Source organism: Eretmochelys imbricata, chromosome 4, assembly GCF_965152235.1.
Source record: "Eretmochelys imbricata isolate rEreImb1 chromosome 4, rEreImb1.hap1, whole genome shotgun sequence".
In the NCBI taxonomy this organism is placed as follows: domain Eukaryota; kingdom Metazoa; phylum Chordata; order Testudines; family Cheloniidae; genus Eretmochelys; species Eretmochelys imbricata.
In genome coordinates, this window is record NC_135575.1 from 102,967,926 (window position 1) to 103,256,283 (window position 288,358).

Consider the following 288,358-nt stretch of genomic DNA (forward strand, 5'->3'; position numbering starts at 1 on the left):
TTCTGTTTGTGATTTTTGCAGTGTAGAATGTGGATAGCATACCTCAATGAGTGACCCAAAGCTCTTGAGAACAAACTGGCATTAACAATTACAAAGAGTCCTTAGGTATGCCAGTTCATAAATTTCAGGTGAATCCATTTAATTTATAATTGTGTTTTATCAGTTGGTGGGATGAAGTATATGCCACCCAGGCCCCGAATGCAGACTTGTGAGGTCAATTATGTTATTTACTGCACCTGCAGGGAGAGCCAGGCTTAGCTGAACATGAAGCCTAGCTGGGCAGGCCCAGGCTGGGTTATTATAAAGATAGGAAGTTTGTAGTAAAAGAGGGGTGTAGATAGAGAGGGAGTCTGCAGTTACTCTCTGGGAACAGAGAGGAAGAAACAGAAATGGAAACCTGAGGATTCTGAGCCTGAAAGAAGGGTCATCTCAGAGAAGCTGTGGGGAAGAAAGGCTGGGTAGGAAGAAGCCCAGGGAAACAGTAGCAAGTGTGCAGGCCTTGGCTGGTTATAGGTTGCTGGGTTTGGACCCAGTGTAGAGACACTCAAAGCCCTGAGCCAAGAGGGTAAACAGACAGTGGGGCCCAGAGTTGGGGCTGAAGACCTGTTTTAAGGGCTTTAGACTGTGATGTGTGGAACTCTGTTATGCTGGAAGAGGAGGTCTACCTACATAGTGACCTAGCTAGAGGGATGACTCATGAAGAAAGAGTGAGGGATCATGTGTCGGTAACTGACAGAAGGGGGTGCCAGATGGAGCAATAACTAATCCCATACCCAGACGTGAGCAGGTGCTCCTGCAGGAAGTGAATCTTTTAAAGTTGGCGATATTGTAAAGATGTTCTGGGGTCTAAACAGCCACACATCTGGTAACAGTACTGAGTTTGAAATATATACTTAATGGCTAAAAAGATCTGCAAACACACTCTTCTAATGGCAGTGAACATGTAAGAAAATGTGGCTTTATATCTATCATGCAGTGAAATGCTTTATTTTAGTTGAAAAGGTAAAGAAAAAGCACTAGAAATTCAAGTAACTGAATTACTAACATCTAAAACTTCATGTAAAACCTGAGTAACAGTAGTGTGAAACCTAGGTAGACCTTTTATTTTAACTAATACCAAGCCATGAAGAGTCAACTATGTCTCTTCCACAGGGGAAAACTGTCCTTATGAGAACTTATGCACAGATGATAGAAGAGCTGAGCAGTGCTGGTGACACTTGAGTCCTCCTGCTGAAGCAGAGCAAGACGGCTGACAGTAGGTAATTCAGCTGGGGGGTGGGGGCGTATGCTGCTGCTGCTCCTTCAAAGAAAAAGGCAGGCTAGGCCTCTACTACTGTGTGCTGCAGAAAACCAGTCCTGGTGGGTATGTTTTTAGGTGGTTAGCCTGAGCATCTGCCCCCGCCATCCTAGGTACAGTGCTGTTTTTAGCATGCTAGTTCAAGGAGAGCTAGTGCAGGTAGTCTACCAGAGCTGGAAATCACGCCTCCCAAATGTAGATGTACCCTAGAGGTTCTAATCCAAAGCGTACTGAAGTCAATGAAAAGATTCCTGTTGACTTCGGTGGCTGAAATCCTGGCCTCCCTGATATCAATGGCAAAACTTCTACTGACTTTAATGGGGCCAGGACTTCACCCAATGAGATTTAGATCCAGACCTACCCGAATGGTAGTGGACAATACCCCTAAAATAGCAGATTGCTCTTTTTCAAAATCATGGAGTTGGCCACCACTGTAATCCTTGGTTCTCCCTTAACAGTAGATTAGAATCCTGCTATGATGTTGAAGGGGAAGGAGGGGCTTTAATCCCCATTAGCTCAGCATACGATCGTGCTGGGTTTGACCCAAAATGTATACTAAAGACTCATCAAGTGTGTCTTATGCAGTCATTCTGTATAGTTTTCCTTGTAGGGCCTGCTATTAATACAATTAACATAGCTCCAATTGTGGTTTGTTTTTTTGTAAATACAATTTCAGTATAAAAGTGAAGAGAAATTTCACATGGGGTATTGTGTAGTTTGAAGATGTCAATCACCGTGTGAATGCTAAGAATTACTATTAAATGTGAAGTTGTCTTAATCAAATTGAAAGGATTGGCTATAATGTAAAACTGAAAACAGCAGTGATACTACATTGAAAAGGAAAGCTAAAGAAATCATAATTTGCTTGATTAGGCTGACAAATGTAACACTAACGTTCAGAAAGATGTAAGGAAGTCATTAACCCATTAGAAATTCGGATTATCCTGGGCTAGTTAATAGCTGTACTTTCAGTGAGAGGAGTTTGGTTGGGAGAGCAAGGAACAGTTTCTATGATAGTCATACAATGTTATGTAGATCAGTCATATTTTGTTAGACTAGAAGTGAATGATTTCCTCTTCCAAGACAAAATTTTAGGAGGTATAAGGAACAGACTGAGAAATCATACCCCTGATCTACATAATAGCATTGCATTCTGTCATCCATGCTACTGGGCCAGATTCTCAAGGGTGGAAATCGATGTAGCTTCCTAGATTTCAATTGAGTAATACCAGGATACATCAGGTAAGGATCTGGGTTAACTTCTCCAAAATATGTTGCTTAATTAGTGGGTGTTCAAATATGACTGAAGAGAATAGCCATTACTTTTTTATGTAAAAAGAATCGGGTGCTGGAACAAATTTTATAGAGGGGGTGCTGATGATAAAAACCATGTATTTGGTGTCTGTTATTACTACTTTAAGCCGGGGGTGCAGGAGCACCCCTATTTCTAGCATTGCTGAAAAGAGTAGATGAATTTAAACTCAAATTTTCTTTCAAAACTTGTATAATGAAGCATAGTTAATTAACCTGATACTAGAATAAACTCTGCTGAATGTAGGAGATCTTATTAGAATCCTGTGATCTATCATATCCCTCAGAAAGGACAGTGTTATACATACAAGTTCTTCCAGAAGGTGGAGGCGCTGAGATACCTAATGTCTATTTTCCTGATTTGTCAAAGAATTATACACCCAACTACTGTTTGCATTAATGCATGCTACCTTCATGAATTCCCGATGCATATTTGGGAGAATACATTAGTTAACTTAAAAAACACATTTATCTAAAACCTGTTCAGTAATGCAAGGTGAAACAATTTGTTTTTCCAATATGTGGTTGAATGAATAAATAATATTATACCTTGGAATTGAAAGTTATATTGGCTCTCTCTGTAATCTTGAATACAATATGGAAATAAGGAGACCTTTGTGAAAATGTGACTTCATGGTTGAAAGGTCCATAATCGGAAAGTTCTCTCTAGAAATTTATCATTATATATTATAGGAACAGTTAAGGAAGTTACATGCTTATTACTATGCTTTTTGTCCCTTAGAGCACAAGGAAATTACAACTTTCTTGTTGGACATCTGAATTCGAACACTAGATTGCTGTTGAAAAATATCTCCTGCATGAAGATGAAGGAGCAATGTATTCAAATGTAAGTCAGCTTTCACAGCTTGTTTACAATGCAACAGTAGTTGCTATGCTACAGCAAGATCTATACAGGCTGTACGATAGGCAGTTTTAAAGAATTTGTTGTATTTAGGTATTTATGTAACACAAGCACAGTTTCCTTTTAAACTAAAATAGCCTCATGCCCAATTAATTTCAGCGGATGAATTATATCTGTGGCAGATTGTTCCTTGTGATACTGTACTTGTGCCAGAATAATTCCTTGTTTGAAGAGATACAAATAATGAAGAATGACACATTTAAGACTTACAGGATGTTCTTATGGAGGGGAGAGATTTAAGATTTGTAAAATAATCCTGTACTATACTAGCAAGGTTTGGACTAGATGACTACACACTTTGGGGCTTGAACTTATTTAAATGTTTATACAGTGCCTGTTATACATATACAAACTGTTTTTGGACTTTAGGTGCTACCACAATATAAATAATACATGATGGTGTCGTAGGGCCAGACTCAGCCCTCTTATTCTTGCCAAGTATTATCTTACTGCAGCAGTAGTAGTCTGACTTCTATATGTGGGTAGTTCCTTACTCCTGAGCTACTCCATGTGAGTAACAGTAGCAAGATCTGACCCTTAGTAAGTCTTTTTCCCTTGCAAGGAAGAGTGATAAAACTTAAATTCGCCCTCAGATTAACAGCAGTGAGAAGGAGAAATCACTTTAAATGGTTATTTCCTTCAAAACTATAGGAAGAAAAAGCTGGTTTCTGCATTGCTTAACCCCCTGAAATGTTTTGCAGAGATCCAAAAACCATAGACATAGCAAACAGACACCTTAACACGGTGCCTCTGTTATGTTGAAGAAATGACTTCATCGCAGCAATATAAGGGACTAGCAAGGCCATATTTGAAATGTTCTGAGCAATTGTAGTCCAGTATTAAAATAAATATCACTGAAATGAATAAAACTGTAAAACTGAAACAGGAGGATAAAGTAGAGCATCTTAGTTACTCAAATATTACAGAAACTAGGTCTGTGATCTCTGGAGAAGTGGAGTTTAAGGGGAACTTTGAGATACAACATTCTGAAGGAAATAACATTGAATAGACTATTTGAGATTTTCAGATACAAGAAAGGGGAAATTGTATCAATTTAATTTTAAAAACAGCCTTTTACTAAAGGAATGTAAAGAACTTCATGCACGGAGCCTGTTCCTCAAATCGGAGAAATGTAAGTCTGGAAAGGATCTTGAGAGGTCAAGTCCAGCACACTGTGCTGAGGCAGAACCAAGTAAATCTAGACCAGGGGTCTCAAACTCAAATGACCAAGAGGGCCACATGAGGACTAGTACATTAGACCATGGGCCACACCATTGATCCCACCCCAGGGGGTGCAGGAGGAGGGCAGGTGCTCGGGGCTGGGGGTTGGGGTGCAGGAGGGGTGTGGGGTGCGGCAGGGGGCTCGGGGCTGGGGGTTGGGGTGCAGGAGGGGTGTGGGGTGCGGCAGGGGGCTCGGGGCTGGGGGTCGGGGTGCAGGAGGGGTGTGGGGTGCGGCAGGGGGCTCGGGGCTGGGGGTCGGGGTGCAGGAGGGGTGTGGGGTGCGGCAGGGGGCTCGGGGCTGGGGGTCGGGGTGCAGGAGGGATTCGGGGGGTGGGTCTGGCCCAGCGTGCACCGGAGACATAGCCAATATGCCCTATATTTGCATCTCAAATGTTTGTTCCTTAGATAACACCTACAAGGTAGCTTACATCCAGTCTAGCCTGCCTATTGTGAATGGACCATTCAAGCTGGATGGCCTATTAGAGACACTTAGCTCTCATAATGGGCCACTGAAGAGACCCAGATGGCTCTTCCTGAGGATGCTTAAGCCTCCAAAGGGCCAGCGGCTACCCCCTGTGGGAGTCATCAAGCCATGTAAGAACATGAGACCCTGGATTCCATCTTGTGCCAGTAACTTTCCACAAAATGGGTTGTGAGCTTGTTTTGAAACAGAAAATTTCCAGGCACATGGCAAAGGATATAAAAGACCCTGAAATGGCTCAATGTTGCCTTTTTCCTGCCCTGATTCTTTGGATTGTGGATTTACAACTAAAAGGAGTATATTGGACTGAGGACCTTCCGATCCCTTGGAAATTACCAGAGAGACTTTACAAACCAGCAGTCTATAACATCACTTTTACAAACCTGATTAAAAAACATTGCCATTATTGTATTATATGATTTATTAACAACTTAAACATTTTTTATTAATAAACCTTTAGATTTTGCTTACTAAAGGATTGGCAGCAGTGTGATTATTGGGTAAGAGCTGAGTTATATATTGGCCTGGCTGTGTGGCTGATCTCTTGAGATTAGAAGGCCCCTAAATGTAGTGAAATAAATTTTCAGTAACGACTCATCATACAGTCCAATGTCTGAGTGGTGAGATAAGGGCTGGAATGCCTAAGGAGACTGCATCTCTGACTTCTTGTTAACCAGTTTTGTTACTGGCTTGGTATATCTAATGATAGAATAACCACCAGTATGTGGTAAGTCTACCCTATTTCTCAACAGTTTGTCATGAATCTGGTATTCTCATCTGTGACCCACTGAGGCATGGTGAGAGCTGCCTTCTCCCTCTCTCTCCTCTGCCACCCACCCCCTGCTAGGCCCTGGAGTTCTTATAGTGTGTTGAGGGGGCATCAAAGAAAAAGGTTGAAAACCCCTGATCTAGACCATCCCTGACAGGTGACCGTATAAACTGCTCTTAAAAGTCTCCAATGACAGAAATTCCACAACATCTCTGAGCAATTTATTCCATTGCTTAACCACCCTGAGAGGAAGTTTTTCCAAATCTCCAACCTAAACAGCCCTTACTGCAATTTAAGCCTATTGCTGCTTGTCCTATCCTCAGAGCTTAAGAAGAACAAATTTTTTCCCTCCTCCTTATAACAACCTTTTATATACTTGAAAATTATCATGCCTTCCATTCCCCAGTCTTCTCCTCTCCAGACTAAATGAATCAATTTTTTTTTTTCAATTTTCCTTCATAGGTAATGTTTTCTAGACCTTTAATCATGTTTATTGCTCTTCTCTGGACTTTCTCCTATTTGTCCACATTTCCTGAAATGTAGCATCCAGAACTGGACACAATACTCCAGTTGAGGCCTAATCAGCATAGAGTAGAAGAATTACTACTTGTGTCTTGCTTACAACACTCTGCTAATACATCCCAGAATATCTGTTTGGTGTTTTTTTTTTTTGTTTTTTTTTTGGCAACAGTGTTACACTTTTGACTCATGTTTAGCTTGTGATCCTCTATGACCCCCGTATCCCTTTCCACACTACTCCTTCCGGGGCAGTCATTTCCCATTTTGTATGTTGCAACTGATTGTTCTTTCCTAAATAGAGTACTTTGCATTTGTTCTTATTTAATGTAATCCTATTTACTTCAGACCATTTGTCCAGATCATTTTGAATTTTAATCCTTCCCCCAAAGCACTTGCAACCCCTCTCAGCTTTATAAGTGTACTCTCTATGCTATTCTCTAAATCATTGATGAAGATATGGAACAAAACTAGACCCAGAACTGATCCTTGTGGGACCCCACTCGATATGCTCTTTCAGCTTGACTGTGAATCACTGATAATTAGTCTCTAGGAACAGTTTTCCAACCAGTTATTCACCAGCCTTATAGTAGCTCTATCTAGATTGTATTTCTCTAGTTTATGAGAAGGTCACGCAAGACAGTATCAAACGCCTTACTAATGTCAAGATATACCACATCTACCACATTTCTTTCCCTCCCCCACAGGCTTGGTAACCTGTCAAAGAAAGCTATTTCGTTGGTTTGACATGATTTGCTATTGACAAATCCATGCTGACTGTTAATAAGGTAACAAGTATCTTTTAGGTGTCTGCAAATTGACTGCTTAATTATTTCCTCCATTATCTTTCTGGGTACTGAAGTTAAGATGACTGGTCTATAATTCCCCAGGTTGTCTTTATTCCCCTTTTTATAGATTGACATTATAGTTGCCCTTTTCCTCTCCCATCTTCCATGACTTTTCAAAGATAATCTCCAATGGCTCAGATATCTCCTCAGTCAGCTCGTTGAGTATTCTACAATGTAGAATGCTCTTAGATAGTATACACCAACTGAGCCCCCCCTAATGCCAAGTAAAGCAGGATGATTGACTTTCTTGTTAATACACCCCAGAATATGAGCCTTTCACAGCTGCATCACACTGATGACTCATGTTCAGTTTGTGAACCATTATAACCCCCAGATCTTTTTCAGCAATACTATTACCTAGTCAATTACTCCTCTTCTTGTAGTTGTGTATTTGGCACTTGTCTCTATTGAGTTTAATTGTGTTAATTTCAGACCAGTCCTGAAAGATCCTGAGTAACATTTCAGGGTGGATTGCACAAGAGGAAACTTATTCAGGGACATTGCCTAGTGTGGGCAGCCCTGAAGTAGATGCAGAGGGGCGTTCTGCACCCTCTGCATGTGACAGATAGTGGGACAAGGATATGCCCATGTTGTCTTTACATGAATATAGTGGGCACTAACTAGTAATAATCATTAAAAGGGCTGTACAATAATGGGCAAGATGCCTGAGGTCCAGTTGCTAAAATAGCAGCCTCAGAAGAACAGAACTGGCCTATTCCTTACATCTGGTTTGGTGGGAGGTTTTCGTCCTGAGAGACTAGCTGTTAAAAATAATGATAAATGCTGAACAGGTACTCAGAAAATATTTTTAGTTTTAGTTATAAAATCTATTGATTTGAAAAATGTAGTCATAGGCAAGTATGGAACTGATTGTATGGTGTTTTAAACTGTAGATGGCCTCTCAGTTTTACTACAGACATCAAACACTGCTGACTCAAGCATCACCATGATACCCAGCGATGCTGTTCGATTTGAAAAATCAAAGCAGTGCAAGAATGAACACTGAAGTGGATAGGGAGTTGCTCTTTAAAATGGTAATTTTTTGTTGGTATATTTCTCTATAATTCATTAATTGACTTCAATGGGGCCAGGATTTCACCCAAAGAACTTAGTTCTCCATTCCATTTTGGCAGTTTTACAATATTGCAACTCTGATTTCTATGAATCTACACCAGTGCCAAATTGGTGCAACAGAATAGGCAATCAGCTCCTCTGTGTCTTTGTTTTCCTTTTGAAATAACATGTTTTATCTGGATATTTCTTATTCTGAATTCACCCCAAACTTAATTTTCATAAACTGTATGAGGTTTAAAGAGACCAAATATTCATCAGAGTGAATAGCAGTGTATATTCAGGTGAATATGTAAACAAACATTCATGTCAACTTGTGTCTGAGGAATTAAAAATAAATTACACCATTTTTTTTAAAATGTAGGGATCAAAATACATAGCTAGATCAAGGTACTAGCATTTAGAATACCTTAACATTAAAGCATTGCTGATCATAAAGGAAGTGGACTTTGTGCTGGTTGGATGGTAGATTACAGCATGCTAGGGAGAGACAAGATTTATGTTTATACTGCATCTTTTAAATGCAAAGTTCAGTGCTTGGTTGTAAAAAAAGCATTCTGCTGAGTTCATAGATCAATTTGTGTCTGAGTATATTTGTAAGGACTTTTCTGTCTCTGGGGTTAAAATGCTCTATGCTATATGAAAGCAATTCATAGTAGCACAATGAGACAAGCAGAGACCTTCTTATAAAGGTATTGCATAGGAATTTAAAATACCTCATCAGATCAGTAGTCCATTCAACCCACCATCCTGTATCTGACAGTGGGCAGTACTAGATGTTTCACAGGAAGCCATAAAACCCCCATAATGGGCAACTGTCCAATAATATGGCCAAAGAGGAAGCTTCTTCCTAACCCCAGGCAGCAGTCAGTTGATGCTCTGAAGTATGAGGATTTATATTCCTTTTGCATTTCTGTTCTAGCTAGTGTAATCATAGCTTATTAACTATGGTTAATATTCTGGTAGTATCAACATTGTGTTCAGTGCTATCTAAAGATGCATTTTCTGCCCCCACAAGCTTACTCTGACTTCTAGTACTCCAGTAAGCTCTGCAGGGGCCGGTATGGAGCCCCATTGACATCAGTGGCTCTGAGCAGTTACAGTGGAGTTCGCAGCAGGATCTGGGCCTAAGACAAGCAACACAGTTAGAGTGAAGGAAGAAGATGAAAATCGAAATTATACTATCCTATTTGGCTTCCTACATAATACCCAGCCCTGATCTACCTGAGCACCTGTACACATATTTGTTTTATGAAATAAATATGCATCGCTGTACCCTTGCTTCCATTCCAAAGGCTAGTTTCTTGCAGGCGTCAAAAGTGGGTTTTAAGGAGGGATCAGTGGTGCAAGTGGAATCAATTTCTTACTGGTACAGGGTGGGGCAGCAGCTAATGGGGGGGCACGTAATCTCCTCACATGTCCTTCCATGTAACTCCTCCCCACCCTGCCTCCAGCCCGGGGTCCCCCCGCTCTCCCTGTCCCCTTCCCATTATTCACCCCCCCCTTACTTGGGGAGGGGAAGGCTCTGCCCTCCTCCACCGTGTCGGGGACTTGTCAGATCAGATCTCCCGTTCTCACTTAAAGAAAGGCGGATAGCACCACAGTGAAACAGTCAAGCTTTTTAGTTTCCTATCTATTTAACTGGAGAGGATTGTTATTCCCATTTAGGAATGAACTTTCTTTGTTCATGTTTGGCTTTCTTAGAGTAGGTACAATATTATGTTCTTTTGGAATGGACTTATTCCTGATGGATCACGGTTTGCCTTTTTGATGAGGTCATTGGTAATATTTTCTAGTTAAGCATGGCTGATGTTAGTGTTACTTCATTTGATTATGTAAGAGAAACGTTGGCCTTTTCTATCCAGTTATTAGTGTAGTGCTTTATTTAATTATGTCTTTAATTAAATTTTGCAATGGGATAGGGTGTGGAAGCCTGCTATAAAAGTTTTCAACTTGTCAGCACCCTTTTTTCCAAGTGCAATGTCTAAAGGCCAAATTCTGCTTGCAGCAATGCTATTGTCATCAAAAATGGAGTATAGCCCTTATTGTTAGTACTGATACCTTTAGTAGGATACAATGTGGGAGGAAAACATGACTCCTCTTAATCTGTGTGGAGAGGTAGAAGAAGAGATGAGAGGCTAGATCCTGAACTTGTCAATTGGTGTAGCTCAGCTAAATTTTCGTGGAGCTTTAGTGACTTCTGCCAGCTGAGGATCTGGTCCTAATAAGTTTGAAACTCCTCACCTGAGGATAATCAGGATTTCTTAAATGTTAGCATAACTCAATTGCAATTGGAAGCAAAAAAATTACAGTTGCTCTTTGACTAAAATGGCTTCCTTTAGTCTGTTCTGAATTCACAAGACTGAAAATGGCTTACCCTCCCATCAGCAGAACAGACTTCAAACTCAACATGATTGCCTATCCCCTGCTGGGGCATCAGCCTCTCATGCTTGCCTCCAGCTCTGCTTCCCAGTTGGTCTGGGTTCTTCTCACTTAGTTCCTTTTTAGAATCTCACAGTCTTGAAGACCAGCTGCTTTAAACCCAGCCACTGCCTTTCCAGCAGCTATTCATGGGCAGAGAGTTTGTTTTAAATATGAATCTTCTAGTAAAGTATAACTGGGGGATACAGCAAACTTCCTATCTATCCTTTTGAATAGGAACATCATCCTCTGCATTCCTGAGGTGGTTCTGTGCAGGTGAAAGGGATGGGAGAGGAGGTGATGTATAATGGATTCGACCAAATACAGTCTCTCAAGAAAAAGGTCTATTATAAGGCTAATTATAAGTATTATACTTTAGAAAGTATTTCTATAAAACTGGCATTACAAGTTTCTATGTTTACTGTGTCTCAAACCTTTCTATACAAAGTTTGCTCAGTCAACAAATAAGATGGGGCTTTGTCTCTACCTGCCAGCCTTGCAGCCTCTTTGAGACCTGGAGCTCAATCTGGGTTCTTACTGGCACATGCATCATCAGCAGTCTGTGGTTTAAAAATAAATAAATAAATAAAAATTACTAAGTCAACTGTTGCTCCTCAGTTATATCTATGCAACCCTATATCCTCAGCGTAGGTACTTGGTCACATTTAAGTAACCCTATTGCCTTCAGAGGGGTAACTCTGAGTGTAATTTAGAGGCAAGGGGGGTGAGGTAATATCTTGTATTGGACCAGCTTCTGTTGGTGAGAGAGACAAGCTTTCGAGCTCATACAGAGCTCTTCTAATAAAAGATATTATCTCATCCACCTTGTGTCTGATACCCTGGCACTAACATGATGACAACAACACTGTGCAATTTAAAGACAGTTTCTTCAGTTGGTACTTGGTTAACAATTCTGCTAATGTATAAGCCAGAAGATAACCCAGTTCACTATCCTGGAGTTGTTTTAGGTCTCCAGGACCACAAGGAGAAAAAAAAAAACCAGTAAATACCTATCCTGGTTCTCTACTCAGGCCAATTTTGTCATTGATTTCAACAATTACATAGGTATAAAGAGGTGTAATGGGGTGGAAGTATTAGTTCTGAATACACCCAGGAAGAGATGTAGCAAGTTAGAGTCCAGTCATGGGATGGTTTGCACATCTAAGCAATGTTGGAAGAGGGTAAAACAGAGCTGCTAAGTCATCCTACCCTAGAGAGATGATAATGAAGTGATAATTTTTCCCTAAACATGTTCACTTTTATAATGGGAACCATGTTATGATATCTAGCAATCAGCTTGAACATTGTACAATTAAAAAAATCTGAGCCAAGTAGGGGTGATGGAACATTCTCCATAATCGTCACTTAAAAAAAAATAAAATAAAACCCTGTGGTTCACTAAGAGCTCGTTTCCCAGAGGATGTTATTTTAGGTAGAAGTCATACTATAGCTTTTATAGTGCAGGGAGCTAAATTATTCACTACCTCCTTATCAGTCTTTTACAGCTCAGTGTCAACAAGTGAGTTTGAAACCCCTCCAGGGGAAGGCTGATCAGTCCCTTCTGCTCTGCCATAGATACCACATATTGTTCCTCATTTGCTTAATCTCCTTATAAAAAATGATGAGAAGCCATCGAACTAAATAACTGATGAATCCACTATAGGTTGCAGACAAGCTGATTCATGAGTACCCACAATCTGGAGTAAATCCACTAGGGTTTTTTTGTTTGTTTGTTTTTTGTTTTTTTTGTTTAAAGTAGCTTGTGGCTCTTCTGAAGCACTCTTGACAGGCTCCTTTTTTGTCCAGTTGTATGAGCACTAGAATCACACACCATGTACAAACTTTTTGCAACAATCTGGAACACCATAGAGACTTCTAATTCACAGCTCTTCTCTTAATGCATGCTGGCTTTGAAGCACTAACAGATTGCAGGTTCCATGTGATGAAAATGTGTGCTCTCATGATCAAATGCTCTGTGCAATTGCACTGATCTGCTTACCATATGGAGGGGACAGGAAAAAACAAGCCCAACACGGGAAAAGAAAAGTTACTTTTCAAAACTGTAGCGTATTCATGAACATCCTCCATGTCAATGAAGGTTTCTATTTTGTTCCCTGTCAGGATGTTTTGGATCTTGTCAGAGCATGTTTTTCAGTCTGCCATGGCTCAATGTGTGACAAAGACCAAAAAGGAGAAAACATATATAATACCTTGGGATTCATTTTTTTTTAAGTGTCCGGATCTCTCTATAACCTCCGCTGCATGACTCTGTTACTGAAAAATAATAATATTCACCAGTAAAAGAAACAGAACTCCAAAATTAGTGTGAAACACAGATAACATGGGGGATTAAAATGAGGATGCTTCCAAATTGAGGGACCTGTGAGAGCAGAGTCTCAGACTGGAGGGGATAGATTCTTACTAAAGGAGGAATTTTTACAAAGGATAGTGTCAACAAGCTAAAGACAGTTGTATTCCATTCCTGCAGAATCAGTTGTCTAGCAAAGGAAAGACAGGTTGATAATGAAAGCTTCATAGATTGTAAGGCCACAAGGGACCATTGTGATAATCTATTATGGCCTCCTGCGTAACACAGGCCATGGAACTTCCCCAAAATAATTCCTAGAGCAGATCTTTTAGAAAAACATCCACTCCTGTTTTTAAAAAATTCAGTGAAGGACAATTTACTATGACCCTTGGTAAATTGTTCCACTGTATTATTATTTATTTATTAATATTACATAGCACTTCGAGGCCCCAGCTGAGATCAGGACCTATTGTGGTGTTGCACAAACACAATAAAAAGAGACAGTTTGTGTCCTTAAGAGCTTACATAGACAAGACAAAGGTGTGTGTGGGGGAAAGGAAGTATTATTAGCCCCATTTTGCAGGTAGGAAATGGAGGCATAGTAGATAAGGGGGCAGATTTTTGAAGGTATTTAGGCACAAAGATGCAGCTAGGCACCTAGTGGGATTTACAAAAGCAACCCAGGAGAGTTTGGCAACTAACCAGTTTAGGCACTGTCAAGGTTCCTTCCCCACTCTGAACTCTAGGGTACAGATGTGGGGGACCTGCATGAAAACCCCTTAAGCTTATTTTTACCAGTTTAGGTTAAAACTTCCCCAAGGTACAAACTATTTTCCTTTTTTCCTTGGACTTTATTGCTGCCACCACCAAGCGTCTAACAGATATATAACCGGAAAAGAGCCCGCTTGGAAACGTCTTTCCCCCCAAAATCCTCCCCAAACCCTACACCCCCTTTCCTGGGGAAGGCTTGATAAAAATCCTCACCAATTTGCATAGGTGAACACAGACCCAAACCCTTGGATCTTAAGAACAAGGAAAAAGCAATCAGGTTCTTAAAAGAAGAATTTTAATTGAAGAAAAAGTAAAAGAATCACCTCTGTAAAATCAGGATGGTAAATACCTTACAGAGTAATCAGATTCAAAACATAGAGAATCCCTCTAGGCAAAACCTTAAGTTACAAAAAGACACAAAAACATGAATATACATTCCATTCAGCACAGCTTATTTTCTCAGCCATTTAAACAAAACAGAATCTAACGCATATCTAGCTAGATTACTTACTAAGTTCTAAGGCTCCATTCCTTTTCTGTTCCCGGCAAAAGCATCACACAGACAGAGAGAACCTTTGTTTCTCCCCGCCCCCTCCAGCTTTGAAAGTATCTTGTCTCCTCATTGATCATTTTGGTCAGGTGCCAGCAAGGTTATCCTAGCTTCTTAACCCTTTATAGGTGAAAGGGTTTTTCCTCTGGTCAGGAGGGATTTTAAAGGTGTTTACCCTTCCCTTTATATTTATGACAGACACTTTTGAAAATACCACTAGACACCTACCTGGACTTTTAGGTGTTCAAAGGAAAGGACAAAGGAAATGCAGTGGATCTAATTTGCCTCGATTTCAGTAAGGCATTTGATACAGTTCCACATGGGGAATTATTAGCTAAATTGGAAAAGATGGGGATCAATTTGAAAATTGAAAGGTGGATAAGAAACTGGTTAAAGGGGAGACTACAATGGGTCACACTGAAAGGTGGACTGTCAGAAGGTTACTAGTTGAGTTCCTCAGGGATCGGTTTTGGTACCACTCTTATTTAATCTTTTTATTACTGACCTCGGCACAAAAAGCGGGAATGTACTAATAAAGGATGAGGATGACATGAAGCTGGGAGGTATTGCCAATACAGAGAAGGACCAGGATATCATACAGGAAGATCTGGATGACCTTGTAAACTGGAGTAATAGAAATAGGATGAAATTTAATAGTGGAAAGTGCAAGGTCATGCATTTAGGGATTAATAAGAATTTCTGTTATAAACTGGAGATGCATCACTTGGAAGTAACAGAGGAGAAGAAGGACCTCGGCATATTCGTTGATCACAGGATGACTATGAGCTGCCAATGTGATATGGCCGTGAAAAAAGCTAATGAGGTCTTGCGATGCATCAGGCAAGGTATTTCCAGTAGAGATAAGGAGGTGTTAGTACCGTTATACAAGGCACTGGTGAGACCTCATCTGGAATATTGTGTGCAGTTCTGGTCTCCCATGTTTAAGAAAGATGAATTCAAACTGGAACAGGTACAGAGAAGGGCTACTAGGATGATCTGAGGAATGGAAAACCTGTCTTATGAAAGGAGACTCCAAGAGCTTGGCTTGTTTAGCCTAACCAAAAGAAGGCTGAGGGGAGATCTGATTGCTCTCTATATAAATATATCAGAGGGATAAATGCCATGGAGGGAGAAGAATTATTTAAGTTCAGTACCAATGTGGACACAAGAACAAATGGATATAAACTGGCCATCAGGAAGTTTAGACTTGAAATTAGACAAAGGTTTCTAACATCAGAGGAGTGAAGTTCTGGAACAGCCTTCCAAGGGAAGCAGTAGGGGCAAAAGATATATCTGGCTTCAAGACTAAACTTGCTAAATTTATGAAAGGGATGATCTGATGGGATAGCCTAATTTTGGCAATTAATTGATCTTCAACTATTAGCAGTAGATATGCCCAATGGCCTGTGATGGAATGTTAGATGGGGTGCGATCTGAGTTACTACAGAGAATTCTTTCCTGGGTGGCTGGCTGGTGAGTCTTGCCCACATGCTCAGGGTTTAGCTGATTGCCATATTTGGGGTCGGGAAGGAATTTTCCTCCAGGGCAGATTGGCAGAGGCCCTGGGGTTTTTCACCTTCCTCTGCAGCGTGGGGCATGGGTCACTTACTGGAGGATTCTCTGCACCTTGAAATCTTTAAACCATGATTTGAGGACTTCAATAGCTCAGAGATAGGTTAGAGGTTTGTTACAGGAGTGGGTGGGTGAGATTCTGTGGCCAGCGTTGTGCAGGAGGTCAGATTAGACTATCATAATGGTCCCTTCTGACCTTAAAGTCTATAATTCTAAATGCCTTTGATAATCTGTCCCTAAGTGACATGTCCAAGGTCACCCAGAAAGTCTGTAGCAAAGCCAGAATCTGACCCCAGCTCTCCTGAGTCCCAGACCAGTGTCTTAATCACAACACTATCTTTCATTCCCATGCTAAGGTTGCTCAATTGCCTGTATATATCCTGAGGGGCAAAATCTTTTCACTTTTTTTTTCTCACGATCACATGATGCTATAATATTTCCTGTGAAAGTGGTGCTAGATTATTTAATTTCCATGGTCAGTGTATACAATATTTGATTAACCATGATATACTGGTTAATATCAGAATCACAAAAGACATAAACAGTGTAATATGTATCTGCTAGTTGTTTGAGATGTTGATAATTGTATTTTTATACTGCTTGATACATTCCAAAAATTGTACAGACACTAACTAATCTTCAGAACACCAACAGTAGGTATGTTGGTAAGTATTATTATCCCCATTTTAAAGATGGAGAAACTGACAATGAAAGGCGATCTAACTTCCCTAAAGACACAGTGGCAGACCCAGGATTGGTATTCAGCCTTTCTGCCTCCCAGCTCTGTGTGCGTTCCTCCAGACCACACTGATTTTATAATAATAGTAATAATAATAGAGCTACAAAAAATGTTGATCCTCCTGTAAATTGGAAACAGGTGGCAGCCTTAGTTTTGAGTATCAGATCTGTGGGTACAATAACAGGAGAGGTAATTGTTTCCCCTAAATTATAACTGGACCTAATTGTTAGTATATTATTTAGTCAATATTGGGGGAGTTCTTAAATGTAATAGGCAGGACATAGAAGTTTATAACCTGTTTTTCTCTGGCTATGGTTTTAAGCAAACATTTGTGTATTGGAAGATTTTTCTCAGTGTTATAAATTGACTGAATAAACTAGAGTAATGTAATGCTAGTTTAATGATCTCTCAAATCCTAGGGCAAACCTCTGACAGAGGAAGCCTGGGGCAGATCCTCAGGTGATGGAGCTATGACCATTTACACCAGAGGAGGATCTGCCCTTGTGTATTTTAGATGTCAATATTTACTAGTTACTTAAAAATAGGGTCACCCGGTTTGGATGGGACACTCTTATGGACTAGATAGTATGCAAAACAAATCATGCTTGTTGCCAATGATTGAGAAACGAAGGTGTTTTAGAGCTAAATTAGTGAGTATAGTTGCATTTAGAGACAAAAATGTGTGTATACACCATGCATAACCTTCTTTAAAGGTCTGTGTATATTTTAGGCTGGAACAGACCCAATATCTCCTTGCTCGCTCTTTTTTTATTTTTTTTTTGTTTTAGATATCCGGATTGTTTGCTCAATGTATAAAATATGCAAATTAACAATTGCTAATGAAACAATAAAAGCCTTGAAACTTCTGCGTAGAATTAATTTCTAAACTGACCATTTTATCTCCATATCGTTAAAAACAAACAAAAAAACAAACCCCCCACTACCTCACAAATAATTTTGATAGTAGCATAGAAACTCAAGGGAAGGGGATATTATCAGATAATAAAATCTCTGGAGTTTTCAAGCCTGTCAGCTCCTAAAATAGTGTTGTCCCTTACATCATATCTGAATTGCATCAGGTTAGTGGAATGCAACTTCCTTTTCGATTTTTGTAAAGATTCTTTTTTTTTTAGCTCTGCTTTATCACAATGACAGAGAATTTACAATATTCTTTAGTCATCCAGTCGAGAGATTTCCTAGAATCTGATAAACTAAGCTTTTTCACATCTATTAAAAAGAAGGAAAAATCATGTAGGGCTTAAGTCATAAAATAGCACATATTCCCACGCATACATATTAACTTCATAGCAAATTGTGCATGGCATGTAAACTACAATGTATATACATAATATAAGTACAGAACAACTTCAGGTTGTCTGATATGAATGGGGAGGCATGAGGTTTAGTCAGCAAAAATTAAATGCAGACATGGGTAGATATACTCTAGATTAGAATATGCTGTGATCTTACTGTATGTTCAATTTATGTGGACACGTATTCAGTGGTGAGCTGGAGCCGGTTGTTAAATTTAGAAGCCCTTTTAGAACCGGTTGTTCCGCAAGGGACAACCGGGTCTAAAAGGACTTTTAAATTTAACTGGCCAAAAGTGGCGCCAGAGGCGCCGACTCCATGGGTGCTCCAGCCGGCAGCTCCCAGCCCCACCCCACCCCCAGCCCAGCCCCAGTTCACCTCTGCTCCACCTCTGCCTCCTCCCCTGAATGTGCCGCCCCACTCTGCTTCTCTGCTCCCACACCTCAGGCTTCCCGCGAATCAGCTGTTTGTGCGGGAAGCTGGGGTGGGCTGAGAAGCAGGCCGCGGCTTCCTGCTCAGGCCCAGGGAGGCGGAGGTGAGCTGGGGCGGGGGGGCAAGAGGAGGGCCGCCCGTGCCACAGCAGGTAACCCAGGGGGTGGGGGTGCGCGCGCAAGGGAACCGCTCCCCACCCCAGCTCACCTCCCTCACCCTCGGCCTGAGCGGGAAGCTGCCACTTGCTTCTCAGCCCTCCCAGGCTTCCCGCCAAATAGCTGATTCGCGGGAAGCCGGTGGGGTGGAGAAGCAGAGCGGGGCGGTGCATTCAGGGAAGGAGGTGGAGCGGAGGAGAGGTGAGCTGGGGCCGGGTGCGGGACGGGGAGCTCTGCACCCACCAAATTTTCCCCGTGGGGGCTCCAACCCCAGAGCACCCAGGAAGTCAGGCGCCACTTTTGATCTGATCAGTGGGGGAGTGGCCACTCCCCCCGCTTCCCCCCAGCTATGCTCCCCTGCCCCTAGGAGCCAGAGGGACCTGCCGGATGCTTCTTGGGAGCTGCCCCAGGTAAGCACCTCCGGGACTCCCCACCTCGCCCCCGGCAGATGCCTCTGGCTTTTAGGGGTGGGGTGGGCACCACTACAGTGGCTCACAAGACCCTCCTGCCGGTTCTGGGGGCAGTCAGGGGCCGGGGAGGGGGGTGGATGGGGTTGGGGGGGGCGTCAAGGAACGAGCGGGGGTTGGATGGGGCAGGAGTCCTAGGGGGCAGGGGGTGGGCAACGACCCCCTCGTGGGGTGAGGAGGGAACCCGTTGTTAAGATTGTTATGCTCATAACTGCACATATTCAACTAAGTAGGACAGAGCAGAGATTGGAGAGTTTACACCTACCTAAAAAAGAAAGAAAGACGTGTACTGTAACCAGATAACATCAACCTCTCTTCTCTTGATATCTGCTATCAATTTATGAACCTATGTTGTGCTGTGAGTGAAGTTATTAGCACTGTGACTGCACAGGTCTAAACTTGCTGTGGTAATGCATTCCAGACAACTGCTCTTCCAGAGAAAGGACTATCACTGAGAAGCAATCAAGCCTGTGATCTGGGCTCCTTGACCTTAAGGTTGTCTCTTAACTGCTTGCCTACCCCAGGACCAATGATTTTTCCACACATGGACTTGTGGGGAGGAAGTGGAGCACATGGTAGAGACACAGAGACTCACCTTAAGAACAAGATTCTGCTGTGCAAGGAACCTGACTATTGGCACACTTAAGAAGGACTTCAGAGAGAGGGGGCAGAAGGGACTCTTCCCAGCCTGAAATAGTGAAGAACCTTGGCCTCACAAGAAGGGGTAAACTCAGACTGGAGAGGATGGCACAGAACCACATGAGACCCAGTGATTGAGTCCACTCACAAGACACTGGTGACTGTACAATGGGATATGGGACTAGGTTGCAACTCACGGCAAGAAAAATGTTAATGAAAAATGTCAGAGCAAAATAATGAATATATTTCCAAGGTAATCTTTATACATTATAAAAGATAGCAAAGGGCACAGCATGCAGCTGAGTGAGATTTTCTTGCACCAAAATTGCTTGCATGGTGGAGATTTAGGAAACAGATTTTTCATGGTATTTCAGCACTTAAAGATTCTGAATGGCACTTATTAGGATTTTCCAAAGCACCTGGGCACCCTCCATTGATTTCAATATGATTTAGATATCTAGGCATTTCTGAAAATCCCATGGTGCACAATTTGAATCTTTAGGCACATAAATACCTTTAAAAGTCTGCCCCCAGAACTCCAATTGGTGGTGTATGTGAGTATATAGAGTATATCCTGTAGGCCAGCTTGACATGAGTAATTAAACAAGGGAAAGGCCTCAGTTCTTGGAAGACAGGATTAGGAAGTTAAATAGATCAGCATGCTGAAAACAGAATGTTTATGCTAACTAAAAGACAGGTAAATGGGTCAGGGAGCTAAGAGACACAATGTCTGAACTAGCTAAGATAAGGGGAGGGAACACCCAGGGAACCATTTACGAAGAACACGATAACAATGGACAAGCTAATTGGGAATGTAATGATAAGGTAAAGAGTAGGTGGAACATAGACACTGCATAGACAGAGCGTGCTGTACAGGCATTAGTTCCTACAAAGTAACGAAGCCAATCCCCAGGTGTGTGATGCAATGTATAGTACATGCAATGAGATGTGTAAATGCAAATAAAGAGAGAGGGTTTCTGTGTAACTTTGGATCGGTGAGGTACCCTGTATCTATCCCCTGGGTTTCAGTCTGTTCAGTGTAGCATTGCTGTATGCCAAATAAAGATACGTGAAGGGCAAAGTCTCTAGTCAAACTGAGTTCTTAGGAAGCAAAGTGGAAAGAGATGTTGGAGGGAATCCCAACATACCCACCTCACTGAGATGGAGACCACATTTGTTTTCCATTTTCCTAGCCATTTCCCCAGGACTAATGTTGGTGATACTGGCCAATCCAGAGGCAGTCAAAATCCAAAGTAAAAATCCCATTCTTAGATGGCTGTAGCACTTTTTCTACTAGAAGAAGCTGCTGTTCCTGACCCACTCTTGTTAGCAGGATCTGCCTCCATCCAGCATAGCTCAAGCCTCCTGTCTTGTGGGAGTTAGGGAGACGCACATGCAGAGGAATGGGAATACTAATGGCACTGGGGCAAAGGTCCTTAGTTCAAGAAGTCAAATAGAGGAGGGTGTAGATGAGGAAATGGCTCCTGGCCCAGGAAACTGTGGAGAGGAGAGCAGAACTATAGATAAAGATTCTGAACAGAAACCTGGTTGGGAGGGAAGCTTGTGCAGGGAAACTTAGAACAGTATTTCCATTTCCCCCCAACTTGATCCCTGATTAAAACAATAAAATATTAAATTATAGTATCCTGTGTGGTATTAGAAACTAAACCACAATGGTCTGAGAAAGGAGCACTTTCTCTTCCTCTTTCTTTCTAAAAGTAGTACTGACCAAAGTAATGGTAAGAAAATATGATATTTAAAGCTGTAACTCCCAACGACAGTTTGCACTTGTTTAAAAGTGTATTTAACACCTGTACTCAGCTAAATTCAAGGGGCCAAATGCAGAAATGATGTAAATATGTACTACCTTGCAGTCATTCATTGGATTCCCTTGGATTTAATCTCACCTGCTGATTGATATGTAAGGGAGTCTGATGTAGTCTAACATGCATCCCGATGAGCCAGAATAAATTGTAAGAATATGCAAGTTATGGGAATTGTCTGCTTTGTTTTACACATTCCTGTGCCTTCCTTGTTTTTGCTTTTCTTGATACAGTGGTCACTTCTGGTCACATAGACTGACAAGTACATCAACTCAGACTCTCGCATGCTTGTTTAGATTCTTTTGCATGCGTTCATTCGGAGCTGATGAAAAAGCAGGCAATGGTATAAGTCAGTAAATGTGAAACTAAATAAAGCTAAGGGAGGCTGCAGCTTCCTTCTTCACTTTTAGGAATGTTACAGTTACGTTCCTAGAAGTGGAGAAGGAAGGTGCAGTGCGTATGAACTGTTTTGTAACACTGATATTTAGCAAATAATCATGCAAACCACAACCTAGTACAGTAACTCCTCACTTAACGTTGTAGTTGTGTTCCTGAAAAATGCGACTTTCCCCCCGTTTTCATAGGTATAGTATGACCCTATCTCAGATGGGGATACAAGGTAGATTATTTGGAAAGGGGTAGACAGCCTAAAAAATTTGAAAACCCACTGCACTAGGGGAATTTTATATCTGAGCGGCTGCTGCAGTGAGGTTTCACCCTGTGCAGTAGACAAGTGTGATGTTGGTTGTAGATAGCTCAACTACCGGTGTAACAAACCCGTGGCCAACGGTAGCTTTAACACCCAGAAAGCAAGGATCTGCATGTCACAGTGATGCACACCATGTTTGCTAAGGGGGAAACGCAGTTCATGCGGGCACCCTCCCTGGAGCTTCAGGCCAAGCATTAAAGGCTCTTCAGGTTGGTAAAAGGAAACAGTTTCTTGTTTATCAGTTGGGTTATGTGCACACACGACGGCAACATGGGCATGGAGTTGGGGTTTGAAAATACTTCCAGCCACGTCATCCGCAGCCCAAGGGCTGCTGGTAAGTGGCAGATGCAGCCTGTAAGGCGTAAGGAGAGGGGGCATCTAAGCGTTAACAGCCTGACTTTTTTCAGGATGCTGCTGCTGCATTGGAAGCGTCTCAGCACCCAGGCATGCGTGAAGCCACCAGTAATTAGCTGCAGCAGCAAACTTTCACAAAGCAAAAGCTTGTGACTGCAAGTTCGCTTCCTCCTGCAGGCTCGCAAACACGCTGCCAAGCCAGCACGCCCGGAGCACCCGCCCCCACTAGGGCTCTGCGCGTAGGGTTAGTCCCCGGCGCCGGGCCTGGTGGCGGGCTGCCCTCCTGTCCCAGGTGCTGAGCAGCAGGCTCTTCCGGCATGGCCGCTCCCTTCCTCCCCAGGTGCGGCACGCAACGCCTTGCTGGAGTTCCCTGCCCGGGCAGGCGCCCGGTGCCGAACCCCGATGGGACCCCGCGAGCGCGCCGCCTGCTAGGGCAGATCAGAGGGTAGGGGGTGGCGGAAGGTGAGGAAGGGGGTACAAGGAACAGGAGGACGGGACACGGAAGAGAAAGTAGGATAGACAGAAGGGGAATTTAAAGCGCTACTTCCCTCCTTCTCCCTCCAGCTCCCTCTCTTCCGAAGCACAGAGGTAAGTCAAAGGGGGTGGAAGGGAGCTTGCAAGTTTCACTAGTTGCAAGGATTTGGGGTGATTTTTTTTTCCTGGCTGTAACTCCCCGAAGTACAGCGTCTTCGGCTCCGGCCTGCCACCTTTTTGTTCATTTCGTGTTTAGTTTCAAGAGCGTCTGATGCGTGGGCGTCTCGGAAAGGAAACCAGCCCCAGTCCCCCGTGCTTGTTTGGGGATTTTGTTATTCAGCTGATTTGTTTCTTTAACATCTATCAGATAAGATCGCTCATTAAAGGTAACTAATGGACGAGTTATGGAAATCTAGGGAAACTATCACTATTAACTAATTTATATATTTTTTAGTTCTTGTCTGTAATAGAATACACCAGTAGCACTGTAAGGCTTTGGTTGACAAATAGGCAGTTAATATTTTGTTAATCAGTTTGTTTACAGTTGATGTTAAATAGAGTCTAATTTAGTGGGCATATCTTAATCATAGAATCAAAGACTATCAGGGTTGGAAGAGACCTCAGGAGGTCATCTAGTCCAACCCCCTGCTCAAAGTAAGACCAATCCCCTACTAAATCATCCCAGCCAGGGCTTTGTCAAGCCTGACTTAAAAACTTCTAAGGAAGGAGATTCCACCACCTCCCTAGGTAACCCATTCCAGTGTTTCACCACCCTTCTAGTGAAAAAGTTTTTCATAACATCCAACCTAAACCTCCCCCACTGCAACTTGAGGCCATTACTCCTCTTTCTGTCATCCGCTACCACTGAGAACAGTCTAGATCTTTGCAAAAAGAAAAGGAGTACTTGTGGCACCTTAGAGACTAACCAATTTATTTGAGCATGAGCTTTCGTGAGCTCCAGCTCACTTCATCGGATGCATACCGTGGAAATTGCAGTAGACATTGGGCCATTTGGATTTGTGCTGGAAATGGCCCAACTTGATGATCACTTTAGATAAGCTATTACCAGCAGGACAGTGGGGTGGGAGGGGGTATTGTTTCATGGTCTCTGTGTGTATATAATGTCTACTGCAGTTTCCACGGTATGCATCTGATGAAGTGAGCTGTAGCTCACGAATGCTCATGCTCAAATAAATTGGTTAGTCTCTAAGGTGCCACAAGTACTCCTTTTCTTTTTGCAAAGACAGACTAACACGGCTGTTACTATGAAGTCTAGATCTTGTAAGGATGAATCCGATTTCCTGTTTCGTAACCTTTTAGAACTATTAGTTTTATATGAGCAGCCAGGTAGGCAGTTGGAATCGGTGTGTATGCTTTTTTGTTTTTCTTTTAAAGATCCGATTACATCTTACAATAATTGTTAGCATTTTTTTCTTTATGTTTTGTTTTCTATTTGCTTCCTTAATGGGGAATTATTTTCAGAGTTTGGACAGATTTATACCGACTTCTTGTAAACAATCCATGCATCTGTGGAAGCATTAGCAGATGGTGAATGAACTTTGGTTTTTGAAAAACCTGTATAGTAATTATGACTCTTTTTAAAGCACTAGGCAGGACACAGTGTGTGTAACTATGCACAAATGCTGTTGCAGCAGCTAGGCAAAGCTCACTGAACTAATTCTACCCTTGAAGTGAATTACTTGGGGCCATAGCCTGCTTATTCAGGCTGAGTAATTGCTTACTTCTCGGAGCCTTACTCCTCAAGTAGTCCTACTGGGATTTCTTGCAGGTTGAGGTACTACTCAAAAGGAGTAAAGGTGGAAGAATTTGACTCTAAAAGATGAGCATTTTGCAATGGAACGAGTAACTGTTGAGCAATATTTTGTCACAAGATACTCTTTTATGAGTATTTCATAATTCTCAAATATATTTTTACTTCTCCTAACTGCCCCTCTGAATCTTGACGCAGAAATAGCTTTAAATTAGTTCTGTTTCCTCTGCGCTGCTTTCTTATTCACAGTTGTTGCTGAGAGTAGAGCAGTTAGAACTTTTAAAAGATCACTTAAGTATTTCTAATACAGAAAAAAGCATTGCGAATGGACTTATTAATTGATCTATATTATTATATATCTTTTCTAGGCCTGTTAGCTTTGGCAATATGTCTTGGATTGTATTCACAATGGAAAATATAGATAATGAAACAATGAAATCTAACAATAGTTAATAAGTCCTATCTTGGTCATTTTTTACTCTTGTTTACATGGATCTGAATACAGCACATGCTTCAGCACCGGAACCTACTAATAATTGTGCAACTGATCATTTTTTAGAATGACTAATTCAACGAATGAGTCTTTAGCTGTGGACTTTTAAAAAGTCAGAAATTTGTTTCAGTTAATATCACTCTTGGTCTTTCTACTTCTTCCCCCTTAAAATTCCTTACAAAAGTGTCTCCTAGGCTGTTCTAGATTTGATCTTGACAAATAGGGAAGAACTGGTTGAGAATTTGAAAGTGGAAGGCAGCTTAGGTAAAAGTGCTTATGAAATGGTAGAGTTCATGATTCTAAAGAATGGTAGAAGGGAAAAAAGCACAATGCAGATAATGGATTTCAAGATGGCTGATTCAGAGACATTATTAAGCAAACTATCCCACTGCGTAGGAAATATAGGAAGTATGGCAAGAGACCACCCTGGCTTAACTAGGACACTTTCAATGATCTGAAACTCACAAAAGAGTCCTGCAAAAAGTGGATCAAATTATAAAGGATGAATATAAACAATTAACACAAGTATGTCAGAATAAAATTAGAAAGGCCAAGGCACAAAATGAGTTTAAACTATCTAGAGACACAGAGAGTAACAAGAAAACATCCTACCTATATGTTTGAAGCAAGAGGAAGACCAAGGACAGGGTAGGCCCATTACTCAATGGGAGGATGAAGAGGGAGAACAATAACCGAATATGTGGAACAGAAATGGCAGAAGTGCTAACTGACTTTTTTGTTTCGGTTCTCACCAACAAAGTTAATAGTGATTGGATGTCTAATATAGTGAATGCCAGTGAAAATGAGGAAGGATCAGAGGCTAAAACGGGGAAAGAACAAGTTACAAATGACTTAGACAAGTTAGATGTATTTAAATCACCAGATCCTGATGAAATACATCCTAGACTAGGGAGATATCTGAGCCATCAGTGATTATCTTTGAAAAGTCATGAAAGATAGGAGAAATTTCAGAGGACTGGAAAAGGGCAAACATAGTGCCCATCTATTAATAGGGAAATAAGCACAACCGGGGGAATTACAGACCAGTGAGCTTAACTTCAGTACCTGGAAAGATAATGGAGCAAATAATTAAGCAATCAATTTACAAACACCTAAAAGATAAAAAGGCGATGAGTAACAGTCGGCATGAATTTGTCAAGACAAAATCATGTCAAACCAACCTGATAGCTTTCTTTGAGAGGGTAACAAGCCTTATGAATAGGGGGGAAGCAGTAGATGTGATATATCTTGACTTTAGTAAGGATTTTGATACTGTCTCAGATGACATTCTCGTAAACAAACTAGGGAAGTACAATGTAGCTCAGAGATTCCCAAACTGTGCGGTGTGCCCCACAAAGGGGGAGGGGGGGCGCAGAGGAACATTCAGGGGGTCACCATGGGGCCTGGGCCAGCCCCCAGGGGAAGCAGGGAGGGAGTGCCATCCAGCCCCGTCTCTAGCTACGGCCCCAGCTCCCGTCTCCAGCCTTGGCTCTGCACCTAGCTACTGGCTCCCTCTTTTGCCTGGCTGTGGCTCCGTTCCTGGCACCCACTCTCAGCTCCAGGCCTGCTCTCAGTCTCGGCTACCTTACCCCTGCTGCATCCCTGCCAATTTTAAAATTTTAAATAATTGTACTCTTCTCATAGATAAATTGCTAAACCACTTTTGCTCAGACTTTAAATAAACAAAACTTGGACAGAGACCAGGGCTGGAAGATTTTATTTCCAAAGATGAAGTTTCAGAAAGCAATGAGCAACTGCAAACAGTATTTTAAATGGAACTGTTATAGCACATTTGTTATAGTGATCTTTGCCAGTTCTGCTACAATGCAAATATGTTCATGCTTTTTTCTTCCAACAGTCTGTGATGTGTTGACTGTAAGCAAGCTTATTCATTTTTAAAAACTTTTTATTAAGGCAAAGTTACAATAAAACATTAAGTAATGCACTTAAGAGGTGCGTTCGTGGTCAAATTCATATTCCAAGAACCTGGCTAAAGATTCTAGCTTGCTGGCTGGGGAGCCCCGCACCCCAAGCATGCTAAAAAGGGTGACCAAATTTTCTAAATACGTCTCCTCTTTTTGGCACTTCTCTTGTGTATGTACTTGGTGTGAAAGCTTGTCATGTGACAAGGACAGTCCACATTTTACTAAACCACAGTTTAGTAAAGGAGGAAAACTCACATTTTTTCTGATAATATGCAATACAAAGTCTTTGCTAACAATAAAGCAATTAATTTGCTGTCCTGTTTAAAATGCAGATCCTTCACTGAAGCATTAAGTAAGCAGATCAGGGGATCTCTGGGAAGCTGGCATTTTGCTATCAGATGAATCTCTGGTAATTTCATCCAAAAACCATCTAGTACCTGGACGCCGCCACCACAGAAACATAGGGTTAGATGGGATGACAGCAGTCATCTAGTCTAAACCCTTGCCAAGATGCAGGAGGAGTTGTATCTAAATTATCCAAGATAGATGGCTATCTAGCTGCCTCTTGAAAATCTCTAGTGAAGAAGCTTCCACAACCTCCTGAAGCAGTCTGTTCCATTGTTCTACTGTTCTTAGAGTTAGGAAGTTTTTCCTGAGATTTAATCTAAATCTGCTATGCTGTGATTTGAACCCATTGCCTCTTGGCCTCCATTCTGTGGCAAGAGAGAACAATTTTTCTCCATCTTTTTTGTGGCAGCCTTTCAAGTGTTTGAAGACTATCATGTCCCTCCTTAATCTCCTCTTTTCAAAACTAAACATACCCAGTTCCTTCAGCCTTTGCTCATATGGCATGCATTCCATCCCTTTGATCACCTTTGTTGCTCATGTCTGCATCCTTTCCACTTTCTTCACATCCTTTCTATACATTGGTGACCAAAATTGTACACAGTACTCCAGCTGAGGCCTAACCAGTGCCGAGTAGAGTGGTACTATCCCCTCCTGTGACTTGCATGTTATGCCTCTGTTAATGCAATCTAAAATTGTATTTGCTTTTTTTGCAACAGCATCATATTGCTGTCTCATGTTGAGGTTGTAATCCACCACAGCTCCCAGATTCTTCCCAGCATTGCTGCTGCCAAGCCAGTTTTTCCCCCAATCTGTATTTGTGCATTTGGTTTTTCTTCCGTAAGTGTAGCACCTTACATGTGTCTTCGTTAAATTTCATTTTGTTGTCGATAGCCCAGTTCTCCAGTTTATCGAGATCCCTCTGAATTTTAGCTCTATCCTCCCAAGTATTGGCAACCTCTCCTCCCCAGCTTTCTGTCATCTGCAAACTTGATCACTATGCTCTCTCTATCTCATCTATCCAGATGTTAAACAACACTGGACCCAGAGGAGAGCCCTGTGGAGCTCCACTTGAGATCTTCCTCCAATCTGACATCATTCCGTTAATAGTTACTCTTTGTTTGTGGTTGCTTAACCAGTTATGTATCCACATAATAGTTGGTCTGTGAAGCCTGCATTTCTCCAGCTTACTTATCAGAATGTCTGGTGGGACTATGTTAAAAGCCTTGCTGAAGTCCAGGAATATCATGTCCACTGTATTCCCCCTAACCAAATCAGTTACCCCGTCAAAGAAGTTTTGCTTGGTTTGGCATGATTTGTTCTTGGTAAATCCATGCTGGCTGACAGTGATCACCTCTTCATCCTCCAGGTATTCACACATTCAGTGTTTTATGCATTGTTCTAGTAGCTTCCCAGGTATTGAATTCAGGCTGACGGGTCTGTAGTTCCCCGGCTCCTCCTTTTTCCCTTTTAAAGATGCGTGCTACGTTAGGCTTTCTCCTGTCTTTCGGGACTTCTCCTGTCATCCATGAGTTTGTAAATATTATTGCCAGTGGCACCGAGATTTCTTCAGCTAATTCCTTCAATATCCTTGTTTTACTGTTCTTGGGTCCTGCTTTTCATAGGATCTTGAATTCTATCAGATCATGACCACTTCCTCCCAAGTTCCCGACCACATTCATGTTTGCAACTAATCATCCCTGTTGGGAAAAACAAGATCGAAAATGGATGACTTCCTAGTTTCCTCAATTTTTTGAATCTGAAAGCTGTCCCCTACATATGCTAAGAATTTGCAGAACGTATTATGTTTTGCTTCAATAGTCTTATTTTTTGAGGTGTTTCATTTTGAAGACTACAAAACTTTACAAGAAGACTTTTAGTAATTGTTAAAATGCCATCTCAATCACAGTGAAGCTCAAGAAATGTAAACAACTCTGTGCCACTCAGTATAAATTTCCTCCCCCTCCCCCGAACAAAGATCTACTTTGAGCTACTTTAAAACAAAACAAACAACACTACTTTAGAATCCTTTTAGATGAGAGGGCAATACATATACTTAAGACACTTACAAATTCTGTACTGTACGTAGGGATCACTTACCTATTACCTAGTTTTAATCAGGGTGCATCATTTCCATTTTTGTCAGATTGGCACATAAATCCTATGCTGTTCAACCTACATTGTTATTCCTCTTTTAGGCTACTTCAGGCTAGTACCTGCATGCCAGAGCATCTGCTACAGAATAGAAAACGTTATCAGGCTTCCCCAAGGCTAGATTGCACTTTATAAAGGAGGAAAGAGAAGGGAAATCTACTGTCCGCAGATGTTAAAACTTTGATAAAGATATACTGCATGAAGCTGCTTTGGAACTGCTTGAAGGCAGTTTCAGATGCTTTCTGTTTTGTGGATCTCCTAAGTGCATGGGGTAATGAGTCTTGAGTGATGGGCTAGAAGATGGCCGTGGGCATCCATGATTTGCAGGGTACGTTCCAAACAGGAAAGAGATGGTTTGAATCTTAAAGAGCTAAGCGGTGTGTGTGTGGGGGGGTGTCTAAGGTCCCAATCCTGCAATTAATGGTGTGTGCAGTTTGTTGAAGGCTTGATGTGGGTACAGTAGTTCTCTTCCTTACAGGGAATTTCTGACCTTAATCCTGAAAATTCTTAAACATCTGAGATGCCCCATCGAACTTGCTCATATGTGTATATGTTAGCTGGATTGGAATCTAAGGGTACATCTACACTGCACACTTGTATCAGAGGGGTAGCCGTGTGAGTCTGGATCTGTAAAAGTGGCAGAGTGTCCTGTGGCACCTTGTAGACTAACAGATGTATTGGAGCATAAGCTTTTGTGGGTGAATACCCACTTTGTCAGATGCATGTCTGATTCAGTTTAAGCCCAAGCCCACCCTTCCATCCACACACAAGTGAGTTTGACTTGGTCAGCAAGCATTCAGGACCTGCTGGTGGGATGGGTGAGAGCCCAAGTCCCATTGAAACTCTGTTCCAAGCCCTGTCATTCTGCAGTGTGGATGCAGGTCAAGTTACAGATGGCAGTCAGAAGGCCTGTGTAGTGCAGTATGGATGCATTAGCATGGCTGTGAGACCTGGGTCCAGCAATTGTAAACCCACGTTTGCAATTGCATTGTGGATGCCTGAGCCTGTGCGTGGAAACATTTAGTCTACAGACCCGAGTCTAACAGACCTAGGTTCACAGTCCAGTGTAGACAGACCCTAAAAGACAGAGTAGATGAAGTGTGGAAAGTAAAGGTATAAAACAAAGGGGTCTCACTCCTTTCAGAGTGGAGTGTGTGTATTTGTAACCTTGCTTTTTCTTTCTGCTGACTTTCCCATTTTGTTGAAATAAATCATTAGCTAACTTTAAATCTTTTTTTTTTTTTTTTAACCCCCACATTTTTACTGTAGCTTTGAAGGTAGTTGCAGGAGACGGAGAGTTCTTTGCAATTGGATCCCAAATACAGAAGTGGAAGACCGTCATAAGAGCAAGATAAAGGGTTATATGACTTTCACTAAAGTTGCTGTCAGTACTGTCTGACTGTAGAGCATTTTTATTTATTTTATTTTATTATTTAGTAGCTCTCAAGAAGGATTAGAAATGTCATTTAGGGCAGAATTTCTAGCATACTCTAAGATTATTTACAGCATACTTTCCGGATCTTAAGTAATTGGCCAAAAACAGTAGCTATACTTTAACCATATTCACAGACTGAAGGAATTTGAAATGTTTAGCCACAGTTGATTTGTATATCTGATTCTATAAATGGAATATATTCTTCCTTCCTAAAGGGCTACTACTGGATTAATAAGAGTCTTAAACTATGTTTATCATATCATTTTAGATAGTTTAAACTGAATCTTAAATGTGCATTCTAACTTTTTTTGTTTTGTTTTGTATCCGCTTGGACAACGAATATAGATTAGACAGGTTTTTTTTTTTTGGTTATGGCTAGTGTTGGAAGGATTAGAATTTTATTAATAAATGTTGTTAAATGTTGATTTCACCATGCACATACAAACCCATGAAAAGATATTTCCATGGATAGTCAAAATGTACAAAAGGCAAAGTAAGAAAAATGCTGCTTAAGAATTAATTAGTTTGATTTAAGTATATTTACTTACAATATTTTCATGTGTGATGTTGATAATGTGTTTTAACACTTATAAAAGCTTTAACGTTTTGATTCTCATTGTGCACTGTCATTAAAAATAGTCTGACCTCTCCATGACTTCTCACAACTGTAAAAATATAAATCAACAGAAATAAATGCTTAAATCCATAATTTTTCACAACTATGAAAATGTAAACAGGTAAATAAAAAAGCTTAGAAATAAACATAAACATTTGTCAACATTATAAAAAATTGAGTTCTGCCAAACCTAGGTATAGTCTATTCCATTTTCTGGTCCTGCTGCATTGTGCTAGTGTATAAAGTTTTTGGGTTGCAAATACTAGAGTGGATTTCTTTTTTAAATGTTTCCAATGGAATTAAAAGAAATAAACCTTAATTTTGGCCCATATTTAATGTCCCTCTAATATTTCTTCATGTAAGCTGTTAGATACCTTGAAGTACTCTTATGTTTGACTTCTGTTTATCTAAAAAAGAAAGTAAAGTTATAGCTTCTTGTAATGTAAAGTTACCGTAATATTCAAGGATTCTTGGGGTATTTTAGACATTTGTTTCAAAACTTATGACTAAAATGCTGTAGTTTCTTCAGCAGTGAAGAACGATGCATATCTGTCAGAGTTCATAAACTTTACTGGTCTTCAGAAAAACAGCTTAGGCTGATTAGTTACTTTTTTTCCCCATTGCTTTTCCCCACTGACGTATTGTGTGGCTGCCCAAGTTACACCCTTCTTGAGACCAGTCACGTCATTGGAATGACATTGAGTTGTCTGAATCATGAACGGCTTGGCAGTAGTACATCTCTCCCCCCTTCCCCCCCTTTATTGTACGTGGTTGACTTTGTACCAATTGACTTTAACGTCTCATCTTCAAATATGTATAACTGATAACCTGAGCATTAGTGGTCATTAAACATCTTGAGACAGTTTTGTCAAGAAGTAATCTCTTTTTCCCTGGCTAAATTTGTGGTTTGGATAATTATTTTGCCTACCTAAACTTCCCCTGTTGCTTCAAATGGATTTAGCATCTTTCACTTCTTCCTGTGCGGTCTTGTTGGATATTATTAAACAGGGTGAAGTGATTTCTAGATGCCTATAGGGTAAATCGTGCCTTTTACCTCCAAACAACATAAAGTGAGGGGAAGATATGTTGCTACAAGTAGCTGCTTGTTCATTAGGGATTGTGTTAGAGCAGAGTCTGGGTCCGTGAGTCAGGACAGTTCAATGAACTGGGCAGCTTTTTTGCTGTCTTTCCCTATTCCTTTCCCAAGGAGACCCAATATGCATCTTTATGTTAGGGCTCATTTATGTGTGCTAGTAGCAAACCTGTCATGCTCTCTCGGTCCAGAGTGTACTCTTCAGCACATTAGTTAAGGACATTTAGTGCACCTGGAAGACATTCTGTCTAGTCACTCCATAAGAACAGTACATGAGAGTGGGGTTGCCTTTCTAAACCTTGTCCAACACAGAGGATGGTGTAGACTGTAGAGTATAACAGAACCCTGTTGTGAACCACATTTCCAAAGGAAACAGTATAACAGTATTTGTTCTGAATTTTAAAAACTCAAATTTCACTATTCCCCTTAATTAGCCCAAGATTTTAGATTGTTTATCTGTTTGAGATTTTCATGTTTTAAGTAAATTCCAAAATGGATGGAGAGTGAGGCTTCAGCATTTTGGCTTAGATTGTGAATGCAAGCACTACATTCACTGGGGAAAAATACTATTTCTTAACTTTTTTTTCTTTTTTCCTCTTCTGGGTTTACAGTTTACATCCTTGGCCTATGCAGAATTGCTCCTTTTGGAAGAAATTTCATTCTCTCTAGAGTGGCTGAAGAAGAGTTTACTTCTGGAGTTTACTTACTTACCTTACACTGGAGAATAGCGCATTTAGTGACTGTGCTGTATTGTTGAGAGCCTACATCAGGAATGACACAGCCATCATGTCATCCAGAGACAGGAATGTTGATATCAAAGAATTCTTGGCCAACATCAACTTGGTGCAGTATCTTCCTTGCTTCAAAGAAGCTGGCTATAACACTGTGTTAGACTGCATAGGAATAAATAATTATGTGCTCCAGCAAATTGGAATATCGCTTACTGGACACTGCAAAAGGATTCTTAAGCAATTAGAGATCACATTTTCAAAAATGCAAGAAAAATCTATCTCATCTGAAAATGTGAAACTCAAGGACTTGGAGGAATTAGGAGAAAGTCATTCTTTGTGCTATGCCCAGGTTTCCAAAATATCCAATTTAAGTTCCAGCGGGGTTGCTAAAGCTAGTCCAGTATCTGTAGCATTACCAACAAGACTTTTTAGTAAAGAAAAGAGTGAATTTACTGAACATGAGTTATTGGAAGTGAAAGATGGTAGCTTTTCAGATTTTGAATCTTCTAGTTCATCGTACCAGAAATCAGATTGTTCAGGGTATGCTGTCAGCCTTAGTGGAAACATTGAGAAAAGTATTCAAAAAATACCTAATATGGATGTTGCACTGGAAAAAGCACAGGCACAACAAGGTAACTTGCATCTAGACAGCCATTCTGCATTATATGTTGAAGATCCAACTTCTCGGTCTTCTTTTGCTGACTCATCTGAAACCAAGTCCAGTGAGAATGAGCATGTAGCATTCTCAGAGGTGGAAATCTCACCAAATGTCCTACCAGATTCTCCATTCTTTGAGTTCAAAGGTGAAATGGTGGATAATGACTTGTATGGTCCTTGTAAGCAAAGCTGCACGAAAGTAGTTCCCAGAACAACTCGGTCATTTATGCTAAGACATCGGCCTGTTCCAGAAATCCCAGGTTCATCTAAAATTGCAGCTTCACCCAGGTAATAATTAAAAAAACAAATGGTGAGACTGATACTGTAACATTTAAAATTGGCCAACTTTGTCAGTGGCAGTATGTGTAAGTATTCTTCTTGAAGAGTTCACGGACTTCCGGACTAAAAGCCGGTGTGTGGCGGTGCTTTTTTGTTCTTTGTTTTTTTTTTAACTGCTTTGCAGTGGCAGTGTAGCCATGTTGGTCCCAGGATATTAGAGAGACAAGGTGGGTGAAGTAATATCTTCAAGTCTGAAGTAAGCTCTGTGTACACTCGAAAGCTTGTCTCTTTCACCAACAGTAGATGGTCCAATGCAAGATATTATCTCATCCTTCTCATGCAACTCAGTGTAAAAATGGTACATTCTCACTACATCAATCTGAACACAAATATACCAAATTTAACGTAAGCTAATATTTTTTAAGAGTTTACTCTTTTACAAAAAGAAATAAATACACATGAATTACTCATAGTAAGAATTAACATAAGGTATCTATTTTTTAGACTTACTAATTTTTATGGCTTCCTTTTAAAGTATATGATTTTAATAATTGCTATGCTATTAGCTGCAAGCAATCTTGAAACTGGTTCTATATTATAATGTGGTGTTAGGTACATACACCAGCAGATAGTGGAAATATAAACATCACAAAAAAAATTTTTTTAAAAAAAGTCAACTACATTGTTACTACTTCTTGATCATATCACTTTCAAAATCAGGCACTTAGAAGTATATGGCGGGAGGGATTGCTCAGTGGTTTGAGCACTGTCCTGCTAAACCCAGGGTTGTGAGTTCAGTCCTTGAGGGGGCCATTTAGGGATCTGGGGCAAAAATTGGGGATTGGCCCTGCTTTAAGCAGGGGGTTGGACTAAATGACCTTCTGAGGTCCCTTCCAACCCTGGTATTCTATGATTCTAAGCAAAGATCTAATGAATTTATAGGTGAAATTCTGACCCTATTGAAGACAGTGGAAATTTTACCCTTGATTTCAGTATGGCCAAGATTTCATTCGTTGAGTATAAATCCATATTTCACCACAGTTGTAACTCTGACTTATAGGTTGCTAAGTTTTGTTTTAATGTATTACTTTTAGTATCTTGATTTCAGTACTTTAATACTTCAAAGGGATAGTGCTAATGGAAAATATCAGTTACTATATTATGATAGAGAATACATTATGATTCAAAATCGAGGAAATTACACCAACAAGTTACATTGAAAGAAAGTTGTATAGATTGCAAAGTTGAGCACTCAAAGGTCAGGAAAGGCCCTCCTGTGCTTTCAATGAGGTAGGAGTCCTGTGTGTGTGTGTGTGAGGGATGGGGAAGTATGTGATCATGTAATTAAATGCTGTAGCATAATGCATATGCACCTGGGGGCAAAATTAAGTTGCATGGACAACTTAAATGTGGGATTTCCTAATTGTATAATGCTTGGATCTGTAACCTAAATAACATTCTGCTAACTTGTTTTGGTATGAAATTTCCTAGGGAATGAAGGGTGTTAAAGGTTAAAAACAAATTTTATTATTGGTGAGGGGTAAATAGGCTGTTGAGGCCATGTGCTGCATCTGAGAAAGTTTGGTTGGGGGAGCCTCACTGGGTATGCTCTCCACTCACTGAAGTTGCTCTGGTAGACGCCAGCCGTTCTCAGCACAGTAATGGCAGTGGTAGCAGCTGCTTTAGTGTATGGACTCTGCTTTTTTTGAGTATCTGTTTGTTACGATTTTGGCATTCTACCAATTTTTTTCCAGGTGGAAGGCAAGCGAGAGAAGGGGAAGTGACTCTTTTCTAACCGTTTCTCACCAAACCCTGAATGGAATTTCACTGTTCAAAGAAAAGGCACTTTTCTAGCCAGAGGTCTTTCCCACTGCCAAATTTCAAAAGCGTGTTGCAAACAATGGAGGTGTGAGTTTCTCAAAGTCTGCAAGTGTCTTCATAATGCGAAGTGTTAGGCAACCTAAATAAAGATGTTGCTACTGTAACCCACACACATCCTGGGTGTGGTGTTCTGCTCCATCTAGTGGCACCAAGACCACTGAGAGAGAGAGAGAGAGAAAAAAAAGAATCTGCTCTACAGCCTTACCTAACAGACAGTTGGCTTTTAACTCATGTACCAAGTTCCAGAGGCGCCAGCTTCTATCCCACACGCTGACAACCGGGGTCTGTCGGCGTTACACTACCAGCTCTCCATATACCATATTCTCAAGAAACAGAATTGTATGTAGTTTAGTAGGAAAAACAACTTCTGACGGTATAAGATAGGGGAACTTGCATTTGAGTCAGTTTATAAATGTGCATAGATAAGTTTCATCTTTCAAAATGGCTCTGTTGGTAAAAGAGTTGTATTTAGTTTCATTTGATAAAAAGTATTATTGTTTTGCTAAAAGGCAATAGCAAATTGAAGATCAAACCTAGGCCCAGAACCTTAATCCCTTGAGGTTTGTCTACATTATGAAACTATGATTTAAACATTCTCTTTTTAATGATACGTTTACCAGTAGGCTGTTGACCCCAGCTTTATGGCCTGTGTAAACAAGGACAAGGCTGACTACAGTTGGGGTTATTTGCTAGAATTGAAGACCACACTGACAAGCTGTCAGAGTTGTGTTATCAGCATGTCAGCTAACTGCATTATTAAAAATAGTGTTTCTACAAATTTGTCCTGATTTCGAAAAGCTGGTGGTTTGATAGTCAAGGCCTAAACTTAGCTAAGGCCATGTTACCTCTCTGCAGTATCCCTGAACCTCTCTGTCCGCTAGTTACCCCATCTGTCAAATGTGCTCAGTGTAATTAGGCACTTATCTAGTGCTTTTGTATTGTATGTCTCAAAGCAGATTACAAAAGTGGGAGAACATTACCTCATTCACAGTTGAGCTGAGTACAGATTTATTTTTTTAAATACTTTAATATTTCTGTTCTTAAACTACATCTGGCTTATTGAGCTAATGTTGAGCTTATTGAGCTATACTTGTTTTTAAACATATGGTGATGAAAGGTATCCTCAGTGCAAGAGAATAGCATTTCAGGGGGAGGGAACTCCAGTTATTACGAAGAGACAGGTATTAGTAATGGGCGACTTGATCATTAGAAACATAGGTGAGTTTACGATCACCTGGAGAACCACATGGTGACTTGCCTGCAGGGTGCGAAGGTTGCGGGACTCTCAAGATATCTAGACAGACTATCGTGTAGCGCTGGGGAGGAGCCAGTAGTTGTGGTACATATAGGTACCAATATCATAGGGAAGGATAGGAGAGAGGTCCTAAAAGCCAAATTTAGGCTGCTAGGTAAGAGACTGAAGTCCAGGATCTCCTTGGTAGCATTCTCTAAAACGCTTCCAGTTGCACATGCAGAGCCAGTTAGAGAGGCCGAACTGCAGGGTCTCAATGCGTGGATGAGACGATGGTGTAGGTAAGAGGTGTTTAGATTTATTAGAAACTGGGGAACCTTTTGGGAAAGGGGGAGCCTATACAGGAAGGATGATCTCCACCTAAAACAAAATGGAACCGGATTGCTGGCATGTAAAATTAAAAAGGTTGTAGAGCAGTTTTTAAACTAAGGGCTGGGGGAAAGCCGACAGGTGCAGTGGTTTGGACAGAGATCTTAGGGGAGGATCTATTAATGGAGATTCTCTGTATCATAGTAAGGAGGAGAGGATGGAAGATGATAAAATATGGGTAGGAACTGATGAGAAACAGTCAAATGAAAGGTTTCAGAGTGGTAGCCGTGTTAGTCTGTATCACCAAAACCAACGAGGAGTCCTTGTGGCACCTTAGAGACTAACAAATTTATTTTGGCATAAGCTTTTGTGGGCTAAAACCCACTTCATGAGATGCATGGAATGGAAAATACAGTAGAGGTTTAAATACACGGCATATGAAAAGATGGAAGTTGAACCAAGTAGGTTGTGCTGGTACGGAAGTGGCATGATATGTGAAAGAAAGCGTAGAGTCAAATGAAATAAAAATCTTAAATGAATCAAACTGTACCATAGAATCTCTATGAATAGTAATTCTATGCTCTAATAATAAGAATGTAGCAGTAGGGATATACTACTAACCACCTGACCAGGATGGTGATCCTGACTGTGAAACATTCATGGAGATTAGAGAGGCTATAAAAATAAAAAAACCTCAATAATAATGGGGGATTTCAACTATCCCCATATTGACTGGGTACATGCCACCTCAGGATAGGATGCAGAGATAAAGTTTCTTGACACCTTAAATGACTGCTTCTTGGAGCAGCTAGTCCTTGAACCCAGAAGAGGAGAGGCAATTCTTGATTTAGTCCCAAATGGAACACAGGATCTAATGCAAGAGGTGAATATTGCTGAACTGCTTGGTAATAGTGACCATAATACATCTGTGCGTGTGTGTTGGGGGGCGTGGAGGGGGCACTACAGCATTCTACCACGGTAGCATTTAATTTCAGAAAAGGGAATTACACAAAAATGAGGAAGTTTGTTAAACAGAAATTAAAAGGCACAGTGCCAAAAGTTTCAGAGTAATAGCCGTGTTAGTCCGTATTCGCAAAAAGAAAAGGAGTACTTGTGGCACCTTAGAGACTAACCAATTTATTTGAGCATGAGCTTTCGTGAGCTACAGCTCACTTCATCGGATGCATACCGTGGAAACTGCAGCAGACTTTATATACACACAGAGAATATGAAACAATACCTCCTCCCACCCCACTGTCCTGCTGGTAATAGCTTATCTAAAGTAATCATCAGGTTAGGCCATTTCCAGCACAAATCCAGGTTTTCTCACCCTCCACCCCCCCACACAAATTCACTCTCCTGCTGGTGATAGCCCATCCAAAGTGACAACTCTTTACACAATGTGCATGATAATCAAGTTAGGCCATTTCCTGCACAAATCCAGGTTCTCTCACTCCCTCACCCCCCTCCAAAAACCCACCCCCATACACACACAAACTCACTCTCCTGCTGGTAATAGCTCATCCAAACTGACCACTCTCCAAGTTTAAATCCAAGTTAAACCAGAACATCTGGGGGGGGTGGGGGGGTGGGAAAAAACAAGAGGAAATAGGCTACCTTGCATAATGACTTAGCCACTCCCAGTCTCTATTTAAGCCTAAATTAATAGTATCCAATTTGCAAATGAATTCCAATTCAGCAGTTTCTCGCTGGAGTCTGGATTTGAAGTTTTTTTGTTTTAAGATAGCGACCTTCATGTCTGTGATTGCGTGACCAGAGAGATTGAAGTGTTCTCCGACTGGTTTATGAATGTTATAATTCTTGACATCTGATTTGTGTCCATTTATTCTTTTACGTAGAGACTGTCCAGTTTGACCAATGTACATGGCAGCAATGGCCCTCCAAATTTATTCTTCTATGTAGAGACTGTCTGGTTCTGGGGTAGTTACCTTGGGGTACTTAACTTTCCTGCCCAAACAGGCAAATAAACTTAACCCCTGCAAACAGTATGTTGGCCCTCAAAGTTGTAACATAGAAATTGCCCCATTATGTTGTTTTGACCCAGACAGAAAAGGAAATACAATTTAGTCAATGTAAGTAATGTAAGTCAGCAAATAAATGCCAATATACAAAGATAAGGACTGATCATTTGCTCTAACCCAGTGGTGCCCAAACTTTTCCTGTTGTGCCTCTCCCCCCCGTTATGGAATGTGTCCGTGTTCTCCCCTCCCCCTGCCCCATTACTACATAGTTGACTCAGCAGAGGAGCTTGGGCTGAAGATGGAGCTGGGGACAGAACTGGGATGGGGTAGGGGCTTCGGCTATAGGCAGAGCTGAGTGAGGGCAGAGCTTGGATAGGGGCAGAGCAGGGGCGGAGTGGAGCTGAGGCTGGGTCTGGAGCTGGGCTGGGGATGCAGTGGAGCTGGGCTGGGGGTGGTGCAGATCTGGGTGGTGCTCTGTCCCCACACCGCAGGGGGTCTGGCCAGGCCCCACTTCGCGCCCCCTTGAATGTTCCTCTGTACCCCCATGTGGGGGCATGCCCCACAGTTTGTGGACCACTGCTCTAATCGCTGTCTCCCAGGGCGAATAGTGTTGCAGGCTGTAGCAGGAGAGACAGAATAGCCCTTTACTCCTCCCTTTGCTTAAGGGGAAGGGCAGCTCTTTCCTATCCAATCAGCAGTAGAGCATTAGAGGGGAAAGAGGCTGAGGAAGAACAGGCACCCCGCATTATGTCTTGTATCTCTCGGTATTGGAAGCTATTGTACCTGATGTGCTACAATGATACACCAGTGCAGTGCCAGTTAAACCAGTGTGAAACTGGTGCAACAACATGGATTTGCAATCATCTGTCTGTTAGAAGGTAACTCAAGTAATCTACCAATCAGAAAAAGCACCAGTCTGTCTGGAGAGTCAGTACTGTACTTTAATTATTCAGAGGAAAGATGTGAAGTAGAACTAAATCCTAAAATAAGAGTTCTCAACTTTTTATCTAACCCAAAACAGGCTGCAGTGTTTTGTCTTCCCAGTTCTAGAATGCATTTCATCTAGTAATTGTGTATTAGCAAACATCTAGTGTGTCATATCACACCTGTTTCCAAGTTATTTGTCAAACAGGTATTCATTAAGTCAGAGTAAATAAATGTGTTTGTTCTGGCACTAGCTAGACGTTCTTGAGCTAATTCTTACTTGATATAAAGATTTTCAAGATTCTGTTTCCAAATCTTATTTCTGATACTTGACTAAAGGCCCATCGTTTGCTTACCAGTGGGTGTCCTTATCTGAAACAATCAAAAAAGATTTTGGAGACATTTTGCAGCCATTTCCTGCCATAGAAAGAAATTCAAGTAAAGGAAACTATATTTTGAATATGATAGGGTGCCACTAACAACTAAATGTAGGTAGGAACAATGAGTCATTGCCATTGCTGAGTGTTTACTTACTCATTTCTAAATCTTTCCTCCTTCCCTCTCTCAAGTCAAACCAGTCACTCACTGTTTTAGACATTGTAGAAAAATGACTTTCAGTTCAGAAGAGTGTTTATCTATTTCCATTTAATCAGCGTGGTTATCAGTAACACTTAAATTCAGACTATACCATGTACGTTTTGCAGTCTTAAGTTGTGAAGGAAATGTGTTGAAGAGAGGTTCATATCAGAGTTTTTTGAAACCAATCTTCTGTAAGGCTTAAAGATTTTTGTCTGTTACTGTTATGTTCATGGAATAAACAGAGAGAAGTTAGATGAAAGCATAAATAATCTTCCTGGAAGGTAATGCTTATTTCTTAGAATTCAGAACAATAACACACAAGAACCCCAAGACAGAGAGAGACAAAAGTAGGTTGCTCCCTTAAATAGAAAGGCACATCTCACCCCACCTTACTATGAGCTTACTGTTTGCAGACTGACTACTCAAGATCCAGACCACATGTTTTCCTACACAGGCCCCTAGATGCTAGCAGGACCAGGATCCCTCTTGACCTTTCAAGCGACAGCTTACAACTCTAACATACTTTTCAGTACAACACTGTTACCTTGATGCAGTGTAAACTGTACCAGAACAAATAATTTACCGGAATTTGCCAGAGAAATCTTGTATTTTAGTGGTAAAGGATAGAAGAAATGCACAGATTCTTCTTAGCCTTTTTAAAAAAACTATAAGACCGGGTGACTGACACTTTAAATTGTATACCTGGAAAATACTAAGGTAGGATTGAATGAAGTATTTAACAAGTGTAAAATTGACCTTTGATTTTATTAAACTTTGTTTTTACTAAATATAATTTTTGGGCCTAAATTTTACAAATTTGTTTTCCTTTTTAAATTTTTGTAGGCTTGAGAATATAATTCTTCTAATAAAAATGTTAGCAAGTTAGTCTTAAATATAGATAAGAAACTTCTTATCACAGAAAGCGTAATAGGTACAAAATGTTATGGTAGTCATTAAGGTTAATGGGCAGATTAATTCCCAAAGAAATAAATATTGACATAGAACTGAAGCAAAGTACTGCATGGTATTAGGAGCATTGCTCAGCAGATGGGATAGGTGGACTGAGAAGACCAATAGGTTGTGTCTATACTGCACATTAGTAGTGGTGGTGTATAGGGCATGTGTAGATACATGCCGCAGCGAAAAGTGAACCGCGTCCACACTGTGGAATGTAGCTATGTGTGGCATTGAATGGCTTTGGTGGGGGGAGGTAGTGGGAAAAGGCTTCCGTGACTCCCTGGTGGCAGAGCCTTTCCCTGTGGCATAGAAAGATTCCAGCATTGGGATGCTAAACTGCTAAAAATAGCAGTGTAGAGAGGGGAGGCACTGCTTGGGTGAATACAGAGCCAAGTGGGTATATACAAAGGCTTCAGGCATTACTTTACTCTATTTGCCTGAACTGTGCCTCACCGTCTACACTGCTATTGATACCCGCTCTGGGACGGGGAGAGGGGAGGTAGCTGTATATGTACTCTACACATCACTGTAAAAAACACGCAGTGTAAACATGTCATTAGGCTGTGTCCTTACCTTTCCTTACCGTGTTCCTGCCCTGGTCCCTGTTTGATTGTTAGAATTTAAACTGTGAGCCTGGGATTTTGATCTCCATATCTTTCTTTTTCAAAACTATGAAATATAGGGATAATTTAGTAGAACTGTGATATTGTTTGGTCCTTTTCATTTTGTAACTTATGTTCCAGTCTACAACAATTAGCTGCTCTCAGCCATTCATCATAAATCACCTGAGGATGAGGAACTGAGATCAATATATTGAAAATGATTTACTGTACTAGATACAGCTTTTGATAGAAAACCTTATGTTGAAATTAGGTAAATCTGCCCTAAAAAGGAAGAGTCTGTAAAGAACTATAAGGGAGTATTTTTTAGCAGAGTAAATTAACAACAAAATAACTAGCAATTTCCAAGGCATGCCAAGTCTCATTGGATCTTGAGACTGCAGGTGAATGTTTTGACACTTCTGCATGATGGAGCTGCCTTTTCAACATGAAAATCTCTAAGGTCTTGTTTTGAAAATTTAAAAGGGTATAAGAATTTGGGATAGACTATCATTTTGACACATTACTGTCTCAAAGGTGGATGATAGTGTTACATCCTGGTCCAGTATCCCACTGTATGGCAGCTGCAATCTCTTGCAATTACAGGTTTACATATGCTTCTGTATTGCTAGGCAGAGTCTACTCATTGTTCCTAGCTCTGGGCCTGTCAGGCAGACTGCAAGCTCAAACCCCCTTGTTTGTGCCTTTCTTTGCAACTTGAGACTGCCGCCCTAGAAGTTAAACCAGTGCCTCAGACTTTGAGTGCCCAAGAGCTCTGCTGAATCTGTGGGTGCTCTGGGCTTCTAGTTTAATCTTTTCAGGGACAATGTGGCAGAAAAGCAAAGAATTTAGGCTTAGCAAAATAATTTCTTAATCACAGTAACTTTATTCTTAAAAGGATTTGAGAGTTACAGCTCTTTTAAAAATAACAAAAGTCCTGAGATGTCCCTTCCCCATGTCTGATCTCATTCCTTTTGTGAGTCGAAGGTTTGTCTGCATTCCACGCTGTACAGAGTCCCTCTTATGTTCTCTCTCCTATGGATCATGTTTACAGCTTAAAGCATCACGTTACTCTTAAGTAGTCTGTTTGCTTGCCATTTGTTCCTCCTGAGATGTTTTGGCCTGCTCCCACTGTCATGCTGGCACCAGCTGCATAGAAAACCATTGTTCCATGAAGGTGGACCAGTAGGTGTGTCATTCACAGTCCATAGTTTCAGATTGCCATCTTGATGGTAGTCCTTCAATGAGGTGTCAAGCACTATTCCTGGGTTAGGCTGTAGCATGGAATGGAATTCAGTAGTCTTACCTTAGGCAAGTTTGGACATGTGTTCAACACACAATACAAAATAGAGTTCATAATTTGATACAAATATCATCTGTGTCACAGTTAGCAGTTGGCCCATAAGAGGAAATAATTCAGCTTTGACTTCTTGATGAACCAACGTTGTGGAAGTTACGAATGTAGACTGCATAAGTAATTGGACTTTGATAAATGTGGTGGAGAGCTGTAAACCAGAAATTTCCTGTTTTGGCATACTTGGTAAAAATATTGATCTTTATGGCTTTGGGATGAAAGATGCTGGTCTGAGAATGTTCGTGTAATGCTTAAATTTTGTGCATTTTAAAAAGGCTAAATAAGGAACCATATTATCATTTTTACAGATGAGGAAATAAAAGGAAAGAGACACTGATTTTGACAAGGTCACAGAGCAAATTAGTGGTAGAGATTGCAATGCTGATGGAGAGCTTCCTGTCTTCACCAATATGAAAGAACAACCACAGTTTTCTAATACAGGGTTTTTTAGAAACTGCCCCTAAGCAAATTCAAAATCATAGTATTGTGCAAATTATAATGGGGATTAATGGCATTCATACAGATAATTCAGCAATATTGAAAATGCTTGGCTTTAGCAGTACAAAGACGACTATATATCCACATCTAAAAATCTGCATTCAAGTATTCATAGGACAGCACAGTAGTAAATATTACCGTGTACAGTAATGTAGATGCATATGAAACTATAATCTTGTAGGAAATCTGAAATGGCAGTCACAAGCATTTTATTACAGTGGTTACGGATAGCTATTGCTATCTTTTGATTGCAAAACAGTTTAATTTATAACTCTGTCTTCAAATGCAAAACTTCCTGGAAAAGAAAATTACCTTTTGAACTCACGGCATTTGAGCAAAATCCTTTCAGCAGCTCAGAGCATGGGATCCTACTTCCTCTGTATCATGTAGTGTCCATTTAATTTTTATGTAAGACTAAGTTGTTAGTCTTTCTCTGAAAAATACTTGGCTGGAGATGACGCTCTCTTCTTGGGCTTGATCCTGTGCTCATTGAAGTCCATGACAAAGCTTCTACAGACTGCAATAGTACAGGATGAGGACCCTAATACACTATTACTTAAATAGTCAATATTTGAAAAAAGTACAGAATTCTAACTTTGTCAATTTAATAAGGCCAAACTGAAAAAAGTAAGGCTTATGCTAGGCTCAATAAAGTATTCAGTATGATATATACAGAGAGGGAGTCTGAGTTGTTTTAAATTTTTGTATTGTTTTGGTTATTTTTCCCCCCAAGACTTAGAATTAGAATTAAGAACACACAAGTGGTTGGCATGGTTTAACCTGCATATTATGTTGCTACATGGAAGTTATGTACACTTTAACAAACATTACTCACCTTCTTTGTTTGTTTCAAGTTCTCTGCAGGAAAGAAGAAATGTGGATGTTTTAAATATTTCTTGTCCTGGGAGTCCAACTTCACAGAAAAGTGAGTTGAATGCTGTGATATTTATATTTTAAATTGAGAGAACAGATCCCATTTAAATAACTTACCAGAAATTGATATTGAATTATTATAGGAAAATCTGGGAAGGAAAGATAAATATAATGCCAAACAAATAACCATATCTATATTTTACCATATGTTTTTATGTAGGACTGTCAATTAATCATAGTTAACTCATGCGATTAATTCAAAAAAAATTTACTGCAATTAAAAAAATTAATCACGATTAATAGCACTGTTAAACAATAGAATACCAATTGAAATTTATTAAATATTTTTGGATGTTTTTCTGCATATCAAATATATTGATTTCTATTACAACACAGAATACAAAGTGTAAGTGCTCACTTTATATTATTTATTACTAATATTTACACTGTAAAATTGATAAAGGAAATAGTGTATTTCAGTTCACCTCATACAAGTACTGTAGTGCAATCTTTTTCGTGAAAGTGTAACTTACAAATGTAGATTTTTTTTCGTTACATAACTGCACTCAAAAACAAAAGAATGTAAAACTTTAGAGCCTACAAGTCCACTCAGTCTTACTTCATATTCAGCCAATCTCTAAGACAAACAAGTTTGTTTGCATTTACGGGAGATAATGCTGACTGCTTCTTATTTACAATGTCACCTGAAAGTGAGAACAGGCATTCGTATGGCACTTTTGTAGCTGGCGTTGCAAGGTATTTATGTGCCAGATATGCTAAACTTTTATATGCCCCTTCATGCTTTGGCCACCATTCCAGACGACGTGCTTCCATGCTGATGATGCTTGTTAATAAAATAATGTGGTAATACAATTTGTGACTGAACTCCTTGGGGGAGAATTTTATGTCTCCTCTTCTGTTTTACCCGCATTCTGCCATGTTTCATGATATAGCCATCTTGGATGATGACCTAGCACATGTTTGTTTTAAGAACACTTTCACTGCAGATTTGACAAAACGCAAAGAAGGTACCAATGTGAGATTTCTAAGGATAGATAGGGCACTCAACCCAATAAGAATCTGAAGTGCCTTCCGAAATCTGAGAGGGTTGAGGTGTGGAGCATGCTTTCAGAAGTCTTAAAAGAGCAATGCCCCAAAGCGGAAACTACAGAACCCGAACCACCAAAAAAGAAAATGAACCTTCTACTGGTGGAATCTGACTGAGATGATGAAAATGAACACGCATTGGTCTGCACTGCTTTCGATCGTTACTGAGCAGAATCCGTCATTAGCATGGATGCATGTCTTCTGGAATGGTGGTTGAAACATGAAGGGACATATGAATTTTCAGCCAGGGGTGAAAATAAGCCAGTACGGGCCGGTATGGCATACCGCTTAAAAAGTGGCTGGCAGTACCAGCCCGTGCTCAGGTGACGTTAAAGTGCTGCTGTGGCAAAGGACCCTGCTTAAAGTGCTGCTGTTGCAGCGCTTCAATGTTGTTGGCCCTTTTCCCCCCCCAACCCCCCTGGGGCCGCCGAAGTCAGGGAGGGTAGGAAAAGGAGCAGCTGTCCCAGGGCCACAGTTTAAAACGGCCCTGGGCTCTGGCTGCTGCTGCTACAGCAGTGGCCAGGGCCCCGTGCCCTTTAAATCACCACGGGAGCCCTGGGTGGCGTGGGCCAGGCGGTGCGGATGGGCTGGCTGGGGGATGCTGACCCGCATCTCTGCCCCTTCCACCTGAGGCCCCGCCCCTTCCAAGGGCCGGAGCTGGCCCCCATACCGGTAAGTGTTGAATTTTACTTTCACCCCTGCCTTCAGCTCATCTGGCACATAGATATCTTGCGATGCCAGTTACAACAGTGCTGTGTGAATGCCTGTTCTCACTTTCAGGTGACATTGTAAACAGGACGTGGGCAGCATTATCACCTGTAAATTTTAACCAAACTTGTTTGTCTGAGCAACTGGCTGAAGTAGGACTTAGTTGACTTGTAGCTTCTAAAGATTTACATTGTTTGTTTTCTTTTTGAATGCAGTTATTTTCTGCATATAATTCTACATCTGTAAGTTCAACTTTCATTATAAAGAGATTGCACTACAGTACTTGTATTAGGTAAATTGAAATATGCTATTTCTTTTGGGTTTTTACAGTGCAAATATTTGTAATCAAAAATAAATATAAAGTGAGCACTGTACACTTTGTTTTCTGTGTTGTAATTGAAATCAATATATTTGAAAATGTAGAAAACATCCAAAAATATTTAAATAATTGGTATTCTATTATTGTTAACAGTGCGATTAATTGCGATTAATTTTTTTAATCATGTGATTAATAGCAATTTTTTAAACTGCTTGACAGCCCCAGTTTTATGGTTTTTTTTTTTTTTTTTTAAATAAACTATTAGCTTTTAAATAAAGGGAAGTTAGGAAGGTTTTTTTTTTCCTTTTTTTTCTTCCTCCATCCACTTTTACTTGCCTAATCCTTGGATTTCTATGTATTTTACTAAACTCTCAAGTGGATATTTGTGAGAAGAAATTATCTTAGATGAAAAATGTATGCAAAGAGTTCACGTCTAACCCAAATAACCTAATACCATTTAATTAGTCATTAAGTTCTATAGATCTTGAGGAAATAATAAGAAGAAAAATTTCTAGTGTTACACAGGAACAAGTTAGCAATGTTGCTCAGTTGCTTATAAACAAGTTCATTTAACTCACTGAAAACAATTTCTGTGCAAGTTCAGACATATTCATTGCAAGCAAACAGATCACAATGAACTGGAACCTAAACATTGTGCTGAAATGTGCCTTTGCCAGAAAATGAGGGAGCAGAAAAAAGGGCTACTGGCTGAAAACTAGAGAGTCCAAACGCAGTTTAACAGATACTTTAAAACTGATATGTCCAAATGTCATTGATAGTGAGACAGTAGAATGAGTCAGAAGAAGATGGTAAAGACAGAAATAACTTGGAGAAAAAAAATTGAGATGCTGGATTTCAACAAGGGTCAGGAAAAATGTTCTCATTCTTTAGAACAATTAACTGATAGTCTGTAGGATAGAACTTCTAAGGAAATGAAGCATCTTCATTCCCTTTTTCTGTAAAGAATAAACTATTACAAATCATGGGTACAACACACAAACTTTTGTATATTTTTTTTGTTTTGTTTCTTAAATGTAGCACAAGTAGAAATTAAGTATCCTAAAAACCGTTTCAGTTTTAAGATGCTTAAAATCTTTTAACCTTTTTTCCCCAAGAAACTCCTCTATTCAATAGTGGGGCTTGGGTGTGAAGATCAGAAGAGACTGCAGAGCGTAGTGGAACAAACTGAACATTGCCTTCACCCTAATTTTCAGATAAGTTAGTCCAGAATACTACATAAAGCAGATCAACACACGTACCTGCTCTGAAATAACAAAAGGTGCATTTTAAAACAGACTTCATTGTTTGGTGTGAATGAGTGTATGGAAACTCTCTCTCCCCTACTTCAGAATAAAATGACTAAAGTTGACTGGGCTAAAATTAGTAACAAACTAATCGTGGCTAAGTTTACTTTAGCCATTTTATTATGAAGAGGCGTGAGTGTCCACAGACACACTTGCACTGAAACAACTAAATCTACTTAAAAAACAAATCAGTGCAAGTTTTCATGTAGGACCAATCCATTCAAATAAAAAACATTTACTCTTTCTACAGTGTAATCAGAAAACGTATTGAAGGTACAGCACTATCCCGTACAGATTTGAAGTACAGTACTAATTTCTTATTGATACAACTTCCTTTTTTTTCTCTAAAGAAACCTCCAATGAGGAAAAGCCATCTGTCATCTCTCCGTATGGGGAAACTTTTCTTTTCAACAGCCCTGCAGATGCCAAGGTAAATTGAAAGGTCTCAGTATAAATACTGTAGTGCAGTATGTTATTTGTTGCCCACCCTCCCTACTGTGTGAATGTGCACGCACATACTATTTCATCAATTATTTCTACTACAAATATTTCATGGACCAGTAACTTTGATATAGTGAAGAATGAGATGCACTTTGTCTTTCAGCAGTAGTAGGCCATTGCATGAAGTACATAAGGAAAGTCATACCAGATCAGACTGATGGTTCGTCTAATCTATTCTCTGTTGCCAGTACCAGATGCTTTAGAGGAAGATGCAAGAAATCTGGCAACAGACATTTATAGAATAACCTGCCCCAGTAGAAGTTTCTAACTCATCACAACCAGTTGGCATACACACTGAAGCTTGAAGCTGTCCTAATATCTCATGTAACTATAGGTATTCTCATTATCAAATGTCTAATCCTTCTTTGGATGCTCTTGTCTTCAGCGAGATATTGTGGGAATGAGGTCCACTGATCAATTATGTCATATAAAAATATTTCCTTGGATCAGTATTAAAACTTGTTGCTTTTTTGATTTTCACTGTCTGTTCTTGTAATATGCAAAAGGGTAAATAGTAGCATCTGAATTCCCTTCTCTGAATTAATTTTTCCTTATACTTCTGTCGTCCCCTCTTATTCATCTGCGCCTTTTCATAGGGGAGTCAAATGTTGTTGTCAATGGGTATCCCCATTGAATGGAGGTATTTCAGGTGGGGTTCTGCAGGGTTTAGACTAGGCGCCAATGCTGTTCAACGTTTTCAACAAGGATCTAGAAATATAATATCACTGCTGATAATCTTTGCCTCACTTGCAAATTTTGGTGGAGTGGTAAATAATGATGACGACATTATTCTACATCCGTGCTCTTCGCTGTTTTTGAATTGGGGGCCACTTTGGCAAAAAACTTTCAATGTGAGAGCCCCATCAACTACTAAATTAACACATTGTTTACTACCTTAATGATGTAATGTTACAGAGCCATTTGTGTAACTAAACCAAAAGTCTACTTGTGCAATAAAATGATACTCCTTTTTATAAAATAATAACCAGGAAAATGTATGGAATTAAAAAGGCAAGTCAACTTTTTAAGAGTAGAATAATGCAAACCTTACTTCAAAAACTGGATGACTGAAAGTATGCCTGTTCCTCCTTGACTTTGTTCATGCAGTATTTGTAATCGGTCATCGCAATCCTAGTAAGGCAGTCTGAATGTTGGTTGGTCAATTTTTTCCTGTTTTCTTTTCAACCCTCTGGCTGGGGGTGAGGGCTCTTGGGTGGAGCTGGGGATGAGGGGTTTGGTGTGTGGGAGGGGGCTCAGGGCAGGAGCAGAGTGTTGAGATGCGGGGAATGGGTGAGGGCTCTGGCTGGGGGGTGCGGGTTCTGGGTGAGGCTGGGGATGAGGAGTTTGGGTTGCAGGCAGGCTGCCCCGGGGCTGGGGCCAGAGGACCCCTCTCCCTGCTGGCCGCACCTAGCTCCAGGGGAAGGGCTCTCTCTCCCCCCTTGCCAGCAGGGAGCTCTGGGGCAGGTGGAGAGTCCCACAGCAGCCCCAACTTGCTCCCCTCCCCAGTTCTCACCCACCTCCCTCCTCTCGAGGTCTCTGCTGCGTGGCCCTTTAGAGCTGCTGCATGGCTATTTATAGCCTGCTGTATGACCACTCAGCTTAGAGGGAACTTTACAAGCTGCACTTAGGGTCAATGGGAGCTGCCACTGGCTCACGGGCCTTGCAATGAAGAACACTGTCCTACAAAGGGCAATGTGGATCTCTTGGTAAACTGGGCGAGTTCAAACAAAATCTGCCTTAGTTCAACCAAATGTAAGATTATATATCTAAGAACAAGGAATGCAGGCCACACCTACAGAATGGGCACTGTGTCCTGGAAAGTAGTGACTCTGAAAATGATTTAGGGCTCATAGTGGACAAGCAATGGAACATGAGCTTCCAGTGTGGTGCTGTGGCACAAAGGGCTACTGTGACCCCTGGATGTACAGATAAGGAGTAGGAACAAGGTAATTATTTTATCTCAGTGTATGGCCCTCGTGAGACTGATACTGGAATTATGTGGACAGTTCTGGTGTTAACATTTTAAAAAGGATGTTGAAAAATTTGACAGGATGCAAGAAAAAGTCACATGATTCAAAGTCTGGAAAAAATGTCTTATGGTTAATAATACCTCTGCAAGTATATAACTATATCTATATTTACATGAACTGAAGATAAGGTCATGTGCTATTTGCCCCAAGTGGGAAGGGCAAGAAGTCACACAAATGACTTTTTAAGCTTCTTGCTCTCCCCTTCCACTATGTGTGGGAAAACCATTAAGGAGTTACAGCTGAGAGATGAGTCAACATGAGGGAACTGGGAATTCATGTGGCTATCTGCCCTGAAGATTGACTGGGGATATTAAGAAAACCTGCCTGAGTTAAACCAGGAGGGAAGGCAGCAGATTGGATTGGAGACGTCTGAGAAGCTGCCTGAGCAAGAAATGGTTTTATGTATTTATTAAACCAGGGGTTGGCAACCTTTGAGAAGCGGTGTGCCAAGTCTTCATTTATTTACTGTAATTTAAGGTTTCGTGTGCCAGGGACCGGCGGCCGGAACCCCAGACTGACAGCGGGGGGGTGGCAGATGGAACCCCAGACTGGCAGCGGACTGAGCTGCTCAGCTCGCTGCCAGTCTGGGGTCCCGGCCCCTGCCAGCCGGGGTCCCAGCCACCGGCCCTGCTCAGCCCACTGCCTGCCTAGATGGACGGAACCCCAGGCCGGCAGCGGGCTAAGCGGGGCCCCGGCTGGCAGGGGCCGGAACCCCAGACTGGTAGCGAGCTGAGTAGCTCAGTCCGCTGCCAGCCTGGGGTTCCGTCCATCCAGGCAGGCAGTGGGCTGAGCGGGGCCGGCAGCTGGGACCCCGGCTGGCAGCAGAGTGCCACGAAAAATCAGCTCACATGCTGCAGGTTGCCGACCCCTGGATTAAACTATAGTACAATTCAAACAATCTTGTTTTAGAAGCTAGCTTTTAATTGGCATCCAATCTGAGGAGTCAGTTATATGTATGCTGGTGCACTCTGCACTTGCTCAGTTTATGGTTGTCCTGTCTCTTTCTGTTGTCGAGATACAGCCTTCAAATCTATGTTTGATGTAAAGCTTCTCCAAAAGCCCCCAACAACAGTAATGCTGGAAACTAAACCCTTCCTTTCCACCGCCATTTAGCTGGATATGAGTGCACTTCGAAGCTTAAATGGGTTCATTTATATGCTTCCATCATAAATCAGGAGCATGTTGTGGGGTTTGTTTCTTTGTGTTCCAAAGGGCATGGGAAACACAAGAAAACTGAATGTTAAAGCTATCCTAATGTAATAAAGTTGTCAGATCAACTTTTGGAAATGCAAATGTTCCTAGAGCAATGTTAATGCTCATATGTTGTACATCTTGAATGTTTTGTGGTATACATTTCACAACAAACAGTAATAAGCTAAACATTTAGCTAGAAAAATTTAGAGAGAACATACTAGATATATGTAGTATAGCTGTGTTCAGTATTACTGCAGGAATCTGAAAATAGCATTGCTTCCCTTTCTTTCTTTAACTGAGCAGCCTCTTCTTGACAGTACACTAATGCAATTTTGCATTTAGAGAACAACTTCTGTCATGAAAGATAGGCCAAAGATACAAAATCATACACGCAGTTAAGCAATACATGACAGTTAAACTTGTGACATTAACCATAGAAAATGTTATTGCAGAAAAGATATTGTTGGTTATATTTCAAGATAATCAATTTTTTTGTCAATTTTTTGGGATTGCATTTTTTCTCTTATGTATGTGGATTAAATGTATTGTCTTTGGAGGCTGCCCAATAAATATTTAGCTGAAGTTTGTTTTTTAAATAGGGAAAAGTGAAAATTTGTGAAATACTTGCTTCCAAATAAAGACCAGATTATTTCAAGTATTTGAGATCAGCTGTGCTTATTTCGTATACTAAGAAGTGCTTAAATGTCACAGTGGCACCTTTACTACTGTGGGGTGTCGTGTTCCTGATTTTATAGTTGCAAAAAGGTTGCATGTCATGTAGGTCATGTAGCAATCCAAACCAAATGCATGTCTCTATAATTAATTTTTTCTTTCCAGGAAATCTGTGGAAATGAATTCTTGGCTTTTGAAGAAAAAATGGAAGATAAAGAAGTGACTGAAGAGCATTGTCTTCATGATAAATCACGGTATTACTTATGAATTAAGGACAAGTTTAAACCTATTCTCGCACCTGTCATCAACTTTTTTATTGAAATACAGTAAAAATGGTTGACTTGCACCTCTGGGATCACAATCAGAATGGCATAATATATTTATGGCGATCTGACCCCTCTCTAGCATCAGTCTGAGGTTGTATTCTGTGACAATCTGGGAACATCTGCCCCCAGGTTCCTGAACTTTTGTTCAGACTTGGATTGATGTTGTTTGTATCACCTTGTTCTACTGGTGGTCCCTCCCATCAGACCAGGGAAATTGTGAACTTTATCTTAGATATCTTCTAGGGGGCCGTTGCCTGCATGCTACCTTCATCTCCCCTTCTTACCCAACAACACCAGTACTTACTCTTGGGGTGGGGCTGTGATACTTACCTGGCACTCCAGCCCTAATCTACAACATATGGGAGCTGTCCACTTATGCAAATTTCCCCATTGAGGATTTTAAAGGGTTGACCTGGTCTCACTTGGAAACAGAGACCAGGCCACAACCCCAAAGACAAGAATGGGTCCAGTACACTGGGGACAATGAATTCCCTTTGAAGTTCTGAAAAAGTCATAGAATTGTAGGAGATTAGAGTTGGAAGAGACTTCAGGAAGTCATTCAGATCTCCTAATGAACCAATAACTGTTGTGTCACTGCTAAATATAGGGCATGGTAGGATTCATTCTTGGTCACAATTACAATAAATGTGGTTTGTTTCAGTGTAAGGTCTCTAACCTCATAGCAATTTAGAATGACTGTTCACAATAATTATTATTACTACAGTTTTATTTATGCAATGTACTTATTTAATAAACCAAGAGTAAAATTCTGTTGTTTTCTTCTAGTGTATTTAATATCCAGAAAGGAAAAGCATCATCTGAGGACCGTGTGAAAAATGAATCGATATCTCAAGAGGATAAATTTATGTTACCAGAACAGCTTGCTAGTGAATCTGAATATACTACTGTGGAAGAATGTTCTCCATATTTAAGAACAAAAAAACATAAAGCCAAAAAGTATTCTTCATTCCCTAGTACGAACCGAAGCAGAAATCTGGAACACTCTGTTAAACAATCTATTTATTTTCCGTCATTCGGTGATAACCAAACTATCACCTCGAATGACTCAATAACACCCTATGCCTGTTTTTATGGATCATCATTAAAGAAGGTTAAAGCAGGGTGGTTGGATAAACTGTCACCTCAGGGGTATGTAGTATTTTCTATTATTATTTAATACATCTTATGTTTGCATGTTATGAAAATTAGTTATATTAGTCTATAGTCCAAATAGTGGGTAATTATTTTCTTTTGGGAAAAAGTAGGGTTTATTGGGGAACAGAGGGAACAATAGTAATAAATATGGTGTAGGTTTTTTCTTTTGAATTCTTTTCAATTTTCGAAGTAAAGTTGCTCATTCCAGAGATTATTTAATAGGTGCACTTAAGGAAAGATAAGTTTTTAATGAAACAGTTAGCAAGCACTTATGAATTACAGGTTGTGAATTCTGCTATAAATTGTTATTGTGTCTTATCCTGAAACTTTTTAGAAAAGTTCTTCTTTGGACCACAATCAGAAATACAATGGACTCTGATGTTGTAAGATTCCATTTACCAGACTTGTTGTAGGTACATATAAAAATCGCTTCCTAGACTGGAGGCATTGCTGAGTTTCTCAGGCTTTTTGGTTCCAGTGCTGCCCTATCTTCTGATCTGATTCATAGACTTTTTTTAATTTTTTTTTTTTTTAAAGTTCAGGAGGCACAATTTATTTTCTAGTCTAACCTTCTGCGAAGCAGGCACAAAAGAACATCATCCATCACCTGAAGCCCATAACTTCTTTGAGCTACAGCATGTTTTTTAGAAAGACATCTAGTCTTGATTTAAAGACCATAAAGGTTGGAGAATCCACTATATCCTAGTTAAAGTGTTCCAATAGTTAATTATCCTTTAAAAATTTGCAGCTTTTTTAATATGAATTTGACTAGGTTTATTTTTTGAATCATTGGATCTTTTTCCTTTTTATGCTATATTAAAGAGCCATCTGCTGTCAGCTAGCTTTTTCCCATGTATGTACTTGTAGACTCTAATCAGGTCACTTCTTAACCTTCTCTTCAGTAAGATAAACACATTAAACTTCTTTAGTTATTCACTTTAAGGCAGGTTTTCCAGACCTCTGATCATTCTTGTATCTCTCTTCTGAACTTTCTTCCAATTTGTCCACACATTTTTTGAAATGTGGACACCAGAATGGGACACAATGTTCCAGTAATTCATATATTCCCAAGGACAGAAGGGACCACTGAGATCATCTAGTCTGCTGGTTCCCAAATTTTAACAACTCATGAACCCCTTTCACTAAAATGTCAATTCTCGTGAACCCCCTCCTAAAAATGAACATTTCCAGGGATTTTCTCCTTTACCTGAGTATAAATTAGAAAAGCAGTGATCCTGGAAATATAAAATTGGTTTTTATGACATGCTGATTACACACTGTGAATTATTATTATTTATCATGACAGTATCTTTATTACATTATGAAAACAGCAACACTCTTCCGAGATCTCACTTCTGTCGCTTGTATCACTTTGAATAATCCTGTTATACGACAAGGCTCCTATGTTTCATCAAGGAGTATCAGATGTGAACAGAGTAAACAGCATGCAGGGATTTAAAAAGCCGACTCAAATCAAGAATTCCTCCTACACAAGCATTCAGGTCTTGAGCAGTCCAGGCAAAGCACATGCGTTACAATGAAGTTTAAAATTGTTTTTCATCATCATTTTTAAAACAATACTAGCTGCCTGTTTCACTTTAAAAACAGCAAAAAATATCCACCTCCCTTTCTTATAAGGGTTCTTGAAGTTTAAATCTCCTCAGTGTGATAGATATGCTGGCTTTGATCTGCTTTGCTCTTGGAAGTCCAGGGGCTCTGGGCTGCTGGCCCCGGCGTCCCTAGGGACAGCTCTGTCCGCCATTAGGGAATTTTTTCACGAGAACCCCCTGTAACATTTCGCAAACCTTAGGGGTTCACGAACCCCAGTTTGGGAACCACTGATCTAATCTGATCTCTTGTATAGCACAGGCCACAGAACTCCCTCCCTCCCCCAAAAGAAATCCCTACAGCAGAATTCATTCATTTATTTATTTATTTTAAGGAAAAAACATCCAATTTTGATTTTAAAATTGTCAGTGATGGAGAATCCACCACAACCCATGGTAAATTGTTCCTATGGTTAATTACCCTCACTGTTTTAAAAACTCATGCCTTATTGCTAGTGTAAATTTGTCTAATTTCAAAGCCCAATCATTGGATCCTGTTATACCTTTCTCTGCTAGACTGAAGAGCTGACTATCAAATATTTGTTCCCATGTAGGTACTTATAGCCTGTAATCAAGTTGCCCCTTTACCTTCTCTTTGATAAACTGAATTGAGATCCTTGAGTCTATCAAGGATCTATCTGTAAGACATGTTTTCTAATCCTTTAATCATTCTCATGGCTGTCCTCTGAACTTACTATTTGCAAAAGATATCAAACAGGCCATAACATTAAATAGAGCTGCACAGAACACTTACGTTATAATTCATGTACTAGTGAACTGAGTCATTTGCCATATTTAAACTCCCAAGTATGTGTCCCACACTTTAGGAAAAGCTGTGTAACCAGATGCTAAATAGAACTTATACCCAGAGAATTCTATTTTATGTTCATTGCAAATCTGGTACATAAAATTAGAGCACAATTTTGCTCTCTCCAGTTAATTCTGTAAAAAAAATATAAAGCCACTCAGTTTACTTGGTATATAAAACTGAATTTCCTTTTTTCTCTGCACAGCATGTTGAGGTAGTACTTGTAGGATTTATTGACATTTTTAATGGAGACTGGATTTTACACTGGCCTTTTCAGGTTGAGAGCAGTTATGATTTATTGTTGTCATAAAATACAAGTTAGTTAATTAAACCAGAGCTGCTGCTATTTAATTAAAGTTTTGATAAACTCTCACAGTCTACTAATCTTAAAGCAGAGCACTCATTTAGCAGGAAGGGAAATAATGTTTGGGAAAAGAGATGTTAGAGAGGGGTCTCATTCTTGCTTAATTAACTGTTTAATAGGTTTTAGAATTGAAACTCATATACAGATAACTAATGGGCCGTCAACATTTTTAATGAACAGAATGGACTATTTCAGGTTCATGTAATTTTTTTTTAAAGTGGTCTTTATATAGAGTTTATTATCTCCGTTTGCTCTTAATAATCAAAAATACACATCATTTTAAATCATTCCAGTTAATGATACATATATTTTTTTTAAATGTAATTTGTTTCATATATTGTACTGGATAGTCCATGGCCTTGAGTAGGTGCAAACTCTGGGAATAGGGGTGTGGATAGTAAATGGCTTGTTGGTCATGTGAACTGTATCATGAAGTGTCCTTTTTGGGGGGATGGCAATAGGGTGACCAGATGTCCTGATTTTATAGGGACAGTCCTGATATTTGGGGCTTTTTCTTATATATGCCTATTACCCCCAACCCCCGTCCTGATATTTCACATTTGCTATTTGGTCACCCTAGATGGTAATGAGCAAGTTGCTATAGGTTCTCAAATTTCTCTCTTGGGGCTCCAAGGCACCTAAAACCTTAACTCTGTCTCCAGGAGGAGCAGCCCATCCTTGATCCCCTGTACCTTATGACTTCTGGGAGCACTGAAGATGGGACAGCAGCAAACCAAATTAGGGTTTTCAGGAACATTCTCACTTTAGCTGAGATGTCTAATGATAGAGGACTGAAGGGACAAGGGTGCAAATAATTGGCATGGACCTGAGTACATGTTTGCCTGAAACTAGTTCCTGAACCCATCTGGACTTCAGAACTTTTTCAGGAGTCCTAGTCTATTATTATTCCAGCTATTTATTCCTGTGGTTCGCATCTGAGAGAGGTTTTCTTTCCACTGTCTTTGTTTACTCTGCAATACTTCTCATGGTGAGCTCCCATTTTTCTTTAGATTAAGAATCTGATTTAGTATTCTTTGGGTGATATCAAACATTTTGATGAGAGATTGAATAAAGGAGTACTGAATGTTTTCAGAGACTTCTGTGGCTTTGGCATGTACTTACATAACGTGCATTAATAATTCTGTAAAATGTACAGTTGATTTGAGTAATAATGACTGAGGAGTTCATCTCGTGGTGGGTGCTGGAGTGGGGCAGGCTTTTAAAGGGATGCTATCAACATAAAGAAACACACACTAGTCTGAAATTCTTCTATCTGTTGTTACAAACACCTAAGTTTCTCTAGAACAGTTTTGGGAGAAATGGTTGTTTCCTCAATTTGCTTATATTTTGCACTTGAACACTATATATTGAATTACATTGTTTGCCCTGTTTAGATGGTCCGTTTCCCCCAGTTTGTGTGTGTCTAAACAGCAACATGGATGACAAAAAGATGTAGGGTGAAATCCTGGTTCCATTGAAGTTGATGGCAAAAATCCCATTTATTTCAGTGGATCAGGAGTTTCTCATTTTAAAAAGCAGGAACACGTGGCTGCAGAGTTTCAGAAGTAGTGTGCAACACTGATTTTAACAGTTTTTTTATATTACTGAAGATAGTTTCTCATTAACCCTTGCAGTCTATTATTGTTTACAAACAACAGAAATTGAATGTACAGACACAGATATTGGTTGTCAGATCCCTCCACTAAAGAATGACTTGCCACCCATTCTCTGAAGTTCACCTGGGGACCGATGACAAAATATTTTAGCTGATCAGAACCATCGTGACTGATCATAAGGAGATAAATAGTGTTAAACATCAATGTTCCAGGCCATTTAAGGCTTTGTAGATGATCAACAACAACGGAACCAGACACTTATCTCAGCCTTTTCCATGTGATTAGTAGGCAACGGCATTTTGCATCAGTCCGAGCTTTTGATGTATCTTAAATGGTAGATTCAGACTGGAAGTTGTTAGGGGGCTTATTCCTTCACCCACTTACTTCCCTGGTCCTTCTCGCATGAACAGAGAGCAACAATACCCGAAGTCCAAAGGTGCAAACAATTCGATGTTTATTGGGGTGAACTTCCAGCAAGCATGATTTCAGTTTCCTTCCTTAGTGTCCTCCTTCCCAGCTCTGACACCACAGAGCATTACACCTGTGTCCCTGTTTCCACTCCTGCCCTTAGCCAAACATGATTCCAATTTCCCAACCCCCACTCTCTGTTCCCATTTCCCCCCCCACACCCACCCACTTCCTGATTGACTGCAGACTATATAGTAAAACTTGAGTTCTGCTTAGCTATACCTTAACCAATCATTTTCCTGAAAATTTAACTAACCAATGCTAAGATATTGTAACATGATTATGTAACCAATTATATCCCACCACCTTAATTAGTGTACACCCAGCAAAATTAATTATACAGCAGACAGGGACAATCACAGAACCAGACAGAGATTATACAGACAAACAATGGGGAAATGGGGACTACATAGATAGAACAAACACAGAAATGAGGATTTCACATCCAGGCTATTGATAAGTGAGTTCTTGCCAGACAGGATGCTATCAAACTAAGTTTCCTTTTACATCTTCTAGGCACTTCCTTTTCTCTGGAGGTGATAGGCACTATCAGGACAGGATTGTATTCCTAACAGCCCAATAGCACCTTATTTTAATGTGACTAGTTTGGAATGTGAGGAGGTGACTGGTCGCTTCCCAGCTTATGGCTGCCTCTGTTGCTTAGCCAAAGGCCTTAGCCTAAGAACAGGGCCTCAGACTGTCACAATAAGAGAAGGACCTTACACTGGCAGACAGTGATTTTGATTCTTTCTTTTATACCTCTAACTAGCCAAGTGATAAGAATACACCGAATTTCTTAGAGTATAGGCCTTTACAGACAGGCCTGAATCTATATCCTAACAGAAGTGATGGAGGCAAAATTTGTTTGGCAGAGTCCATGTTGCAGAGGAAGGATTATAGTCTCTTGGCTAGCTGAAGATGGTGGTGAACACTCTGGGAGTATTTTATCAGCACCTCTGGGCTGTGATAGAGTGTGGCTTACGCTCTTGAGTGGTGGTTTCCTAGCTTCCTATCCCACTAGTGGGATGTACTGACATGGAAGTACAAGTAGACTTAGTCTGCAGGGTAGGGAGATGCGATGTGAGAGAAAAGATCTTAGTTCTTCCAGATCCCCTGTGTGTTTAAACTTCATTGCCTACTAAGTTGTAAAAGTAAATTACTAAAAGTATTTCAGTTTTTATTTGTTAATATTATCAATATAACCAAAAAAGGTGGTCGTGATGGGGAAGATTACGTTGATAAAAATATGAAATATATCATAAATAAATTGGCAACACCGCACCTAAATAATAGCGATCATTCTTTTTTCTTGTATCTGAAACCAATATTTTATATTATTGAAAACATAATGTGGCTGAACTGAAAAATTAAACTTCTAATTTTGTAAATGTTTAGGCCTAAATACTGTTAGGCATGCTTCCACTTTTCCTGTTGTTCTCGATTTGAAAAGTTCCCAGTGGTACTAACTTGTTTATATAATCATTTAAAATACTTAATTTTTAATTTACAGAAAACGTATGTTTCAGAAGCGCTGGGTTAAGTTTGATGGAGACAGTATTTCTTATTACAATAATGATAAGGTAAGCACCTCTTTGTGTGTGTGTGTTTTTAAATAAGTATGTTTTGGTGTCCTTCAGTTTAACTGGAAATGTAAAGTGTAGATGAGCTATGCTGTAACATAAAAGAATTAGTATTTGTTTATAGCTTGTTTCTAAATAGTATTTTCACTTGCAAAATATTAGGATGTGACACTATATTAAACGTTGAAGATACTGTTGGGATCTTCAGCTAATATTCCTTTTTTTCTTATCTCCTTCCTGACCTTTCCAGAGAGGTATCCTCAGAACTTCTGCTTTTTTTGTAGGAGACATATGTACTGCAGAAAATCTGGAAAACGGAACAAGATCATGTAAACTATGCTGTGGGATCACGCAAACCATGCTATTTAGCCGATGACAGTGACTTTTGTTCTCACTTGTCATGGCAAGCTGAGCATGATGGAATTACTGATAAGCTTGAAAAAAGGATTGAATTTGGCACACATTCTCTTCATTAGTCAGTGTGGTTTCTGTTCCTGATTTTAACTTTCTTCTGGGAATCACCATATTGGACAAGACTGACTAGCTTTTATCTGAATTGGCTTGTATATAAAGCCAACGGTATTCTACACTGTATAGTGCTATGGAATTGGGGAGTGGAAAGAATTTCTTCCTGACCCCCACTGGCTATTGGCTTATACTTCCAAACCTGAGAATTGATGGCTGCTAAACTTTTGCCACAGTTAGTGTAAATGAAGCAGCTCTTGTTACTCCCTCTACTGTCGTGTGTGTGTGATCTTGTGTTGAAAAATCTTATTAAACTATATGTCTTGGCAACTGTGAATTCCTTAGGTAACTTATCTTTTGATATATGTTGTCCAAAATAAGTTTTTACCCATTTTAAATTAGTTGCCTCAGCTTTTCATCAAAAGGCTTCTTGTTCCTTGTTGAAAATTGGTTATATAGGAGTTTTATGTAACGATTCTCTCTACTATTCTTCCAGATCACTGCTAAATATATTGAACACTATCAGTTCCAGGACTCATCCCCTGGATACCTAGATATTTTGTTGCTGAAAATTGGCCATTTATTCCTGCTCTTTGCTTCCTATCTCTCAAGCAGTATTCACCCACAACAGGACTCTACCTCTTGCCCTATGGTTCACAAGATCCTGAGCTTCTTTTAAGTAGAAGAAAATGAACTGAACTAAACTCCAGATCAAGACACGTGTGTGTGTATGTGTGTTGGGGTTGAGAGTGTGTGGATATGAGTTTATTTGAAACATCTAGAGCATTTCCTGGCAAAGAAACAATAGGAGTGCCTGGCTAAAACAAAACACCAGTGACCAAGTCCATCTCTCTTTGCAAAGGCTATGACTTTTCTGAAAACTATGGTGGAGACCAATAATCAAAACTCCTGAAGGGGCTTTTTATTATGATTATTTAGATCCTTAAGAACAAATGAGAAACTTCTAGCACAGAATGGTCTGATACACTACTAGGGCATAAGGACTACACTGAAGGGGATAAGGAGGTTAGACAAAAGCTGAATGATTTCTTTTCATGAATCTTCACCATGCAAATTATTTGGGAGCAAGGGAGAAGGGCTACTCAAGATTACTTTGTTACATTCAATGTAAAAGTAAGGCATGATCCGGGGGATGGAGCAAGTGATAGAATAATTTCAAGATTCAAATGGCAGTGAATCACTAGTCCTAGATGGCATTCACTCAAGGGTAGGAGCTGACGAACAAAGTAAAGCCACTAACGATATAGAGAATTCAGCATTTGACTGAAGCATTGTCACCTTTGTAACTAATGTGTTGAAGAGAAAAGGTGCTAAAACTGACTTTATTATAGATTATTGAGCCATACATCTGAACTAGGTAAAATAATTAAAAAGATCACTGAAGATAAATGCTTGGGATGAGAGCATCCCTGCTACCTCAGCCCCTACTGCATTTGGTGCAGGAATGGGAGAAGCCAGTCACAAGGATGCCTTCTGAGGACCCCTCTCAAACCCCAGCATAGGTGGGAATGTGTTTTGAGGAACAGAGCAATAAGAACCCTATAAAAGCCTGACTTAACATGTTCTTAGCCCCCCCTTCTTCTCACCGTTGGATTAGGAGAGCGTGTTTTTGGTGGATAAATATGTGACTTGGCCACGTGACATAGTAATACTTATGTGGATAATTGCAGAGCCTGCAGATCTCTCCGAACTGCACTAAATATCTTGACAACAAGGAGTCCAGTGGCACCTTACAGACTAACAGATTTATTTAGGCATGAGCTCTCATGGGTAGAAAACCCCACTTCTTCAGATGCATGGAGTGAAAATTACAGATGCAGGCATAAATATACTGACACATGAAGAGAAGGGAGTTTCCTTACAAGTGGAGAACCACTGTTAACAAAGCCAATTCGGTCTAGGTGGATGTGGTCCGCTCCCAATAATTGATGAGGAGGTGTCAATACCGAGAGGGAAAATTGCTTTTGTAGTGAGCCAGCCACTCCCAGTCCCTGTTCAAGCACAAATTAATGTGTTAAATTTGCAAATGAATTGTAGCTCTGCAGTTTCTCTTTGAAGTCCGTTCTTAAGAACATAAGAATGACCATACTGGATCACACCAAAGATCCATCCAGCCCAGTATCCTGTCTACCGACTGCCCAATGCCAGGTGCCCCAGAGGGAGTGAACTTAACAGATAATCATCAAGTGATCTCTCTTGCCATCCATCTCCACCCTCTGACAAACAGAGGCTAGGGACACCATTCCTTACCCATTCTGGCTAATAGCCATTAATGGACTTAACCTCCATCAATTTATCCAGTTCTCTTTTAAACCCTGTTATAGTCCTAGCCTTCACAACCTCTTCAGGCAAGGAGTTCCACAGGCTGACTGTGCACTGAGTGAAGAACTTCCTTTTATTTGTTTTAAACCTGCTATCCATTAATTTCATTTGGTGGCCCCTCATTCTTATGTTATGGGAACAAGTAAATAACTTCTTCCTTATTCACTTTCTCCACACCACTCATGATTTTATATACCTCTATCATATCCCCGCTTAGTCTCCTTTTTTCCAGGCTGAAAAGTCCTAGCCTCTTTAATCTCTCCTCATATGGGATCTGTTCCAAACCCCTAATCATTTTAGTTGCCCTTTTCTGAACCTTTTGTAATGCCAGTATATCTTTTTTGAGATGAGGGGTCTACATCTGTACGCAGTATTCAAGATGTGGGCAATACTATGGATTTATATAAGGGCAATAAGATATTCTCTGTCTTATTCTCTCTCCCTTTTTTTAATGATTCCTAACATCCCGTTTGCTTTTTTGACTGCCGCTGCACACTGCGTGGACGTCTTCAGAGAACTATCGATGATGACTCAAGATCTTTTTCCTGATTAGTTGTAGCTAAATTAGCCCCCATCATATTTTGTGTATAGTTGGGATTATTTTTTCCAATGTGTATTACTTTACATTTATCCACATTAAATTTCATTTGCCATTTTGTTGCCCAATCGCTTAGTTTTGTGAGACTTCTTGAAGTTCTTCACAGTTTGCTTTGGTCTTAACTATCTTGAGCAGTTTAGTATCATCTGCAAACTTTGCTATCTTACTGTTTACTCCTTTCTCCAAATTGCTTATGAATAAGTTGAATAGGGTAGGTCCTAGGACTGACCGTTGGGGAACACCACTAGTTACCCCTCTCCGTTCTGAAAATTTACCATTTATTCCTACCCTTTGTTCCCTGTCTTTTAACCATTTCTCAATCCATGAAAGGATCTTCCCTCTTACACCATGACAACTTAATTTATGTAAGAGCCTTTGGTGAGGGACCTTGTCAACAGCTTTCTGTAAATCTAAGTACACTATGTCCACCGCATTCCCCCTTGTCCACATGTTTGTTGACCCCCTCAAAGAACTCCAAGAGATTAGTAAGACATGATCTCCCTTTACAGAAGATTTTAAAGTTTTTTTTGTTGAAGGATGGCTACTTTTAAATCTGTTATTGAATGTCCAGGGAGACTGAAGTCTTCTCCTGCTGGTTTTTGTATATTCCCATTTGTGATGTCTGATTTGTGTCCATTTATTCTTTTACATAGAGACTGTCCGGTTTGGCCAATGTACATGGCAGATGGGTATTGCTGGCACATGATGTTATATATCACATTAGTACGTGTGCCAGTACATTTATGCCTGCATCTGTAATTTTCACTCCATACATCTGAAGAAGTGGAGTTTTTTACCCATGAAAACTTATGCCCAAATAAATCTATTAGTCTTTAAGGTGCCACCGGACCCCTCGTTGTTTTTGGGGTTACAGACTAACACGACTACCACTCTGATAAATATGTTGAGACATTTGATAATTATAATTCGGGGAAAGCGATTTAGATTTAGGATTTAATAGACAAATCCCTAAATTCTCATGTTGGGGCCACAGAGTTCTAAGTTGGGGCATGTGGGTGGCCTTCCATTCTACTCTATATAGGTTCTTACCCGCGCTAACCACTGAAGTATCCGAATGCCTTCCAGTAGTGTGTTGAGTTATATATAAGATCTGCCATGTGTTCCATCGTCTCATCAGGGAGAGAATTATGTGTGTAGGTATCCACTCATTATACTCCACACCTGAGCATAGCCATTATATGAACAACATACCCCCATATCTCAATGTCTGTACTTGGAGATTGCAGATTATGTATTCCTTATGCCACCCATTCCTAAACCGAATTTCGCACCCCTTGACAATTTGTACCTTATTCCCTGATAACCAGAAACTTCTATGCTTAAACTCTGTACTGTTTTCTTTTTACTTCAACATCATCTTAATAAAATTATTATTTCTGGTAAGGTTTTGTTTTGAGATTTAACTGCAGGCTGAGGATAACAGTGATAAAATGCAGTGTTTTATTGCCTGTAAATCTACAAGTCACTTTTAATAATTATTCCTTTATTTTAAAAATGATCTGAAGAGTCTGTGTATATATAAAGTCTTATCTTCATGGTGGTGTTAACTAGAGTGTGGATAACTCAAACTAACACCTCCCAAGTTAACATAGCTTGGCTGAGAACAATCACACTTCAAAACAACACTCAAGAAACGCAGAGTGAATTTTATTAGCTGCACAGAGTAGCTGCATTTCTCGTTCCAGAGGACTTGAGGTTTAATCCATACCCCTGACAAGACAGCTCGCTCAAGTTTAAAGCACCACTTAACTTGAGCTAGAGATTTTTGACAGGTGTTGGGTTTGGGGAAACACACGAGTTATACCTGGAGCCGACACTGCAGTGAAGACAAGTGTTCAGTGTGCTCCTCTGTGCAACATCTTCAGAAATCAGGTTCTACTCTGACAGAGAATGTTTTCTTTATTTTAAATGTCTAGTTTCGTACTGTTTTTCACAAATACTAACACACATTAATAATAAGTGAATCCATATTGTGGGGTGCCGACTAACCAGTTTTATGTAGCTACTGCTAGTCCTTGGCAGCTTTTAACTACAAGTGGTATTCACAGAGGTGTACTAACACTGGGTAGATGCTGAGAAGTTTAAAAATATTTCTGTATTTTAGCTTGGAAAACTACATATTTTAGTTGCCTTGTCTGCTTCACTTTAATTCAGAACTTGCAGAAAGTGAAGGAGTGAGAAGGAGAAGTTTGCCAAATGGCAAATAAGTTAAAAGAAAAATAAAGGTGTGGGGGAGCAAGGGAGTTGTATGTGTGACACTCCCCCCACACTTATATTCAGTCCTTCTGAGCAGCAGGGTCTTACTGAGTTTTCGGAACCACTTTTCTCTGACCTTGTTCTGCAGTATTAAACCAGTAGAGTGGCTCTCTTTTAATAAAAGGAGTACTTGTGGCACCTTAGAGACTAACCAATTTATTTGAGCATAAGCTTTCGTGAGCTACAGAAGTGAGCTGTAGCTCACGAAAGCTTATGCTCAAATAAATTGGTTAGTCTCTAAGGTGCCACAAGTACTCCTTTTCTTTTTGCGAACACAGACTAACACGGCTGCTACTCTGAAACCTGTCTCTTTTAATAAGTACACATTTTTCTTTCTCTCATACCCAAATATAATATATGAAGAAAAATGTCCAATTTCCTGCAAACAGTCATTGACCTTGATACTGTTCTTCACTGAGCCACTGATGCTATTCATTTCTTATACATACATAGGCTTGAGCAAGCTAGTGTGGTGAGAGCAACATCCTGTGTGGTTACATCTTTAACTGAGTGTGGTTAAGCGGAGAGAGTTTTATAAAAGGAAAATGTAATCTGAGGCTGCTTTTCAACGACCAAATCTGCATGTTTTTTTGTCTCAATGTGCTGTCTGTTTTTTTACATAAGGAACTCCAATTCTACAAAACCTCCTGCTGATAATAGTTCATCTTAACTAATTAGCCTCTCACAGTTTGTATGGTAACTTCCAACTTATCTGTGTGTGTGTGTATGTATGTGTATCTCTCTCTCTCTCTCTCTCTCTTACTGTATGTTCCATTCTATGCATCTGATGAACTGAGCCATAGCCCACGAAAGCTTATGCTCTAATAAATTGGTTAGTCTCTAAGGTGCCGCAAGTACTCCTGTTCTTTTTGCGGATACAGACTAACACGGCTGCTACTCTGAAACCAAAATTATAGTAAAGGAAAAATGTTGGTATGGTAAGGTTATCATTTCAAGTGTGTGAGGAGTTGGGCCATAGTAATTAGAGCTGTATTGAAAACAGTAAATCCGTTTCGTGTATGATTTCAGAATCTGATTTCATTTATATTTGGAATGAAAACAAAAAAGGTAGAAATTATATGCAAGACAGAATGCTTATTATTATTATTATTATTATTATTGAAAAGTCAAAATGGTTTGTTTTGATAATTTTGAAACAAAATTCTGACTACTGGCCTGAAGGAGAGCTGGCAGAACTGGCTCCTGGGGGTCTGGGCTGCTGAAGAGCCAGGAGCCTGGAAGGCAGGGCCCCCAGCAATTCTCCAGGTTGGCTTTTTAGGAACTGGCCAGGCAAGCTGTCAGGCAACCAATGAAGGTTCTGTCAGAGCTGTGTGTGGGTTCTGTCAGACCTAAATCACAATCAGACCACCTCCACAAAAAGGCTAGATTTTGATGAATCTGCCCTCTCTGACAGAAAACCATTCTATCTGAGAACTTCTGACCGGTTGTGATATTACTATGGGTACTTCTGGTGGGAAAGGAAATAGCTAAATCTTTCTTGTCTGATTGCTTATCTAGAAAGGTTTGTGAGTGGCTCGGAAATCATCCTGGTCAGAAAGGAATTTTTTTAATACTCAACGTTTATTTCCTGTGCATGAGAGGTAGCTATTGACAAATGATTGATAAACTATTCCAGCTCCATTGTATTTACAATATATGCAGAATGAAGCTGGGTGTTAAGTAGTGTTGGTTTTGCACCATGCTAAAGCTTTACTTTTCACTTTCCTATCGGCTGCTACATGCGCAGAATTTGTCATTGTTCCAGCAAACTTTGTATTTATCCACCCTCCAACACAGTTTGCATTCCCCTATCTAGAAGCCAGATGAGCAAGCTCAATTCCCTTAGTCCATTGTGGACTTTTAGTCTTTGTGTAGGGGCTTCTCATGCTGTACAAAAGCGTCTCTTCCTCTCAGATGTAAAAGTTCAAGTAATTGCTGTTACATTAACTTCCTTAGAGATTTAAAAACACCCCGTTAGTTTTTGTTAAATGTGTCAATCCTCTAGTGAAAGAGTGAAGGTGAGCTTTCAGCTGAGGCAGTCTGTAATAATTTTAGTGTTGGGATATTCTTCCTGTATTGGGTGAGTGTTAAAGTTAGTCATTTGCTCTTTCTGCTCCCTCAAATTCAGGTGAATAGATAAAACCCAAGCATAACAAGTCTAAATTCAATGTCATGACCATGAGTGTGTGCGTGTTTACCTTGCAACTGTGGTAGTCCACTTCAACTCATGAGTGGAAATAGCATAAGGTTGAGGGTGGGGGTGGAGGTGGTAAATGCAGCTCAAGTAAGCTGTGTGATATAATCTTGTATCACATCTAAGTCACAGGAGTCATAAGTGTGAGGGGTGTTCTAGGTAACTTGTGGCAGAGAGAAAAGAAGCATCTGTGCGATGTCAGTTTGCTATTGGTTGTGCTGCTCCTGCTCACATTTGTCCATCTTCACCTGCAAACACCTAATAGCTATATTTTCCAAATGTGTTGAGGTGAAAAAGGGGCTGGTTATGCCCACGAGGCATAAAGGCCTGGGGAGATACAACGGTGTGAGACCTATGTAAGTGTGCATAAAAAGAATAGTTTAGTGCATAGGGCACTGGACTGGGATTCTAAAGTTATGGGGTCAATTGCTTGCTCAGTCAAAGACTTCCTGTGAAACCTTGGGCAAGCCGCTTCTTTATCTACTCTGTGTTCAATTCCCCATATTTAAAAGTGGGGATTATATTTCCCAAACTCACAGGGGTTTGTGATGATAAAATCCAATACAGATTGTCAGGTACTCTGAAATTATGGTAGTGAGGTCCATATAAATATCTGGAGTGATAGATTTCAGCAGGATTTGTATATTGTCCAGCATATGTACATTTCTGCTATGTAACTAAATAGATTAACAGTGTTTTGATTTATAAAATTTTACAGTAAGACACCTGCATGGCACTCCAGGGCCTTTGACATAAAATACAAAAAAACAATAAACTGAAAGTAGTAGCTAACCCCACCAGCAGCCCCAACACAACTAAGCCCACACAAGACTCTCTGCTCCCAATGCTGTCCTTTGCAATCCCTTCCTGTGCCCTCCTCCCTACGGGCATTGTAAACCTGGATCTGTGCATCTGGACTCGGGGTGTTCAATCCCATGCTTTAATGTCCACTCTGCATTGGGTTTACAATTGCTGGGCCTGGGTATTTCAGCCATGCAAACGCTGCACTAGCCAAACCTTTTGATTTGGTTCTGAGGCTTGAGCTATGCCTTTGCTGTAAAGTGATAGGGCTGGGACCCAAGTCTCAGCAGGCCTTGGACTCAGACCCACCTCCCAGCAGGGGCCTAGGCCCTTAGTCCTGAGTACTTGCTGAGCTGAATCAGACGTGCGGATGGTAGGGGGGGTTGGGCTCAAACCTGAATCTGGGTTTACATTGCAGTGTAGATATACCCTAAAAGTCTGAGTAAATAGACACTCCTTGTCGTATGCTCCGTCTGTCAAAAGACCTGGACTCTTTTAGATAAAGGAGGGGAAACATTCCAAAGTAGAAGGCTGGTGATGGAGAACATTCTACCACTTCCCTCCTTTGTTTTTCTTTTTTTTTGAGGGGGCTGTAGTATGAGAGCCATTGTTGATTGCAATTCTGGCAGCATGGAACATGGGGGCAGAGAGTCTCCCGTGTAGGACGGCTTATAACACGCATCTAAGGTTACCAACAAAATAACTAACGTAAACATAAAGGATGAGATGAACATTTTTATTTTATTTTATGGCTAGTTGGAGGGGATGGTTTTAACCGTGAGCTGCAGTGGTGAGAGGAAATGTAACATTTTAGTAATTTCTAGTTGCAGAACTCTTTCCATCATCAGCCTGTCTTTTCTTGTATTTAGACCAAGTGCAAGAACTTTCAGTCCCCAAGTCAATAGGAATAGACGTCTCTAATCTCTAATCTGCCAGTAAAAAACACATAGTCTTACAGCAGCTGTGTAGCTAGTCATAGCTAAAGCACCAGTTCTGGTAACTAGGGTTACCAAAGTCTTTCCATTTATAAATTCCTGTTCCAAGTTCCTCAGAAGTTCCTAAATGTGACCTTCATTAAAATTTTCCAGGTCTGTTCTCTGCCCTGAAGAGGTGTACATTTTCAATTTTGGTAAAATGCATTTTGTGTTTCTTGGTCCCTATGTCCAAAATGTGTTACCTGTCGGGGAGAGGAGAGAAACAGAGTACAAAGAAAAGAGGTGTATTGTTTTGTTAGTTTAGCAAATACTATGAAATAAGAATAGTTGTTGGTTGTATTAGCAATCTGATAGAGTAATGCTGCAACAGTACCCAACATAGCCAGTAGATGCCTGCAAACACCGGAAGATAATTATATCTGAGTGCCTTTAGAAAGGGTATCTGCTATTGGAATTTGTTACCTTATGGTTGTATTTTGTGAAAGGTAAAAATACCTTTAATGCTGTTCCCAATTTTTTCTGACAAATGAATAGCTACTGTGTTAACATCCCTTTTCAAAGAGAATATAGCCTTACTGATATGTTTTTCTTTATTTCATTGTGCTGACACACTAAGATTAAATTACCAAAACAGGCGTTCTTCACATAGTTGTAGAAGTGTTCGCTTGAAATAAAATGCATCATTTTTATTGCATCATTATATTTTCGCTATATTGCAATTGTCCAAACAGCTTTAATTGAATATATATGTATTTAAAAGGGAAAAATGTGAGACATGTAGGATGTCTTTACATAGATCAGTAATACAGTGAATAAATAGAAAATCTATTCAGTGGGCACTCAGCATTTAACCTTAAAAATGATACATTGAGTACAGACATAGAGGATAATTTTATTATAAAAAGATCTAGGTGGAAAATTATTGTAACTAGGATTTTTTGGGGGAAAGTGATTGAACCCTTTCCAGTCAGAAATATGTTGCTTTCTCACTTGCTAAATCCCAGTAGCATATTTGGGTTCTAATCAGAAGGCAGGCTGACCCAAGCATAGTGAGGTTCAAAAAGACCCAAGCTCTGAAGCTAAGCTGGTTTGCAGAAGTCCATTCTAGATCAGGGTGGGCAAACTACGGCCCGCAGGCTGGATGTGGCCTGCCAGCCATTTTAAGCCAGCCTTCAAGCTCCCGCTGGGGAGCAGGGTCTGGGGCTTGCCCCGCTCCAGCTGGGGGAGCAGGGTCAGGGGCTGTACCACGTGGCTTGCGGAAGCAGCAGCATGGCCCCGCTCCGGCACTCCATCTGGGGAGCAGGGTTGGGGGCTGCTCCACAAGGCTCCCAGAAGCTGCGGCATGGCCCCCCTCTGGGTCCTGTGCACTCCAATGGCCCCCTCCAGCACTCCAACAGGGAAGGGACATGCCACTACTTCCGGGAGCCGCTTGAGATAAGCACCGCCCGAAGCCTGCACCCCTGAGCCTCTCCCCACACCTCAACCCCCTGCCCCAGCTCTGATCCCTCTCCTGCCCTCTGAACCCCTCTTATACCCCAACCCAGGCCGAAACCCCCTCTTATACCCCAACCCCCTCATCTCCAGTCTGCATCCCCCCTCCCCCCGCATCCCACTCCTCCACCTCAGCCCAGAGCCCCCTTCTGCACCCTGAACTCCTCATTTCTGGCCCCACCCCAGAGCCCGCATCCCCAACCAGAGCCCTCACCCTCTCCAACACCCCAACCCCAATTTTGTAAGCATTCATGGCCCACCATACAATTTCTATTCCCAGATGTGTCCCTCGGGCCAGAAAGTTTGCCCATGCCTGTTCTAGATACAACTATCCTATCTGATTTTCCTGCATTTGCTCTCTCTCCGTCTCTCTCTCTCTCTCTCTCACACATACATATTGGAACTTGAATACCTGTGATCCGTGGTCCCATTGGTGTAAGGGATGGCTTGAGCTGTTTGATTAGGGGTTTTTTGTTTTGTTTTAAAGTCATGCTAAACTGTGGTAGGCTTTCTCCCTCCTCCACCTCTATTTTGGGCCATTTTGGAGCCAGAGACTGCCACCCCCACCAAATCAGAAGTATTAGGAATCCCAGACATTTTGCCATGTTAGTGAGAAGAGAATATCTGAGCTTGCAGGGAGATTCCCTGTTCTTCGTTCTTTTGTTACTGTTCTGCGGTATGGTGCCTCCTATCTCTGTCTCCATTCCAATCCCAGGCTAAAGGTAAAATCTATGCATCTCCTGTTCTCACTGACCAACTATGTGGAAAATACTTTCCTGGTGTTACGACATCTGGGGAAAAAGCTGACGGCTGCTGAAAAAGTTCCCTGACACTGTTCAGTGAGTCATGTTTATCTGTGTAGCTGATGTTTCCTGAAGTTGTAGGGATAGGCAAGACTGGTAAAACTAGGGTAAATTACAGTTGTCTACTGTCAGGCTGCCAGTGGCATTTTGGAATACAGAGTTTCATGTAATTGGAGTTCATAAAATGTGGTTTTACTGTATATTGGATAATGTACCTGCATGGAGTCAGATTCCTTCTGAGAAGGGGGCAGGTGAGGGTAGCGACCTAAGGGTGAAATTGGTGTTATGTAGCAAATTCTGAGGGGGCAGAAGTTCTTTGGTAATCAGTATGACTTATCAATAATGCAGTAGACTGAATTAATATGTGAACTTAACAGGCATAATGGCATACATCTGAGTTGAACTACCTACAATTTTATGAAGTCATATTAACTATTTCTATTGTTTTTGATATAGGAAATTTACTCTAAGGGAATAATCCTGCTCTCTGCGATAGCTACAGTCAGAATCCATGGGGAAAATAAATTTGAAGTTGTCACAGCTCATAGGACTTTTGTCTTCCGAGTTGAAAAGGAAGGTAAGCAGAGCACATATTTAAATACCAATTGCTAGCAGATAGTATTGGTGGCTATAGGTAAATAACATTCCTAAAATCAGTGTTTTTGTATGCATGTCATCACACTTCCAGCAAGATCACTGGGATCCAGCAATCTTGGGCTCATATGTTGTAGGTTTTTGTGACAGAACTTTATTCCATACCCCATGGATAGGTTACCTCCCAACTACAGTCTTATGATTCCAAAGTTAGTCTAAAGGCCAAGTCTTTGAGTCCTCTGTGCAGTTCAGCCTGAGGACTATTTGACGGAGGTTGTCTTAGCCTGAATTTTTCATTCACTAGAACCAAGTGCCTTTCCCATAGCCCAAACTGCCTGTATTAAAGGCCTACTTTCTTAAAGCAAATTCGTGCTTTAATCACATCTGCTGGAACATGCAGATTGTTTTATATTGTTTGAGGGACTTAATTTATAGAAATCCCAGTTTGAAGTACTGTATTGGTTAGAAAAAAAATAAAGGGTATTTTCCAGCAGGTCGTGTGTGTGTGTGTTTATTTATTTATTTTTTTTTTGAGATGGCATAAAGCAAAATTTTTCTGGGTATTCTTTACATTTATTAGAGCTACTTACAATCCCTGTACTCTCAGACATCTGTTCTGAGTGAGTGTTCAGTATAAAAATGACAAAGAGCAAAGTGAAGTTGATGGCTTGGATGTGGAGATCGAAGAAATCTGGCTTGGGTTTTCTGGTAGATTATATTTAATGTCAAATGTGCAGTGTTTCCAATGAGCGTTTTTTGATAGTGAATAAGGTTAAATTTAAACTAGAGGCCATAGTAATTTCTTGTAGATTTTTTTTTTTATCATCAACCTGTAGAGTATTATGCAAAATCATTACCAAAAAGTGTGTATAGCTTGACAGGTTTCAGAGTAACAGCCGTGTTAGTCTGTATTCGCAAAAAGAAAAGGAGAACTTGTGGCATCTTAGAGACTAACCAATTTATTGAGCATAAGCTTTCGTGAGCTACAGCTCACTTCATCGGATGCATACTGTGGAAAGTGTAGAAGATCTTTTTATACACATAAAGCATGGAAAAAATACTTCCTCCCACCCCACTCTCCTGCTGGTAATAGCTTATCTAAAGTGATCGCTCTCCTTACAATGTGTATGATAATCAAGTTGGGCCATTTGTGCTGGAAATGGCCCAACTTGATTATCATACACATTGTAAGGAGAGCGATCACTTTAGATAAGCTATTACCAGCAGGAGAGTGGGGTGGGAGGAAGTATTTTTTTCATGCTTTGTGTGTTTATAAAAAGATCTTCTACACTTTCCACAGTATGCATCTGATGAAGTGAGCTGTAGCTCACGAAAGCTTATGCTCAAATAAATTGGTTAGTCTCTAAGGTGCCACAAGTACTCCTTTTCTTTGTACAGCTTGAGTTATTTATGAAAAAGCCAATAAAAATGGAATATTAATTAGAATATATTTATTTATTTATTCACAGCAGTGTACACTGGCACCAATATAGTTAAAAGCCTGTCAGCATTTCCATTATCAACTCCGATTTTTATGGGGTTATGGCTTGGCTATAAACATTTGCTGTAGGCTATAATTTTGAGTGCAGTATCCCAGCCTGTGGAAAAAAATCCTTATCAGGTTTGGCTCAAATCATTTCAGGCATTTTTACATTGTTGGCTGGCTTAAAAATAGGTCTGCAATTTTTTTAAAAAGATGTTTTTTGGTTTTTTAACTGTTGCTCAAAAATATTTTCATTGTAACATGAAACTTTGTAGGGCCATAATCTGCTTTATGTACCAATGCCTTTGGATAATGAGAAAACAGCATCAACTATTAATTTTTATTTACAAGCTTTTTAAAGTGTTCCTCTGTGTGCCCTATGACAAACCTTTTATATGGGTTACAAATTGTATTTTTCTTAAATGTGCAGCTCTCCCTTGACAGAACAGCCTGCTTAGGCAGCTGTTGATTTACTGTTCTAAGTAGGTTTGGGACAAATAATATGGTACGTACCAATAACTAGAGCCATTTGAAGTATTCAGTAATTTATACACCCAATTTCCCTTTCCTGTGTATGCACAAACTGTTCTTGAACCAATCACAACTTGCGTGAATTTGTTCATGGCTGAAAAATATTCAGGGGATATTTCCAAGGGTTCCTGCCATTTGTGGCTTTGCATAAAGCATTCAAGAGCAGGATTTTTCCAATATATTTCAGTCTGAGTCTTGCTTGTTAACTCTTCACTGTAAGAATATCAAAGCATGAATGTGCTTTCTTTTTGGTCACCTAAGTCACATGTTGTTGTTTCTGGATTGGTAGACGATAAAGCTTGATAAACAGAAGGGGGGCCTAAATAAATCACAATTCTCTGATTCTCTTATGGCTTGTCTACACAGGTTTTGCTTCACTTTAGTTAAAGTTAGGTGGGTAGACAAGTCCTCAGGGAGGTTCAGAAAATGCTCCTAAGAGTTACTCTATGAAGACGTAAGTAGGCACAGGGCATTGAGCGTATTTTAAAATATTTTGCTTACCTGTTTTCCACAGAAGTATTGTGCTCTGGCAGACATGGATCCCATGCTTTTTGGGAGAAAGAAGAAAACTGGATTTAAAAATGAGGGGAGGAGAGATTAACCATGAAATAAATTTTGTGAGCTGCGTACAGTAGACTTTTCATTCATTTTTTTTCTTGTCCCAGATGCACAAAGTTTGTATGTGAGCAGTATTAATTGTGAAGACTTAACTGTCTTCGTACTGGGACAGGAGGTTTAAGACAACTGTCTCACATGGCAAATGTACTCTGCAGTGCACTGTTAGACAGATGCACTAGCTCTGCTTGAGCTAGCATGCTCCAAATAGCTGTGTGGCTGGGTGTAACGTGGGCAGCGGCTTGGGCTTGCTGTCCAAGTATGCCAGAGGTCCAGGCAGGTTGGTACTTGGATGGCAGCTCGACCTGCCACCCATGCTATCTCCAGCTACACTATGTTAAACGTGCTAGCTCGAGTACAACTAGCGCATATCTGTCTACTTGTGCTGGGACGCACGCTCCCAGCTGCAATGTAGACGTATCCACAGTTATGTTAATAAACCATGTCCCAATCTATTTTGAAATCTGAATATGATTTGATTAGAATTTAACAATGTTTGTGGAAAACTTTTTTATATTAACTCAGCTCCATCAATGACCTACATGTTGAAATACTTTTTTTATGCACCCATTGATCTTTTGAACCATCCACTCTAAGAGATATGCTTGAAACGCCTTTCCTGAGGTGATCTGTCAAGCTGCTGTTCTCTCTTCTTTAAGATCCCTCCATGACACCCCTTTCTAAGATGATGTTCATAAGAATGGAGTTGAACAGACATTCATGCTCTACCTTGCTGTGCACATACCTTTTGCTGAGTAACAACTTTTTGCTTATCTTTTTGCTGTAATCCTTGTTCTTCCTCCAATATCTGCATCCTGTTATTTTGTCACCCTCTCTTTGCATTCTTTGGGATACGGACAATGTCTGTTTGCCTGTAATCTAGACTTACAACACATTTTTAGGTGTTGTAACATATTAGAATTGGTTAAATAAATTGAAAATTCAACTCTGAATTTTTTCTGGAAAAAAAAATTAATCAGTTTCCTACTGTTTCATATCTTATTCTCTGAATTAAATCTCCCAAAGCAAGTGGAGTTAAAGCTTCTATCATAGTCCTGCCACAAGTGGGGGCAAGTCTAATAATAACTCTCATAATATTCACCATTAACATATATCTTGATCTTGGTCCTGTGCAATAACTGGATAGAATGGATGAGTAAACGACTGAGTAGAATTTTATTACTTCAAATACTTGCTTTTGCAGCTTTGTAAGCTGTTACCGTAATACTGCATGTAAAGGGTATTCAAACAGGCATTTCCTAAATGCCTTGGATAATGCAGACTTTAATGAGCTATACCTTAATGAAATAGATTATAAACTGCAAAATATTTTTGCATAGAAACATTTGCTATATTATCAGTATTATATAGGTCTAAATTTTCAGAAATTCCTGCTGATTTTGAATGCCCCAGTTTTTGGGTGTTGAACTTGACCATATTTCCATAGTTTGGATTCTCAGCACTTCCAGGAAATCAGGCCCTTTTAAGTTGTTTCAAGATGGGCACCCAAAAATCACTAGTCATGTTTGAGAGACGATGTGGGTGAGATAATATCTTCTATTGGTCCAACCTGTGTTGACATGCAAGACGTGTCAATTTTAGGCAGAGCTCTTCTTCAGGCTTTTCCAGTTAAGAAGAGTTTCTCAAGCTTTTTGATACAAGGGACTGGCTTGCTGCCTCCCTGTGTCAGGGAGGTCTCAGGGACTGGCACCAGTCCACGGACTGGCTGTTGAGAAACACTGTAGTAAAAGGCAGGTTTCAGAGTAGCAGCCATGTTAGTCTGTATTCGCAAAAAGAGAAGGAGTACTTGTGGCACGTTAGAGACTAACACATTTATTTGAGCATAAGCTTTCGTGAGCTACAGTATCATCCGATGAAGTGAGCTGTAGCTCACGAAAGCTTATGCTCAAATAAATGTGTTAGTCTCTAACGTGCCACAAGTACTCCTTTTCTTTTTGTAGTAAAAGAGATTACCTCAGCTGCCTTGTCTTGCTAATATCCTGAGAACAACACAGCTACAACACCACTGTATAGTCACATTTGAAAATTTAGGTGATAAAGTATTGTATTCTTGGAGAAGTTGCATGTTGACAATGGGAGTTACTGAAGTGTAGATTCTGTCTTAAGTCTTTACCTGATATATGTTCATGCTTATTCTTTTTCATTCCCTTCCCTCATGGAAATATTTACAGTTAAAATAGGAAATCTCTCTCCCTCCCCCGCCCCAAAAAAACCCCACCTTCATGCCAATCACTGTCTAATAGGGTTAGAAAAAACTTCCCCTCTGTCCTAGAATTGTCTAGAATAGTGATTCTAGCGCTTATCTCTCAATCGTCTAATATAGACCATTGCCAAAGACAGAATACCAGGTTAGATGGACTGCTGGTCTGATCTGGCATGACATTTTCTATGCAACACAGTAGCTTAGTCAAAAGTACTGGAGCACCTTCATGGGCATATATGTGAGGACAGTGGGGAAGCTGCAGTGTTCCAGGAACCTGCTGCACTTGTCTAATTTCCTTTTCCTTTTCCTTAGATGAAAGGATTGACTGGATTAATACAATGCTCAGTGCCTTGAAATCACAGTCCAATACCTCTCAAACTCGACCTGCTGTCACTCCTGAGAAAAGTGGATACCTTGAACTAAAAGGATACAAAGCCAAAATCTTTACTTTACTTCTGGGGAACAATGTGTGGCTCTGCAAAAATGAAAAGGTAAATTTTGTCATACATTTTTGTGAAATAATGCTTGTAAAAATGATTAAACTAGTGAGTTAGAAAATTATGCCATTTTTAGATGGTCACATTTTAGCTCTTCGTTATCACGCTTCATTGTTGTCATTATAAAAGGGTTTTTAAAAGCAAAATGTGTGTCACCACCTCCATTGTACAACAGGGAAAAACAAACTAGTGATAAGCTCCAGATATCTTTATAGGTCTGTGGGAGAGATGGGATTAATTTAATATATTGCTTACAAGATACACATGTAGATTAATCATAAAGACTGAGGATGTATTGTATACAATGGCTTAGTTATTCGGACTTTAAAACAGTACAGTATGAATAGTATGTACTTTTGATTATCTGTAGTATTTAAATAGTATCTCTGCTAAATTTTAAAGAAATGTCTGTATTTTAAGAAGTTTGACTTCATCAATGTTGCTCATGGTGCACTACAAAATATTAAATAAACAATATAAAATAACAGTGTACTAACTTGACACTTTAATTCTGTTCATAAAATCCAGTGATAATCCACAAATATTTCCTAGCATAATATTAGTAAGGAAAAATGGAGTTCCCGTGTCACACAGAGCTCTTGCTAGCTGGAATTGTTAGGAAAGTCCCAAGGGGAAGGGGGAAACACAGACAAAAAGGTTTTTGTTGTTGTTGTTGTTTTGGCTTTTTTCCCTTTCTCCCTTCAGCTCCTAATGTCAGGGTGATGCCTTTTGTACTGTCACAGTCTCTTTTGTAATCTTTCAATCCCTCCACCCCCGCCCTTTCACCTTGGGAATGCATGGTAACCCAGACATGGTGTCAGAGCAAGCCTCGTATGCAAAGACCTGAGAGCGATCCAATACCTGCTCTTTTACCAGTTAAAATCTGTTTTTCCACTCAAGCTTCCATGTTTCAAATAGGAATTGGGACATTCAATAAGGTTGGTCAGTCTGTAATGTACCCTCATTGCCTTCAATTTGCCTTCTCCTCTGTGAAGCTACCTAGGTTTGTGCTGGGACCTATCATGTGTTTGGGATTAGGTCCCACCATTCTTTCCCAGGATATGGCTGCCCACTGAGGGTTGAGAAGGAATTTCCTTCTCTAGACGCATGTGCAGCGCTTGAGGGGGTGTGTATGTAAGGAGGTCTGAGACTCACCAGGTGCATTTTGTGTGGTTGTCTATCAAAACTAACTGATTTGGGCACAAATTGTGGTCCAGTTCATTTGTTTTTACCATTTCCTTACTAGGCTTATCCCAGTGCTAAACCATGTTGTAGCTACCACTCATTATCTCAGCCACGTCTTATTTTTAATTTGGTATTTATTTTCACTAGAGGGAAGGTTTGTCCTAAAAGGTGCACTGAAGAGAAAAGAGTCTTGTTAGCTGGCCTGTGGGGCATTTAGGGCCTCGATCATGATTCAGTCATGACCACAGTAGCTAGTTAGGTGCCTGTAACTTGATATGTTTATTTAAAAAAAGGTTAAGGCCAGTGGTCTTTTAAATACAAAAAGTCTACCAAGAAGCAATGGAAATGTATTTCATCTTCATTTCACCCAGCAGAAAAGATATTTTTAGGTCTCAATCCTGCAACTTTTTTTATATCCATGATATTCAGGGTGGTTCCATGTGGGTATGGGATTTGCCTGAATGAAACAAGTTGCAGGACTGTGGTTTCTCATGAGTCTACAAAGGTAATAGTCCAAGCAATGTCTTTAGCTAAAGCTGTAACACCAGCTGTTGAGAAACTATATTTTTTCATACTCCAGTTTTCAGTCAAATACATACACTTTTGTAGCACTTTGCCCACTATACCTACTGTATTGTCACCAACGTAATATCCTGTTTTGTTATCGAGATAGTGTTGGGGGCATGTCTTTCCGAGTGAGTGGCACTGGTGTTCTACTAGCCTCTTCCCTCAAGCTTTTAAGTGAAAAGTGAGGATAAGCCATCGCTACATTGAAATGAGGAACAAATGGAAGTTTAGAGCCATCAGCATGTATACCTCCAGGATAAACTGTTAAGCAGTTTTCAAAATGCTTGTGACTGTAGCTCTGCCTTTTATTTGGAACCGAGTTGTTTTTACTAAAGAAACACAGCCAACTTTTTAAAAAGTATCTAACTTTCAAGCACAAAGCTGCTGATACATTTACAAAGGCAAAGTGTACAAATTTGAGGCTAGACTTTGACAATTGTGCAGCCCCCACAATTTGGGTCAGATTTTTGAAAGTGTTCAGGACTCAGTGGCTCACACTGAGAACAGTGGAAGCTCTTGGTTGCTGAGCTCTTTTGAAAATCTGGTCCAAGGTGTTGTAACCTGTTTGCATCTGCTGTTGATTATGCCAGCAGCACTGGAGTCCTGGTTTGATCCCCCTTCTACAACTTGTTTTTCAGTAGTTTTCTATTAAGGATAGGAGAATATACAAAGTCCCCAGACTCTCTGTTAAATTTATGTAGAATATTGAGAATGTATTTTCAGAAAACATTTTTCTACCCATTATTTTTGATTCATGCGCTAGCTCCGTGGTTCTCAAAGCTGGTCCGCCGCTTGTTCAGGGAAAGCCCCTGGTGCGCCAGATCGGTTTGTTTACCTGCTGCGTCTGCAGGTTCGGCCGATTTGTGGCTCCCACTGGCCACGGTTCGCCACTCCAGGCCAATGGGCCGTGCAGGAAGCAGCGCAGGCCAAGGGACATGCTGGCCGCCCTTCCTTCACTTACTTATTCAATCTTTTCTTTTTCTTTTCTTTCTTCCCATCAGCCACAAGTCATTTGAAATAGTGTGAAAACAAGTTGTGCTGTTTCTTATATTTTTCAGTGGCAAGACAGTTCCCTCTCTGGCATCACAGGGAAGGAAATTGTTTTAAGGAATGGAGAGAGAGAGGGGATTCCATGAATATAGTGCATCATATATAAGAATAAGGAAAATAAACAACTTAACTAGAAGAAGTTTAAATGGTGTGGATGGAACATGGCTATCTTCATCTTGAATTACTTGGTGTCACAAGCTGACTCAATCCTCCTCTGACAGGACACCAATCTGCTGAGTTGGATCTAAATGCTGGATTCCATGTGCTTCTAAGCCGCGGAATCTGGGTAGTGATTTGTCACTGTTCCTAGCTCTGGGTCTCTCAGGCATAATCCCAGGTGCAGACCCTGCATTTGACAACCTTGGGCAGTGAACCCCCCCACAGCCTATCCACCTTAGAACCAGTACAACAACTTGCCTTAGTCCCAAGTTTCTTATACAGACTCTGAGTTCTGTATCACTTTGGGTGCTCTGAGCTTTGCAATTAAAGCTTTCAGGGACTCTGGGACAGAAAAGCAAAGAATACTGGCCTAGCAAGGGAACTGCTCAACCCCAGTAACTCTCTCTTAAACAGCACTAAAACATACAGATTGTTGAAAAACAACAAACAGTCCTGTATAGTCTCCCCCTGACCCCTCCTGTGAGTCTTGGATTTCATCAGTGTCCATAGTCACTAGGCAGCCATTCCTGCCTTTTTGCTCCTTAGCCTGCTGTGCTTGCATATGGTGGTGAATGGAAGCTTCTCTCTTTTAAAAACAGTCTCTGTCCCCCTTTTGCCCATGTGCTTCAGCCCAGTGGTTCTGGGCACTTACTCCCTCCCCCAATTGGCTTCTGTGTAGAGTCATTACAAGTTATTGGCCTTACTGATAGCAAACCTGTTGCTCCAGTAGGAGAGTGTCATTGAACACTGTGGTTGCGTCATAGCTTCTCAGCCATAGTCTTTCTTCCACTAGGCCTCAAGCCCCTGCTGCAAAATGGACGCTCTAATCCACAAAGGAAGCTGCAATATGAAGTAGAGCCCCTGAAACCAAATGGGATTTACAAAACAAAATGACACAGTTTAACACAGAAGCAAATGTCCTCAATCTGTCACGTGCATGCTAGTATTCATGAGTCCAGAATTAGGAAAAAGCTTGGGAAATATGCAGTGCAAAAACAGGATGGGCATATGGCCTATTTCAGTCATTTTAGTTATTAAGAATTTTATGTGAAGGAAGTCTTTTGTAGTTGCTTTGAAAGACTGTCCCTCTACTCTAATTTTTCTTTGCTATTTGAAAATCACGAAGGATGGCTTCCCTTTTTAAACATACTTCTTTTTTCTTTTTTTGTACTTCTTCCTTTACAGGTAATCCTTCCATTCTGATTCAATTTGAAGTTCAAACCCAAATGATTCTGATTACTTTTCTTGCAGCATTTAATTGAAGAGGAAAATAAATAATACAGCTTTGAAACCAGTAGAGTGCTCTAGTGTTCTAAAAATCTCTCTCTTTCGAAAGAGACCGTATTTTACCCAGTAATTACCAGGCAAATACGCTCAGGGGTGTCCTCGTATCCTAGTCATATTGGAATTCACATCCATACTAGAACTACACCCACAGTGACTTACAGGGGTTTATTATAACTGCAGAGCTAAAAGAAGCTATTTAGACATCTTACTATCTTGAAATGAGAGTAGATCTCATTGATTTATTGATCTCTATTAAACTTGATAGAGAAAAGTCCAGTGGCACTTTACAGGATTTTTCCTTGTTTTTAAAAGTAGAGAACAGTCTGAGCCAAAATGCCAGATCCTAACATAGCCATCATGAACTTTGTGAACTTCAGACTGAGATCAGAACTTCATTTCTCACGTCTATTTCTAGTTAAAAAGTGATTGGTTTAGCTGGAGCTTCTGGCAGTGATACACTGCTACTATGAAACCATCAGTTTCTTAGACTGCGTATGTAGTGTGGATTTCTTAAACTTCCTGAGTGGAGCAAAAGTGAAAAATAGAACATACAGAATCAATTTAGTCAGCCCATAACTTACTGAAATTTCCATTTCTATTTTAAAACCATTCATGCACAAATTGGTGTTGTGCTTGATGCTTTAGGATGGCTTAAATCCGTGTTTGTAATGTCAGTCTCCTGTAAGTTGTAGTGTTGGTAACCCGATTGCTTGACTAGAATTTTGCTTTTTTACTCAGTTCTGACACATCCATTAGAGACACAAAGTTGGTGAGGTATTATCTTTTATTGGACCAACTTCTGTTGGTGATAGAGACAAGCTTTTGAGCTTACACCAAGCTCTTCATACGCCCATTAATTATCTAGTAACCATTTTTTTAAGATTGGTGGTGCTGTTGTTGAACTGATGGGAAAGCAACAGGGAAAAAAGATGATCCTTTTCCTGAAATGCCTTAAAGACTAGGCCATTTGAGTTTCCATCAGATAAGAGTTGGTCTACTTTGAGGAAGATCTTTGGAATTTTATTTATTTAAACTACTATGAACTGAATCACTGAATGATTTAAGGGATGTGGGATTTAAGGGATTTAATCACTGAATGATTTAAGGGATGTGGTGTTTTTATCTTTTGAACTTCTATACATGATCCTTTGATTGATTGTAACTGCTGGCTCTTTAGTGCCATGTATTTTATATGGTAAGATGCTGTTCCAGTTGATAACTTACCGTATATAATTCTTATGCCTTATTTTCTACAGTGGATGTTTCGTCCAATATCCAAACTTCATGCTAAATAAATAAAGCACTCTCAGGGCTTGTGAAGGGGATAGTTAAGATATACAGCATACTAACAATAAAGGGAGCACCATACTGTGCTTTCTCAGCAATAATCCAGGGCTCTTGCTAGTAAACTGCTACGGCAACGTTCTTGAACTTTATCAGCTCAAACTGAACGATTGCCTCATGAACCGCTGCTGTGCTACCACTATTACTTATATTAAATGTCTCTCTTAATATTTTGCTCATAATGTAGTGCTTTCTCTAGCATTCATCACTTGTGTGTTTTATCCTTTAGCTTGCGTAGCCAGTTGTACTTTATAATTCCGGAGAATGTAAAGTAAAAGTGGCTATAGATTTTTTTGAATTTTTTTTTATTTTAACATAAAGAATGCAATGATTAGCTAATTAATTATAGTCATTATGATGCCTTTTTGACTTTTGATATTTTATCCTATAATCAACCCTTTTAAGGATCACAGGATCATCCATTATTTAATGCCATTGCGTAATTAGAGCATTACAACTTTAAGCGTAGAGCTCAGGATATTTTAAATAAAGATTGTTCTTCAGTGGCTGTGGCTCAGTACTGATGAGATTGTGGCAAAATAGGTTCTATTGTCTTTAATTTGACCTAACAGCCATGAGAGGTGCTTCCAAATGGTGAGATGGAAATAGTTGCACCATGGTGGTGAATTCATGATTGAGATAAAAATACACCCTGAGGAAAAAGTCAGGAAAGGGGAGTAGTTGAAAGCTACTCTGGCACATCTTTCCCTGTTCAGTTAGTTTAACTGGCAGAAACATATGCAAAGTTTTTAATGCCACTTGAAGCAGCATTACATTTGTGTGAGCGCACACATGAAGAGAGGGAGAAACCAGTGGTAGCCAGCCATACTGCTGGTGCAGAGAATAGCACAGACCACAGAGGCATGAGAGTCAGACTACCCAATATTTTTTCACATATTGGTGTCGCTATGCTTCTGTAAGGGAAAAAAAAACCTAGTACCTAGGAGAGGTCACAATTTTAGCTGTGTTTTATTCTCTTCTGCATGTCTTCATATGCAAAGGGATGTTATGGCTCTTAGTAAGGACAGTAACTTACCCTGATGAGAACATAAGAATGGTCTTACTGGGTCAGACCAAAGGTCCATCTAGCCCAGTATCCTGTCTTCCGACAGTGGCCAATGCCAAGTGCCTGTTAGGTAGGTTACATCTGTGGTATACATTTTTAACTCTAATTCTGATAAATTGCTTTTCTGGCTAATCTGTCATCTTTCCATTGTTTTCCAAACTTCTGATTTCCCCTCTTCCTCTTAAAATTAATTGGGTAAAGGGACAAATATTGTAGTATATGGCCCGCCTACTTGCTTAGTCCATTTTCACTATTGGCATCTATTAATAATGTCCAATACACCAGCCTTTCAAATATTATATCAGGATGATCTTAAAAAGAAATTGTGTGTGTTTATAGCTGGCACTAGCAACCAACCATGAATGGAAAAAACTTACAGAAATAAATTGTATGAAACCTGAATGGCTTCACTGGAGTTCTTGCTGCTAAATGCTAATGTTAAATTAGCACAAACTCTATTGTTGAGTATTCATTATACTACTCATTTTCTTTCTTAGGTCCATACCAAGGTATAGAACATGAGAAATATGTCTTCTCATACATGCAGGGGGAACACTACTGGAATTTAGAGGGAGAAAAAATAAAAGGTTAATAGGGTACATCTTTGCCACAAAACCAGAAGATGTTATCACAACACAGTTCTGTATAACTCTTTGGTGCTAGCTATTCAAGTGTTTTATTGTACAGTTCTGTCATCTGCAGATTTATAGATACTAGTGCATGGAGATTTACTTAAAAATTAACCCTAATAGGCCTTGTGCTGTTTCTGTATTAAATGCTTGCCCTTCTGATTGTGAAGGCTTGAGGCTCTACAAAGTTCCTGTATGCACAATGCAGCCTGAATGGAGTTTTGTAGGATGTGGGGGGGTGGGAGGGGAAGGCGGCGGATTTGCCACTGACTTCAGTGGGGCCAGGAATTCATGCCTAGATTCTAGGTCAGCTCAGCATTTGAAATGACAAGACCCTGCTGTGCAAAATATATTGCCTGCCCCTTGACTGTGTTTACAGACTGCATCTGTCAAGTCTTCCTGATACTGAAGAATTTCTTTCCAGTTCTCTATCATTGTAACACTTTTTTTTTTTTTTTTGTAAACCTCTCCCTGCCAGTTGCTACAAAATGCTGTTGCTGGAATTCTGAATACCAGTCATGTAACTCTAATTCTGGCTCAGCATCTCCACTTGCAAGATAATCTCTTTAAGGTGATCTTTTTGATCTATAAAACCTTCAGTTTTGGTCTAGCTTGTCTGTCTAACATGGTGATCTGTTCTACCCCAAGCCCTAAAAGAGGTCATGATCATAATCTTTTGTATAGTACCTAACTGTGACACGCAGGAGAGTTGTTGCTTTGTTTAACTCATTCTGTTTGGTATCCAGAGATATCAGGGTGATGCCACCATTTGTCTCTAAATCAAAACAGAAGACTTTATCATTTGGCTGTTGCTGACAGCAACTTGGCATTGTAGACTATTAGTTTATTAAATCACTCTGTTGTGTAAAGTACCATGAACTATGTTGGCATAAATACTGAACGGTATATTTTCAAAACAATGTCAAGTGCATTAAAATTGTTTACCTACCCACGTTAATAAATATTAAGGTGTGTGGTACAGCTAGGCCAGGGAGCAGTGGGAGAGTGGTCAAGGGGAGATATATAAGCCTTAGGCTAATTAAGGCATTGTTCCCTGTAGACTAGGGAAGGTTACTACAGCTGAATTGGAGCACCTGTAGCCAATTAAGGCCCTGACCTAATACACCCCCACACCTTCCTTCCTCCCCCAGCATCAAGGACCGAGGGTAACCCTACACAAGGGGGAAGAGGGTAAGAAACCCGCAGGGGTTGAGAGGGGCTGGGGCTTAGAGTGAGGAGCAAACCCAGACCCCTTCCCTGCTTCCCTCCTCCACCACCTTTCCAGGTCCCTACCGGGGCTCTCTATGCCCCAGGGGCAAGGGGTGGCATTCTAGCCCCCTGCCAAGAAAAGTGTGGGACCCACCATACCAACATTGGCCACTTTGTGTCAGGTGGTAAATTTGAAAAGTTGCAAAATGCAAAAGCTACACTTCCATTTACTACATTAAACAGTTAGAATTAATGCTCTTAAAGGAATCTGTGAGATTAAAAAATACCACATATTGTATGCATTGAAGCAGGGTTAACATTGGCAACTTCTCTTGTCTTTTCGAAAATTCAAAGCAAGTTTTTGATTCCCATCCTCCTTTGTGAAACAGATCGGGAGAAAGAGTTGAGAAGTGAAAGGAAGTAGGAGACAGGTAGAATGGTTATGCTTTGAAGGGGTCACAGTTCTGTAGCTTATCCTGGGTTCTCCAAATCTTTCCTGTGTCCCTATTCATAAAATGACAAGTCAGGGAGCTCCATGAAATTAGTAGCAGATAAATGTAGAACCAAAAAAAAAAAAAATACTACTTCATTTAATGTTTAATTAGATTGTTCAATTCCAATTACCAACTAGCTTCCCACAGTAGATTTTGGAAAAAATGTCTTGCTAGTTTGATATTTATAAATGTTTTAATATTTAAAAATAAAGGGACTACCATCTCATACTTCAGGAGTAAGCTTATTGTATATGTACTGCATATATATATTTTCCATTGGATATTTTATCTTATTTGTCCTCAGCAGGAAATTAATGAGTTCAGTTTTCAATTTCCCCATGTCTGATTTTTTTTTATTTTTAATTGGGTAAACTATTATACTCATATACCTCATTTGACTTGGGTTGAAATGAGTTGATGATGTGTAATTAATATCCTTTGGCGATTTTAAGGAAAGCAGTCACAAAAATATTGGGCCATCAACTGCAGCACAAGTGATTCAGTTCAGTAATGCTGCATTAATTTAAGGTCCAGTCCTGAAGTTTTGAGGTTGGCCTGTTTCAGCATTGGACCCATATTTTATTTTTGGATTTTTTTTTCACTGCAAATTCTTGATATTAGGTGTTCTAATATGGAAGTTATTCATTTCCTTCCACTTTTTGGTCAGACTTTATTGTTAAGACAACAATAACTTCGAAATTTTAAAAATCACTTCCACTATGAAAATATATGTTTATTCTAAGAGCAAATAATTGTGCTTTTATGAACCCATGGAAAATAGAATATATAGGAGGGAAACGGTGACATTTTACTAAAATTATATGAACCCATAATGTGCTGGGTATAAATCAAAACTTTATATTATGTGGTAAAGCAATAAATAGCTTAATGGTAAATCACTTAGATTTGAGAAACTTGCATTATGCTTTACTCTTTTATATGTAATCTCATAAACTATCAGAGAGCAGTTCGGATGAAAAGTGCGAACCAACATATTTTCCAATCTTTTTGAAGAATCACAATATACTTTTAATATAATAATTGGTCTGTTATCTAACTTGATCCTCAGAAGGGCTATCCAGTGTACTTAGATCAAAAATCTTCAGGGTAATGGATTCCCCTTTTAAAATCATTTTGAGTTCAAAGAGGCATCTCTAGAGGTTCAGGAGACTTATAAGGCCATAGAAGTTCTCTGTTTTGTGTGTTTTGGTGCGGCCACTTTACTAGAGCCCTAGTCCCTTCCTGGGCTGGACTGGAGAAGAATATGTAGATAAACTTTGCAAAGCTACCTTTTGGTATTCCCTGCAGTCTTTTATGGTACACGCTATCAGCTATGCATCTGTGGACGGAGCCCTCGGTCACCGAATACTTAAAAGAGGGTTTATTAGACACTGTCTTTTCAGAAATTCCCTTTTCCCCACTCACTCTTCTAGTTCAACCTGGACTGAGCTAAAGAATGCCAATAGCTGCTAATATAGCTGAACCGCTTGCTAATCGTGACCAAAATAAAAAAATAATATCCCTGTAGGGGAGAAAATACCAAAGAAGCCCAACACTGTAGCCTTTAATTTCAGAAAGGGGAACTACACAAAAATGAGGAAGCTAGTTAAACAGAAATTAAAAGGTACAGTCCCCAAAGTGAAATCCCTGCAAACTACATAGAAACTGTTAAAAACCACAATAATAGAGGCTCAAATTACACCCCAATTTAACATACACACCAATTTAAAACAAACAAACAAAAACATAATAGAGGACCAAGAAAGTGCCACCGTGGCTAACCAACAAAGTAGAAGAACCAGTTAGAGGCAAAAAGACATCCTTTAAAAATTAGAAATTAAATCCTATAGAGGAAAATTAGAAAGGAGAATAAACTCTCACAAGTCAAGTGTAAAAGTATAATTAGACAGGCGAGAAAAGAAATTTGAAGAGCAATTAGTCAAAGACTCAAAAAGAAACAGCAATTTTTTATTTTTTTTTAAGTACATCAGAAGCAGGAAGCCTGCTAAACAGTCACTGGCGCCACTGCTCCAGGAGCACTCAAGGACGATAAGGCCATTGCGGACAAACTAAATGAATTCTTTGCATCAGTCTTCATGGCTGATGATGTGAGAGATTTTCCCAACCTGAGCCATTCTTTTTAGGTGACAAATCTGAGGAACTGTCCTAGATTGAGAGGTCATTAGAGGTGGTTTTGGAACAAACTGATTAATTAAACAGTAAAAGTCCTTAGGACCAGATGGTATTCACCCAAGAGCTCTGAAGGAACTCTGAAGCACCTGGTATTGGCCATTCTTGGAAGACAGGATATGGGGCTAGATTGACCATTGGTCTGACCCAGTATGACCATTCTTATGTTCTTATTAGTTTTCCTAACTCCCTTCCTGTTGTTTTGGCAAAGACTCAGGCTTTGACAAAATAGTAGTTTATATGTAGAGATACCTTTTAAGATCTGGGGGATTCAGACTGGAGGAGTCAAAGAGGGAGAGGTAGAGATTGGGAAGTTTGTGTAGTGTTTTGTCTTCGTCTTGTCAGTGAGTAAAGCAAAGGAAACCAGTATTTGTGCTGTCTTAACCAAACCATAGAAAACAAATTAGCCGATAAGTGGGGATTATAATTTTCCTGTTTTGAAGGTGGTCTTAGTTTTTCAGTATTTCCTCCTGTCTATGATGCTGAACTAAAATGTGTGGGAACTTTATCTCTGGTCTGGAGATTAATTTAATGCTGGTGAAGAGTCCCAGCAGCAAGTCTGAAATATTTGAAAGAAATACTTTTTGAAAAGGAAGGAAACTTCTGTTATCTCATTTAACTGTCCAGATAGTTGTGTTGATTGTCTAAACCAGTTTTCATCTTCCCATTGTCTCTGACTTGTTTTTAACTTCTTCACTGTGGCAAAGAATAGCATTTGATTTGTCTTCCACCTTACAGATTATGCAATACCCGAACAGTCTTCCTCTCTTTCTGAAGAGGAACTCTGTGCACCACTTCTGCTTGCTACACTACAGGAAATAAAATTGAACTATGAGTTTGCTGACATAGAGAAAACATAAAAATTATTCATGTAAAGCTATTGTTACCCATCAAGTAGGCAAATACACGTAAAAAAGGAAGATAATTTGCCATATTTTATGATTTGATGAGAATATTAAAATGTAGGCAGACATAATTTCCACCATATATTTCAGAGGAGATCAATCATGGTCATTATATCTGAGGCTATTGACTATGGCATAAAAACACAAGGATACAAAAAAGATGTCTCTTCTTCTGCAGCCCGGACATAGGACCCTGAAATCAGCATTGCTAGTTTTGGTTAATAATCCTCTTTGCTGGAAGAGGTCCAGGTGCGTGCATGCACAAAATACGTTCCATTAGTAAATGAGATTTCAAAAGCACCTGCACTTAGCAAGGTTTTCTGAAATCGCATGTGTGATGTGATACGCTAGTGGTTTATGTCTGCTGGAAAGCGTTTTGAAAAAAATGTAAGACTCAAACCACCAACATCTCAGCAATAGTTCCCCCCTGCCCCCAGAGTATTTTTTTGACCTCTGTGGGCATTCCCTGCTTTCATCGAACTACATTCAAAAACTCCATCTAAAGTGCAACTTTTCATTTTTTGATTCTTACAACAGGTCTGTGGTTTTTTTTTTTTTTAAATTTGGAGAGGTTTTAAAGCCCTGTCAAACGGGGTATCCTAGACCCAATTCTTAATCAAACAGTCACTAGTGCACTTCTATAATAAGGCTTGTTTGTTGCTGACCTGCACACTTCTATGAAAATATATATACTTTTTATCTTTAATCCTATTTGGATAGTACTTGCCATTAAAAGTAGGTCAATAAAAAGATGTATGTAGATGCGATGTTCGTGAAAAGAAAAGTTCAAACTCAGTACTGTTACTTATTTTTATGCCTACTTTGTAAATATTTGGAATCTCATATACTATTTGGAGATAAATAAAACTTGGGGAAATCCACTCAATTGAGAAGTGTTGCCAGCCCGTTTAATGAAGGAAAAAAATATCCATTTTTTATTTGTGAACTATGAAACTAATACATTTTCTTCTTGCCAAAGCAAAAGAAAAAATGATTTGACTATAGAATTACTTTTATGTGTAGAAAATGGGTACTAAATTTTTTTAAACCTCTGCCTTTAAGAAATAAGTAAAAGCACTGTGCTTTCTAAACAAAATTCCAACTCACTGGGGTGACTATTTTCGGTACAAATAGCTTTTGGCTTATTGGTTTAACAATTCAGTAATTTATTGTGGAAGCAGGAACTCTACCTTCCTTTGGGCCTATCACTGAGTCTTGCATTACATCCAACAACTGCCATGGAAGGAGTTCTAGAGAGGAGGGGCACTAGCTTTGCATGATCCACAGTCTAGATCTGTTAGGGTACGTCTACACAGCACAAAACAAAACAAAAAACTGCGGCAGCAAGTAGTCTCAGAGACTGCATCAACTGACTCAGGCTCATGGGACTCGGGCTATGGGGCTAAATATAGGAGGGTAAACATTCCTGCTTGGGCTGGGAGCTGGGCTCTGAAACCCACCCCATCGCTAAGTTTTAGAATTCAGTCTCTAACCCAAGCAGGAATGTCTGGTTTGCTATATTTAGCTCTTCAGCATAAGTCCCGTGAGCCTGAGTCAGTTGACCCAGGCTCTTAGACTAGTTGCTATGGGTGTTTTGTTTTATTTGTTTTTCTCCGTGTAGATGTACCCCAGGCATTTACTCAGTGCTTTCACTGACTTCTCTAGCAGTTTTGCTTGAGCAAGGCAGGCAAAATAAAATCCTTTAAAACTTCAGCAACAAAACATTACTACACACATATCAGAACTTAGAAAATCATGTTAGAGCTTGATAACTTTTAAAAGTGGTCTCAAGAAAACTGGCTTGATAAATATGGATGCAGAATTCTGGGTTCGATCTTAGCTTCTGTTCTCAAGAAGTCCAGATGACTACTTGAAATTTTAATAGTAACAGTTATATTTGTAAATTCCCTTGCACGCCAAGGAGTTCAGGATGCTGAACACTACAAGATGGAAACTATATGTGACATAAAAATAATCAAGAAACAGATGGAAGAGCCTTAATTCAAGGTAAAACTAAAGGCAGAGATAATAAATGAATTTCCAGATATTAGTTAAGTGTTAAAGAGTGGTCATAATAAAATCGCTCTTTGGGGGGAAAATATTTAAAGTGGAGTGTGAGGAGCTGAGATGGATGTTAAATGGGAGCAAGTTCCCCATCATAAGACCTGTGTTAGCTATCTGTGACCTGATACATGATGACGAGATTTCTTACACAGTGGATGGTGTCAGAGTGAACACCCTTTGGGCTGAGCCAAATGTTGAATGTCTTGAATATATCTTGGGCTTTCTCTGTTAAAGGATTTTTATATTTTTATTTTTAAACATAAAAATTTTGTTTAACTTGCTGGATCATCTTAATATCATTTCATGGCTCTACAGGCAGCCAAATGGAAAGAACACAGGACAGGCATAATATGATCACAGTAGCTCATGCCCATTAGCTAATGTGTTGCTGAATTCAGAACATGCCACATGGTGTGAGGAAGCCCGGCTGGAAGGGAATTACAGTAATTGTACAAATTGGAATTGTTCATCTGCGCCAATGTTTCTGTCATGCAGGGTGCCACAAGGATATATGTGGTCATGTCCGTGTCTCCCCCCCCCGCCCCCCGGTTCACCATTTATATAAAACTGGGTTTGGTCTGCGGTGTCATCAGTCTGCACCCAGATGGTGTTAGGCTGTTTTGCTTTCCTGGTGCCTGGCAGAGAGAGAGAAGTGGTAGAGAGCAAGTATGGCTGGAATGTTTGGGGAGCTACTATTTATAGTTATTAGCAACTACTATGTATCATTATTAGCAACTTCCCCTTCAGTCTAACTCATCACTGAAGTACAAAGCAGGATCGTGTCCCTTGAGGACTTTCCAGAAAAAATCAGTCGATCCCAGGACCACTTTTCTTTAACCCCAAACTTAATATTTTACTAATAGTTTCTGATTGCTTTGAGAGAGAGACTACCACACCACTGCTTATTATATGAGTATTTGCATTTCATACAGTGCTTACTTAAACAGCATATGTACAAAAGAGAAATTAACGGCCATTGTTAAACTACTGTACCATTGTCTCCTCCTCATATCCGCTTTTGTCAAGACTCTTTGCTACCTGTATAAACAGCTTCATGTAATAAATGCATGATTAGTAATTGCTGCGTCACAGCTTGAAGGCCTTTCATAGAATATCAGGGTTGGAAGGGACCTCAGGAGGTCATCTAGTCCAACCCCCTGCTCAAAGCAGGACCAATCCCCAAATAATTATCCCAGCTAGGGCTTTGTCAAGCCTGACCTTGAAAACCTCTAAAGAAGGAGCCTTCCACCACCTCCCGAGGTAACCCATTCCTCCTAGTGAAAAAGTTTTTCCTAACATCCAACCTAAACCTCCCCCACTGCAACTTGAGATCATTACTTCTTGTTCTGTCATCTGGTACCCCTGAGAACAGTCTAAATCCATCCTCTTTGGAACCCCCTTTCAGGTAGTTGAAAGCAGCTATCAAATCCCCCCTCATTCTTCTCTTCTGCAGACTAAACAATCCCAGTTCCCTCAGCCTCTCCTCATAAGTCATGTGCTCCAGCCATCTAATGATTTTTTTTGCCCTCTGCTGGACTCTTTCCAATTTTTCCAATCCTTCTTGTAGTTTGGGGCCCAAAAGTGGACACAATACTCCAGATGAGGCCTCACCAATGTCGAACAGAGGGAAATGATCACGTCCCTCAATCTGCTGGCAATGCCCCTACTTACACAGCCCAAAATGCTGTTAGCCTTCTTGGCAACAAGGGCACACTGTTGACTCATATCCAGCTTCTCTTCCACTGTAACCCCTAGATCCCTTTCTGCAGAACTGCTGCTGAGGCATTCGGTCCCTAGTCTGTAGCAGTACATGGGATCCCAGGACTCTGCACTTGTCCTTGTTGAACCTCATCAGATTTCTTTTGGCCTCATCAGATTTCTTTCGTTATTATAACACTTCTTAATTTTATCATGCCCAAGTGTGGTGACAGAAACTGAGCAAGGTTGTTGTTCCACCAAAAGCGGTGTGTGTTTGGGTTGCAGGGATAGTAAATTTCTATGGCTCTTAGTAATCATTATTAGACTGGATCTCAAATTTTCTATTTTACTTCGTAGTATTAGACTACACTGAAACAAGAGCTACACCATCTCATCCCCCAAGAATCAAAACTACAACTATTAAAATGCTTCTCAGAGATAATCATAGATGCGTTTATTTGTTAATGGATCTTATATGCTTTGTCATGTTTTCCCCTGCCCCCACTTTAGACAAGGTTCCAAGAGAGGCTATCATCTAACTTTCTCCACATTGCTTTATTAAGTTGTCTGTTTCCACAGTGATTCAGGATCTTGTTAAATGTTGGTTTTGATGGGTTACTCTTTTCTAGTAGACAGACTGGGTTGAAGTTAATTGTTGAATATCTTGGGTGTAAGCTAATAAGCTAATGAAATTCACCTGAGTAGCATCTTAAAAATAAAAGGAGTACTTGTGGCACCTTAGAGACTACCCAATTTATTTGAGCATAAGCTTTTGTGAGCTACAGCTCACTTCATCGGATGCATACTGTGGAAACTGCAGAAGACATTATATACACAGAGACCATGAAACAATACCTCCTCCCACCCCACTCTCCTGCTGGTAATAGTTTATCTAAAGTGATCACTCTCCTTACAATGTGTATGATAATCAAGTTGGGCCATTTCCAGCACAAATCCAGGTTTTCTCACCCTTTGCCCCCCCCCCCCCACAAACTCACTCTCCTGCTGGTAATAGCTTATCCAAAGTGACCACTCTCCCTACAATGTGCATGATAATCAAGGTGGGCCATTTCCAGCACAAATCCAGGTTTTCTCACCCCCCACCCCCATACACACAGAAACTCACTCTCCTGCTGGTAATAGTTCATCCAAAGTGACCACTCTCCCTACAATGTGCATGATAATCAAGGTGGGCCATTTCCAGCACAAATCCAGGTTTTCTCACCCCCCACCCCCATACACACAGAAACTCACTCTCCTGCTGGTAATAGTTCATCCAAAGTGACCACTCTCCCTACAATGTGCATGATAATCAAGGTGGGCCATTTCCAGCACAAATCCAGGTTTTCTCACCCCCCACCCCCATACACACAGAAACTCACTCTCCTGCTGGTAATAGCTCATCCAAACTGACCACTCTCCTTACAATGTGTATGTTTCGTGGTCTCTGTGTATATAATGTCTTCTGCAGTTTCCACAGTATGTATCTGATGAAGTGAGCTGTAGCTCACGAAAGCTTATGCTCAAATAAATTGGTTAGTCTCTAAGGTGCCACAAGTACTCCTTTTCTTTTTGCGAATACAGACTAACACGGCTGTTACTCTGAAACCTATCTTAAAAATAAGTGAGACATTTAAATGACTGTAGTTGTGTACAACATAGTCATATGTGTTTAGGGTCATTCTTGGAACCCAAGAATCCTGATACTCACTATTCTTCTGTTCTCAGCAAATATTTGTTTGTCTTTGGCACCGTCTCTCATCATCTAGTGCTGGTCTACATAGAGAATTACAACTCCCTATGCCTATCAGTTACTCTGTTAGCTCAAGTTGTGGAGGTCTGTTTGGTGGATGTGAAGGTTCGAACCCTGGTAATGACCCATGTGGGTGTCAATATGATGGAAATTTTTTTTTTCTTCCCGTTTGCTTTTTTTAAAACATAGGAAATCTCTCACACAAACTACATTAAAAGAACATTATTAAGGTTGTAAAACCAAGCATTCAGACGTTAGGAAATGCCTATGCAACCTTAGTTTGATACCTTTATGCGTTTATGATTGTCTTTAATTACATGCTCACATACTATTTTTTCCCACAGGAATCCTGGCCCTTTCAGGACACAGGATGGATGTTGATTACTTAGTGAGCAGCTGTTCAGCATTTTTTTATCCTTATTCTTCAATGTGGAACCCCAGATGTGATTTAGTGTCCACTGTTCAGTCCCTGCTCTGAAGGCAGAATTATTAATTTCATCATTGGCTTTTCTATGGCATCATCCTTATAGTATCTGCTTCACAAACATTAATTTATTTTTCACAGCACCCCTGTGAGATGAGTAGATTTTTTTGTCCCCATTTTGCAGATGATGAATTGAGGCACAGAGACATAAAGATCAAAAGTATCTACTAGTTTTGGGTGCCCAAGGTAAGAACCCAGGACCTGAGGTTGAAGAACGTACTATTCTATAGCATTTAATATAGTCAGAGCAGAGTTCCCAAGCGTGTAGTTGCAGTTGTGAGTGCTTCGTGCTTCTGCAATTGGCCTCAAGTCCGGCACCCAGAAAAATGTGGCGCAAGTGACTTGCCCAGCAAGCTATGTGAACTGCTGCAGAGAGAGGGATCAAATCCAGTTTCCCAGGGCAGCGTTCACCTGCCTAAACCATAAGTCGATTCTTTCTCTTCCTGCCATCCTCTCTCTCATTCACTGCGCACCTTCCACCTTCTGCAACAAATAAAGCAGGGGTCCCGGAAACAATCATCTCCTTTACTACTCAACCCTGATTTATTCTCAGAGCAGGTCCCTTTTGTCCTTTGAATGTGGGATCCTTTTTGGAGGGGAGCGAGTGTGTGATCAGTTAAAGATGGCATCATAATGCATACATGCTATGGGGGTGATTTAATGTTGCATAGGTAACCTTTATTCTGGTATTTCCTAACTTTTGAATGCTTGACTTTTAAACCTTGAAAATATTCTTTTAACTTCCTTTTTGTGTGCATAATATGTAAATGTATACCCTATGCTTTGTTTACATTCTAAAACATCAGCAATAAAAAGGTATAAGAAAGTGTGCATATGGGTTCTCTTGGTGCTCACTTGAAATATAGGTCTAAAAGATTTTAGGCTGAAATGTGAATGGGCATAAATCTTAAAGGTTTGGAAAACCTGATGAAAGACAACTGGGGAGACTAAAGCAAAGGATACCTTTTAAAATGAGAAGTCAATATAGCTTTGTGGAGAAGAATTAATATAATCAAAGTGATTCCTAGATTATTGAGCAATTATATTTTTCAAATTCTGGTGATACATATCTTAATTTTCTTTCATTCTATTAATATGGAAACAAATTTCTCAATCTCTTCATGGTGAAAATACTAAACTGCACCCTACTTAAAAAATCAGGGAGTTTTAACTGCCTCATCTGAAGGTACTCCAGCTACTAGCTTTTAATCTATTTGAAATTATTTGGCTGCTAGAAGAGAATCAAATGATGTGGGGCTAGTATGGGGGGGAAGTCTAAATCATGTTAAATTGCTAAGGGACTTTAGTTTTCAGAAGGAAGGGTTGCTGTAAATTCCACAAACCTTGTGACAACTTGCATAAAGTAAACCTCAAATGAGCTACTCCAAAAAGCAAAGGTAAATCTAAGGGAACATGCAAGATCATACTATTGAAGCATTGAATTGATTAAAAAAGATTAAAGGTCACGCACTCTACTGGGAAAGGAAAATTGGAACTAGAATGGTTTCACAAATCTAGAAGACCATATTTTAGACTGCTTTGCAGGACTGTCAAAAAGGTGAACTGCAATTGTGAGAGTAGTTTTATTTTTACCCTTTGGTGCTCTTTTACAATGTCAAAAGGGCTTTGAGGATTTTTTTTCCCTTTATTTTTTTTAAATGTATATTTTTACCCTTTTAAATATCAAGTGTTGAATTCCAGGTTTTTACTGGACTTTAGGATTGAACAACTTGATTGGGATAGCAGTATTACAACAGACTGAAACCTGAGCTGCAGCATTCCCAGTCTTCTGTTGCAGGTGGAAGGGATTTTGAGACATTCTCCCTCCCTTCCCTCCTGCCGCCCCGTTTTGTCATGACTTTGAGTAAAGCGGGCTAGAACAAAAAGCTGAAAAACATGTCCTTTTATTCTCATTTTGCTGTAACCCTCCAATCTAAACATTCCCGTCTTCTCTCAGTAAAGCTGCTGTTCAGTTTTCAATCTTCTGTGGTGTCCTCATTATCCCTCTTGTCCTTCAGCAAAAAGCAGAGGCATTTAGGACTGATATTTCTAATGCAAAAATTACCAAGTAGAGTTGTTTGATTCTTTTGAATAAACGTTTGAAGTTGTCATCATACATCATAAAGAAGCAATAAAGGGCACATATTCTGGAGATTTTTTGCTGTGCAATTTAACTCTCTCTTATAAGTCTTTCAACAGACTACACCATGCAGAAATAATATGTTCAGTAAAAAGTAGAGCACACCAGAACGCAGCTATTTATAACTTTTAAATAACCTTACAAAACCACTTGCAGAGTTTAAAGAACCACAAATCTGCAGTTTGTGGGCTTGGCCAAATTTTTTTTCTGGAAGGGGAACTAAGCTGGTGACCAGAAATACCAAATAAAAGTGAATGAAATGTAAAGTTGTATATGACTGACTGTACTCCCCTTGAGAGGAAGAATGGTTTTGTGGGTAGAACATATATTTTACTTGGAGCCGCAAGACTTTTCCTCTAGTCACAAATATGTTTTAGGTTTCTTGCATGACCTTAGGCCCAAGTACTTGGTTGCCTGTTTTCTGAGAGCTGTGAATGTTCAACACCTCTGAAAATAAGACATCTTAGTTAGATATGGATATAGGGTCCTGACTTTACTAAATTTGTGAATGTGAGCCTTAAACTCTCATAGTCCATTATTCCTAGTTTACAGATGTAGATAGACATTACAGGGGTGTTGTGAAACTAAACCAATTATGACACACTGTGATTCTTGGTTAGAATGTAAGTACAAAGAATTTTGGATGCGCCATCTAGATTTGCAGAATAGTAATTTTCCCCTGTGAAAACATTGCATACACGACAGAAAGCAATTTGGCAGATTTAGGAGATATATTTTCTATTTTTTTATTATGTATGTTGTACTGGGCTTGATGTGGGGGAAGGATTTTTTTCTAGGTTGTGATTATACAGATGTCTGTAGCAATGACAGTGGGAATCGTATGTTCTAATAATTCCTGCTGCAGGAAAATTACCGCTTACTACGGCAAATATGCTAGGTTCCCTATGTCTTATTTCATGGATAGCTCCCTTTCCCTAGAGTCATGAGTGTGTAATTGAGATTTATTTTTTGGTATTTTTGTTCTCCCAGTGTGTCCTATATACAGCTTTAAAAAAAGCTCTTGTCCAGGATCCCCTTTTTTTATTCTCCTCCAGATATATTCCCCAAAATACAAATATATCATATAGACTTTTCCAATTAAGAAACTCCGCTCTCCCTCTATATTTTAAATGTTCTTAAGCTTTTTCTTCCATTACTCAGAAAGTCTAACGTACTGGTTTAATCTATCCTGAACAATGAGCTTTCAATCTGTAGGGGTAAAACAATTCTTATTCCAGAGAGGAGATACTTGATCTTCTGTGCATTCTGACTGGTGCTTGAATGGCCCTATTGTCCTCTCATGCTCTTAAAACAAATTAATTTATCTTTCTAAGAGGAGCACTCTCTTCCCTCCCTACAACCAGTTCAAACTCCTAGTGGTGAAGAAGAGAACAATACTGCAATCGAGGTAGCCTACAATTTCTGAACCTTGATTCTGCTGTGTGTCACTCACAAAACTTGTTTTATACCAGCTGCTGAAGTGTTACCAGATGGGGTGCTGTTTTACAGCAGTAAGGCATAGAGTAACTGGTTGTATAGTGTGTTATGTTATATTTTTCAGATTAGAATAAGAAGGATATTACTATTACCAGCAGGACAGTGGGGTGGGAGGAGGTATTGTTTCATATTCTCTGTGTATATATAAAGTCTGCTGCAGTTTCCACGGTATGTATCTGATGAAGTGAGCTGTAGCTCACGAAAGCTCATGCTAAAATAAATTGGTTAGTCTCTAAGGTGCCACAAGTACTCCTTTTCTTTTTGCGAATACAGACTAACACGGCTGTTACTCTAAAAGGATATTACTGACTCCCCAGTTGCTGCAGCTTTCTAAAGATCCTCTTACCAAAATCCAGTTCTGCGATTTTTTTTTTGACTTGCTAACTTAATGCACAAGCGTAGTTCTACTGTCTTCAGTAGGGCTATTTTGTATGTAAGTGTTTGGAGGATGAGGGCCTGAGTGGGTAAATGTTTGAAACGACTTCTTATATCATATATTTGACTTGTAGATGCCTTGCAGTTTTATATTAAAATAGGGTCTAGAGGCCTCACTTGGACTGTAGTTCCACTTTGCTAGATGCTGTGCAGATAAACAATAAGATAGTCCTTCCTCTGAAGAGCTTGCAATCTTTTTTTAAGACAAAACTTAACAGGTGGTGAAACAAATAAATGGGAAAGGAGATAAATATGTTCACACTTATAAGAAAGTTTCATGGTATCGAACGTGAAATGAAATACGGTACCGTAAATAAGTCCAAGAGTGTTTTGGTAAGGAACCTTTTGTGATATTCCTCCTAGTGCTGTGAAGTGCCCAACTTTTACAATATCTACTGTTAAAGCAAGAGAGTCTTTTGTGAGGTGGTGAAAGCATAAAAACAAAAAAAGGAATCACTTCACTTTCATATTTATATTTATTTCCCTCTGTCTAGTGATCTATAGTACTTATCTGGCCCCTAATTACAAATTATCAGAGCATCACACAGTCTTTAATGTATCTATCCTCACAACGCACCTGTGAGGTTTGGGCAATGCTGTTATCCCCATTTTACAGCTGGAGAGCTGAGGCAGAACCAGAAGATAGGTGCCTAAAGTCCTTTGAGGACCTGAGCCTAAGTGACCTGTCCAAGGTTGTATACGAAGTCTGTGGTGGAGAAGGGAATTGTACCCGGTGCCTTTCTGATTCCTTTTGAGTGGCTTCATATTTGAAACTTCTGTTGTTGCCTTTGGTATGATGGTCCATATTAATTACAGTGGCCAAATTTATGGGAAGGGGGAAAAGTAATTAATTATATGCAAAAGGGATGGGGAGGGGATAAATTGATCTCCCCCCCACTTTTCCACCTTTAATCCTTCCCCATTCTCCTGCCCCTCACTCCCTCTCCCCCCCTCCCCGCCCCATTGGCAGTTGAAAGAAGTGTGGATAAAGCACAGTTGCCTCCAGACAGGACCCCAGGTTATATGCTCTGAGATCCTATTTCTCATACTTCTTCCATTCACTCAATATCCGTTCTCTATTTAACAACCAGAATTGTGCACAATTCTTCAGGTGTGGTGCCATTTGTTCATTCAGCTCTGCCTTCTTATGGGTTATTTATTATAAGCAACTAATTGAAGCATCATTCAGTTTGCTTAAAAGTAAAGTAGTGAAGAAAGTAGTGAAGCCTTTAGTTTCTTGTTGGCTATCTTGTTCTTCACATGTGACTTAACCCATCATAGCCAATGTAGCTCAAAACTAAATATTTGCTTTTCTCGGCCACAATGTGGGTTTTTTTTTTGTTTTTTTTTAAATGCATCAGGCTTCTGTTAATTTCACCAGTGAAATTGGACTTTAAGAATACTGTACTTCATTACTACAGAACATGCTGTCAAGTCTATTCTCAGAAGTGATTATACTCCTCATTTTGTGCCCATAGAACTGATCAGAGAGGATGAATTTAGTTCACAGAGAGCTTTTGGTCTTCTCTAGAATAGGTACATCAGGATCAAAGTCATTGAGTTAGGAGAAAACGTAAGGAAGTGGCTGAAAGTGAAGAAAAATAAATGCAAACATGTTAGAGGCATAAAATTAAAGGAAAGGGAGGGGGGAAATAGCTAAATCTAAAAGATGAAAAACTTGCATTAGAAAGAGGTTTTTTTGGGGGGGGAGGGTTTAAGGGCATATAGCGAAATTCTTAGTTTGAGTACTAATTGCCACAACAGTTTTTGATAGCTTCAGTTTTGTTGTTGATGTACTTGAAATCTAACTTTAAAAAATTAAACAGAACAACTTTTAGGAGTTGTTTTGGTGTGTCAGTCTTCCAGGAAATCATAAACAGTTTTCCCCCCCTTCAATGAATTAAGCAACTTTAATTGAAATGGAGTCTCAAGGCTCCATATTGTTTGAGGGTCTGCTCTAAAATGAAGATTATAAACTTTCTGGGGTAGGGAATCTGTTACTATATGTGTCTACAGTGCTAAATCCTTTGTTTCCTTCTGTGATACAATTATTACTTAACATTTATGCTACAAACATATGAATTATATGAGTTTTCCTTTTATTGCTCAATTTTGTTATTAAAAATGGAAGCAAGCCCACGTTCAGCATCTGTAACAAGACCACAGATACTACTATTAAGCATTTGTATAGTGTTTTTTCATCCAAAGGCCATTTCAAAGGCAAGCTTTACTGTCCCCAGTTAATAGATTGGGAAACTAAGGCACAGAGAGGTGAAATGACTTGCCCAAATTCAATCAATAGATCAATGACAAAACGAGTCAAATGTTCAAGAACTAGAATTTTATGAACTTTGTGAAAGCATTCTCTTAGTATTAGAAATGTCCATATTTATATCTATAAGGATATACATAGTTGTACTGTAGAAACCGAGGTTAGCAAAAACTGAAGTATGATTTAATCCAGTGAATCATGTTTTAAAACAGAGATTTCTCTTAGACCACTTTACCTCCCATTCAATTGCATAGAACATTTACCCTCTCACTTGTGCTCAAATAATATCCCTCTAGGAACTAGAGGAACTGCTTACATAGAAAAGTAATATTAAGAAAGTAGTTAAGGTATTTTTTGCCCTCTCTCAATGCAATCAAGAACAGCCTTGTTAACAGCTGATTTAATAATTTTGCATCTTCTTCTGATTACTGAAGAATGAAACCTTAATTTGTTTTCATTTTTTTTCTGCCTAGGATTTTAAGACTGGGTTTGGTATCACTATAATCCCTATGAATGTGGCGAATGTAAAACAAGTGGACAGGACAGCAAAACAGTCTTTTGAAATAATCACTCCCTATAAAAGCTTTAGGTAAGAGCTGTTCACATTTTTATGTATAAAAATTTTCAGTGCTGGTAGTAAATTCTAAAAATGTTTGCTTGACATTAAAATTAACCTTACTCACTTTTGGTAAAAATTGCAGTAATTTAAAATATGTTTATTCAGTGTTTTTATATACAGTACTTGTAAGATTTTATTTAGTTGTAAGATTTTATTACACCCCTTTCTAAGTACAGTGTCTACTAGATGTCCCAGGCCTTAAAAATTCTTATTCTTTATAATGTAAGGATGAATTGAGTTTCAGTGTGTGGTTTCATTCTAAGCAAGGGTAAAGAAAAAGGAGAGATCACTGTAAAGTATTTTTCTTTTAAAGAAATAAATAAAAATGTGAGGTAAAAGAGGTACTGAAAATAGTACTTTGTCCATGTAACTAGTTATCAATTTATCCTAAAAAAGGATCATATGCCAACCCTTTGAAGAACTTCCCATTGAAGCTAGTAGCAAGCTGATTATGTTCCGTGGTGAATGCTATTGTAAACAAAAGCATGAATACTAATATAGATATACAAACCTTTTATGGACTGTCATAGTAAACTATTCTACTTTAAATGAAACTGTAGTAATATAGGGAAATGATTGCTCCTTTTCCTATCCCTCTCCTTGGATTTCTGGATCTTAACTTTGGGACAGGAGACTAAAAAAGCAAGCATAATTTTCGGTTTCATTGGTGTCCTGTCTGATTCTCATTTCTAACAGCATAGATTGGTCATGATCAATAACTTGAGTCTGTGGCTAACTGGGTCAGATAGTGAATATTCTACTTACACTAAACCAACAACATTAGATAGTCTGTGTAAAGGAATATCCTATTTAGAGCTATTATCTATGAGACAGTCCATCTCTCCTGCTTAGTAAATACTAATCGCTCCGTTGGCTATGTCCTCCTGAGTCATTTGTGATACTGTGGCTTAAACTCAAGTTTTAAATCTGACTTATGTGGAGTAAAAAGATTGAAGGCAACTCTGGAATGAAAGTTGAGTGAGCCAAAAACTACTATTGCATTTAATTAATTTAGCTTTTAAAGAAATAGATATGTTGGAATGTTAAGGGAGTTTTCATTAAGCAACAAAATGAAAGAATATATCTTGCCTTGATATTTAAATCCGTAGGGAAGTCAAATTTTTGAACAGCAATTTCATTCGTAGATTAAATGCATAAGAGGAACTATAGACCCGGTTTAATTGGGCTTTAAAATAAAGATCAATAATGCAGAAAAGTCAATTGTTTCAGCTTTACAGCAGAGTCGGAAGGAGAGAAACAAGAGTGGATTGAAGCACTGCAACAATCGATAGCAGAAACTCTCTCTGATTATGAAGTAGCTGAGAAGATATGGTTCAATGAGTCAAACAGGAGCTGTGCTGATTGTAAAGCTCCAGATCCCGACTGGGCATCCATCAATCTCTGTGTTGTCATTTGTAAGAAATGTGCAGGTAGAGTAATTAAAAATAGGCCGTGGTGGTTCTCCAGGATGTCATTTGCATACTTGTGCATGTCCTTGCATTGTTTTTGTTTTTGTTTTGCTTTAAGTGCCATTTATACATGTCCTTGCAAAAGTTTTGAGGAACAGAAATTAATGGAAGTTTGTGTTATTTTTAAATCAAAGTATTATTTCATTATTCTAAATCACTTCTATGTATGAATGTGTCCTCTAAGTTGTTCAGGGCCCTATAAATGAGTAATTCATTGCGGTCAGTGGAAGTTGAGGCTCCTTAGAGCCTCTGTAGAGGCACTGGGTACCTTGTAGCCATATAAATAAGGATGTAAGAGCTGCCATACTGGGTCTGACCATGGTCCATTCTGTCTACTATCCTGTCTCTGCAGTGGTCTGTATTAGAGCTACAGCGGAGTGTACAGAACAGGGCAATTTTGGAGTGATTCACCCTTTTTCACTCGTGGCTTCTGGTAGCCAGAGGTATAGGGTCACCCCGAGCATAATGTTGTGTCCCTCCTGACCATCTTGCCTAATAGCCGTTGATGCACCTATCTCTTTTGAACCCAGTTATACTTTTGGCCATCACAATATCCCATGGCAGTGAGTTCCACAGGTTAGTTGTGCATTGTGTGAAAATATACTTCCTCTTGTTTGTATTTAAACCTGCTTCCTGTTAATTTCATTAGGTGACCCCCTAGTTTTTGTATCATGTGAAAGGGTAAATAACATTTCTGTTCATTTTTTTCCATACCATTCATGACTCTACTGAACTCTATTATATCCTCCCTTGATAGTCTCTTTTCTAAGCTGAACAGCCCTAATAATTTTAGTCTCTCCTCGTATGAAAGTTAGATGTAGTGACCAGAACTGGACACAGTATTCATGGTGTGATGCACCAGGGATTTATATAGTGGCATTATATTTTCTGTCTTATTTTCTATCCTTTTCCTAATAGTTCCTAACATACTGTTAACCTTTTTGACTGCTGCTGCTCGTTGAGTAAAAGTTTTCAGAGAGCTATCCACAGTGACCTCAATATCTTTCTTGGGGGAAACAGCTAATTTAGAGTCCACCATTGTATATGTGTAGTTGGGATTATTTTTTCCTTTGACCTTGTCGGCATATATTATATGGACTGGATCACCTTTATCTGCTTGGTTGTTGACTGCCTCAAATAATTCTAAATTCTAAAGAATTACATATTCCAGTCGTCTGGTACAGAGGTTAATTTCAGTATTAGGTTACATACTACAGTTAATAGTTCTGCAATTTCTTATTTGAGTTCTTTCAGAACTCTTGGATGAATACCATAGTCCTGGTGGCTAATTACAGTTTACCTTATCAGTTTGTTCTAAAACCTCTTTTACTGACACGTCAAATTGGGACAGAACTTCAGAGTTGTCAGCCAAAAAGAAGAGATCTGATGTATGTATCTCTATATTCTCTGTAGTGAAGACCAATGCAAAGAATTCATTTAGTTTCTCTACAGTGGCCTTCTCTTGGTTGTTCCTTCAACAAAACCTTACTAGTAGACATTGCAAAATAAACATTTCAGAAATTATCTCCATAACTTCAGTACATATTTTATGGTTACCAAGGAAATATTTTTGAATGTTGGTAGAAACCTACTTTTAAATGACAGGTAAAACAGGATTTTTACATTTGCAGTAAGTGGGGGCGGGAGAGGAAGAGATAAAAATTCCAAGTAGTGTAAAAAAAAAATCTTTAAATGTCCCCTGTATCAGAAAAAAATTGGTGAGATATTAAGTATTTAAAGAACTGCATAAAGGTAAACAGTACAGGTTGAACCCCTCTAGTCTGGCACCCTCGGGACCTGACTGGTGCTGAACTAGAGAATTTGCTGAATCATGGGAGGTCAATGCAGAGTACCAGTGGGTCTCCGTAGGTGTCTCCTCATCTTCCCCCACCCTCCCGGAGCTTGAATGCCATGAATCAGTTTGTGGCGCTCCAGAAGAACTGGGCGGGAGGAGGAGGAGTTGGTAAGCGCAGGGCTGCAGGCGCAAGAGAGGCGCGAGGGGAGAGGGGCAGAACGGGGATGCCAGTGGATGCTCTGCACCCACTAATTTTTCCCCGTGGGTGCGTCAACCCTGGAACACTGACTGAGTCGGCGCCTATGCTGGACCATATATGTTGCGGGACCAGGGTGTGCTGGATTAGAGAGGTTCAACCTGTATTTACATAACATGGAAAATACATCATTCCTATTCCAAAGAATTTACAATCTCTTCATAATTTAGGGTGTTGCTTTTAGTATATTGTGAATTGCACAGTATTGTAATTATCTAAAAATTTCAAACTTCTTGCATATGACCAGTCTTTGTTAAAAACAATCAGCATAATGTCTACTGTCTTTATTAAAGTTGTGTTTTTGTTACTTTTTAACCCAAAGGGTCAGTTGAAATAAATAAATTAAAAATATTATTTAATTTTTATTAAGGGCAGCACAGATCTTTAGGGCCCAGAGATTCAAAGGTCCGGAGCCTAAAAATGGATGCCAGCATTTGGAGCAATGAGCTGATTGAGGTAGGTTATGTGATAACTTTACTTCTTGAGATACTGTGAAAAATATGTTAGACCTGTGTGATTTTTGGTATAAAGGTTGCTTTCTTATTTGTGTTTAAAGGCTCAGCTCATTAAAATAAATTTATAAGCCCTATTCTTGCATAATGTATTTACTCTTTAACAGAATTGCCAACCCAACGCATTCAGAAATCACCTCCCCGCTCCAATTCATGAGATTGGTTTAACAGTCATTTAATTTTAAGAAATAATTCTTATTGGATTACTTTTAGGATGTCGATTAATCTCAGTTAACTCATGCAATTAACTCAAAACAATTAATCACGATTTAAAAAATTTAATCACGATTAATCGCAGTTTTAATTACATGTTAAACAATAGAATACCAATTGAAATGTATTAACTATTTTCGGATGTTTTTCTACATTTTCAAATATATTGATTTAAATTACAACACAGAATACAAAGTATACAGTGTTCATTCTATATTATTTTTACTACAAATATTTGCACAAAAATGATAAAAGAAATAGTATTTTTCAATTCACCTCGTACAAGTACCATAATGCAATCTTTTTATTGTGAAAATGCAACTTACAAATGTATATTTTCTTGTTACATAACTGCACTCAAAAACAAAAGAATGTAAAACTTTAGAGCCTACGAGTCCACTCAGTCCTACTTCTTATTCATTCAATCACTAGGACAAACAAGTTTGTTTACATTTACGGAAGATAATACTGACAGCTTCTTGTTTACAATGTCACCTGAAAGCGTTCACATGGCACTTTTGTAGCTGGCGTTGCAAGGTATTTAAGTGCCAGATATACTAAACATTCGTATGCCCCTTCATGCTTCAGCCACCATTCCAGAGGACATGCTTCCATGCTGATGACACTCTTTTTTTTTTTTTTTTGTAAATGCGTTAATTAAATTTTGACTGAACTCCTTCGGGGAGAATAGTACATCTCTGCTCTGTTTCACATTATAGCAGTCTCGGATGATGACCCAGCACATGTTGTTCATTTTAAGAACACTTTCACGGCAGATTTGACAAAACACAAAGAAGGTACCAATGTGAGATTTCTAAAGATAGCTACAGCACTCGACCCTAGGTTTAAGAATCTGAAGTGCCTTCCAAAATCTGAGAGGGACGAGGTGTGGAGCCTGCTTTCAGAAGTCTTAAAAGAGCAACGCTCTGATGTGGAAACTACAGAACCCAAACCATCAAAAAAGAAAATCAACCTTCTGCTGGTGGCATCTGACTCAGATGATGAAAATGAACATGCATCAGTTTGCACTGCTTTGGATCATTATTGAGCAGAGCCTGTCAGCAGCATGGACGCATGTCCTCTGGAATGGTGGTTGAAGATGAAGGGACATATGTCTCTTTAGTCCATGTGGCACGTAAATATCTTGCAGCGCTGGCTACAACAGTGCCATATGAACATCGGTTCTCACTTTCAGGTGACATTTTAAACAAGAAGTGGACAGTATTATCTCCTGCAAATGTAAACAGACTTGTTTGTCTGAGAGATTGGCTGAACAAGAAGTAGGACCAAGTGGACTTGTAGGCTCTAAAGTTTTATATTGTTTTATTTTTGAATGCAGTTATTTTTTGTGTGGATAATTCTACATGTGTAAGTTCAACTTTCATGATAAAGAGATTGCATTACAGTACTTGTATGAGGTGAATTCAAAAATACAATTTCTTTTGTTTTTTACAGTGCAAATATTTGTAATCAAAAACAAATATAAAGTGAGCACGGTACACTTTGTATTCTGTATTGTAATTGAAATCAATATATTTGAAAACATAGAAAACATACAAAAATATTTAAATAATTGGAATTCTATTATTAACAGTGCAATTAATCATGATTAATTTTTTAAATCATGTGATTAATCTTGATTAGTTTTTTCAGTTGCTTGACAGCCCTAGTTATTTTTATTTCCTTTCTGTTTTTTCCATCTTCTCTCCAAAACCATGCGGGCTGAAATATTTCCCCCCTCTCCTCCCAATACATTTTTTTAAAAAGAAAGTTGCATGACTCCAGGAGCTGGGGCTTTAAGAAATACATTAAATATTATCCTGAGATTAGCAATACAATCATAAGTGGGCAATATTGCTTCACATACTTCTTAATGTTGCATAAATGATTTTGATAATTTAGATATAATCTAGATACACAAAGCCAGACTGTAGCTGGTCTCTACAGTGGTGTGCAAGGTGGTGTGGGCACTAATAACCTTCCTCTTCCTCCACACTCCTGTATCTCCACACTGAGAATTAGTACAATTGCAGTCCACCCTCCAGAATGCTGTCCATTATCCAGCAGTGATGGCTACCTGCTAACGTTAACTGAATGCAATCCACTCAGTAAGGGAGCATTGCTTTGCCATGATTTCATTGGAAATGTGCTTAATGGGCCCTTAATCTAACCCTAAGATGGAGTCCTCCCATTACACACTTGTAGGAAAAACTCAGTTCAGTTCAAGAAAAGGTGTGAGTGAAATTTTAAAGCTGCCAAGTTATATCTATTCTCTCTAGAATAATCTTCCTGAGAATCTCCTGCAGTGGTGCTGTTTAAAATATTTTGTTTTGAGAGACATCCAGCAATATTTCCCCCTTTTACTCCCAGGGAATATTTATCCAACAATAAAACCTTTTGAAAATGGAAGACATTTTTTAAGAGTAACCGTGTCTGTTCTCTACAATGAGATCCTTTTTCATCACCTCACATCTTCCTTTTTGCTGTGGGGAAATTAGTTGGTTACTTTGACAGGAAAAAGTTGGTGTTTACTTCAAAGTTTGTAATGGGCACTGGGCTGGTGCACTGTGCTTCTGTACATATTTGCTTATCCTTTGTTGTTAACCTTTCTATAGATCTTGCCCAGTTCCTTTTGAAATATTGTATCTGAGTAGCATTGTTAAGCCTCCATTGTTACTGGAGATTAATCATGAACATAGAACTCTGGACTCTTTCATTATTCATCCACCATTTAACAGGACAGCATAAGCAATGATTCTGTTGAGGCTTCCATTGTCCCCCAGCGTCAACTCCATTTTCTCTAATCATCTTTCAGTTTAGCAGATTAAAAGATTTTATAGTTTACCTCGATATCTTTTGCATTGAATTACCTTTTCTTTTTCTTTGACAGCTTTTTATTGTCATTGGAAATAAAAGGGCAAACAGCTTTTGGGCAGGAAAACTTCAGCCAGAGGAGGAATTGCATATGGACTCCTCTCTAGAAAAAAGGATAACGTTTATTACACAAAAATACAAAGAAGGAAGATTCAGGAAAACTCCTTTGGGCTACAAAACCAAAGAAGAATTAAATAAGGTAATATTATGGTAAACTAAGTCCCGCCCTCATTATTTGTGAGTTTGGGTGTGCAGACAGAAATCCATCCTAATCACTCTATTTAAGTTCTTGTATAACCTTTTTTTAGACTGGTAGCAGACAACCTCCTGGCTAACATTCTGCCACCAATAGTGTTTTTGTCCAAGGCTACATGTGAACTATTAGTCAATAATGACAGATACTTTTTATCCGTACAGTCCACTGCATTAGCAGTATGTAGATCTTTGCTTACTAAAGTAGTAAAATACCTTCATCATAAAAAGACCCCAAATTCTAATTCCACAGTATTTAGCCATTATTTGGGGATAGAAATGATTGAATGATCCGTTGTGATCTGTGGTTGATTTTCTGAAGGGTATGGAGTTAACTGGTAGCACCCAATATATGCTGCCTCTACACACAAGTATCTTGAGAGACATTTAATAAAAACTGCTCAATATGTTGTCTTAAATTAAGCCTGTTCACCTTGCATTTTAGGTGCAGGTGACGTTGTTCGATACTGTTGTTTGGATTATACTCTTGCATGCAACAAATCATATGGCATACAGTACAATTACTCTTAAACGACCTTGATACTTTTTGATCTTCTGAAATATTTTCAATGTGTATAATGTCTGTTAATAGTTCTTAAAAGTATGCCCCATGTTATTTTGTTGCTGCTTTTTCAATCAGTTTCTTTGTGTTTGTAAAAGATGATGGTATCTCCTGTTAATATGTCTATTCACAAACATAAGTTACTTGAAAATTAGAAATTCATGATTTACATACTTGGCAGATTGAAATTCCCACTTCAGTGGTTTGTTTCTTCTACTACAGATGATGTAGTATATAATCTATCTGACATGTAACATCATTTTACTACATTAAATCATAGAGTGTTATCAAGTGTGAAAGTAACTCATGCACACTCTCTTATATGGTAGATTGTACCCCATTAGAAGAGAAGCAAGCTGGAACAAATAAAATGAGAAATCTAGAGTTCTCAGTATTCCTTTTTACACAAATAGATTGTCATCAATTATTAGATGGCAAATTTAAGATTAACTTTTAATTTTTGTATAACTTCCTGGATATCCAGTATTCTGTCTCATAAAGGAGACCTGTGCTTTTCGTTGATGATTTGAGTGCATAGTCACATGTACTGAAGTCCAGGGATAGGGAAGAAGTGCTATGGTCAGGGTTAAAATACACAGAGATTGGACAGATTGCATATTTGATTAATTCTTAGTCAGAACTTGGAAAATGTGTGTACATACACACTATTCAGTGAAGTGGGGGAGCGGAAAGGGTGGGTTGAGTTTAGCAAATAAGAGTTAGCAAAAAATGATTTTGCTCCCAACTGGAAAGAGAGGAGCCCACTTATTTAAAGGAGAATTTGTCATTGTATTAGAGAAATGGCTCTATTTTGTAGTCCTATAGCCATGAGAATTTGCAACAAATGCATATTTATTTCATTCAAAGACAGTCAAAGGCATCCAGCCCATCCATAGTGTAACCTTACTGCTTGCCATGGGCTTGACTAAATTCTGTCACAAACCTTCTGACTTCACCACAACAAAAACTGATCCCTTATGCTTCATGTGGAGAGGAGTGAATTTCACCCAAAGCTGCTTAGTAAAGTAGTGCATTCTATTTTCATTGTGTAATAACCATGTAATAAATCACTGGTTATACGGTAACTGTAAACAGTAGAGAAAAGTTGTAGTTGGTTATTTCTGTTTTATAAACTTGATTTTTCTAACTACTGAAGTCTATAATTGGTGTGTGTTAATCACTTAACTACTGGATAACTTCAGATGTAATTATCAAGTGCTCTGCAGGGACACGAAATTATTTTGTAATTACTTGGCCAGTGCCAAGTAATTATAGAATCATAGAAGTGTAGGACTGGAAGGAACCTCAATAGACCACTATTGGGTTATACATGCCTTGTAAAATAGAATGGTAGTATAATCTCTTTTAAAATGATCCCAATCTTTTAATCAGAAAAATACAAAATATCTATGGAGAGAGTGATTTTATTTATAGTTTAGTCATTTTGTGTGTGGGGGAGAGATTCGGTGAAATGTCAGTGAAAAGTTCACTGTATCAGTGTTAAGAAAAAAAAATCAGCTAGATAATACTTAGTCCTGCCTCAGTACTGGAGACTGGACTGGATGGCCTTTTGCAGTCACTTCCAGTCCCACATTTCTATGGTTCTGTGGGTCATTTTCACTCTTTTATAGTAACATAAAGTCCTTTCATGTATACTAGATAAACACATGTTGACTTATGCAACTGGCATGATAGAATTGCTCAATGCAACAAGAATATTTTGTCTTTCATTTCAGAGAAACCTGTTTGTTAAATAAATCAAATAAATTTATATTAAATGCATACTAAATCATGGAACTTGAATTGGTACAGATTGCAGAAATCATGTAATTTCTCTTGATTTAAAGATGTGGACCAATATTTTCAGAAGTGATTTGATTTGACTAATGATTGATGTCACACAACTTGACACTTGTTAAAGGGCCCTCATTTTCAGGAAGTTCTGAGTATCCACCCTCTGAAAATCCGGCCCTTTTTAAGTTATCTCAAATTGGGTGCCCTAAAATTGAGGCACCCCAGAATCATTAATCACTTTATCAATCAAAGGCACAATTTTCAAAATGCAATCTGTTAATTTCACATAACTTTCTAATAGCATAGAGTCTTGGGGCCAAATTCTGTCCTTTCAGTCCACTCCAAATACCAGGGGCTTGACAGCAAGAGCTTTCTTTAGAAATGTGAGATGTGAGAGGGAGAAACTCTCTTAAGGCTATGGAGGGAGAGGGTTAGTGAAGTACTTCCTATATGCTACCTCTACAAGCATATCTATTGACTCAAGCCAGCCAGCCCTGTATAATAATTTCACATAGCCTTTTCTCTGCAGAACATGGAGGATTCAGAACCCCCCGGAAGGGGGTTAGAAGGACCTCTACCTATTACTCCCTCTCCCCCCTATTACTTTCCACTGTACGCAGGCTCTGTGAATGAGGGTGTGCGGGTTTAGTTCAGGGACACCGGAATTTGCACCTATATCAAAAATAATAATACTTGCTCCTATTCATTTTCTGTTTTAAACTGACTTGTCATTCCCCCCCTCCCCCCAACATGATCAGGCCCTGTGTGCTGCAGTAGTTAAACAAGATGTGTTGGAAACAATGACATTGCTGTTTAGTGGAGCTGATGTAATGTGTGCCACTGGAGACCCTGTTTACAGTACTCCTTACTTACTAGCCAAGAAAGCAGGACAAAGACTGCAAATGGAATTCCTCTATCACAATAAATTCTCAGGTATAGAGTTATATTATGTCCTTTTCATGTTTTGAATGTTTTAAACTCTCTTTATGTAATGAGCTAATGGAGAAAAATCTAGAACATCAGTACTGGGTTGGAAAAAGTGTAAGTCTTTGACAGATGTGCTTGGCATGGTGAAGGAACATGGGGTGGTGGAATTAACTGTAATTTTAGCAAAAATCAAATTTAACTGTGTATGTGTTTTTGATGCTACTTCCTTTGCTAAAACATCATGCTTAAGATCTCACTTAATCAAGAAAAAGTCATGTGTAACTTCCATGCTTGGTGGTGGAAACCAAGAGCCTTCATATTAATCACAGAGAGAACCTGGAGAGACCATAGGATAATGATTGTGGGACTTTTACTTAAATACCAATTTAATTTGTTCAAAGCACATTTCTGAGGCTGTTGGTGCTTACTACAAGCTTTTAAATCATTAACAGTGTCTGCAACACACAGACATATCCATCTTTCACAAAACCATCACCCAAAATATAGCTCATCTTTTTAATCAAGTCAGCATAAAATAACAGCATTACCCCTCTAAACCATCTTGGTTCCCTCATCTCATGCCTTCTGGTGTAGCTCAGAGAAAAGAGAGAAACCTTAGAGCCTGCCTTGAAAGTCAATAACTCTGGACTGATCAGGGAGAGTAGTGAGTTCAAGGATTCTGGGAAACACTGACATTAACACCCTCTGCCTTAGATCAGGTCAATATTAGCTCATACAGCTCAGAGATGTGGTCTCAGGCAGTGAGTGCCCAAATTATTTAGGGCTTTATATTCCTTATATTCCACCCAGACACTAATCAGAAGCCAGTGCAGACTGGTGCATGGTGTAATGCGCACGCTCACTTAAGAAGCAGCCATATTCCATTCGAAGGCAAGTTGTGCAATGATCTTGAGGCCCCAGAAAGAGCAGATTGCAAGACTCCCATCTTGACTATGTTTCTCTTCCCCGCAGTGCTCAAGCCAGTATAGCTATATAGCGTGCCTGGCACAGGGCCCTTCCTTCCTCAGAGTAAGGGGGAACCTGGAAAGCTGATGGTGACTGTCACAATCTCGTTTTGCTCTTTTCTCAGAGCTTGCAGCAAAGGCATGATTGAGACTTCGGGAAACAAAATCTTTGTTCAAGTATATTAAGTAAAGTTTAGTAAAGCAACTATTTTACTTTTTTATATATATATATATAAAAGCATATGGTTATTTACATTTATCCTTGCTGGATTACAGTAACATTGCAACTAATGTAAGTATTTAAGTCACACTTTATTATTTTACTTAATATATGGAAGAAATAACTCAATTAGAGCAATATATAAAAAAGTAGAAATATAATTTAAATCATGCATAGCATGAGATGAAGAAAACTGTGTACACTATCAGTTATGTATTCAAGAAATGAGACGAAGGAAGTCAAATGGCTGTAAATGTTAATAATGGAAATTCTGTGTGGTGTTTATTGGCTTTGTTCTCTTCATAGATTTCCCAAACTATGATACTGGTTTTGAAAGTGGCTTCACTCAAGATGCTTCACATTCTACTTTTCTTTGTGAATTTTTATACAAAGTTTCTTATAATGCTGCTAAGTTATTTACAGACAGGAAATTGAAAGAAGGTAAATATCTTTTACTTTCTGTACTTGATTGATTCTGTACTATGGATGAGTTTAATGTCTTAACTTCTAACAATAGATTTTTAAAAGTTCTGTAAAGAAAAACTACATCTCTAAAATGACACCAGTGTTTAAAGAGGCAAAAGAAGTTAGCATTCACTCAAAGAAAATCATAGTAACCACAAATCTCTGTGGTCAGTAGTTGCTGGAGAAGAAAAATAAACTTCTGAAAAGTAAAAAAGTGGGAAGAACATTTAGGTCACCAGAGGGAAAGACTGATGTCCCAGTCCACAACCACTGCATCTTTAATGGACTTCATACAAAGGCTTTGCTAAAAGTTAGTCTTTTAGCTCCATAAAGGGTGGGGGTGGGGGTGGGGGATGGAGGGAAGAGGGAGGGCAGAAATATGGCTGTTGGTTAACAATGTAATTGGCCTTGCATTTCAACAATCACGGAGAAATCCTGAATTTCAGGCTTCTAGTTCTTTGAGTAAAATCACCAGTACATCACGAGCTAAGAAAAGGAATAAAAACGAGCATAGGTCCAAGCCTCAGCATTCAGATTGCATTCAAATGTACCAAGTGTTCAACTGTTTCAAATCCAGTGAGATTCAGCCTATTACAGGAAGTCCAGGAATATTGCTTGAGTTGCTGCAATTTTCCCTCTTGACTCTAGAAAGCCAATGTGCCTCATACAGCCTTAGTGGCTGTCACAGTACCGGGGCATCCCTATGTTCTTTGAGCACCCAGAGCACTGTGCAGTTTCAGCACAGTGGAGTCATCCCCTCTCCAAGTTTTGCAGCAACAGCAGCCTTATCCCAGCCCACCACAGAACAGTGAGGGGGAGTAAATAGAGGCAGAAGCTCAAGGGAAATTTGCTATGTAGCTGGCTAGAATTAGAGAGTTGGTGACTGGTGGCTGCTAGAGCCTTCCAGAAATTGGAGGCTGAGAGAGCTGGAGAACTCTCTGAACAGTGGGATGGAAGGGAGTCATGGACCCAGGGGCTGCATTTTTGGTATGAACATTTTATTCAGAGAGACAAGGTGGGTGAGGTAATAGTTTTTTTGGACCAACTTCTGTTGGTGAGAGAGACAAGGTTTGAGCTTACACAGAGCTCTTCTTCTGGTCTGGGAGACTTACTCAGAGTATCCCAACTAAATACAAGATGGAACAGATTGTTTAGCATAAGTAGTTAACATGTATTTCAAGAGATCTTTCAAGGTGAAGAGGTCCATTAATATCCCTCCAGTGAGAGGGGAGGAAAGAGGGTGGGAAGCATCTGGGGGAGTTGTTAGTGGGATTGTTGTAATGAGCCATAAATCCAGTGTCTCTGTTTAGTCTATGATTTTTGGTGTCTAGCAGAGTAATGAATTTAAGCTGCTAGGCTGGTCTTCTGAAGGTGTTGTGTGGGTTTCCTTTGAGGATGAGGTCTGGTAGGCCAGATATAGAGTGATCGCTTTGTGATAAGGTGATGTGTTGTTTTTGTCTTTTATCATTTTTTCTGAGAGAGTTCGTTTGAGAGCATAGGGCGTTGCAGTTCAAAGACAAGACAGGACAAAGCTTTTTGCAAGCAAGCAAGCTGGTCTGCTAACGGGCTTCTGCCTGTCAGCTTTCCACCTTCCCCTTTATTCTTTCTCTCCCCCCCGCGCATTACATTCTCCAACAGATAAAAGGAATACACTGGCTTTGTTTAACATTCTTATTTACCAATTTCTATCTACTGCATTCCTTGCTCTCGGGCCTTGAGCCCAGTCCTGAGAGGCTTCCCGCGGTTCCTGTCATCTGGGCGAGATTCCAAGGTTCATGTCCTTGAGAGGATCTGTGTGTGCACAACTCCTATACAACACTCCGGGTGTGCCCTGAATGTTGCCAAGCACATGAACCTTGTATGAATCCTACACATAGTGTTTGTCTGGGTTCATCCACATAGTTGCTATTGGGGTATTTAGTGCACTGGATGAGGTATACCACATGTTGTGATAGGCATGTGTAGGACCCATGGATCTTGCAAGGTGTTTTGGGGGATGGGAGCTGATCGTTGTAGTAGTGAAGCTATGGCTGCAGGTTTTGCATCTGGTGCCACTTTGAGTTGGTGTGGCCTGATCTCTGTGGAGCTTGCTTCTGATGGTAAACTTGAAGAGTTTGAGGGGTCGGGGTTGTTTGAAAACTAGAAGAGAAGGTTCAGAAAGATTTCTCAGGATAGGTCCCCATTTGAGTATGAGTTGTACTTGTTTGATGATACCCCATATAGGCTGCAGTGTGGGGTGGTATGTGACAGCTAAGGATGTGCGATTATAATGGAATTTATTTCTGCTGATTTTCTCAAGGTATTTGGGTAATCCATTCCAGGATGCGATCTACTTCTCTGGTGGAGTTCCCTTGTGTGGTGAAGGTGATTTTAAATGTGTTAAGGTGTATATCCTGGATTTTCTCCTTGGAGCATATTCGGTGGTATATGAATGCCTGGCTGTGTGTGTTTCTTGGTGTGTTTGGGGTGGTTACTGAATCTATGAAGGTAGGTGTGGTGATCCATGGTTTTCTTATATATCGTTGTCTGTAGGGTTCCATTGCTGAAGCTGATTGTGGTGTCCAGGAAGTTGATGCTAGTGTGGGAATGTTCCAGAGAGAGTTTAATAGACGCCGTGGTTGTGGTGGAAATCTCTGAGGGAGTTTGTCATCTGTCCAGAGGATGGAAATATCATTTATGTATCTCAAATATTGGTTTTGTGGTGCATTTGTCCAGAAATTCTTCTTCAAGTTAGTCCATGAAGAGGTGGGCATATTGAGGAGCCATCCTAGTACCTGTGGCTGTTCCCATGGTTTGGCTGAGCAATCTGTTCCATCTTGTATTTAGCTGTGATATTCAGAGAAAGTTTCCCAGGCCTGAAGAAGAACTCTGTGTGAGCTCAAAAGCTTCTCTTTCTCACCAACAGAAGTTGAATTTCGTCACCCACTTTGTCTGTCTAATATCTTGGGTCTGACATGGCTATGACACTTCATACAATATTTTATTTTATTTATTTGTAGTTGCACATTGTGGAGTGTGCAGGAGGAATTAAAAAACCAGAAGACGGACAAAATTCCATCACTGATGCTTTTAAAAAAAAAAAAGAAATTTCTGAATTTTTGGGGTTCTGACTCCTGTTATAAAATTTTGGGGTTGGCAATAAAGCAGTTTGAAAGCTTTTATCAAAGAATTCCAGGTATTTCTGATACTGAATTATATTAAGTATCGCTTTTAATTGCAAAATGCAAATATTTGTGTGATGGATGCTATTTTGGCCAACACACTAGCGATTGAACCAGGGACCTCCATAGCTGAAGAGCCAATTCCCTATAGCAGAATCTGTAACAAACTCTTATCCTCTATGGATTGAGCACAAAGGGGAACCGATAACACACATTCATCTGTGGGTTATACCAGCATTTTCAAGGACCATCTGTGAAATACAGATCTGGATCCAGTCTTGACCAGACCAGACGTGGATTTCTGTATGTGGAATAAGAATTAATCTCTAAGGTGCCACAAGTACTCCTTTTCTTTTTGTGAATACAGACTAGCACGGCTGTTACTCTGAAACCTGTATGTGGAATAGCACAGTTCTAACAATCTTTTTTTTCATGGCATATATTTCCTTCTCACTGGAGAGAAGCAAGGATATCTTTAACATCTGAGGCACAGGATTTTAAGGAAATGGCTATTTTGTCAAATATGTTAAAATATGCCAATAATGCAATGTATTTTAAAGGGTGGTTGTTCATATATCCATTCTTGGAATTTTACAAAAGTTTTCCAGCTTTAATTCACCTCTTAAAATAAAAGTACTACTTAAGTCCTTTAACAAAATAAATATATTTACAAAGAGAGAGACTGTGAGCATCACTCCAAAGTGTTCTGTAATGGCATCCACTAACGCGAATGAGAGCTTTATAAAGAGTAACTTTTCAGAGGAAGGTTATGCATTTAAAACCTTTTTGATTTTGTTGCTCAACTACACGAGGTTTTTTTACACCTATTTTTCTGACCAGCATGAAAATTCTGATAGATGGCTCTCTTCTTACTGAAAGTTCTGCTTCACTTTATTTTTACATATTATTTAGTTACTTGATAGAAGAAGGTAAATAGCAGTGTCTTGTTTTAGTGCTATGTGAGGATGTTTTGGATTAGCAAGATTATAGAAATACACTTGAAATGTATCGAGAGATTCAAGATTTCCCAATAGTAATAATTACTGATAGTTCCCAAGTGTTCCTCTCAGTCTTGGAAAAGCCCCAAACATTTCATTAAAATGCTTTCTACTGGCATTTTACTGAAAGAAAAACACCATAATTGGAAAAGAAGCAGATTTTTTTTTTCTAGCTGCCTTTGGCCTCTGAAAAATTTCCTTGTAAATTTATACAGTACATGTTTGGGCTTGATCTTTGATTATTTATTTATAGTGATTTAAAATTTGTAAGACACACTGTTTTTAAAATGCATTAGTATCTATTTACGCTTAAATTTTGTTTGCCTTCTTTTACTTAAATCACTAATATCAAAGTACTTACCAATGGGAAATAGAGGCACAGAGAGGCTAAGCGAATTGCTCAAGTTCACACAGGAATCTGTGATGGAGAAGAGAATTAAACCCAAGTGTCTGGATAATGCCCTAATGACTGGACTATCTACATTCCATGAAAATAGCAGATTTGTGGATTAAATAAGTATGAATTAGTGGATTTCTACTGTGTTTTCAATCCAAGAGAAGACGGTAGGCCTGCTTTTTGTGGACTTCTCATTGTAGCACTAGCAATGACTTCAGCAGGGATGAATAGCATTTGGAGAAGTGTTTGTTAGTTAACAGAAGTGTTTGGAGAAGTGTTTGTTAGTTAACAGGTGTTAATAAGCAATGAGAAAAGCTCTCAAACATTACTACTGTTCTGGTGCAATAGTGTTTGTTTTTTTTAGGGGAGAAAGAAAAGCTGGATGATGGATGTCTTCTAAAACATTTAGCATTCTAAAGCCATTCTCAACAAGATTATAATAATTCAGCTACAATTCTGCTCCTATTAGAGTTGAAAATCTCTTAAACTCTACACTGAAACTTGGAATTTTGCATAGACAGGCGATCATTTAAAAATGAGTGGTCATATTTCTTTTTAAAAACTGATTGTATTCAAGATTATACACCAAGTTGTTAAACTAAGCTCACGCTGCGCTTCAGACTGTTGCAAAATCTTTAGACTTGTCAATAGGCATTTTAAGCCACTGGATGTTTTCCTAGGTCCTGGTTATGAGAACTGATCTGTGTTTTTCACTTTAGCTGAGTTTTAATGTGCAAGAAAGTGAGGATTGGTAGCAGGGGATGGCAAAACCAAACAAACTGTAGGCTAGTGAAGTGATGTTTTTTTTCCAGTTATCTTATACATATGTCAGCTATGCCCTGTAGGAACATTCCTATTCTAGTGCCAATTAAATGGAATAGTTTGTGGTGTGGACGTATGTTCATTGCGAAGCACTTAAAACCCAGTCCTATGAAGAGCTAATATGCTCCACTCTCACCTGCAGATGATTTTTATCCTGAGGTTACTTCTGTCTACATTTTAGTGTTCCTCATTGGGTCCTGGGTAGGACCCAAATAATAACAAATTATTGCTCTACCTATTCAAACCGCTGTACAAACATTAATTAAAACACAAAGCTATTGTATGGTTCTGATGTCTGTGCCCACTGGAGAAAATTACCTGAACATAAACCCTCATTAGCCAATTGGATCACGGTTGTTGGCAGAGCCAGTTTATGAAATGGAACAATCCAAGAATAGGGTTTTTTTTCCTACAGCCTCCGTTCAAAATTACAAGGCTGAGAAGGTTCTGCAAATCCAGCAATATGGCTTATCATCTTTTAGGACCTGATCCTGTGCAATGCTGAGTGCCCTTAACTCTCCTAGTGGAACTTAAGAAGCATTCCTAACCTAAGATGTACCTAGAAATATACAGAGGGACACAAAGTTTATAATGTGTTATCTCTTAAACTGTGTATGTTTTTTAGGTTTCTGAAAGGTAGGAAACATCCAGTTTTAATAAATGTTTCAAATAATGCTGTAAGTTGCTTAAATCTGTTTTCACAAATAAATGTATATGGTAGCTTTTCCTATCTATACTTAGATGTGTCTCATTGATAATTAATTCCAGATAAAATCTGGATTAACTCAACCTCTTATAAATGCAATGTATTGTTTGCTACATGTTTATAGCACTGTATGCACATAAATATCATCTAACCTCAGCCAGAAACGGTTCCTAGTACATTTATCCTCAAGACATAAACGTTTGTATGTGACGCTTGAGCTGATCTCAATATTGACTTATTAAAGAACTGTTGAACATGAGGTCTTCTAGACACCAGCATAGTTACAGTGTATATATAATATACTCTACTATAAATAACTCCATTGAATTCCATGGAGATTCATTGTTGTGAGCGAATGGAGAATCAGGCTCATAATAATACAACCCACTCTGGTTCCTGTCCTCCTAAAACACCAGCCAAACTAAAAATTGTATTAGATTAATGAAACAATCCTTTGGGTGTTCTCTGATTTGACAGCGTGAGTTGCTAGTCTTCTGGGAGCAATTTTTCCCTCTTTTCTAGATCACTTAAAATAATAAAACTTTTGACACTGTTTTTCCTGTTGTGTTCTGTAGTCTGCAACGCATATAAGTTCTGGACAGTACGACCTTTCATGTTTTTCCTCGAATCTTTGAAAGGTTTAGATTGTTTTCCTTAGCCTTATGACATTGAGTGGGCACTGTAGCATCACCTTACAGTGGAAAATGGATTGACTCTGTTGGCCTCTATTTCCAGTGTTCATGAAAAAAATAGCAGCACATTTTCTCTGTTGTGTGTTATGATTCAGCTGTTCATTTTGCAATCAACTGTTGTCAAGATACATTGTTCCTGCAACTTTCAATGTTTCTAACTTTGGAGGTTTTTTTAATTCTGTATCTTGTGGTTCTGTAACACTGAACAAACCAAATTCAGCACTAAATTTTCTACCTCCCATCAAGCTGTGTAAACCAGCAAAGGGAAACCTGTAAAGCAACTTGGTATCTCTATTTCTAATACTTATAAAATTTAAAATGAGTGTATTATGTTCACAAATATCTGGTTGAAGTACTATACGTTTATAATCTATCTTTCTTTAGGATTTAATAGGTATTACTGTAGAAGTGCTACGAGTGAAATCCCAGCCCCATTGAAGTCAGTGGGAGAAGTCCGTTCTCATAGCTGCGTATCTTACATAATACTAATGACTGTAGTATGCTGTGACAAACTGAATATCTTTTTACTCACAGACTGCAATAAAAGGTGGTGTACTTTGGAAAGTGGCTTCTTGAGTTACTACGAAAATGATAAAACAACCACTCCTAGTGGTATGATTGACATCAGTGAAGTTATCTGTCTTGTGGTGCATAAAGAAGACTCCTTTTTAAATATAGGGTAGGTTCCAAAATTAGTCATTCAAAATAAACTAAGACATTTTCTAGCCTTTGTCCTAAGAAGTGACTACATGTTCCCTACTGCTTCACATGTTCCTGGACTCTTACAAAAGAGCCGAGCTGTTTTATGTGGGTGATAAGAAATAACTAAGTAGTCTCTGGCAATTTTTTTTATTAGTCAATAAAAATGTAAGGAAGTCCACATTTTCTGTAAAAGGAATTTATCCTTAATATACAAATTGCTAAATTATGATAAATTCGAACATTCATTTTGGATACTGACTTCTCCCCTAGACCAAAACATTTGGCTTGTGCCTCTCTTCCTGCAAATAAAGGAGACAGTTCAGAGATATCCAAGAGTCTCTAGGATTTGATCATGTATCTTCCAACCCAGGGCTCACTTCTTCTGAACTGAACCTCACAGCATGACTATTGAAGAGCTAAGTAATTTCCAAACAGGATGTACTTTCCAGTGTAACAGATACTGTCCTAGCCACACACAAGACTTCCACTGTATTGATTTATGCAAGAGTCTGGACACACATCTTCAGGTGTCAACGCAGATTGACAACAGCCTAGAAAGCCAGACATTCTTGATCTTCTGGATTTCTTACACGGTTAAAACTACATATCGACACATCTCTGTGTCAAATACCATCATGAATGTGGGCTCATCTAAATCTCTGGTATATGTTTCTACGGTATTGGGTTTCCTTAAGGAAACATATATTCAAATGAACAATGAGGCCTAACTTCCCTATTTTGGATCTACTCACAGTGCTACAAGTTGATGTTAGCCATCCATTCAAATCAATGGCATATATAACTCCCTTAATTCCTTTTCCTAAAGCCCTGCTTCCTGGTCACAAATGCATCTGCAAAAAATGTCTTCAGAATCTCTGTCTTAGGAAATGTGACCTTTATTGGGAGACTCTGTTGTCTAGTGGATAGAGCCGTGGACTTGGACTCGAGAGATGTAGGCTCTATTCCTGGCTCTGCCACTGGTCTGCTGGGTGACCTTAGGCAAGTCACTTCCCTTCCCTGTGCTTCAGTTTCCTCGTCTGTAAAATGAAGCTAATGATGCTGAACTCTGTTATAAAACACTTTGAGATCTACAGATGGAAAGGGCTTGACAAGACCTGGGTGTTAGCATAATGGATAGACTAAATGAGCCCTTTGAGGTCCCTTCCACCCCTACATTTTTATGATTCTTATTATTATTTATTATTCATGTTCTGTGAGGACAAGAATGGTCACATGGTTTAGGCTCTAAACTTGGATTTGGGGAATATATATTCACTTCCCAGCTCTATCACAGACATCTTGTGCAATTCGGTTCCCATCCTAGTGAATAAGGACGATATTTCTGCCCTGCTTCTGTTTTTGAGATTTTCAGAAAGCACGGTGATGGGTCTAGATTGACATAGAAAGCACATGCATACATGGATCTAGATTGACATAGAACTGGTTGAAATCATTTGAAAGTGTGGGGAGGGGGTAACAACAGTTGGACATTTTTTTTTTCCTGCTTTTTGACTGGCAGAGATAGAAAAGGTAGTCCATTGTACTCCAGAGTCTTTCACAACAGAGGTTTAACTTTTCCTTCCCTAGACTTCAGGAAATCATTCTTCCTTCATTTTGCCCAAAGCCTTAACACACAGGAAAAAAAACACGTCATGCAATACAGTGAAATCTTGGCTTCATTGAAGTCAATGGCTTAACACCTGTGGATTTCAGTGGTGCTAGAATTTCACCTTAGATGTCTGAAGAGAAGTTAAAGGGTACCTTAACAAAGCAAGAAAAACTCCCTCACAATATCTTTATGTATTTGCATCCAAAACCTCCAGAGGAGATGCCAGTAGTATTGTATTACATGAAGCCACAGAGACACTGATTCCAAAAAGAATAAAAATCCATTCAGCAAGTTTCAGGACAGTATCCTGGGAAGAAAGGACATCAACACCCACAAAGGAAATGTATAAAGCTGACCCATGAACACATTCATGAACTGCTACAGGCTTGGCCTTTGTTTCTTTGCAGAAGCATTTTTTGTCTCTACGGGGCCCGAAATAAATAAATAATATGTCTACTAATCTCTCCCTAATTAATTCTACCTTACTGCTTGCTACATCCCAATTGTATCTGCCTGGGTGAAAGGTCTAGAGTTAAAAACTCCTTGCCTCATTTCCTTTCTGGGAATATTTCCTCCAGTCCAGCCCACGTGAGAAGTTTGTTGGGTGACTATATGATGGCCTCTTGAATTTCATGTCTTTTCTTAATGGAGTAGAATAAGCTGTTACTATTGAGATGCGTAGCCTATTAATAATAAGAATTTCCATATAACTTTGGAAGTGCTCGCTTGGAATGAGGGTGAAGGGGCATGAGGAATCTGCAGAGCTTGTAGACAAATCTGAACTGCCTCCGGTATTTGAAGAAGAGTCACAACCCAAATGTGTTGGACTAGGGGGAGAGGTCAAAGAGCGGATATCATAACTCATTACCATTGTACTAATTCATATAGGAAGGATCAAGTTATCTTTTGATAAATTTGGCTAGAAATTCAGGCTGATTTTCTTTGATAATGGCAGCATCAGTATTTTTATGTTGCAATTAGCAAAATGTGAATTTTGATTCGCCAACCTTTAAAATATTAGGTACGTTTTAATATTATTTATGTATTAATATTTAATCATTTGCAACATCCTTTTAGTGGGTAAATAGTCCATTTATATTCAACAAGCATAATATGTTTTGAATGTATTTCAACAATATTTGTCCTGAAATTACATAGAATTGCAAGTTCAAGTAATAGTCTTCCAATGAAATTTTCATTTCAACTTAATGCAAAGCCCAATATGCAGTGCCCTCACAAAATGTATAGACGTCAAAGGTACTGTAACTATCCTGCTATGACTGCATAATATAAGCTGTTTTATGGTAGTAGCTACTTTATATATGTAACATTAGAAGAAAAATGCAGATGGATTTTCCATAGGAATGAGATAAGGAGAGCATGAGAGAGAGAGAAAAATTGAGCTCTTGACTATTTCGTATTATGAAGCCTAAATACAACTGCCTTTTTTATTCTCTTGCTTGCTTTAGGGCCATTTTTACCTTTGAAATCTACTTACTGTCAGAACGTGTTTTTCTATTTGGAGCGGAAACTGCACATTCACAGAGGAAATGGACCTGGGCAATAGCCAAGGTAATGCTGATAATTATCTGTTCAAGTCAGGCCAAGAGCCTTTACATGGGATATAAAGTGGCATTGTTAGCTTAGAATTGTCTGGGAAACCATTCTTAATGCAAGTTGACTAATACTGATCTGTCTGGTGTGCAAAGGCTTTTTGTACAGCAGAAGAAAGTATCTGCTGTACTGTACGTGTGTATTAAGGTAATGCAATGAAAGACAAGGAGAATTGGTACGCAACATTCTAGCACTGCCCTTAAGAATATGGTTGTAGATGTGCTAGTGTCTCAGTAGGATTAGTATCAATAGATCCTGATGCACGCAATAGGAGCTTACATCAATTGAGCAGTGTATGGCTACAATTATGCTTTCTGCAAATTTTCTACTGAAATAAAACAAGGTACGTAAAGGTTACATTACTTATAATAAAAATAGATCATTGACTTTGCAAGCTTAAGGAGATCAGAATTGTAAAAATTTACTATTCCTCATTTTACATTTGGTTTTAGGATTTAATTTATGTATTTATTTTTTATCCTTATTAAGGGGTGCAATATCTATCTATATTGTCACCTCATCCCCACTTAATACATAGGCATTATTACTTTATGTACGTATATCTTTGGTATTTGGAGTGGCTTATTTTTTCTCATTTTTCTTGGCAGCATTTTGTCCCCTTTGTGGCTGAATGTTTGTTAAAGAGAGACTATGATCTGATTGGCCAGCTGTACTACAAAGATTGCCATAATCTTGATCAGTGGAGAAAAGGCTGGTTTGCTATAGATAAGTCAAGTCTACATTTTTGTCTTGAAATGGAGAATGCTCAAGCGGATTCAATACATCTAAGGAGACTGCAGGAGCTAAGTAAGATTTCAGAGAATGTATGAAATGTATTAGTGTGTGTTCTAAGAAACTTATTCTGATCTCCGCTTTTGGGAATATCTGTATAACATTAAAATCATGAGTGTCAAGGAATTCAGTGCACACATCCCATTGCATGCACCAAATGCCATCCCCATCCACTCTCATACTCTGTATCTATATCTGTTTCTCTTTTTCCATTGGTTGCCCAGATTAAAGCCACTTTCACAGCATCATAGTTAGTAAACCAAGTCTGGTCTAGTTATAGTAGTATCATTCTTACAAGTGTGCAGGATCATAGAATAATATATGACCTATTGGGTCTGTTGTCTTTTATTCCTGTCAATGCAGAAACATTCAACATGTATTCTTGAGATGAATGACTGGTCTAGTTTTGAAGTATGCAAATTTACTGGAAAAAATAATCCTTTTAGAAAACTATTTCGCTATCTAGTGTTTTTCACTCTTCTGTTACTTTTGGTATCAAATTTTCCTTGCTCAATTTCATGATGCGAGGAAGATAGGAGTATATTTATTTAATACATTCTATAGTATGTTACATTGTGCTCCAGAATAGAGTAATTAGATTTTGGAGTCATCTTTAGTTTTATAATATAATTATACAGAGCAGGGTAGTATGGAATATAGAGCAAGGGGAAGAAAAGGTTAGAAATTATGCTCTTCATAAATTTTATTATCTCTTTCTATGTAGTTCTTCATACATGCTGCTATTGTATCTATTTGTAGCTCTATCCAACTGCACAGCTGTTATATCTGAGACTGTTTTGCACTTCAAAGCAACTTAAAAGCCAGCAGATCTCTTGGCCTCCTTTAATTTCCCGCATCAGTACCGTGAAAAGCACCTATTTCTTCATGAATTCACATACGTCTGGCTCACGTTTAATCTTTGGAATACTTTCTGGGCTTGACTTACAGTTGCCAGGTCTGTGGACATCAAAATCTGAAACAATTGCACTGGAGATTAGTTAGTTATGAGAATTCAGAATTTCAGGGGTTTTTGGCTATGCATTTGTCTGTGCAAGGATGCATGGAGGCCTAATTTTTGAATATTGGTCATTCTGCAAGTAGTATTGTTTTGATTCTGATGATGGAATGGATGTCTTGTAATACTAGTGATATAATTGTTTCTGAATTCCTAGGCTCCCAGACTGTCCATCCTCCTTAAATTCTGACTTTTCAATTGCCAGAAAGTAAGGGTCTTTCCCACTAATGAGAAAATTGAATTATATACTGGTAACTGAAGTTTACAAAATAATAATTCTTCAGAGTCACTTGCTACTTTTTCTCCCATCTTCTGTGTGTTCAAGCAACTGTGAATTTAAATAAAAAGAAAAGGAGTACTTGTGGCACCTTAGAGACTAACAAATTTATTTGAGCATAAGCTTTCGTGAGCAATAGCATCCGATGTAGTGAGCTGTAGCTCACGAAAGCTTATGCTCAAATAAATTTGTTAGTCTCTAAGGTACCACAAGTACTCCTTTTCTTTTTGCAAATACAGACTAACACGGCTGCTACTCTGAAACCTGTGAATTTAAATGAGGTATTGTGTATATGTGACACAAAAATGGAAGCTACTGGCATTTGATACATGCACCAGGATACGCTTACTGAACTTGATTGAAATTCAAGATTTTGCCGTCTCTTGAGTAGATGGCAACGTGAAGATACTCCATAGACTCTTTGAAAGAGATTACCTATTCAAAGAGGTTTGTAGGTAGGTAAAACTCAGTTGAAGCATTTTTGTGTGTAGCAGACCTTTTACTGATTAGATAATACTGCTTATAAAAATATAGTGGCGTATGTTACATATAATCGATATGTATACTTTTATATAGGCAGGTGTCTATGTATGTATGTGTACTTATGTATACCTATATAGACACACCCAATATAAATCAACATAATCAAGAGCGAAAATGGTCTTCACGCTACACTAATGAGTTTTCTCCATAATATGACATTGTAAATATTCACAGTCATTGGAATACAAGCAAGCTGAATCCAGTTTGCTTCTGCGCCTTTACAGTACTGTAACATGCTTTTTTTCCAGGTTAAGGTTAATTTGATACAGCAAGACAGTGAGGTGCACTTTACATTAAAAATCTGCTTATTTTTACTTGGTTATTATCCAAGTTGTTTTTTTTTATATACTTTTGTGATCTATTGTAGTTTATGTTTTTATGCTTTGACAATTTGTCATATAGTCACTTTTTCAAAATGCATGCTAAATTTAAAACATTTTGATGAGCTTCATGTTCCTTTGGTCATTTAAAATCTGTTACATATATTTCCAAGAGGAAAATGTCATTATGTTTTGTTTTCAGCAATCAGCAGTCTGATTCAAAATGGAGAAAAAATAGATGTCCTGCTGCTTGTTGAAAAAGGAAGGTAACGTGTTCATTTGTATATTATCAATTTTAAAACTAGTAGATGTGGTCTGATTTTTAGGCTGATTGGGTTTTAGGATTCTTGTTTATCTGTCATGTTTTCGCAGTTGTGGTTTCTAAGTAAATTGTGGCCTTTTAGAAGAAAAAAATTGCTTTGTTTATTAAGTAAATTTTAAGTTTGTGTCAGAAAATGCTAACAGTTCATTTTAAGTAAGTAAAATTTTCATATTGAGAGATTATTCCATCAGTCATATCGAGGCCTTGTCAGAAAGCCCTAGTTTCCTTTCCCAAGTAGACAAAAAGAATGAGAACCCTTCTAAAAATTTCACACTGCTTCTGTCTTTACTTGACTATTATATCCCAGGTTCTTTATTTAAATCAATTTAGAAGTAAGAGTAGGTATGTGTGGTTCATCCTTTTTATTCTTAATTTAATGCATGACTTTAATCAGTAACATACTGGTAGAAAAAGGACTTTTTGATACTAGTTGCAAGGGAATGTTAGTGAAGCAATGTCTATTTCAAAGTAGAATTTTGTAGTTCTGATTTCTAAACTGTGCAGTTTTCCTTGTACAAACAAGGACAAGTTTGCTCAATAACTGGTCAAAGCTACTTCTTGACTGATATGAAACCTTTATAGAATTAAGATGAAAAGCTTGCACATTCCTTAGCTATAGTTTAGTTGGATAAAACTAAGTGAAGGATGGCTTGCCCAAGCCATTAGCAATTTCCTGCCAGCAAAATATCTGAAGGAAAGCAAGTGTGATGAAAACAAAACTGACAAGATAGTGATAAGGGGTGTGAAAATGAAACTGTTTTCTTCATGCAAGGTTCAGACCTTAGGAAAACAGCATTGTGTTGGAAGTCTGATATGGACGCCACTCTAAAGACATTTTCAAATTTAGGGGAAAGAACCCTCATCTGATGATGGGACTGTTGATAATTATATGCTATTGAGGGAGTGAATGATGTGCAGGTAAGTACTGAAGACAATGATATTTGGACTAGTGGCCCCTTTGAACATCTGGTGATGGCAGAAGATGGGTTTGTTTTCTTCTTTCTTTTTTGCTTGCTTGCTGCCAGGAAGGGGGAGAGGAGGAGAGAACAGTTGCGAAGTTGCATTTTTGAATGATTTGATTGTCATTTATAGCAAACCTCCAATAGCATAAATACCTGTTACATCTATGTCCCAAGTAAATTATTGTCTTACTCTAGGAAACTCATCTGTGTCTCCAGTATTTTAATTCTCTCACAAGCACTGTTTTAATGTCCTAAAAATGTATTGCACATCATAACTGAATATGGCAACACAGATGGAAAACTAACACCTTTCCCGGAGACGTTTTTTGAAAGAAACATATTGAAAGGTTCGGTGATATAAAACACAGTCCAACTAGGGACCCAGTGGGTATGCTATTCAAACCATAGTCCAACAGATTAATGCATACCATACATATAATTTCAGAGATATCAGTGCTTGGAAAAGCTTCTAGCTCTAAATCAGATTTTATTATTGCTTTCATTATAATATTTCTGTCAAGCAGAGACAAGTTTTCCCTGAACTGCTTTGATAGTTTAATGGAAATTCTGAACTATTTGGAAGTAATTCCAGCAGGAGCATCCGCTGATTTTTTATGGTGAGCATTAATATGTTGAATTTTTCTCCACTTAAGTCTGCCACCCTAAATTTAAATGCATAGTGTTCACATTATCTGAACCATTAAAAGCCATATGGATATAAGAGCTTTGGCATAGTAATGGTTTCATAGGATATTACTCCATAAATCTCCAGGTTTTCAGCATGCCTGCCAGATATTTATCTGGTAGCGATAAGCAATTTATTGTGGCATGATTTTGAAGAGTTAAAAATACTACTTTAGTATGGTTTCTATTCAGCTTTGATATATGAAGACAGCAGATTAACCCCTTAGTACATCTATATGTAATTCCTCAATATTAAATTCACAGTTGCTTCAACACACAGAAGATGTTAGAAGTTAGTATTGACCAAATGTGTGGTGGTGGTGAAATAGCAAAGCCTCCAGAATTTCCTACTATGTCCATGAGCTTGTGGTCATGTTTTTGTAGTGTACAATTTGCTAAATTGAGTTCCAGGGGCTTCTAGGCATGATAAATCTATATTTTGATATATTGTCATCTTTGGTATTACTTCATAAGTCGTTTAGAGAAAAACTGCACAATCCAAAATATCAATAAGCAGCTAACGGGAATGAGACAAGATGAGAATAGTTTGTTACAGAACCATAGAACCTTGAAAGTGAACAAAACACTTAAAAATTCTTTGCATCAGTGAATGAATCAAGATGGCAGATTCCTGCCTCCTCTTTTTAAAAAAAATACAGTTGGGGGAAGTAACAAAAATACCTTGGGCAAAATCTTGGCTCCAGTGAAGTCAATAGGAGTTTTGCCATTGACTTTGGTGGACCAGAATTTCATCACATATGGAAACATAAACCATTCAAATGAACAAGAAATGCTGGCAAAGAAAGGATAGGGGGTGTGTTTAACCACTTGCATAATTACTTATGAACCTTTGTGCCTTAAATTACACTTAAAATATACTTGTGCTGTCATAGCACAGGAGGTTTAGTACATAAAAATGATTCATAATGTGACAATCTAAAAGTTTGCTGACAAATTTAACCATAAAGGCAGAGTTTTATTAATCTTGATGATATTTCTAGTCATAGTAATAAAGCTGAATGGTGTTAAGTTTTAAATTATGTTACCTGAGCAAACCCTTTGCTTATTTCCGAGGCTTAACTTAGGCTCCAGCCCACAGTGAAAAGGAGGAAGGGACCCCACGTGTATTTGAACTTTGAGAAAGCCTTTGACAAATGCTCTTAAGCAAGCTAAGTAGTCATGGGATAAGAGGGAAGGTCCCCGCATGGATCAGTAACTGGTTAAAAGACAGGAAACAGGTTAGGAATAAATAGTCAGTTTTCAGAATGAATAAAAGTAAATAGCCGTGTCCTCCAGGGACCTGTTCTGGGACCAGCCCCGTTCAACTTATTCATAAATGATTTAGAAGAAGGGGTAAACAGTGAGGTGGCAAAGTTTGCAGATGTTACAAATTTACTAAAGATAGTTAAGTCCAAAGCAGACTGTGAAGAACTACAAAGAGGTCTTACAAAAGTCGGTAACAAAATAGAAGATGAAATTCAGTGTTAATAAATGCAAAATAATGCACATTGGAAAACATAATCCCAACTATACATACTATGATAGGGTCAGCCTAGATGGCTACAGAAGAGTGATAGAAGGCAGATATATTAGTCCCAGATTAAGTAGATCCCTTTTCCCTGGGTAAGGTAACGGGCAGTTCTAGAACAAGCAGGAACCTGCTGGAACCAGTTCAGGCAGGCATGCTAATTAGGACACCTGGGGCCAATTAAGAAGAAGCTGCTAGAATCAGTTAGGACAGGCTGGCTAATCAGGGCACCTGGGTTTAAAAAGGACCTCACTTCAGTTAGGGAGAGGCGCGTAAGCAGCTGCAAGTGAGAGGATATGCTGCTGGAGGACTGAGGAGTACAAGCATTATCAGACAGCAGGAGGAAGGTCCTGTGGTGAGGATAAAGAAGGTATTGCGAGGAGGCCATGAGGAAGTAGCTCAGGGAGTTGTAGCTGTCACACAGCTGTCACAGGAGGCACTCTAGACAGCTGCAATCCACAGGGCTCTGGGCTGGAACCCAGAGTAGGGGGCGGGCCCGGGTTCCCCCCAAATCTCCCAACTCCTGATTAGACATAGGAGGAGTTGACCTGGACTGTTGGTGGACTGTGGGTTCCACCAGAGGGGAAGGTCTCTGGGCTGTTCCCCAACCCACGTGGTGGATCAGGAGAGACAGCGGGGGTGGTTGTTCTCTTTTTTCTCCATGCTGGCCAGTGATGAGGTTATCTGAGTGAACGGCAGATTTGAGCCATGAAATTGGCCAAACTGAGGGCTGCCGTGAATCTCTGAGGTGAGCAAATCCGCCAATAAGCACAGGACACACCAAGGTAGAGGAGGAACTTTTGTCACAATACAAAATTATGGGGTCCAAATTAGTTGTTACCACTCAAGAAAGAGATCTTGGAGTCATTGTGGATATTTCTCTGAAAACATCCACTCAGCCCTGGTCTACGCTTGGGGGGAGGGGGGTCGAGGGAGAGGAATCGATCTAAGTTATGCAACTTCAGCTGCGTGAATAACGTAGCTTAAGTCAGCGTACTTAGATCGACTTACCGTGGTGTATTCACCGTTGTAAATCAATTACTGCCAGTCCGCCGTCGACTCCGCCTGCGCCTCTCGCAGCGGTGGAGTACAGGAGTCAATGGGAGAGCACTCGGGGGTCGATTTATCGCGTCTAGACTAGACGCGATAAATTGATCCCTGCTGGATCAATCGCTGCCCGCCGATCTCGCAGGTAGTGTAGACATACCCTCAGTGTGTAGCAGCAGTCAAAAAAGTTAACAATATTAGGAGCCATTAGGAAAGGGACAGATAACAAGACAGTAAATATCATAATGCCACAATATAAATTCATGGTCTGCCCATACCTAAAACAGTGCTTGGAGTTCTGGTTGCCCCATCTCAAAAAAGACATATTTGAAATGGAAAAGGTACAGAGAAAGGCAACAAAAATGATTAGGGATATGGAATGGCTTCCATATGAGGAGAGATTAAAATGACTGTTCATCTTGGAAAAGAGATGACTAGGGAGATATGATAGAGGTCTATAAAGTCATGACTGGTATGGAAAAAGTGAATAAGTGTTGTTCACCGCTTTACATAACACAGGACTTAGGGGTCACCCAGTAAAATAAAAGCAGGTTTAAAATAAAGAAAAGGAAGTACTCCTACAAAAAATGCAAGATCAACCTTTGGAACTCATTGCCAGGGGATGTTGTGAAGGCCGAAAGTATAAGGGGTTTGAAAAAATATTTAGATAGGTTCGCAGAGGATAGGTCCATCAATGGCTATTAGTCAACGTGGTCAGGGATGCGACCCCATGCTCTGGGTGTCCTTAAGCCTCCAACTGCCAGATGCTGGGCCTGGACGATGGGATGGATCACTTGATGATTGCCCTGCTCTGTTCATTCCCTTTGAAGCATTTGACAGCAGCCCCTGTCAGGACCAGCACCTATCTGACTCATTATGGCCATTCTTATGTTTTTATGTTCTGTTCTTATGTGTGTACCTTTCACAAAAGAAGAACCTCGCCAAGTCTGGCTTGTGATATGATGCTCACTTCAAAATGGAGGAAGACAGTTTTCAGAGCCTCTTTTTATTTTATTTATTTTAGTTTATAAAAATTGTGTGTACCCTGTCATGATTCAGGGCAACTGCACATGCATTTTTCCCTTCAGTTGTTCAGCAAGGCCCCCCACTGTCAAGCTTCCAGCTCCTTAGCAGTTGCCTTTCTCGGGTGGAGACCCATGTCTCCCTCCCTCCCAGGATATTCCCAGGTCGAAAAGTTCCCTGCTTTCACTGTTGTTTCCAGCAAAAGAGAGTCTGCCTAAGCAGACCTGCTTCATTTCTTCCCTCAGAGACAGGGCAATTGCCAACAATTGAAGTTCTCACACAGCACTTCCTATGCAAGCCTATTTTATTCTTAAGGTAAAAGCACTGCAGAGAAAACATAAACAATAAAAGAACTACATGCATGCTAATAAGCTTATCAGAGAGCACCCCAACTCTCTCTAAGTCCTTCAGATCCTCAAAAAGGGTTTATTTTGTGGTCACAAATTCATAACAGCATTAGCTCAGAAATAGCACCCTCATGAAAAGTTTATCCCCTTTATACAGTATGAAGGTCTTTGAACTGGAGTTTTCAGGAGCAGGTAATCAGAACACAGCCTGTTGCTCTTCTCACTGTGTTGCTTCAAAAGGATGGATTCAAAGTTGGTCTTTTGCATTCTCCTCCCCACAAGTATCTCCTAGGAAATCCACTTCACATTTTTTGTCCCAAAAAAGTCCTTTGCCATTCCTACTGTCTCCCAGATATTGCATCAGTCCGGTCTTCTGGCTAAAGAAGTTTCATATAATCCCAAAACAGTACACAAACATTTGCATTTTCAATAAAATGGTCCCCAAAGGTGTTAAATGTAATTCAGTAAGGCTTAACTTAATTCTATAAGGTTTGCTCATGATATTGCAGGATGCTGTCATCTCTATTATATTCCCTTCCAAGCTTTGTGTGGTAGGTGGAAGGCATGTTCCAGGGTTATGTGCCTTTCTTGGAAAACATGGTACTTGCTGGTTCCATTCCATTTAAATCAATAGGGATTCAGTTTCAGAACTTTCATTGATCTCAGCTGTGGAAATACTGTATGTGGAGACGGGGAGCTAGCCTAGTCCCAAACTTTGTAGGGATATTCCTCTTTAAGTATTGCTCCTAACTGTAATAGAAGTATGGATGACTGTCAGGTGTCACACTTAAAATGTTTCTACTAATTTGAGACAGATTTCTTGTTCAAGTAACACATCTCAAAGCAATAGAAACTTTAAAGTGTGACCACTGCTGCAATGGTAAAATAATTATAGCTGTAAATGTATGTATTTTTTGTTATTGGCCCCTGAACCAGGAAACTCACTGGTATGTTGTGTATGTGTTTATATGGATATACACTGAATGTTGATTTGAAACTACTGAGATGGAGGGTCAGCTTTACTAAACACCTAAACAGACAGTTGCCTCAGGCAGCAAAATGTTTAGTGACTGTTTACTTTGTGATTGATGGTGGACGGTGTCTATGAGTCTTATTGCCTGGTGCAATAAGGCTCCTAGAGGGCTAGTCTACACTGGCAATGCTAAAGCACTGCCATGGCAGCAGTTTAATGTGGCTTGGGTGGTCACGGCAGAGTGCTTGGAGAGAGCTCTCCCAGCGTTCTAAAAAACCTGCCTCCACAAGGGGCGCAGCTACCAGCACTGGGGGTGCGGCTCCCTGCGCTGATGCACTGTCTACACTGGCGCTTTACAGCACTGAAACTTGCTGCGCTCCGGGGGGTGTTTTTTCACACCCCTGAGCGACAAAGTGGCAATGCTGTACATTGCCTGTGTAGACAAGCCCAGAGTCTTGCTATGGAGAAGCGCACAAGATTTTCATAATTGTTAATGAATGATGAAAGGCTTGTGAGTAGGGGCCAACTTAAAGATTCTCAGTTACCACAATATCAGCTCCAATTCATTCTTCTACTTGTGCGGTGCCTTCTTCTCGACAGGATTAGACAATAGCAACATGGCATCTGGAGTGTTTTACAAAGGCACCACCTGCTCAGGTACAAAGGTAATGGTCAGAGCATATAAATTAAGTGCAATAGGAAGTAGAAGATTGCTCTGACAGAGCTAAATCAGAGTCAACTGTTATCAGAGTCTGTAGTATTTCTCTCTCTGAATTTCTAGCTCCTTGAAAAAGATTTGAGTGAGACAGTCCATTAAGGCAAAACTCCAATGGACTTGCCAAATTTACAAACCTTTAAACCTATAAAACAAAAAACAAACACTTGAAATTTATTTTGATTTAAAATTAAAAAAATAAATGCTTGGAATACGGAGGTATTTTGATTTTACCTGGTGACAGGCAGTAAGACAGAGAAACTGGCTCACCCTTTTTGCTGCAGCTATTAGGAACAGTAAAAGACTCATTACACAGTTTTTTAAGTAAATTGGAATCTGTATTGAAAAATGTTCCTTCACCAGCTTCCCTGCCAGAACCTCCTGATCCACCTGCAATATGAATGGAACTCCCCATGGCAGCCCTTATTGCTCACAGTATAGCCTCTCGTTACCTGGAGAACTTCACTGCCTCTCTTCTGCTCACAGACTCATTCCACCATCAGAACTGCTTCCTGATCTTCTCCTTGAAGCAGCAATCCTTTTTCCATCTCCCGTATCTGGAGTTTCCCACAGGGTAACCTTATACCGCAGCTACGCATACATATCATATTTCATCCCTCGTGTTGGTTCCCCCATCCAGTTTGCTCCTTCATGCTATATCCCTAGTTCTCCTCCAGCCCAGGCACTACCCATTTGGCAAATCCATCTCCCATTCGCGCCCTATGTTTCCCTTGCTCTCCCACTACTGGGAGACTGATCAAGTTGGGTTGGAGAGTCTAGTTGGCTTGCTGGTGGACTGTCTAGTGGGGAGAGGAATAGTGTCTGTGAACAACTGTGGATGAGCAATGGAGCATGTATTATAAATTGTAACATAACATGTAACATGTAGTATAGTTATTATTGCTGGGGTACAAAAGATATTGTACTGTAGAAGGTGTTGGTCAGGCTCAGCATTCTTAAGAAAAGGAAGTGTTGACCTCTGGAAAGGTTTATGCTAAGTCACTGGAGTTTTCCTTTAAGGAATAACGAGTTGTTATACAGCCATATTTTTATTAAAGGTGGTTTCTTCAACAGACACTTCCCCCCCCCCCCCCCCCATCCTGTTAGGTATAGGTGAATACTTTCAGACCAGACCAGGTGATGTGATCCAGATGGTGCTTGTTTCTCTTGCCCTTTTCTTGTACTTAAGGTATTTTTTTTCTTATTTAGACAATAACCACTTCCTACATCATGGCATAATTTAATTATACTAATGGTTCTTTACTTACATTGCTTTCTTGGTTACCCTTTGATGTCAACAGTAAGACTTCTTATGAAATGCAATCATGAGCATAAAATGGGGTGGAAACTACTGACATCTAGGGGTTAATCTAAACATAAAACACAAAGTTGTACATAGTTGAATGGACCTTGTCAGTGCCACCATCATGATGTTGTGCAGGGGTATAAAGACTTTCAGGTGCCATTTGAAAGATCTCTGAACTTTGCCCTTTGTTGTAATACTTGTCTGATTCTGAGCAGCTTCTCCATTTTTGTCCTGTTTCAGTTATCCCCTTCCAGTTAAATAAATATAACAATCTGCTTGGTAATTTTCCACACATACTAATTACTAAGTGTCAGCGGAAAGAATGTGAATTGCTTAGGCCATGATCCTGCAAGCTGCTCCATGCTGGTGGACCTGCTTCCAAGGGCCAAGTCCTGCATTATACATTTCTTGGGGCAGGGACCATTTCACCTCTGTTCTTACCACATTTGGCTGGCACGTTGTCAATGCTCATCATGTGGTTTCTACTCCTAATTTTATGTCATGTGAACCTTTTCATTTGATCAGTTTTGTTTACTGGTAAAGGGAAAAATAGATTAAGATGCTGTGGTTTACTTGCAGCACAGCTCAGTGCCCTTTATGACAGGTGGACCCTGGCTGAAATCTGATTCGTATTTCAATAATAAGCGTTTACTTAGATAATACAGCATTTGCTTAGTATGTTCCACTCTTACAAACCTTAATTTGTACAAACCACTTACTTTTTTGAGTAAATCAAAATCCTTATTGTAAATCTGCCATTTTGATAGTACATTTTCTTAATTGTACTTCAAATTGTTTGTATTCAGTATCAGACATTTGGAGAGCATTTCATATCTCAGTTGCTGTGCAAAATAATTGTCAGTTTGTATGATGGGCAGGTATTTATAAATATAGTAGAAAAAGGATTTGTTTTCAAAGATTATTATTTCTTTTATAAATTTCAAAGTCCATCTGAGAGTGTTATTGACAGGTGATTCAATCCTGAGCTGAATGAGACATGAGCCCCTTTTACTGTTTTGTTTTGTCTCAACCTCTGGCTGGATTTCTCTCTCTCTCTCTCTCTCTCTCTCTGGTAGTGGGTTTTGTTGCTTTTTTGCTACCGTTTGGTGAAAAATGTGTTGGCAAAGAGATGAAAGTGACATCAATAGATGATGCTAGAGCCGCAAAGCTGTCCCCCCAAATATATATAGTACTACAGAAAATCTTGTAAACTGTATTACACGGCTTCCCACATACCAGGGAATGCTTCAGAAACCCCCCGCCCCGTTTCCTGTTCATACCACCTTGCTGCTGGTTTGTAACATCACATTCATACAGACATACATACCCCAAATGGCTTAGGGTTAGTAAAATGTTAAATTAAATGTACTTTGAGGGCTTGCTCATGTCGATTCTGTTCTAGATGTGTGCGCGCCCATGTGCACAGTCGTCAGAGATTTTTCCTTAGCGATAGCCATAAGGTTGGCCCTAGTGCCTCCTTGAGTGCTGCACTCATGCATTGGTATACTAGGCGCCCTCTCAGTTCCTTCTCACCGCCTGTGATTGTTGGTCGGAGTGCCTTGTCTTGCATCGCAAGAGCATTAGCAGTTCTTACAGTCCATTGTTCTGTCATCTTTGTTGGTAGTTGATAGGTACTTAGCTAATTAGAGTAGTAGTTTAGGAGTTAGAGTCCCAGCTGGGATTTCGTCTTGGAGTGGGGCATGCCCTGTTCCCCAGGATTTAAGCAATTTTCATCATCCAGCTGACCCATACCCATTAGTGACCCCCATGAGAACTGTTTAAAGTGTTTGGGGGAGTCCCACAGAAGGATAAGTACAGAATCTGCAAAAAATTTGGCCTCAAACTCAGAAGGAACAGGGTAGCCACTTGAGGGCCCTCCTCGTGGAGTCTGTGCTTCATCCTACCTTGGAGCCCTCTTGATCAGACTCCATTCCCAGCACGTCTGTATTAGTGCTCAGCATACTGGCACCGGAATCCACCTGGCACCATTTCCTCTCCCCGGTGCCTAACAAGCAGTTGAAGTCGACAGGTCTGCCGGCACCACATAATAAAGGGGCTTTGGGTAAAGGACCTGTGTCAGGCCACGTGCCCTCCCCGGAGCTGCTCAGGGATACTGCTGCAGTCGGACCCCGAGCCCAGCCAGGGAACTGCCTCTGACTCCTAGGAGCGGCAGAAGGTACTGGCCCCTAGTAGGGTCATCTGTGCCTGAAGCGGGCGTGGCAGCCAAAGAGCAAGTAGGCCGGCCAGCACAGCAGATGTCAAACCAGGCAAAGGACCTGGCCAGGCCCCAGCATCTACGGGCAAGCTGCTGGTGGGACTGCCCCCTAAAGCAGAGAAGTGTTCCTGATTGCAGGCATTGGTCGCCATCACTGTGACCTCAGACCCCGGCACTGCAGCCTCGGTTCCTGGTTAGAAGAGACAGGTCCCAGACATGAAGATCTCCGCCTGAAAAGCATGGGACACCTGAGTCACGACGCCGATCCTTGGACCCATGGTACCGTCGGGGCTCGCACCAGAGTTCACCACAGCGCAGATCACCATTGCCTAGGCGGTCTCCCAGGCATCGATCCACCCTGGTGTGGGATTGTCCCTGGCCGTGGCACCAGTCTCCAGCTCCCCAGTACCACTCTTTGGGCAGGCACTGGTTCTTGCCCTCTCCTTACCAGTTGCTGACGAGGGTCAGTCGGCAAACTCAGGAATTTACATCTCCACCTTGGTCACCAATGGCCTGTGATGGGATGTTAGAGGGGGTGGGATCTGAGTTACTAAAGAGAATTCTTTCCTGGGTGGCTGGCTGGTGAGTCTTGCCCACATGCTCAGGGTTCAGCTGATCACCATATTTGGCGTCGGGAAGGAATTTTCCTCCAGGGCAGATTGGAAGAGGCCCTGGGGATTTTTCGCCTTCCTCTGCAGCATGGAGCATGGGTCACTTGCTGAAGAATTCTCTGCACCTTGAAGTCTTTAAACCATGATTTGAGGACTTCAATAGCTCAGACATAGATTAGTTACAGGAGTGGGTGGGTGAGATTCTGTGGCCTGCATTGTGCAGGAGGTCAGACTAGATGATCATAATGGTCCCTTCTGACCTTAATGTCTATGAGCCTATGAAAGGCGGGGCCAGGTTGTCTATCCTTTGCCAGGAAGCCCTCAGGCTCTGGAACTTCTGTGTACGACACGGCATCCATTTTGTAGCTGCACACCTCCCCAGGGGCAAGAACACTTCAAATGGAAGTGGTTCGATTGTTGAACCTCGGATAAAAGTATTTGGCCCGAGCAGGCCTCGCTGCAGTTGATCCTGGACTACCTTCTGCATCTCAAGCTCCAAGGCCTGTCCTTTTCCTCTATCAAGGTTCATTTGGCCACTATTCAGCCTTCTGCCCGCCGCTTGAAGGTAGGTTGGTTTTCACCCAGAACTTGACTGCCAGGTTCCTCAAGGGCCTTGAGCACTTCTACCCGCGCATCAGGTACTCCGTTCCGTCATGGGACTTAAATCTTGTGCAGTCACGGCTCGCGGGACACACTTCGAGCCTCTGACTTCCTGTTCTCTCCTCCTCCTGTCCTGGAAGGTCGTGTTCCTAGTTGTGATAACATCCGCCCACCAGGTAACTGAGATTAAGGCGCTTACCTCAGAACTGTCTTCCACAAAGACAAGGTCCAGCTGCGGCTGCACCTGGCTTTCCTGCCCAAGGTGGTCTCAGTTTCATATGGGCCATGATATTTACTTACCTGTCTTTTTTTCCAAAGCCGCATTAGTCGGAGGAGGAACAACATAGATTGCATTCCCTAGATATCAGGAGGGCGCTAGCCTTCTACATCGAAAGGACCAAGCCATTCTGCAAATTGACGCAATTGTTCATTGTGATAGCCAACATGATGAAAGGTTGTCCAGTGACTGTTCAAAGAATTTCTTCTTGGATCACTGCCTGCATTCACTGCTGCTACGATCAGGCAAAGGTGCCACATCCAGTGATCATAATTGCCCATTCAACCAGGGTGCAAGCCTCTTTGGCAGCTTTCCCAGCCCATGTGCCTATCCAGGACATCTGTAGGGTGGCCACCTGGTTGTCCGTCCACATGTTCACGCCCCATTACACATTTACCTAGCAGGCCCCGGGTGATGCTGGCTTTGGTAGAGCAGTACTGCAAGCCGCTAGGCTATGAACTCCGAGCCCACCTCCAAGGATATTGCTTGAGACTCAGTTAGAATGAAATCCACATGAGCAAGCGCTCGAAGAAGAAAAAATGGTTATCTACCTTTCCGAGGTGTTGCTCAGATCCATTCCATTACCACCTTCCTACCCCTCTGTTGGAGTTGCTGGCAAGAAGGAACTGAGAGGACGTACGGTTTGCAGCGCCTAATATACCAATGCATGAGCACGGCACTCAAAGGGGGCATTACAGCTGACCCTACAGATACTGCTAAGGCAAAAATCTCTAAGGACTGCACCTCGGCACGCGTACACCTAGAATGGAATGGGCATGAGCAACACATCTTGAAGGGCAAGAGTTATGAAAAGGTAGGTAACTTTTTTTTTTAAATACATAGCACTGTTAGCTGTACCCACATTTTGACCGTCTCATAAGATTTAGATTAGAGCTTGGCAACAAAAGAGTGTGTAACTCAAGTTAGTAAATTAGTTGAAAAATACATTTTTTTTCAGGGAACCAAAACTATTTGCTAATTTGGCGAATAGTTTTGACTGGGGAAAAAAACCTGAAAAAATAATAATCGTAATTTTGTAAACCTCAAAATGTTTCAGTTTCGACATCTCATTTTGAATTGAGATTTTTCTAAACAATCTGTCATTTTGAATTGACGGTTTGGTTCCAAAATGTTGTTCGATCAAAATGAAATCAAAATGGGAAGAGGGGGGAAAAAGGTTTTGGTTCACAACAAACTGCATTTTTCTCAGTTCACCAACAGAACTGAAAAATCAATTACATGCTCAGGTCTAATTTAAATGAAACTGTAATATATTTGCTGGGGGAGGAGGATATGAGTCCAGTGATTTTTTGGGGTGTGAGGACGGGGCAGTAGCCATGGCTGGATCTCATTTCCCCCCTCTCTCCCTGTGCGGTGCTGCTATACATGCTGAAACCGCTCCTCCAGCTACTCCTGCCTGCTTGGCTGTCTCTGCCCTGGAGTTTGGGGTAGGGTCGATGTTATATTTTTGGGAGAAGCTTGAATACCTACTTTCATACACTCAGAGTTTAAGGCCAGATGGCACCTCGTGCATAACATAGCCCAATGCCCTGTCCAGCAATCGCAGCCAAGTTCTGCAGTAGTAGCAGAATTTTCCAGCCATGGAATCCTGGAAACCACAGGGCTGTCATCAAAATATAGCTCTCCTTTTCTTCATTCTTTGTTACAAGGAAGCCAATGCCACATTAGCTCCTTTACTAGAATTAGGATCTATTCTGACAGCTTTCAAATTTTAGAAAACAAAGTGATTATCAAGTTACAGTATATTTTGGTATGCCACTTAGTGACTCTGAACTGAATGGAATAACCTGACGACGCTGAAGATATTTGTACCTACAGTATCCTGCTTTCCTATGTGTATTAGAATTCTGTGGGTAGTAGAAAAGAATTTATTGAGGTTTCCATTCACTTCCTTTGAGCGATATTCAATCACAAGATAAATCCTGTTATTTTTCAGCAGCAAAAAGAATGAATAATGCATAAGTGTGACTTTGCAGAGAATGCTCTGCCCATCATATTGGAAAAGAACTGAAAGGATCCTCCCCCTCTTCACTAGCATTCTGAATGGCTGCCAAAAGGTGCTTGGGAGCAATGCATTATCTACTGTCAACCTCTGCCCCAAGAGTCTGAGAGCACGGCCCCGGCAAAGCTCTCCTCTCTTTGTGCCCAGTGTGAGACAAACCAGCCTAATCGTTTGCCAAATGGTACAATGTGTGCTATCAGATAAGGACAGGTGGTGAAGCAGTACTTCCGAACGAGTGGTACTGGGAGCCAAATTCTCAGAGAAGCAGTTCAAAATGGTGACTATAGTGGCTCACCTTTCTGCAGCCCCAGAACGATTTGTATTTTCATAATCCCTATTGGAGCACACAGGGAGATTTAAAATCAGGCCAGATAAGAGCACGTCTATTGTCTGGGTACATATTTGAAAAAGGTCTCCAAAGTGCAGGGCTGCGTCAGTACCTGCTGCGTTTTGCACCTCTGATCCTGCCACAGGACCTGGCAGGCCTGAAAGCAACTGAGGCATCACTTGGCTGGTCTTGGCTATGCTGCAATGTGCTATGAATGAGCTGGGCACAAAATATTGTAAATAAATAAAATGTTACTAATTCATAGAGTTCCATGATAAACAATCACAATAAATCTGGTTCATATTCTACTCCTGCTGGAAAAGGAACAAAGCTGGGAAAGGACTTTAGATAACTGAACACTTTTGCCATATGTAGACCATTAAACAAGTCTTGGAGCTGCCTCCCAGGAGCCAAAGCTAAGTAAGGGCAAACAGAGTGAGGATTTTTACAGTTTAAATAACAGCCAAACAGAATGGCTCGGAGTAAGGAAACGAATAAAGAAACTGGCTAAGGTACTCTTCCGTGGTGCTCCAAGCGCTTAGAGTTTCTTCTCCCCACCCTGCTTCTCTCCCCCAGTTCTATGAAATTCCCGGACAATCACTGCTCTGTGCACCAGAGAGGATGGGGGAAAGGAATTAGTTCAGGTAGCTCAGCTTTCCCACAGGGACTTCCTCCGTCCACCCCCTTGGCCTGGATTGTCTCCAGTCCTGGATCTTGGGGAGAAAACAGAAAAGAGAAGGAAACAGTCAGTTAATCTTATAAAGTTGAAAGTGACGCTGTGGTCTCTACTGAACTGTAACTCAGTACTGAGTGTGCACTGCAGGAGTGGGCGCACAAGAGCAAAAAGAATAAATCATTAATAAAGGCCCCATCCCAAATCCTGTGTCAAGGTCCATGGATTCCATTCTGTCTCTACTGTAACATATGCTGGCACCAGTATATAATACTTGTACTACTGTAGATAATATGTTGCTAAAAAATGAAGGCACTAAAAGTAGAATAAGCCATTGCAACATCCTCCTGCAGTATATTTAAGTCAGATGCTCTGATGTCTTATTCCAAATATTACCTTGAGCTCCTGAATCTATTTTCAGGTATTCATTTTTCATGAGAACTACTGTGCTGCTTTGGAAAAGTGAGAAGTTTTCTATCTTCTTTCCCTTATTACTGTTTCAAAATATTTTCCAACTTTGCAGAACATTATACATCCATGGTCATACGAAGTTGGATTTCACGGTCTGGCATACTGCAATTGAAAAAGCAGCACGTACAGATGGTAATGCCTTACAAGATCAGCAGCTCGGCAAAAATGACGTTCCTATTACAGTGAACAGCTGTATAGCATTTGTTACACAGTATGGTAAGTGGAGTAGAGATTTTTTTCGACTCACTGAACTCGTAGGATCATTCGTATAATACTTAAGAAGCATCTCTATCCGATTGCATTGAATGACTTTGTGCTACTGTATATAAAACCCGTACTCTTTTATTAACCCGGTCACTACTTTCAGCAGGTGCTTTGTGTGGCAGTAGTTTTTGATGTGTTAGAGATATATAATGCAACGTACCTGATTATAAGTGAAACTTTGGGAAATGCCACTTGAACGTGGCTGGCAATCCATGCATCCCCTTTATAATTTTATGTTGTGGAGTTTGATTCACTGCATGGTTAAGGCCAAGTTTTAAGCCCCATATGGCAGAAAATCTGCCGCATGCAGTTGTACAAGCTCTCTGCAACCCCACTGCACCTGGGCACCCAGAGCCGGTCAGCTGAGTCCAGGAAGTGAATAAAGTCAACCAGGAAGAAAGAGCAGGCTGAGCACATGTCCTGAGAGATCTCCACAAACTGGCATCCCAGACTGTATTTTTAAAGCTACTGCTCCCTTTCTGACCTCTTTCACCTCTTTTGGCAGAACAGCCAAAGGAGGGCAGGGGCATCTATCCTTTACTAAGGTAAATCTCTCTGAGGCACAGTTTCCAGTAGAGGGTGTGTGCAAATTGCCTTCACCCTTTGCACCATTTGATAATTAATCAAGCCTACTGTTCTGAAGTGCTATATACATATTAACCCTATAAAGACATGCTTCCAGAATATTACAGTATCCGTGGCCTCTGTCAGCATGGAATAGGTTTAATGAAGCATGTGCCACACATACATATTTTAACACTGATGGTTTGTCTAGCTGAATAACTTTGTTTGGAATATGGTAACGCTGTCTTATGGTAAACTGTGGTATCCCAAGGTGTGGTGTTCTTGGCTGAAACCAAGAAAGATTGTTTGCCTAATTATTTTTGATTCATTTGCAAACTGAAGAATTTTTATAAATAACATTTTATTCTCCCAGGCGTCATAATTTATTTGTATGTGTTGAACTGTTACTGAAGCAGGGGAAGTGTGATGCTGTAGTTATGAAGGAGAAGGCACGTTTAGGCTAACCCCTTGTTTTCAGACATTTTTAACATCCCTTTCAAAAAGGAGCCTCCGGGTTGAAATGCTTGGCTTCAGCTCAGAGGAATATGGTGTCCTTTTTAATGGGATGATTATGATAATAATTAGTATTCTGAGTGTGGGAGAAATAAAGTGTACTCAGCTGAGACACTTATCAGATGCTTATTTCTTGCTAGCATACTGGTTTCTACTTAAAACATGCCTGAAAAGGAACAAATTGCCATAAATGAATTTACGAGGCCCCACAGTCAAGGTTAACAATGCAGAACCACTAATAGATGATATTGCTTTTAGATAACACAGTAAAGGTGAGTTTGAAGGAGAATGTAAGCTGGTGATTTTCACGGATTTTGACAAGAGTTCCCCTCCATACATAAAGGGTCCCATGGAAGAAAGCAGGGATGTGCTTGTCGGAAACGTGAACTAGCTGGCAGCAGAGCTGGCATGGTTGGCAGCATTTTTAAGGAGAAGCAAGGGAAAAGCAGCTTCTACAAAGAGAAACAATTAAACTGACTACACACACAGTGCTGGCAAATGCACACAGTTAACAAGCTTAATATAAAAGGCTTTATTTATCTGTAGTAGTCGAAGGTGATGTTCATAACATATTTTCAGGTATGTTCTATTTTAAATTGGCAGTGTCTCTTTAAGCTTCCAATCCACCCACGGGAATAGTGGAATTGCCAGTGGCTCCCTTGTGGTGCCAGTGGCTGGAACTTGTGCACCTGAAAATGAGCGAGAGAATCAGCAGTGCCGTCATTAAGGCCTCGAGAGTCAAAACATCTCAGAACGAACACACACCCACTAAAACCATACCTTTGGATGAGTCCTGAAGGGTGGCACAATTGGTCCCTGGGGGAGGGACAGAAGTGCAGATATATTAAACTGAAAATATATCCCCCTATATAAAGAGGCAGCACTCTTTCCCTTTATCACGCCTTTTATGATGATTATAAGACGTCCACAAATTATTGTTGGAATTAGTAATTTTAAACTTTTCCTGAAGTAGTGATCATAGAACAGTTTGGCATTGTTAACAATCCATTAGGAAAGAGGCCTATGTTAACTGTAACGGGGTTTGGTGGTGCTGGTCAATGTTGTGTAAGGAATAACGTTTTGATTTTAAGATAGCATTTGACTTTTCCCTTGTGTTCCTGTATTTAAGGTTTAGGTAGCAAACATATCTACTTAAAGAATGGTGATCCTTCCCATGTGAGTGAACTGCTAGAGAGCTTCAAAAAAGATGCAAGAAGTGTTAAACTGAGAGCTGGAACACATCAGCTGGAAGATGTGACTGATGTACTGAAATGTTTCCTGTCTCAAATAGATGATGCACTTCTCACTAAAGAGCTTTATCCATTTTGGATCTCTGCACTAGGTAATAAATGCAGGGCAAATAAATAACAGTCTTGTTCATAGCTCGAAGTGGTCTTTTAGGAAAAGAACATGTAAATGTGAACTCTTATTAACATTTTTAATACAAAATATTGTATTCTATATTTAATATATATACACACAGAGCAAACATTAGATTATTGAATAATCAATAAAAGGATTCTATATATATATTACAAAAATCACTTTGAGAAATTATGGGTGAAATCTCAGCTCCACTGAAGTCAGTAGCAAGAGCATTAATCTTTACACTCAGACCTGTAAATAATGCTCTTTGCCTGGTCCTCTTTGTCTACTGCTTGCAAATATACAATCTTGTGTTGTGTTCCAGTAAGATCTCCCAAGCTAAGTAAGGTTAGTCAATAACTGGATGTGAGGTTTGCAAGTAATACACATGCTGGAGAAAGTGGCATTGGAGTTCCAATAGAGGCCACGAGTATGTACTGAACAGTTCTGGTGGTTAAGGGGCAGGATACTAGAGATGCGATATTCTAGGGGTTGCCAAACTTACTGACACTCTGAGCCACATATGACAATCTTCAGAAGTTCGAGAGACTATCCTCCTTGCTGGGCAGAAGCCAGAGGCAATGTGTGAGGGGGACACATGGGGTGATGTGCCCTCCCATATTTTTGCCAGGGTTTGCTGGCCCTGCTTGGTCACATGGTGCCACTGGGCCCTCTCCCTGCACGGCAGCTGCAGGAGACAGCAAGCTGGGAGCTGTGCCTTGGGTAGAGGCCTCAGTAAACAGTGGGGAGCTGCAGGAAGAGCTGCTGCTTTTGCTGCTGCCTCTCCCCAAGGAGCTAAAGCAGAAGCCCCTCCCTGCAGCTCCCATCTGTTTGCCGCTGCCTCTCCATGCGGAGCTAACACCTGGGAACTGCAGGGAGGGGGCACTGAGGGTAAGAGGGGAGGCATGCCTAGGGGATATGACTCAAGCTGTTGGGGGAGGGGGGTGAACTTTTAAATTGTACCCTGCCCCCCAGCTCACAGCAGGCACCAGTCTATGGCAGAAGCCCTTAGCTCCACTACCATGCTGCATGGCCGAAACCGTGAGCTCCCCCCTCCCAGTCTGGTAGGCAGAGAATGGGGGCTGTGGGAGGGTCCGGGAGCCGTACTTCAACTGTAAAAGAGTTGCATGCGGCTCAGAAGCCGCAGTTTGGCTACCCTTGCCATATTCTGCATGAGACATAAATCAAGCTCTTGATACGTGCAGTTGTTAAAGATCCTTTGGCTTAATTAGTTCTATATGTGTCTATATATACGCATCAATATGGATGGATGTGTGTTACTAAATCTGTACTTGTGCTGTTGAGTAATTTTACTTATATACGCCTCTCTTTAGGAAGTATAAATAAAATAAACCTCAAAATGAAAGAAAACTGAGTGACTTCAACCTAAAGCCAACTTCATCTTATTTTAGAAGCCCAAGGATATGTGTCTCCACGTAGTAGAGATCAGGATCAAGTCCATAGTCACATGCTAACTGGGTTTAAAATTAGAGTGGTTGGTTGAAAGGTTTTTTGGGGTCCTTAAAAGTTAGGAAACATATAAACACACATTGATCTACTCTGTAAACAGTGCTAGCATTATATCTCCTGGTATAATTAAAGGAGGTGAAGATTTCACTATTATGACCTTGACTTTTGTTGAGGCCAACATCAGGGTTTCTTGACCTTGGAGATAAATATTGACTGAAGTGAAAATAAGTTATGTTTACCTGAAGGGGCAATAAATCTTTATATTGTTTACAAATAAAAGTGAGTAAATATAATTAAGAATTATGAGAACATAAGTATTGTCACCCTTGTAGTTTAAACTTTTGAGGTTTTTTCCCCAAGTATGGTACTAGAATTGTAGATTTCAGAAGAAGGATGGCCCAAGTGGTTACATTGCTAGCCTGGGACTTGGGAGAGACAGATTCAATTTCTTTATCTGCCATAGTTTTCCTGTGTGACCTTGGTCAAGTAGCTTAGTCTTTCTGTGCTTCAGTGTCCCATCTGTAAAATGGGGACAATAGCACTTTGCTACCTCACAGGGATGTTGTTAGTATAAATACATGAAAGATTGTGAGCTGCCCAGCTACTCTAGTAGTGAAGCACATAAGATTGATACCATTGTAGTTCACTTACATGGCACCATCTTATTGACTATAAATATGTCCAGTTTGTTTTTAAGAATAAAATATTGAATTAAAATATAGCAGCATTAATTGCTCTCTAACTTAGCAAAAGATAAAGCTAAATATAGAAGTTAGATGAGTATTGGCCATTTGAGAACTTGGCAAATTCATGGGAAAGATAGCACCAGTAACTTAGAGAGACAAGGTGGGTTAGGTAATAGTGCATATTGTAGGAGACCATTCAAAAAGAAGGAGATACAGGTGAGTCTCATCTTACACTGGGGTTACGTTCAGCAGAAAATCGCGTATAGTCAAAATTACATTGAGTGTAATGGTGGGCGGAATCGCCCGCACTACAGGTACAGTATTTAAATTGTTGTTTTTCTTTTGTTTTCGTTTTTGCCGACCGCGCAAAGCTGAATTCGCGCATGTTAAATGCGTGTAAGATGAGACTCACCTGTAGTAGGTTACAGATTTTTGTAATGAGCATAGATCAACAATCTGTAAACCACTGACCCTGTCTCTTTTTCTCCTATGACTGCAGAGGTGTTAATGGGCCACTCTACCTTGAATGGTCCCTTATACTATGTGGTAACTACTTATGCTGAACTATCTTTTCAACCTTGTATTTTGCTGTGAAGCTGGGATTACCTTTCCCAGACCTGAAGAAGAGCTCTCTGTAGCTTGGAAGGTTGTCTCTCTCACCAAGAGAAGCTGGTCCAATAAAAGATATTACCTCACCCACCTTATGTCTCTGATATCCTGAGACCAACAAGGCTACAACAACATGGTTTAGTACCAGTAACTGGCCTTTGACCTCAACTAAGACGAAGTGTAGGACTGAATTTTGAAACTTAGATTGCTCTCATCAAGTCAGCAGTCAGAAAAAGTTTAATGAGCAACATTTTAAATTAGTTTTTTCAGGGAAGGTCCATAATGAAGTCTCATTGACTAACATCCTGACTAGTGCATAAAGAAAAGGAGTACTTCTGACACCTTAGAGACTAACAAATTTATTTGAGCATAAGCTTTCGTGAGCTACATGAAAGCTTATGCTCAAATAAATTTGTTAGTCTCTAAGGTGCCACAAGTACTCCTTTTCTTTTTGCGAATACAGACTAACACGGCTGCTACTCTGAAACCTGCCTAGTGCATGTGACTAGAACTCTGTTACAGCTTTGTAGCAGAGACTCCTGTTGTAGTTAAAGTATTACCAGAAGTACTTGTGTGACCGTTATAAATAACTGTAAGTGGGAGAGGATAGGTATACGAGGTATATGTGGAACAGAAATTTTAATCAGTTTTTTTATATTGTCTAAGTAGTGAAAAACCATATGCAACAGTACATTATATTTTTATGTAGTATTCTTAATACACCATCTTGCTAAATGCTTAATAGAGATGGTTAGTCATTAGCTGGAGAGAACAGAAAATTTGCAAAACAAGATTTGAGGCAGAAATCGAGAGGAGGGGAAGAAAAGCGTGATACAAGTTAGTGGTTTTATTCCTGGACCTGGCAAGGTAGGCAGCAGGTTCAGTCTTAGGCACAATGTGGAGAGTCAAGGTAGATGCAGGGTAGAGAGCAGAGTAGATCAATGGGTAACACACTGGACTCAGGAGACTGGATTCAGTCACTGGCTCTTCCACTGACCTGCTGTGTGATCGTGGGCAAGTAACTTCACCTCAGTGAGCCTCTGCTTCTCATTTCACCATTCATCTCTCTTGGCTGTTTAGTTTGTAAGCTATTCAGAGCACTGTGTGTTTTAATCCCAGTTGGGGCTTCTACATACTACTATAATATAAATAATAATAAGGTGTAAAAAAAAAAGTATGTATTCTCCCAAATCAAAGCAATTTTCAAACTGCAGACACATGCACCCTCTACGTATTAAGGCATTCTTTGATGAAAAACAATTTGTTGCTTTCTGGAGAATTCTGCTAAAAATGTTTCTTGAATGCAGATCTTGCAGTATATAGCATCATAATCGATACTGTTTTCCTTCAAATGCTGTACAATAACAGACTGCACTGATAGCAGAAGGAGGCTGATTAGTTTAATTGTAATTTTAAATGGCTAGATGTCGCCATTGTAGTGGATCGGTATCGTTCTTGTTTTGGAATATGCATTGTGGTGAATGTCCAGTGACTTTTTGTTTCCTCCTCCATTAGATACACAGAATGAAAAGGAACGAGTGAAGAAGTACGGAACTTTTATTCAGAGCCTTCCACCAGTCAATAGGGCAACTTTGGCAGCTTTAATTGAACACCTTTACAGGTCAGTGTGTCAGCAGATCGACTCAGATGTCGCACCATAGTAGAGAATACTCAATAAGCATTTTCTATTTCATTGGCATGACTAAAATGTCATTAACACGTCATATATCAATAAGTACCGTTCAGAGCTATTCAACTAGTCATGGCTAATTTTACTGATTTCATAAATAGGATTAATAGGATTTGCATTAATTTGTAATCTATAAAATGTATTTTTTATCACATTTTAATTTTAACAGTAGATACCAACACACTTTAAAGAACAGTCTTCCACTGGCAGTAAGCTGCAGATATATAGTGAATTTTAAATGAGCCTATTAAGACCATCCTACCTGAATCTGTCATCCTCCAAAAGAGATGGGCAGACGGACCTAGGGAGTTTAAAAGGATTTTTAAAAGCCCTTTCTCATAAGCTCCATCATGCATAGCAGTTCCTGAAAAGAGAAGGCTCCGAGGGAGAGTCTAATATGTATGATGGCTTTAAGAATTAATTTTCCTAGCTATGTTTCAGTACTTTTTAATTTTGCAAGTGTAACAGCCCTGGGGAGTGTTTGAAACCATAGACTGAAGCACACAGCAAAACCCATATCTCTTTCTAAGACAGAGTAAGCTGTGAAGAGTGTATCAGAATTGTACAGCTTGGATGCTCCTGCACAAATCAGGCTGAATTAAATGGATCAGTGTTAATTGTTGTTAAATAGTTTTTTGGTTTTGGGTGGGGGAGGGGGCGTTGGTAGTATCAACTGAACACGTTCCACCAATATTTGTCATAAACTAGCTGAATATCTGAAGTGGGGGTTCTGGAATGCCTGCTTCAGTACAATATGCTGAGTTGAGGAATAAAGCTATAATGGTTGTACTTAAAAAATTGTTGTTTATACTTATAGAATAATTTAACTCTTTAGTGATAATTCTTCATTCTTCTTCAAATGATGGTCCCTATTGTATTACATTGTGGGTTATGCAAGCGCACCATGCTCCTGCAGCTGGAGAATTTGAAAGCAGTGTCTGCTGGTCTGTGCATGTGCCCTGGCTCACTTCATGCTCATGATGGAGGGGATAAAGGTTGGGGAAGACCAACTGCCTCTCCAGTTCCTTCTCACTGGCACCGCATGGTCTGGGTCAGATCTTTTAGTGTCCTCACCTTTGGCTTTGTTCTACAAAATAAAACTGTTTTCAAACTAGATGATTCTTAACAGTTTTAATAGTTTTTACTATTTAGTATTAAATTAGTTTCCCAGGGTGACCTTCCCGCTGCCTTGTTCCCTGTTTGGGATCTAGACTATGCTCCAGGCGTCAAACTCTGTGCCTCCTACCCATGACGCTTCTCAGTCAGCAATGACCACCAATGCCATTTGTACTTCCTAGAAGAATCTCTCATTGCGGTGAGGTGCATTATCTGCTGATTGTTTCCCAGCTGTAACCGAGAAAGGAGGGAACTTCATCTCCGCAAATATCTCATGGAGGACCCAAGCAGAGGAACATCCCTGTACGTTGGCCTGATTCAGCAAGAAGTGCACCTCCTGCTGCAAAGTCCGACGATGGTGCAGGAGAATCTACCCCGACAGATCCCATGGCAGGGTCTTGTTGGAAAGCTAGGAAGCACTCTCATAAGCAGGAGACGAAATCTTCCTGTAAGTCCGCTTCATAGAAGTCTAACTCAGCTGTAAACAAGCCCACCGGCTTGGCCCATGAGGATTTAATATGTTCTAAGTCCCAGAGGTACGACAAGAAAGCCCATAAGCATTGGACTCCACCAGACTGTGTTCCATCAGTACCATCCTCCGTGGCTTCTTCCAAACCCCGGGATCCACCAGGACTGACAAAGTCCTGATCACTGCCAACTATGGATATGACCCTTCTCATAGGCACTGGTGGCCTGGGCAAGGAGAACCCCTCTCACACCAGGGAGATCTGTATCTGTTGCCCACCCCACAGGACATTTTTGCTCTCCCAGATCCGGAATTTCCTTGTCCATTGGGCCCCTCTGTTTCCAGGGAGATATCACCTCTGGGAGAATCAACTGCTGGAAGGAGCTTATCACCTAACCCATCTGTAGACTACATCTCCCCTCCAATGGCACTGACAGTGGAATCAGCCTTTTCCTCATCAGGAGATTCTGAGCCATCCAATGAACTGCTCTTCCCTTACCCTGTGTGTCCTCCACCATTCAAAAGACCCTCGCTGGCTTGGGACCAACCTCTACCCCATCTAACTTTGAGCTTCTGCTACCCCATGCCATGGGGGCCCTAGTGACCACCTATCAACCACTCCTACTGGCCTATTCCCCCTACAGAGTCGATCCAATCTGCCAGGGAGACACCCCTTGCTTCCCCACTAAGGGGATGCTCAGATCTGCTCCCAGACATGATAGAGGAGGAGGAACATTTTGCTTCTGATCTCGTGGTTCCACTGGAACCAGCAAGGCTCCCATCCGTCATCCCTGGATGAAGTGGTGACTTCTAGCCCACCCACTCTCCTGATGACTTCAGGCAGCTCCAGGACCTTCTCTGCAGAGTTCCTGGAAAGTTTCATATTCCTCTTGAAGAGATCCAAGACTACGAGCACAAACTCTTAGACATCTTGCATGCTTCTGGAACCAACAGAATAGCTCTCTCTTTTAATGAAGCATCCCCCATCTACTCCTGCTGACAAAGAGGGAAAACGCCTGGATCTGCTTGGAAGAAAGGTCTTCTCATCGTCCAGCCTCCAGTTCAGGATAGCCAATTACCAAGCATTACTGGGTTAATACAATTTCCTGAATTACTCCAAGCTTGTGAAGTTTATTAACAGCCTTCCAGATCAAGACAGAGCTCTTTTTCAAGCTCTGATAGACAATGGCAAACTGGTAGCCAGGAGCACCCTCCAATCTGTAGTCGATGCCGCTGATACCTCCTCTAGAGCTATGCCATTGTTGTGAGCAAGAAGTCATGGATCCACGTGTCAGGTTCGCTAGGGAGTTCCAGAATACCATTAAGGACCCCACCCCCGTGACTAATCGCAGCTTCTCAAGCAGAAGACGGATGCGTCTTTCCATACCCTAAAGGATTCCAGGGTTACCCTCTGCTTGCTGTGGATATACATGCCTGTTGCTAAGAAGTTTCACCGCCCACAGGTCAGATCTTGATATATGGCTCAGCAATTTTTCCATCGGAGCACCTGTGAACCAATACATAAGAGACAGGGTTTAAAAGTCCCACTTCCCTTCACCCTTGGCAACAATCTTGGCATCTCAATCTCAGTCCCTGGCTCAACGTTATTTTTGATGGGAGCTCAATAGTCATGAAATGCTAAGCCCAACACCTCCCCGCCCCGCCCTGCCCCACACGATTTGTGGGTCGTCTGGAAGTCTTTTTCAAGACCTGGAGTGTGATGACAGTGGACAAGTTGGTGCTGAATGTCATCCACTTTGGCTATTCAATACAGTTTGCAACCCTACCTTCTCCAGAAACCCCCTCCCCGCCCACGGGGAAAACTCTCATGTGAGAGTATTCTCAAGAAGTGAACTCCTTATTGCAGCGAGGAGCAACAGAACCATATCCCCCCTCAAGACCAAAGGAGAGGGTTTTACTCTATCTGCTTCCTGGATATACAAAGAGAAGGGCAGTTAGAGACCAGTCCTTGACCTCTGCCATCTCAACTGTTTGATTCACAAACCAAGATTGAGTCCCAGAGCAGCTGATTGGCCTGCTGGCCCTACTTATGACAGGAACAGGAAGGTGTCTAAAAAACTGGGAACACCTTGTCCCTCCTGCTTGTTCTCCTGCCCATCCTCCCTCCCCCTTACCCCTCTCTCCCATCGCCCTGGGCTTGACTTCCTGGCATCCTGATCCTGGCTTAGCTCCAGAACTCTGACTTGTGGTTCTGATCTACAGTCTGGCTCTGGTTTCTGACCTTCCAGGATCCTGGCCCAGCTGACTCCTGATGGTGGACTCCAGCTCCAACCACTAGGTCTGGCTGTCCATGACTCAGCCCTGACAGCAAGAATGTAACTGCCCACGGGTAGGTTTTAGACCGTGAACAATATTGTGGCTCATGCGTCAAGCAACCCTTGAGTAGGAGTCAAAACATCTCTCTCTCCTAGGTCATATGGCCTCATGCACCTACGTCACCCTATTTGCAAGATTCCACCTTCACTGTCTCCAGACTTGGCTGCAATCCAAATGCTCCCCAAGCCATCATTCCATGAACCTTATGGTGACAGTTCCAGCCAAGATAGTGTCTTCCCCTGCTGTGGTAGACAAATCCTCTTCAGATAAGCACTAGTGCCCTTTTCTCCTTTCCTTTCCAGACAGGAACATTATTACAGACACATCCCTATTTGGTTCGGTGGTCCACATGAACAGCCACCCAGCACAAGGTGCCTGCACATCTCGAGAGTCCAGGATGCACAGCAGTATCCTGGAGTTGTGAGCAATCTGGAAGGCATTCAAGTCCTTTCTTCCATTCATCCACACTCACCATCTCCTTATAATGTCAGACAATGTTACAACTGTCTTCTACATCAACAAGCAGTGGAGATTGGGATCCGCCTTGCTGTCTGTGGAAGCAGTCAGCCTCTGGAACTGGTGTATCAGCAATCAAATCACCCTATTGGCAGCCTACCTTCTGGGGAAACAAAATGTGCTTGCACATTCCCTCAGCAGACATTTTACAATCAACCAAGAGTAGGAGATCCATGATTTGGTACTGCTCAGTATTTTCACTCTATGGGAACCCCAACCAGGGATCTGTTCACCGCTTTCCAGCAAACAGAAAATGCATCATGTATTGCTCCAGAAGAGCCCTAGGATGCCACTCCTAGGGTGACACTCTGCTTCTTCCAGTTCAACTATGCCTTCCCTCCACCACCAATTCAGCCACAAGTTCTATACAAAATCCAGCATGACGGAGTGAGAGTCATCCTGATCACCCCCTTCTGGCCAGATAGTTCTTGTTTCCCAAATTCCTCTTCATGTCATCCTGACCACCAATCATCCTCCCAACAGTCTATGAGCTCCTGACCCAGTGGAATGGCAAGATCAAGCACCTTGATCTGCGCCCTTTCCACCTCAGGACTTGGTATTTGGATGGGCATTATCCTTAGAATGTTCATGCTCCACAGCCATACGAGACATCCTCTCTAAAAGTAGAAAGGATTCTACAAAAAATGTTACCTAGCTAAGTGGAAGAGCTTCTCTTCTTGGGCACACCAAAGAGGCATTCTCCCAGAGACTAAAGATATTGCTTTCATCTTGGACTATATCCTCTCTTTTTGAAGACAACAGGTTTTCCATGAGCTCCTTGCGAGTCCACTTGGCAGTGATCAGCGCATACCAACCACATCTCTTTCTCAGGGCTAGTCGGTCATCACACATCCACTGACCAATAGATTCTGAAAAGGCCTAATAAGAATCTTCCCACCCATTCAGAAGCCTATTCCCCAGTGGGACCTAAACCTTGTTTTCTCAGTACTCACAAGGGTGGTGGTGGATTTTTTGTTTGTTTGTTTTTTGAGCCTTTAATTATTTAGTCCATGTCCATCCTTTTCATGAAGGTTGCTTTCCTTGTGGCCGTCACCTTAGTGGGAAGGGTTGGCCAACTGGGAGAGATGATGGCCAATCCTCCATATGCTACATTCTATAAGAATAAGGTTTCTTTGCATCAACACCCCAAATTCACCCCTAAAGCAGCTTTGGAATTTCATCTTAAACAAAACATTCACTTACCTGTGTTCTCCCCAAAACTGCACACATCCACAGAGAAGTGAAGGCTCCACTCCCTCAGTGTTCAGCAGGCCTTGAATTTTTACCCACAGAGAACAAAACAAATCAGGAAATCCCTAAGACTGTTTGTCGCTATACCGACTGAGTCAGAGGGCACGTCATCTCCACCAAGAGAATCTCCAAATGGTCTCCGGCTGCATTCTACTCTATCAGCTTTCGAGCCTTCCCCCCACTCTCCATGAGTTCAGAACTCATTCCATCAGAGCGCAAGCAACAACTATGGCATCTCTTCAGGAGGTAACCCTCCTCGAAATCTGAAAAGCGGCCACATAGGACTCCATTCACACATTTGCAAGACATTATGTCCTGGTGCAGGACTTTTCTGCTGATGCCTCCATTAGTATGGCGGTACTCTCCTTAGCCCTACCATCTACATCCTCCTACTTAGGTATTGCTTATTAGTCACCCACACTGGAATACAACAGGGACATCACTCGAAGAAGAGGAGATTGCTTACCAGGTTCTTTGAGATGTGTGGTCCCTATCTGTATTCCATTACCCACCTTCCTTTCCTTCTGCTTCAGATCTTATCTGATTCATGGTAGAGAAGGAGCTGGAGAGGTGGTTGGTCCACCTCACCCTTTATTCCCTTGGTTGGAGGCATGAGATGAGCTAGGGCACATGCATGAACCAATGGACACTACTTTCAGATTCTTCGGCTCTGGATGCCTGGTGAGCATGCATAACCCACATTTGAATACAGATAGGAACCACACATCTCGAAGAACCTCCAGTTACAGGTAAGTAACCTCCTCTTCCAAGTATAGGAAATGCAGGAAATAAGGTTAAAATCAGTAAACTATAACTTTTTAAGGTACCCATGTAACCCACATACCTTCTGGGTGTGGTGCTCTGTCCCCTCTAGTGGCACCAAGACCACTTAGAAATTAATGAGTCTGCTACAGACTTAGCTAAGAGCCATGTGGCTCATGCAGTAGAGATTTATCATTTGGTTCCAGATTTGATCCTGCCCGCCGACAAGCAGGGCCTGCTGGTGTTACACTCACTTTAAGCAGACATAGAAAAAGTTGGCAGCTAGTGCCCTGTTACGGTTGTTTTTTAAAGAATCATGTAGAGCATAACGTGCTTAAGCATGTATATGCACGTATAGCAGTGACTCTGGAAAAGATTTGGCGATTGTGGTGGAAGCATAATTAGCTGAACACAAGCTCCCAATGTGATGCAGTGGCCAAAAGGTCGGGATGGGTTCTCCATCACTGACAATTCTCAAATCCAGATTGGATGTTTTTCTAAAAGAGATGCTCTAGGAATTAGTTTGGGGAAGTTCTATGGCCTGTGTTATACAGGAGTGTTCTAAATGGATTTATTCTCCTTCAAACAGGGTGCAGAAATGTTCAGAAATCAATCATATGAACCCTCACAATCTCGCCATGGTGTTTTCATCATGCTTATTTCAAACTAAAGGGCATACCAGCGAAGAAGTGAATGTAATTGAAGATCTAATTAAAAATTACATACAACTCTTTGATGTAAGTATCTTACATAATGGCTGTTTTTAAACATTAATTCTGAACTAGTCTAGACTGAAGAGAAAAAGCTGTGTGTTACAGAGTTGCTGTGAATCAGTCTTTTCCAAAAGAGTGCACACAACTATTCTCACTGGCATGAAGATGGCATAGTTTTTAGCGAATTCCAAGATTGTAATCTTTGAAAGTGGTATGTTTGTTCACCTGTTATGCTTCTTGTGTTGCAGCTAAGGTATGATAGTGTGTTCCCAGACTTTTGACTCAGCTAATGATGAGCACTTCAGAGCGATACTGTTTTCTTCCAAAGCTTTTTGCAGAAGCACTGAATCCAACTGAATTTATTCATTACTAGTAACTAATCTTTGTGACCCATTTATGCAGCATTCTTCATTTTTATCTGGGGTCACAGAGGAAATGTGTTGATGATATGAACAGCTCAGTGGTATGATGGATTTTATGGAACAATCCTCTCTTTAGATTTACGTTCTATAAAAATTAGTGCCTCCTGTTTGATACTGGGGAAAAATCTCTTCATCAGATAAAAAACACTAAGTGTAATCACTCCTAAGGGTATAACGACCCTACTTGATGTTCTTAGTGTTGTTAACCATCATAAAGAATCCACTAAGGATGATGAAGTGTTATGTTAGTTTCTTTCTAACTTACCAAAATATCCATTTTTAACAGATAAATGAAGATCAGGTCAAACAAATGGATACAGAGAACAGTTTTATTACCAAGTGGAAAGACACTCAAGTAAGTGGTGAAAATTAATTGATTTGGGAATGATTTTAACAAAAGAATATTTTGTTATCGTGTAGCAGATTTATATTTCTTTATGCTGATTTGCATAATGTACTATTTTGATAAGAGACAGACATAAAACAGCAAAGTGAAACAACTGTGTCTATGCAGCGTTGTTCCCATGAAATTATGATCTAACACATAATGGGACTATATCTTACCTATATATCTCACTCAGATTTCAACTTTAGATGTATTTCGTTTCATATGTTTTATAAACCGTAGGAAGTAGTGGTCGGCATAGTTAGGAAAACATTTTGAGCTCCTGTTTTTAGGATAGAATTCTCTGTATGTATTGGAGTTATAAAACAGGCTTAACAATAGATAATGGTGTGGTGTGAGCTTGGGCACCTCTGATGATCTTAGTGTTCAAACAGAACACACACAAAAGAGGGCATTCTCAATGCAGGGAGGCATCAAACCATAACGTTTATTTTTCAAAAAAATAAACCCACTTTGAATTGCTCTGTGAAGTTATTAGGAAGCTGTTGCATGCTATATTCTCTGCAAGAAGAACTGTTAAGTGAGTAGCTTCATGCTTCATTAACTAAAGCTTGCGTAGTGTTCATTTGTGGTCCCAGTTAGAGCACATGGCAGTGATTCTAAGACAGGAGCTGAACCTTGGGAAGCTGTTGATCAGGTGGGCAGCTGAATTAACCACAACAGAAGGAAACCTATTAAACTTGTGATCTATGTGGGAGATCTGAAATAAGGTTGGGGAGAAGCACTGGGAAGGTTAGGAATTTAGTAGGGCTACGAAAGTTAACATGAGGGAGAAGCATCAAACTATGATGCTCAATATTAGCGGCTGTCCTTCTCGATTACGTGTGTGGTATAACACATTGTAGATCTCAAAGTACCTTAATTCATTGGTAAAAGTAAGTTTGTTATGGGGCTCATGGAAGTCACATGTTCCACAATTTTCTGTATTTCTGCTGAGCTGTATTACTTTGTCTCCTCCCCTTCCGCCATGGATGTCAAATTTCATTGCCCTGGGGAAAGGTGCTGTCGTATGGCCCTTTGGTGGATGTCCATGTGTGAAAACTTGAATGCCTCTCTCTTGGGGGGTGGGAGGGTGGGTGGGTGAGGGTGTGTGTGAGTGTGTGTGAGAGAGAGAGAGAAAATTCTGCCTTGTTTGAAGATTGTGTTGCCACTGGCCTCATTCATGCAATGTATGCACCTGACTTTCCAGTACAAAGGGCTAAATATAATACCACCACATGCCTCCTGCTGGCAAGGGACTGAAATTTATATTAAAAAAGAAATACAGCAACATCTGATGTCTATTGCTTTTGAGTGGTGAGGCTATTGAGAGAATACTTTTGCTGGGAGGAATGAAGTCTTGATGCCTAGGATCTAGGCACATAGAAAATTGGAGGAAAGATAATTTTTCTACCTTCTAACTGTGTCATTTCCTGGAGACTAGCACCAAGAAATGCCTGCAATGAACAGTCCCTTTCATAAGATCTCATCCCCATAGGAAGTCACGGGGGAAGTTCCAATGGCTATGGTGCTATTTGTAGTTTCTCCTGGTGTCACTACTGGTACAGCCACTGAAGCTAAGCGTGTAAATGAGAGAAGTGCCTGGGGAGTGAAGATTCCACTGGTATCTCTGTGTTTGGAGCTGGTGGAAAAGGGAAATAGAAGGTGTTGGGCACAGGTGACCAATTTGGGAGCTCTGATAGCTGAGTGCATTCAGCCAAAACTACAGTTCTGGACAGAGAGGAATGCTAGGAATAGGCAGACTGTGATGTTCCATGTTTTTGTGGAAAGATCACCATGGCACTCTCCTTAGGAATTGGTTCTTGTTCTGAAGGCTATTTTCAAAAGGAAAGAGGCTAGAGACTTGCTTTCTCATTTTTAAAATTGAAGTTTAAGCTTCCTGCAATCATTTGGGGTCATTTAAAAAAATCCATTATGATATACCTAATTTTTCTACAGTAAAACCAAAGTGGGACAGACCCTCAAGGCTGATTGAGCAGTTTAGGTGTGTACTTCAGTAGTTGCCAGGAAGAAGAGTTGTGAGAAGCCTGAATTATGTTTCTGACTATTTGTTTTCACTTTGCTTGCAACAAATTCTGCTCTATTCATAATCAGACTTCATATGCGATTGTTCCACCCACTACATTTTATAGCCCCTGGCTTGAGTTTCATCAACCTATCAATAGCTGAGTTTAAATTCTTCCAACAAAAAGCACTTTCATTTCAACCTTAACACAAACAAACAAACATATTCAATCAGAAATTTCCAGCTCGCAGCTGAAGAGTGATGATTTGTGGTGTAATGTGATATTTAGACTTTTGAAAGTAGTAGCGACAATGCTTCCATTTAATTATGTATTCAACTGTCAAACTCTCTTCCTTTTTATTTATTTTAAATAATATTTGAGTCACTATTCATATTTGCATGACATTTCATAGTTTCTATGTGTGTATGTATGTGTTGAGACTCTGGGAAATAACTTACAGTAACCTATACAAAAACTAGCTGTTTTTAAAGAAAAGCACTTCTAGAATTGTCATATTCTATTTTTAAATTCAAAGACAGTATTCATTTCCACGGTTTTATATAAAAATAAGGGAAGCTACTGCCTAGAGATTATATTTACTTTAGTCTAAGGAAAAAATGATTTTTTATGCATTATGCGTTTAAATTAATCTGTCCAGATGTCTTTTTTAAAATATGTTTTTCCTTCAATTACTCCTTTTAATGTAAAAAAGAACTCGAAAAAAGTGCTAATGATGAGTAATAAAAACTGTCAAATCTTCATGAGGCCCCACCTGGAATAAAATGTCTGGCTGTTGATTTTTCTGTAGATATTGTCACATTGCTGTTTTATATTCAGTGTAACTGTAGATGTATCCTGTCTCTCAGGAAATGCATGTCATCTTTCTGCAGTACCATCTCAGAGAATTCCTAATGTACTGTACAGCTCCAACACATCTGTGATTTCATCTTTATTCTATCTAGCTCTGCTTTGAACTGTACTTTGTGCAGCATTCTTGCTTGAATGTATTTACTTATCCCAAAGAGAAACTGCTGTGGAACGTAGACTTTGTTCTCAGTTCTAAGTAAAAAAAATAAAAATCTGCTTTTCAGGAAGTAGTTATTTCAGTTTCCCCTTCCACAAATAAATGGAGAAATGTATCAACAATATCTGTGTTTTGGCAAATCTCACTCTGGAAAGAAATAGATTTCTTTTCATGGATAAGTTCTTACAGTAAATTACTCCTCCTCCTCTTCCCTCTCTTCAGAAAGTACTTTATTATGCAAGTCTGGGCAAGTAGAATTTTGAGTCATTTTATTCACTGCTTATGGGTGAAATGGATGACCACTATAAATTGTTTTATGGCTTTATCATTTAATATAGTGTCCTCGGACTATTGTAGTTTTGAATGGCTTAATGGCATATATTGTACAAAATGCGATTCTTTTCTCAGTGATTTGCAAGCAGTACAGATGATCCTAGCTTAAAGCTGTTGTTGCTGTTTTAGTTCTTCTCTCGATTTCTAGGAAAACAAAAGTGTAACATTTCATAGAACTACTTTGGCCATTTGGGGAAATAATATTTGGTATGCAGGTTTTCACTATCCAATGTAAAAAATATTAATAGAGCTGCAGTATGTAATTAAGTCACTGTCAACATTATGTACACAAAACTCTAATGTACTGAGTTTGAGTCACAAAAACAACACCATAGGTTGATTTTCTAAGTAGTAATCACTGAGTGGAAAGTCATTTCATACCAGCCAACAGACCTTAACTCAGGTAGTCATTAACAGCTTGGAAGTGCTTGCTGCAGGGATGGCTGTTTTTGTTAACTTTATAAAAATGTAAAGGAAAAAATAATTACCTTTTCAACGGTTGAGAAGATAAAGTTGAACTGCATATTGCCATGGATACAGTGTTCTTTTTACTGTACCAGTCTTGGCTGGTAGAGAGGTTCTTAAACAAAGGTGGGGCTAATAGCCCTATTCTCCAGAACAGTCAAACTCATCACCATAGAAATCTCTTTCAAAACTTTCTCCAATCTCATTTATATTTTCTAAAAATAACTATTCATAGAGGAGAAACTACTTAAAATGTAATACATGGTATATTTATTGTTCATAGTTAATGGACACTGAGCTGCTACAACTTTTTTTATTTTGGTTAAAATTATCATACAAAGTAAGGCCTGATCCTACCTGTGATGGGTCTGGCACCACAGTGCCCCTTTGTGGCAGGGGTGGATGGGATGTCAGGGCCTCGCCACTCTTAAGTTCCCACGCCTGTCCCTTTAAGGGCGTCCCAATGTGGCCCAATGGCCGGTTTCCCCGTGCTCACCCCTTGGTTGGGGTAGAGGGCCCTAACGGTCAAAGTCCTTGTGTCGCGCCCCAAGTATCAGGGCAGTGTGGCCCAATGGCCGGAGTCCATATAATTCACTCCGCATATCAGGGCAGTGTGGCCCAGCGGCCGGAGTCCATAGCTTTCCCCCCTCAGGCGGGGAAGCATATCCCAATGGCCGGAGTGGTAGGGGGACCCAGGCCTGCCCTCTCTGCCGGGTCCCGACCCAGGGTTCGCCTATTGGCGGGGTTCCCCCTCGCTCTTAGCTCGGTGGGGATCCACCCGCAACACACCGAGCATCAGTGCAGCTTTAACGCTGCTTGTCTCTAAAGTTCCCCTGGGTCACTTCCTACCCTCAACGTCGTGTTCTCCACTCTGGGGGTGGTCCTCCGGTCCATCCCCTCCTGTTGAGACCTCCGTCTGGGATGCCGGGTGTGTCCCGGCTTGGCTGGCCCCTGGATCCTGAAGCCTTGGCTGTCCCTCCTCAGGAGCTGGCCGTGTGCCTCCTCCTCTGGTGGTCAGCCCAGACTGAGCAGCTTTGCAGGCTTTTATACTTAGTCTCCAGTTGGAGCATGCCCAGCAGGGCGTCTGGGACGGCGCTTCCTCTGCCAGGAAGGAAGGGTTAACCCCTGCGGTACCAGTGTGGGGTCACTCTGCCCTGTCACACTACCATATTTATGTGGAAGTTTAACTTCAGCAGAGAAGTACACAGTCTCTAATTTTGTTTCTCACCTGCATGAAGTTGAGCATCCCCACTTGAAAATACTCTGTCCTCTCATTCTTTGTAAAACATAGACTGCAAACACTCACTAATGGCTGATTTTACATTTTGTTGCTTTATTTTGAAAGCTTGACTGTGAACATTTTTTTTTTAAAGATCAGATTAAAAAGTTCTGAAAATGTGTGTGTCCCAGGAGTTAGTTTGTGTTTGAGTTTGGAGTTGTTCTGAGCAGGAAAATCTTCTAAAATAAAGTAATGTATCCCTGCCCCTTCCTCCTTTACCAGTGCTGTCCTTACGTTTGGTTTTAGTAAGGCAGGAAATAACCTGATACCATGTTAAAATGTCAGGAGTGCTCTTATCTCAGTTTCATTTGAAGTCCCTCTGATATTGTTCCCAAGACTTTGATGGCCATATGTGGCAAATGGGTTGCCAAAATTAATCCATTTTCCCTTCTGAATTAGGATTAGTCTCTGTGGCCAAGCAGCAATTGAGTCCTGTGGAACTTCTGTATGTCAGCAACTGAAAACAGTAATTTTTGCTGGATCAGATGCTTCTAATGTATTACTGTGATGTCTCAGCTTTAAAGTGAACCTTTTTGAAACATGATGTATGTATCCCATGCATATGTAAATACTCTCATGTATTGATGCACTCCTCTGAGAGCTATTTTGTGCATGCATAGCGGACAAGGTATATAGACTTCATCCTCTCCATGGAGTGTTCTGCCTGCCTAAAGCACAGTGGCTCCAGAAACTTTCTCTAGGGTACTGTGCTTCTATCCTACCTGCTAGATATTCTAAGTGGGATTTTCAAAAGCACTCAGCACTGGCCTAACTACTTCTCACAGTCAACCTGTGGAACTCATTGCCAGAGGATGTTGTGGAAGCCAAAACTATTATAATGGGGTTCAAAAAAGAATTAGATAAATTCATGGAGTATAGGTCCTACCATCAATGGCTATAGCCAAGACTGTCAGGGATGCAACACCATGTTCTGGGTGTCCCTAGCCTGACTGCCAGAAGCTGGGAGAGGATGACAGGGGATCACTCAATGATTGCCTGTTCTGTTCATTCCCTCTGAAGCATCTGGCATTGGCCACTGCCAGAAGACAGGATAATGGGCTAGATGGACCATTGGTCTGATCCAGTAAAGTGGTTATGTTGTATTGAAATTAGTGGGTATTACCATGGACTTCAATGTGAATGCAGTTAGGCCAATACTGAGTGCTTTTAAAAAGCCCAACCTTCCTCTTTGGTATTATGAACGTGACTTGCAGCTGGCTGCCAACTGACACACTACATAAGGGCCACGGTCATCTAGTCCTTTGAAATTGTGGCTACATCTAAACTTTGGGCTGGGGCACGTGTGATTCTCATCTCATGTAGACACACATGCACTGGTTCTCCTAGAGCTAGCATGCTACAAATCGTAGTGTAGCCACGGGAGCAGCAAACAGCAGCATGGATTAGCTGCCCTCCATACGTAACCATGGGTAGAACTCTGCTTGTATACAAAAATACGGAGCCGCATCTGATCTGCATCCACAAGAATCAACTTGTATCCGACTCACGATCTGCACTCTGTCTTTTATCTGCATCCACACCACACCTGCAGCAGCAGCATCTGTGTGCATGTGTGTGTACTGTATATAGGATCTCAAAGGCAGGGGAAGCAGCTGTCTGCAGCTCATAGCCTATGAGGCTGCTTCCCTGCCTTTGACACCCTATACACCCTCTTTGTCCCCTGAACCCTCCCCCCATACAGAGAAAGGGGAGGTGATAGATCAAGCCAGGCAGCAAAATCCCTCATGCTCCTATCACCACTGTTTAAGCAGCCAAGCAATTTAGGAAAACTCTCCCAACTTCGTTGCTGTATCAGGTCAGTTGCAGAGGGAGGCTTCTGCAAAGTGAGTCAGTAGCCTATGTTTCCACAGCTATGTTACTATTTGTAGTGCATTAGCTCTGTGAGAACTCATATGTCTATGCAAGCTGGGAATCACGCTCCAAGTGTGGGTGTAGCCTGAGTGAGAATCTTATTTCAATTAAGGTCTGAGAGTCAAAACACTGCTCTTTGGAAATATAGTTGCTGTTCCATCGTAATACACATATGTAGGAGATAGAGCAGGGGGAGTAAATAATGCAGGCACTTAAAATGAAACAGAACTTCAAGGGGAGGTAAGACCTATAGAGTTTTCTCTGTGCTGCTGTCAAGGTTCCTTCCCCACTCTGGACTCTAGGGTACAGATGTGGGGACCTCCATTAAAGACCCCCCCCAGCTTATTCTTACCAGCTTAGGTTAGAAACTTCCCCACAATACAAACTTTGCCTTGTCCTTGAACTGTATGCTGCCACCACCAAGCGTTTTAAACAAAGAACCGGGAAAGAGACCACTTGGAGACGTCTCCCCCCAAAGTATCCCCCAAGCCCTACGCCCCCTTTCCTGGGGAAGGCTTGATAATAATCCTCACCAATTGGTACAGGTGAACACAGACCCAAACCCTTGGATCTTAAGAACAATGAAAAATCAATCAGGTTCTTAAAAGAAAATGTTAATTAAAGAAAAGGTTAAAGGATCACCTCTGTAAAATCAGGATGGTAAATACCTTACAGGATAATCAGATTCAAAACAGAGAATCCCTCTAGGCAAAACCTTAAGTTACAAAAAGACACACAAACAGGAATATACATTCCCTCCAGCACAGCTTATTTTACCAGCCATTAAACAAAAGAAAATCTAACGCATTTTCTAGCTAGATTACTTACTAACTTAACAGGAGTTGGAAGGCTTGCGTTTCTGATCTGTTCCCGGCAAAAGCATCACACAGACAGACCAACCCTTTTTTGTCTCTCTCCCTCCCTCCCTCCCTCCAGATTTGAAAGTATCTTGTCCCCTCATTGGTCATTTTGGGTCAGGTACCTGTGAGGTTACCTTAGCTTCTTAACCCTTTACAGGTGAAAGGGTTTTGCCTCTGGCCAGGAGGGATTTTATAGCACTGTATACAGAAAGGTGGTTACCCTTCCCTTTATATTTATGACAGCTGCTGATATAGAAAACAGTATGGAAAAGCTAACATGCCCAGATTTCATTTGCAACCCAAGAAAGGTCTCATGTCTGAAATGTCACTTGATGATGATCTTGTTTTCCATTACAGTTGGCAGTTCATTAACCACTCTTTGTGTTCTGTCTGCCAAACATTTTGCCAGCTATTTTTAATTTGCAGCACATTTCTTTTATGAACAGTTGTTTACATAAGCCCAGTAGAAATCAAATTTCAACTTCATTCTTTCTTGCAACCCTGTTTCGTAATATCTAAAAAGCAAACTTTAGCAGGAAATAAGATTTTCAGAGTCTCTGCCACTGTAATTAAGAAGCTTTCTTCAAAGTAGCTTCATAACGTTTTTCCTCACAAATACTTCCATTCGTTTTCTATTCTCAGAGGCTAAATTAACTTCAAAGTCACAATTTCTCCATTATGTCAATGTTTGTAGAAATTGAGTGATGCAATGTATTTACTTTTCAGCCTCTGTAAACTAATCAAAATATTTTTTCATAGCTTCCCTTGCTACCTCATTATTCTACTCAATATCCTATTATATACACTATGAAGCTTGAATCTGTTCGCCCTGTTCAGCCTCCTCAGGTTTTAAGCCACATATCTGCATGTAAGTGTGTGTTGTATAGCATGTTTGTGTGTCTGTGTCTCAGAATTGTGACCCAAATTATTGTACTTACCATCACTTGGATGCTAGTCTTGATATTGGATCAAATATGAAAGGTCCAGTTTTTTTCAAATTAACTATTAACCTCCCCCTTTCCCCACACACTTTTCATTCTCTTTCATATTATATCTTCCCTGAACTCCTGCTACTGTATACACAATCACTGAATTTCATTTCTCTAGTGCAACAAATTATGCCCCTTTAAATGGGTATATCACTATCTTCTTAAGAGCGTAGGCTCTGCACATAGCCTCAGTACTTAAATCACTTGATATTTTCTCTTTGGAACAATGAAACGTGTCGTCCACTATGTAGTTGGCTTTATGGTTATGAATGAACAAGCCAGATTCCAGTGGAAAATTCTCTATCTGTTCATTTAAAAAAAAAGAAGTTTGGAGTTCTTATATATTCCACTTGGTCATCATTAAATTCTGTTTTCACCTTATTTCCATAATCATCAAGTCCTTAGTAAAGGTCTGAGTTACCAAGAATGTTACAATTTGTATTTCTGGACATATGGATTAATATGTAGTCAACATAAATTCAGGTGGTTTAATCTTATAATAAAAAAAAAATCTACATATTAGCACAATTTTTCCAGACCACTGATCCATGAAACCTAGTGTCCTATTTTCAGTGTTGGCCAATATCTGATGTCTAGATGGGAGTGAAAAAAAATAGCCAACTGCCTGAAGCTGTTCATTGGGAGTGTAAATTTGGAGGGAGGGGTGGTGCGTGGAATCCTTGTTTTATTTCTGATCAAAAGCAGATGGTTTGATTACACTTAGTGTGCATAACTGCAAATGCTCTTAATGATCATAGTTGGGTTTGTTTTTTTTTAAGATCTTAATTTTATCTTAAAACTTTGAGTTTTGGAACAGTGAATTCCACAAAATGATTACACATTGCATGTAGAAATATTTCCTTTTGTTTTTCTGTACATTTACCTGCCATTATTTTCGCTGAGTGACCTTTTGTCCATTTTGTTAACATGACCACTTACTAAAGTCATCCATATTTCTAAAATATATCCCCATACAAGATAAGATAACATAAGTACCATTAAAATAGACTTTTACTTAGCACTTTACCGTTATCAGGAATTTGCAGTATTCACTATACTTTCCATTGCAAAACAACACAAGCACTTCAGTTAATGTAACTCCTGAAGGTGATAAATATCCTATTTTTATTGGTGTCCACTGTAAATAGAAATTTTTATTATAGTATTCTTTCATGAAATAATTAACAAAGCAAAAAAGTGTGTACGCGCTAGGGCGGATTGAACTTTAAATGTTGTTTTTAAACTATTTTAGTTAATGATCAATGATCAATTAATTTCTAATTAATTGTTGCCTTGTTTCATATTAAAGTTTGTCCCTCATTTCGCCCATCACCATCCCCAAATCCAAACAATTATCTTTCTCATATAAAGAGCTATATATTCTCCTTCATCCTGTGAGGGGAAGCAAATGAACGATGAACTAAGTTGAAAGGAAAAAAAGAATCACACAGAAGTGTTATAGCAGCATGTATGCTACGTCTTCTCCAAAGCCCATACAAGTTTTTCTTCAGCAGTAATTTGTGATGTAGACTACGATTTTAGTCATGGGTATTTTTAGTAAAAGTCACGGATAGGTCACTGGCAATAAACAAAAATTCATGGCCCGTGACCTGTCCAATATTTATACTATAAATCCCTGACTAAATCTTGAGGGGGGATTGCTGATGGGGGAGGGGCCGGAGAGACAGTGGCTGCTCTGGCCGCCCCAGGGAACACTGCCTGGGGCCGCCCAAGCAGCGGTCGTGCGGCTGACCCCGGAGCCAGCTGTGTGGACGGACCTGGGGACAGCCATGCTGACCACTGCAGAAGTCACGGAGGTCTTGGAAAGTCCATGTTTTCTGCGACCTCCATGACAGACACGGGGCCCTATCTATGATTGATCAGATGGAGCAGAATGGCTTCTCCTAGAGCCAGTGCCTGCTGCTTTCTGCAGCTTAGAAAATTGAAGGTTTGTCTATTGATAACTCTATTGCATTGTCCCAATTATGAAAAAAAACTATATAAATTTTAATGCATTTTAATTTTTGTAAATTATGTGTTTTGTTTTAGGTTTCCCAAGCTGGAGATTTGTTAATTGAAGTTTATGTGGAAAGAAAAGAGCCAGACTGTAGTACTATAATCCGGGTTAGTATGTAAAAGTGATATAATTTGTTGATAAACTTTTTTTATTAAGTGAAACAAATTTGTTTTCTTTATATGTAGTTTTAGCATGTCTATTGTTACATTTGTGTCTTTTCCCATCTTTATTTATTTTATTTTTTTACAGTCAAGCTGTGGCTTAATTCAGATCTGTAAGTAGTATTGCTCTTGTGCTTTCAAGGAGAAGGCTATGGCATAATTTTAAAGCAGAGACCTCCACTTTCAATTTTATGGCAGGGTACAGCAGTATTGATCCTCACAACAGCACCACTGTCCTCCTGTAGTAAATGGGAACACTAACAATTGCCTAGTGATTTCTGCAGTTTATTTAGCAGCACAAGGTCATTTAGAAGGCCTTCCTCCTGATGTCTCTTTCTGCTAGAGGCTGTCTGCCTTGCTTAGGTGCTGAGAAGCCTAACCTCACCGCTCACTGTAATTGAGATTTCCAGCCTGGGGTCTAATAGCACTCCTGAAAATTACTGGCCTCTAAGCAATACTGCTCTAATGTTCAAATGTAAAAGAGAACATTAAATTTCTGCAATAATGAAGGGTGGATATGATTAGAAAAGCAATTTTAGTAAGATACCTATTAACCTTGTTAGAGTTGTCTAGTTCCATTTCATTATCATTTTATGCTGCATGGGACATATCAACCAAAAAACCCTGGATTATAATTACTTTTTTTTTTTTTAAGACCAAAAAATTCTGTATCATTGACTGGGATGGGAGACAGGTGGGGAGGGAGAACTGTACCAAAAAAAAATAGTGTTTCTATAGTAATTGTTACATTTCAGATCACAGCATGTTCATCCTTTCTGTTTCACATGGAACTGAGCTGTAGTGCTTTAATTTTGGGGGAGGAAGGGGTGAAGCTAACAGGAAAGGTTTGACGTTCCAGTTTTTAACTGGATAACTTCCAATCTGATGCAACAAAGTTGATGAAAATGTACTGGCCAGCAATTTGAGAAATAATTGTTGGATTCACAAACTTGGAATTTCTGTGATTGTGCTTAAGAAGAAAAAGTTGAACTGTTTTTCTATCACAAAAGTATAAACTGTCTGCACAAGTCAGAAGCCTTTAGTACTTCCGAAACTATTTATTAAATTCTAAAGAGCACAATCTGTATCACAGGTATCGCCTTTGACAGAGGCAGAAGAATTAACTAATGATGTATTAGGAATAAAAAACATCACTCCCAACAAGGATGAGATCTGGGCTGCTTTTGAAGTGATTGAAAATGGAGAGCTAGGTTTGTGACTTTTTTTCAAAAATATTTGTGTTTTCTCTTACCACATTATTACTGGTTTCTTTTGGAAAGTTAACCAAATCAAAACTTCATAGCTTTCCTTCGAGTGATGGTCCCTGCATGTATTCCATACATGGGTGCGCATGTGCTCCAGGCACCTCAGTCTGAAAGTTTTCCTTAGCAGTGTCCCCTTGTCCTCAGAGATGAGGGTATAATACTTCAGGAAAGTCAATGCCTCTCCAGTTCCATGTTACTGCCGTATGGCCTTAGTCAGAACCACTGTTCCTTCACGCTCTTAGCTTTTGCTATGACAGTGGCTTCTGTCCATTTGTGTATAGTTATAGATGTAGATAGTAGTTCCTTTTACACATCGCTGAAACTATTTGTAAACATGGCCAAGCCCTCTGCTCCCAATGAATCTCCAAATAGGTCTCCAGGTGCATCTGCAAATGCTACACACAATCCAATGTGGCACCCACCTGATGGAGTCACAGTGCACTCTATAAGAGCACAAGCAGCCACATCAGCCTGCCTCGCAGATGTTCCATGTCAAGACATCTGTTGTGCAGCCTGGTGCTCTGTCTCCACATTCACATCGACCAAACTATTGCTGCAGATTCCGCTGTAGGACACGCCATACTGGAGATTGCACTTCCTTTCACATCCCCAGACCTACCTCCTTGCTGATCACTACTCACTGGTCACCCACATATGGAATACATATAGGGACCATCACTCGAAGAAGAAGAGGAGGTTTACTTAGCTGTAACTGGAGGTTCTATGAGATGTATGCTCCCTATTTGTAGTCCAATACCCACCCTTCATCCCCTCTGCTGTGGACTGGACTACTCAGTGGTAAGAAGGACACTGGAGAGGCGTTGACCTGTATGACCTAGTTTTTGCACTCGGCTGTGAGCACAAGAGGAAGCACGATGCACGTGTGGGTCAATGGACACTGCTAAGGAAAACTTCTGGAATCAGGAGCATGGCACAAATATGCATCCATGTGTGGAATAAAAATAAGGACCACACATCTCAAAGAACCTCCAGTTCCAGGTAAGTAAACCTCCTCTTCTAATAGAAACCTAAAACAAAAAGTCAAAAGAAAAAGCCTATAAATATAATAAGGCCCATTCTTTGGGCATGAGAATTTCAAAATGTTCCTTTCTTCCAGTTTGCTTCATTAAAAGCTGATTTAATAAGTTGGCTTGAATGCTCATAAATATGTGGTTGAAAAATGTTGTTGGTTCTTGGTAAACTTATGGCCCATAGTTCCAGAAAAAAATAACAATAGACTCCTATAATAATGTTTCAAACACAAAATGTACTCGGAATGGAAGATCAGCATTTGGTTCATAAGTAATACTGACTTTTTGGGAGAAGATGCTCGAAGAAAGTGTGCAGTTCTTTAGAGAGAATGCACTCTTATTAATTTATTTCAGTCAATTTACTTTTAAAAAGCTAGAAAAAAACACAAGCAAAGGTGGTATCATTTTACATTTATCACACTGAGCTGTAAGATACATAATGAGGTCTTGGAACACTGCTGTAAACATCACTGTAAAGCTGACAACACCAAAGACCAAAAGGTCACGATATAGTTCATAAGTTATAAGGAGAAATAAAAAAAGTGCTGTAAGTACTGAATCTTTTCTACTAATCCAACACTTGGAGTGCAGTTTTAATGCTGGAATTCATGGTTAAAGAGACAGAGGTTATTAAAATGAAGGTACATTCTGTTATAAATTTAAACATAGTAAGAGAAGGACGGCAGCTATGCCATCACTGACATAATATTGCTAATATTTTGTATCTTGTCACCCACTAATTAACCACAGGGGCCATTTTGAAAGATATACATAGCTTTAGGGAAAAAGCATGTATAGTGTGTATATAGTAAGGTTTATTGAGATTTCACATTACATTTGCCTTTGTGTGGTATAGAATAATGTGGTACATATATAGTCGGGTATTCTTCCTTGCACAGCGTGAAGTAATTTGTTTCTCTAACATGGGTCATTCTTTATTAAATTTAAAAACAATAAATTAAATCAGAGGAAAGTTGTGAAAACCGGGACTGTCAAATTCCCTGGATTGCCATGGATAATCCCAAAATACCTGATCTGGAACATAATTTTGAAAATCCCTTAACCAGTGGTTCTCAGTGGTTCTCAATCAGGGGTCCGAGGCCCCCTGCGGGGCCGCGATCAGGTTTCAGGGGGGCCAGCATTAGACTCATTGGGACTCAGGACAGGAAGCTCTGCCACATGGGGTTGAAACCCAGGCCCTGAGCCCCGCCACCTGAGACTGAAGCCGAAGCCTGAGCAATGTAGCTTTGCTGGGGCTCCTGGGGCTCCTGTGGCATGAGGCCTTGCTTGCTCCCCGCTAATGCCAGCCCTGGCTTTTATATGCAGAAAACCCGTTATTGTGACACAGGTGGGCCGTGAGTTTTTATAGCATGCGACAGGGCTCGGAAAGAAAAAGGTTGAGAACTCCTGCCTTAAAGAATTACCAGTCTTGCTGCCATACTTAGTGCTGGCCTAGCAGTATCAGCAGACAGGATAGGACTGAATCACCACTTTTAGTGTCCAAACTCTCCTGAACATCTTAGAAGGCATGAGCATTGGTTGGCTCCAAAGTGGTTGTGATGGCATCAAAGACTCTTACCTGTAATGCAGCCAGAGGGATCACAAAACTTGGGGCATTTTATTGACTTACCTATTTTGACGGACTGTAATGACGAATACAAACAGATTATTTATTATTTAGATAGTACCTGAAATGTACTCATTTGCCGAAGTACTGAAATGAAGTGCTTTGGCAAATGAGGATTTAAGGGGATATGAAAGAAGTGGGTGGGGGTAGTGGAAAGAGAGAAAAGCAAAGACGCTGGTAAGCTAGGTTGTAAAGTATTTTGGATGCAATGAGAAGAATAGCGTTGGCCTGAAAGGTTGACTGAACTAGTGACATTGGAGGAGGTGTAAAACCAGGTTTAGGGGGAGACCCTACAAGCCCTGTGTATGATAGGGGTCTGATAGAAGCCAATAAAAGCCGGATATTCAGAAAGTTCAGGGAGCTAACAATAAATAGGGGGCAAAATAACTAAACACAGAAGACCTGCTTCAGTGTCTCGGTGCAGTCAGCAGAAGCCTGTATGTTTCTATTATTTGAAAGTCTGCCTGAGGGACCTACTGGTACAAGCAGCCTGTAATCCCTACTCCTCAGAATTGAGGGGGGACCTGCGCGACACAGGAAGTGGGTAAATTGTTGGAGGTGGGGGATGAGATTAGTAAACCCAGGAGAGGCACTTGCTCAGCGGAGATTCTGTGGAGTCCTGGCTAAATTTAAAAGCAGCTCTTCCCAAGGTTGAAACTAAAAACAAAGACGAATGGAGAAAAGTTATCATGTAAGAATACTGCCCCTTGTATAGTAAATACAAAAATTGTTTTTTTAAAGATGAGCAAAGAGAGAAGGAAAGGGAAAGGAGATCAGAAGGGAAGTGTCACATTTCTTTTGGCTTTAATATAATTTCAGATTAAAGAAAATTAAGGTGCCCAGAAAATTAATTTGAGACTTTTCCATTGAGACTTGAAAACAAGGGCAACTTTATATTCATTTATGTGCTACAGAGTACTGCAGTCTTCAGAAGAGGCAAATTTGATATATTGACCATGCAAACTAACATAAAATTGTATGGCATGTGCCAGGAGATACCAGAGAAGTAATGCCAAAATACCGTGATTCTAGATAGGTGCAGACATAAACATCCAATCCAAACTAAACATAAGAACATGTACTGAAAAAATAACAATGGGTGTAGAGGGGTGCTTCAGATCAAGGTTGGATGCCTTTCTCACAGATATACTTTAGCTAAACACAAGTCATTTGGCTGAATACAGTGGTAACTGGGTGAAATGTAAAAGCCTATGAGATATAGGAGGTCATATCTAATTATCGCTTCTGGCCTTAAACTCATGAAAGCTAGTCTGCCACAAATTTAACTATGGCCTACTCCTGATATAGGACTAGGTGGGTATTCAGTGCCTCTCAGGATCAATCCTTGTTTTAGGAGTTCACAACACAGCTCCAGATAAGGCCTGACCCAACTTCCATTAAAATTAATGGATAGATTCCCATTGACTCCCATAATGACCTCAAAGGCTCAGATCTCATGATCTTTACTTCTCTAATTCTTTGCCTGAAATATATATAAAAATTAATTGGGCTAATATATATAATACTATAGCTAAGACACGCTTTACTCCTGGATCCAAACTGGGGAGATAAAAGCCACCAAATATATTTTGTCTCCTTCAAGTTGCCATTGTTCATGTTATTATTTAATAAATTTGTCTGACATGCTGTGGACTATGCAGTCCCTGTCCCAATGAGCTTCGTCTAAAAGACACAAATAAGAGAAGAGACTGGAGATAAGATTTGTTTGTTTTGCTTCAAATCATGCTGATGACCACACTGATCTCAGACACATCAGTACAGAAGATAAACTGTTTTTAACATGTATCATTGTACTTGTCTATTGGCACCTGTCCAGGACATTGGGAGATTCAGTTCATTACAGTCTACTCTGCAGTCTCTGGGGAGCTGCACTTTTTTGTGTATTGTCACACAATTTCTTGGGCACCATGCTGGAAATGAACCCTCACAAGCCAAGAAAATTAACATCTTGTATTATCTGAAATGTAATTTCCTTCTCATAATTGCTATTTCAGGCTAAAATAACTTGTTCTGGATGTTTACCAGCAAATGCATAATGACCTTAGTAACAGGGTAATTGGAAGTATATGTTGATCATTTGATGTTAGAAATAGTGAAATTACAATATTAAAAACCAACTAAATTATTTATTTACAGATAGAACAGTTGAAATAATTGGTAAAATTATCTGGCCCTTTGCAGAGAACTCGTAGTACCATATGCTATTATCAAATAGGATATATGTTATTTTTTAGTAATATTTGTGAGATGGGTAGCTTGTAAAGGAGGTATGTTGTCAACAAAATAGCTAATGCATTTTAGCATGATGATTTATGTACCATATAATACATTATGTCAGAAGGTCTTAAATGTAGCTATAAATAAAAGAGTAGGTGTTTACTTCGGGAGCATTTATATTCTAGGAAAATGTGGTGATGTGCCAGGTTCATCCCGCCTTTTGTTTTTGTTTTTATTTTTTAAGTTTTGCTTTAGGGTGGATTTTAACTCTTCTACAAATGCAATTAGTTGGTTTAATGTTATTACATTTAAAGCACCACCCCACTTTTAAATCTCTTCCTTTTTAGCGAGGAAAGTGGAGTTACTTCAATAAAAATTCCTGTATAGGCACAGTTTTAAAGGGGCTATTGAATTACTGACCATAGAAGACTATTGCTAATCGCCCTATAATCATAGTTTCTGAACAATTACAAAAAATATTAATAACTGGGTTAATATGCCTGTAAGTAAGTCCTTTCTTATGCAGAGCTAAATTATGCTTCCCACGGCACTGTGCTAGTGAATAAAGGAGATGCCATCATACCTGTCTCCCAGGGCACCATTGTGCAAGAAAAAAGGTTCTACTAGTGCAGTTTGCAGTCCTGACCAACCCCAAGGGGGTTACTGCAATGATGTGTCCATATGCATGTCTGGCTGCCTGTGCTTGCATAGAACACTACTGTTCTTTTTTTCAAAGGAGTAGCAAGACCTTCTAGGTGCCATGCTTCTCGCCTCTGCCTCCTAGACGGCGAGGCTTTTGGAGATACAGGGCTGGACTTTCTGGCCCCAATTGTGCGTGCTGCTGAGCACCTGAGTTTCAAAAGAGTTCAGTGCTCAATGTGCGCCCAACCAATTCTTCTGAAAATCTGACCGCTTTTTTTGGTGCCTTAATGGGAGCTGAGCACTTTTTTGAAAATCTGGTTTCAGTTGCGGGCACTGAGCTCTTCAAAATTCTGGCCTTAATGACTCCTGAACAGGTTGTTTAAAGGGTGCCATGTTGTTCTATCCCAGCACAGCTCAGCCTACTTGAGCCTACATTCCACTGAGTCACATTATATTTATTTGTTTAAACTGTCGTGACCATGCAAACGGAAAGCTTGCTCTAATTAGTTTATATAAAGTAGGGTAACATACGTTCAGATTAATATTACATTTAAGATGTGTTACTGGGGGAAATGAACAAATGTTTATGATCATACATTTCTCAGTGCTTCTCAATGTAAAAATATTTTCCAAAAGATTCCTAAGCCTTCTAGGCATTTTATTAAAAAATTACCTAGATTGTTTAGACACCCATGATCATGTAAACCTATCCATGCTATGGGCCGGATTTCCTGTTTTGATAAGCCAGCACTGCATAACTGTTCTGCAAACGAAACAGAGTGGGGCCAAGAATTTGGCACAAAAACTGTTTGGGTCCTTTTTAATGGGTAATTTAATTTATGACAATAAATTACTGCAGATTGTGATGATGGGAAAGAGGGAATTATTTGCCATAACTGAAATTTTATATTTATGGTTTAGATTGCAAACTTTTGGGGGCAGGGAATGTCACTTTCTACAGTGCCTCGCACAATGGGGCCCAACTTGGCTAGCATCGTAGGTGCTGCCATAATATAAATGTTAAATTATGTTTAAATCTAACTTTTGCATAAGATAGTATGTAGTACAGTCACGTATTTTATGTCCTTCCAGAAGCGACCATTAAGAGTTAAATATAATGAGTTCTTTTAAACACTTTGCTGATGTTCAACTAGGTAGGCATTGCTTGAAATTGAAATTTATTTGGAACATAGCAGCAAAAGTGTTGGGGTAGAGGATCAACAGTTAAATGCTTAATTCTAGCATTCACTTGAATAACAGAAGAGGTAAGGTTCCATGTTTTAAAGAGATCCACATTAATACCTAGACTTATATAACCTACTAGGATCTGTGGTTTTGTTTTTGTTGTTCCTTGTCTGTTATGTTTTCTTTTTTATACACTTTTGACATTTTTCAGAGCGCCCTCTACACTACACAGAGAACGTGTTGGAACAAGTTCTTCATTGGAGTTCATTACCTGAGCCTGGCTCTGCGTATCTTGTAATAAAGAAGTTTCTAACAACAGATACAGTAAAACTCTACAATGGTACGTACAATTATCTTTTGAAAAATTTGAAGTTTTGTGTTAAAGTACTACCGTGGCGTAAACTTGCTAACTGTTTCAGTGATCATTCTGTGTGTGCAAAGTAACATTGAAATATCTGAGAGAGTCTCAGGTACTACACAATATAAAAATGAGAACTCTACCAACAGTTCCACTGAATTTCTCTAAACAAGTGGGTTTATGGGTGTTCTTGTTTTCCCCAAGTTATAAAATCCACTGTTTGAGTATATGAAAACATCCAAGGAAAACTCTGTGGCAGCAGTTCAGAAACTGTGGTCTGTATACCACTGTTGGCTCACAGAGCTCTGCTAGTTAGTTCATGTGTTGCTTGCTGATAATTGTAGTGCAGTTAAGGTCTATCCAGATTTTTCACAGCCTAGTCAAGGTCTAACTAGATTTTTCTACTGGTATTTTTGACCAATAAAAACAACATAGCGCCTCTCTACCTTGGGTAGTGTACTTTTGGTGTAAAATCATTGACTATGTATCCTGATTACACCAAAATGGAGCAAACATAGGACAACAGAACCAAACTGCAAAAGGGAGTCACAGGTAGCAAGAGAAAATCAGGTGTGACATCCAGGGAGTAAACATAGACCAGATGTAAAATGAGGAGATGTGATCTAGCATTTGCAGCCACAACCATCTCATGTGTCAAGTTATGTTTTTACTATAGTTGTTTCAGGGAAAATGGGGGATTGGAAGGTGGATTCATGAGAGGAGTCTCTATGTTGCATGTTTTACAATTAAATAAAAGATTGAAAACCAGTACGTTATCGATTCAAGTTGTATGAGAGTAGTGTTTGTGGCAATCAAACCGAGTGCGGATTTTTTTCTGATAGACTTGATGAAATATTAAAACTACCTATGAACATATCCATGTAAATATTCTTTTTTTTCCTGTCACTTCCAGTTACACAAATATGTTAATCTTTCATCTGTCTGTCTCAATGGTGGAGATTCCTTCCAAAAAGAATCAAGGATGACAAGAAAAGGTCATATGCATATTGTCCTGAAGGTGGCAAACTTTTCTTGTCCTCCTTGGTTCCTCTTTGGAAGGAGGCTCCACCACTAAGAACACATTGTCCACTACTTTAGCTAGTTTTATTCTTCAGTTCCACCATCCATGAGAGTAGTAATTTATATAGGAGCGGTGAATGGAGAAGTAGTAGTTAGCTGGGCCTAGCCTGTTGAGAGTTTAGAATATCAAGACAAAGACCTTTATCCCCAGTTGGTGTTTCACTGGTGTAGCCAGTGAAGTGAATGAAGCATGAGGAGAAGGTGCTTTCATCTGCCTTTGTTGGTCATCAGGTGAACCACTGTGTTCTTTATCAAATGGAGTTTCTTCAGTGTCTGAGGGTTCATTTCCAAATATAGGTCATTGCAATATTTTAACCTGGAGGTCTGCAATTTGCACTTACTTCAGAAGAACTATTCTTACTTTTTATTTATTTTGACACCTTTTTTTGTGTACTGCTGTAACACCAACAAACCCTAGTCGTCGGTGGGCAGGATCGAACCTGGGACTTCTGGAGCTAAATGCATGAGCCTTTACTGCATAAGCAAAAAGCCCTGTGGTTGTTAGCTAAGGTTGTAGCAGACTCATTAATCTCTAACTGGTCTCGGTGCCACTACATGGGACAGAGCACTGCACCCAGGAGGTGTGTGGGTTACGTGACTCCTCTTTGCTCGTCTCTGTATACTCAGTTGGAATGGATCTCCATTATCTGATAGGGTAGTTTGCCTCAGAGCTATGCATTTTGACTTGGGCCAGATACATTGGTTTTGTGGCTACAATGCTCATTGGTTCAGGTCTTCATTTCATTTTAATGCTGCATATTGATTTAATGTTTAGATGCTTACAGGCAAGCACCTTATAAATTAATTGGGGCTATCCAAAGTAGTTTAGATGTTAAAGTAATAGAAGTGTATTTAAGAAACAGATTTGGTAAATGCTTTTGCTTGAGTTGGATTCAGAATATTTCTGCAATGGTGCTGATTGTAGTCTTAATCATGGCAATATTATCACAGCTAAATAATCTCTTGCATTACTGCTGGATCTGTTCTTCAATTTAGGATTGCCATTTTAAGAAGCTTTTCCATGGTGAATACATTTTAGTGACTAAAGCCCTGAAGTTTTTTTCTTTTCTTTTTTTTTCTCTCCTTAATTGTCTTGCAGCAACCAAGTTGCAAATACTACTTATGTGGGGTGTACTTGCTGATAGATTTGGGGTAGTTAGATATTCAGTTTACTTTGTCTCTGTCTGAGCAAATGTCTTCCAAATCAATCACAATGACTACCAACTCCAGCATTACTGCTCCATTCATTACATCCAATACACCTTAACACTGGGATTTAAAAAGGAAATTATGAAAGTAAATCAAACGTGATTTAACGTCAATTTGTTACCAGCACAACTGACATCATTTTAGAAATGCTCACTTTTTGCTGTTCATCGTAAAAACTGAAAAATGCTAAGGAATATTTCTATGGATTTCTTGTCTTGTCAAAATAATGAAGCGGAGTCAATGATGCAAGCAAAATCGACTGTAACTAGGTTTTATTGTAATAAAAGTAAAGAAGTTAAGCACTAGGATGTTAAAAAATAAACACTGTGTTAAAGAAGTTTCATTTTGCAAGGGTTTTAATAAGTCTCATTGTAATTCTTAATTTTTACCAGAAACATTAGCAATAGAAGTAGTAGAGAGAAGCTAACATTTCTCTTTAAATGTGTAAATATTAACTGCCGTAAAACAAATAATAATTACAATATTGGCAAATAAAAATATATACTTTTAATTAACAATTTGAAGGGGTTTAAATCTTCTTAAATGTGGAATGCGTTGATGTTTATCCACTGTAGCCATTTACACACACAACACTTCTGTTTCTAATCTTATGTGTAAATCCATGTATACATATGGTAAATTACAAAAACAAATGTTGGGAGCCCAGGTACTATCCTTTTGCTGATGGTTCTGATTTCATCCCCCCAATGTCGCTTTGCAGGGAAGGGAGGAATATTTGATTAGACCAGCAAGGGAAAGCCACCCTGTGGAATCCTGAGAGGAGTGCAGAAGGAAGGGGCTGGCTTGGCTTCTCTGAGCCCTTTCTACCCAGAATGTGCAGGGAGATTGTTTCTGAGCAGGGAAGTAGGAGATAACTGGTAGGATCCCATTAGCCTGGAGGAGGAAGGAGAGACCTTATGTCTTTGCACATTAAGGTACCATTCATGTTTACTTTTATTCATGGTTATGGATTAGATCCTAGCAGTTATGCTGAAGGGTGGGGGGCAACCCTATTTGTTGTTTGGCATGAGGGCATTTATTTGGGCTGGGCCCCAAAAATGCCAGGTATTTTCAGTGGGCATATATCTTCTGTCCCCCCTCTCCCTTCTTCCTCTCTGCTTACAGTTAATAAAGTTGAAGCCTTCACTTTAACATTATTAATCTGTTTCATTTTCTGGTGTATCCTGATCAAGCACCCAGTGTTTCATCTTCATCTGGCTCAAATTTCAAGCATTTTATACTCAAGGAGGGATTCCATTTTTTTTATTTGGAGTTTCTGTACTGTGTGACATATTTTTGGCATTTGTAACAGTGACGTTCCTAACATAGCTCAGACCTTCTAATTAGCTCTGTTAATTGCCCTTAATGCTGTAGCTTGGCCAAACTTCATTTCCATTTCTTTGGCAATTGGTTATAACTGGTCTGATGAAACTTTGATTTACCATCAGCACTAAATGATATAGACATGGGAGTATAAATAATGTTTCTGAAATGATGAGAACTTAAGTCAATTCAGTTCCCTTTAAAAAGCCAACAAAAATAGCATACTTATACATCTTCAAAGAGTTTCCCTAACGTGAGGGTGAATCAAAGCAGAGATGGTTCCCCACTTCTTCTAACAAAGGGTATAGTAATGAAACCTACACTTACAAATTGAAAACTGGTTGGGACTAAAAATAAAGAGGAGGGTGGAAAGCAGCATATAGAGAAATCATGTGAGTGGCCTCTTCACACCTAGGCACCATGAAGCAGAGGAATGTATACAGCCACTGGTTCTGTAGAACAAAAATGGAATGGAGAGTGGGCTTAGTATCTTTTCCCAAATGACAAGCCAGGGGAATTTTAGTTATTAACTGAGACAAATCCTTTGAGAGCAGAACTCAGAATTTGGATCCATTGTGCAAAGTTACCACCAAGAAAAAATATACAAAGGGCGTGTCACATTCTGGAGCACAATCCAGACCAGTGAGAGGTTGTCACCTCTGTAACCTTGAGGGCCTCATGAAGCTGGGTCTCTCATAAACAGCCTACCAGCATGCAAGTCACAGCCTGAGTGTCTGTATAGTGGCAGCCCTTGTCCAGTAGTTCTGACCCCAGCAGCTTGCCAGCAACACACCAGTCACACTGAGGCTTCCAGAATCCTTGGTTACTATTAACAGATTGACCCAACACACTCCCCGTCCCAAATTTTCCCAAAAAACGTGTGTTCTGCAAAGTCCAGCCCTCTCCTGGACAGTTCAGTTATGAAGATCCCTTGCCCCCATAAGCAATCAGTATTCAGCAGTTTGTTAATTTAACTGCAGTAACCAAACAGTTCATTTTAAACACTGCACTGGATTGGTTAACATTAAAAATCAAATGTTTATTAACAAAACAAGGTAGGATTTTAAGTGAATTCAAGTATAAGATAAAGTTAGAAATGGTTACAAGCAAATGAAAGTGGAAACATGCATCTAAAAGTCTAAAACTTAATCTAGCAAGGCATCATTTAAATTGGCCTTTCTCAGCTACAGTCTTCCCACAAGATAGTGACTGATCCTTTCCTTGGTCAGAATCTCTCCCAGAGGGCCAGAGGTGCTGATGCTTTCGTTGTCTTAGGTGAAAGAGAGAACTTGGATTTTCTGCTTCTTTCTTTTATATTCCAGTGAACCTTTGAAGTGGATTCTTCTGAGGGTTACTCCTCACAGCACAGTTTTTCCAAAAAGTGAGGAAGGTGACATGGAATCTGGTGATGAAGGGGGCTCCATGATCTTCCTTTCCCCACTTGTGTTTGCTAAAATATAAATTGTTCTGTTTTCTGCCATCTCCTCCCCCGCGTGTCTCAAGAATCCTGTTTACCACTGTGTAAATTGAGGTAAACACAGTCCTTTGTTTAGGATGGGACTGTTTAACAGCTTTTGCCTAGGAAGGGCAGTCTGCTTTTGAACATGTGCTAATAACTTTACATATTTTCTCTCTCTCTCTCTTTATATATTGTGACAAAGCTCTGTCCTTGTCTCCGTGGGTCCCGCGTTTCCTGGCGGATTTCGCTAGCCTCAGAGGCTCACTGTGACCCTCCACGTAGCCCTTCTTTCTCTAGATGCAAGGGTCACAGCCTACTGAGCTATTTTCATCATAAGCCAGCAAGGGAGGTGAGGAGGAGCAACCTTCCCTCACACAGTCTCTGTCTCCCAGTCTCAGTGATTAATCGGGGTAGGGAGCGAGGAGCCCTACCTTTGGTCATGAGTTTGGCAACTTTTTTTTAACAGAAAGAAGCAAATATCTGTATAATGTCCTCAGATTTTGATACACCAGAGATTAATTATGAGTATATACTAATGTCCTTGGTGACCATTAGTTTTTCCTTTTCTGTTAGCATGTGTATTAAATTTAGACAACAAAAGGATGAGGTCTGTAACAAGAGACGATCCAGGTCTTTCAGGTAGCAAGGAGGAAAACCAAGTGTGTGCTGTAAGTATTTTTTTTTTTTTATGAGATCGTCAGTAAGGCTCACTTGTATTTCATAAATCTTTATTTCTTCTAAAATGAGAATTTCCCATATTAAAGTTTCTTCTGTCAGAAGCGTATGAGTTAATGGACCGATATATAAAGTCCTTGAGAGTTTTCAAATAAAGTATTGGGCCATTTAAGTGGGAAATATTGATCTCCAAGAATAGAGTCTATTATTCCAAATGGGGTAGGGGTTTTTTTGGAACACAGGCTTTAAAAACATAAGTGAATTGAGATTTCATGGTCTCCTATTTGATGAAAAGTTTTTTATCTGTAAAATTAATGAGATTAAGACGAAAACTGAAATTATTTTAGGTTTAATTTCAGCATCAGACACCCAGTTAGTGGCAGCCAAAGAATATAGAAAATAGTCAGTTCAAGGATAAATTTTGTGGTACAGAATTGAAGCAATTTCCCGTAAGAGTTGGATAAAAAGCTCTATATCAGTTGATAGAACTGAAAGAGACATTTTGACGGGTTTGTTATGGTGAGAGGGTTACTGATTTTAGAACAACTGGTTTTATTAGTTTAAAGACTAACTTCAGAGTAAAGCAATAATCTTGATTATTGTCATTTATTGTTTGTATTACTTTTGCACCTAGGAACTCTAGTCATGGACTAGGATGCCATTGTGTTAGACGCTGTACAAACACAGAACAGAAAGATCGCCCCTGCCCCAAGGAGCTTACAATCTAAGTATAAGACAAGAGATAATAAGTGGATACAGGCAGGAAAGGAGTACAATATTGTCGTATTGTTTCCTTGAATTGGTGATAGGCAGCGGTCACAGCAGACTAGCGACCTAATATCTATTTATTTTTTTGTGGTTAAGTTAGTCTGATGCAAATGGTATCAGTAAGAATTTAAATTCCATTACGATCATGAAGCAGTTGTGATAATTTAATTTAAATCCTCTTGGTGTGGAGGGAGTTGGGTATCCTCTGTATTCAAAGATTTTGATAATGGCATAGAGAGTACACTTATAAAGTTTGTAGACAATGCCAAGCTGGGAGGGGTTTCAAGTGCTTTGAAGGATAGTATTAAAATTCAAAATGATCTGGACAAACTGGAGAAATGGTCTGAAGTAAATAAGATGAAATTCAATAAGGACAAATGCAAAGTACTCCACTTAAGAAGCAATCAGTTGCACACATACAAAATGGGAAATGACTGCCTAGGAAGGAGTACTGCAGAAAGGGATCTGGGGGGTCATAGTGAATCACAAGCTAAATATGGGTCAACAGTGTAACACTGTTACAAAACAAGCAAACATCATTCTGGGATGTATTAGCAGGAGTGATGTAAGCAAGACATGAGAAGTAATTCTTCCACTTTACTCTGTGCTGATTAGGCCTTAACTGGAGTATTGTGTCCAGTTCTAGCTGCCACATTCAGGAAAGATGTAGAAAGTCCAGAGAAGAGCAACAAAAATTATTAAAGGTCTAGAAAATGTGATCTATGAGGGAAGATTGGGGGGGAAATGGATTTGTTTAGTCTGGAGAAAAGAAGACTGAAGGGGGACATAAGTTTTCAAGTACATAAAAGGTTGTTACAAGGAGGAGGAAGAAAAATTATTCTTGTTCACCTCTGAGGACAGGACAAGAAGCAATGGGCTTAAATTGCAGCAAGGGCGGTTCAGGTTTGACATTAGGAAAAACTTCATAACTGTCAGGGTGGTTAAGCACTGGAATAAATCGCCAAGGGAGGTTGTGGAATCTCCATCATTTGAGATTTTTAAGAGCAGGTTAGATAGTCACTCCTGCCTTAAGTGCAAGGGACTGGACTAGATGACCTCTTATTATTAATATAATTGTGACTATTTATTTTCTCTCAATTTGAGCTGATGGGTGAGGGGATTTAAGTTACTATTGAATCCCAATGTTATGAATATAATTGTAATAATTTGTCGGTTCCATTTGGATTGGAGAGTGAGGACTGAATTCCCGTTTATTCCTAGGGTTGCCAGGCATCCAGTTTTTGGCCGGAATGCCCGGTTGAAAAGGGACTCTGGCATCTCTGGACGGCACCGCCGACTGGGCCATTAAAAGTCCAGTCGGCAGCCCAGTGTGGGACCAGGAGTAAGGCAGGCTCCCTGCCTGCCCTAGCACCGCTTGGCTCCTGGAAGCAGCTGCCAGGTCCCTGCAGCCCCTAGATACATGAGTGGCCAGGGAGGCTCTGCACACTGCCCCCTCACCGAGGGCTGGCTCCGCAGCTCCCATTGGCCAGGAACTGCGACCAATGGGAGCTATGGGGATGGACCCTGTGAGCGCGAGGGGCGCACACGGAGCCTCCCTGGCCACCCATACATCTAGGGGGCCGCAGGGACCTGGTGGTGACTTCCCGGGAGCTGCGGTAAGCATTGCTGGGACCTCACATCCCAACCCCATGCCCCAGCCCGCACCCAAACTCCCTCCTGGAGCCCCCCCCAACACCCCAACCACTTACCCCAGACTCCTCCGGCACCCCAAATCCCTCTCCCCACCTGGCCCCACCCCAGAGCCCACATCCCCAGATGGAGCCCGCACCCCCTCCCACACTCCAAACCCCTTGGCCTCAGCCTGGAGCCCCCTCTTGCACCCCAAACACATCATCCCCGGCTCCACCCCAGAACCTGTACCCTTCAGCTGGAGTCCTCACTCCCCCTGCACCCCACCCCCATGCCCCAGCCCAGAGCCCTCTCCCACACCCTGAACCCCTCATTTCTGGCCCCACCAAAGCCCACACCCCCAGCCATGGTCCAGATCCTGAACCCTTATACTCACACTGAGCCCTAGTGAAGTTAATGGAGATTCACGAAAGCTTGAAGTCCATCCATGTGGTCTCAATTAAAGAGTGTGTGTGTGTGTGTGTGTGTGTGTGTGTATATATATATATATATATAATCTAAAACTTTAGCACCTACAAGTCCACTCAGTCTTTCTACTTGTTCAGCCAGTCGCCAGACAGTGTTGGGGAAGGACAGGGAGGGGGAAAGTAAGTAATGACTTGTGCAGGACTATGTGGGAGATCAGGGGGTGACAATGGGAAGGAGTAAGCAATAACTTGTGCAGGAGGCGCGTGAGGAAGGTGTCTTGCTGTTGCTTCTGGAAGGGTAGTTTCTGGTACTGGGTTCACCAGGCTCGCCTCCTTTTACTGAGCTAGGTGGGCTCCCATCAGCTGAGTGAGCCCTTGTTTAGACAGGAGGGTGGATTTTACCTCAGGAATACTTTGTATTCTGTGTTGTAATTGAAATCAAGATATTTGAAAATATAGAAAACATCTAAAAAATAAATGGTATTCTATTGTTTAACAGCGCGATTAATCACGATTAATTTTTTAATCGCTTGACAGCCCTAGTCTCTGTGTGTGTGTGTGGGGGGGGGTGTGTGTGTAAAAAATAAATTAGACGGGTAATATTAATTAGTCTGAAGGTTTTACTTACAGAAACAATTTTCCTCATTTATTAATATATGGTATAGATTTTTAAAGGACCCTTAAAAAGAGGGCAAAGAACATAAAGAAGAGAACAGGCATTTAAAACTGTATAGTTACAAGCACTGCTGCAACATATACAGACGAGGCAAAAATGAGGAATTCCATTTCTCTGCACTCCCCATCACATTCCCCTATATGTATAACAGCACTGATTGTTATATATTCAGATGGTAAATTATTTTCTCTTCATAACAGTCCAACATACTCATTAGCTTCTGTTTTACCAGCAATTCCAGTTTTTTTAGTGTGTTTTAATGTATTGGATTAGGAATGCCACACTTGACTCATTTTAATGTAAAAATAGTCTTATAAGCAGTGAGTATGAGAGAAGAATATACAGAATGAAAGCTCTTCAAATATTATCAAAAAGTAGACATTTCTTTGTCACATGACTGAGTTACTAAAAATATTGCCAAATTAGATAATTATAGTAATTTGGGGATTACTGGGGAATGTTAAAGAAATGTAATGGTGCAGTAATTTCTCTATATTATTAGAAACCATGCATTTTACTGTCTCCTTCAATATTACAAGTAGATTCCTAATTCTGTAATACCAAATTTTTACATTTTGTGTCATACTCTGATGTCATGATTACTTGTACAAAGGAATTGCATGCATATAGAAGAATCTGATGATTCTGATCATGATATATTGTAGGAATTACTAGTTCGCAAATATAATTAACTGGGTAATTTGCTGTGAGGCGTTGTTCTTTTTAAGTATCACCATCTTTGTAACTAAACGGGACCTACATATGACTTAGTTTTCTTTGCTGTATTCATGATTGACTTTCATGTATGGATAAAATGAGTGATTTGCTTAAGACTTTGTTGCTGTGGCAGCCTGTAGCACCTACATAGTCACGTTCTAGATTCCCACTTTACATCTCTCTTCATCCCACTGACATTTTTTGTAATTGCTTTTTACTTAGAAAATATTAGTACAGATGAAATTTATTTAGTAAAGTTTCATTCAAATTTAGCCTAGACATTAGTGACCAAAAGTCATTGCCAGCTGACATTTGTCCTACCTGAAGTAAGTAGAACAGGTAAAATAAATAAAAGATACTTGCAAAAATGTCAAACATTTAAAGTTGTTTCCCTTGCACAGGTTTTGAGAGATCCTATTTTCCGTTTGTTTTTTTTAAAGCACTTTTTAATCAGTTTTTCAAAAACATAACTGAATTGACTCAACACCCAATTTTTGGCAGTGAAAACTTTTGACAGTGGTTTGGATTTTTAAAAAGTCACAAATTTTCACAGAAAAAAAAGAAAGAGAAAAAAGAAATTCCTAAAACCAACATTTGCAAAACTTTTCAGAAAAGGCAGGTTTTTACCCATGCCACATTACTTTCAAAAATGGCTGAACAGCTCTAGAAATAAGTTGACTACCACAATCCAATGCCAACATGACAAAATATGTTAATACTAACTGATACCTTTTGTTGAATATGCTCATTGAAGAAACTAAGGTCTAAATAAGCTTTGGGATATTCTTTCCTAGAAATTTACCTTAGTCTCTCCATGTTCGTATTTAAAGTACGTTGACGAGACAGTGTAGACAGCTTACATGGCCTCTGTCTGTGCTATCAATAGGACATTTTTCAACACCAATATATTCATAATAAACTTTTAAATAAGAAAGTTTAGAACAATCAAATTCTGGTATCATTGTGTTGGTACATAATAGTACTCAGCACATTAAAATTCAGTACTCAGTGATTTCCAATATTTAAAAATACTGTAACCAAATGTTTTTCATCTTCTTGACAGAGAAAGCAGGCTACCTGAAATACAAAGAAGAACCATCAAAATTACTGTCTGGAAATAAATTTCAAGAGCGTTATTTTGTATTACGGGAAGGAAATCTGCTTCTTTACAAGGATATGAAGGTATAAACAAATACTCTGCACCGTTCTAATCATGAGCAGTTGAGCTTAAAACTCCTGTCCTTTACTTATGAAAAAATAAATACAAGTTGACAGGCAAATCAGCAATTGTTATACTTGCCTACGCAATTCAGGGATTAAAATAAGAAGAAATGTTTTGCTTATGTTTGAGTTGTTAAAGTGGAATAAACTGAGAAAATGTAAGAGCTCATTTAGCTATGTTTATATATTATGATAAACTTTGTTTTAATTAAAACAACTTTTAGAAACCAGGGTAGAGCTTGTTTAAAGGCTGGGGTGTTGTAAGTATTATAAAGCTCCAATAAACTGCTTATTTGTTTGCCCTACAAATTTCAAGGCTTTTAGAAAACAAAAGGTACAAGAGTACAATAACTTTTTAAAAAAATATTTTTGTTAAAAGTGTCATGATAGAAGAGTTTTGGAAAATAACATCTTTCACTCTAGTATTTTCTCTCTTTTCTGTGTACTGTTTTGTGAATGTTATCTTCTTTCCTTCTCTTCCCTATTCCCCTCCTGAAAAAAGTATGAAGTTGTTACTTAACTTTTTAATAATAAAAGCAGAAAAGTAAACCTATATTATTGGTTTAGGCCCAGTTTTGCAAAGATACATGTGCTTAACTTCCTACACATGAGCAATTTCATTGGCTAACAGGGCTAGCCACATGTAGAAAGTTGAGCATGTGTTAAAAGCTTTGCCACATTGGGTCCATAATATATCAGAGGTTTTTAGTACTTTGCAGAATGCTTTTGAATGTGTGCAATTTATACAAAATTATAAAACTAAGTAACTTACCCATTATCATGTATTGTATTTATGATTAGTTTATTTGATTAATTTTAACATTGCCAGCTTCTGGTAAAGAATACCTTTTAAATAAAGTATTGCTTTTTTGGTCTTGATCCTGTTTTTGTTTGTGCAGCAGATTTACACATGTACTGTACTTTCCCTAAAGTACCTTGGGGAAATAGCCTCCTTTTCTTAGAGAAGAGCTTAATGCGTTAATAGCTAATGTAAGATTATGTAGATGAAATATTATGTCTTTTTTTTATGAATCCTTAGATATATTTCTTAAGTAGAATGACCACAGGAGGGGAGGATAGCTCAGTGTCTTGAGCATTGGCCTGCTAAACCCAGGGTTGTGAGTTCAGTCCTTGAGGGGACCATTTAGGGATCGGGGCAAAAATTGGGGATTGATTCTGCTTTGAGTAGGGGGTTGGACTAGATGACCTCCTGAGGTCCCTTCCAACCCTATCATTCTGTGTCAGAAAGTGTCTAATTAATTAGTGCTAAAAGCTGAAATTGGCTCATATGTAAGCATTAATTAATACTCCTAAAACCTTACTTAGCACCTTGGCAAGAGTTTGAGAGGATTAGTATAAATTGCCTTAAACTTTTTGTTTCCAGTTACTAAACTGTTCTGTTTCACAAGTTTTTTGTTTATTTGTTTTTGGGTTTTGTTTTTTTAATATATTTCTAAACTCAGGTGACATTTTCTATTAATTGGTAAAATACTGCATGAGCTTTAAATGGCTTTATAGAATTTAAGTTAAAAAAAATGAGTAAATCATGGAAAAATTGTTCTGACAGGATACCTGAAACTATTTGTCTTTGGCTGTCATTTGATAGTTGTCTTTGCACTTGTAATTATTATAACTTAATTTTAAGTGCTATTTAGAAAAGAGTAGTTGAGGGGGTTGGTATTTGCAGGTGGAGAACAAGTACTAATTAGATATAATTAATGAATGCTCATTAACAACTAATTAAGTTTGTTGCTGGAGATGCATTCTTTTCTTTAAGAGGAAATGTTAATTCAAATTGCACTGTAATGAGCTAGATTAGAAATATATTTTGTACAGGTACTTATTTATTCAGCTGCCATACTGGAATTCTAGGTTTAGGAAAAATAGGCCCAGGGAATCTGTGTTGATGCAGGCAATAGGTGAAGGTAGGGATGTGTGCTAAGTTGGCTTTGCCTGTATGTAAAGTTTATCACTTTGCCTATTCAGAGAAAAAAATAACAATTTACTCTTAGCTTTCTGCATTTTTACAATTTTGAATGGAAGTTCCTTTGTACAAACAACCGTGTTCTTTAAAATCTAACTGTTCTATTTCTATTTCCCCCCCCAGGGTTAAGAGTGAGAGACTGGAAGCATTTGTCTGGTCATAGAAAAATTAAGACCCTGGTTCAGCAAAGAATACGTATTTAACTTTAAGCACACTTTAACTTATGCTGAATGGAGGTCTAAACGTGCTGAACCACAAATACTAAATCAGTGTGGTTTTATGCTCCATGTATGAGACACTCAAATGTGCCTCTTTTTTTCCTACTGGAGAATTTTTCAACTTCACTTCAATCTCCTAGCCTCGAGCTGGAGCTGTGAAACACATGTACCTTTTACACATATATAATTATACTAGGTCTGTATGAGGTAATTGATTATTTTCCCAAAGGTGATAAGGGGGAGGTAGAAAAATTAGAAATAGTGACCCATAATGAAAAGATAAGAATAGAGAACCGCCAAAGAATTAAAAAGGGGATTGAGCATTTATAAACCATTCTGTTTTGTAAATTTCTAGTGCAGTAATTAGAAACTTATGTTCATTCACAGAGTAGCAAACCTGAAAAAGTGCTGCCCCTCAGTTCTCTGAAACTTTATCTTGGAGTGAAGAAGAAAATGAAGCCACCAACAAAGTAAGATTAGAAAAGAAACTGGATTATGTTCTGTATAGCAAAATACTAGAGTTTTGTGATGGAACAGACACACGCGTGCACACACACACAAAATCAGGAAGCCAAGTGAAGTCTGTTCCCTATTCTGCATGGAATTGCACTCTATAATATTACTTGTTCTGATGCTGTCTGTTCCTGTGTTCCGTGTTAACTCTTCTGTGTTAGAAAATTACTTTATTGATTGGTTTTCTTAATCTGAAGTGTGTTTTCTGTTGTAGCTGTAACTGTTACTAGCTCAATTTAGTCTCATAGCGTATATCCTGCATTCCAATGGTGGACACATCTTTAGTGTGCCAAAAAAGATTACTTGTCCTGACCTTTGGTGCCAGTCCCTGGGTCCACACTGGAGGATTTTCCTTCTCCAGGTTCCATATTGCTGTGACTTTTCTTTCTATGTGAGCCATTCAGTGGCACTTCTGACTGAGTCAGGTTAGTTGCTGCAGACTAGTAGGTCTCCTGTCTTCAGAGGCAGAGCGTGCTGTCCCTTAGGGCACACCCAGGCCTCAGAGTTGAGAGAAGCTGGCATCAAACCAAGGTCTCTCACTGCAGAGTTGCTCATTTTCAAAGAGCCCTATGGTTGTCCTTTCAACTTTTCTGCCATATTGTGTGTGTCAGTGTATGCATGCACTCGCTTGCTCTCGCTGACTTTGTCTTTCCTTCTGTTTTGCTCGTTCTGCCATCTTATTGTCTGGTCCCATAGCTCCTTCCTTTTTTTTTTCTCCACTCTGTGATTCATTCTTCTTACCCCAGCCTTCCAGTCCCTTACAAACTCTCGGCTGATCAGTCTTGTTCCTCTCACCACTGGAAATGGGGCAGAGCCAAATTTTAGATTATATTGTCTGACTTCATTTTAGAAACCAAGTCTTCACTTGGCTGCCCTCACTACTTGCCCTACCTGCTTCAAATCCATGTCCCTATCACTGCTAGTAGGAATACTTTGGCCTGTTATAGCACCTTCATCAAAGGATCTCAGTCATTAATTTGTGTTTGTAGAGGACTAAATATCAGTGTTCCTCTTGAAAGTGAACATGTAAAAATGTCTATTGTCTCAGCTGTGTTCCTTGTGTGTATTCAGTCATAGTTTTTCTTACTTTAGTGACAAAAATGCTTATTTTAAACTCTCGGCAGCCTTGCAGAACTTACACAGCTAAGGCCGAATGAGCTGGATGCTATTCCATTTTGTATGTCATCAAAGAATTCCTAATAAGTTCCAACGAATTACACATGTATAACTCCATGAGGTTGCATAGGCATTACTGAAACTGTAAAATGTATGGGGTAGCACAGAGATAACTGAGAGCATAATTCGATCTATTGAACTTTGTTGCTGTTTTGATGATTCGTGAGGTGAAAGGAGCCTAGCTTGACTGAGTCGGCAGACATGCTACTCAGATAAAAAGGTCCTGTCACAACTTGTAAATAGAGCATAGTTGATATCAAAAGCTTTGAGACAGTAAACATGGAACCCCATAAGGCCATTTTAAATGAGAATGCTTTTCAGATTAGAACCATACATTAAACTTCTTGCAATAGCTTTTGAGGTGTAATCTCTATGTAAAATTAACTTCCCTATGGAATATTCAGCAAGCACCCTGAAGCTAGCACTCAAAGTTATGGCTTTGGTTTCTGGTAAATAAATAAATATTTATTTTTAATGTGGAGTTTTATTTTTTTCAGCTGGGGTCTTACAGTATATTCTGAAAAGCAACACTGGTAAGTAATCAACACCAACAGATGTGTGTTTGCCTGTTCAATGTCAACATTTTTTAAAAAGTGTGCTTGAAACCTAATGTGTGTGTGTTTCTTGTTTTTGTTTCATTTTTACCCTTTACCAAAAAATATTAGTTGATTTGTTGCAATAACTTTTAGTTTAAGCTGTCAGTTTCGTATCCTTGCTAAGATCCCCATTCAGCAAAGCCCCAAAGCACAGGCTTAAAACTGTGATTTGAAATCCAAGGAACTAAGCACATGCTTAAAGTTAAACAGGTGCATCAGTTTTTGTAGAATAAGGACAGATTCCTGAATTGGATCCTATATACATTGCCCTCAGTCTTTTCATAATATATATTTAATATATATTTTAAAAGTTCTTATGTGTAAAATATAAATAATAAAATACTAACAACATTAAATAATTAAGAGAAATCCAAGCAGGTTTTGAATGTCAAAACAAGAACTGCTTCTGTGGTATGTGACAACTACAGTTAGATACTTCATTAAGCTGTTGTTTATTTTAATGATACCACATATTGTATTGTAGGCACATGTGTTGTGATGGACAGGATACACAGATGGAGTGGATGACCAGTATTTTCAATGCACAGGTAATGCTTTGTTCAGAGGAAATAACTATTTTTAAAAATTCTCTACCTTTTCATATTTAGCGGTGAAACACTGAGTTTCACCAGTAATTTGTACTTATCTGAAAAACAATGAAACAAATATATGTATGGATGTTCTGAATGCACCATATATTGTAGCAAAAAGAACAATGCTGTGAAGCCAGTAAGGTACTGAAATGCTTGAGGTATACAACTGCAAGAAGATGTGGACTTAGCCCATGTATGGGCTATAGCTCAAGTGCTTACAAGTGATAGGTAATAACTGCTTCACATTTGAGCTGTAGGTTTTTTTGGAGGAGTTCATAGATTTCTCCTGGGTTTTCTTTTGTGTTACAGAGAATCTGGACAAAGAGAGGCAACCCACTTGCCTGTCACCGGTAAACATATTGGGCGAAATCCTGGCCCCAGTGGCTTCAGTGGGGCCAGGATTTCACCCATTTCTTAAGTCAAATAGAGAGATACCTGCTACTAAGTTGTAGGGAAGGAGGGGTATGGTTTTGAGTGGTAGCTCAAGAATACATCCATACAAAAGGATTTTAATGTGCTTGGGTAGTGGTGAGAGGGATTAAAAGATGGGGGAACATTTCACCCAGAGTGGAGAGCTGTACACACGACCATGTAATGGGAATTTTGAAAATGGTGATATATTTGCGTCAGAGTTGCTTCTACTTTTTTCCATGAGGATTCAGGATGCTTCTTGGCGAAGTCACTGCAGGTAACAGTTGACAAACGTTGACTCTGTGATTCCTTCATAAGGAAGTATTACATTTTACAGATTAGGTCACTGAAGCTCGGAAATATCAGACAACATTTAAATTTGGGTGCCTGTATCCATATTTAGGCAGCTATGTGTTTTTGATCTCCAGAGGAGCCGAGTATTGGGAGTAGCATGTGTTCAGCACTTCTGAAAATTTAGCTATTTTTCAGAAATAGAAAACTTTAAGTAAGCAGATTTGAAAGTGTTGTCCTTAGCCTTTCTCAGCTTTATTCTCCTAATGTAAAATCTTCAAAAGCGCCTAAGTCGCATGCTCAAGAGATATAGGCACTTAGGACTGTAAGTCCAAAGGACGCTAAGTCACTTAGACATGTCTTGCCCCTGCGTACCAAAATGGGATAATACTTACTTGTAGTGAAAATATTAAAAATTCAACAGGGCTAAGAGAAAAGTGATATTTTAGATGCCAGAGGTGAGGTGTTTGCAAATGTCATCCTTGTATTGAGTGTGACTGCAGCGTCTTGTCTGCCTGTGGCAGCCAGTGTTTTAAATTCTGTCTGTTTTCAGGTTTCACCAATGCTAAATATCTTTATAACCCCAGTTAACTGATGGGTATAGAACTTGAGACCTCCTGGCTTCCAGTCTGGTGCACCGTCACCATATAGGTTTCAGAGTAGCAGCCGTGTTAGTCTGTATTCGCAAAAAGAAAAGGAGTACTTGTGACACCTTAGAGACTAACCAATTTATTTGAGCATAAGCTTTCGTGAGCTACAGCTCACTTCATCGGATGCATATAGAGGGAGAACATGCTGCCTGTTTTGCTGGGGGCTGTTGTAATGCTAGTTAGAGCAAAATGCACATTTTCTTTTTCAAGAAAGTATTGAAACAGATGCAGCAGTCACATAAGCATCACAGTTAGCATCACACCACATCCATGATTACAGCTAAGACCTCTATAATTTGCATAACATGGTTGCAGCGCAACCAGGAGAGGATTTCAAGTGGATTTTCCCCTATACCACTTTCAGTAAAACTACCCAGTGGCTTACGTCCAGTGCATTTCACCAAGATGTGGCCATGGAGGCCGTGCGAAATGCTTAAGAGACACCTTACGTGGAACCATCCCAGAAATCTGGCACCCAACCTGCCAAATCCTCCTCTCCCCTTTCCTTATGTGAAAGATGATGAGGTGCCTCTTTCTGTGTAAGATACAGAAGCTTGCTCTTCCCCCCCCTTAACTTGCACAGCAATTCGACCAGCCAAATGTAGCCCATCTCCCACTCTGTATTGCAATGGCAGCTCTGGACACTACTGGTCCCACACTGGAAACCTGCCATGCAGTTGTAATAAGCAAAATAAAATTGGACAAAATAAACTCTCTCTCTAGCTAATTTTCCCAAGTTTCTTTGGGTGAAGAGAGGCTAAAAACTCTCACTCTGCTCATCAGCTGGAGGGGCAGAAAAAATCCTTCCTGACTTTTGTAAAAAGGGCACCAACTGAACATAAAGCACTGAAAAGCAGCAGCAGCAAACCTGTGCATAGCCAAGGGATAAATGGGATGTGGACAGGAAGTAGGTACAGAAATGGCCACCTACATCTGGGATATTTTCATACCTGGTTCTGTCCTTACACCACTAAGTGGGATTTAGGGTAGGTATTTCCTACTACCCCAACCCCACATGAGATGGCCCATCCCCTGCCACTACTGACAAACACCCTCTCACTACCTACACCATGGCTGAACAGGAGGAGAGGAGATTTTCACAATGTTCACTCTATTTGATCAAAGGTGATTATTTTTTTAACCTGAAGATGGTCTTTGGGACTCTTTATAACAAGGGTAAAGCTTGTCTGTGCAGAGCTTTCTCAGGAGCTCACCCAAGAATGAAGAACGAACTCTCACAGGAAGTAAGGACCATCACAAACCTCACCACCTTTCCCTCTAAATGCAAGGCACGTTTCTTTGACCTTTCCTTCTCTAACATAAACATATGGCAATGTGTGTGTGTATATAAATTCCAAACCAAAACATTCCACTGCTCCCCTGGGGAGAAGATGAGAAAATAAACATGTGACAAATGTGGAAGTAGATGACGCTGTTAAATTTGGCTTCCTTTTTCTTCATATGGAAGTCATTATACAGCAATATCAAACAATACAATGCGGTATATTCAAGGAGGTACGATTGCAGCGGGAGCCATAAATTGTTTAGAATTTACTGTGTCGTGTGCACTTATAGCAATATTAAGGTTGAGAATGTAATAGTTAGCAGCCCTCGCAGGCTGTCATTCTATTAAAAAAATGATTTCATTGTTAATGTACCTTCTGTCGTAAAAATTAATATATATGATTATCCTGCTTGTGTTCTGAGTATATAATACAGAATGGACACATGATTATTGCAATACATACTATATAATCATATACTTTGAGGGAGAGTCTGTCTTTGACCTTTGTAAATAGTGGAAGTGGGATGTGTAATGCACATCTCGGAAGCAACAGACTTTTCAAAACCTTGTCTTATTCAGCTCCTCCAGGCGAAGTAACACTTGTGGTTTCCATGGAAACAGCTACCAAATTGGAAATACATCTCATGGGGATAACAAGGGCAGGGTCTCAATGAATAGGTTCACAGGTTATTGACATAGGTTGCTTAAAAACAACTTATCCAAAGCTTAGTAACTCTGTTCAAGTCCTATTGACGCAAGATCACAAGAAAGATAATGTTACAACTCTGACCAGCAAGTATGGAGTGAAACATATTCATTAAATCAATCTGGAATGAAGACTTACAGAAGCAGTTCATATCTTTTGGGGATTGTTTAAACGGAAGAATGCATGGTGCTACTTTTTTCCCCCCAACTTCAGCATATTCCTCAATTTTTCATTTTTTTATTTTTTTTGAAAACTGTCATCTCATTACTCATGATTGAGGCTAAGAATTTGTTACGGATATTTTTAGTAAAAGTCACGGATAGGGCAAATAATGAAAAATCACAGAAGCCTGTGACCTGTCCCTGACTTTTACTAAAAATATCCATGGCAAAGTGGGGAGCCTGGTCAGCTGCAGGCAGGCTGGGAGTTTCAGGGGCCCCCACCCATGGGGGCTCGTAGCTCCAGGGTCCCCTCTCTGCTCGCAGTTCCAAGTTGAGGGGTCCCCCCTGCCTCCTGCAGTGTCTGGGAGCTGCGGGGGCTCCCCCTACCGCTCGCGGCTGCTGGGAGCTCCAGGGGTCCCCCCGCTGCCCGCTCACAGCCTTGGAAGTCACAGATTCCATGACCGCCACGACTAAATCGCAGCCTTACTCATGATATGCAGTATATAAATTAACAATATTAACAGGCTGTATTAAGGGAAGAATTTTATTCAGCATTCTGGTCTTTAGCAGATGTAGCAACACCATGAATTATTTGTGCCATTAGGTGGTAATGAGACACCACTGATCTATTTTTCCATGGTAAAATATTATTTGCAGTAAAATCAGTACTTGAAGATGTAATAACTCATGTTCCAAAAGATTATCATAAAATCTCAGAATGCTTTGTACATGCAAGTGTTTGTCTCTGGTATGAAGTTAATCCTCATCACCACTATATATTAGAAAAAACATTGTAAGTATGTAAGCTGGATTTGTTATCCTGAATCAGCATTTCAATGATGACCATGTTTAAAATTATTATGCTTTCTGTTCTTATACAAGATGCATTGGCATGATATCTGAACACATTTCTGTGGATAGATTTTTAGACAGTAGGGTTCATTTGTTTGAATAGTGTGATGAACCTAGATTTGAACTTCAAGATGAATGTAAAGAAGGCATATAGGTGTCAAGATATTTGCATTAAATTATCCAAAGGTAGAGTCTTTGCCGTTAGAAGAGGAAGAAGCCTAACTTGGTGATAGACCCATTTTCTCTTACTCCGTAGAAACTTTTGCTCTTTAGCTGAACAGTGTGGTATTCAGGGAAGATATTACTTATTAATCCTTTTCTTTTTCCCTCCTCTGATGAGGTAGGTACCATAGTGTTGTAAAGTTTATCCCACTATAACCTAATTATTCTAGTTTTCTGGCTTCAATTGGAGAAGTTTGGGTTAGTGTGGAAATTATTAATTTTGTATTTTGATTGGTAAACAGTAAAAAAAAAAAAAAGCCTAAAATAGGATCATTGTTTTCCTTAAGCGTGTGGCATGGTCATCCCATGGGATATGGCTCAAGTCCAGTCTTGAATTTAATAAAACTAGTCTGGACAAAAGGCACTTAACATAGTTATCTAGGAAATAAGGTATTGATGGGAAGATGAGGAAAAAAGATCTTTTCCAATTCTAATTTCTGTGTGCATGTATTCCTCTGAGCACATCATGGGGCTGACAAGTAAAGCCAAAATTAGCACCCTGATGAAGATACACCTTCAAGTACGTAGGCAGTAATTCTGCTTAATACTGCAAATAAGGGAACCTTGTTTCTTTGCTTAGAAAGAAAATTTGTTATTTGGAGTGCAAAACCTCTTTATGAAAGCCAGTTGAATATGTGACCCTTTTAAACTAAACAAATACATACAGAATTCTTGCAGTATATTCCATGGAGAATTTTTAAAAGTTTAGAAAACTCTTGAAGAATTTCAGAAATCATTGTAAGTTGAGCATCAGAAATTCTCTCTTCAGTTGTTTTGAAATAACATTCTGCATCCATCGGATAAATGCAATGCAAACACTGCCTGTTTCTCTGAGCTCAACCTTCCCAGAGACTTTCCACCTCGTTGAATCCATCAGGGACTAATGGCGTAACTGAGGAATGGTTACAGTTCTTTAATTATAATATGCTGTGGAGGAAGAAACTGCAATATTTGGGCATGCTGAGAAGGAAGAGTGAAAGATGATCTCCAAGTTATAAGCCTGGGTGATAAACATATCTTGTCTGAATTTAGAGGCCATGTACTAATGGCAGCAAACACGTACTCTTTCTCTTATGCCTGCATTTTGTGCTTTGCAAGACCAATCTACAGACTCTTTGCTCTTGAATAATATTTACAAGGTAGACTGGATATATTATATGTTCTCTTCTGAAAAGACAAAGATGTTTTGATATATTTCTGTTGACAAGAGCCACCTAGATGAGTCAGAACTATGAATAAGTAAATTTTAATTTTGCCTAATGAGTTGCAAATATTCATAATTTATTATTTACTATTCAATTAAAACTGTTACAGACACACAGGGTGGGATTCACAAGGGGGACTTAAGCTCTGAAGTCCCACATTCAGGCTCCACCTGACCACCTTAAAGTCACCAGTTGGGCGTGCGCACAGCCATCTAACTCCTGCCACTGCCCAGTGCCTAACTCTCAACAGAATTCACAACATAGGCATTTCCCCCCACACCTATCTTACTTTTGGGGCCCATTCCAGTAGACTGTGCAAAGCATGCCTAAACCCACACTAAGCAGGAGGAAGAGTGGTTTGTCCTTTAGCCCAATGCTTAAAGCATTCAGGATGTGGGAGACCTGGACTGAAAACTCTGTTGAGCTGATTTGACAAAGGGATTTTAAATGGGGTTTCCCACCTCTTAGGTGTGGTCCCTAACCACTGGGCTATTGGCCACGTTGGGGTGGGTCTCCCTCAATCTCCTATGTTAAAACTGTCTCACTTTGTTTAAATAATTAAATATTCATTGGACACCAAGGAAGTTAGTGTGACTCTATAGCCCAATTGTTAGGGTACACACCTGGGAGGCATGAGACCCAAGTTCAAGTCCTCCTGCCTCAATGATTATTTCCACACAGTAGAAAAGCTTCATCTGAAACCAGGTGAGTGTTCGCAAAAAGAAAAGGAGTACTTGTGGCACCTTAGAGACTAACCAATTTATTTGAGCATAAGCTTTCGTGAGCTACAGCTTACTTATTGCAATGCCTAAGTCTCCCTAGTGAATTCCACCCATAATTCTTTATACTAAAATGTAATTAATCCCTTCACCCAAAGAAATGCTGTCTACCTGTTTTATCGGCAAAGAGTTCAGTGGCACCTTATAGACTAACAGACGTGTTGGAGCATAAGCTTTCGTGGGTGAATACCCACTTCATCGGATGCATGTAGTGGAAATTTCCAGAGGCAGGTATAAATATGCAAGCAAGAATCAGGCTAGGGATAACGAGGTTAGTGCAATCAGGGAGGATGAGGCCCTCTTCTAGCAGTTGAGGTGTGAACACCAAAGGAGGAGAAACTGCTTTTGTAGTTGGCTAGCCAGTCACAGTCTTTGTTTAATCCTGAGCTGATGGTGTCAAATTTGAGGATGAACTGAAGCTCAGCAGTTTCTCTTTGAAGTCTGGTCCTGAAGTTTTTTTTGCTGCACGATGGCTACCTTTAAATCTGCTATTGTGTGTCCAGGGAGGTTGAAGTGTTCTCCTACAGGTCTTTGTATATTGCCATTCCTAATATCTGATTTGTGTCCATTTATCCTTTTACGTAGGGACTGTCCAGTTTGGCCGATGTACATAGCAGAGGGGCATTGCTGGCACATGATGGTGTATATTACATTGGTGGACGTGCAGGTGAATGAACCGGTGATGGTGTGGCTGATCTGGTTAGGTCCTGCGATGGTGTCGCTGGTGTAGATATGTGGGACATATCTGGGACATATCTACACCAGCGACACCATCGCAGGACCTAACCAGATCAGCCACACCATCACCGGTTCATTCACCTGCACGTCCACCAATGTAAGTGGGTATTCACCCGCAAAAGCTAATACTCCAATACGTCTGTTAGTCTATAAAGTGCCACAGGACTCTTTGCCGCTTTTACAGATCCAGACTAACACGGCTCCCCTCTGATACCTGTTTTATGTTTCAGCCATGAGGAGATTACATGTTGTAGGTTAAGATTTTTAAAGATTTTCTACTGAGTACATTTAATCCTTTGGGATGGGCGGGGAAGGTGAATGACTAAATCCCCTGAAGTTCCTTGGAAGTCTGAACCATAACTGTTATGACAACTAACTTATAGTAATAAATTAGTGGTATAAATGTTCCCTTACATTTAAACATTTACTTTCATATTGGGTCAGATAATTGTATTTATATATACAATTTATGTAGAATTTTGGAGCTAGAAAGCAAAATAGACACATTTGTTTTCCTAAATGTTGATTTTTTGTTCTATTGCCAATAGATATGTTTTGATATATAGTGTGGAGGGAACACCTCTGGAACATAGTATACTAAGACCTTAAAGCTCTGTTCACTTAGCATCTTGCAGTCCTCCAGCAATACTTCTGATGCATTTGTAGAAGCATCAACATAATTATAAAAAACCATGCTCCTGTTATCTTAAAAAAAAAAAGTCATTGTTTTATATGGAGCGATAGTACAACATAGTATATAGGCTTACTAAGGCAATTTTGTACATAAAAAGCAGTGTATAGAGTAAGGAATGCCAAGAGTAAGGAATTTTTGTTTCAACAGCACAGTGATATATGGCCACCAGCTGGAAAAGCAAGAAAACAGTCTATCACTAAAAATCCAAAGATTGGAGGCTTACCTTTAATTCCCATTCAGCAGGAGAAAAATACTTCTAAAACCAGAGGAAATGCAGAGGTAAGCTGGTGGTTAAAGTTTGTGTTGAACTTTAATTACAATGCTATATTTTGTTGTCCTTTTTAGATAGTCCAGGAGCAATACTCTCTCTGGAGTTGGATAAATGTGAGATGTAGATGTTTCTAATGTTAGTGTCCTTTGTATTGCTTTGCCATTAAAGGAATAGTTACGACAATGTAATTAAATGCATTATGAGCTAGCCCTGTGGCAAGTTGGTAAATTAACACTGGATTTGTTTAGTTAGAGCCACCCATTAGAATTAAATGGGATTTTTACCATGAATGTTACTACAAATTAATAAGGATTTTTTTTAAATAAAGTCCTTGATGATATAGCTTTGTGTGTGTACTGTACCATATATTTTCCTGTCTCCAAAGCAGCCTTGCACTTTTAGGTATCTATCCTAAAATATTAGTAGCAAAGAGCTCCATTTGAAAATTAAGTTAAGATGGAACTAAATGCTGTACATTTCAATTATAACATTATTAGGTTGTGATACAGCATGGTCAGAAGGCAGTAGGAGAGTGTTAGAAGCCTTATTCCCTGCAGAGGGAAGAAAGTATGCTATAGATTAATTAAAGCACGGGAAGCCAGTTAAAGCACCTGAAGCCAGTCACCTGATAAAACTCCCCTGCTTCAATCAGACAAGGAAAGGAGTTGAAGCAGAGTCAATTGGTGTTGGAGTAGAGAGCAGTTTGGAGGAGTTGAAGCAGAGTGGATTGGTGTTGGAGCAGAGAGCAGTTTGGAGGGAAGCAGAGGAGAGTTTGGAGAAGTGCTGTGGTGGGCTAAGAAGACCAAGACCCAAGGTAAAGGGACACCTGGTATGTGCAGAGGGAGGGCAGGAAGCCCCACAAGCTGAAGGGCAGGGGAGAGAAGTAGTCCAGGGGAAGGAACTGCTAGTTCAAGCAGTTTACTGCTATCCCTAGGGCCCCTGGGCTGGGACCCGGAGTAGAGGGTGAGCCCGAGTACCTCCCTCTCCACTTCCCTCCTGTAGAACACTAGTAGAGCAGTTAATACCCCAGTCCAGGGGTGAGAAACGGTGCCCTGAACCGTCCCCAAGAAGAGAGAGCGCGAGACCCATCAAAGTAGTGCCAGCAATTTGCCACAAGGCTTACAGAATAAGAAGTCTGGAGCAATGGTAACAGCTGTTTGCAGTGACTTACTCAAGTGCCACTAGACTTCTCAGATGAATGGTGTTTCTCAGTCTTAACATAAGTGATTTATCAGATGAACCATTAGCACCCAAAAAAGGAGCACTGAGGTGGAACATAGGAATGGGGAACATTTTGAGTGTGGAACAGAACAGTTGCTACCATTGACCCTACATAATAGTAATAACAACTAACTGTTGTATGTTTTTCATCAGTAGGCCTCAAAGCACTTAACAAGCGGGTAAGCATCCTTTTCCCCATTTTACAGATCAAGAAACTGAAGTACAGGGAGGTGAAGTGACTTGTTCAAGGCAACCCACTCACAGAACTAAGAATAGACCCCAGGTCTCCAAAGTCAGAGTTTAATGCTTTATCCACTAAGCCATACTGCCTCCCTGAGGCAGATGCATGTGTGATACAGTTAGTCAGTCTCTTCAGGCAATTCTGACATTGCTTCCTAAATGGACACTGAGTTCTGTTAACTCTATTTTTTTTTTATTCAATCTCCTTTACTCATTCAAAGACCTCCTTTAAATTTACCTTGTTCTATAGTTATTCAATAACCCCTTTTATTCCTACCATTTAAAATATTTTTTCCTGTAAAAAAGAGAAACTTATCATGCAATTGAAGGAACCCCATAATCTTGTTTTCATACTTTCCTTTTGCTTGATGTCACAAGTACAATGTAATGTTTATTATACTATCTTTAAGCTAGCTGGAGATTGAGCATTTTTTGGAAGTAAAGATTTTACCTTTCTTTCTTGAACTACATAATTTTGAATCTAAACATTACCAGGACCACCTTGATTTTGTTGTGCCCTGTTGGCAAGAACTCCATTATGTCATGCCAAACATGTGGCAGTCATATCAGAAAAAGGTTTATAATTAGTGCTCATAGTGATGTGAAACCTTAATGTTAATAACTAACTCTGCCATAAAAAAGAATCGAACTTGATATATAAAAATAGAGCTACACAGGTCCTGTTTGAATACCTTAAGAAAATTAGAATAAAACTAAGCATTGGAAAGGGTAAACTAGCATTTTTTGCATATGTTGTTGGAATCTAAATTAGTCGTCTTAAAGTATGCAACTGAGATAGTTCAAAAATAGGAGGAGGAAAAATAATATTTCAGTTTAACCAACAAAGGATTTGATTCCAAACTTATGAAGGTAACCATTTCAGTTGTGGCATGCATTTTCATTCCTTTTGATACAATAGACTGTTAAACACACGATGGTAATGTCCTCAGATCTGTACAAAGAATAGCTACAAACTTTCCCATCTCATTGTTTACCCCCTTTCTAGATCATTTATGAATATGTTGAACAGTGCAAATTGTTGAGGCACCCTGCTATTTACCCTTCCCTTTCCCCCCCCCCCTCTGAAAACAGACCATTCCTATCCTTTGTTTTCCATCTTTTAACCAGTTAGTGAACCATGAGAGAATCTTGCCTCTTATCCCATGGCTGCTTACTTTGAGCCTTTGGTGTAGGATCTTCTCAAAGGCTTTCTGAAAGTCCAAGTACACTATATTCACATGCTTGTTGAGACCCTCAAAGAATTCTAATAGATTGGTGAGGCATGATTTCCCTTTGCAAAAGCCATGTTGACTCCTCCCCAACATATCGTGTTCATCTATGTGTCTGATAATTCTGTTCTTTACTATAGTTCCAACCAATTTGCCTGATACTGAAGCTAGACTTACTGACCTATGATTGCCAGGATCACCTCTGGAGCCTTTTTAAAAAATCGACTTTACATTAGCTATCTTCATCATCTGGTACAGAGGCTGATTTAAATGATAGGTTAGATAACCCAGTTAGTAGTTCTAAAGTTTCGTGTCTGAGTTCCTTCAGAACTTCTTGAGTAATGCCATCTGGTCCTGGTGACTTATGACTGTTTTAATTTATCTATTTATTCAAAAACCTCCTCTATTGACACTCCAGTCTGGAATAGTTCCTCAGATTTGCCACCTAAAAAGAATGGCTCCGGTGAAAATATCCCTCACGTCCTTTGCAGTGAAGACCTATGCAAAGAATTCATTTAGCTCCTCTACAGCAGCCTTGTCTTCCTTGAGTTTTCCTTTAGCACCTTGATTGTCCAGTGGCCCCATTGATAGTTTGGCAGGCTTCCTGATACTGAAGCAATTGAAAAAAAAAATTAATATAATAGTAGTATAAAGGTAGCAGAAAGGTGATTTGCTAAGAAACCCATAGATCAATTTAAAAAAAAAAAAAAGGCTATATGAGGAAAATGATACCAACAAAGTTCAGGACATACTTTTCTGCACTGATTCGTATTTGAAGGAATTTTGCTGCACATGGACAAATAAAATATGTAGCACAAAATATAAATGTATGAAAAACATTTACCAGTAAAGTTTAAATTAAAAATATGAAAGGTAATGGGTAAATAGAATTAACCAATGTGCAACATCTTTAGCAGTATGTGCTGAAAGCACTAACTTATAATAATGTTTTTAGAAGTTTATTACACTACATCAAATGACTAAAATAAAAATATCCCACTTAGAGTAATTAAGCAATTATTAACCAGCTTCATGTTCCAGCACTGTTGCAAAATAGCTATGATATCAGCATCGGAACACGATCTGGACAGCTGTGTCGGGGATGACTGCTGTGGGAACGAAAGGGAAAAAATAGGTGAAAATCCTGTCTCCATTTTAGTTGACAGAAAAACTCCCATCAACTTCAGCAGAGCCTGAATTTCACTCTTAATATTTAGTGTACTCGGTATCACGTAAATGGTAAAAATTGTACCACCTTCCTCAAAGGATCTGCTCTCTGTATGTATTCTGAATTGTGTCTACTTACTTGGCTGATTAAAGTGAGGTCAGGGGGGATAACGGGGGTTATTGCTTTTTTTTTCGTCTTGTTAGCTTTGAAAAGCCAACACAGGTAAAAGACAGCATGTAAGATAGATTTGTCCATTCTTGTGCATCATCATCAGAATTATTACTAAATTAAATTTTACACCTCTGCAATCCCATTGACAGAAATAGTGTTGCACAGATGTAACCGAGGACATAATTTCGTCTGACCAATCTTTGTTACTGGTTATATGCAGAAGGAAAAAGGATCCTAGTTTGACTTCCAGATTATCATTATTATACCCATATTGTTTTTGCAGAGCTGGCAGTTAGAGGAAAATATCATCTTATTGTAAAACAGTTACATTTTTATATGGAAATCACTGGAGAACAATATGGTAATTTTGAACACAGGTCACCTTAGACTAGTGTTTGAAGCACATTACTAGTATGGGAAATCGCTTAGCTCTGTATCTTCTGTATAGTCTTATGTCCTCCTTTACTTTGTACAGCTGGCTTCATTGATTTCCTGGGTTTTATACAACATGCAAATGATAAATTATACATGTGCTGAGCCTATACTAGTGCCACTGAAAAAGTTCTCTGTGTGAGTGATATGCCCCACTTTAAGTAGAAGGAATATATATGGATCTGGTAGTTTATTTCGAAACAGAAGATACTTTTCAAAAGTGATTATTGTTTTAGGCCTTTTCCAATTTCATGTCAGAGCAACTTTGGGAAAGAACAAGGACAAAGAGAGCTCACTGTACCCAATTTAGCAAGGAGCTATATTGTGTTTTAAGAAATGTAATCACTATTTTGCTTCTTAGAAGATGCAAAATTGAAACATGGTTTTACTAGGGGTTGTAAATAAAATGCATTCTTCCAGATTGAATTTCAAGGCAGTAATTTAATACCATGGCTTGCTGACATTTAGAAAGCCCTCCAGCCATGTTACTGCATCTTCTGATCAAAATCGAACCCCTCATTTAAAGAGCCCCAGGGAATACACCAAAAAGTTATTTTGTATGTATTTATGAAGATTTTTTTTATTCAGGGTCATCATACTTATTAATTGAACTCTATTTTGTTTGTAGAGGTTTGCAGAATTACTGTTCAGACTTTATATTCTTAATATACATGGAAAATGAGACCATCCACCGCTATTAGACAGGATAGAACTACTGCAACAGTGAGGTTTTGGGGCAGCCTCTGAACTCCCTTGCACACTTGTGTAGTGATTCTTGGCCACTGTCAACACGTAAACACATTACAGCCAATAACTGTAGCCAGTGCTATCACTCCCTATTTCTGTGCTGGCCTACAGAGAGCCAGGGGTAGAGCCTTAGCTGGTGTAAATTGTCGTAGCTCTGTAGAAGTCAGTAGAGATACGACAGCTTACACCAGAAAAGGATCTGGCCTATGTATATAAGCCAGTTTTAGCACATGCAAGGGTATGAAGTGCCCATGCTTGGTCATTCTAAGGTTGACGTTCCCCCAGGTATCAGAACGCCATAATTCCATTAGCATCCACAGCGAAGTTGCTCCTGGGTGAATTTCACTCATAATGAATGGGAACTATAGTATCAGCAACCTTAACTCTCAATTCTTTCTTAGGAAAAAAATCTATTTTAAAATGTCATTAGTTTATTTTGCCCAAATGCAATGACAAAATATTATTATTCTTTTAAATATTGTGTGAATGTTGATTCAGCTGAAATTTAAGAAGTTGAGTAGAGACTACTTTAGTAGATAAAGAATGCTTGAGCTTTGGAGATGGGAGTTCACTTCCTTACTATGTATTTTGTTCCTTTTCCTTCCCTTTTGCCCAGTTAGGGGACTGGAATACATTTTTTTTTTCCAAGAGTGCTGTCCACTTGACTGCACCAACCAGACAAACAAGTTGTGTACTGTTGACAGTGGCATGCTCAAATCCCCTACGCCGGGGTTCTGAAATTTTTTCCCCCGAGGCCCATGTGTGTAACTACGATAGGCTCTTGTCAACTGCTGGAAATGGCTCACCTTGATTATCACTACAAAAGGTTTTATTTCAACACACACACACACCCCTGCTCTCTTGCTGGTAATAGCTCACCTTAAGTGATCACTCTGGTTACAGTGTGTATGGTAACACCCATTGTTTCATGTTCTCTGTGTATATAAATCTCCCCACTGTATTTTCCACAGCGTGCAGCCAATGAAGTGAGCTGTAGCCCTCGAAAGCTTATGCTCAAATAAATTTGTTAGTCTCTAAGGTGCCAGAAGTACTCCTTTTCTTTTTGCGATAAGCTCTGTAGCTCATTATTAACACTTCTTGAGGAAAATTATTAAATTTAATTATTACATACATATAAACTGCGATATTGTAAATAAACAATGTACATGTTTACTTTTCATTTTAATGTAATAATAGAAATCCCTAGCAATATGCACTCAAAAAAATGCTTGAAGATCTTTGAAATGAAACCGTTTTCGTAAAGCTTTAAAAAAAATGTTGAAAGCGAATTGTGTTGTGGTCAAACAGGAAAACACAATTTTGTATAAAACTGAACAAAAAGCAACACAACAATGTTAACAATTTTGTTAAAAATGCTTATTTCATTTTAAAACAAAAAGGTTGTCCAACTTTGAACGTTACATTGTGTTCAGTTTTTTTAGTGTAAAATGTGAGTTTCTCTGCTGTGTAAGTAAAGACCCAATCCTATTCTCAACTAATTAGAAAAGGAACAAATATTGTAATAAAATATAAAATAACTTACAGACAAGGAGTCTTCTTAATGGGATGGATGTGCCTGCTTTTCCTTGCAGTTTTTCCAGCTGGGGACATACATTAGTGAGGCGCATCCTGATCTCATCTTCACTTTTCAGCCTTTCAGCCAACTCAGGGTGCAGGCAGGGGGTAGCTAGGGGCTGTCTGTGTGCAAGAAGGTAGCCCAGGATGCAGACAGGGATACCTCGGGGTTGTGTGGGGGCAGGGGGCAGATGGGGGTAGCTAGGGGTTGTGTGCAGAGGTGGGGATAACTCAGGGTGCCAGCAGGGGTGTAATTCAGGATGCGGACAGGAGGTAGCTAGGGGCTGTGTGCCAAGAGGGGTCTTGGCTGTGTGCCAAGAGGGGTACCCCCACCTCTGCACACAACCCCTAGCTACCCCCATCTGCCCCCGGCCCCCACACAACCCCGAGGTATCCCTGTCTGCATCCTGGGCTACCTTCTTGCACACAGACAGCCCCTAGCTACCCCCTGCCTGCACCCTGAGTTGGTTGAAAGGCTGAAAAGTGAAGATGAGATCAGGATGCGCCTCACTAATGCATGTCCCCAGCTGGAAAAACTGCAAGGAAAAGCAGGCACATCCATCCCATTAAGAAGACTCCTTGTCTGTAAGTTATTTTATATTTTATTACAATATTTGTTCCTTTTCTAATTAGTTGAGAATAGGATTGGGTCTCAGGATGCGGGGAGGGGCTGTGCCTGAGAGACTGCTGCTGCTATGGTGCCTGTCCATGCGCTCAGTCCCTAGTTGACACAGTGGGGGCAGCTCCGCTCCTTGGGGCTGTGTGCATGCCGAGTCGGGCCTGGCCATGGCTTCGTACACCATTACTGTGGCCAGAACTATTATCTATGCTGCCCCAGCTCTTCAGCAAAATTGATTTTTCTTGTAAGCTGTTACGTAAAATAATGAGCAAAACTCACAATCTCAATATTATTGAATATTGTGTTAATTTGAACCATTGTTTCTGATTTCTTGTCTTTATTCAGCATATTAACGATGGAAAGCTGACATTCAGTGAACAAGATGAAAATGACATCGTGGAAGAAAAAAAGAATTTAAAAGAAAGAGCACATATCGTGGCACAGTGCCTAGACCGCAAGGAGGAGAAAGTGAGAAACCATGTAAAAAAACATAGAAGCTTGATCTGTGTTGAGGACGCAGGTGCTGACATTGCTGACTTACACCAAAGTCCCTATAAAGAATCAAGGACACTGAAGAAACACGAGAACAAAACAAACAAATCTAATTTGGAATCTGATAAGTTGCCACCAAATGTTATTCAGGAACTAAATACAGTTCTGCAGAAAAACAGAGCCCTCCACGAAGAAACCTAAAGCTGAATTTGTAAGAGACAGATCAAACAGGTCAAAAAACCTGATTATTCCAGGCATAAATAGCTTGTTTGTTAAAGTGTGTGTACAGTTTGTACAGTGTAGAGACGATGAAATGTGTTTATATACAGCTGCTGATTTTTAAATGACAATTATGTATGTGCTGGTAATATGACATAATTTAAGATTAAACAGAGTTTTTAAGTGTAGAAAATTCCTGGTATGAAACCCTGGAATTTAAAGCCAGTGGGAGTTTTGCCATTGACTTCAGTGGGGCCAGGATTTCACCCATCATTTTGAATGCAGACTTTGTTAGTGTTCTAACCAGAGTACTTCAATTGAAAATGACCATTTAAATGTTAAGTACAGTTTGCTTATGCTCTGTATGTCCAGAACCCTTTTGTCAATATGGGAGAAATCTTGTAAAAAGAGACCAAAGTGCACATACGTACTGTGGTTGTCTAATAATATATAAGAATAAGTAACATGAGATAATCGGATGACAAATCTTGCAGTATCTACGCTCTGCTAAACAGGTTGAAATTGATTTAAAGAAAGTGTATCTAGGGGACTGGCTAGCTCATATGATCAGGAATGTGAGGTAAAACTTTCATCTTTAGGTTCCTCTTTTGGATGTGACAAGCTTGGTAGTGACAAAGTTGTTATCTGATGGCTATTCAGTAATCACATGTGAAATGAATTTCCTTGTGAACAGATGGCTCAATCACAAAACCACCCATCAAACTGGCACTAATTCATCCTATCACAGAATGGCCAGGAATGAAATGAGCATGGAGACTAAATTATCTTTTCACCCTTAGAGGTGGTCCCACCAGATCAAGATGGAGCAAGAGATTGATTGAGGCTGCAATCTGTGCTATAGCTCTTCTGAGGATAAAGAGAGGGTTCAGGCTCTACCAATCTAGTACCCTTCAGGAGCACTAAATTCATTAATATTGAGGAGGGAAGGGAAACTGCCATATTTCATCAAGCTTTATAAAGTGTAATATTGTCCTTATTTAATTAACAAGCATATTTTCTGATTTTTTTTCCTGTTGCCATATTTCTATGAAAGCAGAAGCAGTGTCCTCTGTGATTAGCTTGTTCCTCTTCCTGATATGAATGGATGTCATAACTGTCGTTGTTATGTCACAGTTATGTCTCATGGTGGTTAGCACTGAACACATCAGTCTGGAGGAAGTTAATTCTGAAAGAGAAAGCTGCCATCTGAATACAAGTGTCTTGGTAATCTGTATTTTCTGAAAGGAAGGACAGAAAAGCTACAATTTTATGGGTTTTTATAATGTTTTATTTTTAATAGTCTGCTGGAATGTAGCAGTAGCAAGGTTTCCTCTATCACTCACTTTGCACTTACTCTGTTCGATCGATTGTAAAATCTAAAAGCAAGTTTGTAATTTTTTCTTTTATTTTCCCCAGTGCACTTTTGATTATTTTGTTGGTCTTAATTTGTAGCATCAGCTTAAGTCCCATTTGCTTAAGAGTGCTGAATGTGAAATACATTCTTAAATGTTTTCCTGAATCAGGGCCTATCTTTGTGGGAAGGACGATATTTCAGCAAAGTGCTTATGCTGTCTGTCTGAGGCTGGTCCTGAATTTACTGTTTACAGTTATTCATGTATTTCCACATAATTTTTTTCAGTGTCATCTTAAGATGATTGCATAGTTGATCTTTTATTGTGTCATTAAGACTGTTGTTCATTCTAGTGCAGAGGTCTCATGCACCACTGGAGTCCCACATTAATAGATGAAAATGGAGTGGTGGGAGAGTTTTTTGTATTGGGTGGGTGTGCCCATATAAGAGAATAACATGTTCTATTTTAATCTTCACTGAAATACTGCAAAAAAGTCTTCTCCTGGTTTGACCATAGCTTGCACAGTTGCTGCAAAGGGTACTAAAAATGTAAGGAAAAAAGCTGCTTGCTTGAAAAAAAAATTCAAACTGAATATTGTTTACTTTTCAACTGTGGTTAAACTACCTGAATTTATGGCTGTTGGATTATCAGTGAAAATATTTCACATAAAGTATAAATAATCTTTCAGTGTTTTCTACATGCGTAATACATATTGTTTGAACCATGGGACTGTTTAACTTAAACACAACTTCTGTAATAAAATGGAAGTGTGATTACATTCGTTTAAAATTCATTACTTGTGAGTCTCTGATTTCGATTCAAATTATTACCTGATGTTCAATCAGTATTGCACTAATCACTGAGACTGGTCCAAGAACTGAAGAATAAATGTATTATCTGTAATAGTGTCGTAATGGCTGCTGTGTTTTGTATGTCATCTATTCTGGAATGGGATGGAAACTAATTTCCAGAGAATAAATATTTTCTTTAAATTGTGTTGTGTAATCTCTTCAGAAAAAAAACCATCAAGCCAGTGATAATAATTGTAGCAATTATTTCTATGCATATCTCCATACCATTGCTACTAATCCTTGCAGTACCTTTGTATGGTAGTAATTAGTTATCCCCACCTTACAGATGAGGAAAGAAAGGCGGCAACTAAAATCTATGGTTTGCACAAATCATAAAGTGTCAGAGCTGGAATTAAAATTTAGGAATTAGTAAATCTCACGTCCTTTATTATATTAGACTCCCTACTTAGAAAAGCCAATAAAGATCCCTACTGTTTATCCACACAATGTCAGTTCTCTGTGCATTTTCAAGCTCTACTGAGAAAAGTTTTTAAAATACTGTTAGCTCAGCCGTTAAAAGAGCCACTGAAGAGTTAGCTAGATGTTGTTTTATCCTAGGAATAATCACCAAACTTACATTTCCAGGAAGTGAAAAAGATGATGATGTCGGAAGGTATGTTGTAATACAGAGAGTAACCTTCTCAATATACTTAGTGTTGCATATCTTAATTACTTTATAAATTTATTATGGAAATGCACATTTATATTAATAGATTCTAAGGCCAGGAAGAACCACTGTGATCATCTAGTCTGACCTCCTATATAGTACAGGTCATAAAACTTCCCCAAAATAATTCCTAGAGCATAGTTTTTAGAAAAAACATCCTCTCTTGATTTAAAACTTGTCAGTGATGGAGAATCCACCACAACCCTTGGTAAATTGCCCCAATGGTTAGTTATTCTTGCCGTTAAAAACGTACACCATATTCTTCGTTGAGATCAGAAAAATGTTCTATGCTGTACAATTTACTTCAGTTCATGGCTGACCTTATAATATGTGCTGTTCCTGGTACTGCAGAATGCATTTCCTTGCAAATTATATCTTGGTTATATAAACAGTAATCCTTTTTTAAAGAACTCAGTTAGTATTGATTTATCTGGTACTGCAGACTACTTTGGAACTACTAATTTAGAATAAATTTGAGGTTTGCTGTATATATGAATAGTTTAATAACTTGTCATTTTCTTTCCTATCTTCATTACAATACATACTAATTAAAAGCTAATGATGTTGGTGTTCTGATATGTGCATATTTAAATCTTGCAATAGCTTCACTTGGGTGTCCTGCACTGAACTTTTTTTGCTGTTTATTTTCCCTTTGCAGGCTATTTGCATGCTCAGGCTATCCATTTTAATTTTTCAAATTCATTATGAGGTAAGATATCTTGAACTTGCTCAGTCTGTATTTTTAGTGTGGTGTCTCTCCAGCTTTAAGAAACAATAAATAAATGATTGCGTCTGAAACTTTTTTAATTCATGAAAGATTGAGTGTTCGAGATAAAATAAATATACTACTTTGCACTCAATAAAAGCATCTAAGGACCACATCCTACCAAGTATCGAGTTTCACAATGCTGACCAGTCTCATCTGTTTAATGGTCCCAGTTCAGTAACGTATTTCACCATGTGCATAACTTTAAGCATATTGACAGACCCATTGACCTCCTTGGTAGATAGGGTTTTCAGGTGCTCTCAGGCTGCTTTCATTTAGATGCTTAAATATTCTTAGACTTCAATTCTTATGTGGTAACTAATTGTTTTCCCTCCTCCAACAGTGATATTATTATAATATAGACTTTAACAGGATACTCTATGATAAGTAGATATTTAGCAATTCTTCCAGAAATTAGAGATGACAATTTCAGAGCCTTTCAAGACTTAAATGCAGAACATATTTTAATGTGAAGGTCTTTTAAACAGCCCTACAAATTGTCTCAACCTGGGCAACTTTTCTTACTAGTGCCTTCCCTATGTGGGTTCTGTGGGTAGTTATACACACAGTCACACTTTCACACATTCCAAAAAATAAAATAAAGTAAGGCTGGGATATATAGTCCACCTAATAAAAACAAAAGATGGAATATAGAAAAGGGAAAAATGTGATAACTAAATGATAGGGTGTTTATGAACTCTTCAGCTCTTGTAGTCTTCTAGACTCTTGAGTGCAGGCTCTGGAACTAGAAAGAATAAACCAGACAGTTATATTCTATTAGCACAACATTTCTGGCTTATGGACGAGCTCTGAGTGCTGGGAAAGACTGGCTAAGGCTGGCATGGCCTGTTTGTCGATGTCATGATTTAGAGCTGTCGATTAATTGCAGTCAACTCACATGGTTAACTCCAAAAAAAATTAATCATGATTTAAAAAAATTAATTGCACTGATAAATATTAGAATACCAATTGAAATTTATTAAATATTTTGGATGGTTTTGTACATTTTCAAATATATATTTAAATTACAACAGAGAATACAAAGTGTACAGTGCTCACTTTATATTATTTTTTATTACAAATATTTGCACTGTAAAAATGATAAACAAAAGAAATACTATTTTTCAATTCACCTCATACAAGTACTGTAGTGCAATCTCTTCATCGTGAAAGTGCAACTTACAAATGTAGATTTTTTTTGTTACATAACTGCACTCAAAAACAAAACAATGTAAAACTTTAGAGCCTACAAGTCCACTCAGTCCTACTTTTTATTCAGCCAATTGCTAAGACGCACAGGCTTGTCTACAATTATGGGAGATAATGCTGCCCACTTCTTATTTATTGCAAGGTGTTTACATGCCAGATATGCTAAACATTCATATGCCCCTTCATGCTTCAGCCACCATTTCAGAGCACTTGCTTCCATGCTGATGATGCTCATTAAAAAAATAATGCATTAATTAAATGTGTGACTCAACTCCTTGGGGGAGAATTATGAGTCTCCTGATCTGTTTTACTTGCATTCTGCCATATATTTCATGTTATAGCAGTCTCTGATGATGACCCAGCACATGTTGGTTTTAAGAACACTTTCACTGCAGATTTGACAAAACGCAAAGAAGGCACCAATGTGAGATCTCTCAAGATCGCTACAGCACTCGACCCCAGGTTTTAAGAATCTGAAGTGCCTTCCAAAAGTGAGATGGGTGAGTTGTAGCGCATGCTTTCAGAAGTCTTAAAAGAGCAACGCTCTGATGCGGAAACTACAGACCCCGAACCATCAAAAAAAAGAAAAAGTCAACCTTCTGCTGGTGGCATTTGACTCAGATGATGAAAATGAACATATGTCGGTCCGCACTGCTCTGGATCGTTATTGAGCAGAACCCATCATCAGCATGGACGCATGTCCTCTGGAATGGCGGTTGAAGCATGAAGGGACATATGACTCTTTAGCGCAACTGGGATGTAAATATCTTGTAATGCCGGCTATAACAGTGCCATGCGACAGCCTATCCTCACTTTCAGGTGACATTGTAAACAACTTGTTTGAGTGATTGGCTGAACAAGAAGTAAGACTGAGTGGACTTGTAAATATCTTGTGACGCCAGCTACAACAGTGCCATGCGAATGACTGTTCTCACTTTAAGGTGACATTGTAAACAAGAAGAGTGAATCATTATCTCCTGCAAATGTAAACAGACTTGTTTGTCTGAGCAATTGGCTGAAGAAGTAGGACTGAGGGGACTTGTAGGCTCTAAAGTTTTATATTGTTTTGTGTTTGAGTGCAGTTATTTTTTGTACATATTCTACATTTGTAAGCTGAACTTTCGTGATAGTGATTACACTACAATACTTTATATTAGGTGAACTGAAAAATACTGTTTCTTTTGTTTTTTTACAGTGCAAATATTTGTAATAAAAATAAATATAAAGTAAGCACTGTACACTTTGTATTCTGTGGTGTAATTGAAATCAATATATTTGAAAATGTAGAAAACATCCAAAAATATGTAAATAATTGATAGTCTATTATTCTGTAACAGTGTGATTAATTGTGATTAATTTTTTTAATCGCATGATTAGTCACAATTAATTATTTTAATCACTTGACAGCCCTAGTCATGACTTCTCTGAGGTGGTTAGTCTTGGTGATTCTGGAATGTGGCTTATTGACTGAGCAGGCCAACCTACTCAGCCTTATTTTTGATGCTTAAGTGTTTAAAAAAAAAAATTCATTCCACCTTGCAGCTTATTCCTCTAGTCTCTTTGGCCAAATCACCTTTTACAGAGATTGGAAGACCTGAAGGGACCACTGTGATCATCTAATCTGATCTCCTGTATAACACAGGCCATAGATATTTGCTTGTAAGGGACTGGAGTGTAGGCAGTGTGGCCTAGTGGTCACAGCTGGGCTGGGGTCCACATGTCAGGGATGGCAGACAATGAGCAGGGGTTGGAGGAATTGCTAGAGCCGGGCTCAATAAGCAACCATCGGGGACAAAGTCAGGCCAATTCGGAGACCAGAGATCAGGAGACAAGGTGAGGTGTGGACTTGCCACAGGCCTGAAGTCTGTTCGGTTGCCCAGACAACTTCCTTGGGCACCCTCCAGAGTTAAATAGGCTGCTTGGCCAATCAGAGGACCGCAGGGTGCCGTCACTCTCGGTTTCCTAGGCAGTACTTGCTGTGGCACCACTCTCCAATGTGCTCCTAGACTACAGGTTTGCAAGGCCTCCTGGTGGCATTATGGGAACATCAGCTGGACCACGTTCGGCACACCTGGGTTCTAGTCCCTGATTCCTTACGTTCCTTTTTAACTAGAGAACATAATTTCAAAATTGCTAGGGATGGAGAACCCACCATGACCCTAAGTAAATTGTTCCAATGATTGATTAGGTTTGAGGCCTACCTTGAAGCCATGCAACTCAGTCCAACCATGTGTGAAGAACTGTCATTGTTTAATGGGTGTCAACTTGGAAGAGTCTCACTTAAGCTAACAATATTAGGTATTTTCCGTATCACAGACTGTTGGTCTAGTGAATCACTCAAAATATCAAAAATCTGGACACTAAAATGGCTTTTGAGGAAGCTGGCTTGGACTATTCTGGATAAAAGCTCTCAAAAAGACATGATCAGTTTACAGAAAATTAAATATAAAGTGCTAATAGGAAAATAAACCCCTAGCAGAAGAGTCATTCACTTAAAATTCATTGATCTCCAAAATAAAAACAAATTTTTATTTAGGATAAAATTTATTATCTCCACTTCTTTGCTAGACTAAAAACAGACATGTTTTTATTTTTGTTATTAACAAGTCAATTACGGTTACTTTCCTGTTTTGAAACTGGACTATAGTTCAAGCAGTTTATCTTTGAGTTCTAAATGTTGTGGAAAAGCTACTTTAAATCTCAAAATGGAAGCCATTTGAAATATAGTTTAATATAAGGGCTACATGCCTTCACAAGCTATTCTCATCACATCAGCATTAGTTTCCTTAGTTCTCTTTAAATAGTGGATCTGGATGAATATATAATTTGTGACTATTATTCAATGTATTTTTCCTGTCAATCACTAAATAAATTATTAGCCATTGTTTCAGTATTTGACTGGCTTCCTTAACTACACATATGTAACCTTATAGAATCTAGAACTGAGATTTTCAAAGCGTTGGCCACAAAGACCCAGATTCTCAAAGGTACCTAAATACTTTTGAGGATCTGGACCAAAAATCCCATTGAAATTCAATGGAAGTTGGATACTTTACTCCTTTGAAAATCCCAACTTAGAATTTGACTGGCCAATAGTAAGATACTGCATACTGGCAGCTTAAAGTTTTTGCAGTTAACTTGTTAATCCAGTTGAGCCTCTTGGAATATTTCTGCTTTGTTTTAATAGCTCACATGGATCTATTCTGGGTTGGAATGGGGAGGATAGTTTTCTGCTGACATTTCACTATCCTCAACTTCTGTAGAATACAGCCAGGTCAGCATATGATGATGCAATTAAGAAATTTCATTTTTATTAGCATTACAAAAAAGACTTCATTAACTGGTCAATGGTGTGTTCACATAGGACATTGATATGAGCAAGCAGGAAGGCAGGTTGCCTTGCCTTCTACTGGCATATTGATAAATCAGGGCAGATATGGATTTTAGCTGCCTTGTACTGCACCAAGCACATGATCAGTTTATAAATGCATAATAATGAGCTCAGAGATAAAATTTTGAGCTCAGTTTTCCCATGAAAACATGGTTGGGAAGCACAAAATTTGCTCAACAATAGACTTGCATGGTGAGTGGCACCATTCATGTCATCTGCTGCTTTTTACCAAGCATCTGAGGTAATGCTTGTTGCATCTCAAGATTGGTGCAGGAAAAAGGTGTCCCCTCATGTTCTAAACATGCAACAAGAAATTACTCCTAAATTTCTAAAATAAAATTCCTCCACTGCGTGGGACTGTCTATCAAGCTTCCTCTTGCACAATATATCTTCTTTGAGTAGATACAGTCGTGTATTCCATGTAAGTGTGTACAAGCTCAGCGCACTGAAGCCAGACAACATTGCCTAGCTAGCAGTACTTGTAGGGGTGGGACTTGCACCCTCTGGCCTTAGCTCCTCCTCTGGCTCTATAAGGGCAGCGACCCCGCTCAGTTCTTTCTCCCTGCCTGCAGCTAGAGTTGGAGCTCTGTATGGTGTTATCACCTCATGTTCAGGCTCAGTTTTCTGAGAGTTTTACCTCTAAGTAATAATTAGTAGTACCTTTGGTTTAGTTTAGTGTAGTGTTAGAGTAGTTGGCAGCCCCTTGTGATGCCCTCACCAGGGTTCAAGCATTGTCCGTAGTGTGTGGGGGTAATTCCCAATAGTGATTCCCACACAAGGTACTTGTGTCTCGGTGAGGGACATATTAAGGAATGGTTCTCCATCTGTAAGTCTTTCAAAAAGAGGACTCCGTGAGGTACTTGTGGCTGAAGCAGCACCTTCTGGAGCAGGCCATGAGGTCTACTTTGGTGCCATGAGACCTACTTTGGTACCAAGGCCCCTGTCTGATCATTAGTCACCTTTGGAACTGGCAAGTGATGCTGTTCCATGTTTGAACTCTGGCATTTCCCCAAGAGGAAGAGGAGTCGTGTTCTCTCCTCAAGTGCAGCAAGGAAGAGGGCTTGGGGAGACTCTTTCTCATCTTCTTACTGGCACCATACTCCTTCCAGCATACAGAATGGAGCAGGTCCAACTGCTCCCCGGTAGTGTGCTGAGATCAGTGAAAGCACGTACCAGTGACTTCAGTTGTTGCCATGAGGCATCCGTTGAGACCACTACCAATGACATCAGCACCAACACTGTCTCCAGGTGTATCAGGTGACGTATCAGACCTGCTTTTTCTCTCAATCCCTGGGGTGCTGTAGCTTCTATCTCCATTGTGCCCTTGGTGGTGTCATAATGCTGCTGGGTTCTTCAGCACCAAGGCTCACACCATGCAGGTCCCAGATTCTGGAATTGAGTCCAATGTTATGCCTGCAAGTAAAAACCTCATTGTTGCTGGTGCACCCTTGGTACCGTCATTGCCCTGGCAGCAGATCCCATCATTGAGTTTGATGCTGCCCTTGGCCTCACTGCCAGTGCCTTTTCCAGGACTGGGTGGGAGTATATTTCACTTGGTACTCCCAGTGCTTGTTCCCTATTCAGCACTAATGCCACCTCCATTTTGGGCTTCGGGTGAATCAGTTAATTTGTCCACCCCATTTGGGCTGGCTCCCTGTTGAAACCAGAGAATTTCTGGCACTCCTCAAGATCCAGGTCTGTCAACCTTTCCTTCATCGTCACCTCATAGATGCCAGAGCCCATCCCCAGATTACCTTTGAAACTAAGATCAACATTCCCACAGCTGGGTTGGTGTTCTTGGCCTGGTACTTACTGGCCAGAAATGCCATATCCATTTTCCCAGTTGTCTCCTTGGAATCCTTGGGATACTCCTAATTTTTGAGGTCCCATTCTTTGGCCTGCTGAAGGGTGAGATCACTGACCTAGTTGGTGGTTCCCATTCCCAAATCATCTGTGACGGTGCACCCCATAAGGCTTTATGGAAATATGTTTATGAATATATATATGACATAACATGAATATGTTTTATGCTACATATGCTATGTAACATATCTATGTAAAGGTTATGATCTGCTGAACATATTCATTCTATTTGTATGCATGTGTCGTCATTGTATTTGAAGTTATGAATATTGGTTGTATAGTTGTTTGATTTTTAAATGGCCTTAGTAAGGTATTTGGTCAGTTTCTTTAGAAAGGAATTTGCAAATTAAGTGCCCAATCAAGAAGCACTTAATGAACAATGGATCTTGGAAGGCTCCAATCCACACAAGAAGTCTATATGAGGACATTCAAGGTAGAATGTGGACAATGGCTGCTGCCTGTAAAAACTGAGTCATGCATGGACATGTGACTTGCCCATGTGACTCCAAAACTCCATCTTGGAGCTGGATTTTGCATAGGTGAGAGGAGGAGGTCTCTACCCACAAGAGGGAGTCTATTTAAACCCCTGGGAGACCCCTCCATTTTGTCTTCAGCTGGCTCAAGAGATAGCCTCTCCATCCCCAAGGATACCTGAAAGAAACTAGAACAAAGGACAGTAACTACAGGGGGTGTGAGTGATTGCTGGACCCAGACTAGAAGGAGACTAGTCTGTAAAGGGAAGCTTACTGGAACTCCTTTGAGGGTGAGGTTTTATCTCTATTCAGTTTTCTTACTGTATTAGACATAGACTTGTGTGTTCTATTTTATTTTGCTTGGTAATTCACTTTGTTCTGTCTGCTATTACTTGGAACCACTTAAATCCTATTTTCTGTATTTAATAAAATCACTTTTTACTTATTAATTAACGCAGAGTATGTATTAATACCTGGTGTGGGGGGGCAAACAGCTGTGCATATCTCTCTCAGTGTTATAGAGGGTGAACAATGTATGAGTTTACCCTGTATAAGCTTTATTCAGGGTAAAACGGATTTATTTGGGGTTTGGACCCCATTGAGAGTTGGACATCTGAGTGTTAAAGACAGGAACACTTCTTAAACTGCTTTCAGTTTAAGCCTACAGCTGTTAAGGGACATGGTTTCAAACGTGGGTGTGGGTTTTCAGCAGTTCCAGCAGGTCTGCCTCAAACCAGGCAGGGCACTGGCTCAAACCAAGCTGCCAGGGCAAGAAAGCAGGGGCAGAAGTAGTCTTGGCACATCAGTTGGCAGCCCCCAGGGGGTTTCTGTGATCCAACCTGTCATACCATCTCATCTACAAGTGACCACTGAGCCCATTCGCTCTGGACCTCCAAGGTCATCCCAACTGGATCCTGTGATTCGAGAACTAGACACACTTCTTCATCCTCTCTGGAGAATGACTATGTTGGGTTCTTCCTCTCCCTCACTTCCTGAGGACGTTAATTGCCTTGGGCATACAAGTTGAATTTATACAGGAGAATGCACCTAAACTGTTGGATGTTCTCCAATCATCAGTTCCAGGGAGAGTAGCCCTTCTGGTAAATGAGGCTTTCTTGGAGCCGGCAAAGGCCCCCTGGAATACTACTTTGTTGCCTCCCACAACAAATCCTGTGGAGAAGTGGTACTTCATCCCCAGGAAAGGTTTTCAGGGTTTCTACTCCCACGTGGCCCCTAATTCTCTTGTAACTGCAGCAAATTACAGAGTATAAAAGGAAAGATATAAATCTACTCCTAAAGATTCCAAGAGGATGGACTTTATGAGGAGGAAGATTTATACCTCCTCTTCCTTGCAGATATGCATTGTGAACCAGCAGGCATTACTTGCTAAATAGGACTTTAATTGAGCTGCCATGTCTAAGTTTGCTGACAAGTTGCCAGAAGCCTCCAGGGAAGAGGTTAAGGCATTCATTACAGGAGGCTGTATGGTAGCCAAGACTTTGTTACTGTCGGCTCTGAACATGGCATATGCTTCTGCCAGAATTCTGGCATCAACTCTGATCACAAACTGCACAATTCAACTGCAGAATTTGGGCATTGCACCCAGAGTGCAGCAGACCATTGAGGACCTTTTGATGGTCAGGTTTTGTTTTGGATGGATGAGCAGACCTTTTGATGGTCAGGTTTTGTTTTTGGAAAAAGACTGACAAGATCCTGCACTCTTAAGGATTCCTGAGGTACTTTGGAAGTTTATACTCCATCTGAAAAGAGATGCCATTATAGCAGGCAGCAGCAATACTGCCTACAATATTTCTTTGGCTAGTCTTCCTTTCCTGTAAGACAGCAGGACTAGCCTAGGAAGGATCCTAAATCCCAGAGATGAAGGCCCTTTGATTCTGGATTTACCTAGCTGGCTTGTCCTACCACAGCATCCAGCAAGTGCCCATTTTGACTTGTGTGTCCTGGGCAGTGATACACTGATGACCATCTCCATCTCCATTCTCCCTGTTGGAGGATAGGCTGGCTCCTTTTCACAGTGTCAGGGACTTAATTACTGTGGTGAGCTGGGTCCTAAGCATTGTCAGATTGGGTTTTGCTATACAGTTCCTCTCCATTCCTCCTCCCCACCCCCTTACTCTGTCACTCTTCTTGGACCCCTGCCATGATATACTGCTTCTTGAGCAGGTTCATTCTCTACTGACTTTGGTGGCTATAGAGGAGGTTTCCCCTGCAGCATCAGGGATGAGTTCTACTCCTGGTATTTCCTGGTTCCTGAGCTCAAGGGGGAGGGATGAGGCCTATCCTTGACCTCCATTATCTCAACAGATATGTCAGATGCATGAGGTTCTGTATAGTCACCCTAGCAACTATTCTCCCTGTGTTAAATCACGACTGGTTTGCTGCACTGGATCTACAGGATGCTTATTTCCACACAGCAATTCTCTGGAGCCACAGGAGGCTTCTCTGGTTTGTCATGGCAGACCAGCCCAATCCATACACTATGCTCCCTTTTAGTCTGTTTTCTGGTCCCTGGATTTTTAACAAATGCATGATTGTGTTGACAGAATACCTCAGGAAGAAGGGAATTTGTTTTTCCATATCTGGATGATTGGTTACTGAGGGACAAGTCCAGAGACAAAGTCCTTGCTGGTGTTCAATTCATGCTAAGCTTCTTTGATCATTCAGGTCTCATCCTAAACAGCGGGAAGTTGACTTTGGTTCCTACTCAAAGAATCAAGTTGGTTGGAAGTCTGCTAGACTCTGAGTTTGAGAGCATTTCTGCTGATTGACTGATTCCATGGGATTTGACATCTATGTCTGGAATTGCAGCCTCAACAATTGCCTAAGTATGCCTTAGGATGCTAGGCCATTTGACCGCATGCACCCAGGTAGTCTAATATACCAGGTTATGCCTTTGTCTTCTTCAAATGTGACTGAAGTTAGTCAATCATCCAAACTGCCATCCCTTGGGCAGACTGATCTGACTTCCTCCCCTGATCCTGGACTCCTTACAATGGTGGACAGCTCAGTGCAATGTGTTCCAGAGCATTCCTTTTGCCCAGTTCCCACCGATCAGGACTATTGTCACAAATGCCTCATTAATAGGTTGGGGAGCACATCTGGGGTTGCTGAAAGTTTGAGGTCTGTGGTTGGAACAGAAATCTTCTTTGCTTATCAGTGTTCTGGAGCTTAATCCCATCTAAAATGCCTATCAGGCTTTTCAAGATCACACCAGGGACTCAGCGGTACACATCCTTACCAACAGTACCACCACAAGGCATCACATGAACAGATGGGCCAAGCACACTCTAATGTGCTGTGTCAGGAGGCAATCAGGCTCTGGCAGTTTTGCATCAGGTAAAACCTTACCCCTATGGCTGATCACTGACCCTGGGCTCCAGAATCACCTGCAGGATGGCCTCAGTAGAAATTTTTCCCTGAATCACAAGTGGTCTCTGAAGCCCAGCTTCCTGCAGTCCATCTGTATGGTGTGGGGCAACCCAATGATGGACTTATTCTCCATGAGTGACAACAAGAAATGTTCTGCTCTCGAGGTGGTCTCAGTCAGGGCTCCTTGACTGGTGGTTTACTTTTCACCTGAGCTGGGAACTGACACTCCTGTATGCTTTTCCTCCAATTCCAATCATCCCACAGGTCCATCTCAAGCTGAAATTGGATCATGCCACATTCATTCTCATTGTTCCAGCATGGCCTTAATATTGTCTTAATGGCTCTTATGGGACATCCATTAGAGCCTCTGGCAACTTCTTCTTTTTCCCTTCTATGTCAGAAAACTGCTGTCCTTGTAGAGAAAACATCTGCAAGGAGAGTATGGAGTTGCAGGCTTTGATGGCAGACCCTCCTTAAATGCAATTTTCCAAAGACAAAATAATCCTGTGGCTGCACCCTAAATTTTTATCTAAAGTGGTTTCTCAATTTCACATGAGCCAAGTTATAAATCTACCAGTGTTCTTCCCTAAGCCATATTCAACCCCAGATGAGCAGTATTTTCAGACGCTGGATGTCTGGCAATATTTAGCTTTTTACCTGGATAGGACTAAACCTTTCTTTTCTTCATCTTACCTGTTTGTTTCATATGTGGACAGAATGGAGGGCCAAGCAGTCTCTTCACAGATGATCTCCAGATAGCTAACTTCCTGTATCATGATAGTGCAATCTGAGCTACTTTGTATGCTTTCTCAAAGGGCGCGAGGTCATTCTGTGAGGGCCCTGGTAACGTCGATGGCAATTCTAAGTGACATTCCTATATTGAATATTTGCAGGGCTGCCACTTGGCCCTCTGTGCATAGGTTTACAAACCACTATGCCTTTACTACTGCATCCAGATCAGATGCAAACTTTGGGAAGGCAATCCTGAAATCCTTGTTTGAATAGACTCTGAGCCCTACCTCCTGTGAGTACTGCTTGTGAGTGACCTACAGGAAATACATGGCTGCATCTACTTGAAGAAAAAATGGTTACTTACCTGTACTGTAACTTTGTTCTCCAAGATGTGATGCAGACATGTATTTCACAACCCACCCAACATCCCCTTGCATTAGAGTCTGTACTCTTGATGTTCAGTGTGAAGGAATGTATATAGCCAGGGGAGAGGCTAGGGCAACAAAGTGCAAGCACCGCCCCTATGGTACTGCTAGGCAAAGTTCTCCAGCTTTAATGCACTGGGGATATGCATACCTACATGGAATACATTTTTACTTCACATCTGAAAGAGCACAGTTACAGACAGGTAAGTACCAATTTTTGCAGTTGACCATTATTCTATATCTAAGATGTTGGCTCACCATGCCCAGACAGGGGAAATGATCAAAGTCAATTTACTTTATAGTTCATGCAAGTGTCAGCAAGTCTCCTTCCTCTCTAAACTAAAAATGACAAAGTCACAGGCAGGGAAGGAACAGAGCTGCAGTATAACAGAGGGTGACATCCAGACTCAAATTCTTTTATACTTGGAACTATTTGCAACATTTGATACCGTTGGTCTTGAGAGAGTCCCCATTTGGAAGTAGGACAGGAGTCCAAGGAAGTACTTTAAAATGTCTTGCATCTTTCTTCTAAATTCAAATGGTAGTGATGAGAAATTGCACCCTTCACTTGTAGAAGACTATGAGGATCAATTCTCTGTCTCCAACTCCATTAAATACTTACATTGCAATTGCAAAGAGAAATGATAAGGCCCAAAGGTTCTCAGGCAGGTGGAGTTCAGGAGCCTTCTGCTCTTCCTCCACTCTTGTGGACACTTTAGAAATCTTGCTGCCATGGTCCCAGCTGCACTGGTGGTAAATGCATGCCCACAAATTACCTGCAAGCTATAGTTAGTATTTTTTCTGGACTCTTTGCTGATGCTTGGCTCTCATCTGTGAGAAACTCTTTACCTAGGAGATACATCTCAGCCTGGCTGATAATGTCCTCACGGTGATAATACATGTCTTTACTATGATGCAAGAACCTATTAATGGCAACTGACAAGGGGGTCACAGGAATATCCTGATTCTGGTATGTATATTCTGGTTCACCAAAGAATGTGATGTGAGGTCTCAAATGAAATCCAGTGTCATACTGATTATTAATTTAATTGTGAATTGTAGTTACAGATACTATGTAAGGAGTCATGTGTATATATACGGGAAATATGTTCTTGGAGTCTGTATTAAAGTATTAATCACCAGCAGAGGTGAAAAACAGTTTTTTTGTTTTTTTTTGGTCAGATGAGATTTTTGTTCACCTAGCTCTCTGTTAGGATGTAAATTAAACATTGTAAATTAACACAATAGATACCTATTGAAATACAAAGTCAAATGTCAATGAAGAGATGTGAATTCAACAGGAAAGGAGCACACAGGAAAAAAACAAGTCATGGGGGATTATCCTGTTTGAGTAAAGACAATTGAATGTTGGGGGTATTTCAAGAAGGCAAAGATGACACCCTGGCATCCTGCACCCAGGAAGTAAACAGCGTGTTTGCATTCATGAAAGTGGGGTCTCGGCCAGCTTTGGTTGAAAAGGCTGAAGAGGACTTTGGGTAAGATAAACTTCTTTAAACAGGAAGTTAACCCTGTTAGATAAGTTTAGTCTCTAGAAAGCATGTTATGATTTGGTTGTATATGTGACCAATGTCTTTGCTATCACCTGAATGTCTAGTCTTTGATGATAATTGTCCTTTAGAATTTTCATTCTGTCCTCCAAATTGTTTGCAGTTCCACCCTGCTTCTGCAGTTTTTTAAAGCATATTCTCCACTCCATTATCCAAGTCGTTAATGAAAATTTTGAATAGTACCAGACCCGGGACTGACCCCGAGGGATCCCACTAGAAATGTCCTCCCAATCCGACAGCAAACAATACTCATTGTGCATGGTCTTTTAACTATTTATCCATCTTATAGTAATTTCATCTAGACCACATTTCCCTAATTTATGAGAATATCATGTGGGACTGTATCAAAAGCCTTACTAAAATAAGATATATCAAGTCTATAGTTTCCCCCACAACCACTAGACCAGTACCCCATGAAAGAAGCAAATTAGGTTGATTTGCATAATTTATTTTTGACAAATCCATGTTGGCTCTTACTTGTCACCCCATTGTCCTAGGTGCTTACAAATTGATTGTTAACTTGTTCCAGTATCTTTCCAGGTATCAAACTTCAGCTGACTGGTCTGTATTTCCCAGGGTCCTCTTTGTTCCTCTCTGTAAAAATACATACCATGCTTGCTCTTCTCCAGTCATTTAGACCTCACCCATTCTCCATGAGCTCTTGGAAATAACTGCTAATGGTTCAGAGATTGTTTCAGCTAATTCTTTATGTACCCTAGGATGAATTTTGTCAGGCCCTGCTGATTTGAATAATCTAATTTATCTAAATATCCTTTAACCTAGTCTTTCCCTATTCTGACTTCCCCCTTGTTGTTAATATTAGTTGCGTTTAAACATCTGGTCACAATTAAGCTTTTAACTGAAGCAAAATAGGCATTAAACACTTTTTAGTCTTTTTGGTGTTGTGGATTATTAGCTCTCCTGGCATGCTAAATGGTGGGCCCACACTTTCTTTTGTCTTTTTCTTGCTCCTACTGGATTTATAGAACTTCTTATTGTCTTTTGTAGCTCTTCCTAGATGTTACTCAGTTTGTGCCTTAGCCTTTCTGATTTTATCCCTATGTGATTATGCTATTCTTCTGTCCTCATACTTATCAATTGGCCCATGTGTGCAATATTTTTAGGCTTCCTTTTTGGTTTTCATTAAAAAGATCCAGATGCAGCCTTTCGACCTTTTACTATTCTTCCAATCTTTCCTTCACAATGGGATAGTTTGCTTTTGTGTCTTTTGATATGCCAGCTCTCCTGTACTCCTTTTACCCTTAGATTTTTCTTCCCACAGGATTCTAGCTACCAGTTCTCTCCAGTTTTCTGAAGTCTTTTTTTAAAGCCCTCTATCCTTATTTTGCTCCGTTCAGAATATGACACTAAAGAAAAGGAGTGAACACCTTCACAATCTATTAGGAGTGGTGTCTCAAATGGCAGAGTTTCAGTACTTCTTTCCCACTTCTCCCACAATTTGCCTATGGGCAGGGAGAAGTGGGAATAGAATTTATGATCAGTACCCTTGATTTAGTGTTTGAACCCTGGAAGGTACTTGGATACAATAGTGATGGGTACAAAATAAGAACCAGAATAAAATAGAAATCTCCCACTGAAATAAGCACATGCAACCCTATGAAAGTCAATAAAGTTGTACTTGGAGTTTAAATTGGACTTTCAGTGAGAGTTGGACAACTAACTCCTTTATGTGATATTGAAAATCCCAACCTTAGACCTGATCTGACCTTATACTTTCTGCAGTTTATGGGTAACATGGGTCAAAAGCTCTTGGCTAAGGAAGGAATGGTAAAAACTAGCTGAAAAACTCAGTCTATGCTTGCAAAGGAAGAGTGAATTCACCTTTGAATCTGTCTTATGGCATTTACCCAGGTATGGACTCCAAAGAGGCATAAAAAAAAAATCACACTTTGACTGTATACTAGTTTTGCCAAAGCATGGGTGGAATACCATTATGGCTGGCTTTTTAGTAGACATTACTGCCCCCTGAAGTCAAAAGATGGTGGTATGAAGCTGATATCAGTTAGCATTCCCTTGGGTACAGTTTGTTTTGAGTAGACTTACTTTACTTTAATTCTGCCTGTTAAAAGCATAATACAAAATGCAAACTTCATTTAACATAAATTGGACCTCTTGAATGGAAAGACTACACTTATCATTTCTCCCCCATCCACTCAGTTTCAACCACCTTCAGCAGGATTTGGGGTTTGCTGCAGCCAGGGGTAGCTTTAATGTGGGGCTTATGGCTTTGCACCCACAGAAATCATGAAATCCAAGGTGCCAAAGCTGAGTTGCACTGTGACCCTGTGTGCTGGTTTGCAATGCCTAAAGTAAGGAGGCAGGCCCAGCCCTGTGGGACAGGAGCCACCACAGTGCAGGGCAGGCTTGCTCTGCAGCTCTCACCCCCCCGTCCCACCTTGCTGCGTTCTCCATTCACACTGGGCTGGGATTAGGATTGTGGGGCTGGGGCAGAAAGTGCTGCTGTGGGTGGTCAGTGTCCCCCTTGAGTACAACTCAAAATCATGTCCAAGTGGAGTTTAGTATAACACATTTATTGAATCAGAAGGCTACATCCGCCCCTGGCCTTCACTATCCAAGTAATCTAAGTGCAGTTTTGCTTTTAACTGCCACTTGCCTTGTTCTACTTCTGTGATGTTTCACTTAATATCCATGATCTGTCTCTTCTTTGACCCTGTCTGTCCTCTGTCAACTTGCACTTCTGCATTGTTTTTTTAAATTTTTACTGTCATAATAATTAAAGACAGACTAGATGCCCTGTTTGCCTCCAGAGGTGCAATAAGTGACCCACTCTCATAAATCTTGTCAGCTTTCTGGATATTGCTGCTCACTTTTCCATTCTCTGATGTATCATTAGTGAAAAGAACACCTAGGAGTAAATCCCACCTACCTGCCCTCACAGGACACTACTGAAAAATGACAAATTCCTTTCTTTGAGGCAGCTCACTTTCAGCTAATTGTTTATGTAGCTCTACAAAACAATGGTAAATAAACATTGTGTGAAGCAAAATCCAAGGGCTGCTCATTCTCTACATGTATTTAACAGGAGTTGCATGCATAAGCAATTAAGAGAATGTAACTGGACACTAGAATTTTTTAAATAGCTTAGTAATAATAAAAATCTTCTAGCTCTATCTAAAGGAGGAGAAGGGGTAGTTTAACAGAAACCAAATTATATAGTCCTTATTCAGGAAAAATTCCCATTGAAATCAATGTTGATATATTCCCTTTTTCTGACTATATAAATACTTGAAGATTATATGTAGACTAAAATTTGTGGTCCTCTCTTAACTTGAGTTATTTGGAAAATTAATTATCTGAAATTTAGTTATCTGAAAATGAAAGGGAGTTAACTAGCAACTTTTAAAATGCTATTTTAGACATTCCAGAAACATTTGATGCAAAATTATTTACCATAGATGTACTGGAACAGATGTTGTAAGTGTCTAGATTAGCATTTGCAAAGATGTTGGTTAACTCATGTTAACTGGCAGTCAACTAGAACATGAGCAAAAACCTTAGCTTACAGTATAGATACCTCAACAAGGACTTTAAGTTTCTACGACTTGTCCAGTTTTCTGTACATATGGCAGTATAAGAAAATAGAGATCTAACATTTTAGGTTTTTGTCTATGCTGAACATATGTATTCTCTGATACATGTGTTACTCTGGGCTTGTCTACATGGTGCAGCAAAGCATTCCAGAAGGGTGTGATTTGTAAAGCACTCTAATGGATCATGCTCTAACTGTCCCCTGTAGACTCTGCTGGTGTGCTTTAAAAGGTACCGTGTTCTTGTTAAAATAGTCATGACTATGTTAACATGGACTTAGTTAACACAAACTAGGTACTACTTAGAGCACTCCAGCAGGGTCCACAAGGGCCAGTTAGAGTGCAGCACATGAGTGTGCTTTACAAATCCCGCTCCTCTGGCACGCTTTGCTGTACCATGTACACAAGCCCTCTGTGTTTTCAGTAGCAAAATCCATTCCAGGCTCCTTGAAAGCAGAAAACTTAATTTATCCTGTTGTAAGCAGGGGAATGGTCCCAGTATTGTGGGGAATTTTCCTGCTTTCTAGAGTACCCTGGTGGAATCGGATGGTCAAAGGATCTTAGTCCTTGACTCCAGTCCCTTTACTTGGATACCTGTCTGACCTCAAGGACTCTTTTCTCTTTACCATGCAATGCAGTGTTTGTAACCCTGGTAAGGCTGGGCCCAGGATTCCCATTGTGGGTTACTCAGCACAGGATAGGGTGTCCCCACTCCGGGGTATTCTCTCCTCATTGGCCAGTTCCCTGACCCAGTGATCACTACATTGAGTTTAAACCACATACACTTTATAAAATAGCAATTGCAAACAAGGGAAAAATTTAAAAGGTTAAAGGATCAAGGAACCCCGCACAATGAATCATAGAATAACAGAGTTGGAAGGGACCTCTGGAGGCCATCTAGTCCAACCCCCTGCCCAGAGCAGGACCAATCCCAACTAAATCATCCCAGCCAGGGCTTTGTCAAGCCTGACCTTAAAAACTTCTAAGGAAGGGGATTCCACCACCTCCCTAGGTAATGCATTCCAGTGTTTCACCACCCTCCTAGTGAAAAAGTTTTTCCTAATATCCAACCTAAACCTCCCCCACTGCAACTTGAGACCATTACTCCTTGTCCTGTCATCTGCTATCACTGAGAATAGTCTAGATCCATCCTCTTTGGATCCACCTTTCAGGTAGTTAAAAGCAGCTATCAAATCCCCCCTCATTCTTCTCTTCCGTAGACTAAACAATCCCAGTTCCCTCAGCCTCTCCTCATAACTCATGTGTTCCAGTCCCCTAATCATTTTTGTTGCCCTTCGCTGGACTCTCTCCAATTTTCCCACATCCTTCTTGTAGTGTGGGGCCCAAAACTGGACACAGTACTCCAGATGAGGCCTCACCAATGTCGAATAGAGGGGAAGAATCACATCCCTCGATCTGCTGGCAATGCCCCTACTTATACACCCCAAAATGCCATTGGCCTTCTTGGCAACAAGGGCACACCGTCGACTCATATCCAGCTTCTCGTCCACTGTCACCCCTAGGTCCTTCTTTGCAGAACTGCTGCCGAGGCATTCGGTCCCTAGTCTGTATCAGTGCATTGGATTCTTCGATCCTAAGTGCAGGACTCTGCACTTGTCCATGTTGAACCTCATCAGATTTCTTTTGGCCCAATCCTCCAATTTGTCTAGGTCCCTCTGTATCCTATCCCTACCCTCCAGCATATCTACCACTCCTCCCAGTTTAGTGTCATCTGCAAACTTGCTGAGGGTGCAATCCACACCATCCTCCAGATCATTTATGAAGATATTGAACAAAACCAGCCCCAGGACCGACCCTTGGGGCACTCCGCTAGATACCGGCTGCCAACTAGACATGGAGCCATTGATCACTACCCGTTGAGCCTGACAATCTAGCCAGCTTTCTATCCACCTTTTTTCTATCCAGCTTTTTTATCCAGCCCATACTTCTTTAACTTGCTGGCAAGAATACTGTGGGAGACAATGTCAAAAGCTTTGCTAAAGTCGAGGAACAACATGTCCACTGCTTTCCCTTCATCCACAGAACAGTTATCTCGTCATAGAAGGCAATTAGATTAGTCAGGCATGACTTGCCCTTGGTGAATCCATGCTGACTGTTCCTGATCACTTTCCTCTCCTCTAAGTGCTTCAGAATTGATTCCTTGAGGACATGCTCCATGATTTTTCCGGGGACTGAGGTGAGGCTGACCGGCCTGTAGTTCCCAGGATCATCCTTCTTCCCTTTTTTAAAGATGGGCACTACATTAGCCTTTTTCCAGTTGTCCAGGACTTCCCCCGATCGCCATGAGTTTTCAAAGATAATGGCCAATGGCTCTGCAATCACATCCGCCAATTCCTTTAGCACTCTCGGATGCAACGCCTCCGGCCCCATGGACTTGTGTACGTCCAGTTTTTCTAAATAGTCCTGAACCACTTCTTCCTTCACAGAGGGCTGGCCACCTCCTCCCCATGCTGTGCTGCCCAGTGCAGTAGTCTGGGAGCTGACCTTGTTCGTGAAGACAGAGGCAAAAAAAGCATTGAGTACATTAGCTTTTTCCACATCCTCTGTCACTAGGTTGCCTCCCTCATTTAGTAAGGGGCCCACACTTTCCTTGGCTTTCTTCTTATTGCCAACATACCTGAAGAAACCCTTCTTGTTACTCTTAACATCCCTCGCTAGCTGCAACTCCAGGTGTGATTTAGCCTTCTTGATTCCATTCCTACATGCCTGAGCAATATTTATATACTTATTCCTGGTCATTTGTCCAGTCTTCCACTTCTTGTAAGCCTCTTTTTTGTGTTTAAATCAGCAAGGATTTCAGTGTTAAGCCAAGCTGGTCGCCTGCCATATTTACTATTCTTTCTACACATTGGGATGGTTTGTCCCTGTAACGTCAATAAGGATTCTTCAAAATACAGCCAGCTCTCCTGGACTCCTTTCTCCCTCATTTTATTTTCCCAGGGGATCCTGCCCATCAGTTACCTGAGGGAGTCAAAGTCTGCTTTCCTGAAGTCCAGGGTCCGTATTCTGCTGCTTTCCTTTCTTCCTTGTGTCAGGATCCTGAACTTGACCATCTCATGGTCACTGCCTCCCAGGTTCCCATCCACTTTTGCTTCCCCTACTAATTCTTCCCAGTTTGTGAGCAGCAGGTCAAGAAGAGCGCCCCCCCTAGTTGGTTCCTCCAGCACTTGCACCAGGAAATTGTCCCCTACAGTTTCCAAAAACTTCCTGGATTGTCTGTGCACCGCTGTGTTGTTCTCCCATGGGCACTGGGAACACCATACACAATATTCTCTCTGAATTTTCTTGAGTTCCAATCTATTCCTCTCTCATCCCAGAGCTTCTTCCCAGACCCTGTATGTGCTGCGATGATACCTGCTCTGGTGATGGCTGCACACCCTCAGGCTCTAGGTGGCAGGACCCTCCTCTCCAGTGTGAAGTTCACATCCCCACCCCTGAGTCCGACCTTCAAGGCCCCCTTCTCTGGTGACATCTCCCTCTTCTCTGCTCAGGATCCCCACCTTGTTCTCCTAACCTCTCACTATGCTCTGCTCCAGTTTACTTGCAGAACAGCAGACTTTCCACTACCTCGGTTCATATCCTGTGACTCTCCTCTGTAGCTGGGTCCTAGCTGACTGTCAACATGGCTGGTCTCTGCTGTTCCAACTCCCTGACTCTGAGTTGCTGCTCTGCCTCTGGGCTGCTGCACTCTCCGGAGCTCAGATCTCAGTTATTCCACTCTCCCTCTCATGACTTATGCTGCCTTGGCAGCCCAACTCACATAAAGGATGGGCCCTGGGCTCTCAGCTCCCTCATTGGCCTGCCTGCCTTGTCAATCTGGCTGACTCTGAGTGCTGGCTTCTCCCCACTGGCCCTGGGGACCCGTCACTTCCATGATCCTGACTCCTTTAGGTCCTTCCCCTTTCTCTGTACTGGAAGAGGGCCAACCAAGAAAACCACTATGTTTCAGTAAGGGGCGAAGTCAGTTTAACAACTTACAAAGAGTGTGTTGGGGCCAAGGTGGATCATTAATAGTCTTGACATCAAATAAAGATCTGAAAATAATTGCTACTGTGTTTTCAAAAAAGTGCAAGGTAATTTTGGCCTGATCTATAAATTTGTTCAGGCCCCCTGAAAGTTAATGTCCAGCACATTAAGCATGTTATAATTGAACTGTTGAGAAACAAATTAAAATTTTAATGCACTCTCTTTCCTTTGGAGGTAAATTTAGGTTTCTTATAACCAGCGCTGCCAGAAATCCTGATATTATTGTCTAATCAGCACTTAATGGCCCACTCTCAGTGCCTCTAATTTCACATAATTAATGTGCATATAAAATGAACATTGTAAATGTTTTCTGTTCATATACTACATGCTGAATAATGTAAACAAGCTATTATAGGTTGTTTACTTTTGCCCCTTACAGGTTCTTGTTTTCAGAACTTTGTATTAACACAATGGGATGGAAGTCCCTGAGAGCTAATTCTGTTGGCACATGCACCCACAGAAACACCGCAGAGATTCTAAAAAGCAAATGACTAGATAGGTTTATTTATAAACCAGAATATTCTGATGAATTATAGACATTTTCAAGTAGCACACAGGGAAGTCCATACCCTAGGCTATGCTGAAACCACTTTGTGCTGCCCTGGTGATAAAAAGGGGGCTTAAAGCTGCAATAACTGGAGGATCTTCATTTTGGGAGTAGCCAGGACTGTACCACCATCAGTGCTATTTCTCGATCTTATCCTTTCCCCTCCCTCTGGTGCAATCTTCCTGCAATTTCTGGCTAGCATAACTCCATATACTGCTGTTACAAGCTAGTGTAATTTAGCAGAACCATTCCCCAATTGTATTTACCCTCCCATCTTAAATTGTTCCAGGAAAAGCTGTGGCACAGACTGCTGAAGAGGATCCAGACCCTGATTCAAACAACCACTTAAGCAAATGCTTGTCTTTAACCATTTGAAATTATGCATCTACTCAAGTGCTCTACTGAACTGGGGCCCTAGTAAGAACCATACAAAATAGTTAGACAAAGTCTGCATACGAGTCATCTAGGTCAACTAGTTAATAAATAATATAGAATTATTTCATGGGTGCTTTTCAGTGTCTTATAATTTTTTTTTCTTATTTTCAAGTTGCCCATTGCATTGCCTACACTATGATAAAGCCAAGCTTTACTAGGAGCCAGGAGTTTGGTTTTCTGGAGCTGATGAGCTAATGGAAAATTCTGTTGATTTAGTGAAGGAAAAAAATTAGTATTACCCTTTTAAAGGAAATATGGAGGCCCCTGTTTGATCGAACATATGTGGCATCCAAACATAGGTTGTTTAAAAGCGGGCTTGTCAGGTAGTGGATTCATTCTCTTTCCTTCATTATACAAGTTTTAACACTGACAGGGTAAAGTGCTCCAAGCATCTGAGCTCTTGGTGTATTTTGGCTCAGAAAAATTTGCTACTTGTTAACTTTCTCTCTCTCACTCACATGGTCCCACTTACACTTGTGCACATACACTCACGCTTAAACACACTTATTGCACTTACATGAAATATTAGGCTAGCACTGAGTTTATTTAGATGCTAGTGAACAGCTTACTTTACCATACATCTGCTGTATTAACTTTTGAGACAAAGTTCCTCCTCTACCTTGGTGGGTCTTGCGCTTATTGGTGGATTTGCTCGCCTTGGAGCTTCACAGCAGCCCTCAGTTTGGCCATTTTCATGAACCCACAATCCAGGACAACTCCTCCTGTGTCTGAGCAGGAGTTGGGAGGTTTGGGGGGAACCCGGGCCTGCCCTCTACTCCAGGTTCCAGCCCAGGGCCCTGTGGTATGCAGCTGTCTAGAGTGCCTCCTGGAATAGCTGTGCGACAGCTACAACTCCCTGGGCTACTTTCCCAGGGCCTCCTCCCAACACCGTCTTTATCCTCACCATAGGACCTTCCTCCTGGTGTCTGATGATGCTTGTGCTCCTCAGTCCTCCAGCAGTATGCGTTCTCACTCTCAGCTCCTAGCACCTCTTGCTCCCAACTCCTTACATGCACACCACAAACTGAAGTGAGCTCCTTTTTAAACCCAGGTGCCCTGATTAGCCTGCCTTAATTGATTCTAGCAGCTTCTTGATTGGCTGCAGGTGTTCTAATCAGCCTGTCTTAATTGTCTCCAGAAGGTTCCTGATTGTTTTGGAACCTTCCCTGTTGGGAAACGAAACGTCCTTTGCTTGCTCCTCAGCTATCTGCTTTCTATTCTTTCCTAAAGCCCCCTGGCCCGGATTTTTCTTACTTTTTGCACCTGCCTTAGTCCCCCCGCCCCGACCGAGCCAGACGCTTTTCTTGTTTTTTTTTTTATTTTTTGTTTTTTTTCCCATCTACGTGCTTCGGCCCTCAGCTTGCCGCCAGCACCCGCCCCCCCACGCCTGCTTTCGGGCGCAGCTATTTGCCTCAGCTGAGCCCCCGGAGGAGGGGGGGGAAGATTGCCAATTTTTGCTGTCCGGAGGGGGGAGTGGAAACCCCCAGACCCAGCCGTTTGGCTAGCAGCTCGACTTTACAACATTCTCAGCATGCCGGAAGCCTTGGAACACAGGATTTACTTATCCCGTTTCCATCTTTCACAGGCCCACTCCTCCGCCATTCGGCCGCCCCATTCTCCGATCATCATTTAGTCACCGTAACGGTCTCCCTCCATGCAGAGAGACCGGGGCTGGCCTATTGGCACTTTAATAACAGCCTGTTGGAGGACGAGAGCTTTGTGATGTCCTTCCGGGAGTTTTGGCTAGCCTGGCGAGAGCAGTGGCGTGCCTTTCCCTCAGTGCAGCGATGGTGAGACCTCGGGAAGGTGCGCACCAAGCTCTTCTGCCGTAACTACACTCGGGGCACCAGCCGACGGCGAAATGCGGCGATAGAGCAGTTGGAACGGGAGGTCTTAGAGATGGAGAGGCACTTGGCCGCCGATCCCGAGGACCCGTCCCTCTGCGGAGCGTGCCGGGAGAAGCGGGAGGAGCTCCGGGCCCTTGAGGACCACCGGGCCCGAGGTGCCTTCATTCGGTCCCGCATCCGCCTCCTTTGGGAGATGGACCGCGGCTCCCACTTCTTCTATGCCCTGGAGAAAACGAGGGGGGCCAAGAAACACGTCACCTGCCTTCTTGCGGAAGACGGCACCCCCCTCACGGATCTGGAGATGTGTGGGAGGGCCCGTGACTTCTACACAAGCCTTTTCTCCCTGGACCCGACCGATCCTGGCGCTTGCGGGGTGCTCTGGGAGGAACTCCCCACGGTCAGCGTGGGCGACCGAGACTGACTAGAGCTGCCTCTCACCCTGGCCGAGTTCTCGGAAGCCCTCCGTCGCATGCCCACCAATAAATCTCCGGGCATGGACGGGCTGACCGTGGAGTTTTACCGCGCGTTCTGGGACATTCTCGGCCCAGACCTAGTCACCGTCTGGGCTGAGTCCTTGAAGAGCGGGGTCCTCCCTGTGTTGTGCAGGCGAGTGGTGCTCGCTTTGCTGCCGAAGAAGGGGGACCTCCGCGATCTACGAAACTGGCGTCCCGTCTCACTCCTTAGCACGGATTACAAAATCGTAGCGAAAGCAATCTCGCTGCGGCTAGGGTCCGTGATGGCGGATGTGATCCACCCAGACCAGACCTATACTGTCCCGGGTCGCAGCATTTTTGACAACCTCTTTCTAGTCCGAGACCTTTTGGAACTCGGGCAGAGAGATGGTCTGTCGTTCGCCCTCCTGTCTCTTGATCAGGAGAAGGCGTTCGATAGAGTAGACCATGGGTACCTCTGAGCACTCTGCAGGCGTTTGGATTCGGACCTCAGTTTGTGAGTTTTCTCCGGGTACTGTATTGCCTCCGCGGAGTGTTTGGTTAGGCTCAACTGGACCCTGACTGAACCGGTCAGCTTCGGGCGAGGAGTGCGGCAGGGGTGCCCCCTCTCGGGCCAGTTGTACGCTCTGGCGATCGAGCCTTTCCTCTGTCTCCTCCGCAGGAGGATGACGGGGTTGGTGCTGCGGGAGCCGGAGCTGCGGCTGGTCCTGTCGGCGTACGCCGATGACGTACTCCTCGTGGTCCAGGACCCGGGCGACTTGGCGTGAGTGGAGGCATGCCAGGCCATCTATTCGGCAGCCTCCTCCGCCCGAGTCAACTGGGTCAAAAGCTCTGGCTTGGCGGTGGGGGACTGGCGGCAGGTAGGCTCCCTCCCACCCGCACTTCAGACCATCCGGTGGAGTGCGGGTCCACTGCTCTATCTCGGCGTTTACCTTTCCGCCACGCATCCTTCCCCGCCGGAGAACTGGCAAAATTTAGAGGGCGGGGTGATAGAGCGGATCCGGAGATGGACAAGGCTACTCCGATGTCTCTCCCTCCGAGGGAGAGCACTGGTGCTTAACCAACTAGTCCTGTCCACGCTCTGGTACCGGCTCAACACCCTGGCCCCGGCCCCGGGTTTCCTGACCCACCTCCGGAGATTGATTCTAGAGTTCTTCTGGTCAGGAATGCACTGGGCCCCTGTTGGAGTTCTTCATCTACCCCTGAAGGAAGGAGGGCAGGGCCTGAAGTGTCTGTACACTCAGGTCCGCGTTTTCCGCCTCCAGGCCCTGCAGAGGCTCTTTTATAGTGCACGTAGTTCGGCGTGGAGCATACTGGCGCACGCCTTCCTGTGCCGCTTCCAAGGGCTTCGATACGACCGGCAGCTCTTTTATCTTTGTCCGAGAGGTTTTCTGCGAGACCTCTCTGGGCTGCCGGTCTTCTACCAGGACCTCCTCCAGATCTGGAAACTGTTTCTAACGACCAGGTCCGTAGCGGCCACCGTGGGAGCAGATCTCCTCACGGAGCCCCTGCTACACAACCCCCAGCTCCGTGTGCAGGGGGCGGAGTCCCACTCGGTGCGCCAGAGGTTGGTCCTGGCGGAAGTCACGAGGGTCGGAGACCTCCTGGACTACGACCGGAGAGACTGGCATCCCCTGACACTCGCTCGGCGCATGGGGCTCTCCAGCCTCCGTACCCCCGGCGCGTACTTCAGGAGGTGAAGGCCGCCTTGACCCCCGCTGCTCGGGCTTATGTTAGCCGAGCCTTGTGCGAGGGCGTACCCCGCCCATCCCTTACCCCAGGCCGCCGGACCTTTCCATCGGGCCCCTACCCCGTAGATCCCAACAAACCCCTCACCCTTTCACTGCAAGCCGGCTGCACGAACTGCAGCCGGTTAGCTTTCAAATTGCACCACGGAAATACTTATATACACTTACACTTCACACCCTTCACGCCCACACCCTGGTGTCCCGCCCCGATACAAAGTGGCGGGACCTCCTGCCACCTTTGGAGGGTGAGCAACCTCGGTGGGCCAGCCTGTATTCCACCTTGGTCCCAAGGCCCGTCGGGGACATCAGTTGGCGGCTCCTTCACGGAGCTGTGAGCACGGGCGTGTTTCTGACACGGTTTATCCCCATCCCGGACACTTGTCCTTTCTGTAATGTGAGGGAAACCCTGGCGCACGTATATTTAGAGTGTGCCAGATTGCAGCCCCTTTTCCGGCTCCTCACAAATATTCTATTACGCTTCTGGCTTCATTTCTCCCCTCACCTTTTTATCTATACACTTCCCATCCGTGGCCTCACAAAGTCGCGGGATCTTCTGGTCAACCTCCTCCTAGCCTTAGCTAAAACAGCCATTTATAAAACCAGAGAGAGGAGGTTGGCCCATGAAACGTCCTGCGATTGTGGGGCCTTTTTCCGATCCTCAGTACATTCACGTATCCGGGCGGAGTTCCTCTGGGCGGCGTCCACCGACTCCCTTGACGCCTTTGAGGAGTGGTGGGCGCTGTCTGGGGTTCTCTGCTCGGTGACCCCGTCCGGTTCCCTCCATCTGACCCTTTGATTGAGGGGAAGAGCGAGAGACGCCAGCCCCAGCCGTTGCCGCTGTGGATATCATCATTCCTGTCATCTAGGAGGGGTCCTATAATACATGGGTGTCTACCGCCCCCACCCCTAAACCGCCCACCCCGCAGCCGAGCCCATCTTACCGGGCACTCTCAGGAGAGGGAGGATCGGTGACACTGGGCGCGGCACTAGGTAACTCGAGGGGGTGGAAGACCACGAGGGTCGAGGAAGCTCCCCTGCTCTAGGCCACCAGGTAACTCAGGAGGGTGGAAGACCACGAGTGTCGAGGAAGCCCCCCCGCTCTGGGCCCAGGCTAGCCTGAACACTTCTCACTCCTGAAAGCTGCTGTGTTATACCTTCTGTTGGCGTTGTTTTGTTGCATAGTTGTTTTGTTTCCTTTGGTAATTTTGTAAGTAAGTTACCAATAAACTTTCTTTCTGTTTCAAAAAAAACCCTTCCCTGTTACCCTACCCAGGGAAAAGGGACCTACTTAGCCTGCTCTCCTGCTGCTGCCCTCTGGCCTGGGCTTTCCTTGCTTTTTGCTCCTGCTTTCGGCTTCCCCCCTGACCGGGCCAGACGCTCTCCCCGCTTTCTTTTCTTTTTGTTGTTTTTTTTTCTTTCTGTGCTGTTGCTAGAGTGCTGATCAGCTGCCGGCCAGCTGTTAGCCCCCCCGCCCCTGCCCGCCCTCGGACGCTGCTGCCGCTCCAGCTGAACCCCCCCGAGGGGGGGGGCTGCCAGCCCGCTTCCCCAGAGTGGGGGAGTGGAAGGACCAAGCCCCCGGACCCAGACGCTTGCTGTTTGTTTGCGGACCCATCTCCGGTCAAGAGGACTCTTATCACTTGCTCCGGCATTTCTGGAATGCAAAAAAGAAAGCCCGGAACAGACAGAGAAAAAGCCGTCCACCGGAGGAACACCGCCCGGGGAATCTACAAATCACCGTAGAGGGGGCCTAAGACTGAATAACTTTCGAACTGTGCTCTTGTGTGGGGGGAGGCCTTGACTGTGTCTTAACTGTGTTTGTAGGGACACAGGGGGTGTGGCACAGAGCTGCACCCCCAACCATCTGTGTCCTCCCAACCCCCACACTACAATCTTCACCCCCCCCCCCCACCATCTTTACTGGCTGTCTAACATCTGCCTCTGGACTCAGCTGCTCACCCTGATTCCACGGTGTGGGCCAGAAGCACCAGCCAACCAAACAGGACTCTCTGGACAAGCGTACGGTGGTTCATGTGCCCCCCCCCGAATTGTCCACCCCACAGCTTGTCCTTTTCTACCTGACCCCAACTCCTGTTAATCACTTGCCACTGCCCCCGCGGGGGCATCAGCAATGGAGGGCACCGGGGTGATCTCCGCCGCTGCCATGCCCATCGCCTCCCCAGACTCTAAGGAAGCCCCCCCAGCTGGCGGGAAAGGCCAGGGCAAGAAGAAGGGGAAGGTACCCGCTAAAATCACTGGGCCCCCACTGCTGCAGCTCCACCACCGACCACGGCGTCCTCCCCCGCTGCCCCCTCCACCAGCTCTGCGGATGTCCCTCCCTCAGCCCCCAGGACGTATGCCTGGGCAGCGGCAGCCCCCCCGCCTGCCGCCTCGTCATCTCTCCCGCCCACCATCTCCGCCACCATCAATAGTGGCCGGGGCCCCTTTCCCACCATGACAAGGAAGCACGGTGTCCGATGCCTCCTGGTTCCCGCCTCGCCCCACATAGAGACCTACGTGCAGGCGTTGGTGAGGGTGGTGGGGCCCTTGGCCATTGTGGCGGCCTCCAAAATGTACGGGAATGTCGTTTTCTTCTTAGCATCAGAGGCTGCTGCCCAGGAAGCGGTGGAGAGGGGCCTGGCGGTGGGGGGGTGTTTGTCCCCCTAGAGCAGCTAGAGGATCTGGGCATCTGCCTGGTCCTGACCTCTGTCCCTCCTTTCCTTCCCAATGCCGCCCTTTCCACCCTGGGGAAACCTGTTTCTGTTATCAGCCCTCTCCAGTTGGGCTGCAAGGACCCCACCCTCCGTCACATTTTTTCCTTCCACCGGCAAGTGCAACTTTTATTGCCGTCAGCGGCATGTGATGGAGTGGCGCTCGAAGGGTCCTTCCTAGTCCCCCACCAGGGGGCCCGTTACCAGGTGTAATTTTCCACAGGGGAAGCCTGGTGCTACCTCTGCCGGGTGTCGGGGCATGTCCAGAGAGACTGCCCCTTAGCCCAGCAAGGAGGGGCACCTGGGATCCCCAAGACCCGGCAGGACATCGGCCCCATCATTGCCGACGCCCCTGGCCACCCGGTACCCGAACCCGCCCCCACTCCTCTTCAGACCACCGCTACTCCCACTCAGGCCCAAGGGGCACCTCTCCAAAAATGCCCAGATGAGCAGGAGAGCCCTGCCCTCACTGCTGACAATCTAGCGGGGCCTATGGAGGAGGATGTGGCTGAGATACCACCGGGCATGTGAAAGAGCCTGCCCCAGGGAGAATCCTCCCTCCCTTATGCTGCCCCACCGTTTCCCCCCCCCCCAAGTCCCTGAGCTATCGCCTTTAACCCCTGACACGACCCCTGCTAACCAGCCCCCAGATGATGCCATGGAGGGCTGGGCCCTAGTCCAGGGGAAGCGAGGCAAGAGGAAGGCTCGAGCTCTGCCTCATCTACTCGAGGCGGAGGCCCCCCGGAAGACCAGGAAAGGGGGCACTGGTGCCGAACCTTCCACTTTGCCCACGAGTGCGTCCCATCCACCGGTGTCAGCCGGGAAAGACGTGGCAGCTCCGGAGGGTAGTGTCTCCCCTCCACGGGAGACCCTCCCCTCCGAGACCCTCGAGGAAGCCCCTTCTGTTCTGACGCTACCCGAAGCCCCCGTGAACCCCGAGGCAACCGTTGTGGCGGGTGCCAGCGGGGAGAACCCTGGGGCGGCGGAAAGTGTCCTCTCATCCATGTTCGAGGAGATTGAGGCCTTAGATCTGACCCCGGTCGCCCAAGAGGAGGACAACCTTTTGCCAGCAAATCTTGATCTGGGCGACCTCACTCCACCCCTCTTTTCCCCATGCTCCCTCCCCTTAATTGCTGCTTCTGCTCCCACCTCCGAAGAGCCCCTGGACTCCTCCACCGACCCAGCCGCTCATGGCACCCCACTGACAACCACCGAGCCTGCTCAGGTGACAGCTGGCGCCACGCGGCTGGGACACAAGTCACCAGGGGCATGCCCCGTTGGTGCAGAGCAATCAACTTCCTTCCTGGGCGGGGGCTAATCCATCTCCTGATGCTGTGGCCGCCCAGTGTCACTGAGACTCCCTCCCCCACCCCCTTAACTCTTGAGCCTGATCGGGAGGCCCCACCATCCAGCTGCTTGCCTCCCGAAACCCAGAACCTTGACTCTGCCCCTGCCCCTACCCCTACCCCTATCCAATTTACCTCCTGCAAAGTCATTGCCGCCCCCTGGGGCTCTCTCCTTCCCTTTCCCAACTGATGACCCCCAGGGAGCGGCCTTTGTGTTCTCCTGCCCTGACTCATTAGGAGCTGCTATTTTTCCCTCCACTGCCCCCTGTCGCCCCAGAGCTTGAGGCGGGCCTAGAAGCTCCAGCCCATCAGGCACCCTGTCGGGGGTCCACAACCTGCTTGTCTGTTTTAGTGGACCAAAGGGCTGCACCAAGGGCCCCGCCGGGGAACAACAGGGAAACCGTAACCCCACCCCCCCATGAGCTGCGAGGAGAGCTGCGGAAGTTTTTAGAGGATGTCCGTGGCTCCCGCAACAAGGTACAACTTGCTCTCCAGAGATGGGGAGACTTTTCTCAAATCCTGCAGGCCACAAGGGCCCTCATGGGGGAGGGTAAAGGGACAGGGAAGCAGGATGCCGCGGCCTACTGGCGGGTCCGCGTCTTCCATGAACAATTACTCACCTACGGGATGGGTCACAGACTGCTGTGCGGCCCGCTGGTAGATGCGAGCGTCCCTGCCAGTGAGGACCCCCCCGACCTTCCCCATGACACCTCTCACCATCGTAACATTGAACACCCGGGGTTGTAGGATGGCTCTCCGCAGGTCCCAGGTGCTCTCCTTCCTTCAGGAGGGAGGGTACTCTGTGGTTTTCCTGCTTGAGACCCATATGGACCCGACTGCCGAAGACAGTTGATGGCTGGAATGGGGGGACAGGGTATACTTTAGCCATGCCATGGTTCGACACGCTGGAGTGGCGACTCTGTTCTCCCCTGACCTACGGCCTGAGGTGCTAGGGGTCGCCGAGGCCATGCTGGGTCACCTGCTGCATCTCCGGGTCCATATGGATGGGCTCATGGTTAATCTCGTTAACATCTATGGCCCGACATCGGGCCCGGAGCTGTTGCAATTCTACTAGTGGGCGTCCGCCTTTGTCGGCACCTTAGATTCTCACGAGTGCCTGGTCCTGGGAGGGGACTTTAATACCACCCTCGAGGAACAGGACCGCTCGGGGACTGAGCAGAGCCCGGCCGCTGCGGACACCCTCCGGGAGATAGTCGAACATCACTTCCTAGTGGACATCTGGCACGACCACCACCCGGATGACACTTCCACGTTCACCTTTGTCCGGGTGGAAGCCCATCGGTCGAGCCACTCCCGGTTGGACTGCATTTGTTTATCACGCTTCCATCTCTCATGAGCCCACTCCTCCAGCATTCGGCTGGCCCCATTTTCTGACCATCATCTAGCCACCGTGACAGCCTCCCTCTGTGCAGAGAGGCTGGGGCCGGCCTACTGGCATTTTAACAACAGCCTGTTGGAGGATGAGGGCTTCGTGATGTCCTTCCAGGAATTCTGGCTGGCCTGGCTAGGGCAGCAGCGCGCCTTTCCCTCGGCGCGGCGATGGTGGGACCTGGGGAAGGTGCGCGCCAGGCTTTTCTGCTGCGACTACACCCGGGGCACCAGCCGATGGAGCAATGCGGTGATAGAGCAGTTGGAACTGGAGGTCTTAGAGCTGGAGAGGCGTCTGGCCGCCAGCCCCAAGGACCCGCTCCTCTGAGGAGCATGCTGGGAGAAGCGGGAAGAGCTCCGGGCCCTCGAGGACCATTGGGCCCGGGGCGCCTTTGTTCGATCCCGCATCCTCCTCCTTCGGGAGATGGATCGCAGCTCCTGCTTCTTCTATGCCCTGGAGAAAACGAGGGGGGTCAAGAAACACATCACCTGCCTCCTGGCAGAAGACGGCACCCCCCTCATGGAACTGGTGGAGATGTATGGGAGGGCCCGAGCCTTCTACGCAAGTCTTTTCTCCCCATATCCGACGGACCCTGGCGCTTGCAGAGTGCTCTGGGAGGAGCTCCCTACGGTCAGTGCGAGCGACTGAGACCGGCTAGAGTTGCCTCTCACTCTGGAAGAGTTCTCGGAAGCCCTCCATCGTATGCCCACAAATAAGTCTCCAGGCCCATGGACGGGCTGACCGTGGAGTTCTACCACGTGTTTTGGGATGTCCTCGGCCCAGACCTAGTCACCGTCTGGGCCGAGTCTCTGCAGAGCGGGGTCCTACCTCTTTCGTGCAGGTGAGCTGTGCTCGCCTTACTGCTGAAGAAGGGGGACCTCTGCGATTTACGAAATTGGGGTCCCGTCTCGCTCATCAGCACGGACTACAAAATCGTAGCGAAAGCAATCTCGCTGCGGCTAGGGTCTGTGCTGGCGGACGTGATCCACCCAGACCAGACCTACACTATCCCGGAACGCAGTATCTTTGATAACCTATTTCTGGTTCGGGACCTTTTGGAACTCGGGCGTAGAGACGGTCTGTCATTCGCCCTCCTGTCCCTAGATCAGGAGAAGGCTTTTGATAGGGTGGACCACGGGTACCTCCTGAGCACCTTGCGGGCATTTGGTTTTGGACCCCAGTTTGTGGGTTTTCTCCGGGTGCTGTACGCTTCCGCAGAGTGTCTGGTTAAGATCAACTGGACCCTGACTGAACCGGTCAACTTCGGGCGAGGAATACGGCAGCGGTGCCCCCTCTCGGGCCAGCTGTATGCTCTGGCGATCGAGCCCTTCCTCTGTCTCCTCCGCAGGAGGTTGACAGGGTTGGTGCTGCCGGAGCTGTGGCTGGTCCTGTCGGCATACGCTGATGACATGCTCCTCATGGTCCAGGACCCGGGCAAGACTCGACTTGGGTGGAGGCTTGCCAGGCCATCTATTCGGCAGCCTCCTCCTCCCGGGTCAACTGGGTCAAGAGCTCTGGCTTGGCAGTAGGAGACTGGCGGCAGGCAAGCTCCCTCCCACCCGTGCTTCAGACCGTCCAGTGGAGCGCGGGTCCGCTGCTCTACCTCGGCGTTTACCTTTCTGCCACGCATCCCTCTCCGCCAGAGAACTGGGAAAACTTAGAGGGCGGGGTGATAGAGCGGATCCGGAAATGGACGGGACTATTCTGATGTCTCTCCCTCCGAGGGAGAGCGCTGGTGCTTAATCAACTAGTCCTGTCTATGCTCTGGTACCGGCTCAACACCCTGGTCCCAGCCCCAGGTTTCCTGACCAACCTCCGGACATCGATTCTGGGGTTCTTTTGGTCAGGAATGCACTGGGCCCCTGTAGGGGTTCTTCATCTACCCCTGAAGGAAGGAGGACAGGGCCTGAAGTATCTGCACACTCAGGTCTGCGTCTTCCGCCTCCAGACCCTACAGAGGCTCCTTTATGGTGCAGGCAGTTTGGCATGGAGCATACTGGCGTGCGCCATCCTGCACCGCATCCGAGGGCTCTGATATGACCGGCAGCTCTTTTATCTCTGTTCATGAGGTCTTCCGCGAGACCTCTCTGGGCTGCCGGTCTTCTACCAGGACCTCCTCCGGACTTGGAAACTGTTTTTAACGACCAGGTCCGTGGCGGCCACTGAGGGGGCAGATCGTCTCGCAGAACCCTGCTACACAACCCCCAGCTCCGTGTGCAGGTGGCGGAGTCCCGCTCTGTGCGCCAGAGCTTGATCCTGGCAGAAGTCACGAGAGTTGGAGACCTCCTGGCCTATGACCAGGGAGACTGGCCGGATCCCCTGACGCTCGCTCGGTGCATGGGGCTCTCCAGACCTCGTATCCCCCGGCGCATACTGCAGGAGGTGAAGGCCACTTTGCCGCCCGCCGCTAGAGCTTACCTTGATCGGGTCCTGCTCGAGGGCACGCCCCACCCACCCTCTACCCCAGGCCCGCTGGACCTTTTAATTGGACCCCTGCCCCGTAGACCCAATCGACCCCCTCACCCCTTTACGGTGAGCTGGCTGCATGAACTGCAGCCGGTATGCTTCCAAACTGTGCCAAGGAAACATCTATACACGTTTGTGCTCCACACCCTTCACGCTTTTACCCTAGTGTCCTGCCACGACACAAAGTGGTGAGACCTTCTGCCACCTTTGGAGGGTGAGCAGCCCTGGTGGGCCTATATTCCACCTTGGTTCTGAGGCCCATCGGGGACATCAGTTGGCGGCTCCTTCACGGAGCTGTGAGCATGGGCACGTACTTGGCGTGGTTCAACCCCATCCCAGATACTTGTCCCTTTTGCGGTGTGAGGGAAACCCTGGCGCACGTATATTTGGAGTGCTCCAGGCTGCAGCCCCCGTTCCAGCTCCTCACAAATCTTTTATTATGTTTTTGGTTGCATTTTTCCCCTCACCTTTTTATTTATGCACTCCCCATCCATGGCCTCAGAAAGTCGCGGGATCTCCTAGTTAACCTCCTCCTGGCCCTGGCTAAAACGGCCATTTATAAAACCAGAGAGAGGAGGTTGGCCGATGGAGTTTCCAGTGACTGTGGGGCTGTTTTCCGATCCTCGGTCTGTTCATGTATCTGGGCAGAGTTTCTCTGGGCGGCGTCCACCGACTCCCTTGATGCTTTTGAGGAGCGGGGGGCGCTGTCCGAGGCTCTCTGCTTGGTGTCCCCGTCCGGCTCCCTTTGTTTTGACCCTTTGATTGGGGGAAAGAGTAAGGGACCCCAGCCCCAGCCATTGCTGCTGCGGACACCACCACCTTAGAGGGGTCCTTTCACACGTGGATGCACGTGCTCCCCCCCCCCGGGTTGTCCACCCCACAGACTGACCCTTTTGTTGGGTGCTTTCAGAGGAGGGAATTGTTGGTGACACTCGGGTGTGGCGCCAGGTAACTCGAGGGGGTGGAGACCTTGAGAGTCGATGAAGTCCCCTCGCTCTGGACCACCAGGTAACTCGGAAGGGTGGAAGACCACGAGAGTCGAGGAAGCCCCCCGCTCTGGGCCCAGGCAAGCTTGAACACTTCCCTCCCCTGAAGCTATGAGAAAACTGTTGTGATTGGTTGCTGTGTTACTCATTGCATATGCTGTTGTTTTTGTTTTGTAAGTTTGTTATGCAAATAAAAAAATACCTTTTGCTTAAAAAAAAAATTACTCTCCTATAGCCTCTGGCCTGACCCTGTCACACTTTGTTGAAAGAAACTCACATTCCATTGACATTTCAATGTATGTAAATTGTGTGTGGTGTTCTCTCTTTGGCTCTATGTATTGTTTTCTTCTTATAACATTGTGTGGTGTTCCTTATTCATATATCATTCCAATCTAATTGTGATTTTAATGTCTAATGGTGGCTTGCAAGGACAGGACCTTCTTGCCCACTTTCTAAGCAGAACTTTTGCTGCTTGCATTACTTACAACAGTATGTGATGAGAACACAAATAAAATAGACAATTTAATATTAATAATAAGATCATGTATATCAATGTAATTATACTGATGAGCTCATAATACAGCAAACAAGATGTTTTCTATCTATAGGAGTTTGCCTAGGAGTTCGCCTGGGGAGAGCCCACTGAGCCTTACATCTTGCCGAAGTCTCTGAGTAATTACTACAACTCCTGAGGAAGCTCGTAGAAGGAAGGTAATATGGATGGGGGGGGTGTTCAGCTGTTGTGACCTGCACTGGATGTGCTATGTTTGTCTTTCTTCCACAGGACAGAAGATACTTTGTCTGTAAAAAGTGCAAGCTGGTCGCCATATTGGAAGAGAAGGTTCAAGGTCTGGAGCAACAGATATCAACTCTGCGTTGCATAAGAGAAACTGAAGATTTCCTGGACAGACATCAGGATATGCTTCTATGGGCACAAGGTTTTGAAGATTCAGAGTAGGCTGCACACTGGGGACAGGAGGATGGTGAAAAAATTTGGCATCATGTGACCTCCAGAAGAAAAAAGGGGAATGTCCATGTACCAGCAATGCAGATACAGGTAAGTAACCGTTTTCATGTTCTCTCCACAGGTACTAATGTGGAGAGTGGACCAGATGATACGTCTGAGGGAAGGGAGCAGGAGACTCCGCCGATTGGAAGGCATGAGATGCACTGTCCTAGGGTTGGGGGTTCCACGACCACCACTCCCAAGAGAAGGAGGAGGGTGGTGGTGGTCGGGGACTCTCTCCTCAGGGAGACTGAAAACCGGGAAAACCAAGAAGTCTGCTGCTTGCCATGAGCTAAGATTCACGATGTGACGGAGAGACTGCCGAGACTCATCAAGCCCTCTGATCGCTACCCCTTCCTGTTTCTCCACACGGGCACCAATGATACTGTCAAGAATGACCTTGAGCAGATCACTGCAGACTACGTGGCTTTGGGAAGAAGGATAAAGGAGTTTGAGGCACAAGTGGTGTTCTCGTCCATCCTCCCCGTGGAAGGAAAAGGCCTGGGTAGAGACCGTCGAATCGTGGAAGTCAACGAATGGCTAGGCAGGTGGTGTCAGAGAGAAGCCTTTGGATTCTTTGACCATGGGATGGTGTTCCAAGAAGGAGGAGTGCTAGGCAGAGACGGGCTCCACCTAATGAAGAGAGGGAAGAGCATCTTCGCAAGCAGGCTGGCTAACCTAGTGAGGAGGGCTTTAAACTAGGTTCACTGGGGGAAGGAGACCAAAGCCCTGAGGTAAGTGGGGAAGTGGGATACCGGGAGGAAACATGAGCAGGAGCGCGTGAGAGGGGAGGGCTCCTGCCTAATACTGAGAAAGAGGGGCGATCATTGAGTTATCTCAAGTGCCTATACACAAATGCACGAAGCCTCGGAAACAAGCAGGGAGAACTGGAAGTCCTGGCACAGTCAAGGAATTTTGATGTGATTGGAATAACAGAGACTTGGTGGGATAATTCACATGACTGGAGTACTGTCATGGATGGATATAAGCTGTTCAGGAAGGACAACAAATTGGATAAATTGTGGATAAATTGGAGAGAGTCCAGCGAAGGGCAACAAAAATTATTAGGGGTCTAGAACACATGACTTATGAGGAGAGGCTGAGGGAGCTGGGATTGTTTAGCCTGCAGAAGAGAAGAATGAGGGGGGATTTGATAGCTGCTTTCAACTACCTGAAAGGGGGTTCCAAAGAGGATGGCTCTAGACTGTTCTCAATGGTAGCAGATGACAGAACGAGGAGTAATGATCTCAAGTTGCAGTGGGGGAGGTTTAGATTGGATATTAGGAAAACCTTTTTCACTAAGAGGGTGGTGAAACACTGGAATGCGTTACCTAGGGAGGTGGTAGAATCTCCTTCCTTAGAGGTTTTTAAGGTCAGGCTTGACAAAGCCCTGGCTGGGATGATTTAACTGGGAATTGGTCCTGCTTCGAGCAGGGGGTTGGACTAGATGACCTTCAGGGGTCCCTTCCAACCCTGATATTCTATGATTCTATGATTCTATGACAGGCAGGGCAGAAAAGGTGGGGGAGTTGCACTGTATGTAAGAGATCAGTATGACTGCTCAGAGCTCAAGTATGAAACTGCAGAAAAACCTGAGAGTCTCTAGATTAAGTTTAGAAGTGTGAGCAACAAGGGTGATGTCGTGGTGGGAGTCTACTATAGACCACCGGACCAGGGGGATGAGGTGGACGAAGCTTTCTTCCGGCAAACCGCAGAAGTTATTAGATCGCATGCCCTGGTTCTCATGGGAGACTTCAATCACCCTGATATCTGCTGGGAGAGCAATACAGCGGTACACAGACAATCTAGGAAGTTTTTGGAAAATGTGGGGGACAATTTCCTGGTGCAAATGCTGGAAGAACCAACTAGGGGCAGAGCTCTTCTTGACCTGCTGCTCACAAACTGGGAAGAATTAGTAGGGGAAGCTAAAGTGGATGGGAACCTGGGAGTCAGTGACCATGAGATGGTCGAGTTCAGGATCCTGACATAAGGGAGAAAGCAAAGCAGCAGAATACGGACCCTGAACTTCAGAAAAGCAGACTTTGACTCCCTCGGGAACTGATGGGCAAGATCCCCTGGGACAATAACATGAGGGGGAAAGGAGTCCAGGAGAGCTAGCTTTATTTTAAAGAATCCTTACTGAGGTTACAGGGACAAACCATCCCGATGTGTAGAAAGAATAGTAAATATGGCAGGCGACCAGCTTGGCTTAACAGTGAAATCCTTGCTGATCTTAAATACAAAAAAGAGGCTTACAAGAAGTGGAAGACTGGACAAATGACCAGGGAAGAGTATAAAAATATTGCTCGGGCATGCAGGAGTGATATCAGGAAGGCCAAATCATACCTGGAGTTGCAGCTAGCAAGAGATGTTAAAAGTAACAAGAAGGGTTTCTTCAGGTATGTTAGCAACAAGAAGAAAGTCAAGGAAAGTGTGGGCCCCTTACTGAATGAGGGAGGCAACCTAGTGACAGAGGATGTGGAAAAAGCTAAAGTACTCAATGCTTTTTTTGCCTCTATCTTCACAAACAAGGTCAGCTCCCAGACTACTGCACTGGGCAGCACAGCATGGGGAGGAGGTGACCAGCCCTCTGTGGAGAAAGAAGTGGTTCAGGACTATTTAGAAAAGCTGGACGTGCACAAGTCCATGGGGCCGGATGCACTGCATCTGAGAGTGCGAAACAAGTTGGTGGATGTGATTGCAGAGCCATTGGCCATTATCTTTGAAAACTCCTGGTGATCGGGGGGAGTCCTGGACAACTGGAAAAAGGCTAATGTAGTGCCCATCTTTAAAAAAGGGAAGAAGGAGGATCCTGGGAACTACAGGCCAGTCAGCCTCACCTCAGTCCCTGGAAAAATCATGGAGCAGGTCCTCAAGGAATCAATTCTGAAGCACTTAGAGGAGAGGAAAGTGATCAGGAACAGTCAGCATGGATTCACCAAGGGCAAGTCATGCCTGACTAATCTAATAGCCTTCTATGACGAGATAGCTGGTTCTGTGGATGAAGGGAAAGCAGTGGACGTGTTGTTCCTCAACTTTAGCAAAGCTTTTGACATTGTCTCCCACAGTATTCTTGCCAGCAAGTTAAAGAAGTATGGGCTGGATAAATGGACTATAAGGTGGATAGAAAGCTGGCTAGATTGTCGGGCTCAACGGGTAGTGATCAATGGCTCCATGTCTAGTTGGCAGCTGGTATCAAGTGGAGTGCCCCAAGGGTCAGTCCTCGGACCGGTTTTGTTGAATATCTTCATAAATGATCTGGAGGATGATGTGGATTGTACCCTCAGTAAGTTTGCAGATGACACTAAACTGGGAGGAGAAGTAGATATGCTGGAGGGTAGGGATAGGATACAGAGGAACCTAGACAAATTGGAGGATTGGGCCAAAAGAAATCTGATGAGGTTCAACAAAGACAAGTGCAGAGTCCTGCACTTAGGATGGAAGAATCCCATGCACCGCTACAGATTAGGGACCGAATGGCTTGGTAGCAGTTCTGCAGAAAAGGACCTAAGGGTTACAGTGGACTAGAAGCTGGATATGGGAGGTTTAGGTTGAATATTAGGAAAAACTTTTTCACTAGGAGGGTGGTGAAACGCTGGAATGCGTTACCTAGGGAGGTGGTAGAATCTCCTTCCTTAGAAGTTTTTAAGGTCAGGCTTGACAAAGCCCTGGCTGGGATGATTTAATTGGGGATTGGTCCTGCTTTGAGCAGGGGATTGGACTAGATGACCTCCTGAAGTCCCTTCCAACCCTGATATTCTATGATTCTATGAGTCAACAGCGTGCCCTTGTTGCCAAGAAGGCCAATGGCATTTTGGGATGTATAAGTAGGGGCACTGCCAGCAGATCGAGGGACGTGATCATTCCCCTCTATTCGACACTGGTGAGGCCTCATCTGGAGTACTGTGTCCAGTTTTGGGCTCCACACTACAAGAAGGATGTGGAAAAATTGGAAAGAGTCCAGCGGAGGGCAAGAAAAATTATAAGGGGACTGGAACACATGAGTTAGGAGGAGAGACTGAGGGAACTGGGGATGTTTAGTCTATGGAAGAGAAGAATGAGGGGGGATTTGATAGCTGCTTTCAACTACCTGAAAGGGGGTTCCAAAGAGGATGGCTCTAGACTGTTCTCAGTGGTAGCAGATGACAGGACAAGGAGTAATGGTCTCAAGTTGCAGTGGGGGAGATTTAGGTTAGATATTAGGAAAAACTTTTTCACTAGGAGGATGGTGAAGCACTGGAATGCGTTACCTAGGGAGGTGGTGCAATCCCCTTTCTTAGAAGTTTTTAAGTTCAGGCTTGACAAAGCCCTGGCTGGGATGATTTAATTGGGGATCGGTCCTGCTTTGAGCAGGGGGTTGGACTACATGACCTCCTGAGGTCCCTTCGAACCCTGATATTCTATGATTCTATAAGCAGGGATGAGTTTCCCGATTATGAAACAGTTAATTTACTAACCAGACTTTCATGTTGCATTTGTGAATTGGGAACTTCTCTTTTTGCTTTTTGTGGTCTGTTTGATATGGCATGAATGATGCCTTAACGTTAACATATTTGATGGTCAAGACTGAAGAAATAAAACTGTTTTTGTAGGTAATCAAGCTTATATAAAGAAAAAAGGGTGATTACATTTGAGAAATTTTAATGCTTTTTGATAAAAAGGTTAATGTACCCTAAGCCTTACTCAGATAAAATGCATAGATACCATGATGGTCTCTTAACAGTTACCCTTTTAATAATCTTTTTCCCAGGGCTGCTTCTAATATACAATCTGTTTCATGGAAATCAGATACGGTCTTCTTTCATTCTCATGGCCATTGAATGGTGCCTGTTTATCAGGATTCAGTAACACCTTTCCTTTTCAATCTCTTTCTTTACCAGCTGCCACTGGAAATTACATAAAGGTTTAATTTGGGTTCACGGAACACTCTGGCAGCCTGGGTGCCTCATATTTTTTATTATTTATTTTTCAACATAATTAAAACAAAAGAGGGAAATAAAATAGAAGAATATTATTTAAGCCTAAATGCAGTAATTTTGGCCATAATTTAAGCAAGATTGAAGCTATCACTGAGGATATATATTAGAAAGAAGAAAATGACAGGAGCCTGACCATGGCTCCACAATATATCTGAAATGTAATTTTTACTTGGCGTTATAGAATATACATACTCATGCAGATAGCTTAATGTCAGTCCAGTGCAGTGTCATTTCCCCCTCCCTAATATACATCCTTAATGGTAGGCACAATCTTATTTAAATTGGGGGTGGGTATGTGCATAATATAATCATAACCTTTTATTTAAAAAAAACTATTTCTGACTAAAGTAGAAATTACATTTTAAATATATTGTGGAGCCATGGTCAGGGCCTCAAGTTTTTCTATCAAAGTGGTATATAAATAAGTTACTGAGAAATGCCAAAAACTGGCTACAGGACACCCTTAGCTGCAGCCTGACCTGGATGCCATTTTGGCCTTTGGAACCATTAAACATCAGTATAACTCAAAGCACACTGCTAGCTATATTCTACTTTACATCTAGGATCAAGGCTTTATACCACCTTTGTACCCCAACACTGTGTTTCTTAGCCATAACTGAGGAACTGGCCTTAAAGTTTCTTTGGAGTTCTCTTTAACTTAAAAAAAAAAAATCTTCTTAAGGCACCTTTAAACTTTCCAATTAGTTAAAATCTCCATGAAAACTGGTGCCCAGGAAATATTTGAAGAAAATTGCATTTAAATGTTAAAAAATGGAAATTTGACAGTTGTTAATCCCAAAACTGGATTTATGACTGAGACTACATATCAGTAAATGTAAGGGTTAAAAGAGTATAAGAAAACTGAAGTGAATATAAAGAATGGGAGGGGGAAAGGACATTTAGGGTTACATTTTAGTTTAAAAGAAACTCAAACATTTGAAAGTATAGAAATACACATTAAAGTCATCCGACGAAGCTTAACTCTGTCCCTTTGATGACATCAGCCTGCCATCTTCCTTTCTTTGACCTTTTCATATCAAGGGCCTGATGTTGAAAATCCTTACTCATGTGAATATGAGTTGATAAAATAAGGCCCATCGAGCTTTAAGAAGTTCACAGACTTCAACTCTGGACATCTTACATTTGGAAAAGCCACTGTATTGATACACCAGTGACCATAACTCTGCCATCCTCTTTTCATCCTCTTTTCTCATAAAGAATTGAAAAAGGTGAATGCAGAAATATTAAACTAGAGAAGAGGCTGTACTTTTACAACTTGTACAGACATGTATGTGTGAGTATAGTTTAAAGAGTGATGCTTTGTCAACACAGTAACTGTTACTTTTTCATGTAAGTTTTACGATCTTGTACATAGGAAATTTACATCTATTTTCTCTCTCTCTCCCTATATAGGGAGAGGGAGAGAGAGAGAAAAGAGACGTAAATTTCCATATATATAAATAGACATTAGCACTTTATTCAAGCTGCCTTTTCGTTCTGTGTTTGTACAGTGCCTAGTAAAAGAAGTTCTGGTCCATGACTTGGCTTGCAGGCACTATGGAAATAATAATAATAATAATAATAATACTTACTGACATTTGTATAACTGATGGGACATCAGTTATATTGGCATTTAGATGTAGATAGGCACTTTAGGGGGAAAAATTTAAGGCCGGCCTTAAAATCTAATGAATAATTGTAAGTTGCTTATTTAATGAACATTTTGTAGAAGTCTGTGTCCCTTCTGTGGCCTATGTATAGTCATGAAGAAGGCAGCATTTACTTACCATTATTCAATTAAGATGAAATAATTCTAGTGTTCTTGGTCACTCCCAAATATCAACTGGTTTATTATTAATAGAAAATATTGTTTGAGTTGACTTATTTCTCAAGTCAGTGCTATAGGGGCAGAGTGAAAGTTAGCTGGGTGCTGTTACTGTGCACTTCTATACTTTCAAATATTTGAGTTTCTTTTAAACTGAAATTCTTGGGCATCTATTGCTTTGGGTTTGGTTTTGTTTAACATCAATACTCTTGTCGGGTATTTGAACTTAAAGTTACTGATCATGTGGTCTCAATTTTAACTCCAGTCTAATGAAAATTATTTAGGCCTGTGACACAGCCCATCTACTCCTGCAGAGCAGAGGGGGAACTTGTGCCATGAGGTGTGCTCTGAAAATAAACACCCTTGCCCTGTACCACTTAATTTACCTGTCCTGAAAGGGTGAATGGACAAGATAACCGTGCCAAGATTTGAACCTGTTAGTTCAGGGGAACTCAATTAAGCATTCCAAAGTCATGTAATGTTTAAACTTCTCAAAGGAAGATGTTCATTGTTTTTTCTCTTAAATGCTTTTCCACCAGTGCAAATATAGTTAAAAAAAATCACAGTGGAATGTGCTTCAAATATTTCACCAAAAACTATAGTTGGACAAGATGGAAGTTGCAAAGATCTTACAAATACAACTAGGCTTGTTCTACAGTAACACCACGTAGCTTCATCATGTGACAGGGCATGGCCAGATGGCTATAGTAAAGTAATGGGAGACAGATATATTAGCCACAGGCTAAACAAATCCCTGTTACCAGGATAAGGAAATGGCAGCTGCTCCAGGTCGATTAAGACACCTGGGGCCAATTAAGATCTTTCCAGAAGGCAGGGAGGACAAGTAGGTTGATTGGGACACCTGAAGCCAATCAGGGGCTTGCTGAAACTAGTTAAAAAGCCTCCCAGTCATCAGGTGAATGCCGGTATTAGGAGCTGTAGGAGGAAGCTGCACTGTTGGAGAGACTGAGCAGTACAAACCATATCAGGCACAAGGAGGGAGGCCCTGAGGTAAGGGTGAAGTGGATCTTGAGGGAGGGGTCGGGGGCAGGCTCCCCACTTAGACCCCCCAATTAATCACTGAGACTGGGAGACAATAGAGACTGTGCAAGGGAGGGTAGCTTCTCCTCACCTCCCTTGCTGGCTTATGATAAAAATAGCTCAGTAGGCTGTGACCCTTGCCTCTAGAGAGAGAAGGACTACATGGAAGGTCACAGTGAGCCTCGGAGGCTAGCGAAATCTGCCAGGAAACGTGGGACCCATGGAGACAAGGACAGAGCTTTGTCACAGTAGATAAACCCTTTGTTCCTTATATAGATGCTTTGTGAAATGTGAAATAGTGAAATGTTCCTTAAGCTTGGGAAGAATCTGTAAGCCTTTAGAAATGATATAGGCAGATAATATATTAAGATATATAATTGTAGCACAGCTGCTTGTAAATTTTCAGTTATAGCTGTTCTAATGTGCATTTATGCTATGATCATATTTAATACAACACATGCATGAATGCTGTTGTTTGCTAAGCTTAATATGTTAAGAGACTTGATCTACTTTTACTTTATAGGTAACAAACCAAAGGGGGATTGTGATGTCCTGCCATAATTAGGTATGCTGATAAGAGAGGCGCATCAATCCTGCCTTTGACCCACAGAAAATAGCAACTTGAATAATTTCATGGTCAAAGGAAATTGTTATACTGTGAGCTAGTGTCTGAGTGCTCTTCCATTTTGGAAAACTCTTCAGATTTGCTGTTTCTTTGAATATAAATTAAAAGCAAAGAAATTATTTGGCAAATGAGCAGTTTTGACTTATTAATGCTGAGTGGGGCGGAGAGGAAAAACAGCTATTGACAAGTGAAGATAAGTGTCCCACCATATGGATTCTAACATTTTAATTATTTTGTTCTCTTTCTTTTTACAGCAACTTTTAGTGGTAATAATTTTTCAACTAATTAAAGACCAGCTGCTACTTAGCAAGCTAGACACCCAATTAGGAATCCAGAACCTGGTAAACAACCTTTACTGCCAGCCAGCTAGTTGAATCACCTCCTGTCATTGGCATGGAAGTCATTATTTTTTGTTTTGAAAATGCATGTTGTTGTCATACTGACTGGCTCTGTTGAATGCTTTTCTTTGTGATTAGCTGAACAATCTGACATCATGTTCATGTATTATTATTTTGAAGCCTGAGATCTCTAGTGGCTTTTTATATTTTTTAAGATTATTGTCAATTATAAGACTTTTGGGGGAAAAGTTTTACTGAGTACAAATATATATTTCCTGAACACAGAGAGCAACTGCCTGCAGTAACTAGCTGTTACTTAATGATCTTGAAAGGATTTGTTACTGCTTCAGATTGCATATTCCATTTTTTCTATGCTATTTTAAGTGTGAATACTGCATGTTTATTATATATTGAGCTCTATACTGGATGAATAATATACTTGTATCTTGAGTTTATAAGAGATAATCATTAAAGACTATTCTAGGAGCAGCAGACATCTGAAAGCTCTATGTATCAGTGAGCTAGAGTAAAGAGAAGTCCACTGTGCAACCTGTCTTGGCTTATCTCTCCAAGATTCATTTGAAAATAGACACCCCCTTAATTTTTTTAAATGTAGTTATTAATGACCTGCGAAATAGGGTGAAGACTCAGGTGGCAAAAATTGCAGATGATGATGAATTATTTAAGTTAATCAATACTTGTAAAGACCTTGTGGAATTTTGGAGTGACTTAATAAAGTAACGAAATTGCAGATGAAATTTAAGGTTAACAAATGCAAAGTTTCAGAGTAACAGCCGTGTTAGTCTGTATTCGCAAAAAGAAAAGGAGTACTTGTGGCACCTTAGAGACTAACCAATTTATTTGAGCATGAGCTTTCGTGAGCTACAGCTCACTTCATCAGAAGTGATTCATATTGATATGAATAATTTGAATCACTCATACGTGTTCCTGGGTTTTATTTCTTAATTAATTGTAACCACTCAGAAAATAGACTTGGTATAGGTGGAGTCAGCTTTGTTCAATGGATGGCAATGGTCAAAAAACAAACAAAAGGTTAGTATGTGTAAAGAATGGAATAGAAAATAATATGGAAAATATTACATTGCTGTTATACAAATTGATGGTTCTCCCTCACTTGGATATGGTGTTCAATTATGGTACCCCATCTCCAAAAAAGACCTAGCAGAAATAGTGTTCAGAGAGGAGTGGCAAAAGTGTTAGAGATATGGAGAAGATTGAAAAGATTGGGACTGTTTAGCTTAGAGAGGAGATGAAGAAAAATAATAATGAAGGAACAAGAAAATAATGAATAGCATGAAGAAATTAGATCAGATTCTCCTATTTGCTCATTCTCAAACTATCAAAAAAGGCCATTCAGTGGAACTGAAATGCAGCAAATATAAAACTGATTAAAAGAAATAATTTTTTTTGCCTGATTGATATTGGAAATCACTGCCACAAGACGTCATAGAGGCCAGGATTTTAGAATCAGAAACATTTTATCTACTAAGAGAACATCCATATTTACATTATTTGTAAAAGAAAAACAGAAGAAAAAAGCTTAAACAGAAAGCCTTATGCATAGTAGCATTCACTTTTTCTTTTACCCAGAGAGAGTTGGATCTTGGCGGTAAGCTTGAGAAATCCCACAAAACTATGAATTTCAGGTCAAATGTGTGACATCAAACAAGTATGTACCACACCACACCTAGGATCAGACTCTCCTAAATGCCCTCTATACCACCCAGTGTGCAGCTCCCTCACTACCATCTGTACATTAATTTTCCCATCCTGTAGCTGATGCAGGGGATGAGGGAGGAGCCACCATAACCATTTTGGCCTCCCTTCTGCTGTGTGTGGAGGCTGGAGCTGGCAGATCTCCTTCTCTGCTGGTCTGGAGGAGAGATGGGGAGCATCACAGACTACTCTAGAGCTCCGCTTACTGGCTACATGCAGTTCCATCTGTTGTACCCACTCTTTCCCCATCATCTTAACAGGACTCCCAGAAGAGGTAACCGTTGAGCCTCTTCCAATGACAGCAGGAATGAGTATAGGAAACAGTGGCAGTGTTGTTCCACCCAGCTAAAAAGTGGCATGGGAGAAGTCCTGGCTAGCCCTACATCCATGTCTCTGGGATATTAGAGATGTGATACTATACTTTTCTGTGCTAGGGTGATGGTTGAGTTACACAAATTGACCAAGTCATATGAACATATACAGTCTGGTGAGAAGTTGTTTTTGGTGGGCAGTCTTAGACCAAGGTATTAACAGAGAAAATAGTCAAATCGAATTTCAGTGGTCACCCAAACATGCCACAGGTTGGTGCATCTTCTCAGCTGATTTTAGACTGCACACATTCCTATTTAAGTAAATGGGATAGTGGGGGATTGTTTTTTTACACAAACGTATAATATTTATACATTTGACATATAAATATTATAGACCATTTTGAATACTAAGCAAGTATTTTTCGAAGTTCCCTCTCTCTCTCCCCTCATCTACAGGGATTACCACAAAACCATCTGAAAATGGGGACAGATAATTTTTTTTTTTTTGCCTAGAAGACCCAGCCCAATTGTTCTAGGCAATGTGCCCACATACAAGTATTCATGTAAAATGTACATCAGAATAGAGTATATGGAGAGAATAACTAAGCACTACAGTGGTGCTACAAGCACCAATATAACAACTGAGTGAATATCAATTTACTAATATTTTAAACACTTTGGGCCAAATTCTGACACTGTTTGGCTTTGTGCAGACAACAGGCATGTCCTAATTATGCAAAAGTAAACGTGATTGTGAGCCCCTATTTAGGCTGGTCCCAGTTCCCCACCAGCTCCCTTTTGAAAATTAGAGAGGCAGCAGAGTATAGTGGTCAGAACCATGAGAGTGAGTGAGACCTGATTTTTCTAATCCTGGCTTTAACACGGAATCTCTGTGTGGCCTTGGACAAGTCACAGAAACTCTCTGTACCTTGTGTATAAATGGCAACAGTCATACTCCTGAGGTAATGCTTGCCCAGATGCAAGGTTTACTTTTCTCTTTCTCCATGCCTCTCTTGTCTATTTAGATTGAATGTTTTTGATAGCTGGGATGGTCTCTAACTATATGCTTGTACAGTGTCTTGCACAATGGGGCCTCTAGGCACTACTGTCATGCCGACATTAATAATGACTTTCAGTGAATGTTTGCGTCTGGCTGAGGGGAGCTGGAGTCTGGGTGGAATATTTCTACAGCATGCTCCTCTCTTAGGCTCTGGCATTTTGGGTGGGATTGACCTAATTCTGCTCCTATTGAAGTAAATGGCAGTTTTACCATTCACTTCAATAGGAGCAAAATTAGGCCAAGGCTGAGCGTATCTGAAAGGACCAGCCTTTATGTGCATGCATTACACTTCCCAGAGCCAGGCACCAAGATGAGTTTAAAACAGGATGAGACTAGACATGCAAATCCTAATGTATTGCTAGACATACGAAAGTTATTGGAAACCTTATCTGTAATTTTATAGGAAGAGCGTCTAATACTTTTATAAATGTATACTATTTGATATATTTTTATTACCTGACAACTGCAGATAAAGAGTGTAATATTTGTTTTCCTTGTGATCACAGTCATGATTAATCTATTCGCACTGAATTTTGTAATCATAAACTCTAATGTTTCTTTCTCAGTTCCAATAAACTTCACTTCTCTGAATGCCAAGTAACTGGCAAAATAAAACAAACATAATCTACAAAGAAAATTACTCCTTTTATTAAGTGTGTCCATCCCAAAGGAATTTAGGAGAAAGAGCTGATAGCTATTATTAGGTGGAAGGTCAAAATTTGCATTTTGATAGGAATATTTTGGCAAGTATTCTGCCATTATGAGACCATAAACTTTGTGCATTTTGTTATAAAGACTAAATGAAGGCAAAAAAAGAACCATGGCTCTTTTGCATTCATAAATACATAATGATAGTTCTTCCGCTGTATACCGCTCATGCTGTGGGTTTTTATTGGGTATAAAGCAAACAAATCAGTAATTTGCTTGGGCACATTTGTTTGAAGAAAAAGTACTTTCCTGCTTTGATAGGTATTAGTCAGAAGAAATTATCTCTTTTTAGTCTTTGCTCTTGTAGCACACACAAGTGACAAGCATTTGGTACATGTGTTCAGCTGACAATAGAGCTTTGTCATTCTGATGAGAAATGAAAAAGAAGAATTGGATTAATTTAGTTATAAAGAGATTTACATTTTATTTCTTCTAACACGTCTTGGTGAGAGTGATGAATAAGAAATGAGATAAGTAATTCCTTCTGAAGCCACCATTTCTGAAAGAGAAAAATTCCACTCACTGAAATATGGAACATATCTCTGGCAGGTAAACCCAAAGAAAGTTCTCCTCTGTTATTAACTAAACTCACAAGAGAGAATAAAGTCTGCAAGATGTATGGTCTTATTTCTCTGCTGGAGCACAGGGACTTTTAGTGTGCAGTGGTGTACAAAATCTCTTGTACCCCTGTGGCACAGTTAGGGTTCAAGAAGTTGATAATGTGATCACTTGCAAATCTTTGGTACTTTAATATCATCTGGAATGGTTCTGAGGGACATCGTTTGGATTTTTACAGGGTGCGATGAACAGTTCGGAGGCAAATTACTTCACATAATTTCTTACCCGTCACTTTTCATTTCCTATCCCTTGACTACTTTTATCGTCTGTTTTTTGTGTAGTAACATGGATCAGCAAAATTCAGTGGTGCTTTGGTTAATGGCTACCTAGAGATATGAGGGATCATTCCCCAAATATACAGGTAACATTAAAAAAAATCAGCACATCAGCAGAAAAATGTATTATTGGACAGGGGGACTGGGGAGAAAGAGGGGAAAAAACTATATTTCAGAAGAATAAGCCTTCACTGAAACAAAATGATAAACAAAGGCATGCAAAAAAAATGGCAGTTAGCAATTACACTAATAACTGTGAAAGCTGTTGTTGTGCCTCCCAACGGGTGGTCCGACATGACAGAGCAATTAAGTAATTACCAGAGTCCTCCATCTGCTGGCTTCATTCACTGGGTCAAAATCTGCCCACTGATACACACACACACTCTGCCAAACCTTACAATACCCTAAGAAGCCAAAATGTGATGCACTGTATAGGAAAACAAGTCCAAGGTGAAAGATGCAACTATCAAAATGATGCTTTTTGAAAGTTATAAAATAACTGGGTTAATTTAAATTTGCTATGTCTCTTCTTTGGGGTCTTGCTGCCCTACCTGTATGCACGTTCTGTTTATTTTTGTCTAACTGCAGCCTTAGAATCTCTCTCTTGTTATAGGTTTGTTTTATCTTTTGCTCTTTACAAAACACTAACTGTGTGCACTAATCACACAGGCACACTGGAGCCCAAATAACCTTGTTCACTAAATATACACATTGTTTGGCTCTGCCGAAAGAAGGACCGGAGACATTTGACATGGGTGTAATCAGGCTGCAACTTTATTTTTAGATGTCTGGGACTACCCGGCAGATAAAAGTGTACAGTGCAGGTAACCCCATGTTTATTCCATAATTACCTGGGGGGGCTTTTACCAGTTCCCCCTCTTTTTCCATCCAGGTCCCTCCAGCAAATCCATTGCCAGGACTTTATCATCCACCACCCCCCAATCCACATAGGAGAGTTAAGGTGGGCTATAAGAATGGGGGGTTGGCTCCCTGCCGTACCAATCATAGGAGTCTCCAACGGTCTCCCCCCGTTCGTTCCTTTAATGAAATCTCTTTTTAAGTCCTTTTCCAAGCCATTTATCCAGTCACTGTATGGACTACCTCCACTGGACATCCACCCTACACTTAAATAATGAAGTGTGACATATGGCCTACCTCCCATCGTGCCATGCATGAATAGAGCTTTTCCTGAAACCCGCTGTGGGGAAGGCGAAAAAAAACCCAACTGCATCCAAGCCAATATGATGGTAAGGAAAAAATTCCTTCCCAGCCCCCCTAAAAAAGGGGCAGGTAGCTAAATGCCCACAGCAGATGTTGACCAAACCTGATATTTTACCAAACCTGATATTTTACCATCTAAAAGGGAGGGAGGATGGGTCCTGCTTCAGCCTTGGTCCATGCAGAAGGGGAGGCTTCAGGCACTGAGCTGCCCCTTTTAAACTCTGCATTCCCAGGGGATGAGTCAGCGACCACCCTCTCCTTTTTGTTTTTGCAGCAGTTTATCTCCCCTCCTTCCCGCCCCCAGCAGCCATAAAGCACTGTTCCCTTCATTCAGACAACCCCCCCGCCCCTGCTTAAAGGTGCAGGGCGGGCAAACATGTCAGACCTAGATACATACATGCTTCTGCTCTGACTGGTTTCTGGCTACTTCTAAAGCATAGAACACAGTGAGCACCACTAGAGGCTTCACAAACTATTTTAAGGTCAGAGATACTACCTTATTCCAAGGGCTCAATATGTAAAAGGAGTTCAGCATATAAGTCTCTATTTTAGGCTCCAAATTCCCAGGTTTGGTTCCACTGTGATGCACAGAACTACTGCCCTAACCTTTGTAGGTGCCTAAACTCACTCAGTGCCTAAATTTTCAGGGTAAAATTCATAGGCACCTATGCTTCTGCCTCTGAGCATGCACACTACTGCTTCCCTATTGGCATCTGGACTAGGGTGGCCACTCTCGCATTCCTAGATTGCTGGGTATTTAGGTACTTCCAGGAATGGCGTAGGCCCACCTTCCCATGAGGTCATGCCGCATGGGGGATGCAATTTTGAAGGGCATGCTGCTCCGCTCAGCCCCTGCCATTGTGATTTCTCATGGTGTGTGTGCAATGTCTCACCAGTGTGGACAGAATAGTGCATTCTTCAAAAATGGAATCCGCTGTTTGATATGGGAGAAAACCACATCTGGTTTTGTCTCTGTACCAGACAGGGAACAAACCACCCAAAAAGAGAACTGTCTAGCTTGTAACCGAATGACCTGCCTAGTCTGGACATCTATCTCCTGCCTAAGCCCTAGAGCTATTCACAAACTGGGGAAGATGTGTGTGTTTGACCTGGCGCAATCCAGTAGGTGTGGTCAGAAGGCAGCTACTGGATAGGTCATAGTCAAAACCATCCAGGTGGTGTCCATTTTAAACCTTTTAGCATGGTGATGCCCCCAATATAACATTTAGCCAGTGGTTAGGACCCTCAACTTTGGATGTGGGAGAATCAGGTTCAATTCCCCTCTCAGGTACAGGCTGAGAGAGGATTTGAACAGGGGTCTCCCACATCTCTCAGGAGCATACTCTAACTTCTGACCTATGAGCTAGTGTGATGTGAGAATCCCCCCCTCTCACCTTTTGAAGCTGTTCCACTGTGGATAACATAAGCGTGATTGGAGCAGGGGGGTCTTCCAGGCAGATGCACTAACTCCTTGGTTACAGAATCATTCTCACTCTCTCTTTCTGGCCAACTGACTGTTTCACTGTGGATAAAAACTTAAATATGAGACCTGACGTTTTAAAAGGGCAGAAGCAGTTCTGCTACGGGGCCATTTTCCTTAAGTCCTTGAAGGCGGAGCAACCCAGCATTTGGCAACCCATGAGCCATGTACTGAAGCAGAAGGACTCTTGACAACCCAAGGGATTCTGACCACAGCCCAAAGATTGTCCTGGGGTGGTAAGAAAACTAAGGCAGGGGCATAAGTGTAGTGTTTATTGTATATGATTGATTAAGTAAAGGAACAAAGATGTTGGACTCTGTGCAAAGAGTGTGAGCAAGTAGGACCAGCTTAGCCTTGGTTGCCCTGCTTTCCTGGGGACCAGGTTACAGTCTATCGCAACTTGCATGGAATGTGGAGGGAGGAGCACAGGTTGGAGGAGGCACCAGCAACTCCGTCTGTAAGCACGTGACTGGAAAGCTAGCTGCAGTTGCAGTGTCTCTGTAAATAGCCAGTTTTCTTTGTCAAGCTTGGTGTGCTTCATGTTAACACCCAGAATGCGGGTGTTAACAACCAAACAAGAGGAGCAAAAGATTACTATATCATATTCTCAAAGCTGAGTTGAATGGAAGTAAACACATCTTAGGCAAAAATACACACACACACACGAAAATATAAATATTTGTTTTCCCCTGATGGTTGTTCATGTCCATGTTCTTTTTTGAGCCTATAAGGGACAGTGGGGTTGGCTTACAAACAACTGAGAATAATGAAAAAAATAACCAACTATAAGTATGGCTTGGCAGTAGAGCTGCATGCATAACTTATAGTAAGTAATGTATTTGATGAAGATAATTTTTTTTGCTTTGTGATTTGTCTGTGTACAGTGTACACTTTTCTCCATCTTATCACTTATTTGAAATTATGCACTGCATTATTTATTCAAATCTTTCTTTGCCTGTAATTTGTTCGTGAGCAGTTCATTGGTATTCAAGATTTTAGCTGTTTTGGTTGGTTTTTATCTTTGCTGCATAAGTCACATGGTATTGTTTATATGTTCTGATTACAGTAGGTTAACCCCTCGGATCAGGTTTCCAGTGAGAATATTCATGCCACTTCAACATTTGCTTTCCTCAAACTTTCCCTAATATTTGCATAAAATTCACTTTGTCCTTGAACGTTCCTGCCATCAAACTTGTTCACGAGACAATTTGGGGAAAGTGAACGCAAAATGGTCAAGGACACGGCTCAGGTGAATTCTGTATTATCTTTTCCTTCCTATAAAGTAAGTTTTCTGCCCAAAGTCCAGTCTGTTGAAGAGCCGGCTGGCTACCGAGGAACCAGGATCCAATCTTTCATGAAACACCTGTGCTCAACAAGGTGTCTCTTCAGTGAATGGATACATAGTGTCTTTCTCCACCCTGTGTTATAGTGAATCTCTCTTTTGTCTTTATACACAGACAGCTAATCCCCTGTCTGTTACAATTTAGCTTAACAAAGAGAAGGTTAAGGGGTTATTTGATTAGTCTATAAGTACCTACATGGGAGACAAATATTCAAAACTAGACTCTTCAGCATAGCAGAGAAAGGTATAACATGATCCAATGGCTGGAAGTTAAAGCTAGACAAATTCCATGGCCGGGGGGTATAATACGCAAGTAAGGCATTGCCTCCCCTAGCACAGCTATATCTGCTGCCTGACACCTGGGCCGTGGTGCCCCCGCCTCTTCCCTTCCCTGCTCTGACCCTTTTCCGAGACTCCCACAGCTTGCTGCTGCTGCATGGGATGAGTCTTCCTCCTCTCCTCCACGCCATCCCATTCCTCCCTCAGAGGTCCCCGCAGCTCTCCCCGTGGGGCGGGGTGTGTGTGTGTGTGTGTGAATGCAAGTGGGGAGTCAGTGTCAGATGGGGGGAGTGAGGAGGTGAGCGGAGGGGATCCCTGAGTAACTTTTCACAGTGAAAAAACCTTCCAGAGACCTAGTAGCAGAGATCACTGAAACTGTTAAAGAGCCATTAAAGTGGTAATGAAGCCATTTAACAGGCATTTGCCAATGCCCAGGAACCCTTTGGCCACATACAGCTGTCTTTATTATTGTAGGAAAATGTGTTATTGGGATTAAAAGCAGTTTCCAAATAATGAACCTTCAGTTACTGCTTCTGGGTACAGAGAATAACTGCTAACCTGGCTCAAGGAGGAGCTGACATAGCCAGTGAGTTTATTTCTTGATCTAGTTGTTTTATTAAACCCAGTTTAAGTAAACGAGTCTGGCAGGGAATTCTGTGTAAGAAAGGTAATTAAACTACTGACTTAATGCAGGCTGTCAATGACCAGCACTTTTTCAAAAGGAGAGATTAGACTTCAGGTTGGCGCAGGTAGCCTGGCTTTTCGTCTCTCTCTATACAGCATACACCGAACTCCCTGCCATGCAGAGGAGAATCTATCTGGCAATTAAGCTACACCTGTTGTCTGTTCAGTTCCCTTGGGGAATGTTGTTAGTGCTTTAAGGTGAAAAGGGGAGAGGGTGTCACGAGGTGAGGCGTCAGCAGGGTGAGTGACTATAACAGGGTTCAAAAAAGAACTAGATAAATTCATGGAGGATAGGTCCACCAGTGGCTATTAGCCAGGATGGGCAGGGATGGGGTCCTTAGCCTCTGTTTGTCAGAAGCTGGGAATGGGCAACAGGGGATGGATCACTTGATGATTACCTGTTCTGTTCATGCCCTCTGGGGCACCAGGCATTGGCCACTGTTGGAAGACAGGATACTGGGCTAGATGGACCTTTGGTCTGACCCAGTATGGCCATTCTTATGTGAGGAGGTGAGTGGCAAGCCAGCTGCACAGCAGGTGGTGGTGGGGGTCCTGTGGCAGGCAGGGAAAGGATCTGGTGGGCGGGGGGTGAGGAGGTGAGCAGCAAGTGGGCGAGTGGCAGGCAGGGGAGGAGGGGAACTCGGGGGAGTGAAGAGGTGAGTGGCGAGTCAGTGGTGGGTGGGGGCGGGGCTGGGGGCAGAGCAGGGGTGGAGTGTGGGCGGGGCTGTGGGTGGAAGAGGCAGGACAAGGAGGTCGCCTCTCCCAGAGGAAGTTTCACCCACCACCCATGACAAATTCAGAATAGAACTAAGGTGTAAATTTTTCAGCAGCGACAGTAATTAACTACCACAGCCCCCACATCTTTTTCAGAGTCACTGTTTCCCAGGATAGAGTCCTCCATTCTGTAAGTACAGCATACATTCTTTTGTTCCTAGATGTATACATTTACATTTAGCCAAAATTAAAGCTTATATTGTTTGCTTAAGCCCAGCTTACCAAGTGATTCAGATGACTCTAAAGCAGTGACTTGTCTTCTTCATTATTTACCACTTCCCCAATTTTGTGTCATCTGTAAACGTTATCAGTGATGATATATTTTTTTTCTGGGTTATTAATAAAAATGTTAATTGGCGTAGGGCCAAGAACTGATTCCTGCATTATCCTAACTGAAACACATCTATTCAATGATGACTTCCTATTTACAATTCCATTGAGACCTATCAGTTAGTCATCTTTTCATCCATGTAATTTGTTAATTTTATATCTTTTAAATTTTTTATCAAAATGTCATGTGGCACCAAGTTAAATACCTTTCAGAAGTCAAGATATATTATATCAACACTATTACCTTTATCAACCAAACTGTATCCCATTTTGAAAGAAAAAGATATCAAGTTAGCTGACAGGATCTATTTTTCCATAAACCCATATGGCATTAATTATATTACTCTCTTTAATTCTTCATCCTATCATATCCATAAAAGACTGTCAAAATAAATTTTAAAGGATTATAGTGGTGACAGAAGCAATTAATTTAAACAGAATTATATTTATATCTGTTTAACTAAGTATTTATATCACATTTATCACCACCTCTGAGGGCTTGCAAATAGATTTGCCAGGCACCTAACATCAGAAATGATGGATGATACACCTTTAAGACCTAACATGTCTTTAGTGATCCCCATGATGAAATTAAAAATCAGATACTACAATATTAAGGATCAGATAAGTACCAGAGTGATGACTAGATTATAATTAGTCTGCCTTTCTCCTATTATGGAAGAAAAGATGACTCTTTCAGGGACTAGATCCTAGCTTTGAAAAACTACTAACTGTGGCCATGATCTGCTTGTTTATGATATCAAAACAGCAAGCAAAGACAATAACATTATCATAAGAAGTAATCCATTTGTTGGTTGAAAAAATGTGTAATAACTTGTCAGAGTACCTTTCCAGGTACTGAAGATAGGCTCACTGATCTCTAATTCCCTGGGTCCTCCTGGACTATAAAAACCTTTTCAGGATGACTGAACATACAGTACTTTTTGATTGAGGCTAAGTTATTAAAAAGTTAAAAATATCATGAATCATTTGCTGTACCTATGACAAATGTAGTTATTGTCTGTCTAGAGACATTTTAAGTTAAATTCATTCCTAGCATTTCTGGCTTCAATGGGACTATTTGTGTTTTAAGTTAAGGATGTGTGTGTGAATCTTTTCAGGATTGGGAGTCTTAATTTTTTTGTATGTTACCCAGCATTATACTGTCTAAGCGTTGGTACCAAAGAGGTGAATGCCAATCGATCCACAGAACAGTTATGTTTTTTCTACCATGCATCCTTGCTAACATACTTCATCTTTGAACTCAAGGGTCGGTTGGTCATTCTCTGTGAAAATCTTGGCTAGATGCTAAAACTTTGTTGCTCCCAATCTGGGCTGGATTCAGATTGGCTGCCTAGAAATGAAAGACTATATAGTCTATTACCAGTACCTTGAGTTATCCAGTCCCCATTGAATCAGGGTTATAATTACTACTGTTTCATTATAATTTTATACTGAATATTCTATATTGCACTGTATACTAATATGCACCTAAACTATGTGTTTCTAATTCATAATTAGAGAAGGATGTGGACCACAGTAAAAGATTTAAATAAATTATTTGGAAAGATGGCATTGCAATGTCTGTGAAATCAGTTTTGAGCTCTTTGAATGCACCTCTTTTCTGAATTTCCATTTATATTTCATGCAAACTGTGATCATTTATCTACAAACTAATCCTAATGAGGAGCTTTCCAGGTTTTCTGATGTGCAAAATTATTTTTGCAGAAACTGAAGCCCCTAACACATAAATTTTTACTTATCTGATATCAGTGGTGGGTCCTATGATACTAAAAATGAATTTTTCACCTCTGATTCTTCAAAGCACTTGCTAGCTTAGTAATAATGTTTCCAGCACCTGCAAATGGTTTAATAGAAACACTTTTATGACTTTTTTTTTTTTTTTTTTTTTGCCCCAGAAGACTCACTTGCTCAAAAATCTTTCGGATTTTCTCTGCAGTCAATTTTACACTCAGTAACCCAATCTATCCATAATATTCCCATTTGTATAACACTGAAGTTCTAACTTCCCTCAAGTATTAGAGAATCTATAAGTATGAAAATAAAATTATGACTATTGTTACAGTAGGAAATATTATTCCCTGATATGTCAGCCCATTGGCACATTTTCTTCCAGTAGAAATTAATGTATTTGTTTTGACTGGTATTGCATTTATAACCATTTTTGCATTTGTGAAAAGATTGCCCATGTTTTGTTTTAATAGTTTTTTGCCAATATAAGAACCTTAAAGAATGGGTAGATTGACATGCCCGTAATTTGTAAGATTGTAATCAGCACTGTAAATTAAGTGTTTATTCTTCATGTTAAAACTTATTTCTAAATTTTATTGTCCAGACTGTTTGTATGTTCCTGGTTGTATTATTTCACATGCTCAGTGCCATCATGACAAATATTGTTTGATTCTCGTTAAATGCAAGAAAATCAAATTCCAATAATTTCCATCAAAAAAAGGAAACAAAATGAGCAAATGAAAGGAATACTCAGATTGCTAAATATCATGGCTGTCAACTGCAGAAACTTGCCATCTCTGTAAGTGGTTAAACACTGCAGTAGAAAGCCTGGTATAAACAGATAAAGTTGTTAGGGAAACTCATGCTTGGGTGAGTTTCACAAAATAAATCAAGTGCTTTCCTGGAAATAAATCTGCATGACCTATAGACCACACTATTTTATCACCTGTTGACTAGTTTGAAAGGACATAACCACTTTTGAAACCTACACATCATGAATGTTTGATTTGTGTTTGGTGTGCCATTCGGGATGTTTAAGTAAGAAAGAAAAAATAGTTTTCTAATGTATGCAAAGGCAAGGAAGAATTTTATAAAAAGAATTAATTAACCTTTTGGATAGACTCCTGATTTTCACAAAGATAGAGAAACTTACCTTGCAAAGAATAAATAGTATGCATATTATATTGCTCCTTTAGAAATTTTTTTATTTAAACCTTGTATAATATGTATGCACCAAAACCAGAAAATCTATTGTCTTTTGACCTCTATTAACAACTTCTGTTTTGTTATAATTCTTGTTTTTTTCTATAAGTAAATACTTTTTGTACATTAATATCTTTGTATTGTAGGCTTTTTATCTCTATTTGAATTTATTTCTTCATTATTGTTGTTGATTTATTATTATTACTTAATATTTGTAAGACCAGAGCCCATTGTGCTAGGCACTATATAAATACATAATAGGAGACACTTCTTGACCCAAAGAAGTTACAAGTCAGAAAGTAAAGTATTATTATCCCCATTTTACAGGTGAGAAACTGATTCATGAAGAGATTAAGGGCTCAATACTGCATCACTGAAGTCCATGCGAGTTTTGCTATTGGATTGTATGGGAGCAGGATCAGAACCTAAGAGTATGTCTACCCTAGATTATAAAGCCAGGTTTGTGGAACCTGGGCTAGTGCACTTGGTGTTTCCAAGCCCATGTTTGAGCATCCACTCTGCATTGTAAACCTGGGTCTCTCGGCCATGCTAATGCATCTGTAGTGGGATGATTTGGTCAGTCAGCATGCCTAGACACTTTCTAACATGCTCAGTGTCTCAGTTTGGAGTGTAGCCACAACTGAATAACTCTCCTTGCCTCCAGCCCTCACAGTCTAGGGCCAATGCCTGAGACCTCTGAACCTTGACCCTGGTTCTTCCTCTCCCTCTAGAGTCGTGTCACAAAAGGGGAACGGGGATAGATGCAACAAATCCTGCATCTTGGCAGAGTGTTAGACTAGATGACCCTTGTGGTTCCTTCTAACTCTATGATTCTATGACCTACAGCCAGAACCCCTGAGCAGTGGTTTCTTTGCTGCTGCAGAGTAGTCTTCCTCTAGGAAATCTCTTCTCTCTTTTCTTTCCCCTCCCTGGGGTTGCTGGAGCTTCCTTTTACTGGTCCTTTCCCCACGAGTATGCTTGGCAGTGCCATAGAGACAGGGTCTTCTAGGCCCAGTAATGTTACAGACCTTTCCTTGCCTCAGCCTTATTGTGGGGTCTATAAACTCCACAACAGCATCTGTACTGCACTTTGCAGACCTCCTGACTCTGTCCCGTGGCTTGACTTGCATCCACACTGAAAAATTACAGGGCTTGGACCCAAATCCCAGCAGGACTTGGGCTCTGACCCACCCTTCTAGAACCCGAGTCCTGAGTGCTTACTGACCGGAGTCAGACTGATTTGTGTGTGGGTGGAAGGGGGGTTTGGGTTCAAACCTGAGTTGGGCACTATGCTTAATGTGTAATGTAGACATACCATTCATGACTTACCCAAGGTCATATCCAAGTCTGTGGCAGAGCCAGGATTTGAACCCAGATTTCCCAGTCTAATACCTTTATCACAAAACCATCCATCCTCTCTATGTATTTTGATACTTGTGGCTGGTTAGCATTTGTTGGTTGCTTTTGCCTCCTTTTCCTCAAAAAACTGTTTTAGTAGTGAAGGATCTCTGAGCCTCTTGTTTTGTTAGGCTACTGCTGATTATTAATACCTCTACTTGGGGAAGGGATGGAAGCAGAAATTCTCTTGACCACAAACACCTGCTTATTCAAAGAGTGTGATGAATGAGCGGTGCTGGAGGGGACAGCCAACATGCCACTACAATCTCATACCATGTCTGCTGAATCTTTGCAGGAAAAGTAGCGACATTTCAAGTTACTATTGAAATTGTCACTATTAAAAAAATGCTGTTTTGGTTTGTAGAAGGGAAAAATACATATCCAGTTAGGACAAAACACTAAGAATTGGTAACTTTATGTCCTGTAACAAAAGTAGTTCAGGTGGTGAGGTAGTCAAATGATTTCCAAATTGATGAATCCTATCAATTTTAATGAAACTGAAATAATAAAGGACACAATCAACTGTGGGAAGTCATTTTAGCGCACAGATTCTACAGCTATCGTAGCACGTTTGTAATGTATTCATAGTTCTGATAGGATAGTTACTGAATATAATCAGCAGATTTAAATATTGTATCTGATCTGTCATGTGGCTGAGGAATGTATCGCACATTGAGCCAAAGCTGAACTTTCAGTCCTTCCCATGCAACTTCACATGACTTTTTTTCTGACTAGATAATGCGGGAAGAGGGAGGCAATTACCATGACGGAACGTTAGCATGTTCAATTCAGCAGCAGCTAAACTGCATACTTGGCAGTTACCTGTGTTGTCTAACCTCTTAAGCAATGGGGTCCTCTGTGCTCAGAATATAGTCCCATGGCAGATTTTGTAAGAGCTGGTGTCAGCAAAGGAAAAGAGAAATCAAGCCAGCATTGTAATTTTTACTTGTGGGAGCACTGGCTTTGTGTACTAGTATGATGCAGGAAATATCGGTTCCTGGACTGGTAGGGTTTTTACTCTTATGTTCTTCATAGAATTAAAATGTTCTCTCCTGTCCTTCCAGGTCTAGGTGTTGCATGCTGATTATCTGACTGGCTGCCCAAAACGCCAGAAGTGGCTTCATTTCAGCAGTGCTGCATCTATATAGTTTGTGTTTTGGGCTCAAAGATGTTGTCTAAATATACTTTATTTTACAATACCCCTTCAATGTAACTAATCTGGGTGCATTGCGAATAACAGAGGGGAAATGAGATTAGTGAAAGAACTCTGCAAGTTTTACATGTTGTTAAAGTCTTGCTCTTTTCCTCATTACCCTATGGGATATTTATTGTTATTATTTAATATTTATACTGGGGAAGCTGATGAACTGATCCAGTGTATCACAGCCTTAGCTCTGCTCCTCTTCCAGCCTTCTGCACACATACCTTTAATAGATTAGTTTCCTCCCAATGTTGGTAACTGAAGAAATTTGGTGGAGTAGTTTTGTGCTTGAAACAGGTAGTTTGGTAAATGGACATGTGCAGAAGGGCAGAGTTAAATTTGCAGTGTGTCATCTATATGTTAGCTGTTTGTAATGATACAGTATGTGGAGGAAGAGCGCATATATACTGATAGGTGGCTGTAGTTTTCATTTTCCCGCTTTTACTGTTCTGCGTCAGGTATGCTGTGGGTGTGACAATCCTAACTGCTTCAGAACAACACATTTTGCATATTAATTTTCTGGGTTTTTTTAATGTTAAATTTGGGGGTGGATTTGTCAAGGCAGGTGGGTCGGACCTGTGGGATGTAGAAGGGCAGCAGCTGATAGTGTTTTATCCATCAACAGTTGTGAATGAACTTTCTCTGTTGTGGATAACATCTGATAGAAAAGTGTAGGTCCTGAGATGGACAGTTTTATGAGTCTGAACCAGGAGTACTTTCAGCTTTGCATGCAATTATCCCCCATCAATCAGGCTGGGGTGCACAGCCGATACACCTTCAGTGAAAACTTGAATAAAGGCTTAAAATTACTCTAAATCCATTACCAAAAAAAAAAAAAAAAATCCACCCTACCTGTTGCACTAGGATCTACTCAGGATCCACCTCCCTACCAGATGCTATGTAGATAGATAGTGATTTTTAAATGCAATTAGTGAACAATGACAAGAGAGACTGCGAAGGAAAACTTTCAGCCACAGATCAATTTTAAAGTCTTCCGGTTTAAATTTTATGAAAAGAAACCAAACAACAACTACATAGACAATTCAAAGGGCATAAAAAGTAACTCTGTGAAATTCTACACCAATAGGCCACTTACTTTTTAGAGAAAGATGGGACTGCAGGCATGTGCCATTAGGGTCTTTAACCATGAGTAAAGCAAATAGCATCTGGCTGGTGATAAAGGGAACCAGAAGATAACATAATAGTTGTTAACAAATTCAACCCTAGTTTTATTTTGTTCCTTCAAGTGTCATTTTATCCCCCACTTTTTTGTATGTGTTGAGGGCTAGGGGAATACAAATTAGCAAGAATATAATATTCATTTTTTATGTTTTCAGTAATAGGCGATACTAGCAATTTCAAAATTTGCTGCAGTGTGTCTGTGTGTGAATGCGCACACACATCAGAAAGTTCATTTCCCAATACCAACTTGACTTTGAAATCACAAATAAATATAAATAATAACACAATCGTGTTTTTATCTTGTAGAAAACTATTCATAACTGATAAATAATGTATTATTCTTAATTATTCAATATTATTTAGTGAAATTTTTATGCCTACTGGAATATGAATGTGATATAAAGAAGTGTAAACACTCCCATTTTAATTAAAATAATTTAGCAAAAGTTAAAAGAGAAAGTTTTGATACATACACAATATTGACAAGGAAAACCAATCAGTTAAATTGCAAAATAAAGAGAAGGAAATATCAGACTGATATGAAATTACAGGATAATTATCCATATAAATCACATAGTATTCTCTGCTTTCTAATATCATTATAAATAGAAATCATATAACAAAAGCAATTCTGAAAATACATCTCTTTTCTATTTATTTTTCATGTGCTATTTACATATTTTTTTATTTGGGGGATTTTTTTATTTGGGGATTAAAAATAGAACAGACTCCTAGTCAGTGCTATAGAATGCTGATCAAGTCACTAGGGAAATTAGATTTCATTTTAAATTGAAAATGTATACTCCAAAGTAAACTTTTCAAATTAAGTGTTCCCATCAGAATCCATGAAAATATTTACTGTTTTCAATAAATATTTTACAAAAGTATTACCATCTAATGAGTGGATAGTTCATGTAGTTCATGACATCATGGAGAAAAATAGCTAATTTTCCATGGAATTATCATGAGTCACATATTAATAAAACTGAAGGTCACTAATCAAAGAGCAAGTTTCGTGATTGTTTTTCTTACGTCTTTGTACTTGTTTTGTAACAGTATATGATGAATTTACTGTTCGCCTTCCTTCACTCAGAATACAAATGGATCATTTCTATTTCTGCCTGTTTGTTTAGTTTATCTGGGATTCCAAAAACACCTTATCAGTGGTCACAGAATCATAGAAGATTAGGGTTGGAAGAGACCTCAGGAAGTCATCTAGTGCAACCTCCTGCTCAAAGCCCAACTAAATCATTCCAACCAGGGCTTTGTCAAGCCTGACCTTAAAAACTTCTAAGGAAGGAGATTCCACCACCTCCCGAGGTAACCCATTCCAGTGCTTCACCACCCTCCTAGTGAAATAGAATTTCCTAATATCCAACCTAAACCTCCCCACTGCAACTTGAGACCATTGCTCTTTGTTCTGTTATCTGCCACCACTGAGAACAACCTAGCTCCATCCTTTTTGGAACCCCCCCTTCTGGTAGTTGAAGGCTGCTACCAAATCCCCCCTCACTCTTCTCTTCTGCAGACTAAATAAGCTCAGTTCCCTCAGCCTCTCCTCATAAGTCATGTACCCCAGTACATTTTCATTGCCCTCCACTGGACTCTCTCCAATTTGTCCACATCCTTTCTGTAGTGCGGAGCCCAAAACTGGATGCAATGCTCTAGATGTGGCCTCACCAGTGCCGAATAGAGGGGAATAATCACTTCCCTCGATTTACTGGCAATGCTCCTACTAACACAGCCCAATATTCCATTAGCCTTCTTGGCAACAAGGGCACACTGTTGACTCTTATCCAGCTTCTCATCCACTATAATCCCCAGGTCCTTTTCTACAGAACTGCTGCTTAGCTAGCTAGTCCAGCTATTTCTCTGAACCCTGAAAAGCTAAATAGCTAGGTAGGACGTCAGAGTTGCTTATGGGGAAAATGCTTTCTTGGGGCAGAATAGAAAATGAAGGGAGGTCTCATGCTATCTTTTAAGGTTCTTCTTGATGTTCTGGAGATTCTCTTGAAAATCACTGGTGGCATGGTTCTATGGGTGAAATCCTGGTCCCACAGAAGTCAATGGCAAAACTCCCATTAATGTCAACAGGGTCAGGATTTCACTCTATGGCTGAATTCTGCCTCTTAGCAGATGAGAATTGCACTAAATTCCTTTCTAGGGCTGACCACATCTGGGATATCTGGACACACATATGTGAAAAAGGGAAAAGGATGTATGATAACCATGAAGTAGCCAGGAAGGTATCTACAGAACTTTTTCTTTCACATCATGGTAATACTGCTATGTACTGGCATGGCAAAAATATACGAAAAACGCAGCATGCAAAGTAAGGCAAGGCTGTGAAGTGAAGAAATCAACGATATTTTATAAATACCTTTCAATATATATACTAGTACAGGCATCACACAATTTGGAAATTGGTCTTTGAATAAATTCATAATTTGTCTTGTCAGGTGATGTTAACAAAAATATATGGGGCTAGTGGAAAATGGTAAATATATTTTTGTGAAAAAAATTGTTTTTTGTTGCTTCAATTTATCACTTTCCCCCATTTTCTCTCTTCTTTCTTCTTCTTTTTCTCAGTGGAAAACAGTGGAAAAAGGAAACAAAGTGAGAGATGGGGAGTGGGGAGAGGGAGGAAATAGAAAGAGAAAGAAAGAATGAGAAAACCAAAACCTGGTTTTGAAAAAAAAAATCCAGTTTCTCAGTTTGGGGGAGGGGGTTAATCAAGAAATAGAGAGAGAAAGAAAACTGCTATTTTCAGAAATTTCCACTAAAAAAATTATTGACTAGTTCTCATAAGTCTGGAATTATTGACAGGGTGAAGGGAAAATAGGAGAAAAACCATTTATCCTTTTGGTTGCAATATTTTTGTGGGATTTTGTAGCTTATGGACATCTTCATTGTATGTGGCTGGGTTTCTATTCATGCTATGCCTATAACTAGTGCTTGTTATGGAGTATACTAACCCATAAAAAGGGGGCAGTTAGCCAATATGGTGGCAGCTATTGGAGAGTAGTGTAGCTGAGGAGAAAGACTGCTTGCATAACCATGGTCAGCGTGAGCATCCTGAGTAGAAGGTGGGCCTGAACATTTGCATTAGAAATGTTATAGGTGACCTGCCTGAACTGTATTACTGATTGCAAGGGGCCCCTTGCCAGATGGAAAGCTAATTCCTAGCTTCCATTAATTAATTTGTTTTGTTTTCTTTGCATTTTGGGGGAACTATGACAGCCCTGAAAGGGGTAGACTTCTGTGAAATCTCCCATGCCTAGGCCTGTCCTAATGACTGCCTGGACCCAGATAACAAGGACTGAGTGAGTACAGGACCCTGTCAGACCCCCAAGGGAGGGCAGTGGAGGGACTAAGTCCCAAACAGTGCAGTTTTACCATATTTATGTATAATTTTAAATCAGTGACATATTTAAGCTTAATGAGGTTCAGTTATTTTTAACAATGTGTGTTCTACTAGACCAATGGTGGGTGCTGGTTGTGCCACTTCCCACAGGTTCCATTGGTTGGGAACGGCGAACCGTGGCCACTGGGAGCTGCAGGCGGCCATGCCTGTGGATAGTGAATGTAAACAAACTGTCTCGCAGCCTGCCTGCGGATTACCCTGACAGGCTGCGTCCGCAGTCCGCAGGTTGCCCTCCACTGTACTAGACCAACAAAATTCTTCAGCATTACAATGGAAGGAGAAGGAAGATAAGCATTCATAAGACAGTGACTGGCATAACGTTTAAGATTTAAATTTTCTTTTGGTCTGGACTTCTCTTGCTGAGATCTCTTGCTGCCCCTAAGGCTGCCCCTTGCTGGTCCAGATCAGTAAGGCTCTTAGGCCAGATGCAAGTTCAGTGCTGCAATGCCTGAAGTTCAGGTGCCTGCTGTCTTGTGGCTTCCGACTTATATGTGCAGGTTCCTTATACGGTGTTTGGGACCAGTTAGGCATCCAAGAATGGGATCCACAGAGGCCACCATGCTGATCAGGGAGCTGCCTAAACTAGCCAACTGGAACTGTCAAGGAAAGGGGTGTGGCCTAATCCCCACCTCTTAAAGGGATTTAGGTGCCTACCTCTGGGCTAGAGGAAGGTGTCTCCCTCTTTTTGGGATTCACATCCATGAATTCTTGCACAAAATGCTGCTTAGTCTCCCAAGTCCCAGGTGAGTGCCCTAACCACTGGGCTACAGAGTCATTCTCACTCTTTTCCTGGTCCAGTGTCTCTTAAGTATGGCATATGAAGTAGAACAGCTGCAACAGGAGAACTTGAGAGAGACCCACTCCAGGATATCCCGTAGCCCAGTGGTGAGGTCATACATCTGAGAGGTGGGAGACCTGGATTCAAATCCCTGCTCCACAGCAGCAGAGGGGAGCTCTAATCTGCACCCCACATCCTGGGTGAGTGCTGTAACTACTGGGCCAAAGGTTATTCTCCTGCATTGTCTTGTTTGAGGCTTGATCTGGTTGGGCCCCACAGGTGAAACAGGCAAGGGAATGCCTAACTTGAGGATCCTGCTGGGGTTCAGGTGAGAGCTATGTCTGGGTATCAGGAATTAGGTACCTGTGTACATTCCATCCAACAGAAATGTAGGGGCTCAGGGAACTTTATCAGCAGAAAAGCAGGTGCCTAGGGAATTTAGATGCCTACAGGATTAGGCAGAAGCTGGGCAGGGTTCTGAGGATCTAAAGCTTGGATTTAGGCACTAAAGTGGCAATTAGGCAACTAAATCCCTTTGTGGATCTAGTTGTTAGACACCAGTCCAACTTTAAGCACATGAGCAGTCCTATTGACTTCAATGGGACTACTCATGGGCTTAAACGTAAACATCTGCATAATGCTTGCTGAAAGGTGCCTAAATGCAGGTTAATGACAGAAGAGGGAGAGAAAACAAAACCACTTGGAGTGAAAGGGCGTGACAAAGGTGGAGAGTAACCCAAGTGAAAACAAATGGTATCTGGCATTCCTTTCTATTCTGACCTGAGAAAACAGTGCTGCTCAAATATGTCATTGTTTTATTGCTGAGTGAGAGATCCCTTTTCTTCACACAGTAGCTTAGGCTATGTCTACATTTACGGCAGCATGTAGAGTACAGTGTGTAGCTACATGCCACAGTGAAAAGCTCCAGCAGCAGGGAGTTGCATTATATTGGTTTCCTCATTGTCAGTGGTTGGGATTTCAACCTGACAAAACTGATTAGGCTTTGCCTATACTAAGCAGTTGCCATTGGGTGGCCTGGAATTAGAGAGAGACATTAGGATGGCTCAAGAGAACTGCCATTTGGAGGAAAAAAAGCCAGCAGGTTGAAACAACAGATGTTATGTACAATGTTGGAAGAATGATCAATCCTTCCCTATTAATATTGGCTGTGCTATCCAGAATATAGTGTACACTGCACCTGATCAACTATTGTCATAGTATGCATGCGACACAGTTAGGCAGGAGTTGCTTTAGTGACCCATGTGTATTTTGTATTTGTTACATGATCTCTTGCAATTTTTTTAATTTCTTTTTTTGAAAATATTTAATTATGCTTTGAGCCAAATCTTATCACAGATGGTTCAAGGTACCAAGAAAAACAGATGAGAAAAGAACTAGTCGTGTGGGTCACCAGTTGCACAAAATTTACAGAAGCAGTGAACAATAACTGATAAATATAATAGTTTAAAAACAAAATGCTTTTAAAAGTCAGTCAGTCAAGCAAACCAGATGAGAATTGATAATGTGTCTCCTGCAATTTCCATCCAGATTTTGTGATGGGATTTGTTACCACAGGCTACTTCGTGATCCTCCAGCAAAGTTGAAGGATTTCTGGGCTTTGCAGTAATGCCTTCAAGTCTGGCTGAGAATGACTCTCCAGTCTCTGTGACCGCACACAAATCTGAATCCTGCCCCCTCACCCTCACTTCCCCCATTCTGTCCTAATGGTCATCTAATTTTGAATAAGATATTTATAGAAAAATGAAAGTGACATTTGTTGCACAATGCAGCAGAGCTGCTGTGTTTCCTGTCATTAAGGTTTAAATTCATAAATACTGTAATTATAGCTAGCAGTAAGCAACATGATCAGGAAGCAGATCTCCTCATTCAAATCCTGCAGTTTGCCTATGTGGAATATGCTGAGAATTCTAATTTAAGGCTTTGAGTCACCTCTAAGATAGGGAAGCAGACTAGTTTGTTATTAAAGGAGGCACAACACTGTAATTGCATTTTTATGCCAATGTCAGCATTTTTAATAAGTATCTATATTGTGCTCAGCATGGGTATTAAGCTTGATGCAATTCAGACAGCATGAAGTAAAATGACACTTCTATTTGTCCAGCTCTGGCCTTCGGTTAAAACTCAATAGCTAAAAATTTTATCTTCTAAGGGTGGAGGAGAAAATATACACCTGCCACTTATTTGTATCATTATTATTTTCAAGATACGAGAGCCAGGCAAGCATGTCTGTATAATTCCTAACATTCTCTTTTTTCCTCGGTCACTTATATGTGGAGTCATGCATAGTGAGTGAAATTCTCACTTGGGAGGGGAGATGACATAAGGTCTGTGCACCAATGAAGCCTTCAAAATAAGACTTAGGTGGTTCTTCAGTGGTGCACAGGAGTGCATGACATCTGTTGTGCAAAGTAAAATTCACATAAAAGATGTGGAAGGAAAATTTTGCTAAGGCAACTGGAAATAATTATTATTATCATTAAACAATATGGGGGTGGGGTTGGTTCTGGTCTTTCTTAGTAATCCAAATAACCTAGGGTCTAACTGTGCCCTGGAGATTTGTGGTGTGGAGGGTACCCATCCTGGACCTTTGTGTGGACGGGGCCACTCATCTTTGTGGCACTGTCACTCATTCTCTGTTGTGGCAGAGATCCATGAATACAGAGGGAGTAGGCAAAGGATGGAAGTGAGTCCTGCTTGTGAGGATGACGCTCAATGGCCTTCCCAAGCCCGGCTGCAGATCCAGGAAAATGTTGCTGCAGCCTTGTGGCTCTTCTTTGCACTGTAGAACCTCCCTTTGTGGGGAGTCCTGGGACAGCCACTAGCAGGGGAAATCCTGGCAGTGGAGTTCCAAGGGATTGGGTAAAGGTACAGGGACTTTCAGTAAAGGCAGTTAAAACAGAACAACACTTTTTCACGTAATGCACACCTGTGGAACTTGTTGCCAGAGGATATTGTGAAGGGTTCAAAATGATAACAGGGTTCAAAAAAGAATGAGATAAGTTCATGGAGGATAGGTTCATTAATGGCTTTTAGCCAAGATGGTCAGGAATGCAACCCCATGTTCTGGGTATCCCTAGCCTCTGACTGTTAGAACCTGAGATTTGATGACAGGGAATGGATCATTTGTTGATTATCTGTTCTGTTCATTCCCTCTGAAGCACTGGCACCGGCCACTGTCAGAAGACAGGATACTAGGCTACATGGAACATTGGTCTGACCCTGATGACCGTTCTTATATTCTTAATTAATGCACCAGAAAAATTAGATCTGTTGAAATGTTCCCCAAAACAGGGATCAGAGACAGATGTGGCCGTACCCTTCACACTCCACAATTAGGGTGTGTTAATTACTGTAATGGATTATGATGGATTATCAAAAACACCAGCAGTAAATTACTTAATTTAACTGGTTCTTGTTCTTCAGCATAAGTTCCATTCACCTTAAATAGAATAGGTAAACAGCTGGGAGTGGGGGTGGAAGTTTGGAGCCTGGTTCTGCTTTTCTCCTATTGTAGTCATTTACATTGGTATAAAGTCTCAGTGTACAACATTACAATGAGTGTATGTGGTGGAGAATTCTGATCTGGTAGCAATTTACTCCTTCTTTGTGCTCACTTTGAAAAAGTGTACATGACTGCATAAGGTCCAAAAGCAGTGGAGAATCAGGCCCATGAAAGTTATTAGTTTAGATGCTGGGAAACATTCATTCAAATTCTGAACAGATGTTCACTTTGACTATATTCCTGCCTCCTTTTTACTTGCTATTTACAAATATTCATGTGAATGTATTGTTCCTATTGACAATAAGTGTTCTTCAGATGGAGACCTGTATGTGCATGCAAATAAGTGCACTTCTATCCCCAGATGATTATTCATTATTTGTTGTTTTCAGATTTTAAAAGCTTGAATCATCCAATCAGGAAATAGAAACTATCCTTTGCTACTTAGGTGACCAATGACACTATGAATAATAAGTAGCATATGACTGAAATATAGTTAATGAACCCATGAAATGACTTTTATTTACATAAGCTGTTTGTCAAACAAGTCTAAATAATCAATACATTGATACAAATCAAACTCTATCGACAGGGGCAAAACTTATCACAGAAATTGTTTGCTCTGAATGATTTATCCAGCTCTTCGAGACCCTGTCTCCTCCTATACAGTTTGTGAATATCTTTGGCTTTTGATGCACAATGAATACTATTAACAAGCAGAGATTAGTCTTTACTAGATATAACTAGAATTATATCTTTCACATTTTGGTTCTTGTGCTCTGTGTTCCTGCAGTATGCAATCTCACCTCTTCAAATCATCACACTCATTCACTGAAGTGCTGGAAGTAGTTCAGATAATAGTGTCTGGATAGATAAAAAGGTTCTCAATGGCGCCATTAAAATATTAGTGACACTGCTGGACAAGAATGTTCAGATTTGTTCGGTAGTTCTCAGATCACAGATGAAAGCACAAACTATCTGATCCTATACACATGGTGAGATCTTTGATGAGTACAATAAAGTCTTTCTGCTCTGCTTGTGAGTGTATGCAGGAGTACAACTCTAGGCCAATGACTGATTTTGCCAATGTTTGTATTTCCCTTTGCAGCATGAAAAGTAGCATTATGTTTGTTGTAGTTGTAAGTCAGAAAAGTAGGTAAACATTTATTTTTCCTTTTGAGTGGCACCAAAGACATTAGAAGATGTTACTTTTACTTGAATTGGAGAGAGATCAAGACCGCACTTAATTAGTTTTTCATTAAATTAACATGATCTCATTCTTTGTGAAGTGGATTCCTTTTATGGCTGTAAA

The 288,358-nt window shown here is 40.9% G+C and overlaps 1 protein-coding gene across 1 annotated transcript; it reads left to right on the forward strand.

The window, feature by feature from the left end:
- Positions 1-23,161: 23,161 nt before the first annotated feature.
- Positions 23,162-215,992, forward strand: ARAP2 (ArfGAP with RhoGAP domain, ankyrin repeat and PH domain 2). The gene is made up of 33 exons (XM_077815769.1): positions 23,162-23,275; positions 33,605-34,669; positions 45,850-45,920; positions 49,657-49,736; positions 53,869-53,957; positions 54,816-55,178; positions 61,558-61,627; positions 73,991-74,111; positions 79,294-79,472; positions 104,380-104,495; positions 105,756-105,955; positions 108,416-108,501; positions 111,661-111,843; positions 115,011-115,185; positions 116,671-116,805; positions 124,140-124,284; positions 127,386-127,488; positions 128,139-128,337; positions 130,680-130,743; positions 146,635-146,798; positions 149,053-149,265; positions 153,569-153,674; positions 160,781-160,928; positions 161,613-161,681; positions 172,610-172,684; positions 173,832-173,949; positions 180,938-181,066; positions 192,112-192,230; positions 194,859-194,941; positions 196,658-196,693; positions 197,241-197,304; positions 205,491-205,622; positions 213,362-215,992. Exons 2-33 carry the CDS (start codon positions 33,780-33,782, stop codon positions 213,707-213,709), a joined length of 5,073 nt encoding a protein of 1,690 aa, XP_077671895.1. The 5' UTR covers positions 23,162-23,275; positions 33,605-33,779; the 3' UTR covers positions 213,710-215,992.
- Positions 215,993-288,358: the final 72,366 nt, after the last annotated feature.

What these genes read in the sequence shown, in the direction of transcription:
- ARAP2 (XM_077815769.1), top strand. Translation starts at nt 33,780, where the DNA reads ATGTCATCCAGAGACAGGAATGTTGATATCAAAGAATTCTTGGCCAAC. An exon ending in GGCTCTGCAAAAATGAAAAG is followed by an intron (nt 79,473 to 104,379) that starts GTAAATTTTGTC and finishes TTTTCTGCCTAG; the next exon opens with GATTTTAAGACTGGGTTTGG. An exon ending in CCAGTATTTTCAATGCACAG is followed by an intron (nt 197,305 to 205,490) that starts GTAATGCTTTGT and finishes TTGTTTCAACAG; the next exon opens with CACAGTGATATATGGCCACC.